Here is a 267,812-nt window from a genome sequence, read left to right as displayed (position 1 = left end):
CGTCCGTATTATTATTATTATTATTATTAATTTTAGTGTCACTATGTGCCACCACAGGATGCTGTGACATAGGGGTTAATTGTGAGGGCTTGTACGCCGCCCTTTTGTAAATTGTAAGCTGGGGATCACGGGGCTTAGACCATACGATACATGATAATTTACTACACGTAGGTTATTGTGTTGACATCTAAACTAACGTCATTACTCATTAGTATGGAAATATTTATAATTGTTTGTAGGTATTTAACGGTATAGTTTGTTTGTTTAAAACAAATAATTTAACTTACCTCAGCTACTATACTATAATTTACAATATAGCAACTACTCTGCGACTAATAATTGTACAATATATGTTTCCAAGTAGATATGACTATTCACATCCCTATTGTACATTTTTATAGTATTACCATTTAGGTACATATCATACTATTGTCTATTCGTCATTATACAAGCATAGCCAGTGGCACGATTAAACAAAAAAGAATAATAGGTACGGACATGAAATAATTTATTCACCCAATTATAATTGTTTATTCATACGCTAGTCTTAAAATTCATTTTATAGCTTAGAAACATACTATTCGTTAAAAGAAAGAGGGCTGAAACTTATTTAAAGAAAATATTGTGATGATAATCCTGTAATCATAATAGATTTATGATACAATATTTTACGATTATTTTTGTAACCCAGATAATGCGATAACGCTGACAATACGTCAACATTATTATACAACAGATAAATGTAAAATAAATATACCTTATTATGCAATAATTTGAGGAAAAAAATATTTTTATCTTATAAATTATGTTAATATATTATGTATAATGTATTGCATTCTTAGATTTCTACTATTTACATATTATATTTGAGGCCTCAAAGAGTGGGGACAAAATTATTGCACCCTTGAACAAATTTAAATAGTAAGTATGATCAAATACACCACTCCTATAGTAACAATTTATGATGTTGGTTGATATTTTTGGCATTTTACATCGATTTTTAGTATAATCATTTGAGTCTACAATATTCAACTGCAACAGGATTACACAAATTTACAAAATAATATATATTTTATAATCATCATTTATTTGATTATAAATACAATTTCACTTATGTAATTTTTATATACTCGATTGACGATTTCGCATGGTTTTAAATGCTACGTTGCTATACAGAAAACATTATAAAAACAAAATATATATTATTGTAATGTGTCTTGTGCAATAAATAATTGCTGTTTTGAAAACATCACTTTTAGAAAAACATGGTTTTATTTTATTCTTAACATATCTTTTTGGACTTTTCGTATTTGATATTATAAATTGGACTTATGATATATTTCCTTATTATGATAAGAGAGTTATTATGAAATATTTTATTAAAACATTGTGCTGCGAATATCTTAAAAAGCCCATCGAAAAAAATCAATACTATTCTCTACTCTTAGATTTTTATTTTTCCATATTCTGGAAAAAATCTAACATAATTACCATCTTAAAACAAACAATTAATATTCTATATCTCATATCTCATATACATCACATCGCCTCATAAATTGTCTTTCAACGTTTTCCAAAACCCTAGAAAAAATCATTCTAAAAAGAATCTATCCCATTATAATACAAAATAATGTTAAGATAATAAACAATTATATAACTTTGCTCAAATATATTTTAATTTTATTCTTAAAAAAGAGTTAATTTTCAATTACCTGCACTAGGGTGTGTGACGCTGTATAGTTACAACTTACAAGTGGTTATATTACGTATGTAGATATTATACTCGTACCTATATAGTCATTTAGATATTATATAGCTATATAGGTATATACTTAGTTATTTATGCTTGAAACAAATTTGTGTGTGTCAATTGCTATAAATATCTCAAAAGAAGCAATGGAATTTTAATAGCAAGACAATAAAACGATTAAATTACAGTGGCATATTTAAAATATATTTATGAAATAATGTATAACAATAAAATGTATCTACCTACATATTTTTGTATTTTGTGATTTTAATAATTACAATTTACTTATATGTATACACTATACTATAAAAACATTCATTAGAAACTATAGAGTAAGTACATATACTGGTTATACTAGACTAAATATCATATCTATTTTACATTTGTATTAACACATTAAACATTATTATTCTTGGTACTTACAGATATTTTAATAACTCAGAAAATATTCGTTCAAAATACGATTTAGGTATATCTACATCTACATTTTCAAAAATGTATCTTCTTATAAAAACATACAGTAAAAAGATTGGTTCTTATTTTTAAAAAATATGAAGTTTGTATTGCCACATAATACTATACATACTTTAGTGATATAAAAAAATCTAAGTATAGGCATTTGAAAATATGGAGGTCTGCTTAAAAAATCCAAAAATCCGAATTTTAATAAACGCATTAATAAAATAAAAATAGAGTTGAGCATGCTTGTCAATTATAATTAGTGATTTACACTGTAGAATATAGCATAATATTAATAATTATGCAAAATTATTGCGCCTAATTTAAATGTAAGTAAAACAAAAATCTACAATAGTATATAATAGGTAGTATCAACTATCAAGTATGTAGGAATACCACATAAGACAATAAAATTAACCGTTACCTATTATCTTATGAATACGATAATAGTAATAATATGATAATGTATATGACATTAACTAATCTAATTAAAAACAATATTCAAGACTTCGGGTATCTATTCCAAAGAAACAGGTATATATAATATTCGAATGAGAAACACATTGATATGGCAACATGGTTATACGCAATTATTTTAATAATGTTTCAACGTTCAAAGTTTTACACATAGGTAGAGGTATATAATAATATAATATATCTGTGATGATCATTGAATATTAAAATTATTACCACATGTGTTTTTTTTTTTTTAATTTTATAATTGTAATAATTGTGTAAATTGTGTTTTAAAATTTTAAAAAATTTCGATAACTGCACCATGTGTGTATTTTACAGCTAATTGCTTCAAATTAAAAATAAAATGTTTCATATGTTATATTTTTAATTTACAGAAATGTAGAACCAATGTTTAGTACAGTCAGTTCAGGTATATGGTATTATTATACATATTTTAAATAAATATACCTTTCGAATATATTATCAATAAAAAAAAACATGTGGAATATATTTATACCTTTACGATATACATTTGCTCATTTATTATTTAATATAATTGAATTACTTATTCAAGAAATTGTAACAATTTTACAACTATTTACTTCTAACTATTGGTTATACTAGGTAATCTACTAATTATTTTCAATGTATTTGATTTAGATATACCTAGTGTCCTATAGTTAATTCCAAGGTTGAAGGTTGTATCTAGGGATTAAAGAAAATCCAAAGGCGGCGATGAAGGGTTGTTAAAATTTTAAAATTTTATGTTCGTTATTTGAAATCCTCAAAAAACCAAAAATTAATGAAATTACATAAATTACAAAGATAAATATTACATAATAACGGGTCTTCTCTTTTTTATATTATAGATATTAAGATACGAGTATATATAGGACATATAACCATATAGGTTATACATGAAAAAGATTTAATATTGTTTGCTCCTGTTAATATGGGAGAAAGCAACATAATGTACACTGCTATCAGAATTCAAGTGAATTGGTCCACACTCGTCGTTCAGATTTGTGTCCTGCGTTTATGTACTTAATAATAGTTATTTATTAGTAAATAATCAAAGTTTATATTAACGGCAATTAAAACTCTTATTTATTATTTTATTCAAAACCAATATATAATTATAATTTATATTAGCGTGTTATGTGTGTAATATTTATATTATCTATACACACTACACCTGCACTAAAGTATTGAGTCATACTCTTCTACAGAAATGACTGCAATGATAAATTAAAAAAGTATACAGGCGCATACTAAATATATAGCTGCAGCATATATTATATGTTATTGATATAACTAATCAAAGTCTTTCGATTTATTGTCATGTAAGATAACAAAACATATTAAATTACTTATTTCAAATTTTTAGAAAATTTAAATATAAAATATAAATTTTTAATAGATGTATATACTTACCTACATACAATTATAGATATACCAATATAGTTTATATTTACTATATTTTAGAATTATTTACTCAAGCATTTAGCATATAAATTTTAAGTCTAAATTACTAGTCAATGATAACTATTACAGTTATTTAATGATTAAGTAATTTAGTAGTATGATAACTTATCATATTAAAATATTATACAAGTATATTTAAAAATTTTAGAAGTATTCAAATACTTATTTTGGATAACTTTTAAATAAAATACATTTTCTAGAAAATTGTATAATTTGTAAAAATACACTATACATTGCTGTAGAGACTGGTGGAAAATTCGTGATGCTTAATATTCATAATATATATTATACACTTATGAGTTATGACCTATACATACCATCATAATTCATAAAACGTAGATATATATAACGTATATTATATAATACTAGTTTCATCTTGGCCAAACTGAATAGTTTGTAGTGGTTTAGAATTTATTTTTCAATGCCAAGATTTAGTCATAAATATTATAAACTCAATAATATTAAACATTTATTTTGTAATAAAATATTTGACATTGTCAGTACTCAGTTATGACCATTTTCGTGTTATTGCTGCAGATATTTTCTTATGAACTATTCACCGATTATTGGCATAACGCATAAGTAAAATCTTTAATACTATAATATACCTATATCTAGTATATCTATATAATATAGATTAAGTATAATATTCAAGTACAAAGCAAAATTAATTTACAAATTCAAAGTTCATCACTGATGGGGTAGAAAGGGGGATAGACTTTATGCTAAAAAGATTCATTGGGGTCTTCCATTCCCGTTCACACATCCCTTCGGCATACCTTTTTAAATCTTGCTGGATGTTTAAATATCATAGATTCATAGGTATTTTATTGATACATTATAATATGTTTATTAGCCTAGTCACTCCAGCTAAAAGCTATCGAGGCTGTCACTTTGTACACTCATCCACAACAAAATAAATTTCCAAAATATATATCCAAGGGAGAATATAATTGCTCAGTGCTCACAGTATGGCCTAAGTACCTTAAAATATACCCTACATACGAATTATATATATTATAATTGTGTACTTTAATATAATATATATAACAATTTGTTATTACAATTTACAGTATTATACTATATCATTACACTATTACTATATATTATAAGAAATAAGAAATATTTTTTTTAATATCGTATTATACATTTTTAACGTATTATTGAATTTCCACACTAACAAAATAAATAATTGTTTCCTAGGCAATAGTATTTTATTGATTATGTGAGTGTGTATGAAAGTACCTATGTGTTTATGAGGATTTTGTTCATGACTCAACTGCGTACTAATAGCATGCGTATACTCCTCATCTTGCATACTAATAAGTAATCACCTGCCGTTGTTCATATTATATTATTATTATTATTATATATGTGTACAGTACAATTCGGTAACGTGGTGAATCAACATACTTTTTCACTTGCACTTACTGGCGATCGGTAACACACTGCGTAATATAGCCAATTGTCAATATATGTATACCATAAAATTATCATTATCATAAGTCATAACATAAATTAATATTATAAAATTGCTGTAGTTCGCTACATAACTCAAACTATAGCGATTGAGGAACAATGTGCAGACAACTGCATTATTGCAATTTATATGTACCTAGTAGAGTATTATAATATTTTCGTTTTTGTAGTGAACATCTGTAAAGATTTTGTATTTTTTTTTTCAATTATATTATTATAATATATAATATAATAGTAATTAGTAATTACTAATTATTTTTACAATATTATTTACTAAATAACACTAAAATATACAAAATTGTGTTTTATTTTGACACTTGCAGTATTTTAAATATTATTTTAGTCATAATTAGGGCTAGGATTATGTACAATAGACAAAAGTTATTTTATTTGCAACTTCTTACAATTGCTTAATAATTAAACTAATTATAAAATGTTTAAAAAAATATTAAAATGATATGTTTTTAGTTAAAAATTATTATACTTATTACTTATTATAATACTTTTGAAAAAATCCTTGGTGCATTATAGAGGTCAAAAGTAAGAAATTTCCAAAAAATCGGGAAAAACAACAAAAAAGTGTCGGAAAAACGGGAATTTTTACGCAAAACCAGTTTTTGACAAAATGGTTACTTAAAAACTAAACACTATTAATACCTAAAATTCTTACAAAATATTTATATTACTGTTTTTATATACGGTTGAATTTTCAAAACATTTTGTAGTTTATTTTTCTAAGCATTATTATTATTATTTACCCAATAGTACCTATTATAATAATTTAACGAAGATTTTAAGCATTTCGATTCGTTTTGTACTCGTTATAAACTTTTAGGTTTTATTTTAATATAATTAATATACTATTCATTATTCAATAACTCTATGAACAAATATTATATTTTCAATAAAATAATTTTACGATTACAAGCAAGTGCACGTATTATTATCATTATAATATCATGTAATTATATTATAATTTAATTAATACTGCTAGTATATCATCAGTAATATTATTAAACAAATGATCATTTATCCACCAAACAACTTAACTAAATGGTCGAAAATAAAGATACAAATATTTTTTTTGAAAGTAATTAATATTTTTTTCACTTATTATGTCTTTGATTAGTTGTTTCAAGATATATGTGGGTATATGCCATATAGGTACCACGTTTACCCTCCAATTACTTTTTAACATGGTGTTTGAAGATTTTGCCTTTTTTTTTAATAATAATAATAGAAAAATAATTGTTATATTATACAAATTTGTTTCATTTAATAGGTATCTAATTAGATGATGGGTGAATTTTTTCGGTTTTTTTTATTATGAGATCTGATTGTTGATCGGTACACAACATTTACGTATAAATGATACAAATCGATGACTGCTTGTGAAAACTGAATATCAGTTATATCATATAATACAGTCATAAATGTTAACCCTTTATTCTATATAAATATATAATATATAATTTATAAGTTATCTATCTAATTTTATTTTAAAAATAATAATTGTAATATAATAACAATTCATTATTGTAAAAAAAAAATAATAAAAGTAGTGCATTCTATATAATATTTAATAATTTAAAAAATAATAATTGTAATATAAAAATAATTCATAATTTATTGCAAAAAAAAATTTAAGTACTGCTTTCTATGCGTGATGTATAATTTATAATTTAATAATTTTAATACAATAAAACACTATAAAAAAATAAATATTATATTTTATGTGGTTTATTTCTGAAGCATTAAGCTTTAACGTAGTCATATTAATTTTTTAGTTGAATTTGAATATTCTTTTATTTTTTGATTTATAAAATTGTCTTTTTCTGCATGTTTTTGACTAATTTTAATTGTTGTGTTACTATCAGTAGTTCTTATTTTTATGTATGTATTAACTTGAAATAATTTAAGAATTTCGACAATTTTAAAAATATGCGGATGTTGTTGATAACAATTTGAATTAAAATCTGAATGAAAACTTTCACATGCGTTTGTCGTGTGTATTCTATCAGAAGATTATTTAGCCCATATTTTCTTTGGAAAAATACTATTACTTGTGATATAATTGTTAATTAAATAATCACAAAATTATTTAATTGCTGAATTTTCAAGTTTATCTGCCATAAAATAATCTGTAAAATAGTCCTCCACTTCCCCTAGATTGATAAAAGAAAGTCCAAAAATATGTATCAACCATTATCCTACATCGCCATCTGCTAAATTAAATTGTGACACACAACTTATATATTGTATTTTACGAAACTAAGCTTGGCCCAAATGAAATCTACAGCCAAATACCTCTGTTTCTATAAAATTTTCAGAAACAACTTGATGCATCGTTATTTCAAAATCTAATATAATTTTTTTAGGTACCTACTACTCCACATATTTTTATTTTTTTCAATAATGTGATGTATGTCTTTTTTTTCTTATTTGGTAATAAACAGAACATAAATGGAATATATATTCCATTTTTAATTCCATGAATCGTGCATAATTGTGTGTAATATTTATCACAATAGTTAAGAGTATTATCCATATATTATACAAAATCTAATTGTTTTAAAAATGCTATGTTTGTGTTATATGAAAAAATAATTATTTCATTTAGAGTATCATTGTCATAAAGAAATAACTTACCTCTATTCGTTTTTTTATCTAGTAAACTAATGATTCGAGAACTTCTTTTCTTGATGTTGGTAGTTTGGGATAACAATGTATTCTTGCATTGTGAATATTTCTTGCTATTAATTTTAAATCAGACAAAATCAAATCGAAACTGTCTTTCGTTAGTGTATTTACATATTTCTTTTCTTATTACTTTTGATGGTCTTTCAACTATGGAGTCTAAAGTTTTTCTTTTGCAAGAATTACTAATTTTTTGTCGCTTTAAAGTTTCATCACTTGCATGACTATGGTCAAAACACGATTTATCTATAGTAATCAAATTAACATTTAAACCCACTGTATACACTTTTGCCTTACACTAGTTACACTTATTTATAAGTTATAACACATCGCCATGTATTTTCATTTTTTTAGATGTATGATGTTTAAAGAATTTAAAATTGTCTAAAACTAATAAGGCAAAGGCCTTTTTCACTGAGCATAAAGGATAAGTGATTTTCGCTAGTCATCGTCACTTCGTAACGGATATGTAACAGACACACAAATGTTTCGAACAGTACTAACATAACTATTATTATCCAATGTATAAACAGTATGTAATAATAGTATGTTACAATGCACTCTATTCTATGAGGTTTTTGTACAATTTTTATCAGTAATGAAAAGACGTAAATATTTCCTCGTATGTCGAAAAATCGAATTTATAAATCACGTTGTCAGCTTTATCGATAAACTATCGTTATCATTGATATCAAAAAGTTCCAAAAAGTTCTTATTGTTTCAAAATCCATTATTTTTGTGATTTTCAAATTTAAACAATTTTTTTTGTAGTTCCGATATCGTAAAAATAAAATCGATATTAATAAAGTTTTCTTTTTTAGATACCTAGTAAAAATGTCGTTTCTTATAGTTATAAGTTTATGACCATGCAGGGCGTCCCCAGGAGGGGGCTGCAATACAGGGTACTTATGCCCCCCTCAAATTTTAAATTTACTTTAAATGTATATAATAATAATAATACCTAATTGTTAAATTTAATGTGATAATAACGAAACATAATAATGTACTATAATATTAAAATGTATAAAATATTATGGCGGCGCTGTGGAAGTAATGCGGCGTCGTTGATTCATAAACTGAAAAAAAAGTACAAAATGTATAAAAAAATCTTCATTTTTTTTTAAAACTAATTACCCCCCTTCCCCCTAAAAAAATATCTAGGTACGCCCCTGTTTATGAGTGTAGTTGTATCGGTCCTTTCCCGCGCAAAACAGATTCTGCTGTTTTACATTTGTAAGACGAAGACAATACATGAGGGTGTGGCGTTATCTTAATATTACTAATGAATATATTTAATCAATAGTATAATATACCGGATATATGCGAATATTTTTAGCAATGCATCACTGACTTTATACATATCTGACATCTAGTACTTACCTACATTATAGCTAGCTAAATATATATATTTTTATACAGCTATTTATAAAATTACATCGTTTAATTGCATATTAATATCGATTACCGATCGTGAAAATAGTACCATACAATATAATTATTGTATCTTATATATTATTTTCTACTATTAATATTATTATCGAATTGGATATTTTTTTTTTTTCATTCACCAAAATAATTTTGATATCTGTTGTGAAATTAGTAATCAAATACAGTCTACAGAAATAAACTATTATTGCAGGTTTAATCGGAGTCTTTTATGTAGGTAATTAATAATTATGTCAGTTAATATTGAGGCTTCCTTCCATTGATCATAATCCCAACCTTTCAGTTAGTTACTCCTTATCCTCACTGAAATATTGCTTAAAAACATGTTTTTTAAATATAGCAAAAATTAATCATAAAAACGTATTCATAATAACACCTAGCCACGTAGATATTAAGAATTAAGATACTACTATAATAAATAAAAATACATTTTTACTCGACTAGATTATAATATTACTCGTTTCGTGTAAAATGAATCACAAGGTACATGACTCAGCCACAGTGAGCCACCTCATTGTAGTTAGAAATAATTAAGTAACTAAGATATTTTTAAATTACATTAATTTAAGTTAATATTATTCTCTTTATTAACTTGAAACTTTTAGAACTAGGTACTATAATATTATATAAATTAATTGATAAGTAATAACTTGATTCTTTTGTTGCTAACGTAACTACTTAGTAAAAGTTTGTTTTTGCATTTATTGTTGTTGGTAAGTATATACATTTGGATACTAGATATTATTAGGTAGGTACCTAGTCCATTATAATGTACCTAATGAATTATCATAATATATATAAATACCTGTCTAGTGTCTTTTAAATTATAGATAATCAATAAAACAGTGATAATATTAGGTAAATGAAAAATCCCTATCACCACTTCAAGGCAGTAAGGCATCAATTTACAAAATTCTTGTCGAAACGTTTGTTGTTCATTAAATAATAACGTGTATAAACTAATTTAACTTTTATAACCATACCAACAAATATTTAATAACTCATACCGATATTTTAAAATTATTCGTTACTACTTACTAGAAGAGCTTTTATCCTGGAAACGTCATAGACCAAAGTCGTAAAGGAATAGGAAAACACATTTATAGCTTTTAAAATACATAATAATATTATAAATTATAATTTATAATATAGGTATCTACTCAGTATTTAGTATTTATAGTAATAGCAAGTGCACTGCGAACCATAATATTATTGTATTGCACGTTTATAGAGTCGTTTCACACGTATGCCGTATTGGCTGCACTGATCAAAAAGATGATGGATTTTATGGCAACTAGTTAAGGTGGGGATAAAAGATAGAACCGATAGATGTGCGAAATTGTTTTTTTTTTTCATGGTTTCATTCCTCTAATAATTTGACGATAAAATCGCAAATTATTTTACACATTATCATGTTGGACGTCAATGCGTTTAATTAAGCCAATCTGAACGGTCTTCGATGGCTGGAAATTGCGATCAGAGTGAATTACGTTGATTGTGGCATTTAAATGGAAATTTACATGATGACACAAAAGCTTGTGATAATGGTAAGACATTTCAAGCGAACTTGGGTCAATTACATCGTTTATATTTTATCATTATTACTAATTTGTAATATTGAGTGGGCATCCCTTGACCAAACTGATGTTTTTTAACCTTTAATTAATTAACACTCCATTACGTTTCATCATATAATGAGTTAGATTTTTTACTATGGATAAAGTACTTATTATTTATTGTTTAACAAAAAAAAAAAAAGTTGACTTATAATTTTTTTTATGTATTTGTTTTATTTATTATAATTGTATTTTTCTGTGTAGGATGTCTTCTACTAGAATAAATAATTGTGTTTCTCAATAATGGACGAGAAGTTATTGAATGATTTACTTGAGTGTTCAGTATGCTTAGAACGCTTAGATACATCAAGCAAAGTGCTGTCTTGTCAGCATACATTTTGCAAAAAATGCCTGGATGAAATTGTAGCTACTCATAAAGAGCTGCGATGTCCAGAATGTCGAACACTTGTAGAATGTCGAGTGGATGAACTGCCACCCAATGTATTACTCATGAGGATATTAGAAGGTATGAAGAGTAAGAATGCAATGGTTTCACCGCCTAAAAAACCTTCAGCTGTTGCATGTTCCGATCAAAGACCACCAAAAACATCTAAACAAGTTAATATTATTTTTTATTTTTTCCTAACATTTAAGATAAGTCATACCTACAATAATAAATAATTGTATAATTTTTTTATTAAAAATTTATTTTTAAATTATGATTTAAAAAATGTGGGAAGGTAAAACACTTAACATATTAAACATTTTAATTCTTAAACTTTCTTGTAATTAATTTTTTTATTATATTATACTCTTATCTTCTTTATTACATTTTCTTAAACAAATTTAAAAAGAGTTAAAATGACAATACATCTGTATTTGTAGTCTCTATCTTATAAATTAAACATATTAAATGTAACTTCATCAGAAATCTTAAGTTTTATTAGTTTAAATAAAATAACAAGTAAATCTGTTGAAAATACTAGGATAAAAACAATCGTTTTCTTCTAAATCAAGTATTTAAAAACTTACAAATAAAAAACAGCAGAATACATATGGTACTAATCTTAATCTTTTCTTACCTTTAAAATGTATGGTAGATCAATTGATTCTAGTACCTATTAAAATTTACAATACAAAATGGGTTTAGTCATGGTAAAATTTCTGTGTTCTGAATTGTAAGACTGAGATAATAAAATAAATACTTAACATATTTTTTTTATTTTTAAATTATCTATTATATTCTTTTAATAATTTATAAAATTATATTTAATTTGAAGGTGCCATATCAACGCAATATGTTTGCAAGAGCATTATATGATTATTCTTCTAAAGAACCTGGGTAAATATTAAAAATATATTGATTGTAAAATTATGAAACATAAAATATAAATATAATTTAAAGAATAATTATAATGACTAATATATTAATATTTATTTTAGGGATTTATGTTTTAAAAAAGGAGATATGATTATATTACGTCAAAAAGTTGATTCCAATTGGTATCAAGGAGAAGCTAATGGAGTAATTGGTATATTTCCTTTATCATATGTACAGGTTAGTTTAATTTAAATAAATATATCTGTTTTTAAATACAAATGATAATTAAGTTTGAATTTCTTAGATTTTATTGCATTGTTTCTCGATAAAATTCTAAAATGCTTAGGTCACCTGTGTATTGTTATATAATGATTAATGACTATTAATTTATAGTTTCAAATGAAATTCATATAATAACTTAGTTATAATCTTTAAAAAAAAAAAAACTCATAATTGTATGTATTATTTATAAAAAATATTACATTTATTTGATATTCAATAGTTAATTAAATAATTATTGTACTGTTGTACTATTGATCTGTTTTAATGTATATTATGTAAAATATTTATATTCTGTAGTATATAACTTTGTTACTTGTACATTTGTAATAGAATATCAAGTTACCTAAAATCACTTATTTTTTATGGATGTGAAACATAGCTACAAAAGGTAATGAGGTGATGCTAATGCTCTTAGAAATAAAAAGATTTTATAGAAAAAATCTTAAACAATAGAGAATTAGGAAATATACCAGATATATTAAATCATACTTTTAAAACTAGTAAAGTTTAATTTTTGTAAATTAAACAAACATAGTTTTTAAAAAATTAATGTTTTTTTCCATTACTAGAAAAAAATCTTATCTCTTCCAGATTAATTTATATAAACAGTTTAAACAGGTCTTGAGTAACGTATATAAGGAACAAGACAGGGAGAGAATACAAATAGAGTAGATGGCAAAAAGTAGAAAAAGCATATTAAAGCTTTATAAACTAATTACTAACATTTTACTTGAATGATTCTCTTGAGCCATAAGCAATGTATGTTAAGCCACAAAACTGTTATAATCTGATATTGGATTCATATAATTTAACTATTATCATATTTTTACAATCTATCTCATTTTAAATAGTTGAACTAGATTTAAAATTGATAAAATGTTCTTATAAATATATCTACCATGTATAATATGTAATTTAATCAGTATTGATCAATTTATTTTAACTTTATAATTATAAATTGACCAATTAATATGCTTTTATTTGTTTATTGATATTAGGTGTTTCCAACATCACTTCCTAGTCATATACCACAATGTAAAGCATTGTATGATTTTAAAATGAATAAAGAAGATGATGAAGGATGCTTATCATTTTCAAAAGTAATTTTTTTAATTTATTAATTTAATGATTAAATTGTAACAATGTAATATATTGTATTTGTAATTATGTTTTAATAAATTATTATACTGTTATATTACAAGAAAGTATTAACAAAATATGTTTTTTTATTAGGGTGATATAATTACAGTTTTGAGGCGCATTGATCAAAATTGGGCAGAGGGAAAAATTTCCGATCGCATTGGAATATTTCCTTTATCTTTTGTTGACTTGAATCAAATAGCTCGTGCATTAATGAAACTTTCAGTTAGGTAAGTATTTTCAAAATTTGTAGTTATGTAAAATATTATTGGTTTTTTTTCTAGTTCACAACCTACTCAAAGTAGAATGGCTCCTCCTACTCCTGAAGAAGCTTCTCCTTTATTGCCAGCTGAACTATCAGCTGCTTGCCAATCAACAAATACCAAACATAATGCAACTGATGAGGCAAAACATGTATTAGATAATACAAAGGTTACCAGTGAGAATACTTCATCATCTTCTTCTACAACTACTACATCTCCAAATACTACTTCTCCATCTGATACCACATCTAGCTCTCCTAGCCGGTCACCTTCACATGCTCCTTTTGTTGATAATTCAATAAATCGTTCTTTACCATCTTCAAATCCAGATCCCCCTAAACGACATAGTTTCACAAATGGAGTTGGACCTATTTCATTAGGCCCTCATACTTCAGAAAACAAACGGTTAGTTTTAAAATTTCAAGCTATTTTTCCATTATACAGCTTATGAATCATACAGATTTATTAGCTATGTAACTATTAAATCATATAAAAACTAATATACTATTTTGTTTGTTGACTTAATTAGTACTTTTTAATCAGTAATGATTAATATTAGAAAAATTAACAAATAATAGCAATTAAAATATATCCTGGGATACATTATATGATTATATTTATTTAACTTGAAAAATGTTAATAATTTATTTTCTCATAATTTAAATAAATTAGAGGTACTTCTAGTGTTCATTGTTAGGAATTAAAAAAAAAATATTAATTGCATTAATATAAGGTTGACAATCAACAAAATTGTTTAAATGTAATTATATATTATCTATAATATTTTAATTTTGATTGTGTTATGTACATTTTTGAATTTTGAATTTATTATTACTTAATATATATGATGGACTCTTATATTATGCATTGGAAAATATAATATGTTTTTTTTTAAATTTGAGATTAATATTTAATATTTAAATTTTTTAAATTATTTGACTGAATTAATAAATATATCAAAGTAAAGTGCATACTTTATAGTACTATTTATTTTGCTAATGGTTTTATTCAAAAAAAGTAATTGATTATAATAACTATTCTGGTACAATATATGATGTATATTAATAGAGCATTATAACCACAAAATAATGTATGTATTTGTGTTTTAGATATTCGGCTGAGATTTTATCACAAGACGATATTGCTGTATTTTCTACTCCAAATACCAGTTTAGAAATTCAATCCAGTCAGGTTAATAAGTAGCATTTATTTAAACACAATTTATTATTAGATAATAAGTTTTTTGTTTAGTTTAGAACAGATATATTAAATTGAAAAATAATTGCTTTCAAAATTATATGCAAAAACATGATGAAAAACAGTGTATGGTTCATCAAGGGAAGCAATTTTTGGCTTAGCCACACAATATTTTATTCAAACCTATAAATATTTTACATGTCTCTATTGTTATATATTTAAACGCGGTTAGAATTTTGATTAGGTATTAATAATTTAATGTTTAAGTTACAATTATTCCATTATGATTAGTATTAAAATAACCTTTTATTAATGATTAAGATTAAGTTAATTTCATATTATGCTGGAATATCAAAATCGAATACTTATAACAAAAAATAATGAATGCTCCACTAACAATTTTATTTATTTTAAAATATTAATAGTCTTTTGAAACTTAATGTATATTATTTTTTGTGTATAAAATACAATTTTGAAAATAATTTTACTATTTTAAACTATATATTTTACATGTTGATGCATCTTTTGACCTTATTAATAAAAATAAATTCACTCTAAATCTACTATACAGAAGAGAGAATTCTTAATTTTTAATTTATTGATATAACTTACACTTAATTTTTTTTTCTTATATAAATATAAAGTATATTTTTTGAATAACTTAAGCTAGAGTCTTAATTTAAAAACTATATTTTGAAATCCATTAAATGATAAAATCATTGTTTATTAAACACAAAAATTATTTATGTAATATATTTAAGTTAATTAATAATAATATTTATAAATTGATGTGCTTGTAGCCAATGAATGGAGTGAGAGATTCCAAACTTCATCGTCATGGAAGTCTTAGAAGTCATTCTAAACCAATAGTTACCCAGAATGTAAGGTCTAAAGTACCTATTCAACTGCCAGCTAAGTAAGTTAAAAAATCAATTATTAATTATACTTTATAATGAATTGTCAGTGGTAGTAGACAATATGGTAAAATTTAAGTTGAATGACACATTTTGATATTTATTTATTCCAAATCCTAATGTTAAAATTGTCTACTTCTTATACTATAAAATTATAAAATTAAGTGTAATAAATCATTAGGGGGATTGAGTTCTCCTTTCCGAGACAGTTAGATAGTCCTGAAAGAGATGCTATCCATAGCAAGGTTAAAATTGATGATGGTAAGCATTAAGACTGCTGTATTATACTTATTACTTGACCATTCCGTCCAAGATCTTTGTTATATATTATTTAAAAAAGAACTTGGAATAATGATTCAAAAATATCATAATAATACCATATATTTTTTTTTTAGACATGTATCATTGTACCCTTATAAACCTCAAAAAGCTGATGAACTTGAATTAAAGCGTGGTCAGTTATATATGGTTACTGAATGCTGTAAAGATGGCTGGTATAAAGGAACATCATTAAAAACTAATTGTTCTGGTGTATTTCCTGGAAACTATGTAACACCTGCAAAGTAAAATTTGAAAAAAATTATTTAAAAATAATATTAATTTTAACCACTGATAAATTATTTTAGAATATCTGTTCGTCTACTTGGAAAATCTAACAATAGTCCATCTTCAGTTCAAGACCAAAAAGATGATCATTTGTCATTTAATGGTCAATTAAATGGTAAAATTATTTTTTGTTTATTATCAGTACCATAATTTATTTTATTTTAGATTTTAAGCGAACAATGAATTTGTTTTTTTTATGTATATTTTATGATAAGTAGTTTAAAAGTTTTCAACTTTGAGGGTGATTTTGAAATCCTCAGTATTTTTCAAAATATCAATGAAAAAAACAAAAAGTTATATGCAAATTTTGATTTTGACAAAATTGATTTAATTTTTTTGATGTAGTATAATCATAGATACATAAAATTTTTACTAAGTTTATATGATTGTTATCTATACCTAATACAATTTTTTATTTTTTTTATTTTCTTTCTATAAATATAATTAACACTATCAAAAAGCTTGAAAATTTAATATATGATTAGTGATAACACATAAATTGTACCTATAGATGTATAAAAGTATTTAAAATAAATTGACACAATTTATTTTTTGGGTATTTGAAGTTCAATTTGTCAAAATCATGAAAAATTGCAAATTTTTTAAATTCAAATTTTGACAAAAACACAAATTTAAATTATGAAGAATGATGTTAATTATTTATTTATATTTCATAAACATTATTAATGTAGATATAAAACTTTTATTTATAGTTTTATATTTTCTACATACAATGATATCTCCACACACATTCACCACAACGTTGATTAAAATAAAGTCTCCCTTGCAATCTTCTATAATATATACCCATGCGCATACAACTTTTAATTTTTGTTATAAAAAAAAATTCTTTTAATTATATATAAAATTGTATTACTATTATTATTAACTATTAAGATATCAACCTACCCAATGCTGGTGCAAGGTTTTTCACTGCCCTGTACCAATTACTTCTAATATGCTGCCCTTTTATAATTTATATATTTTTATTCATAAACAAGGCTGCTCCTAAAATTCCAAAAAGATTCGCTGTCCTGTGTGGTTGCATAGGTTACACATGCCTATACAAAACCTACCATTGTTTTTTTTTTCAACCCGAATGTTGGTTTACAACTCCAATTCTGGCCAATTATTTGCCTTTTATTTAAATTTTTTAGATGTTTTCACTCTTGCATCACATTATTAGTTCTATATAAGTTTCTAGTAGATCTAACATATTGTACTAAACGGAGTTTTTTTTTCCCCCCGTAAATAAATAAATAAACATATTTTTATTACTAATAGTAAAATAAATTACTTTACCTAATAGCAATATAAAAAATCATAACATGAAATTTACTTAGTTGTATAAGCTGATAGATCATGGTTGATCAGAATAGTATTTTATGTATAAAGATATGTCATTAAGTTTGAATTTATTAATTACATTATAGTGATCCGCTTGACACCTACTGTACTGCAGAGCAGTACCCACTTATCCATTTTTTATAATTTATAATATATGGATAATACATTTGGTCTTTGTTAGTTTAAAAAATGTATTGTAATTTAACTAAGATTAAGGATCATCAGATGAAGACATAAATTGTACTAGTTTTGTTTTCTTCGAAATATTATGGAATAATTGTTAAAATAAATAAATAATTAAAATAATAAGAGTTTTATTCATAATATTATATGCAATTTTAATACCAATTAAATATTGATATTAGTATCGAATAAAAATTATAAACAGTATTTATAAATAAAACAATTTAAATTTTAAAAAAAATTCTTAATTATTTAAAGTTTTGGAATAGATGTTTGTTTATCATTAAAACATCCTTTTTATCATACCACTAAGAAAAATTAATTGCTTACAATTTGTATATAATGTTTGTATTTATTGTTTTATATATTTTGTATAGATTGTAGTTTTCAAAGTGATATAGATGAAAATTTACCTTTATATCCACCCCCTGAATTACCACCACGTAGCAGTAGTCCTTCTGTACACAGTCGTGTATCAAGTTGGTTGTCTGAAATGCCATCAACATCTTCACGTGTTCGATCAGCACCTACACACAATGTAAAATCTATGTGTTGTAAAACAGGTATTATATAATAAATTAATTTAAATTTTGGTATTTATCTAAATGTTAATTTAAAAATAAAGTTAAAATGTATTCTTTTATTATAGTTTTGCCCAATTCAATTCAGCCCACAGCAACATTAACTGACAATGATTCAACAACTACTAGTATGGTTAATACTGTTGCTGGTGCTGCTGCTCCTATTACTGCATCACCGTCACATTCCTTGAGCCCAGATAATGTAATTATATTAATAAAATGATTATAAACTTAAAAATAATTTTAAAAAATATACCTATAAATGCACTTATTATTTCAGTTGGCTCAAAAACGTGGAAGGAAAAAATGCTTTCTTACAAATTCAGTGATGCGTAGTTTTTCTAATATAAAAATTAGAAAATCCCCTCCCCCTGTATATTCAATGGATAATCCAGTATTTGATGATAATACTTCTAACAACACAGTAACTGCACCATCTCAACCAGTTCACACTAGGTAAGTAGATAATGATATTTAAGAGTATTTATGTGTTTGGCTGTCAATCACGCTTTATTGTTGTCTCATGTAGTAATTATTTGTGGTTTTTTTTTTTTCATTTGTATTGCTTTTGCACGATTTATTAAAGATCCGATTCTTGTCCATCAAAATTACTGAATGTAGATGCCATACACAAGGTTCCTGAGCAACTTCCATTAAAAGTCAGAGGAAACTATAATTTTAAAAGGTAAGAAATAAAAACAGTAGTTTTATTATTGATATCAATTAAAAGTACTGTATAATAATTTTATAGGCACGGTATTAAACACTATATGATTTTAAAATACTAATAAAAGAAATTATATTTGTTCGAATTCCCAATAGTTTCCTTTACAGTTTGCTTAAAATAAATCAGAAGTCCTTTAAAAATTTTGTTTTGTTTTGTTTTTTTTGTTTTTACAAATGATTGTGGGTGCTGCTTTAAATTTTGCATGTACTTTGCATATTATATGATTAAAAATATTAGAAATTAAGAAAAATGTATTTGTTTGCTTTTGAAAAAATTCTAAGTCCTTTGTAAACATATAACTCATAACCTAGCAAATGTTGTTTTGTCCATAAACAATTTTTTTATATGGTGGCATCCAAGACAAAATCCAGTGGTAACACTAATCAAACTTGATATTTAATGGCTTTGATAACTTTTGTGTTTTTTCAAGAATACTGAGTACCAAACAACGAATAATTATTTTTAACCAAGTAATATTAATAAGTATTTGAATATTTACAAAAAATATTGAAGAGTTGGTTAAAAGAATATTATTTAAATACTTAAAAATACTAAAGGTATGTTATAGTATTCAAATTTCTAATAATCTATTTTAAAAAGATTTGAAATAAAAGGGGGCAATAAATTAAAGGGAGATCCTTAGTTTACAACATTAAAAATTACAAAATGAGATTATTATCTTAAATGGTATAAAATATTATTTTAATCATTTAAGAGGTATGTATTATTTTAATGATTTTAAGTTCTTATTTCATAGACAATTGATGGTGTTAAACTAGAATCTACTAGTGTTCCCTACTCAAATTTATAAAAAAATATAGTTATCCTAATTTTATCTGGAAAGTTTGAAAGGTAGTTTGTTATAGTGAAGTGCTTATAATAATTGTCTAATTCGTAAAACTTTTATAATTTTATCTTATTTTTTTTTTAAATTAAATGTTATTTTATTTTAGTGAACAACAACCAAATGGGTCATCGGTTTTAATACATCATCGTAAATCACACAGTTTAGATACAAATAATGGTGTCTCAGTAGACATTAAGCCTCAAGATCGAAAACTTAAACAAAATTCACGTGCTCAGCAAAATATGTAAGTTAAATATAAAGTAATATTGTATAATAAACATAATTATGAAAATAAAGTTCAGATGTACAAATTTAAACATTTATATCATGGACGAACTGGTTCATGGAATATTGAAGTTTATAAGGCTTAGTAATTCTGTAATAGAATCTAAAAATATAATATCAAAAAAGCCAAATAGGTCTGACTGATCATAACACCAAAATCATTAGTCAATGTCTTCTTTCTTCTATTACTACTAAATATACATCTAAACTATAAGGGGAGACTAACAATTATTTTAGATTCTGAACGAAGTGATGAATGTATTGATTTTACAATGATGTGTGTTTTTTTTTTTTTTTTTTTTTTTTTTTTTTTTTTTTTTTTTTTTGTGTCTGTCACCACGTTTTGGAGCAGTAAAAGTGCTCCGATTTTAAAAAGTGGACCCTGTTTCGGATAGGAAAGTGAATGTAGTTTGTACTTTGGGGGGTCAAAAGTAAAAAATTTCCAATAGTTTTCAAAAGCGCCGGGAAAAAAACCAAAAAAAAATGACGGAAAAAACGGGAATTTTAACGCAAAACCAGTTTTCGACCAAATCGATTTTTTTTATGGTTGTAATTCAAAAACTAATCACTGAAAATACTTGAATTTTTCACCAAATGTTAATGTCAGTGGTATCCGTATATAGTAAAATTTTCAAAAAATTTTGACTTTTTTTGAGTTATTTATAGACCACTGAAATTTTCGATTTTTTTGAGAAATTTTTTTTAAAGTGTCGATAAAAAATGTTTGGATGACCAAAAAGTTTTGAAAATTTAATACAAGGTTCCTTATGAGTTGTTTTTAATGTAGCTAAAAAAAATTAAAAATCGTTAGTCACAATTTTTTTTTATAAGCGTTTATAGTTCAAATTTTTACGAAATCTGTCGAAAACGCGAAAATTTGCAAGTAATTTTGAAGTTGAAAAATCATAAATTTTTTTCTTTTATAACTAAGTTTTGAAAATTTGGTACAAGGTTCTCCATACATTTTTCTTCAATTATCTGTAAAAAAAACTCTACCGGATTCAGACAAAAAAATTTTATGAGTGTTTGAAATTTAAATTTTTACAAAACCGCGCTAAATAACGGTTTAGCCTCAAACGATTTTTGATATTGTTATAATTCAAAAAGTATAAGTCGTAGATACTTGAAAATTTTACCAGTTATTAGATTGGCATTTTATTTACTTGATTTAATTTTCAAAATATTTTGAGTTTTTTTGAGCTATTTATAGACAACTGACATTTTCAATTTTTCTGAAAATTTTTTTTTGAAGGGTCGATAAAATTTTTTTGGCCCTTTCAAAATACTTGAAAATTTTATACAAAGTTCTTCATATGTTATTCTTAAAGTGATTAAAAAATTATAAGAATACATAGGCACAATATTTTTTTATTAGCATTTGAAGTTCAAATTTTGACGAAAATTCGTCAAAAGCATGAATATTTGCAAATTATTTGAAGTTGAAAAATCATAAATTTTTTTGTGTTTATAACTAAGGATTAAAAATACAACACTAAGTTTTCCATTAGTTTACCTTCAAGTATCTATAGAGAAAACTCGAAGCATCATTATAGGAAAAATTTTAAGTGCGTTTGAATTTTAAATTTTAACGAAATCGCGTAACGATAACGATTTATCCTCAAACGATTTTAAATATTTGTTATTATTCAAAAAGTATAAGTCGTAGATACTTGAAAATTTTATCCGTTATTAAGACTAGCGTTTTCTTTACGTGATTTAATTTTCGAAATATTTTGAGTTTTTTTGAGCTATTTATAGACAACTGAAATTTTCAATTTTTTGAAGTGTCGATAAAATTTTTTTGGCCCTATCAAAATACTTGAAAATTTTATACAAAGTTCCTCATATGTTATTCTTATAGTGATTAAAAAATTATAAGAATACATAGGCACAATTTTTTTTATTAGCATTTGAAGTTCAAATATTGACAACAATTCGTCAAAACCATGAATATTTGCAAATTATTTTGTAGGTATATTTCATAAAAATTTTTGTATAAGTAGCTAAGAGTTGAAAATTTAATACAAGGTTTTTCATAAGTTTAACTTACAATTATTATAAAAGAACTTAAATTTTGTTGTATTCAGGCCATTAAAACATAAACCACCTTTTTCACCAACCACTAGAAATTATATCCTAGGCTGACAAATCATCTTCGTTCAGAATCGTTTTTCGTATACAATGATAACTATCATTGGATTCAAATTTAACACTCCTATAATATATAATAATGATCCATACGGCACCTAATGTACAGCAGAGCGGTACTCACTTGCCCGCTTTTTATAATTACTTATCATTATAATCTATGATCAAAGATTTTCAGTCCACCACTGTTTATTGTATAAATATATTAGTTTGTATGAATACATTTTTAATACAATAATTTAAAATATTGGATATAATTAATTGTTTTAAATTATTTTATTTAACTTTTAATATATATGACATATATTTTACTATTACAAATTTTATGTTTAGGTGCAGATGTATTGTTGCATATCCACCAAATAGTGAGTATGAACTAGAACTTCGTGTAGGAGATATTTTATATGTGCATAAGATTAGGCAAGATGGGTGGTATAGAGGAACATTATTGAGAACTGGTAAAAGTGGTTTGTTTCCATCAAGCTTTGTTGAAAAGATTTAACAATATTTTCTGCCTAAAATATAATAGTTTTATTTAGGAATATTAGTCATCGTTAATTTAATTTAATTATTAGAGTACCTAGTTATTTATTGGTATAATGATTAATATATATCTCATTTAATTTATGTACCAGAATTGTATCAATGATGTAGAAACATGTAGACTCTTAAATATTTTGTTAAACTTGTGAAATAATTTGTGACTGCTTCGGTTAAGTGTATATTTATTTATATTAAAAACTCAATAAATGTAACCATATTCATTAATTAAAAGTTAAAACATTTTGTATTTAATGTGATATTATATATTTTAGAAATAGAACTCAACAACTATATTAGTTATAGATTTTATTTTCAACTTTAATAGAAATTAATACAATATTCAGATTTCATATTTGTATAATTTAAAATTTATTTTAAATATAATACAAAAAACAAATTATATTTTTTTTTTTCATTAGAAAAATGAAAACACCTATAATTACAGAATATCCAAAATATCGTTAATTTAAAATTTGTTGTAATGCTATGTTTTAGTAGGTATGCTGTAAATTGTCACTGATATTTTTTTAAAACTAAAGGTTATTAAATACATATTTAATAAAGATTTGCAGATAATTTTTTATTTCATTTTATTGAAGATCCAAGACTTAACATATATATTGTAGAAAAAATAACATAATTATGTTATTTAATAATATATGTGAATAAATCTAACGCCTACAAAATTAACACATTCAAATACAATTGGCTATATGTTGTAACATTATTTGCATTTTTCGTAAGAATTTAAATATCTTTTATAATATTGTAAATTTAATCAAGCTAAGTTAAAAAAAAAATAATGTTAATGAATACTTGACCAAAGTATTGGGTATCTATTGAGTTTTTTGTAAAATGTAGAGAAAACAAATCAAGTGACCAATCCTATCTAATCAAAAAATTATTTTAATAATTTAACTACAATTAGATTTTTATTTTAACAGTGATTTAAAATAAAACAGGATTTAGTCGTTTTAAATGGTTGTATTCATGTTATTCAATATAAAGTGATAAATGAACAATATTTTTTAATTTAAATGCATGTTTACATTTTTCTTTTTATCTTAAATTCAATACTTTTAAAGTATTGATTATGTAGAATCAAGTTATATGTAGTTACTTTTCTTGTGATATTTATACTGACTTTTACTATTTTTTTATGTATGTAATAATAAATATTAACAAATATGTTTTGTTATAAATTGTATTTACCATGTAATTTTAATCATTAATATGTTTAGGTATACATAATTATTACTATTTGAAGTAATTTCAGAACCAAATATATTATTACAATATTAAAATTTATAAATTATATTATTAATATTTTAAACTCTGAGAAACCTATTTGATTGTGAAATAAAATACAAATGTATTTAAATCTTTTTAAAATAATAAACATATATTAATTATTTTGATTATAATAAAATAATTGCTGTTTCTAGGGTTGTTGCTTAACTATTTACCACTATAGTTACTATTTTTTTCCAAACAAAAATAATGTATAAAGTGGTATTGATATAAATCTATTATTTTCTATTTTCTATTTTATTTTTATTTAATTGTTTATCCCTTATAAATGCTTTACTATTTTATTGATTAGCAACAGCCCTGGTTTTATTAATCAATTTCAAAACAAAGTTTTGGAATGCTTTTAATGATATACTAAAATTATTTATCTGTTTATGAAGCAATATTAACCGACATTGAACAATTTTCTAGTTACAGAATATTTAATTGTATAAGATTTAAAATACTAGTGTGATAGACAATTCATATAATATAAGACAAAGTCTTATTTCTTTAAACAACATTGCTTATAATTTATATTTAATTGATAAAATACATTATAAAGGTTTGTGATTTAAAATGTACAATAGTTTAAACTATATTAATATATTAATAAAATATTCTGATCAAAATTATTATATATTTCAATATGTACAAACTAATCTAAGAACTGTTTATTTTTCCTTCCTCAACACAATTTCCAACTTTTTTTTCTAATTTGTTATTTATTTATTTTTATGTTTTAATGTAATACAGAAAGTCTCTTTGTACCATTTTTGTTGTTTATTTTTACCTATCTTATTTTAGATTCTGAACAAAGTGATAAATGTATTGATTTTACAATGATTTTTTTTTTTGTGTGTACTCCATAACTTGTCGAAATAATACTTAATTTTAAAACTTCAGGGGTGGCAAAGTGAATATCCTTGGTGCATTATAGAGGTCAAAACTAAGAAGTTTCCAGTAGTTTTTAAGAAAATCGGGAATTTTTATATAGTTTTAAGTCAAAAACAAATTATTGTAAATACTTGGAATTTTCACCAAATGTTTATTAAGTGTTATCTATAAACATTTAAATTTTGAAAATATTTTTTTGAACTATTTATGACAACTGAAATTTTCGATGTTTCAATGTATTTTTTTTTTAATGCCGATAAAAAAATTGTTGATGACCAAAAAAACGTATTAATAATTTAATACAAGGTTTCTTATAATTACATTTTTCTAATTGTAGTTAAAAAAAGAAAAAATCTTTAGTCTCATATTTTTGTTATAAGCGTTTAAAGTTCACATTTTTGCGATATATATCATAATCCATAAAATTTGCAAGTAATTTTGTGGTTGAAAATAAATAAAATTGTTTGTATTTATATCTAAAGTTAAAAAATGCAATACTAAGTTTTCCTTCAAATAGCCAATATAGCTATAGAGAAAACTCGAAACGTCATTATTGGAAACTTCCGAATTTATTACGATTATTATTTCCTTAAAATACATTTCAATTTTGAACAAGTTTCTGCTCTAAAATATATAATTCCTTAAGATTTATTTTCAGCTTTGAATTAAAAAAATTCAATATCATTAGATTTAAATTTAACATATAATTAATAGTGACCTACTGTACAGCAAAGCGTTACTCACTGACAACCCTTTTTTTATTCATTCATTATTATTATCAAGATTAAATAATAATTTTAGTGATATATATTTATATTGAGGCTTACCTAAAAACTATTCTTACATAATCACATAAATTAAACACTGGCAATAACATTTTGAAGTTTATTACCTATTATTATTTGTTTTTAAAATAAATAAAATTAAAATTTTTTATTGTTTTAATACTTTTTCTTGACAATTCTCGTACCTACATTAAAAAAAAAAAATAATAATTTAGCCTAACAACTAAGTTAATTTTTTTAACTAGCTGAGTTTTTTATATAAAAAATAAGTTAAATAAATACTGTTATTGTCATTAATTCGCTATCGTACTTAACTATATAGGTACTTTTAATTTTAATTGTTATTTTCCATTCTCGAACTAAGCATAATTTAATTTACTACGGGAAAAATAGATTCAGAATACTTGACAAATTACTTGATTATGAATTATACGTCAAAGTATATTCATCAGTTAATTATAATAAATTATTTAATATATTATTCGTAAGTCATATTAAAATCATTTAAATAATAAATCTTATGAAAAATAACCTAAAAATTAGTTTATTGAGCATAGGTTACTTGTTTACTATTCAATACCTATGTAAAAAAATGACATCGGGTGATCAATCTATACTTAGCACTTATTGTAACTCAAGTTAAATGTAATTGATTTATTCTGTGCTACTAGCTGCTAGTGTGTCGATTATGGAAAACACTTCTCTTGCTGAGTTGCTTGTAAGTAAGCGATTATAGTCGTCGAAATTTTACACGATCCGTATAGATACCTAGGTATGTTTTATGAATAACTATTTAAGCACCGTAACCGTATTAGGTATTTAGGTGCAACATAATTTCAATTTGCATGATTTTACGTCTTGTACACAGTATTTTATCGGACTATCAACCATTGTAAACTGATTGTAATTTGAGTATTGTGTAATATTTTATAATGTGGAAAGTACCTACTTGTTTTTATAAAAATATCTAAATAATGTCCTTATCTATAGGATTACAGGAAACAATTATCTATACCAAAATGGACGTAAAAATTTAATTTCTAATTGGTTTTATTTAAACTTATGGGGGTTTTACGGTCTATCATGACGCATATAGTTTCACCTAATGGGACAGTCGTGTACAATGTTGATCTCTAATGATTTTTTTATTGAGTATTCAAATCCCTATTTTAAATACTTTTAAAAATAAGTAAGTACCTAACTGTTCCGTATTTTTTTTTACATTCTAAAAGTATTTTTTACAATTAACACGTCATAATGGCATGATTGGGTAGGATATGAAATATTCAAATATCTAACCATTACAGTTGTCATGATAACCAAAACAATAACAAAATTAAAATTAATGTAACCGTAACGGAATTATATTATTATCTTACCAACCTACCTAAGTAAACCTTAGCAATTAGTAGCAATCACGACTTTAGATATCTTTAGCCGTGATAGACTGGTAGCAACAAATAAGTAATATGATTAAGTTACCGTACCAACCAAAAAAAAAAAAAATAACAATTCCACAAAATATGAATATAATTTTTTTTTATATAATATTGCCTAGTATACCTAACCTGTGGGCTGTGATTAATATAATTACGTTACAATAGCAATAGGTATCGTTGATAATTTTATTTTTTAAATCTTGATTAACATATTTTAAGTACCAACTATCAAGTGACACGTTGCACCTTAAGAGTACTAATAATATTTTTTTAATTTACTTTTTAGTTTGTGGCGGGCGGCGGTAGGTATATTCTTTAAAGTTTTACCGACTACAATCAGTGGTGGACTGAACTTAAATTTCAAATGATCCAATTTCATATTAAGTAGGTATTTTAATTTTGGTCTAGACGGTCTAGTATACATTATTTACTTATAAAAATGTTATGATTTAAATGAAACGAGGTCGAAGAAACCAAGAGGTCAGGCCTTAGTGCGTAATTTGTTGATACTGGCATGAGGTGGACCACCCTCTTAGAAAAGTCCACAGAACTGCATCAACATTGTGTGCTTTTGGTCCGCTACTGACTACAATCATAGATATAGCTTGCTGATTTTCAACAGTTAAAATTTGAAATTTCTTCACATACGATATACCTACATAGGTAGGTATTGGGTATTAAATATTTAAACAATTTTAGCAAACGAAATAATATCGATCATATCTATTATTTACACTTGGGTACTGCTGTCTATCAAAAAATACAAATAATGAGAAATAAATATAAATAAACATATCAATGAAAAAATGTTGGTAACTATAAAATCACAAGTAAAATTGTACAATCATCGTTAAATCACATATCAAATGTATCGTCAATAACAGCAAAATTGCATTATGTTACAACGAGAATACAACGATTTGGTTAATAAAATTAATTTTAAGCAAAACGATCTAATAGAACTAAAAATAAATTAGCAATTAATTAATTATGTAACAATTTTATTATAACAAGTTTTTCACTTGAAATAAAAGAATTATTAGACACATTGTTGTTGGCACATCAGAATATATTTCATCCTACAGTTATCTTTAATAGTATTCAATTCTGGGAAATATACTAAGTATCTTCAAACCAAGTTTTACCATTAAATATAGACACAAATTCTTCTTAAGAGCACTTCATGAAACTCGTGTCAATAACGACTATATTTCAAATATTATAGCCAATGCCAATTGAAGTAACAAATTCACAATTTATGTTTATTCAACCTAATAATCCATACCTATCAGTGCTCGAATTGGTAAATTGAAAGAATAGGAACCCAAAAATAAATTAAAAAACAGCGTTCCAACTGAACATTTATTTCACATTAACTAAAAAATGTAGTATGGGAACGCTAATTAATAAATTAAGATCAAAAGCTAGTATGTAGAAGTTGAGTTTCCATGCGTTCCCGCCCAAGTCGAGCACTGATACTAATAGTAATTTCATAGAATAACCAACCTTTTATATAATATCCTTGTTGCATCTTATATTACTATGCATATTGAATCAACTTAATCACTCTATATAATATGGTAGGTACGAGTGTACGACACTACTTTTAAAATATATTTGTTTAATATGTACATTTTTTGCAAAAATTATTTTCAATGCAATAAGAAATCAATAAGCTATTATATTTAGAATATTAATGACAATACGGCACTTGATATGCAATTTAATTATTAAAGCAATAAAGTATAAAATAAACATAATTATTATATCTGTATATATATAACTGCACATGGAATATTATTATTAATAATAATAATAATAAATGGTATAAAGTGGATAAATGAGTATAGGTAAATTAATTAATTATGCAGATTAAAATATTACCTATCCGATATTTTTTTCTTTAAACTAATTTAATAGTCAATACTCATATTTATATATAATATGTATATTTACCACTATCATATTCGTACAATATATTATATAATTATATAATTATAAAAGTGACTTATTACGAATTCCCCTACTTCAGATGTTTAGATTATTCGATAATTGACCACAATTTCTTAATTATTGGCAACGGATATTCATTTTAGAATTAATCTCATAATTGTATTGTTCTGGTATCAACTATTAAGTAATATATATTTTTTCTCGTTTTAAATATGTTAAAATATTTTGTGCAAGTCTCATAGGTGTAAACCTATATACTTTTATTTTATTAAAACAGCTATCTTTTGTGTTGTAATTGTATTTGTTAGTGTATTATTTTATTAATTTGTTTACCTACTAATATTTCAATATTTATCGAAAATTTCATTGAAAGGTATGTACTTAATAATTACGATTTGCATAATAGTAGGAATCTACCAAGGTATTTTATTTGTATTATTTAATACTTTGCAAGATTGATTCATGTTTAAATAGTAACGGTGGACATGGTGAAACAAATTTGTGCCTTAGGTACAGATATCATAAATATTATAGACAATTTCAATGAATTCGTTTTATTTTTATTTATTAATTTTAATATATTATTTTAATCATGGCATACATATGAATTTGTTTATGTGCTTATGCATTATGCATAAATAATTATATAGAACATAGAATAGCAGTTTAAGAATTTGTAACGTCATTAGATTTTGAATAGACATTTTTCATAGTAGGTTTATTAGGTACTACACCAAAAATAAAATTAAACCTATCTAATTTATAATTGGTTTTAATGTCATATGCGAACATGATGTATTTTTATAGTGAACTATTATGTAAACAATTCTGCATGTGAATAAAAAAACAAAATAAAAGATCTTAACTGAAAATATGAATAAGTATACATTGATACATATAGGTATTCAAATTAAAATTATAATATTAATATTAAAATTAAAATTAAACAAAACTATAGTAGGTATAGGAATATTATATAGGTATATTATAATTTATATTTACTAGATAGGTATACCATTAATATTTTTCAAATATGATTTTTAATTAATGTTAATACAAAATTAGATTTAATGAAAATATCTGTTGTTGTTATCTAACTATGAAATATAAATTAATAAACCTCAATATAATTTCCTTGGTAAATTATCACATTAATTTCTAAATACCTAAAAATAAATTCAGATTTCTGAACCAATATGAATCCAATAATTTATTCAGTTTAAAATTAGAATGCTATTTCCTTATCAAATTGGTATTGTATTGTATATATACACGGCTTATATAATATTAAATATTGCAGATGTTTAAAATTCGATGGATTTATGATTTTAACCAGAAGGTGTATTAGGTACGGAAAAATTTACACTTTTGTTGACAGTGTGTATTAAATAGAAATAAATTAGCTAATATTACTTATCAGGGATGGAGGTTTTCGAACTTATCGAACTATCGAACACCTCAAGATTCGAGAAATTCTAACAGCTTGAAGTTCGTTATAGAAATATAATACCTACTCTAAATTTATCAAACTTAATCGAACTTTTAATTTGTACATTTTGAACAGTTTGAAAAAAAATCAATTTCGATATTGATACAAATTATACCCAAATAAAATTTATATAGTCTTACTAAAGAATATTTTGTATAGAATATTATTATTTTCACCTATTTCCCATATTGCTATTAACAGAATGGCTATATTTTTGTTTAAAATTAAAATGGATTAATAAATAATATGCAAAGTTCAAAAAGTTTGACTAAAAATAGATTTGAATTCGAGTTCGATCTCAAATAGATTGAAAATTATACGAAGTTTGAATTAAAATTCTAGATCGAATTTATAAAAATTTTAGGTTCGACCTATCTTTAATTAATATTATGTTAGGTATTACGTATTATTCATTATACGCTGTATACACAATTTAAATAAATAATATTAAATTATTGCTTTAGGTTATATGGAAAACCATGCGGGAGAATTCTAGAATGTCAATACTTTTTTTGATCTTCTCATTAATCATCTGCTGCACATTTTCAGAAATTGTTAATAGTAAGTAAATATAATGAACCTAACCTACAGTCAGAAGTCAGAATCGTAACTGTTCTTAATTATAACTTTAAATGAAATTCGCTGAGTGATAAACCTATTAAATTAATTTCGTGTACCTATGTATATTAGTTTTTTCAGATAAAGAATGTAGCAAATACGAATTCAATTGTGGAAATGGCACTTGTATAAATAAAACAAAACTTTGTGATGGCATCAAGGATTGTAGCGACAATGGCGCTGACGAAGTGAATTGTGGTAAGTTGAAGTACTAATGTAGTGCATATATTCTGCAGCATTGAGTTTATATATTACATATAAAAAATTATTACAAACTTATTTTAAACTCAAACTTGAAATTATAACTCATGAATTCAGATTTTATGAAGAATTGTTCGGCGCCAGACTTTTTTAAATGCGACGATAATAGCAAGTGCTTACCTATTCAGTTTCTGTGTGATAAGTTACACGAGTGCCCCGACAAGTCTGACGAAAGTCATTGTCATGACGTATGTATTATTGGATCCAAAGTTCAGAAAAATTATTATAATTTTCGTTACATTATTTTATAGATATCTCTAACGCAATCATGCCTGGAAGAACGATTCAGATGTTCTGATGGTACTTGCATTCCAAAATCTTGGCATTGTGACAAATCTATTGATTGTCACGATGGTAGCGATGAAGATATGGAAAAATGTAGACATACGGTACATTGACATTTTATTTTTAGAGTAGTATTATTATACGAAAACTTGTAATTTTATTCTTATTCGATAATTTTTTATGTTCTAGGTATCATGTACTAAAGGTTATCTGTGCAACAATTTCAATTGCATTTCTAAGTTGTGGAGATGTGATGGAAAAGACGACTGTGAAGATGGTTCAGATGAAACTCATTGCGGTATTAAATGTTTTATAATTTGAATAATTATTTTTATAATTCAACCATGCTTTTTATTTTTTTATTTTAGATATTCAATTGATTGAACCAGAAAAATGTTTAATTGAAGAACGGCAATTTTTATGTCATGATCATAAAAGATGTATCGATGTAAACAACGTTTGTGATCATCAGAATGACTGTTTAGATGCATCAGACGAAGGAGGCCTTTGCAATAATAAAACTGGTATTTATTTCAATACAATGGACAATGAGTAAAATTTAGTCTAATACTATTTTTTATGAAACGAATAATAACAATAATATACCTAAGTAAATTAAAAATATATTTCTACGCTGCATAGACTACTTGTATATTTGTTAAATCACGTGTACATTTGTAAACTTACACTGTATCAACTTTATTTGTGTTTTTTAATTTTTTTTTAAAAATGTATAAATTTACAATTTTAAAATGCTTATATAACTCGTTTTAAAATTAAAATACCTATACATAAAAAACCTATGCAAGATTCACTAGATAATATTTTTACTTTTAAATTGGATAATAGGTGAATCTCATATTAAACACAAAAAAGTTAAGTAAATTATTTAAAAGTTATAATTCGCTAGGTATGTTATGAGTTATCACTGATAAGTAAAAACACATGCGGGTGTATCTAGCGTGTGTAGCTCTATAGCAGTAAAGAATAGTAGCATCTTCAAGGGCCAAGGCGATGTCGGGGCACTATTTATTTTTATTTTTCTAACCCCCGCGCAACATAGCAACATATTAAACTTGCGTTCATTAAAACCAACTTTCTTTAATTGTATTATTAAATTTAGTATTAAAGTGGATTGATCAATTTAAAGTTCAGTACATTATAATATTATAATATGTGATGTTCCATTGGTTTTTTACAGTACTTCAATTTGTATGTAAGTGAGTTATGAGTATATGTAACATTATAGAGTTTAAAAATACTCATTTCTGGCTTTAAGCTTGACATTTCGTAAAAAATCAACGTATAATCAGACAGGCGCATATACAAGGGGGGTTCTAAGGGGTTCAACCCCCCTCCGAAATTTCAGGAAATACGTTTTATTATTTATTAATTTAGTTGAGATTATATAAGTACGAAAATGTACAATCAAAACCCTCCTCAAAATATTTTTTTGTGTGCGCGCCTGTAATCAGATAATGTTTTTAACTTAAAGATGAAGTTTTTTAATAGGATAAATCTATCTAATGATTATAGAAAGTTATTGAAAGAATTAAAAAAGTAAACAATACAAAATTGGCTGTACTGAACGTATTTGCTCTGTTGCACGTAAGTTAGTAAGAAAAAACAAATAATGCAATGAAATCTTCAAAGTAAACGCCTTGGTGGCCTGCAGATAATACATTGGTGTCTGTTTCTTTTTTCCCTTGTGTATCGCAAATTGTATATTTATATAAGTAGGTATAATAGTTTTTATTAATTTTTGAGATAAATGACGTCATTTAAAAAATATATATAGTTCATAATTATAAGAGCATATTATAATGCACCTAATTTTGGAAGTCCATGGATTTGATGTACTTATATTATTTACATTAGTTATTAATATTTCAGGTTTCACAGTTGAATGTAATTCGATGAATTGTTCTAATGCATTTGAATGTTTAAGAAAACCACATGGGGTCATGTGTGTGTGCCCAAAAGGAATGCATTATTTAAATAATAAATGTTCAGGTACAACAAAATTTGTTAATTTATCCAAAAAAATAACTTTATTTAAACTATATTTAATGTGTATCTAACTAATAGATATAAATGAATGTGATCAATATGGCATTTGTGACCAAATGTGTATAAATTCGGAAGGTGCATATACGTGCTCCTGTGATCCAGATTACGAACTAATAGATAATCACAAGTGTAAAATAAAAGGTAAAGTTGCAAAATAATTAGTACGTCAGTAATTTATTTAAATATAGAAGAGATCGTTTATTGATTTTGTACAATTTAATTAAAACTTTAACCATGTAGGTGAAGATCCGGTTTTAATATATTCATCATTACGGCAAATAAAAGTTTTGAACTTGGTGTCATTTAAAAGTTATACTTTGTTTGATGATTTGCAACATGCCACTGGATTAGCTGCAGACAAATTAACTGTATATTGGACACTTTTTTTAGAAGGAATGGAAGCTATAGTTAGAGGAAATAAGACTGGGACTAAACCCGAAATTATTGTCGATTCTGGTAAATATGTTAAAAAACAAATTTAAAATTAACAATGAAATATTTTTTTTCAAATAGTTTCTCCACTGTTAATTTACGTTAGACTACGTTTGTTATAAGTAAATACCTAACTGAAATACTTATTAAATGACATTTACTTTAATTGGTGACAAAACTGTCAATACAAAATGAAATATTAATTGTTTATAGTTATATTAACTAAATACAAAATATTAAATATTGATTAATATTTACTTCTGAGCTATGACTGTATGGCATATTTGCGTGTAGGTCTTGGATCACCAGAGAATCTTGCTATCGATATTATTACACATAATTTGTACTTTACCGATGCAAAAATGAAACATATCGGAGTGTGCAAAAATGATGGTTTAGTATGTACAGTTCTTCATAATAAAAACATAGACAAACCAAGAGGCATAGCTGTTTCATCTCTAGATGGGTATAATAATGTGTTACTTTGATTTAAAAATATAACTGATTTTATAAGTATAAATAATAAATTATCGATTAACACAATTCTTTCAGTCTTATGTACTGGACAGATTGGGGTGACAATCCAATGATTGGTCGATCTGGCATGGATGGGTCCTTACCAAAACCGTTCGTTTCAAAAGATATACACTGGCCAAATGGTGTTCACGTTGATTATATTGGGAAAAGAATTTACTGGGTGGATGCTAAGATGCAATTAATCGAATCCATTAATTTAGACGCCACTGATCGAAAGGTATGTTAATAGATATAAATATTATATACGTATACCTATAATATTTTAATAAAATCTTTTTTAATAGGTGTGTATATATATATATTTAGTTTTTATTATACATCTTTAGTGATTATTAATATTATTCTAGGTGGTTGTAACGGAATATGTAGATCATCCATTTTCGGTGTCTGTGTTTGAAGATAAATTGTACTGGAGTGATTGGACGGGTAAAGAAATAAAAGTATGTAACAAGTTTACAGGTAAAGATAGCAAAACATTGGTCCGTGAGAATAAAAGCAGAGTGTATGGTATGCAAATTTTCCATTCTTCGCTATTCCAATCTCAGGTATTGCATGATTTTAAATATCAAACTATTAGTTTTCCATACGGATATTAATTTTCAGACGCCAAATCCTTGTGAACAAGCAAAATGTAGTGATATATGTTTATTAGCACCGAAGACGGACATCAATTCTAAAGGATACGCGTGTGCTTGTCCTGACGATAAAACATTATCGCCCGATGGAATCTTTTGCTTATCTGAAGATATACCTCCTACACTTATTGTAGGTACACCAACAAGTATTATAGAAATCGAGCAAGAACATTTAGGTCGACAAAAAGTTAAAACAATACCATTGAATAATTATGTATCTAGCATATCTGCAGTGACTTATAATTCATTATCTGGTATGTAACTGATATACATTTTACAGGGTCAAAATTAATTTTTTATTATTACAAGGTAATATCATCATATATGACTCAAGATCTAAAAAATTATTTTCTTTCGATCTCGTTCAAATGAAATTATCAGATCTATTTGCACCAGAAATTAGTTCCATTAATTCTCTTAAATTTGATAATCATGGAAATAATTTGTACTGGTGTGATAGGACTAGAAGAACATTAGATGTGTTAAGTCTCTCTACAAAAACACACACTACGATTTTCAAAGAAATTGAAGGTCATATCCCATTTGCAGTTACTTTAGTCCCAGATAGAAGGTAAATATAACCGTTCAGTGTTCATAATTTATTCATATTATTATATATTATGTTTATATTTTAACCGTATCAAACATTTATTTTATGTTTATCCTTATAGCTTTATGTTTGTAGCGATGAAGGAAGATGCTCATATTCATATTGATCGAATTGACATGGATGGAAGTATTCAATCTCTAGTTCATATGGTAGAATATGGATTGACAGGAGATGAAATTATTTTACATTTTGATATGATTACAAGATTATTGTATTTTACTGACTATAAAAATGGCATAATTGATAGTGTTAGCGAAGATGGTGATTATAATATTAATTATAACTCATAAAAATTATTAAACTATCAACAATTAATAATTTTGAATTATTAAAAAAATTTTCAATTATTAAATACATTTATTTTGTTAGGAACGGATAGAAAAATCATAAAAAAATCAGGATTTGTAAAAGATGTTGTTTCAATTGGTAATGAAATTGTTTGGGTATCTCAAGGTTCAACAATTTTAAATTGGATTAATAACTATGATGAAGATCGAGTTTCTAGAGCACTTAATATAGGTAGTTAATTTTATAATTAATTTTATTAACTCAAAATAATTTTAAAATTGTATGTATGTGATAGAGAATTGGAAAAGTGATTCAAATTTATGTTTAACCGTGGCAAATGGGATTGACAAAAATATTCAACATCCGTGTCAACAAAATAATGGTGGCTGTAGTCATATATGCCTTTTATCTGGGAAAGGAAAGGTATAATATCTCTTAAAGTAATTATAATTTTAATGTTGTTAAAAATATTTAATTTTTTGGTGAAACAAAGGTTTGTGGTTGTCCACCTGGATTGGTTTTATCAAACAATAGCCTAAATTGTACATTATTAGAAGAATGTAAATCTGATGAATATCGTTGTTATACTGGTGAATGTATTTCATCTCATTTCCGTTGTGATTCAAAAAAAGATTGTCCTCGTGGTGACGACGAAGATGCTGTTAAATGTTTGCATTATACTTCAAATTCATGTCCAAAATCTCAATTTCTATGTCATGATAAAACTAAGTGCTTGGATAAAAAACATATGTGCGATAATGTTAAAGACTGTAGTGATGGTTCTGATGAAACAGATTGTATACCCCAGCATATTTGTGATTTATGTAATATACTTTGCAAAGTTATCTAAGAGAAATATAATTTCTACTAATAAAACAATACATTATTCATATTTTTAGCTACAGAATATCAATGTACAACTGGTGAGTGTATTCTGCGTCAATTTTTATGTGATGATAATCTGGACTGTGTTAATGGTGAAGATGAGTTAAATTGTCTAAAAAATAGTTGTAATAATATTACGGAATTTAGATGTAATTCTGGACATTGTATTCCTATAACATGGGTATGTGATGACGAGGTTGACTGTTTTGATGGTTCAGATGAACATAATTCATGTGGTAAGCTTTATTTTAGTAAAAAAAAAATATATATGAAGATCTATTCAAATAATGTCATGGTAAATATTTATAGTTACGAAAAAATGTAAATATGATCAATTTTCTTGCACCAATGGACGATGTATATCTCATAAATTCACTTGTAATGGTTACGATGACTGTGGCGATAGTTCCGATGAAAATGGTTGTCCGCTCAGGCACGAATACACAAAAAAAAGAATAATAAAAATATGTAATGAAAAAACAGAATTCGAATGTGAAAACACACTGGGTCATTGTATACCGATAAAAGCCAGGTGTAACGGAACGTCCGAATGTAAAAATTTAGAGGACGAATTGAATTGTGGATGCCAAAAATCTAATTTTTTCGATTGTCATAATAAGCGTTGTATTTTAAAAGATTGGTTATGTGATAAACATGATGATTGTGGTGATGGGTCAGATGAAACTCAAAAAGCTTGTGACATGCTTTCTGAACATTTATCGAATTCAGCAGTTTTAGCAAAAGATTGTGATGGTTATTTATGTCAAAACCAAGAATGCATTCCTTTAGATCAAGCTTGTAATAAGAAAATTAATTGTAAAGATGGTACTGACGAAGGAGATCTTTGTGGTAATACATAGTTGTTGTACTATTTATGCTTTTACATTAAGTGAATAATTTATTAATAAATAGGTTATTTATGCTTATTCATTATTCAGTGACAATTGTTATGAATTATAACGTATATTTTTTATTTAATAAAAGGTTTATCTTGTAAGCACATGGATTGCAGTCACACTTGTCAAGAAACTCCAAAAGGTGGAAAATGTACCTGTTATCATGGTTATAAAATTGGACGAGATGGTACAACTTGCAAAGATATTGATGAATGTGAAAACGACAATTTATGTACCCAATATTGTACAAATTTAGATGGTTCTTATAGTTGTAGTTGTTTAAATTCCGATTATATTTTGCGTGCAGATAAAAGTTCCTGTAAATCATTTGGCAAGTATTTAATTCCATTATATTAGAAAATAAAATATAGTTCAGCCTATTATCTTATTGAAGATTAAATAAAAAATACATAATCGGATGTTAAATAATATTATTTTTTAATTGTTTATTAGGACCCACAATGGATTTAGTTTATTCGAGTATTGATGAAATAAGAAGTACTTCTGGAGATTTTAAAGAATCAAAATTACTTTTTTCGATGCTAGGAATCTTAGTATCAAGCCTTGATATCGATATTAGACGAAATCTTATTTATTGGACATCAAGTAATACAAATATTTTTTCAGCTTTTAATTTGATCAATCTAGAATATCAACATGGGTGACTCTTTTAACATTAAACCCTAATCATTTTAAAAAAAGATTAAAAATTACATTATCTTCTTAAAAAACAATTGACATATGTTTTTTTATTTTTTTGCTGTTAAAATGATCACACTGGTGTTTATTTTTTAAGAAAGTTATAAATTATTAAAATTGTAAAATTAAAAAAAAAACGAATAAGAAAGAAAACTACAAGGGAAATGGAAAACAATGTAATGAATATAATATTAATTAATGTTAAATGTGTTAAAATTATGTTACAGATTTCATGTTTATATATTACATTGATGAAAAATTTAAATTCTTAATGAACTTACGTGTCATATTAACTAATGATTTTGAAATTAATAATACATTTTTTAAGTATAAAATGGGAACTAAAATGAATCTACTTTTTAATTATTTTTAGAACAAGCTGGCGTTCTTATTTGCATGGATATGCAACAACAGCATAAAGTTTACATGACAGAGTTGTTACAACCTACTTTAGTTCGTATTGATTGGCTAACAGAAAACGTTTACTTTGTTCAAAATTTTAGAGATATTGTTGTATGTAACTTAAATGCTAAACGTTGTGCTACAATATACAGTGCGAACGTCCATACAACAATTATGGCTTTTGAAATTGATCCTCATTCCGGGTAATTTGTTATTTATTTTAAATCAATTAATCAATTATAATACAATTTTTTTTTAATTAATTAAAATGTATAGATTATTGTTTTGGTCGGAAACTATATGGGCTATATTGAATACACCTACAACCATAATTAAGCAATCTGATTGCAGTGGATACAATGTAAAAACGATAATCCATCAAGGGTTACAGTATGTTACTGATTTAGCCATAGATCCAATTAAATATATGGTATATTGGGTCGATCAAGTTAATTCAACAATCGAGAGAGCTAATTATGACGGAACTAAAAAGACTGTGTTGGTTAATGCGATAGAAGTAAGAAAGTTTACACCTGGCACGAGCCATAATTGTTGAGATATTTTTGTAAACTGTTGCTTATGAGTTCTATAAATTGAAACAATTTTTATATTAGCATTTACCTGAGAAAATATCATTGTATGAAGACAAACTGTTTTGGACCAACCATGAAACCGGGTTCTCTATATTTAAATGTAAAGTTTTCGGTACTGAAAATGTCCATTGTGAAACAGTTCCTGTTCAAGTGTTTGCTACCATCGATATTTTCATGATAAGTCAACAGGCCAAACAAAGAAATGGTAAAATAATATTATTAACTATAAAACATACTAAATGAATGTAGCACGGTTATAAATAATACAGTAATAGATTAACTTTTATATTAGTATATTAAAATAATATATGGTGTTTTGGAGGTGAAAATGATGTTTAAATATTTATTAATATTATGAAAGTATGTTAAATAAAACTTTCCTGTATAAATAAAAATGTACCTCACTATTACAGTATTATGACACATAACTAGCTGTATTACTCGTATTAAAAACGATTCGTTGACAGTGGTCGAAGTGGAGGGATACGGGGGAACGGCATCCCACCACTTATTATTATCTACATTTTGTTATCCCTACACTCATAGGTATAGGTATAATGTAGGTGTAATATAACAGTATTATAAAAGTTTAGGCATCCTTCCACTTATTTTGAGCCACTTCGACCACTATACATCAGTTATAAAAGTAAATTAGGATCTTTTCTATTTGACCCTTGTATCCTATCAATTGTGAGGTATATCGCGGGTTGCAACTAACCTAAGAAAAATAACTTTTTACACTATTATATTATATACCATTAAATAATAATAAATAATAATTAGGTATTAATTATCATAGTAGGTATTTAGGTACTATCATTAAAAAAAAAAAATAGATTTAAAAGTGGTTATAAATATTATTTAAATTTATTAATTACATTATTATATATCTACGCCAACAACAATTACAAATTCATAATATGTTTCATAATTTAACCTAGGTATTATATTAACCACATATCCATATAAAAATAATAATAAAAAAAAATTATTATTTTAGGATCAAATGTTTGTTATAATATCCATTGCGATTTTATTTGTACTTCTGGATCAAAAGGACCAATGTGTGTTTGTGAAGATGGATCCCAAGTCGAACCAGGCAATATTTGCAATGTAATAATATACTTACATATTTTTGCAATATAAAATATATCATTTTTTTCTTAATTTACATTTTCTAGGATGCTGGTCATAGAAATTTGGCTGTTTTTAAAGACTTAGATTACAAAAAAAATATGGTTTCAATCTATATTTCTTTATTTTTAATTGTAACGATGTTATTAGTGATGTTATATTATTTTCTATTCTATTCCAAAAATAAATCTTTAAATCATCTAGTATCTGGGTAAAGTTTTTATTAATTTATTTGGTAAAAAGGTCATATTTTAATACTTTTAGTGTCTATGTCATATAAAGTTATTATAACTCATTATTTTATTTTATAGATTATTTCATCAGCCTTTAACAAATGTCATTCAAGTAATTGACCAAAAAGAAGAGGAATTAAATTCAAGATATAATGTTTATGAGAATCCTATGAACGAAGTAATTATCAAAAAGTATTATAATATTATTATACATTTAGATTTATTAAATGCAATTTAATGCGGGTGTTGTTGCAGAATAATTTCAGTCGAAAGAATGTGAAATCTGTAATCGAAATATTAATTTTATAGATTAGACATAGGTTTTATAATACAGTGGTCACCGTTTATTAGACTCATTTTAGGACCAGGCCATTTGAGTTCATTAAGAGGACGCCACACCCGCATGTATTGTCTTCGTCTTATATACATACAACATTGACAATTTTCGTTTGACGGAATCAATTTTACGCAGTTAGCTTTAATAATAGTCTATTAATTATATTTATATAATTATTTATATTTAATTATACTCTATAATTTATAGAGTAAATTTATCTATTATCAAACTTAAAGGTAAATCTAGGGTTTTTCATATGCTTTTATTGATATTTTAATTTTTAATTGAATTATAGTTATATAAAATATTTAAACTTTAAAATTCTCGTAACTCACTTCAAAAATAAAATATCAATAAATGCCTATGCCCTATAACCTAACCTAAATAATATTTATACCTTTAAGTTTGATAATAGGTTAACTTACTCTATAATAAAACAGCATAACATAAATTCTGCTGAACAAAAATATGCCATGTTGTAAGAATGTAAGACGGAAACAACATATAAGGGTATGGCGTCGTCTTAACCGAATGAGTCAATAAAACGAATGACTAAAAAAAAAAAAAAAATGAAAATAAATCCTTGTTTACTTGAAAAAATATTTATTGAGATTTAAGCTACTATGTAAAATTCTGGTTAGTTAAAAATAAAAATAAAATAAAATATTATAACAAATAATAACCTAGGTAGGTACCTAATAAATTTTTGAAGAAAATCTATTCAGAATTGGTTGGATTTTCCCTCTTCGGTCAACTTTATAATAATTTCTTGGTACGCTTTATGTTGCTCGAATACGTCAAAATCGCCGTTTTCCTGAATTCCTCTACTAAGCAAAATACCGGTATTATTTAATCACGTTTGTTCAATGTATGTACATTTTTATTTATTTATCTAATTTTAAAATGACTCCATTAACTAGTGTGTAAGTCTAATAGACACATTTTTTTCCGTATACTTGCAAATCAATGGTGTATTGTGAGTGAAGAGGGGGAGATCAGGGTGTACATTTGTACTATTTTTTTTTTCAAAACGTCTTCTTTGGCTTGCTTACAATAAATATAAATACCGATATACCTAAATGTTTTATATTATATATATTTTATATTTTTACAGTATTTAAAAAAATGTAATGTGCTAATATGTTTTATTTCAAAAAAAGATTTTTTTTCTTACTTACGAGGGTCAAGTCTTATAATAGGTGTATTATGATTTATGGGAGATGAGCGATTAAGTGACTTATTGGTGATTAGTGTAGAAAAGAAGAGGCCAATAAAAGTAACCTAAACTATGCTGTATAGATATATTTTAAAAGTTAAAATTAATTGGAAAACTAATTGGATCTATTAATATATTAAAAGTACCTACTAAATATATATTGTTTCATGATATATTTTTTTATTTGTATAACTCCATAGTATTTTATTAAATTAAATCTAAGTTTTTAAATTAAAATATCAAGTTGAAAAAATTATAATTATGAATTAAAAGGACTGAATACTTGTTGTGCCATTATGAGTAAGAGTGCCCGTAAAATAAATCAAGTTTTATTAAGCTAGCTATATTATGTATTTTGAGTGGCCGGAGAAGAAATGTATAATTTATGACTTTATGTTCGGATGTTATTTTAAAATTTAGATGTTTTAAACACATACATTTATTTACCTAGTATAAATATATAAATACTACTGGTAACCGCAAATTAAATATACAATTTTAAATACATTAAAAGTGCACATAGTTAAACAAAAAAGGAAAACCAATTATGATATGATATATTCATACTAATATAAACTTTCTAATGTATTAGGCACTTAAATAAATTTTAAAACGCGTTTATCGGTGTTATATAATATGTTACTTGTTACTATGTTTTTATTAGAACTTATAATATAATATGTACATAATATAAAATTCGTCTAAATGCATTTATAACAATTAACAATATATATCATTTATATCATATTTTTATTATGTTTGAGATGAAAAACTATTAAAAATGAATTGATGGAGTTTATTCTAAAATAAAAATTGTATTTAATTATTCTTCATTTTAGGATGGGTTAATAAAAGACCATGCTTGTGGTAGTGAAATCGTCATGAATTATGATAGTGTACGTTACGTTAATACTAATGGCTCAGAATCTCAACGTGACTCGTCATTTACAGAGTATGATGAAAACGAGAAAAAAAAACTTATTATGGTTTTATAAGAAAAATAAAACTATAAAGTTTATTAAGGATGAATACTTATTTGTTAAATTTTATTTTTATTAATACAATTTTATTTTATTCTTGTTATACCCATTGCTGTAATATTTACACAATAAAATTAATTAGAATTAGAATTAGGTACAACTGAAAAAATGTAAACAGAATTTTAACAATTTATATAATTATAGTATAATAATGTATGCAATATGCATATAAATACAAATTATATTTGAAATTAATAATTCCGTATATTTAAATGTCTAAATGTTTTAGTTTATTAACTTTTACAATAGTTCCTTATTTTTGATTTATTTAATTTAAAGTTACCTCATGTATAATAAATAAAAGTTATATTAAATTACTATGATTGTGTTGAAATACCTTAAGCTAATACTTAATATAGTTCAATTTTTTTTTAAAGAAATGTGTGTATTGAAAATATTATTATATACTTATAAGCATTATGTTAATCCTTTTATGTTACTCATAAGCGTAGGGTGGTCAAATTTGTTGGGGGGCTTTAGGCCTTCCCGGGGCAAACATTATCAAGTTTTTGGGAGGCTATGATTCAAACTGGGGGGTCTATGATTCAGACTGGGGGGGGCTAAGCCCCCCGCCAACTACGCCTATGATGTTACTCTTATTCTAAAGTCATATCAATTCATTGTTCAATAATTCAGGATTGCAGAATCAAAACGACGACAATAATGCCTGCAAGCTGTAACAAAAGATAAATTAGGCTTATTTTTTTATCATCATAAAAATTTAATATGTAAATTGAGTCTCAATTTTTTTATAAACTCGGCTACTTAAGGTATGGTAAACGGATACCTATACCTATTTAATATGTTAAAATAAATGAATTATTAAGTATAAATATATAAACTGGTTCCAAATGATTATTATTTTAGAGATTTTATCCTAATTATTTTGACATTACTTTGTGGAAATATCCTATCTTCCAAAAGACAAAATATTTTATTCTATTTTATTAAACAATTTGAAATGATTTTAAATTAATTATTCATGTATAATATTGTATTGCGTAACGTAGTCCACGTTACTACGTATATATTATAAGTTCAAACATAAAACTTATTTTTTCTTAAATTTTAAAATCGTGAATGTATAACTATATGATTTTATTTAATATTAATAATAGTAATTACCACTACTTTTGTAGATACATAGGTGTATAATATTTATTTATTAATATTTTGCTATTTTCATATTTTTGAATTACGGTCTCAAAAGGTAAGAAACGTCGCATTTATAATTTTTGCGCATTTTAACTTCGTGATAGTAAATTCTACCTTCTGTCGTACATAATATATACCTAATTATTGTCTCCGAAGTGCATGTTATGAAAAATTAACACCGTGTTAATATTTAACATACAATTAATTTGTTAGAAAATTAGATATTATTGCTAGTTAGATTAAATTATAAGAAATATTACTATTATATTTTATTTTATTTTATCTTTAACGTATTAGTATTCTGTATTTCTGTGTAATAATAATTAACAATTATCAAAATAAATACCTAAATAATAGAAATTTTTAGTGATACATAAATTATTTTTGAGTGACTATTTTAGCAGGATCTTTTTAACCAGATTTTTTCTCATGGACTTTTTATCCGGCAATATGATATACATATTTTTTTCTGACCTACCAAATAATGTATTCATATCTAAAATGGTAATTCAGTTTTTCACTATTTATACAAATGTATAATACTATTACCTATATTATAATTATGCGACAGTGTTTTGTTACGAGAACAAATCTAAACTCTTTTACCACTTATTATTGGCATAATTATAGTAGGTACCTACATTTTTGAGTTTCTGCTATGTTATACTCGTGCAGTCGTGCATTTTATAGGTACACACACATAATAAAGATAAACCGACAACCAACTACTTCGTATATTATAAAATTTTGCAATATCAAGTAAATCAACATTTAGGGCATTGACAATTGACCAGTGAATAATAATTTATGATAATTTATAAGTTCAAAAAATTCGTTTTGGTTTCTGAGCAAGTATATATAGCTATATAGGTATATTTAGTAGGTAGATAATATATTATGAACTACGGTATATACCAGTTGTATAATACTATACTGATGTGATTTTTGTCATCGATCACTTACCTATAAAGATATTTTTATTATTTGTGGGTAATTTAAAAATTAACGATTGGATTTTTAAAATGTTATATATTGATTAGGTATTATTAAAATATTAAATAATTGTTTTATGGGTAAGTGCCACATATTATTACTACACATAGAGACGTACTAAAATATAGCTTAACTTACTTAACTTTAAATCTTTAAAGATTTAGTATATATCTTTAATCTTAACTTTTGTAGTCTTTCATCGATCGGACATTCGCTCATAAAGTCATCGGTGAAACAATAACTTTGTTTTTTTAATATTTAATTGAAAATTGATTACCTAATAATTTTTGTTATTTTAAAAATCATTACCAAGGGGTTACCAAAATATAGAAGTTGAAATTAGTGTTGGCGGTAAAAGGAAATATATATTTTTGTACTGGCGGTAAACGGAAAGGTCAGTTTTGGCGGAAAACGGTGACGCCCCTCTTAATTTCTTTATATTCTTTAAAATACACATTTTTTGTGTTTACCTACACTGAAAATATACAAAATAATAAACAAACCATGTATATCAATATGAAATTTGTGGAATTTTTGATCAAATTTTCAAAAAGTCAGATTTAAAAAAAAACCTTGAAAATACATACCGACTCATGTAAATCCTATCCTTACTGATGTAGTTAAACTTAGCAGAAATTAGTTCATAATATGTTCAGCAATCAAACGAATACTACAAAAAAAGTAATAATATGGATTACTATTGGTAGGTAAAAATAAAGGAGCTAGGTAAATTGGGTCCGTTTGGAAACTGACCATTTGAAATCGCTATAGAAACATGTGAAGACAATATATAAATATTATATATATATGTAAACATAGAAAGAGAGAGACCCAACCTACGCTTTATAAGAAATTGTATTCTATCTTTTACAATAATCATTAATCATGTTGTATATACCAGTGGTTCTCAACCACCGGTCCGTATAATATAATAATATTATATTTTCAGTACAGTAGTTAAACGAACCAAAACCCAAAGTGGTCCGTACAGTCCTACTTAAATCTAGATTTTAGATTCCAGGGGTCCGCGAAACCAAAAAGGTTGAGAGCCACTGGTATATACGTCTTATAAAATGTTATAACGTCTTATATGACGCTGTTGAACGTTGTTACTGCTGTTGCTCAGCTCAAGTGTACCTATATTATATCATTAATAATAAAATAAATTATATAATAATTATGTAACTTAAATATAATAAAAAAAAAAATCAATTCTATGTTTAAAATTGTAAAGAAATTGAATATAAATTATGAAGCAATTATACTGCAACTGGCACATTAAATTAATTTAAATATTTTACAAACCTATGTTTTATATTTTGTTTTTGTATTACTTATTGCTAGTTTAGTTAAAAGCAAGAAATGTCGAAAATTCAAAATGTATACTATTTTTTCCCCTAATTACCAAGGATCAAAACAATTTGGGCCAATTTATTATAAGAATATTATATTGAGTTTAAAAGGAAATTATGTCATATGCAGAGTGCACACATCTCATAATTTATAATCCTATATTATATTCAGTGTTCACTGTTCACTATAATATTGCAATCGTGTGCATGTGTGTCACACACGAGATCATATTTTAACGAAACCGAGCAAACATATTGTATATTATATGTCCTTATGTGTGGTCCTCTGCCTGTCGAGTCTACATAGTATCGCACGTAAAATAATATATTATATAGATACGTAGTATGCCAATTGGAATGCGAAGGACATTTTAGGGTGGTTTTGTGATTTCGTCGAATCGACGTGAAGGAATTGTGAACTGCAGTGATGGCCGAGGGGTACAAACCGGTTTTGATTGTATTGTTGTTCATTGTGTAAAAGAAACACCTGCCTGCATTGAATATGTTTTTTCCAACCTCGACCCTCAAAAATTCCGATAACGTCCCCATAGGACTAAGCCTCTCTACACCAATCATGTTTTAAAATCAACTGTTGTATTTGTATAATATAATTCAATGATCCCTATACTGTAACGGTTTTTAAACTGTGGTACATATTCAACTAGCAGTACTCAAAAGACTAAATGATGGTAGAACGGAAAATTAAAAATAAATATTCGATTCTGATCTCATTGAAAATTTGATATTTAATTCATATTTTATTTTAAAAAACTAATAAATAAAAACAATTATGTTTTAGTATTTTACTGCCTATATTATTTAAAATAAATGAATTTAATTAAAAAGTAAAATATTTAATAATTATTGTACAATTTGAATTGTTCTATTAGTTATGACTAGAGGGCCTATAGTATTATGATTTTTTGTTTCTGTACACTACTTTGATTTTTTTTTTTTAACTGTCAAAATTGTATTCTATCATTTACAGCAATCATGTTGTATACGTCTTACAAAATGTTATAACGTCTTGTAAGTTGTAAGACGCTGTTGAACGTTGTTACTACTGTTCCTCAGCTCGGGTGTACATTATTGATAATAAATTAAATTATATAATAATTGTATCACTTAAATTTAATAAAAAAAAAATCAATGCTATGTTTAAAATTGTTAAGTAATTGAATATTAATTATGAAACAATACTGCAACTGCACATTAAATTTAGTTAAATATTTTACAAGCCTATGTTTCATATTTTGTTTTTGTATTACTTATTGTTAGTTTAGTTAAAACCAGGAAGTGTTGAAATTCGAAAGTTATACTATTTTTTCCTCTAACTAGCAAGGATTAAAACAATTTTTGTCAATTTATTGTAAGAATATTATAATGAGTTCAAAAAGAAATTTTTGAGTATTTATAGGGAATTTAAATTAGAATTCTAATTATCATTACCTACTTAAGGATGTATAGATTTGCCTAATAAATAACTCCGGAAAAAATAACCCCAATTTGTAAATTAATTTAAGTATAGGTATTATAAATTAAATTTAAAATAATAATAAAAAAACTATAAAAATTATAGAAATATATTATATGATATTATATTATAAAAATTATACATATATATTTAATTTAAAATTAAATTATGTTAAGTTTAATATTGCGAATTTTTAGAGTACAACCGTGATAATGTGCAAATAATTAGTGATATACTGCCGTCCGAAGAAAAAACGCCGTAAATTGAAAAAAAAAAGTAGGTATCAGTATTATTATATATCGATATAAGGCGCTGATTTGTATGTATTTGTATATTTATTCTGGTCGATCATATGATATTATAATATTGATATATAGATAATAGATATATTTTTATGGCATACTAATTTAAAAAATGATTTTTTTGATGCATATTTTTGCATGTTTTGACATTTTTATATTTTAAGATTTTAATTGCATATTTCAATGTTTTTAGACATTTTTTAAGTGTGTACCTTCTTTTGTCAATTAATAACAAAATTAATTAATAGGTATACTTGTAGGAATAAACTGTTTTTCCTTATGAGACTTATAGATCAATAATCGAGGAAATAAAATACGTAAACTAAAATCAGAAAATGTCGGTTAAGATAATATGATCGAGCATTGACCTTATTTCACTATTGTTCAAAAAATATAGATAATATTTACTATCTACACTTTAAAATAATTTATATTTATTATATTATTATTATATTTATGTAGGTATAGCAATACCACTATAGTAGCGGTGCTTACTAGATTAGATTATATTGATTATACTATTTTGTCATGGCAGTTATAGTTTTGAGATGTTACAATTTATTATTATACCACCTGCCTATATTAAATATGAAGTTATATATAACTATAGCTGCTTCAAATTGTCCTATATCCCTCCTCCATTGAATATCACTATAGGCCAGTGGCGTATATAGAAATTAATTATTAATTTTATTTTCGGACTTTTTGTCCAACAGTAAAAAAAATACCCTATTCTTTTATTGATATTTATTGGTCATAACTCATAATTAATATTCACAGAAAAATAAAAAAATATATACAAAATGTATGTATACAGAAATATTAAAATAATATTATGTTATTTTCTGGCTGCTAGTAATATTGTGTAAGTGAGCATATTATCTAGATCGACCAATATTAAAGATAATATTTTAATACTCATCTTTAAATTTGACAGCACTACTGCCGACCGGAAATCGAAATATCCCTGGCCGCAATTTACGCATGTATTATAAAAGTACACGGGCCACAATTTACATAATATCACGTTCGTGGTAACTTCGTTTTTTAATATTATTCAAGTACCTACCACCTCACTTTCATTTTAATACTATAGCAGTTAAAAATAGAATAAGATAAATATAGATAGATTTAATAGAATAAAATAGAATTGTTTATTTATTTGTGCCCAAACAAATGACTGAACATAACAGGTCAATTACATTTTTAATTTCATCTAATATCATCGAAAATAGTACCTACTGCGTGAGCAGTAATACCCGATTTCGTTGGTCTTGTAAATTACTGCTATAGCAGTTGTGACCCATTGGCCATTATATCAGAGAATTGAAAAAAAAATTAAATTACTGCTATTACAATAACTGACCACGAATGTGAGTACCTATAATCTATATGACCTTTTTCGGGGACGCAATTTACCGACTTCGTATTCATTTAAATTGTCATCGAATCAGAAACGGGTATGATATGGCACAAGCGTGTTTCTACTATTCTGTAGGTGCACTGTGCAGGTAAGTAGAAAGTACCTACCCAGTGAACAATAGGTACCCGACGCTCGCAAGCGAATCACGTGATTCGGTGATTCACCAACGCAATATTAAAGACATTTTACATCCCTTTTTATCGAAAATTCTTAGTATCGGGCTCCCGCTGACATTTTTGCCTTTAAAATGGACGAATGTAAGTTCTTACACGAAACCTAATAGGTAAAAAGGACATATTATGTTAACTGGGCTCGCGTTTTCCATTTATGTTGTACACTCCCAACCTTTAGGCTCCAAAAATTTTAGATAATAAATTAGGTAGAATGTAAACTTGGCTCGGAAATTTCGGGTAAAAAAAATTGTCCGTTGTAAAATATTATTTATTATATATTATATAATTTATTAGTTATACATACATAATATACAGTCATACATTTTGATATAATAATAATTCATAATTGTAAAAAAAAATACTAAGTAGGTACTGAATTCTATATAATATAGGTATCATTTATACGCTATCAATTTAATTTAACATAATAAAACAATAAAAAAAATAATAATATTTTTTCTATATATTTAGAAAACAAGAAGTGGTGTGGCTTTAATAAATATTTCAGGTATGTCGAAGAAACCTACGAAAATATTGTGCTTATTATGTTTGCCATCCAGAACAACTAGTCTAAAAGCACTTCAAAAAAATTATCCATGAATTTAAAACAACACTATATACGAAGTTAAGTATAAACTATTATGTATTATATTATTAATATTTAATAGACATGTTTTATTTATTATTATTATCTATACATTACTGATTTACTTCCAGTTTTAATATTTTTTAATTTCCATCCACTGTTTTAATATGATGTTGTTCAAAGTATAAATGTGAGTATAATAATTTATTTGCAAACAAACAACAACATAACTTTCAATAACATATAACATTTTAAGTTGGTTCACTTACCATAAGAATAAGCTTGTGTTGTAGGTGAGTGGTTTTTAAATTAGTCTATATTTATATACAGAGCCCCTATACTAAAAATAGGTACCATACATTTTTGTATGGAGCACTTTGGGCCCTTTACAAAATATCTAAAAAATTTAAAATGACTAAATATATAAAGGTTATCATTATATTATGTTATTTTATAATATTATTTCAATATTTAATATAAAATAAGTATTCCTATTAAAAATTCAAAAGTTACAATTAACTTTAATGGTCCCCTAAAAAAGCCAAGCTTCTGTACTGCAGGTCCAAAAGCTCTTGGGGCTTCTGTGTATGTATATTAAACACTAATATAAACAATAAAATAATTAGGTGATGTTCTTATCTTTTACATAATTAGAAGTATAATAATAAAAGCTAAATATTTTATTAATTTATTTTTAGTTTTTAAATACCTAGTTTGCATTTTTAATTTTCAAGGATTAACATATATAAAAATTAGTTTTTATACTAATTAGTAATTTCTAAAACTATGTGGAAAGTTAACTACCTATTTTATTTTATTTAATTATTTAATCTTTAGCAGGTAAAAAATTAAAAATTAGTACCTAAATACTTTTTTTTTTTTCAGAAAGTTCATATATATTATGCAGAGCTTCTAGCTGTTACAGATATACAAAAAAATCAAAAAGGTAGATCACAAAATATTCAAAATGAGGACACATTAACAAAAAATCTACTGACAGATGATAATTCAATGGTGTGTCCAGAACTTTTTTTGTGGATGGACCACAATAATTAAGTTCAGAATGGTTTTACCCCCTCCTTATTTTATAAATTGATCTACATAAGTTTTAGTAATTTTATTCTAAATTGCTAATGTTAATATTTTTAAACCAAATGGTAGTTTAACTTTTATTAAAAAATTAACTTTAAGACAAAATATACTTTGGTTTTTAGATTAACCATAAACTTATAATAACTGTAATAGAAAAAGTAATGGAAACAAAAACAATAATTAGAATAAAATATTCTGTATAATAAAAAGAAAACCACAATTTCTCTTTAAATTTTCAAATCTTTTGAAAACACAAATAAAAATGTATAAGTAATAAGTATTAATAAGTAATAATAATAATATTTTAATAATTCATATTAAAACATAAGTTTTATAAATTAAAAATCAAATCAACATTTTTAATAGACGGTATAATTATAAAGAAAAAGATAATCCATGGTTTTTACTTGTGGAAATTTCATCTATGACTGATGTTGGATCTTGTATTAACTATCCACTCAGTTCCTTTTCGGTTGATAAAATTGTAGTACTATGAAGTCTTTCACTCATTCTTGTTGGTCTTGAGTATGTCTTGATTCTGTGCATTGCTGAGAAACTCCTCTCAGTGATAAAATACTTAACCTAATTAAAACAATTTATTTTATAATTATTTATAAATCATACTTTTATTTTTCATTCAGCATTGTAGATTGGACTTACACTATAGTCTAGTACTTATATAAAAATGTGGGTGGGGACATGCCTACGGGTCTCACCCTTTAAACAACCTTGTGATAAATCGAGTAATCTTTTACTGCCTACAATGTAGATTCTACATCACATAAAATTAGTACTGGAAATAAGATAATCACAAAAAACAACTGGACTTTGTAATAATTAAATTTGTTCAAGATACACAGCCAATCAGTAGTATATAATATATTTTGAAAACATATTTTAAATACATAGGTATTAATATGCTTATGGATAATTAGATAGACATAGATAGTAGACACATTAAAATATTACTATTTATTTGTAATATGTTGTATAGACAAGTATGTTCAAAAAAGCTTTTTCTGCTGAAAAGTTATGGATACCTAATATTCTATTTATCAGGTTTTCATTAAAATGTAATAATAAATATAAACAACATGTGTTTTGTTTAATAATCAAATGCATGTTTTGTTTGAGTTAACTTGTCTTAAAACTTATTTAGTACAAATCACAGTAGCGTAAATACGGGGGTGCACGGCTGTGCACTTGCATCCCCTGGAAAATATAGCGAATGCAGAAAATAGAGATGTGCGTTTGCACCTGCTGAAATAAACTGAACTCAAAATATAATTCTATTTTATTGTTTTATTAAATTGTTTGATAATTAATTGATGTAGAACATGATATTGATGAGTTCAATACCAGTGTGTCAGTTTCTGGGTGCTGCTTAGCTTTAGCATAATATTAATAATTTTTCAAAATTAGAATAACAATGTAAAAGCTAAGAATAATAAATTGAGATTTTATTACTCATCTAATATAATATATATTATAAGCTATTGATGTGTTATGTTTATGCTTTGCACTTTGGGGGGCTCCAAGACTTGGTTGGGGGGATTCAGTCACACTTTTCACAAAAATTTATAACAAAAAATATAAATATATAGGGTGTTTCAAAAGTCTTTATCTGATAACAAACTGATATAGTTCGACAACCGTTTATCGCAGGTTAATTACCAATGTATTAATGGAAAGGTTAGAAAACCAAGTTTATTTTAAGTTATCTATTTGGTAAATATGGCACTGTAATGGGGGTGGATTGAGGGTAAATGTATGCTGGGGCCATACTAAAAAGGTTGCTGATCATATCTGGTGTCACGACATTAAATGCATCTTGGATTCTGATTTTAAGCTCTTCCAAGTTTTTAAGTAATTGTGGTACATACACTTTCTCTTTTAAGTAGCCTCATAAAAAAAATCAGCCACTGTGAGGTAGAGAGAACGTGATGCCTAGAGACGAATCACTAAATCGTCGTTTCCTTTATGCTCAATCCACCACTATTCCGGTACAAAATTTATCGGCCGTAGCCATTTTTCTCCACTGTCCATTTTCCTCCAACAAAAAAAAGTTAAAATTATTTTTTAGTTTTTTGGGGGAAAATGGACAGTTGAGGAAATTGGTATATCGTTTTTGGAGGAAAATTAACCCATTTATCCATTTATCAACTAGATAACTTAAAATTTTGGTTATCTAATCTTTCCATTAATACATTGTTCATTAACCTGCGATAAACCGTTGCCGAGCTATATCGGTTCATTATCGGATGAAGACTTTTAAAACACCCTATATATTATATGTTATAGTTTATAGTTTAAATTTTTACGAAATGTGTCAAAATCGTGAAAATTTGCAAGTAATTTTGAAGTTAAAAAATTATAAAAATGTTTGTTTATATCTAAGGATAAAAAATCCAACACCAAATTTTCCTTTAAGTAGTTTTCGCGGAAGTATAGTGAAAATGGTTCCCGCGGCGTCGTCGGTTTCAAACCTGAAAAAAAAGAAACTATAAAGAAAACTTATTCTAGGAAAAATTTTTGTGCGTTTAAATTTAAAATTTTTACGTAATAGTGTAACGATAACGATTTATCCTCCAACGATTTTAAATATTTTTTATTATTCAAAAAGTATAAGTCGTAGTTACTTGAAAATCTCACCAGTTATTTATATTAGAATTTTTTTTACATGATTTAATTCCCAAAACATTTTAACTTTTTTTGAGCTATTTATAGACAACTGAAATTTTCGATTTTTCTGAGGATTTATTTTGAAGTGCCGATAAAAATTTTTTGGCCTAGTCAAAATACTTGAAAATTTAATACAAAAAACCTCATAAGTTATTCTTATAGCGATTAAAAAATTATAAGAATACATTGGCACAATTTTTTTCTATTAGCATTTGAAGTTCAAATAATATTGACCAAAAATCGTCAAAATCATGAATATTTGCAAATTATTTTGTACTGTTGTAGGTATAATTCATAACAACTTTTGTGTAAGTACTATAAGTAGCTAAGAGTTGAAAATATAATACAAGATTTTCCATAAGTTAAGCTTACGTAATAATTATAAAAGAACTTAAATTTTGGTGTATTCAGACCATTAAAACATAAACCACCTTTTTCACCAACCATCACACGGCACCTAATGTACAGCAGAGCCGTACCCACTTACCCGCTTATTTTATATTAATTTTACTCTTTAGATTCTGAGCGAAGCTATGAATGAAGTGATTATATTTGAAGTGTTTTTTTGTATGAGTACACAATAAGTTGTCGATAAAATGTTTCAATTTTCAAAAATTAGTGTGATTTTGGATATCAAATTTATAGAAAACAATATTAATAACTAATAAATACCTAATAACCAATAAGTAATTTTTGTATTACAATCGAACAACAGTTACTTTGTTTGGTATGACTAAATAGTAAAAACGGTTATTCAGTCATATATTTTAATGTTTACCTAAACAGCCATACTAAATTTATCTTTAACAAAATATACTTTTTTGCAGACCCGAACTCGAACTCGTGCCGTATTTTAAAGTGACACTATCGAAACTTTTTGTAACGATATGCGTGCACAATGCATAATATTGGTATTCGATCATCGTATTATTCAGTTTTTAAATTTCGAAATACCATTATGAAAATGACGCAGTCAGCAGCAAGTTTCTAGGCAATTAATTTATAAGCTAATAAGATTTTGTGTAATATAATATTATATAATAAGAATCACAGTCGTTTGGTTTTCATAATCTAACGTACCAACCGTAGTTTTGAATACTTTTTTATTTGACGGTGTTTTTTTCTTAAATTTAAGTTCAAAAAATAATAGCAAATAGAGTGTAACCAATTTAAATATTATATCTTTATATGCTTAAAATATATTTAAATTGTAGATTCTAATTATTATTATTATTTATTATCTAAAGTCGACGATAATCGTTATTTTTAACAATATATTTTCTTTTTTTCAAACATTACCTAATACGCATTTGACCCGGTGCTTTGGATCAACAATTATAACATTTTACTCATTTAAGAGATCCGAAAGTACTTACTACTTATACTTGTACATATTTAAGTACAATTATCTAATTTATAGATTCATTATTATTTGTACCAAAATATTGTAGGTAGGATTTTTTTTGTCAAATTAATTTTTAATACTTGGATGAAATTTTTCCTACAAGGACCTTGTCTATGATACAATCAACCCGAGTTCACAAAAATCAAATGACACGATTTCAACTACAATTATTATAATCGAACTCGCTAGATAAAACCATTGATTACAGATATGAGATGCGTTCAAAACATTTACATTTAAATTTTTTTTGATGACAAGCATACATAATTTTAACTAATAACTATACAATTGAATTATTATTATTATTTGTTTTACAGTTATAAAGATCGACAAGAGATACATTTACAAGGACATAGTTTTGTGCGGAAAAAGAAAAAATTTAAAAACGATCGCAATGTGTGGTTACCGTAATATATTATAATTTATAACCATAATAATCGCCGTCATCGATTCTCGTGCACGATGGATGTATTATATTTCCGGTAGGAGTGATTTTTCGGCGTACGGTTATATAGTAGTATAGTACGTAAGTACGTCAGTACGACAGTCGTCAGTACCGCAGTCGCGGTATTGAATGTATAAACGCAACAATGGCACAATGCCCGCCTTTATTAGGCAGAAAAAAGTAATAACACTAACAATACTCACCGACAATAATTACTATTTAATATTTTGATGTTAATATTTATGGTATTTTATAATGAATAAAATAAATATAAATTATAAAAATATAGTACCTTTATCGTGGTGAGTGACGTACCAAATACTGTAAATTACAGTATTTGGACGTACTGACGTCGTTGTTATGAAGAGGAAGTCATTCTGCATGCGTTGTCTTCGTCTTACAAACGTACATGGACAAAACGCGTTTACGCAGTCTGAGTAGAACTTGCTCAATTTTGGTTCTAGACTATCTAGAGTAAATATACCTCTAGGTATCATACGATTTAATTGTGACAATATTTTTAAGGACAAGACGCTGCGTTTTAAAAAAAAAAAAAAATTAATTTTGAAAAGTTAAAGGTCATTTAAAAATGTTGACATTTTCGTGATTTCTAAATGATATAACGAACGTTATATTGGGAATAATGGAAAACACGCAGCGTCTCATCCTCAGAAATATTGTTACGGTTCAATTGTATAATAGGTATGTTTTCTCTAGAACCAAAATTGAGCGAGTTCTACTCAGACTGCGTAAACGCGTTTTGTCCATGTCGTACGTGTGTGAGACGAAAATCGGAAGACAACACATGCGAGTGCCGGTTATACGTCCTCTTAACTCATTATGATATATAATTATATTATAAATATTATCGACATGCCGGACATGGTTATTGCCGGGCGCCGGGTATTACGATAACCGTGTGGTGTATAAAATAAAGTATGAAAATAAATATAATATTATGATGATAATATTATTATTGTTATTATTACTATTATATCTATTCTGTGGTTATTACTCGGACGACTGCAATCCTGCAGCAAGCTGTCGATCGAGTCGACCGACGCCACTATCCGTTAGTATTGGTAAGGTTGGTGCGCGTGCCCGTACTCGCGTGTGGCGCAATTTCTCGGCGTCTGTGGATGTTTTTAAAATATCGTATTGTTTATGTTATAGTGCGCGCCAACGTACGTCGAGCTCCAACGTTTTTGCCGCGAAAAGGACGCGGCGTTCGAATAACGGCCGCCGCAGCCGTAGTGTTGGCTGCACTGGTGTTCACGATAACGTTCGTCTGCGCGGGACAACGGGTAGGGTGGCAGTTCGCTGCGCGTCCCCTCTTACCTTTTACCACAACAACACGGACACGCCGCAGCCGCCATTATTTTCAACTACACCGTCGCCCGCCGATGTCATATCGCTAGTCGCCGCTGAGTGTGTTGGTTTTTTTTGATTAATTTTTGTTCTACTGACTCGCTACACATTTCTGGACATTTAAAATGACGACCGATGAGAGATACGAAGTTAATGATTTAGTTTGGTGAGTATTCCACCGCTGGCGCATAAATAATGGCCGGTGTTTGTGTTTTTTACACGAATAAATGAAAAAGAGCGCGATTTGCTACGACAGCGTCAATAATGACCGTTGTGTGTTTTTGTTTATAGGGCCAAGATGAAAGGCTTTCCGCCGTGGCCAGGACGTGTGAGTATTATTTGTAGTTTTAAATTATTTCGTAGTATTAATTCTATTTTTAAATATATTTTAACATTATGAGTGTGTTGCATACTTATTATTGTTATACGCTCGTCGATTTATTTGTTTTGGTGCGTCGGGCGCATATATATTTTAAGAAATAATTATCGATGGTCTTAGGATATCGATCATGAACTATCAATGTGAATATGTCATTATTGTAGTTTTATTTTTTTGTTTATTGCTGGCTCCACAGACCCATGTTTATCATTGCTGCTAAAATCCATAATGTATCATTTATTTAACCTCAGTCTAGTCTTATTGTCGTGCGAATCAATTCTCCATCTTGTGTTTCTTATACAGATGCTGTATTGTACATGTTCAAATTCGACAAAGTGTTCTCTTTGTTGGGGTAGAACTCTGAAGTAAGCCGTCCAGTATTCTACAATAATAAACTATTAGTATCCATCGAATATCTATTATTGATAAATGTTTAGCAGCCCCCCTACTCAGTTCCAGTACCTTTTACTCATAGACCGGGCCTCTTCAAGTTTCCACCATGTCATGATAGGTGGCGCTTTTTGGTTAGGTACTGAGGTACTCTGATACGGACACGGTACAAAAATGATCGTATTGTTACCTATTTATCACAGATATCACTGTACTATGTTAGCTTGCGACTATTAATGTATTTAGTACAGGATGGTCTGGTCTATAGCTCCAGGATACAAGTGCACCTTGGCCAGTTTAAATAATGCTGTATAGGTCTATTCCTGCTCAGCGTAGACACATATGTAGTTTTAATTGTTCATGATTGTACAGCTTTTTCCAGTTCTAATGTATAATGACATAGTGCACACTCAGTTTTTAGTTATACAAATTTTCTGTTTTATTTATACATGATTAACACATTGACTGCCACATGGTTGTCGGCGGTCATTCAATAAGTATTTGTTGTACACCAAGCATAATTTTCAATGTCTTCCAGATTAGTATATACCAAATAATTGAAAAAAATTGTAATGATTCCAGCTACGCCATGGTCTTTATTTAAGTGTATTATTGTAGCGCCATAGAAAAGTTAATAATATAAAACCAAATTCATATATGGACGCCAACGGTCATATGACATGGTAGTAAAGATGAGCTCTGGGGGTGCCAGCAATCACTAATGTGTAAAATTGAGAATTATTACAGATGACCTCTGGCGGTCATATGACAGTCAATATGTTAATGGTGTGTATGTTTGCACTGGTTTTAAACAAGTATTTTGTTTATTTTAGGTAAGCGAGCCAACTGTTCAACTTACTAAAAAACAAAAGAAAAATTGTAAATGGATTTTCTTTTATGGATCTAATAATTAGTGAGTAAAAATTAAATAAGACCTACTAATCTTTATTTAAACTTAATTGCCGTGTATGATCATTAACGAATAATCTAATTTAACTGCTTGATAATATTTTAAATTAAATAGTAAAGTGTAAACTATTTTATAGTGATATTTGTTATATATTTTTTAATTTCCTAGAACTAGGTACTTTTATTTAATTTTAAAAATTGTTCAACATTATATTTTTTTTTATAGTGCTTGGATTGAACTGGGATGTCTAAAACCATATTTTCAATTTAAAGATACTTTAACCTATAGTCATAAGGGTCAATCGTTCAAAGATGCTTGTAAGGCTATTGAAGAATACATTTCAGAGAATAATTCCAATGAAGTGAGTATTTTTGTTGAGTTGTTATTTTATTGTTTTTTTTTTTATTTTAATTTAAATAATTTTTAGGGGATGAGAAATGGATTATCTGATACTGAGTCACGATTTGAGAATTTAGTTCAAACCGAAACTCCTATTTACCGACCACCTGAAAAAACTAAAAAAACAGTACGAATAGTAAAAATATAATAATTTATCTTTAAAATAAAACCTATACTCCGTCCAGTGAGAGAACGCAGCTCGTTTACGCATACTAATGATGGAGCTCCGCAATCTTGAGGTGAATTTCTCCCACCACAAGGCAACCAGTAGTGAGCACTTAACCCAGCACTGTCTCGCAGTCTACGTATTCAGAGGTGATAACGAGCTCGGACTGGTTAGTGGTGGGAATGTGTGAAATCGGATGAGTTTAAGTAGCCGCTGAAGTGCGTTCTCTCGCTGGACGGAGTATATTTTGAGATATGAATATAGTTACAGTACGCTTCACAAAAACGTGTGGATGACTGTTGCACCCCATGTGTTGATTTTTCTAAAAACCATTGGGTCTCAATATTTGATCTCTATTACAAGTGCGTGCCACTGGCTCGACAGATACTATACATTTTGGAACAGATTGGACACCACCAATGAGAAATGGCCCTTGGGCGCATGGCGGTCATCTGCACGTTTTCATGAAACATACTATAGTATGGTCAGTAGTGCTGAACACATACTTAAGGTGGTGCATTTGCACCACCTAAAATAAGGGGTAGGTGGTACTGAGTCTATATAATTTTGAAAAACTTACACTTAGAAGTTGGTACTTACTTAACATGAACGTAATAATACAAATGATCATTAATGGCCAAATGAAAATAGTATTTTTGAGGGTGTCTAGGTAGGTATGAGTGGTTAAAATGTGTATTTGCACCACCTACTAAAAAGTAGTTTGGCGCCACTGAGTATGCTTATTTCTTATAACAAAATTTAATTCTTAATAAATGTTTTTATGGAACCATAATGTGGGAATAATCAGGTTAAAGAGCAAATAGTTGAATGTACAATATATTCTCAAAATTATAAAAATAGTATTAGACATAAATAATATTTCTGTTGATTTACATAACAGTTGAATTTTAATATAATTGTCATTTTTCTTAGTAAGTTAATTTATTTTGTCGATTTATATTCTAAAAATATGTGTAGGGTATGAAGACAGTAGATAATAAAAAGTGTATAAATACTACTTAATAAAAACTCATAAACTTGCATTTTCGTGCATATCATGTTCAATAACATTAAATAGTCATTAAATTTATACTGTACAAGTATGTATATTATTGTAAGATAAAACCGACATTTTAATGTATAGTAGTATTTGTTGAATTTGATTTATTTGTCAAAGATAATTATGGTTATATCACAGAATAGAAACTCATCAAGAAAATACACTACTCTTATAATCAGTTAATCAGTCGTTTAGTAAGGGCTTATCAGTCCAAAAATTGTTAAACAAGTTTGTGAAAATAACTATATAATCTCAAGTTTACAAAACACATGTTTTGTCGTCAAATGATACTAACCAACAAATATACAGATGGTCAGTTTAAAAGAGAATTGGATCTAAGGGGTTGAAAATGTTAAATTGTTTAGTTTGTTTACAAAATAAAATAAAAATTGTCACAGAATAGATTCAGTGATAAGTCTTCTCAAAATGGCCAACTATAATTTGGGCAGCCAGGGTGCATTTTGTAGTGATGGGAATAATCAAAAGATTTGATAATTGAAATAATGGTATCAGATGTATTTATCAAATGCAAATAAATTGAATTATTTGAAAAAATCGCCAAGAATCATTTAATTTTCATAAATATTCATTAAACAGAAATTAATTAAATTTTAAATTATTAATAATATCTTTTAATTATATTTAAACTTAAAGCTTATAACTCTCGAGAAATTAAAATATTATCTAAAATCAACAAAAAAAATAGGTTATTTTTATCAAACTGCAAAATTGTTCATGTTATCTACTCATCATAATAAAATAATTTTTATACTATTTTATCTTATTAATTAATGAGTATTTATATTAGTAAAAAAGGCTTAACTTAATTTCTTGTCATTAGTCTTATATTAAATAAAAGAAAGACAACCTAAATGTTTCAAATTTAAATATTAAATCATTACTTATTAACACAATCTACATAATATCATAAATTATTTTTAATAATAAATTAGCTTAATCTCTGTAAGAAAGTATATAAAATATGTTTCAGGAAAAAAAAAATAATAAGTATATGAGCTTGAAAATAAACTAATTCAATACTTATAATAAATAATACATAAAAAATTAATGGAAAAACTTATAATAAAATATTAATTATTCTTCAAGTATAAATGTGATTTAAATTATGCATTTTTATATATTAAAATTAATAAATGTAATATTGGAGAATGTATTAGCTATTATAAAAGCTCACAAAAAATGTTATCTTTGTCTAAGTTGGATTACATAAGAAATTTAGATGACCCATACAGTGGAACCCCAATAAGTCCAATTTTTGATATCAAAATAATTTTTCAACCAATGAATTTTAACATAAAAGTGTTGGTTTGTGTGATAAATTTTTTCAATAATTTAAATTTTTTTATAGTTTAAATTTTGAGTTGACTTATGGCTTATAATTTGAATTGTTCAACTTTTATCATTAAAAGTTACTGAAATTTGTATTATAATACCTATACCTAGAATGGTTATATATAACCATAATATAGATACAAATGTGTGTGTAAATAAATAATGATTGTAGTTAGACCAATCTAATCTTTATTTTATGTTCAAAAGGCATGGTCCATAAATTCAATAGATTTACTGTCGATATTTAATTATTTTTATACTACTACTAATTATTGCTATAGAAAATATACTTTTTTGAATATTTTAATTTAAAATTAAATATTTTCAGTAACTCAGATTTTATAGTTTGGAGTTAGTAGTTTAGAAATAAAGATTAGAAGACAAACAAAAAAAAAAAGAACTACCAATTCTTTTTGTTTTTTTTTCAATTAATAAAGAATATAGAATTGATCAATGTAGGTTTATACTTATATTCAATGTTTGTTATAACTGTTCTAAACCATCTAACAATTTTATTCCTAATTCTATGATTGTTTGCACCAATTCTCTATGCTCCCCTGTTACTTGCCTTCTCTTAATTTCCTTATAAATTACTCTTGGTCCTTCATTATTTGTCACTTATACAATATACACCAAATGTGGTCTTTCCTCATAATATTTACCTTCTACTTCATTTATTAGTTCTAGCACCTACATATTTTTTAAAGTACATTTCCAATCCATTTCTTTACGCAATTTCATAGAGCATTTTTCCTTGATATTCTTTCTAATACCTTCTCTGTTAGTTACCATATTCGTCCTGCTTATCTCAAGTATTATTCTATAACAGGTCTCCAAACTTTTATTCAAGGGCCATAAAAAAATATCAAATGCTCTTAGCGGGACAAAAGTTTATACATATATTAGGTATAACAGTTACAATTTTTAAATTTTAAATGTTGGATATCTACATTCTACACGTATATTTATTATCCTATGGGAGCCATGTTCCGTAGTTGGAAGACCCCTTTCCTATAACACCACTTTTCACTGCCAAAAAGCATTGTACTACATATATGTGTTTCAGAAGACTTTTTAGTGTGTATGCTAATTCTTAAAATATTAAATCCTCTTTTTTGGTCAAATGCTATGTTAGTTTGACATATTCATTTTATTATTTTCCTTTTACTTCTGCTATCTTCACATATTATGCTTCCCAAGTTTCTATTTGCTCTATTTTTCGATGTAATTTTATCCTAAGATGATTGTTGTTGCTACAATAATGAATTGTAAGTGTTTAGTATATATATATTTTTTTTTCATGTTAAATTTATTAAACAGTGTTTTTCTTCAATATTTTCAACATCCTTAGAAGAATTTTTTATATTAATATGTTTAAGGTATTATTTTATGTGGCTAAAAAATGTTTGTTTTAATTTTAAACAATTTAATTAAGATTAAAAACAGATAACAATGTTTACTTTTAAGTATCTATTATAACTTAAAATTTAAAATTTGTAACTTTTCTTATATTTTAGTAATATTCATTGTATTTTTTTCATGTCATACATTTTTTAAGTTTTAATAATACATTTTTAGTCTAACGCACGCAATGCATCAGTATCACAAAATCCTGTAAAAGCTAAGAAGAGACCATCCAAACCAGTTGGATCTACCTCTAATGGGCCAAAGAAGGATAAACCTAAAAAACCCCGTTTAAACTTAAGAGTGGGCCAATCGAGTAGTATTCCTGAAGTACTTTCAAATGTTGGATTATTAAATAACCAGAATAACCATTCAAGTCCAATTCGAAAGAATAATACTTTATTAGACAGACCTGAAGTTGTAATGCCGGTAAATATATATATAAAAAAAAAAATTTGTTCGGTATCTTACTGAATAAGATATATGATTTCAGGAAGTCGAACAGATAGATATTTCAACAATATCTAAATCATTACAGAATAAGGAGATCTCAGCATCACCGTTGACATTTGGATTCATTGGTTTGGGCAATATGGGTTCAGGAATTGTCAAAAACTTATTGGAGTCTGGGCATAAAGTAGTTCTTTGGAATCGAACTCCAGATAAGGTAAGAATTAATTTTAGTTTTTTTTAAATAGCAATATTTGACCTTGATTTTAAAGAAAATTTGTATACAATCAAATAAAAATTGATTTATACATATTTACTTTTTACAAGATTCATAAATAATAAATATAACTATTAACTATATTTTATTTATAAGTATTATTTTGAACTATTGATTCTCTCAAAATTTAGCTATATTGTTTAAAAAAATCACTGTCTCCAGTTAAAAATGTGTCTTTTAACTTAAAGTAATTCAAAGTAATATTTTTGAGTATTATTTATTATTTTTAGTCGGAATAATGCTTTATTTTCAGTTAAATAAAAAGTTTAATGTAAAATCTAGAAGAAAAGTGGATCTAATTGATACTATCATGACATAAAACTTAAAAATTCCTAGTATTTTTTTTAATAAGTCAAAATCAAAGATTAAAGGAATAATGAGAATTCTAATGTAACACCCGTTTCTAACAAAATCAATTTTCTTAGTTGTAATACCTAAACAAATCACCATGGATATTTTAAAATTTTATTTGGTTTAATTTTCAAAATATTTTTTTTGTTTTTACTCATTGACAAATGGATTTTTTTTAAACTTGCTCTATCAAGAAGTTAAAAAAGTTAATAGAAATTAATTCATTAATTAAAATATTAAAATTGAAAAAGAAATGTCAAGTGTTATTCCACATATATTTTTAATGAATATTTGAAGTTAGATTTTGCAAAATAGCATATGCATATTTTTTGTATAAAATATTGATTTTTCATCACAGTTTTCTTATTTTGTTTGATTTATAAACAAAAAACTAGGTACTTAAAATTTTTCCACGTTTCAATTAGCAGTTTTTTTTTTTTTTTACTTGATATAATCTAATTTTATGTTGATTTTTTTGAGACGTTTATTTGGATATTCGAAAATTTGGATTATTTTAAAAATGTATTTACTATAAATATCTAAAAAGGCTAATAATAAAAAGCTTGATTTAATACAGGGTTCCTTATAAATAGTTAATACTGTAACCAAATGTAGGAAATACATAAATTTGATTTTTAAGTAGATATTTAAGGGGATTGGTGGCGGTGATCATATTACAAACGGGTAATTAAAAAATTGTCTTATTTCTTAAATTGTTTAAGAAGTTATATTTTAATATCAAAAATGTGAACTGGCTGTTCTCAAGTAAACTTGATGACAAATTCAAATCTGTTTTCAGAATTCTTATCGCTTTACTGTATCAATTATTATGTTGGACAAAAAATACATCTAAATTCTTATGTTGTTTGTGTGTTAGACAAAGACAGGAAATCACCGACACCAATCCTCTTAAAAATAATATTCGAAATAAATTCTATGTTTAAACTATGAATAACTATTTTAATTATGTTATTGCAATTCAAAAATACATTTGATGAATATTTAAACTTTCAATAATTTTGTGATATTGCCTATTATTATACCATGATCCTATACAAACCATTCTAAAGAACATCACTATTGACTCCTAATACTCCTAATACCAAAGATAAAACTTAAATTACAAAATATTTTATGGAATATAATGAATATATCAAGTAATATTGGTTGACTAACTTTCGGTCATAATTATTTTTTTTTTATCATTGAATTCAAATTTATCATATATATGTATATTACAGTGATTCAATAATGTGGTAGAACTGACTTATATTAAACAACTGAGAAATAACCTTTAATTCTTTTTAATTCCTAAATCATGTATATTTTAAATAATAATGACGAATAATACATTCCGAATTAAAATGAAATATAACGAATTCAAAATTGTAATTAATTTTATCTTAATATTTAAATTTTAAATGTAAAATAATTATTGTTTTACTAGTAGATGAAACTCATGCAAATATTCTTTTCTAAATTAATGTATATTCTTTAATAGTATAATATTGAAATATTATATACAATAATAATTAATAGTTTTTAGTACCAATTGGGCATTGAAAAGGTTACTAAAATATTTTATTAAAATATCCCTTATTTTACTAAATTATACAACTCTACATTCAATAGAAAATAATATAAAAATATAATTAACAACTTGTCAATTATGTTATTATTTATTAAATTTAAAACTTTCATATTTATTGTATAGTAAATTCAAATTCAAATTCAAATTTAAATTTCCTCTCTTCTCTTAATTGGACCAACTTTTAAAATATTGATTAATGTTGACCTATTGAAATTATATAATATATACTACTGTCAATTTCTTTGAAACCTTAAAGTTTTAATCTAGTTTATTTAAAATAATATCATTCATACCCATTATGACATTATCAGTTTTATATTTAATTTATGAATTCAATAACAAAAAAAATGTTAAACAAGCTATAAATACAAACCTTTCAAGAAGTAAAGTAAAAATGTTTATTACATTAATCCATTATTATTTTTTGTCAATAAGAATTGTAATTTATTTTATTATTTAATAAAAAAATTATCTTTCTTATTTATTTATAAAAATAGTGGCAGAACGATAAATTTTATTATTTATAAATTAAGTTTCTCGGTATATTCTTCAAAAATATTTTTGTAATTGATTGTTTAATAGAACAAAAGAATGATAGTTTTTTCTATTAATGAATTATATTTATTATATTAATATATACATTTTTTAATAACAATAACACTTCTACTATCTTATAATTGTGATATAAAACTTAATTACTGAATTAATTTTAGGGTTAAAGTTAAACATATTTTGAATATAAAATATTTCAACCTAGACGATAACTGTTAAATGTTTATTGTTTTAACTCTATGCTTTTGATAATTTTAAATAGTTAAAATACAAATGAATACACTATATTACTATAAATTTATTTAAACAATTTCAGTGTTTATTTGAGTAGGTATATAAAATAAGGCTGTAAAATTATTATAAAAATATTTTCACAATTTATTTTTGTACTATTTTAATAATAATTTTAACTGATTTCGGATTAAAAAAAAATATATATATATATACCACAAAAATTTGCATGAAGCAGTACAACTAAACATTTTCTGGTAAAATTTTTGGTTTTTCTGTAGATCCCATTTCTGTTTCTGTTGGTTGACTCCTTTTTTTCATACAATTCAGTCTGTAACAAAATTATAATAATCATTTTTAAGATTAAATATAAGGTATTAATATTAATAACTCACCTTTTTAGTAATAACTTAAGAGCACAGCATAATATAGTTAGCATTAAAAATCCCAATGCTGATGATATTCCTAATAACAGTGCATTAATTTTGATATTGAAAAATACTCCACTGTCTAAATGTACTTCCACTGTTTTAGAACTGTTTCCATATTTATTTGATACATAGCATGTATAATTACCAATATGGGTTCTTAGCATTCGTAGAATATGTAAAGATCCATTTTTGTCAGTTAAAAGCGATTGACTAACTATTTGATTTAGATCCCAATTGTGGATGTTTGGATGATGTGCTATATCCACATCAGCTTGTTTATTTTCATGAAATGTTAATCCACCTGGTATTAGCCAAGTAAATGCTGGAAATGGATTTCCATAAGCCATACAATTAATGATTCCTTTTTTGGTTAACTGTAATGTAATAGGACTGTTTGTATAGTATATTGTTGGTGGGCAGTTGATTTCATTCAGTGTTTTAATAAAATTTGAATACTTTTCATAACCAACTACAGTAGTTGTTTCATTATTGAACCATTGGCTAAACCATCCATTTTGACAATTTGGCTGAATTTGTGTATTTGACATTTGTAAATATTGTAGGTTCTTAAGAGAAACAATACTAGATGGCAAGGATTCAATTGTCCCACAATTGTTGAGTTCTATTATTTTTATGTTTGACGATGAACCAATAAAATTGTTATCAATTGATGTTAAATGTGTACAGTTATTTAGTATTACACTATATAAATATATATGTACACCAAAGGAACTTTGATTGAGATTTCTTATTCCACTGTTTTCAATACTAAGATATTCCAATTTGTACAAGTTTGTCATTGCATTTTCATCTAGAAAAGTTAAATTTGGATTTCCTATACTAAGATTTTGTAAATTTATAGTATGTTTGAACAAATTTTTTGAGATTGAATTAAAAATATTTTTTTCTAAATTGATTGTTCTCAATGAACTAGAGTGTAAAAATAAATCGTCTGATAAAATATTTAGTTGATTGTCAGACAAGTCTACATACTCTAAACAAGGACAGTTATAGAATATATCATCTGACAATTTAATGATATTGTTTCTAGATAAATCTAAATACTTAAGATCATTATGATTTAAGGCTTCCACAAATTTTATCTTGCTTGCCACCCAAGTAATTTTTTGCAATTTTCCATTGGCAAACGTGCTGTTGTTGATAATTGTAATGGGAACATTGTCGAAATGTACAATTTCAGTGCCATTTGGGAGGACAAATACTCCGTCTTGTGCTAGCGTCGTGCATGACACGGTGTTATTGATGCATTTACAAGCATTGTCATTATTACAAATGGTGGCGGTGTCCAAAGCATTGGTTAGTTTGTGAAGAATGATGGTCGTCAAAATAATCGTTAATGAATCCATTTTTGAGTTATCTGAAATATTTCATGTAAAATAGAAACTGTTAGAAAGTTATACAATCATAATAGATAATACTTTGTGCGTTTACCTTTTAATGCGTTTTATATGCCTGTTAGATCTCATTTGTTCTGAGTTGTCAAACTTTTTACTCGGGTAAAAGATGAGAACGAGAAAAACGATAATCATAAAATGTCAGCGGCCGCGTAACGTTTGAAACGGTATGAAATATGGCTAGTGAGTACTGAGTAGTGGGTACTGACGAACAACTGTATTAAACGCTCCTAAGTCAGTTTCTCTGGTGTCAGTGTAGCCAACCACACCAACATACTCTGCCGTCCTACGGGTACACTGTCGAGCGCGTGCCAGCAACGATTTGTAACCGTCAGCCGTCAACCAGAATATTTCGTATAGGACTCACAGCAATAATTATTAGTTAACGATCTTTTAAATATTCATTCAAATGAGTAGTAGTCCTGAGACCGATGGCTATGGAAGGTTTTAAACTATCGAATAGGAATTATAATTTATCGTTGTTCATTCGAATGTTCCCCTTTCATTGACATTTAAAAGCACCAACAACTGCCTTAAGAGGACTACCCGTATGTGTTGTCTCCGTCTTACAAATGTAGAACATAGCTAAAACTTTTTTGCACGGGAAAGAATCGAGAAAGTTATCATATATGTATAATAATAATCATTAATATTCATGTACGTTTAAGGTACATGCATTTTATAAATTGTCATAAAAAATTTAGTTAAAAATAAAATTTATATCGTAATCTGACAGAGGTCGGTTGACCAAAACACGTAACATTACTATATTTAGTAGTAATTTTAATGTGAAGTGTCATGTAATTAATTAACTGATGTAAAAATATAATTATATTATTATCGACTTGAACAAAAAAACGTCCATAAATTATATAGTACTATGTAATTTAAATGCGTTTGCTTGTTATCTGTAATCTGCTGCGATATTGATTATTTTGTATTTAATTTAAAATACTAAAACAGCATTTTTTAGTATTTACGGTTAATGATTTACATTACTATTATATTATTATGTTAACTTGGATTATCATTAATCTGTTATTTACACAATGTAAGGTCTTGTAAATTAAATAGTTATATTTTAATATTCAATCATTCTTTATGTTTCATCGACTAATGATTTATTTATTTTTTTATACATAGTTGCAGTACACTGGTTAATTTGTGTATCTTGCACTATGAGTTGTGGTACAATTATTTTACTATTTTAAAGTACAATCATATGTTGTAAACAAGATCAAATTGTCAAACCCCATTTATAATTTAATAATTATACTAAAATTATACAAAATTCTGCAGTGTTCATACATTTACTTTAATAAGTACATGATATGGATATCAACATATACTAACCTAATATATTCTTTATTATATATTTCTTCAAATCTTATTGAATTTATATATATATAATTGATTATTTGTTTCACAGTGTAATCGTTTTTTCTATCTATTTATATTTTTATAGGTAATTATAAACATAATGTTATAGTGTGCCGCTAAAAAAAATGTGTAACTAACATAATATTTTTAAACCTATAAATATGTAAACATATGTACTTATTAGACTTTACTTAGGTATGAATAGTCTTCTTGTTAATAATAACATTTTAATGGCGTATTGACGTGTTAAGACTAGTGATTTCATAAAAGATAAATAATGTTAAAACTATTGAAAGACCTGTTTATGGCAACTAGTTGACCATCTTTTACTAATCATGTCATTCCTGTATTAAATATTATATAAGAACTTGTTTTGTATTACAAATAAAATGTTAATTATACTTAAAATAAAATGTGACATTAAAAAAATTTTGTTTTTAATTATATAATAATTATTTTATTTTTATATTTATGAAAATATAACTTAATATTAAAATTATTATTTCCAGTTCTTGTCGTAGGTTCTTAATTAAAATATTGTTATTTTTAATGGATATACCAAATTTAGTATTAAATATTTATACTTATTTATTCTATGTAAATAATAAATATTTATGTATAAAATAATATTAAGTACCTATCTAATTAAATATGATAACTATATAACAACAATAAAAATTGGAATTAATCTCTTGTTAATATACTATCACTCCAAGTATTTTTTATAAATTACATATATTTATTTTTTGATTTAACAGTGTGAAAAGTTTGAAGAATTTGGAGCCATTGTTGCATTAACTCCATCTGATGTTGTTGGAGGAGCAGATATAACATTTTCGTGTGTTTCTGACCCACAAGTTGCTAAAGATGTAAGGTTTTTGTCATTTTTTTTTATACAATTATTTGCATTTGATCACTTTTACAGATGGTATTTGGAAATTGTGGTGTACTTCCTGAAATAACTAAAGATAAAGGATTCGTTGAAATGACTGGTATTGATCCAGATACATCTCAAGACATTTGTGAGGTTTGTTGCAAAGAACATACTAACTATTTTTATTACAAACATTGTATGATAGTGAATGGTTTATATAATTTATTACTTTTTATTATTACAGGCTATTTTGAACAGAGGAGGCCGTTATTTAGAGGCTATGATTCAGGGAAGTAAAAAGGATGCAGAAGAAGGGAATTTAATATGTATTGCAGCTGGCGATAAGTCTTTGTTCGATGATTGTAAATCATCATTTGATGCGATTTCCGCTAGTGCAACTCTTATTGGTAAATTTAATATTGTTTTATTTTATAAATTTATCTAATACAATTATTTTTAGGTGATGTTGGAGTAGCCTCAAAATTGAATTTGATTTTACACTCGATTAAAGCAGTATCTCTAGCAGGATTAGCTGAAGGTATGGCTCTGGCTGATAGAGCTAATATACCGCAAAATAAAGTTTTGGAGTATCTACAAAAGACTTCATTAAATTGTCCATTGTTAATAGAAAAAGGAAAAGGTACCGTGTGTTTTTATTTCTATTAAATTGAATGTAAATTATATAAATTGTTGTATATACCTGTTATTTATAGCTATGATGGAGAATAATTTTCAAACAAATCAAGCTTTAAAACATATTCAAAAGGACTTAAATTTATCATTAAACTGGTCCGATGTTTTGGAACAACCTTGTCCGGTTATGGCCAATGTAAACGAAGTTTTTAAACATGCAAAACGTTTGGGTTATAGCGATCATGATACTAGTGCTGTATATATCCGAACTAAATTTTGATTTTTAAAACTTATTCATAATCTTAATTTTTTTCCTTTTTTTTTTTTTTTTTTTTTTTGACATTAATGACATTTAGCTGATGAATTTTTTTACATAACAAATTATTTTGTTGGAAATATAGATGAATAATAACTATTATTTTTACTTAAAAAAGAAGAAAAAAAATTGTAAATAATTAGAATTGTGAATATTATTTTGCATCCATCCCATTTATCTTATATTATAAACGTATTTTTAAAAATAAATGATTATAATTGTATGGAAAAATAAGTAAATTAATATATTATACATGTATATATATTTATGTATGTCTTGTTTGTATTGTATAAATACATATAAATATATATGTAAATGTATCTATATGTACATTATTACATATTATATATAATTTAAAAGTAATAACCATTTTACTTGTTTTTTTTTTTTTTCAATTAATAATTGTTTGAATAGATGGTTGATAACATTATTTTATGTGGGCAACTGTGTTACACAAAGATTTAATTTAAAATCATACTTGGGTTAAGTGATTAATGAATATATATTAAATGTTAACTTCTAGTAAGTTATATAAAATTTAATTTTAGAATATTACATTACAAAATTGAATAATTATAATTTGTATACTTGTAATTTGTACATATATTAATAGTAATTTAATTACTTTAAATTAGTTGTAATAAGTTGGTTAAGACTTATAAATCATTTTATTTAAAATTTTTTTTGGTTTGGCTATCTGCATAGTTTCATTTTAGAAAAATATAAATGGTTTTGTCTTAGGTATACATAATTAATTATTCTTATAATTTAATGTTAATTTTTTTTTTCGACATTAAGTAGCTTTAAAATAGTTTTTAATACTTAGGTATGTGTATTCAAAATTTTTACTTGCTTATTAATTATATATATATATATTTTTTTTTTGAAGCTTAATATTCAATTTGAACCAATAGATATCTCATTTTGTTATTAAAAATAATAAACAACTCTTTAATTTCATACATCAATATTTTTATACCACCATAAAAAATTTGTTTTTTAAACAAATAAATCACACATAATAACTTGTTCTAACAAATTTAATATTAGTTTATTATAATTTTTTCTTGCGCTACTTTTATATATATATATATATGTATTCAATCATAATTCACATAACTAAATGTAAATCAGTAAAATTAAAATAATTATTTTTTGATTTTTAAAATTTTAGTTAATTTGAAACAACACATTTTAAATACCTTTGTTAAGTTACTTTAATATATAATAATAATATTATTTACAGAAAAACTTTTTATGTTGGTTTATATATACCTAATATTTTATTTTTATTAGTTTAGTATGAGATAACAATTTATATTGTTTAATTCTAAAGTAACAAATTTAAATTTATCTGAAAGTACTGATCGTTTTTACTGCATATGTAAATTTTATTGACCAATAAGTATATAAATAATAAATACATTTTAAAATTATTGATACATAATATACATTTATTATTTATAATATTTTTATTTAATATTTGGTATTAAAAACAAACATACAACTGAAAATTTATTATTTTTTATAATTACTGTTTGTTCAAAACTTATATGTTTAGAATATAACATTTTATGGATTGGATCCTGGTTCCTAGTTTTATAAAACACTATCAAGGAATGCTGAACCTATTTACAGAAATTAATATGTATACTTAAGTCCAGCATTTTATTGGCATAAGTAAAATTGTGAATAAAAAACAAAATATATTTCTGTATTTTGAACATCCTGTATATGCTGGGTATAGTACCTAAGTTAACCATTTTACCAATAGACAAAACAGATAGATGTTCATAGTTTTTTTGATGTGACTCAAAAACAATTAACTGTACAATTTACAGTAATTGACATTTTCATCAAATGTTAATACATATTATCGTTATTTATAATTAACATTTTTAGTATATTTCAATTATTTTCTGGGTAGAAATGCAAATGTAATAAAAGTTCCTCACAAGTTAATTTTTCAGTTAAAAAACATTGTAAATTATCACTTTGTTATAATTCAATTTAAAAATTGAAAATATGATATTGATTATAGTTTTTCAACCTATACCTATAACATTATAAATAAATTCTACTGGAAAACCAAATTAATTTTTTATGAGCATTTCAAGTTAAAATGTTTTCAACATTTGATATTCACCTGTAAAATAATTATTTTTCTTCAAACAATTTTTGATATTTCATTGTATTTAAAAAAATTAATGAAAGGTAATTAAAGTTGTTATCAAATATTTTTATTATAATTTTAATTATATAATACAATTTTAAATTTTTCAATAAAGAATTATAATGTTTGTAGGTATAAATATTTTTTTGTAATTATTATGTATTTAAAGTTAGAATTTTTTCTTTAGTATCTAATATTTGATAATTTAAAAAAAATATTATTTATGAGTTGGTCATACTGTAACCATACAATAATTAAATTTTAAAAATATATCAAGACAATTATATTTTATTAACATTTGAAATTCCAATTTGAACGAAAATACTTATTTAAACGATAAAATATAACAGTGTTAGTTATTTTGAAATAATTTAAAAACGTTTGTGGGAATTTAAACTTTTGTGTATTTTATATTATTCTGAACTTTTATATACACAATGATAATAATTTTGATTTATTTTAAAATATTTAAAGACATTATCATCGATCTATTTTTAACCTAACCTAACCTAACGGTATTTACAAATAGATGTTAGTTTCTTAGTATTTTGAACGACATCATACATTCATTAACTTTATTTATACGAGAATGGCTATATAATAAAAATCGAATTTTAAACTAAATAGTTAAATATTTATAACTACTTGTCTAAGTTCTTGTTCGAAATTTAATTTAAAAATATCAAAATCATATGATAAATATTCTTCGTTAGAATATAAAATTAATAATTATTTTGTTGTTTAAAAAATTATAGGTAAGTTAAAATATCTATTGACATATAAATGTAACTAAGATGAGAATACAAAAAAATCACCATGTACAATATGTTATATATATTCAATATTGTACCTACGCTTAAAATATTTAATCAAACACACTTACACACTTAACCTATTGTACTTACAACGGGGAATTGATTAAATTATTTTGCGGTAAAGCTACATACAATGTGTTCTAAAATTTCAAATAATATCTCTCGCTTTTAGAAACATGATATTTTAAACTTGCGACGGTGTTGGTCTAACAAGTAGGTACTTATAATTAAAATTTAACTTTTGGGCTTGATTTTTAATTCTTTAAAAATAGTGCAGAATGTACTACACAATGAATTTACACTATAGAAATGTATTTTTAATAGCTTAAAAACGATATTGTTGAAATGTGTTATGTACCGGTTAATTATTTTTCCGTAGGTTAGGTACCTACTTGAAATAACTATAATGATTAATGACAAAAGAAAAAAGGTATTGTTAATGCTTCTTTAATTATTTGTAATTAAAAACATACCACTCCCATAGTAGGTATGTATTATACTATTATCTCCGTCTTAATACATACCTACTACAGATACAATTGAAAATCTGCATTCTGTAGAACTCATTATGTAGGTAAGACATAGGCTTGTAAAATATTAAAAATTGAAAATGATCAATAAAAATTAAAATGTTAAAAAGAATTCATCGCAACATCACTGATAAATGATAATGTTCTAACTTTTAATTTTGACAAGAGGTAAATTCACTTTCACACTAATATTAAAGCGGTTTGTTGTTAACACCATATTATATTATGATAAATTCTATTGAATACAAGTTTGCTAGGTTGTATATTATACAAAGAAAAATGGCCTATAAATTAATTTTCTATTGAAATAAGTAGAAAAATCTGTTAGTCTTGTGTGTTGTGAAACGATTTGAGTTTTTAAAGAATTTAATGAAAACAAGAAGAAAAATGTGGCTATTGAAAGATAAACTGTTATTTTAAATATAATACTACAAAACTTAATGCCGTATATATTATTTAATTTGCAGAATTACGCATTACTAAGTTAGAATAATTCAAAACACATACCCAAAGCTAAAATGTTTCAAGTTTATTTAAAAAACACAGTTCAATTAAAAACAAATGTTGTACAAGCAAGCTAAAAGTATCGAATTTAATAGCTAGTGAAATTATTAAACCTCTATAGGCCCTCTATAAGTGAGAGATTTATGAAAATATATATCTGTCGTTGAAAAAATAATATTTGAAAAATTAGAATACTTTTTAAGAAAATAAGTTTATCACGAAACACAATCACCAGAATTGTTTAAAGTACAAAACATGGCATATTAACACAGCTACAGAACAAAGCATGATAGTTCAAATAGTTTTCGTTAGCACTGGTGGAATGTCGATACTACCGATATTGTTTGTCCAGCTACTAATAATTATTCGTGGCATTGATATTAATATTTATATAAAATATAACAGATGTGTTGGATTTTTTACTAAGTACGCATGATCGAACATCAGTATCTGATATATTTGAAAAATTAGACCTTCCAATTAGAACCAAAAAGTTCTTCAGATCGACCGGGGATAGGTATCTATAAGTTGCATAACAGACAATGCTTCATGTCATATGAGATGAGTGAATATTGGTTTTATTGGTACAGTCAATAAAGTTTAAAAATGTTGAACCTCTATTAGTGAATATTCATCGTGTTATTTATCACTCTCCGTGGAACTGTGGAAGTTATAGGTTTCGAAAATGTTATGTCTGTTGTAACAAAAGCTATTCATCATCTCACTGAATCTTGTGGTCATACTCATATATAGTTTAAAAGTTTTCTTTTTAAACACAAACTGAGTATAGTGATTTAGCGTACGTACCATAATTATGTTTGATGGTTAAGCAAAGGAAAAGTTTTGAAATGAATTTTCGATGCACGAGAAGAAATTGAAATGTTCACGATCGACAAAGGAAAACAAATTTAAAATTTAAAGTTACAAAGATCTAGAAAATTCATAATTGATATGCATAGGCAATTCTATTAAAGCATATTTTGATGTAAAATTAAAATTATTAATCAAATTGATCGCAGCGTCTCAGTAAATTAACTGCTAAATATTTAAGAATAAAACAAAATCATTATGTTCAAAAAATTGATTTATAGATAATATGTTAAATACATTGCAAACCGATCTTTCATTTTTATTTTTGGATGTTAATTTATACGAAAAATCGTAACTTTTATAGTTTTATTTGAAAATCAATTTCATAAAACATTGATGTTGACACTTCTTTTCAACTTGAAAATAAACCCATTTAACCGTGATGAATTTCAAAATATAAAAATTAATTAATTTTAATGTTAATCAAAACTTTCACACGAAAATTTCACTCCTTTGAGAGATGTGATGAAAATAGAAAATTTATTTGTCTCGACGTACAAAATCAGTTCATAGATTGCTACTTATAAATAATAATACCTTTATTCAATTTTGAAGATTGTAACAGCTAAATTCTAATCAGATTTTTCATTATTAGTAAACAAAACACAAGTTCAAATTTCACATTAAAAATAAATGTAACACAATTTTTTTGACACGCCTACACCGAAAGTTTGTTTTCGACCACGGTTGAACAGCGTTTGAAAGTGACCTTTTTCAGTCCAGCGGGCGGAAAAGTGGAAATTCCTACAAGTACTGGTCGAGTATCCCATGCACAACTAGAAACTGAAATGTATACCATGGTCCTTACGACACACAAACTTTTGATTACATCTTATATTCATATTAGAACCTCCTTGCATAACTCATTAACATGGCGTGACAAAAAATAGCATGTGTGGCTCGCGCGAAAAGGCAATTTCTGCCTTTGCCACACAATATAGGTACTATTATTTTTATTTTTATTACCTATTGTATTTTTGAAATATTCATAGAAGAATTCATTAATATAATAAAAATCGTTTTTTTTTAATAATTTTACTTTTTTTTTGATTATTTTGTTTTATTTAAAAAAAATTTAACAGGCCACGTGTGGCTTGTGACTTACGATCTGGGCATCACCATGATGTATTTCAGTAGTTTTATAAGAATAAGACGGAGACAACACATGCGGGTGCGGCACCCTCTTAATAAAAAACTGTGGTCAAAAAACGCTATACATTTACCTACTGTAAATACTGTAAGTACTCCGAGTCCAAATCCCATATATGTACTTAATTGACGATCATTGTTGTGGTAGAAGGGCGAAATGATCATTGAATCATTCGGAAGGAATAACGCGTTATTAGTGTTTGTTATATGTTAGTTGTCACTGTATGGTTGGATAGGTATATATTATATTTTATTGTGTTTATGCGATGTAAACTGATATTAATAATAATTATATTCATTTTGGAAAAAATTGAATAGGTAGTTAAACTTTCAATTTAACCATATTATACTGCTCGTATATTGTATAATATTATTATAGACTATAAAGTATTGTGTTATACCAGTAGGACAAATCTACTACAGGGCGTGTTAGATAGGCAATCTAGCTACACGGCTGTCGAGAACATATACTTGACTTATTCGATACCTCGTTATACATTTTCAATTTTTTTTTTCATGTGTATTGTATATAATTATTTATTAATCACACATTGATTGATAAAAGAAAATTCAGTGTAATCAATTTTAAAATGCAATAACTAATAAACAATAATAAATTCGAAAATGTAATCAATCGTCAACGGACGACTAAATAACATAAATAATCACATACAAAAAAAGGAGACGATATTATATTTATTTTTCTTAATATTTAAAAACAATATTAAACGCGTAGGTAAATACCAAAACTTATTGCATGGACTCATTTCCAAAAATAGCACTAAATATTATTGATTAGATAATTACCAATACATTATAGGTCAGTATATTAAATTATGTTATTTTATTTTACGATTGCTGAAATGCAATAATAAATGCATATTTTGAGCATAACTAAATCGTTTTATATTTACAAAAAAGCACACTACAAGTATCTATATATTAAATCATAAGTACATACGAATCGTATTGTACGATAAGCATATATAACAATTTGATATTGAAGGTTCATGGCCCAAGTGATTTAGAGAAGAAGTCACCCCATCCACCACTATTCATGAAAACATATATACAGGGCGATATCATATTGAACACTCATTATTTTAAAAAGCATAGACGTTTTTCAATTTTTTAGATACACGTTTTTCTATACAATTGTATAACATTTTTATTTTTTTTCATCCTTATATTTATTAGTAAAAAAAATGTCAACTTTTGATTTTCAAAGGATTCAGGTATTTTTTAAGATATCATTGATGTTTTACTCGAATACGACGAAAAGAGAATTGAAAATAAGTGTGTCTCGACGAATTTCTTTAATTTCATTTTAGTACGCGTCGCGTCGCGTAAAAATCAAAGGCGATGATCATTGATTAATAATTACTATAAATTCTACTGTGAATTTTTTTAGTATATATATATAATATGCCTGAACACAGAGAATTAGGTCCACAACGACATAAAAAGTACAAAGATCTGATAAAAAATTGTAGGAAATTACTATGAAACACCAACAGTTCAATATTTAAGAGGTTCACCTTACAGTATTCAGTATTAAATATTAATTGTAATTTCATTAATTAATTTTTTAATAATAGAACATTTTTAATCTATATAATATATAAATATATATAATACGCGTTCAAAGTTTAAATTAAGACGTAAATTTATGTTTTTTAATGATGGCAATACATTTTTAATGTATAGGCTCATAGTTGAATGGCATGTACGTATATCTAATAGTCGACATAATTTTGTTATAATATTATATACATCGTATAATGTGTGGTTTATCACTATAAAATAAAACAATACATGTGTACGTGTTTTAGGTTCAGCCGATGGGATGTAGCAAGTCGTGTCAATAGCAGTACCTATATTATGTTTATTATATAATTTTTGTTTGTTAAATTTATCCATCGTTGAAACTCTAAATATTTATCTAGGTACTTAATATAATATACTATAATACAACTCATTACTCAACATGCATAAGTCTAGGAATTGTAAATAAACTGCACAACGATTTTTTAAAACAATTATTATCTCGATAAGTATTAAAATTAATGTTTTAAAAAATATATATTGTTCTTTACGTAATCTCAAGTCATTACAAAATATGTAGCATGAAAAACTATGCAAAACAAATCGTGTTTCGCCTTAATGTCGCTATTGTCAGGTCTATTGCTACGGTCATACTAAGACATGAATTCGTATTGTTTCCACAAGACTCTGTGCATTAAATGCGGCAAAGAAAATTTTTCAGACTAGTGCTTAAAATAATATAACCTTCCGGCTAAACGCGATATTTGTACAGGGGCTCACAAAGCATCCCTATACGTGCGAAAGTTGTTCTGTTGGCAAAAAACTGACGATGTACCATCGAAAACTCCCATAACGGTAAATAACGGTTTCTCTAGGCCGATTAGTCTCACGCAGTCTGAAAACTCTTGCAGTTCTGTTTATAAATGCAAGTACACATTATGCCGATTTCGTAGATAACCCACTACCAAACGTGTCTCGTCATATAACTCATTAATGTATAGATATTTATATAAACGAATTTAAAAACATCAATAATTTATTTAAATCTATTCTGTTAAATATATGTTTTCATGCGGTCATATACTTACAATAGTTACTCCACAACTATTGTTTATTGAATAACTATTAATTCAGCACCAGATATTACTATTATCATTCATCTGACTTTAACTACTCCGCGGTTATAATAATATTTAATTTTTTTCATATATTATTATTGTCATATTAACATTTAATACTTATAATTAGTACTTACTCATTGTAGTAACTAGTAAGTAATAACCTAAATAAACGTCGTGCATAGTATATTTATAATAATTTTGTAATGCTATAATTTATTATTACTTAATGCTCTAAAGCTCTAATGTACGATTATTTTTATGTTATACATTATGCGATATCTAGTTGTTGAGCTTTATTAACTTGTTAAAAGCTCTCATGTATTTAAGCATTTTTGAATTATAACATATAATATTTTATATTATTTTTAAAGTTTTTGAAAGACATCATACGTTTAAATTTCCTATTGAAGACTTGAAACATGTATAACTTTTTCTTTATAAAACGTACAGCAGGACAAGTCTGTTTGACTAGCACTTAATCTGAATTGAAATTGTGTGAATATGAAATATCTTTGTAGTTATAGATAAGATAGAGAAAAACAAAATATGTTAATGCTGTACCTCCCTCTTGAGAAGTAATATTTAAAAAACAAGTATAAATAATTTACATTAAATTAAAATCTTCCAGCCGTTCTACTATTGTGTGAAATTTGAGTCCCCTACTTTTTTTTTATATTTTCACTGTTTTACCGTTGAGATAATTAAATGTTTTACATTTTACATTTTAAATGTTGTCTGTCTGTTAATACGTTAATTTATGCGTTATTAAATTTGTAAGATAAATAATATTATCTATTTATTACTACAATATTTTTTATCTCTTAGAAAGCAATACATTTTACTACATTTTTTTAAATATTTTTAAAATTAATTTATTGTCATTATTAACCTATTTTAATTTTATGTTATTAAAGAAAGACGTTTTATAATATTAAATTATTAAAATTGTTAAAACTGGAGATGGATTAATAGTTAAAAGAAACATTTATTTTTAATTTTTGAAAAATTGAAACATGTTTTAATCGTTTTAAATCAAACCTACGTTATTATATTATTTTAAATTACATTTTCAAGCTAGAATTTAACATTTTAAATTTTCTGTCGTAAATATTTCGTTTGCAACCATATATTACACAATTAATTTATTATCCTGATATTATAATCGTATTATAACATAAAAAAATGTAGGTGTATTATCTCCAATAATTATTGTATTAAAAATGTCTATTAGTCCGACTATTACACACTGATACCTATTGATTATTAGTTTTAATTGTTTTCGTATATAAAAAAAACGGAGTTACTTGTCACTTTTTTAAACTTTTCGTTAACTTAACGTTCTAACTGTTTTAATCCTATTACATTAGAATAGCATACTTGATAAACAATTAAATGATGGCATTTTTTAAGTTATAACTATTGTTATTGATATCGTTTAGTAGTTATTTGATGCTAAAATGCCTTATTATATATTATATATATATATATAACTTTGAAATTACACTATATATATTTTAAGTAAATGCATCCACCCAACATTAATTTTCTGTGTGGGTAAAATTACATTGTTTTTACTCCGGAGAAGTAATTCTCGGAAGTTCCGAAAGATGCGCGTAGGTAGGTAGAGCTTCGCGCTAGGTACACGCTGCCATATTGTGCTGCTACAGTGTATATACATCAACAATAATGTGCATGTTATTATTACGAAAATCATCATACAAACGACGACAGTGCCGTTATTCTCTATTTTCGTAACTAAATTAAAAAAAACCCCTTTAACCATTAAACTGGGGACGGCAATAAACGGCCAATTTCCTCGCAGTTTAGCCCCGAAGCGCGCGACACCACCATACTCGTGTACATTATATACATATATTTAGCCCGTAATTATTGTTTTTCGTTCTTTGGCAGTGCAGTAGTATAGTAAGATATAAGGCGAGCGCTGAATCGTTGTCGTTGTTTATATTTTTTCTCGCAAAACTCATTCGGTATCTTTTTTTAATATATATATATACCTACGTATATTTAATTATTATACGGAAGGCGATGACGAGGCTCGGATATAATTATTTTTCCACGGATTTTCGTCAGTGTTGAGCACAAATGACAAAAAAAAAAAATAATCCAAAAACATCCAGATGAGATAGAAATATTTTCGTACACAATTACCTATCTGGCTATCAAGATATATACAGAGTGATTCACAAGCATATCCTTTTTTTTCTTTAAAATTAAATTTTTTCAAAAATTTTGATGTTTGTAATTTTTAAGCAAGTATAAAAAAGACCATTGTTTTAAATACCTATAGATTATTTGTATTATTTAAAGTGTGTCTTAACGGTAGGTACCAACTTGGTTTGAGAATCTAATGAGAACCTTAATTTTTAACAAACCTGCTGTTACATCTTTTTTTTTTGTATAAAATAATTTTTAAAGACTGCTATCTTGAGCAAATGGAAAGTTATAATTCAAAATTATTCGTTTAAATTTTGATTTAGATCCATGAATACTTTCAAGAAGGTTGGTTCTCATTTTTAAAATAGAAGTATACATCGCCACAATATATTCTTTCATCATATGAAAAATCTAAAAAAATATAGAAAATAAATACATTGTGGATGTAAAAAATGAGAATAAACGTATACTTGGTGAATCACCTTGTATATGATATAAAATAGTTAAATCAGTTAAGGGTGCAAAACTGAATTTTAATTTAGATAAAGTAATTTATAAAATATGTGATAAGTATCTGTAATATATTTTACCTAGGTATTTTCAATTTTTATTTCATAAATAAACAATATTTATTATGGTACCATATTATAGTAAAATCAGGCATTTTACTAAATACTTAGGAGTATAGTCAAAAAATTTAATTTTTATGCAATTTCACTATCCACCAATACATTTAGTTAAATTTAATTAAATAATACAAATGAAAAATTTTGTATTATTTTAAAAATTTAAGTATATTTTTTATTAATTATTTATTGATATTTTATATAAAAAAAAACCACGTATTATTTATTTATATGTAATCACGTAGGTATATAAAATATGTTTAATTTCATGTTCATCGGTACTATTGTTTTAAAACTTTAATTATAAATACATATAGGTAATTACTAATTATGTGTGATAGACATATAGACGATAATATAGTATGAGTATATTATATACCCTATATATAGTCTATAATACGAGTAGTGAGTATTAATATTCTTATTAAATAAAAATAAAAGTTCCATTGATTATTACGTTGGAAAATTAACGTAGGTACTAGGTTATATATGAACTTAATCTATAGGGCTCGGATTTTAAAGCATATGCTTCTTTTTTATACATGTCACGTGAGATAGAAATCTAATTTTTATACATAAATTCACGTCATTCTGATTCCAAATAAACCAATTTATTTATTTGCTTGTTTTTTTTTTCAATTATTCCATGCCGTGAATTTGTTTGTATGTTTATTATGCTATTGTAATAAAAAAAAATAAAATAATAATTAATAAGAAATGTAAAAACCCAGAATGCAGATATTAGATTATTATTGTTTTCGTTATCGGCTTGTTTATTAAATTTATTAAACGTATAGATTATCGATTTACATATTATAGCCTGCAGTACCTATACGGTTAGTGTGACTATAACATCGATATCGACCATTTCAAAATTAAAGACTTATAATTTGAAACCTCTTGTATAAAGTATGTACCGATCACATTAGTGGATGTGATGAGTTCTTTTTCTACGTATAAAAATATTCTGACGGATAATAGAGTCAGTTTCACTACTGAAAATCTAGGGAAAGGTTATATTGTAATTATTTTATTAATTCAAATTAATTTTTCAATTTTTTTTATTAATTTTTATAATTAGTTCATGTTAATTTTTGGTCATGCCTGTTTTGTTTCTTTTTTTAAAAATAAATATGCTTCTTTTTTGTTTTTTTTTTAAACTATCAAGTGCTTTTTTTTAGTTGCTTATTATGCTTTAAAATCTGAGCCCTATTTATCAATATTGAATAGTAAGTTATGTTTGAAATAATAAAATAAAAATTTATTATTTAGCTTCTGGTCGTTGTATTCATTGTTTTGGACTTTAAGTTAATCTAATCCGATAATTTTTTGATATTACAAAACAATAGCATATTAATAAAATAACTGACAATAGAATAAAAATTCGTTGAGAAACATCTACAAAGTTATGCATAGGAAAAACATTTTAAAAATGCACTTGTTATTTTTAAAGTTTCTAAATTTGAAAATTATTTTATGACAAAGAAACATGAAGATTTAACACGTTTTTATCAAATGTTAAGTATTTTTAAGTCCTCGCAAACTTTTTATATTTAAATAGTTACTATAGTGACAAAAATTTTTAAAGCGGTGATAGGGTAATAGAGGTGGTATAAAAACTTTACGTATAGGGCGTCAAAACTTATAAAATATGTCTCTGTAATAGCGATCCTTAAAGACATTATTAGGAATTTTGTTTGGTGATCAAAAGTAGTTGAACGAATAAATTCTTCACCGTAAACGAAGGTGGGTTAACTAAGTGATTGGCACATGTTTTGATACCGTCTTGCAAACATAACATCATATCAAATGATCGTTCAGTGGGAACGATTTCGTATTATATTATGAATAATATTCTTAAGCCAATTTATAGACTTGTTAGTTGTTATCAAATTTAAAGTTTGAAGAATATTATTTAGGGCAGTGGTTTTAATCTTTTTGACTAGTGACTAGTGATATTTTTATTATTATTGACAGTTTTAGGTACAATACGATGTGTTTTTTCTATCATCATTTTTTGAAGAAATAAAAGTGCGTCGATTTTCAACCTTGGGGGATAGTGTCTGGTAATATGTTAAATCTAGTTAGTACATTAGGTGATCAAAAGAAAAAAAACTCTTAGTTTTTTTCTTAATAATCGCGAAAATGGGAATTGTACGCTAAGCTATATAGTTTTTAACAAAATCTATATCTTTATTTTGTTATTATATTTAAAAACGAATAACAGTAAAGCCTTTTATTAAATATTTATGTTATCATTCTCTGTGTATGGTAAAAAAAATGAGTTATTTGTACAGTTGACATTTTAAAATTTTTTTTATAAATAATAATAACAAATTTATAAGTGGGTAAAAACGCTTGAACATTTAATATGAAATTCCTAATAAAATGTTAATAAGTTAATAGACATTTTCCACTCAGCATCGTTTTTCGTGTACAATGCTATAAATCATTGAATTCAAATTTAACACTTCCATAATAGTAATCCACTCAACACTTAATGTATAGCTGAGTGGTACCAACTTTTATTGTTGATGAAAAAAAATGATTTCATAAAATTGCATTAAAAAAATGGCCACATAAATCTGATGCTTCACACTCTTCCATTTTTAACTGGTCGTTAATATCAATAACATATTTTATAAACTTTGTATATGATGTCAATGATATTTACTAATTTACTGATACAAATTATTATAGATTATAAAATTATACTTGTATGGTGTATTATAATTTACGGGCGTATAATATATATTTATAATTTGATATTTAATTGTTTTTTAATTAATCCTGTAACTCACATTGATATCTGATGATATCTGATGACCGTGCTGATTGAAATAAAATGGATTTTTTCATCGTCAACCGAATAAAATTAAATGGTAATATCGAATTATTGTTAATAACAATATACCTAATAATAATATAATATAAACACTAGTGATTCTCAACCTGCTGGTGGTCGCAGTTTTCTTTAAAGATCGCACACTTTTCGAATTTACTTCGTGGACTATAACTGCATATTAACTATAGTTACCTACTCCATTCATAACTTTATAGTCTCTGAACCACTTATATTATTATAATACTTTCATATGATTTTTTTTTTTTTTTTTTTTAATCAGATAAAAACATATTTATAAAATAATTATCAGATTAAGTGTAACGTATTGATGATTCCATAATTGGAAAAACGATTACCCGTTACGGAGACTAGAAATTTTAGTTTATTTATATTAACGTTTATAAAACTATGATTCATCAAAAATAATTCATCAATAACCATTTTTATTGAAGTATATGTTTCATTAATTTTAAAAATAAAATTAAAATTTTTTCTCTTAGGCCCAAAAAAAAATTTTTTATGTATCGTACAATAATTTAACTGTGTTAAATACAATAATTTTCTGTAATTGCATGTCAAGCCGCACCTATTAAAAAAAATTCAAATATGTTATTTATATCATTATAATACTACCTTTATAAAACGTCAGTTAGATAAAAATAAATACAATATAGTTGAGTCAAGATGTAACTATTATCTGTATCTGTATTTATATCAATAGCAAAACTATGTGTTGATATGGAGGATATATTGTCCCTAGATTTTTTTACATACATTTTTTTTATATATTTTTACATAACAAGAGCCTGTTTGATGTTTACAAATAAAAATGTAAATAATTTCTAGACTTTTATACGGACTAACAAAATTTTCTCTTAGACAAATTTTAATCGCTAGTTGACTGCTTCAACAGTGCAACATGACCACAAGGAAAAATACGATGAAATAGTACTTGACAAAAAATGTAAATAAATGATTTATAGTGTAAGTTATTCAATACTTGTAGATTATTACAGTACTTGCGCCTATAGTTTGTTTTCATAAATAATATAATTAATTCCATTCGGCTAAAGACAAGACGTATGATTATGTTATGCTCTTTGAAAATATCATATTAGTTACCAACATTTTATTTAATATTTCAGTTGCGAAATTCAGAAATATAATTCACTGGATTACGTGTTTGTAATGTTTGTATAATATAATATGCAAGATGCTTCACCAAACATATTTTCCCCGTATTCTTTTAATAATTCAATTTCTGATTTTTGGAATTATTTGGATGTAGGTGTATTTAAGGACTATATTCTCAATTATAAATATTTTTGTACCATTTAATGAGTATCTTGTGCTAATACTCGTATATTTTCCTTTTTTCAAATAAAAACTAACTTTTTTAATGTAAATCGTCAAGCAAATTAATATTTTAAATACTTTTATGTATCTAAATCCAAATTAAAACTAGGAAAATTGTATTAAATGTGTATACCGAGAATAAGGGTCCTTTAAAATATAAAATAAATAAGATGTTGAATCTAGTATTTATTGTAGGTACTCAAATAAATACGGAAATCATAACTTTAATAAATGTATTATTAAAAGGAAATATTAGTGTTGGCATGCGTATTGAATCGTCCTGTGGTATAGTGATATTTGAACACTGCATTTCAACAGTCTGCTGTGCAATGACTGATTATCTGCGTTTATGAAATTACAAATTAAATAATATAAAATAAAATAAAATTTGATCGATTGCCTCCACTGCAGTTATTCAATAATATGATAATATCGAAAAAAAATTTTAATAAAGTAAAAATAAATATAAAAATGTTTGCAAATTTAAACGTTATATAGAAACAATCGAATTTTTGCTTTTCCATGTAAAAAAGTATTTTTTCTTTATACACCCATAGTTAAAAGATACTATGCGTATTTTAAAGATAGACGCTGTACAGTGCAGGTAACAAATTTAATACTTTGAGTTTTTATTAAAATTAGTAATATTTACTCATTTTATACTACACTATAGTCTATAGACAAATAACGTATTTTATTATATTATTTAATAAAACCTTTTATCTTTTCATTTAAAAAAGAACAGAATTTAATACAAGTGTATATGTATAATGTATATAATATTATATACAATTATATTATACATATATACAATACATGGTAGAAAAATTATTTTTTCATACACAAACCATAAATTAATTAAAATATTAATTTGAATATTTTAGACTTTCTCTATATGAATGTTTCATTCAATTATTAACTTTTCGAACCGTCAACTTATCTAAACAATAAAATATTAACGAATAGGTAATTCAAGTGAAGTCTATACCTAGTGCAATTAAATTAAATTAAAATTTTGATCTTGATTATGAGATCCTGACACAGTGTTGATTTTCCTGTTTTTTTTTCTTGACACATTTCAAGAAAGTTGTATAAGAAATGTAAAAATGTGTACGGTGAATATATAAATATATTATATCAACTGTATTATTATGGACGTAAGTGGCGTAATTAGAATTTAGTAGTTGCGACTAGGGCTTGGAGTCCTAAAAAATTAGTTAAAAATAAGCCATAGAGTTAAAAGGTGAAAAATTCATCGTTTAAAAAATAATTTTCAAAAGTCATAATATGTAAACAATGTAATTAGTATACATTTTAAATTTAACAGTAAGCCTATTTAACGTACATATAAATTAATCTAATGTTGTAAATAATAATGTACGCTAATAATTACGTAGATAATGGTAATTTTTTTTTTTTTTTTTTAATAAGCAGTACCTAAGCACATTTAACAGATTTTTTGATTGAAGAAGCCTTTGCATATTTTTAAAATATCATTAATAATTGTTAATCATTAATCGTATTCACTTTCTATGTTAAGTGTAGCTGTATCACTAAATCTGCCTTGTTCTTTTATAACACCATAAACTTAGGTACGTTTAAGTCTCTTCGTGAAAGAAAAATTACCAATTATATTTATTTTTATATTGTAGTCACTATGATTTTTTCCGAGAAAATTAGAAATCTCTGCATAATGATCGTTAGATTTTAGAAGCAGAGTGATTCACAAAGCATGCTTACCCCCGTTTTATCTTATAATAATGAATTTTTAGAAATTCTGATATTTTGTATTTTTGGTATTTTTGAGTATACTTTTAAGGACGCTCAATGCACTAGTTATACAAAGAATTTAATATAGGCAATTTTAATGAAGAATTAAAATGTTTAATCTTAACTGTTATATTTTATTAACACTAATTTAAGGTATTTTAAGAGGTGTCGAATGTCAGTACCAATACTAACAACAATAACTATTACGTAATAATGAGATTATATAGAAAAATAATTTTACGCCAAACTTATGAATACATTATGCACAGTAGATACAAAAAAATTTTAAAATGATAGAAGACAGCTTTATCTGTGTTGTAACATTTTTATTTTTTTTTTGATTTCATTACTCGATAATTTTAATAAACAAACTATTAAACAAAAAAATGAATCTGTACAAATGGATTGCCTAAGACCTAAGTTATCAAAAAAATAAAAACTTAACTACATGTGTAAATTTTTCTACATTTATGGTAACTATATTAAGTTATGCTACTGTCGAATGTAGACTCTATCTACATTCGTCCGCGCAAAACTACTGGATACATTTTCAGAAATAAAATTTGGGATGGTGGGTAATCTCTTAAGGCCCATATTTTCAAACAATTAGATTTTAATATTATTTAATAATATAAGTAGCTCGTGGCAATTTCAACTTATTTTAATATTTTATCAAATAAACATAAATCATAATATATTTTTTTTAGATTCATTCTGCTTTAACAATTTATAACTTTATAAAATTTTAATGGATTAATATGAATTACTATCATTTTAATTTCATGGTATTATTATCCTGGGTGCACAAACTTAAATAACTCAAATACAACTCGTTTAAATTTTAATTTAAATACATTGACGTTTTAAAAAATGTAAAATATTAAACATTTGCATGAAGAAGAGGGGCTTATATATTTGAAAAAAGTAGTTGGTATCATTATAATCAACAGTGCAAGGTATACATTTTTTTAAGTATTTTAAAATATAGTTTTTAAGTATATTTAAATAATTATTGCTAAGTATCAGGATTCGAATAAAATGTGAATCACTCTGTTTTCCTCGAAAATATCAATATAATATTTTTTCCTTTATTAAAATATAATTATTAATTATTATTTATTATATATACAAATATAGAAAGCTTTTATATTTTGCTATGATTTGATTTAAATTCCAAGGGCTAAAAACATCTACAGGAGGTTACGTTCCTCTTAGCTCCTCTAGTTACGGCAATGTATATTATATCGTTTAACTCTTTATTATTTTTAACCAAACGCTGCAGGTTGTATACCTGTATTACACTCCAGAGAATAGTTTATATAATATATTTATACAAGGATCTGAAAGTTCGTAAGTGGTATTTTAAAGGAATTCGAAAAACTGTGTATAAACGGTACGATATTAGCGCATCTCCCGTATTAATCTACGGAAATATCGAGTTACAGCATTTGAAAATCAAAAGTCGACGTTCTACTATAATTTAATATACACTCAAGCGGTGCTCAATAAACGTGGGGTTGAAAATGAACGTTATTAGGACTCTCGTCAAACACGATGTTATAAAATAATATAAATACATACACAATATCGTACATACACTCGTTGTCATATTATATATAATCAGATACCACACTACTCATAGTTTATAAATCATAAGCCAAATATTTCGAAAATCTAGATATGAATCGAATGTTTACAGATGAGTGATATCGCGTGACCATTTCATACTATTTATACATAATATATTATTATTATAATACTCGTAAGTGTTATATAACATACCAGGGATTTGTTTTTAAATTATTTTTTAAAACCTTTTATAAACAGTCATTATATTATAGTAACACGGGAAAACTGTGCCGATTCAAACCAGGGATTGGCGAATTGATTTGTTGCGTCAAGTTGACGAGCGCCGCCCACCGGATCCCTTATAAAAGCCGATACCGGTTGATTCGGCACTCGCATTCATTCAACCGGCGCCGTCACCGTCTTTGACGACAGACGAAAGCGCTACGGGAGAGGAGCTTGCGTGAGGTGTTCGTACGAAATTGTCTGAAAATCACCCAGACACTAAAGACATATAACATAAAAATCACATTTCGTATTCGTCCGTTCTATTTTCCGTTCAAATAACATTTACCGGGCGATGAAAAATTTACAAACGCAAATAGCTGCAGCGTTGCTGTTGACACTGACATTTTTCTTCACTCATGCTCTGCGCCATGGTAAGTACCTGCTTAACTACCAACTTACTTATAATATTAATTAGTGTATTTAACATTTTCAAATTGAAAAATAAAAATGATATTTTTTTAGAAAAATTCTTAAATTTTTTTGTTAGAACTTCAATATTTTATCATTATACGTGTAGGTTTTATTTTAAATTTCGTCTTAATACTTCCATGTGTTCCTTTCATTTATTATTATAAAATTATACAAAACGCATTTTTACCAGATCGTAAATACGTAGGTAGTGAATATGGTACCTAACTACATATTGTAGTAGATATAATTTAAATTAATTTCTAATACCTGAATTGAGTATATTTTAAATATTTCCGTAAAAGCATTTATAATATCGTACATGATATATGTTTTTAGTGATCATTTTGACATAATATTTATTACAATTTTATAGTTATATGCCTTTATGTGGTACAGATTTTTGAATCAAACTGAACATACTCGTAATTATTTTGGATTAACAGTATACCTAATATACAATTATCTATTAACTGTCCATCACATTTTTATTATAATAGCCTAAAGTACATAATTAACGTAATACGCCGATATTTTATTAATAGTATCATCAATAATAGTCCACGAAATATTGTTGTAAACTGAAGTATTATTATTTTTCACTTATATAGAAATCATAGATTGTGATTTTTTAATGTTATCAATATCCAGTTATAATTATAATGTTATTATATATGTTGAGTGTTTTATGGTCTATTCTATATTTCAATATGTACTTAACCTTACAATAAGTGGTTAATTTTCAGAAATAATATTACCCAACAATATGTTATATTGTTATAATAACACAGTATAGAATTATGTTGAAATTAATGTTGAATTTTCATTAAAAAATTCTATAGTTAACTATATCGTATTCTAAATTATAATATACTTTCATCAGAACATTGGTTTGATAGGACCATGGATTATGATAAAGTGTTTTTAATTTTTTTTAATATACTTTTATTAGTATTTATATAATACGTTGAGAGTTAGGACTTAATTTTATGTTACTTTTATTAAAAACTTAAGCACTTTTATACACTTAATATAACTTCACGTCTTCACCTTTGTCTTGTTCTTAGAATATAAATTATAAAAATGACGATGAATACCTATTTTTTTCTGAGTTAAGTTACAGTCTATGAATATATACTATAAAACAAGTTGTGTAACCAAACAATTTTTTTTAAACATCTACAGTTCATTTTTTATAAACAACTTTACAAAATTTAACATAGTACAGGAAAACATTTTTATTAAGCCATAATTATTGCATCGTTATACATTGTAGCTTAGCTGTAGACTTAAATAAAAGTTTTTCGTTTGTATATTCAATTATTAAAGTCTAGTATTTGTAGTAATTAAAATATTAAAATTTTCGATTTATACTTTGTCGATTTTTCTTTAAAAATGAATAATTAATAATGATACATTTTTGATTTAACTGAAATGATTAATAATCTCAAAGTATAATCAACTATTACCTACACAAGTTCTTTCGTTTCTAATATTTTAAATGGATGTTAAATTATCATAATTTATCAATATATTGATGTGTCAGATATTCATAAATTAAATTGAAAACTAGAGTTTTTTACGTACATTGTTCTTCTGATCTATAGGCTATAGTATACTAATTATTGTATTATTATTACTGTTGTAAATTTTTATAATTGCATTGTGAATCATAATTCATAATTCCATTATGTGATAGATCTTTTATAATTGAAACATTTTTTTCTGTAAGTAACAAATTTTAGAGTGAGGCAATTCATTTTATTCCACATATATATTCCATATTATACTCTTCTTAAATTGTAACTGAAAACCATGTAGGTAGTAAATACATAATATTTATAATCTATACATGAAAATTAAATATTTTAAATTTTTTATAAGGTTAAATTATTATTATTATTAATTGTTTTAATTGTTTCAATACACACTGTATTTTTGTACAAAATTACTAGGTAATTTACAAGTTTCCAAAAAAGTCATTGTTATTTTTTACACATAGAAAATTTGAAATAATAGGATTTTTACATTCGAAGTGCAATTTTATAATAATTATACAGTTGTGATAATTTTTATTTGTTTTATTGATTCTCTTGGGCTTCTAAAAAAGATATTTTGAGATATGCTAATAATATTTTATCTTCTTTTAAAATCTATAGCAATGGTAGATTTTCGTCGAATTTTTACTAATTTTTACTATGTTAAGTTTACAAATTTTGTCATGTTATATATGTACTAATTTATTTTTGTACTCAAGTACGAAATATGTTTAAAGTGTTTACACAAATTGTTAAAAGTTTGATTGTATTGTTTTTCATGTAAAACTACTCGATGATATAAAATTAAATTTTACCATAACATTAAAGACAGGAAATTTGAAATGAAATCGGGATATTTTTACTTAGATGTTTTTAACACTATCACTTACGTATAATAATGTGCATACTATGTACAATATTCGAATATCATGTTTTTTCACATTTATGAATAACTGATTTACCTACGAAATATAAATAAATAAGTAAATTTAAATAACATGAAAGTTGAAGTAAAAAATATATCTAGTTTATAAAATAAGATTCATTCTCGGGTAATACAATTACATTTTAAGTCTTACGTTTTTGTGAAAATCAAATTTTCTACAACCCAAAATAATGTGTAAAAGTGTATTATTTTTGAGAACTCAATTGTTTAAAATAAAAACAAAATATTATTAACTTTTATTTTAATAAAATGAGCAACGGCAATACGGCATTCCAAAAGTAAAAATCATATTTTCGGTGCAGTTCATATTGATTTTTTATAGTTGATAATACTAATAATATTTCAAATATAAAAAACGTAAAAACTAAAATTATTTTACTAACAAATCGAATTTTTTTATTAGTAACTTGTTTCGTATGTTTTCTAATAACTAATAAGTATATGTACTATATAAACACCGATTAATATTTTTTCTAAAAAGCATTAGACAAACTTGATGTATTTTTTTAATACATAAAATATTGTATAACTATATCAACAAATGAAACGCATCGTATATACATTATATGAAATTAAATTTTTGTAAAAAATTTTAAAATTAATCGAAACAGGAAGTTACCATAAAATAGTTTAAACAAATAGGCTTGTGTACTATATACTTGGATGTATTTAAATATGTTAATATATATATATTTAACACTACCATTGTTGCTGCAATATTTAATTTGCAGGCCTTTATTTGGAAAATATACTCACTAATACAATACACCTTTTATAATCATTATACGTCTGAGTAATAATAATAAATTAATATATATACTCGTATATTTTTATTTTTTGTTCGATTAAATAGTATTTTCACAATAAATTATAAGTTTGATTATGGTCTGATTAACCATTAGGTATATTAATAGGCATTCGCTTGTATTGCACCAAATTTTTAAAAAGTGTTATTTTTTTTAATCTATTATCTTAATAAAAATATCACATTTTTTTCCGGTTAATAGATTAACTTTAATAGTAATGAGTCGAGTAACATCAATGTGACTAAATGGCATCTTACGCATACTTATCATTATTTTTATACATAGATACATATTATTAAATAATAACGATATAAATGGTTTTACTGTAGTTCTATTTTTCCTTTGACTTTATAAAACATTAGGATGCTACAGGTAAAATCATTGCCTTTAAGCGCATTTATTCTTCTTATGAGGATGTCATTGCAACATTTGTTTTCTTTCTTTCTGACCCACGCATTCATACAAAATGGTTTTATTATTATTATTTTTTTTTAAGTTTTTGAATTATCTTAATCTTATAGAGTAAAATTATGTATGATAAAAATTATAGAAAATAATATTTTAGGGAGTGCGACCTGTGAATTTGTCTAAAATATATTCTCACAAACCAATTTAATATACGTTTTATATTTATACATAAAAAAAAGATAAATCCTTAAAATTTCTATTTTCTATAATTTTTCCAATAGGTGTTTTTACTCTAAGATAATTCAATAACCATAAAAAAAACAATTTAACAAGAACGCGTTTTTTCTATATTGTGTTGCGCCGTTGCGCGTTATAGGTTAGAGAGAGGAAACAATAAATGCATAGTGTCTCTTTATACTGTTCCAAGTACAATATCATAATATATATTATAATAAACATTTGTCGACATTTTTAGGAGAACCGGGAAAGTACGACGGTAAATAAGCGTTCAATTTTACTTAATATCCGTGCGCGTGTATCACATTGTGCAGACGAGACGGGGGAAACCAGAATTACATCGCAAAATATTATTTACTCTGATCATGTTAACGTTATGTCAATCAATTATATTATGGTTATATTCCTAGTAGTCCTACAACTATTTATGCACGTATAATACGTGTTGGCGGAATTAAAGTCTACATTTTAGAAATGCTTAATCTGACTCCTTACAAATATTTCTACATTTCTACTGCTTTTTTTATAAATACTATAGCTTGGTGCAATAAATAATTGTAGATTACATCCCATAATTTCAGTTTAAAAAAACCAAAGACTTTATTTCTGTAACAGAAAAATGACAAACTTTTTATTAATTATGCATATTTTAATTGTATAGTGAGCACATCTGCAGTTAACTATAATGCTTTAAATGTGGATGTGGAAGTTAAAAAAAAGTTTAATATTTCCTATGTACCTACATAATGTACACATTAAACTGTATTGCTATAAAATACAGTATAAAAAACTAATCACTCAAAAGACGTTTATAATTTTAGAACTATGCAAATATTGTGAATTTACTTATACATACCATACTTTGTCCAACAATAAAATATGCCAATTCTGCGCATCCCTATTGATCATTACACACGCGATATCCTGCAATCGAGACAGACTCCACTATGGCATGGTGTCACGAGGGGATGAGTAGAAGAACCGATTTTCGTCGAGTTCTTGATGTGAGAACACTGAATAAAGCATTTACGTATAATATATAATATATATGTATATGACTATAGACATTGACAATTAATCATCATTGATTGTTTGTTGAAATTTAAAAATATCAAACTATTATTGTTTCTTATCCATTACTTAATATTATGAATTTAATAGGACTGAATAATAGGATTAAAAAAAGCGATATGTAAGTGATGATAGGCTTATAAATCAGTTAACTCTAGTTATAAATCAAAAGATAATTTGTAAAATTAAAAGAAATCAATTTTTAGCACGGGTGATTTATATATACAACATTTTCATTAAAATATCATAATACCAAAAGTTTAATTGACTTTTTTATACTTCTTATTTCAGGCAAAAGACGGATGATAATAGTATAGGTAGGTAATAAAAAATATTGATTTCAAAATTAGACTAAAATACAATAAAATGTATAAATTGTATAGATAAATTGATTAAAAAATTAACGTTTCATTATTACTAGCGTATTGCTAGTATAATAAAGCTAAAAATTATAGAGATAATTTGAGTGTTTGAGCCTTTTTAACTCTCTACCACAACACTATCACCACCTTTGCATATTCATATACCTATAATAGGTAACCGTTTAAATGGAAAATTATCATAAAATAGATTTTTTAATTTTAATTTAATTTCTTACACTATATAATATAATAACTATAACACATGTATTATTATTTAAGTTTATAATAGGTATACATACACGTACCTACATGCACGTCAGTACGTCAGAGATACATCATATACTTGTAAATAGTAGTCTATTATTTTGAATGATCGCCCTTCAGGTATAAATATTGTTTTCTAATTTCAAATATTGTAAAGGTACATATATATAGATATAATAATATTACGTTTATCCAATCCATTGGATTTATGGTGACGTGTTTAGAATTTAAACTCCCAACAAACACTTATTTACTATACACATATTATGTTACCCGTCAAAACTCAATATGTTCGTTAGTTCGTATAAAACGTAGTATGACAGGGCGTGGTTCTTTTAAAGGTAAACACACATAATCTCAAAAATAATCTGTGTAGAAAATTTTTTTTTTAATTTTTTTCTTATATTTTTTTGAGTTTTTACTTATTTATTAAAAACCATCATACATTTTTAATTTCATATTCCTTAACACAATGTTTTCTCTGCTGATTTCAATATATAGAAATCAAATCTTGACTATAGGTAGTAGTTATAAATTATAATTTATAAGTATAAATCTAGAGAAAGACCGGACATCTTTAATTTAACTTGTTGGACTATGTTGAATTTTTTAATAAATCTTTTTATATTTAAATAAAAAACATAAGTTACAGTTCTCGAGTTTTTTTTACAACAACGGATTTTAATTGTATTATTGTAATACAGACAAAATGTTGTTCAATCTTATACCCACGCTACTCGGTAAAATGAGACATACATATTCTAAACGCGTTTTATATAATGAAAATTGAACATATTTTTGCCTAAATATTTAAAACATTACTCAAACATAAAACAAAAATTTATATAAATACAAAATTATTCTATGATTAGAATTTCTAAAATAATTAAAATAGTATTGCAAATATTTTTATTAATAGTTCATTGATAGAGAAAAATATAAAAACTCTAATATTAACTAATGTCATTAATACGTATTTCACTAATTTCTTCAAAAAATTCATCGAACTTTCTTAGACAAAGTATTCTAAAAACCTTTGTAAAAATTATAATCATTCACTATGGAGGTATTCTGCAGTGATCCCATTCTATTTCGTATACTCATCACATCCCATGTTCCCTTACCTACATTTTTTACTCCTGTATCTTTACACTCTACTCATATAAAGTATTTAGATAATTATAACAATTATAACTAATTATCCAACCTTCTTCTGAAATTCTATTTTTATAATTTGATTTTTTTTTTTTTTGAAAAATATTTCGCTTTGTAATAGGAAATTAAAAATCTATGCTTTCATTCAAAAAAGTAAAAAACATCGTCTTGTAATAACTTCAATAATAATATAGAAAAACAATACTTCCAAAACCATTAGTTAATATTTTCTTTACTTTTCTGAGATAATTATACAGTGTTAACCTTTAAAAACATTGTCTTATATAAAGTATATTGACAACCGATCAATATATATTATATATAATAATAATCGTTATAATATAAATATATATATTGATTATACGAATGCGTATAGACTATAGATGAATTAGAAACCGCATAATATATATATATACTTTTGTAATTTATTAATAAGTTTATAATTTCTAAGATAATTATAGTTCAAAATAAAATTCGTTATTAAATTATGACTTCAGATGGTATTTGATGCATACTGTTACACTGCCTATATAATGAACAGTTAGAAACGTATTAAACATTATTATTATTGTTTTTGTTATTGTTGCAGTATACACATTTACGCTACTACGTTTATTTATAATATTATATTATAAGTTATAACGATATTATTATTATATATAGATAAATGTTTCCAACCTTTCTATACATATATTAATTTTGTATGCGTTACAAGTCTTTTTTTATGTTTTTCGTGTCAAAAAAAAGTTCGAGGGAATTACGTTGAGTTCTTGTGCAAACCCCGTCAATACTATTATATTGTCACATCAAAATCGAAAGACCGTGTATATGTTGTTGTTAAAATATGATATTGTGTTATTTCAAAATATATTAAAAAGGTAATTTAAACATTAACCAAATAAAGACGATAACCCACATAATTACGAAAATATTTTATAAATTGCTCATAATTGTTAGTTATATTATATACATTAAAATTTGGAAGTAGTTAAGGTTAAATTAAATTTCTGCAGCGATTGAACTAATTATTGTCTCTTAAGTTATCGATCAAAAGTACAATGATTAAGTTGATTATTTTTATTATATAAAAGTAAAATAATTTGCTTCAACACTTGTTTATTGATATGCTTAAATCATAAATTCAAAGTCATAACTAACGTATGAACATCTCGTCCTTATTCGTTTCTACAAAAATATTATATTTAACAATGGTATATAAAAAAATAATTCAAAATGTTACCAACAAAGTCAATCTTGTAATAATAAATAGTATCTATGTATTCCAATATTCCACGTTTAAAATTTAGGTGATTAATAATTTAACTCATTTTATGAAATATTTACATGTATTATTCTTATTTATACTGAAATTTTCAAATTTGTTTACGTTTAAACCTCAGGGTTATAAATTATACTATCGGGAATAACTATAGATTCTATACAATGTCTAAATATTTATTATTAATTAAATTTAAATGTAAAAACTTTTAACTAAAGCTAATTGTAAATTATAAAACAGCGGATTTCATATAACGGTAGTATTATATAAATATATATATATAAACACACACACGTCATAATTTGTTCACTATAACAATAAAAATAGATGACGTAATTGAAAGGTTGCAAGGGATTTCATTGGAACTCTAGAAATTGCATTGTGATTGCAATAATCATACTGTTCTGTAACTCCATATATTTTATTAAAAATCAATATTATAGAATTAATAGAATTTTAATATAAAAAAATATATTCATTTATTTATTAAAATCGATCAATTTTGTATTATTAATTTTACGAATTAAAATATAATATAGTTACAATTGAATTAATTTTCATCAATTTTTTGATATTATACTCGGAATGATTGTTTATTGTTTTTTCTATTTATTGCACTAACTACTTATAAAAACAAAATTTCGGTATAATAATATAATACCTATTTAGTATTTTCTGATATATTATAATATTATAGTTTAACGGGATCGTATATTGTATCTATAGTTAATTTTAGTACCTTAACAATTAATGTTTCACTAAAAAATAATTTATAATCATTATAATTAATTATCATTATATTTAAAATACACCAATAAACATGTATTATGTTTATATATATTGAACTTCAAGTATAAATATTTTAATTTGTTGTATATATATAATATGCATTACTCTATAGTGAAAATGTTTATATCTTTGAACTTTAAAGACAATTTTTCAACTCAATAATATCTAATATTGTTGTCACCCGTTACTCCATAGGTAAGTTGTTGTACAAATTCAATATCAAAATAGCAAACGTCAGAAACAGCGACGACAAAACAAAAACTTAGAACAAAATAGATAAAACACAAAATAGCGAGACATGTTCAAAACGGGTAAAATTTCTTATTATGTAATGTACATATTTATGCTATAGTGAAAAAAAACAACGATAAAATATTTATGTTATATTACTGTAGTTACCCAATGTTCCCTATTGTTTAAAAAAATATGATATCTAAGTGCTGATCTACTATTCTTTTTTTAAAAGTCATCAAAAGACCGTTGAACATTTCAAAAAAGTAAACATGATCGCAAAAAAATATGAGCACATTATAATATAGGTACTAAGAATAATTTTTTTATAAAAATTAATAATTATTTTTTCATATCTTTTTTACTACATTATTATGCATCTAATAATTATATAAACTTTAAGGCTTAGGGCGCTTAGACAATCGTCTCGAAAACACTTCGGCAGTTCGGCACAACATAGTCAAAAATTGTACCCGTTTTGAACATCCATTAAATTCTACATTTTATAACTTTTGTACAATTATTTTTAGCTCTTTTATTTAAGCAGTTGTATCAGTGATCTAAGTAATCATAGGGTGGGCTACCATATTTTGCTGTGTTAACTTACCAGAAAAAATTATGGTCCATATTTTGTTTTAAAAAACCGAGAAGTCACTATCTATGTCGATTGTTCTTCCTGTTTTTCCTTTTTCCTTAATCTTTTATTAGTTAAAAAAAAAAAAAAAAATACTGAGAATTTTTCATTTTTACTCCCCATAAAGTCATAAATACAAACTAAAATCAAAATTTCCATCGAAAATTACCTAGAATCAAACTTGAAAATCGAAGAATTTTTTCAACTATTTATCGTGAATACATATCACAGAATAGCTATAATGTACATACATACATACAAAATACATTAGGTATTGTAAAATAAATATACATTCATTATTTCGCTCAGAATATAAAAATTTAATAGCTACAAATGTCTCTGTCTCTAAATAACACATCAATTCCAAAATATCATGAAAATTATTATGTTTGTAAAATTTAGATATTAATATTATATATTCATTTTTGATTAACAACAAAAAAATAAAATAGATGTTATCAAAAATTAGTTTTGCGTAAAAATTCCAGTTTTTCGCAAGAATTTTTTTTATTATTATCACAGAGAATACTGGAAATATTTCAATCTCAATTTAGATTTAATTTACTATTATAGAAACTTTGCATTAAATCATTTTTACTATTCAAAAAGCAATGACAGACAATCGCCAAAAACAAGTAGAATGTAACAAACACAAATTGTTATAAAAACACTAGTTTATTATTTTTATAGTACCTATAGACCAATTATAATTGCTAATCGTTATTATTTCATGTATAAATACACAATTTATTCAAATTTGCTTTTTTCTATCTCGTTAGGATGGAGAAAAATAGCGAAATTTCATCGATTCAAACAAAATTAGGCCTGGTTTATATCAACTGATTTAATAAACTTTTACACTATGCAATAATTTATATTACCTACATGAATTAATTTATCGTGTGCCACTATTCCCAGTAATATTATGATTGCAATTCGTATTAATCGACAGCAGTGTTTACATGCAAATAATATTAAAACAACTTTATATGCTGTCTGTAAACCGCATAATAATTATATTACGATTAATTAAAACAGAGGTTTATTTTAACTAGCTATTTATTTACTTAAATATATTATTATATAAATGGAAGTATATTATCTTGTGAATCACTCATATAATAGCGAAAAGTACCGTCTTATACACAATTATATGAGTTTACGGTAATGTATTATAATTTATAAGTATTAATCTTTTTACTAGACTTTTCATCCAATGTCTGAGAGAATTCTCGGTGTTTAGCCCCACATTAATATTAAGTCTGGACAAATTTTAATATGATATATAGGTACATAAAACATATGAAAGTATAGGTATTATATAAGTAATATTGGTTACAAACCAATTGCGTCCCGAAATAAAAAATTTGATAATTGAGTAGGTACATAAATTGCTTTCGACCTTAAATAAACTACTACATGAATAGCGTCCAGTTTTATTTGATTTTGTGAAATTTGAGTCTGATTTTGAATTGCAATCTACTTATCATTATTAATTGCGTAGCAATCAGTTCAAATAAAGAAATGTAGGTTTTATTTAGGTCAAAATTGGTGGTCGAAAATTCAAACAGTTGGTTTAAGTTAATAATTCAAAAAAAAAAAAAAAATCAGATATAATAAGTATTTTCTTAAAATATTTTTTTTTTGGTCTCCCATTTTTAAAATCAGATGAAGTGGAAGATTGTTTTACATATTTTTATATTACTTACTTTAAATTGTATAAGAAAGACAAAAATCAATATTTTTAACCTACCGATGTCCGATAGTCATAATTTGCTATTGACAATCCCAGGTCTGTATGAAATGGAAAATAAGAAGGAAAATAATGTTTTTAAATTGGGACACAATTCATGTAGAAAATGGATTTAGGAATTTAATTCGTGTGAACCGGTTATATAAATACTTATAATCATCTTGGGTCATTTACATTATTATTAGCCATTTCACATATTTCAAAAATCGGTTGGTATACTTAATATATATTCTTAAATGGTTTATAAGTGAATAAAATTGTAACCAATATTATCGGAGCTTAATAAATAATAACCTTATAATTTTATTAATAATAAATTAATCTCGTAGTTATTGATTTATTACATGATAATATATTATGTCGTACACGAATAAACACTATATATAGATTATATGATACCTTAGAATCTATCGACAAAAATTATAATGTGAGTATGTGACCAGTGGAGAAACCTATTCCAGATCGGCAATAATTATGCTCTGATGATTTCAGCAAGTAGTGAAGTTTTAGGAGTATATAGGTAATAAGTATGCACTATGTATACTTATATACATGTATATACTATACATAGAAGTTATATATAGTACATACTTAGTGTTGTACTACTACTCATTCAAAATCGATGTTCATATTAAATTGAAGTCCTCAAAAATAACACGTTCATCGGAGAAAAAAATTTCGAATGAACGCATTTTACACGCAGTACCAGAGGACTTCCACTTTAAACTTAAAACCTTATATTTGTATAGTATGCATTTGGTGCATCGCGTATTTTTACGGAATAATACGTTACGTGTTTAAAATGTTAATGCGATGCTGCCGAGTACCGGTATATTATAATTCATGGTTTGCGTATTTCCCAGGTTAGTATTTTTTTAAAAAAAAAAACGTATTCATTAAATATATAATATTATAACCACGTAAAATCACGCCGAACAGGAAACTAACAAAATTAGTAGGCGAGTAAAAAAAGGTTTCAAAATTATTAAATTAACGTTCGACACGAATCTTTTCTGTCAACCAGATCGCATAATAATATTTATAACAATATAATGATGATATACTCATAATAATACAGAATATTATGTACACGTCCCTTTGTTTAATTTGACCCCCGGGCCGGCACGCGTTTTCTTTAGTTCCTTTTTTTTCTGTTTAATGTTTTAACACTAAAAGTTATCGTGTGTGATGTGTAACATTATTAATATTATTATACACTCTTAACTGGTTTAACGTACTCTCCTGTTAGATGAATATATTAAATATAATATAAGTATAAAGTATATATATATATATGTATTCGTATATATATATGTATATATGCATATATATATATATATATATATGCACGACCATAATATCGTTGTCGATATACAATTGTATTAAGTAGAATTTCCGATTTCGTACTTTTTATTGAAAAATATATTAAATTTTAAGGCAAACTGAAAAAAATAATATTTTTTTGTGTTATACGTGATTATCTATTTAACGTAAGGAACTCACTATTTCAATAACTAAATTAACGTTTTTAAAATTATTTATAATATATGTTTTATTATAAAACAACGTTTTTCCATAAAAAATTAAATGTATACTTTTTTAATTGCAACATGCATTTGAACTCCTTATTCCAAAATAGATTTATTTTAAATAATTCAATATAAAAAAAAATCAAATTCTGTACGTATTGACATAGTTTATTAGAAAAAAATTATTTGTTCCGTGGTGACATTGACTTCATTTAGCTTTGTTAATAACTATGAATCTATGAAACAAATCGTTCATATTTAAATTTAGAAAATAATAATCTAATAAACAATAAATTGGCAGTTAATAGGTAGTTTTCGTTAAAAAAAAATAATAAAAATAAATAAAATAATAAAAAATATCAACATAAAATGCTCTTTAAATAGCATAAAAAATTCAAAATTGTATGAACGTATTCTTAAATCAAAAAATAGTTATCACTGATTAGCATGTTTGGTGGTGTAATGCATTATAATACTGTACTAATAAGTAATAAGTAATAATTCACTGATAATTAGTAAAGCAATCATTTTTTTCAGAGTATTATTTTTTAACATATAAACTACTTTTGTGATCGAACGAAAAATATATGAAATGTATCATTATTCCATATTTTATATTATTATCATAAATTATTTTTTAGAATATCTCTAATAATAATAACATTTAATTTTATTAGTACTATTTTTGTTACCTCACTTCAAATCAACATGTTTTTTTTTTTATATTTATTTTTTCAGGTTCAGAATACAGTGACGAGTATAAACGAGACAGTAACAGAGATAGAAGGGAATCTGTTGCAGGATTGATACCGTTTCCCAGAGTCGGGAGGTCCAGTATCGACTCTGCTTTACAAATGGACAATTTTTGTATGTATTATTAATTCCATTTGACATGTTATGTTATAATTTATAATATACTATTATGGTTCTCTGAATAGACAATAAGCATTACGTATTTTTTAGACGAAACCCAACGAGAACTGAGAAGTCACAAAAGAGAAGGACTCATTCCTTTTCCCAGGATTGGCAGAAGGAGTGACTCAAGGAATACAGCTCTCTGGTTTGGTCCTAGGTTAGGACGATCAGTCATGGTACCAGAAAATTATGATACGCCGTACTTAGATTCGGGTACAGTGTGTAATCAAATCATTTTTGGTTTTATTTACAAACGACAACAACGCGAATATTTTTAAAATTTAAAGCTACTAATGTCTTTATTATTAAACCAAATTATATTAATCATAATTAATAATGCTGGGAGGTAGTATATATGTATTCATAATCATACAATATACATATATTATGTAAATAAAAAAAGGCTAATAGGTGCCTACTCTTTAAAATATAATTTTATAATATTGACAGTAAAAGCAACAATAAAATGTTAATCGAATTAATGTTGATTTGTTTCAGATACGCCAACGATCATAAAGACTTTGATCGAAATGAAAAGCAAAAACTTTGGTGATGAAGATGACAATCTAATGTAATATTGTGTTGTGTACTTTAAATTTATTTTACTTTTCTTAAAATAATTTCGTGATTTAGCTAGTAGTATAATAGTATACAGCTGCAAATAGAATATTTGATACCTACCTACGATATTTTATTTTGAAATCAAATTGTTAGTCTTGATGTTTTAATAGATACAATAAAAGAATAATTATTTAGTGTTATTTAATAATCATCATATAATTATAATAATAAAAATAAAATATCTATGACTATTTCGAATTTTGTGAATGTATTATTATTATAACAAATTACAATAATTTAATGAAAACAAATTTAACTCGTCTACATGTATTAGGTACACCTGGTGTATACAGAAATATAGAATCATGAATATAATAATCATTATATTATAATGGTCTTATAAATTAATAATCATATTTTAGATTTTGAACGGAGTAATAAATGCATCAATTTTACAACGATGAGTGTTTTTTTATACATTTTTTTCGTAGGTCTGTCAAGTTTTGAAGCTTAAAATACTTCGGTTTTAAACTTTAAGGGTGGTTTCTAGTTTATGTACTTTAAGTAGTCGAGACCAAAAGTAAAAAATTTCAAGTATTTTTCAAAATAACTGAAAAAAACAAAACCAGTTTTTTACAAAATCGATTTTAAAAAGAATTATGTACTCCGAAGTGGAAAATAATTTTTAAGTCACTTTAAAAATTGTACAAGTCAATTAATTATATTTATGAGAGAACTACTTACTTTTGTATTTCTATACATCCATGATACATAAATTAAGAAGTATTGTCGTCGACTGAGGGAGTTAGATTCTCTGAATTAATTTGTCTTATTGCCTGCCGTCAGTGGCGTAGCCAGAAAAATATTTTGGGGGAATTTAAATTTTCATTACAAATAAATAAATACACTTATGTCTTAAAATGATTGTATGTTTTACAAAAAAAAGAGACATTTCAAGGGGGTGGTTATGGTTACGTCACTGCCTTCCACTTTTTAAAATATTATGTTGAAATGGATGAACTATATAAGTGTTATAGATGTACATAAAAGTATAATTAATATTAATTATTAACTAAGGAAACGTAATTGATGACATATCGATAAAAATTCAAAAAAAAAATCATAATTAATTTCATAAAATAATTGTACTTTAAAATAAATAAATTGACAATTTTATAATATTCTATTGATGATATCAAGAACAATTTCCCAATTACATCATGGATGGAACGTGAAACTTTAAATCGAGAAGACGTTGGAAAAAAATCAAGCATAATGACTATTTCATTACTAATACTCATATTTAGACAATATTACTCCAGAAATAAATAAATCGTATCTTATAGAACAAACCATGATAATGAGGTTTATACGGTTGCGATGAAACGGCATCAATTACTATACGAGACATAAGTCTCATAGCGCAGCGTTGACTTAACAATTATTTAGGTAGGTACATCGTCGCCACGAGTATGTTACTCCGATTTTAATAAATACAATTATGTATATGAAAGCAGTGTTAAAATAATATATTCTATGTATGTGAGTGGATAAACATTTTCAATAAATTAAAAAAAAATTTGGTTAGAAAATAATATCTATTCAATATCATTAATTATATTGTAAATTATTATTGAAGTTATATACAAGCACTTGATTATAATATATATTTAGTAATATTGTTAAAAATATAAGCGTTTTCGATTTAAATTTTAAAATTGTAAATACAATAGAAAATTGATAAAATAAAATAAATTATAATAGGTATACGTCAAATGTACCTAATGATGAATGTGTAAAACAAAAAAGGTGATCGTTATAATATTCTTTTTTTTTTAACGCGAAAAATTAGAAATCCCAGATAATATTTTATTATAAATAATTTTTCATAGGTGCTGTAATATTTGAATAACATTGTTTTAGTGTGTTACAATGTATAATTTTGATAGCGCGATTAAAAATAAATTATAATGTACACTGTAGATCTAAAGTATAAAATTTAAAAACTATTTTAGAATCTATGATTTAAATTAGAAATTTGAAAAAATAATATTTTCGTGATTTTGAAAAACGTTAACTTCAAATATTTATAAAAAAACTAACTATGATTACCTAATATTTTATTTAACATAAAATCAAAAAAAAAAAAAATGTAAAAATGTTTATAATAACTATTATAAGGAACAAATATTGTATTATATCTATAAGAAAAACTATAATATTAATATTTTTGGTCTGAAGTTTCTGAATTACAATAAAATAACATTTTTTCAAAATCTATATAATTAAGGTTAATAAATATTTCAATTTAATTTCAATTAGTTTTTTTCGAGTGTTTTAGTAAAAATACCCCAAAGTTAAAGATAAAATTATTTTCATATTTTCAAAAAAATGATAACAGACATAAAAAATTATATTTTTTATAAACTACATTCATCGATCCGCTCAGAATCTAAAAACATCCATTCCTTCGTTATTATTTTATATTTGTTTAAAATAATATAATATACAATATTATAATAATTATTATCAATTACAATCATAAGTAAGTGTTAACCATAAATTACCAGTGTAATTTACCTTACTGCAATCAGTTACGAATATCCAAACGTCCCAAACAATACTATAACTGGATGTCGGTCTTAACATAATACACAAAATATAGGTACCTACTACATTTTAACTGATTGATGCTATTAAGTTATAGTTAAATAATAACGATATCGTCGATATCATAAATCTTGGCTCGTTATTCAAAAGTTATTCCAATACTATTATTATAATATTATCTATCAATTTAACTATACGTCACTACTATGTTGATTCAAATCGAGAAAATTGTTTGTGATATTCTGAAATTGGGTCACTAATTTTGACACTGCAAACTAATTCATCTTTCAGTTCTATCACTTTATAATAAATTATATATCAAATTACATGGCTTATGCTGATAGCCGTCTGAAAATAGTTAAAATTTCAAATTACCTGCCTAACCAATTGAATATCAATATCTCTCTAGTGAATTATATATTAATGAAGCGTAATTCAAAAATATTTACGTATTTGCTTTTTTTAATTATACTCATGATTTCTTACGGTACCTAAAAGATATATTAGGTATACGTTTCTTGATAATGTCCTTGTGAAGTAATTACCATTTTTAAACAAATAACTATAATATAAGTTTATTTTTAATATGAATGCACACTATAAGAGTTCGAATAGTTAATACCACGTTCAAAATTACATTTTTAAAAACCAAAATTGGCAGTCCCCCCCCCCTAAGCGTCAAATTTAATTATATTTCTTTATACAAAACGTGTATATTTTACATTAAAATCACTTTAGCGATTGGTATAATAGCTTGATTTTGCAAAGACTCTAGACAATTGTCATTGATATTATTTAAAAAATAATAATACAAATAAATACTTTAAAAAAAAAAATTCAGTTTTAATTTGCCCCCTTGAATGAAATCCTAACTACGCCCATGAACAAAGTATTTACATTGTACATTCATTAAATATAATATGTTAATAATTATAATCAATATAATATTTGAAGACGTACCTATGTATAAATGGATGTGAGCATTGGACCAATCTCCAGAGAAAACAAAGAGTTGAAAACAAAATAATTATGTTATTGTTATTGTTATTATACTATTATTTTAAATATCGGTGAACGCTGGTGGCAGTCTAATTAAATCTCTGACGGTTGAAATATTATTATAATCTATGTCGATATTTCAATAAAATGTAATTATTAATGGTACCTATTATTTGGAGTAAAAATAAATACTAATTATCATAATAATTTTTAACTAATATTATATTTATACCAACCCATAAATGTTTATTTACGACCCTCCCGGCACCAATATTCAATCATCAATGGTATATAAATATATATATAATATTATACCATTACTCATTAGTATTCAGTAACATTTATGACAAATATATAAAAAAAATTCCATTTCGAATAGGTACCTACATGAATTTAATACTTTAATTTATTTTTATTTATATTTTATCGATTATTTGTAAATTTTTATGTAGGTACCTATTCAATATTAGAAATTATCAAAAAAAGTTGATTTATAATTTAATATTTTGATAAATATCAGGCTTATGAAAATGTTTGGAGCATACAGCATATTGTCTGAACATATTACCAATTGAGCATAAATTCAGGAGCGGATATGGCTATTTTATGTCACCGGGAATTAAATTTAAGGGCCCAAATTTTTTTTGATCGCTTCGCTCGGATTGTATTTATAAAACAAGTGTATATTCTTACTCTCATATTATTTTATTTTTTTATAAAAGTATTCAGTCATGATTAATACCTACATTAATGTTTTTTATATAAATCACTTTAAGCAATAACCTTATTAATAATATCATTAATGTCAATGCTATAGATTTCATTAATTATTATCTTTTGTGTATAATTACCTATATACAATATGTCCCTTGCACACATTTTATTTATTTTTTATTCTTCTAGTCTTTAGAGTCAAATTGTTCATTATCTTCATTAACATTTTATGCTATTGATCAAATTATTATTCATCATTTTCATTGGCATTATTCATAAGCATTAAAAATAAGTCAATAGATTAGGCTTTTGAAATAAAAATATTGTATTTAAGTTTTAAAGAAGTTTAAGAAACTAATCTTAATGCATTGAAAGTTGAAACTCAAATTTACAAGTGGTAACATATTTTATTAAATTTAAGTTGGTTAACCATTATTAATAAATTAACAAACAAAAAATAATTTACCTCTAGCTTATAAATTTAATTTAAAAATACAAAACCTACACTTACAGGCTATATATTTTAAACCATATTATAGATTCAATTTTTTTTTTTTTTTTGTTTGATCATTATTTAAAACTTAATTAAAAGTAAAATAGGTATTAAGCCATTTAAGCTTATTTTTATATGTTCATCTCTTTTTATCAGCTTATCACTAATTGGCTATGTTCGTTATCATTTATCACGTTAATATCAGACTATCAGAAATTCAGAGCATTTGTACCTGACAACGTGCATGTTTGCGGGACGTCCTGATTTTCCGACATCGTTTACTCGTGACTTATGCATTCGTGCCTCGTACAGACGTTAACATTTTAAATTCGATAATTACAGCCAGCAGGTGTTTTACTCCTATGAAATAGAACTTACAGCATTAGTATAATCAGTCATGGTATGTTTCGATTATATGAAATTATTGGATGTTTTTTCCGTTTTTATAACTAGACATTTTGTAAATTTTATAGACCGAAACCCGTAAAGGCACTGTCAAGGTAGAGTACCTGCGACAGATTGAAAAGGAGATCCAACGTCAATGGCACGAACAGAAGATACATGAAAACAATGCACCACCGTCCACAAACACCAAGAGGAACGGTGATGATAAATATTTGGCTACGTTTCCTTTCCCATACATGAATGGCAGACTACATTTAGGACACACATTTTCCCTTTCGAAATGCGAGGTATTTTGATTGTTCTTATGTTATTTAAATGAGTAAAAAACATAAAATTTGTGTAAAATTTCTTGCTTTTAGTTTGCAGTTAGATATCAACGTTTAAAAGGCAAACAAGTCTTGTTTCCATTTGGTTTCCATTGTACGGGTATGCCTATCAAAGCATGTGCAGATAAATTAAAATGGGAGATTCAAACATTTGGCTGTCCTCCACGCTTTCCAGAATCAGATGATGAAGAAATAGAAGTTGAAATAAATACAGATATTATTAAGGACAAGAGTAAAGGAAAAAAGGTTAATATTACAAGTAATTAAATATGAATAAAACTTGTAAATTTCATTAGCGGAAATTGTTGTATAGAGTAAAGCAATTGCAAAAGGCAGTAAAGCAAAGTATCAATGGCAAATCATGAAAAGTTTGGGTTTTGAAGATGATGAACAAATACGAAGTTTTGAAGATCCTTTGACGTGGTTAAATTATTTTCCTCCGTTAGCTGTCAATGATCTCAAAAGTATTGGTATTCATGTAAGCAAGTTAAATTAGATCTCGGTTCAATTTCTATTATCTTAAAGCATTTTAATTTTGATATTTAGGTTGATTGGCGCAGAACGTTTATTACTACAAATGAGAATCCATTTTTTGATAGTTTTGTTCGTTGGCAATTTTTACGTCTTCGTGACAATAATAAAATAAAATTTGGAAAACGGTATACTGTTTTTTCACCAAAAGATAATCAACCGTGCATGGATCATGATAGAGCCAAAGGTGAAGGCGTTGGTCCTCAAGAATATACTTTAATTAAAATGAAACTAGTTCAACCCTATCCTGAAAAACTCAAATTCACAAAAAAGTATTAACATATTATTAATATTACATAATATATTAACAATAAATATTAAATTTACAAATTAACTGTCCAGGTCTTTAAAAAATAAACCAGTATTTTTAGTTGCTGCTACTTTACGACCAGAAACAATGTATGGTCAGACCAATTGTTGGGTTCACCCAGATTTGGAATATGTTGCTTTCAAATTAAAAGATGAAAGTATTTTTGTCTGTAGTGAAAGAGCTGCAAAGAACATGTCATATCAAGGGTTTACAACAAAAAATGGGGAATATGAAATTATCACTAAACTAAAAGGACAAGTAATTTTAAACAATAATCCACTTATATTTTAATAGTTGTGTCACTTACCCATATTTTAGGATATTTTAGGTGCCAAGTTGAATGCACCGCTTAGTTTTAACGACATTATATACACCTTACCAATGTTATCAATTAAGCCTGATAAAGGTACTGGAATTGTTACAAGTGTTCCTTCCGATTCACCAGATGATTATGCTGCTTTAACTGATTTAAAAAAGAAACCTGCATTCCGTGAAAAATATTATATTACTGATGAAATGGTTCTTCCATTTGAACCTGTGAGTAATTGTTAGATTTTAAATACAATCAATAAATATTTTTTACATGACATCTGTAAATTATATGTAATAATATAATTTTTTTAGATACCTATTATTGAAATCCCAGACTTTGGAAATTTATGCGCTGTTACAGTGTATAATGAATTAAAAATACAAAGTCAAAATGATAAAGACAAATTACAAATAGCTAAAGAAAAAGTTTACTTAAAAGCATTCTATGAAGGGGTAAATTTTAATTGAGTTAAATTAGAATATTTGTTATTTATATTATATTAATTTCAAATTTTAGATACTTATTGTTGGCGAATTTAAAGGACAAAAGGTTCAAGATGTTAAGAAAGCTTTACAAAAAAAACTTACAGACTCCAAAGAAGCTGTTGTATATTATGAACCCGAAAAAACCATAATGTCTAGGTATTTAAATATTTTGATTGTGTAATTTCAGAAATATATTTTTTAAATAACTGATTTGTAGATCAGGCGATGAATGTGTTATTGCTTTATGTGATCAATGGTATTTGGATTATGGTGAATCAGAGTGGAAAGCAGCTGCAGAGTTGGCATTAAAGAATATGAATACTTATCATGAAGAAGTAAGAAAAAACTTTACATCGTGTTTAAACTGGTTACACGAATATGCCTGTTCTAGAACTTACGGATTAGGTAATGAAATCATATTTTTTTATCTTTTACTTAAATTCCATTCGTCAAAATAATCTTATTATATATTTAAATATAAAAGGAACAAAATTGCCATGGGATGAATATTGGTTAATTGAGTCTTTATCTGATTCTACAATTTATATGGCATATTATACTGTTGCTCATTTTCTACAAGAAGGTACATTCAAAGGAGAAAATGGTAACAGTTACAATATAAAGTGAGTCAATGTAAATAAATAATAATCAATACTAGATTAATGTTAAATGTTAATTGTCAATAATTAAAGGAATAATATCTTGTTTTTGAAATAATCAATCTATAATATTTGCACTTTAGACCAGAAGAGATGACTCCAGAAGTTTGGGATTATATATTTTTAGATAATAAAAGTTATCCTAAACAATGTAAAATTAATAAAAAATATTTGGATGTTATGAAAAATGAATTTGAATACTGGTATCCGGTAGACTTGCGATGTTCTGGTAAAGATTTAATTCAGAATCATTTAACATTCTTTATATACAACCATTGTGCAATTTGGGCAAAACGGCCAGATCTTTGGCCAAAGAGTATAAGAGCAAATGGACATTTATTATTAAATTCTGCCAAAGTAAATTGATGTTTTTATATTTTTAAATGTTGATTATTATTTATGTTCTATTTTATTCCAGATGTCTAAATCGGATGGAAATTTTATGACTTTGGAAGAAGCGGTTAATAAGTTTAGTGCTGATGGCATGAGGTTTTGTTTGGCCGATGCTGGAGATGCAATTGAAGACGCAAATTTTGTTGAAAATATGGCTGACGCAGGTATTTAATTTTTTAATATTTTGAATAGGTATTAAACTATTTTGTATTTAATAAAGACTAATCATTTGTATAGGTATTTTAAGATTATATACGTTTATTGAATGGGTTAAAGAAGTATTAGCTTCAGAGGCTACACTTAGAAATGGACCAACTGATTCGTTTACAGATACTGTATTTATGAGGTAACTAAAAGCCTTACTTTTTATAAATTCTATTTTATTAAAAAACTTATAGATAAGTTGTTCATCAAAAATATTTTTTCTAGTGAAATAAATCTTAAAATTCAACAAACTGGTGAATATTATGAAAAACTTTTATTCAAAGAAGCTTTAAGAACTGGTTTCTTTGAATTACAAGCTGCCCGTGATAGGTATCGTGAACTATGTGGCAATCCAGAGCTTGGAGGTGAATGTATGCACAAAGATTTGATATTCCATTTCATTAAGGTTCAGACTATTTTGTTAGCTCCAATTTGTCCACACGTCTCTGAACATGTTTACCAGCTATTAGGAAACGTAATTTTTTATAAATTATTTATTTTTTTATTTTTTTATAATAAGGTTTTTAATTTAATAGAAAGATAGTGTTGTCAAAGCAAGTTGGCCACAAGCCAATGAAGTTGATTATAAGCTACTTCAAAGCGGTGAGTACTTGATGGAAGCAGCACATTCATTTAGACTTCAACAAAAAAATATTTTGAACATTGGAGCGAAAAAAAATCCAGCCAAAGCCAAAGTCGTGGAAAAACCGACAAAAGCCATTGCATGGGTTGCTAAAACATTCCCCCCATGGCAAACGACAATATTGGAAACAATGAAACAACTTTATTCGGTATGTAACAATTATTTGTTTGTAGGAGATTTTAGGGAAAGTCCTTTCATCAGGATGTTAGTTTTTCTTTTAAGATAATTGCAAACTGTCTTGTTGTCAAGGAGTTTATTATATGGCAATACCTTTAAGTGATTACATATCAGTATATAAGTTGTATGTTTTTATGAATAGTGCAATGATTAGTATGGATGCGGAACTATCATGACAAAAAACTTTCATACACAAATGTAATAGTCAGTGAAAAAAATTTTTTTTTCAAATTATGAACATTTTTTATGTTATATCAATTTATAAATTAATTGGATCACTATCTGGAAACAGATTTAAATTTTCTATTAATTTTTCTTTAGAATTCCTCTCACATATTTACTAATTTATTTAATTACATGTCATAATATTCCAAATTCCTGAAATGTTAAGATCTCATAATAAAATTTAGGTGAGTTTTAAATTGGGTAGGTCTTACTTGGGTATGCTTCATCAGAAATTTAAATCGGTTTTCAAAAACCTTATTGCATTAAAAGTTTACGATACACTTAAAAAAACGTTACATACTCGTATGTTGTCCCTAAATTACAAAAGTATAACATATTACATGAAATTTTTGCGATTCGCATTTGCTAAACCAATTTTATATTGATAGCTTTGTTATTAGAACGAATTGATTTCTAATTAAATACATAGGTATTTGAAATTAATATCTATGATTGAACTTTGATTCTTACATTATTTTAATTTAATAATTTTTAATTAATCAATTTTAAATGTTAGACGCAGAAAAATTATTTAGAATTTAGATATAAATAATTGAGGGAGGCGACATAAAAACTCAAAAAAATTTTATCTTAATTATCGTTTATAATTTGTTCATGTGTGTTTTATAGCTGCATAATAAGTACTATCTGTGTTTATAAGCTGAGTATAGACTAAATAACTTGAGTATTTCACTAAAGATTCCATATTACAGTAGGTTTGTAGGTATTTAATATATAATATATAGGTACGTCAAACGGTGTGAGGGCCACAGGCCTTTATATATTATTATTGTGTATAATAAGATAAGTTTTATTTAAAACACAAAATATTGTGTATGCAGGAAAACGGCAATATTTTGCCGGACAATAAGACCATTTCATCTGCTTTGGGTAAAAAAGATTCGCTGAAAAAATATATGAAACGAGCTATGCCGTTCGCACAAATGGTGAAAGAGAAATTGATCAAGGTTGGCGATTCTGCTTTCAACATAAAATTAGATTTTGACGAAAAGCACGTTCTTGAAGTGAACAAAACCTATCTAGAAAACACTTTGGATGTTAGTATTTTATTTTATTTTGTACACATTTTGCTCGCCTCACAACAAAATTTTTTTGTCATTTTCAGTTGGAACATTTTGAGATTAAATACTCTGATAGTAACGAAGCACCTGAAAATATACGTAACGAATGTTGTCCGGGAGAACCGTATATTACGTTTTTGCCTCCAGACTCATCGTTAAATCTTCTCATCGTCAATCCACAGCCGCAAAAGGCGTTTTTCAAACGGGAACTTGCCGTCTATGATGGCGACACTGTCGAAAAGCTGATCAAGAGGCTGAAAAAAATAGATCTAAAACTGAGTAAGTTGACAATTACTACGTTTATATTATTAAGTTGATGTTCATTGCAGAGGAAGCCCATTAGGGCAATCACCCATTTAAGTTTAAGGCAAAGGTTATTGTAGGTTGTAGGTATAATATAATCTATAATGATACATAATAACATTTAACATTTTAAGTACCAAGTGTTTTAACACTTTTCCCCAATTTTTCTCTCAATTTATTAGTCGAAAAACATTCAGAGAAATATTTCTGAATATTTAATGTTAAGTAACTTTACTATTATTGGCTTAAATGTAATTATACCATGACTGATGACTAGTGTTTAAAAAAAAAAAATGTCAAGTTTTTTTACATAGAAACTGAAAAACTGAATTTTGTAAAAATTGTCGTAGTACTCAAAAAAAAATTTCAAAAATATTTAATTATTTATTTTTCATATTGTTAGTTGTTTTTGACATGGAATCTGGTAAAATCTTTTATACTCAGGTGCCTAATTTGGGGGATCATTTAAAAAAAATTGCTTTAATTTCAATCAAGACCTAATCGCCCTCATAGTTTATCATAAAAAAACTGAGAAATTCCAAAATTTATAGAAGATCAAACCATTCAAAGTTATTCGTGTAAATAAATAATTTAGAAAACAAAATCAATTATTTTTTGCAATATTAATTGAGAATGTAATTTGTTCACATTTCTTATTAATTTATGGACGGCGCCCCTGATCAATCAAATGTAGTTTAAACCGTAAAATCAGTTACTCTTTATGAACATCAACTAACTGCATATTATTATATTATAACATCCAAACTAATCCACAAAAGATATTGATTTAATAATAACATAATTAATTCATACCCACAACACTTTTTGGTTAACCAGCATCCAACAAGATAAGTTTATGGAGATACAAAGATCCCGTTTTGGGACCAAGGTTGATACCCAATTACTTACAACCGACAGAAAACAGCATTATGATGACATCGGAAACAAAATTTTTCATTGATACTGAAAAGAAAATCATTGGATATGTTGACAGCCAGTTGAAAAAACAACCGCTTGGAGATAGCATAATCTATCTTGTTCAGTAATTAATTTGTGTCATGTATGTTCTACTACACCTATATTCTGTTTTATATTAATTTAATTAAAAAATTGTTCTAACTACTGACTAATCTAGTAGTCACAAGGAATACATGTTATCAATAGTAATGCCTCCTAACTTCCTTTTCATACTTTATTGGGAGAGGAACTCATAACGAGTACATTACTGTGATAATTTATTGAACATAATAAATATATTTCATATTACATTGAGTAGAAATGTTTTTCATTATTTAAACATTGATATGATTTAATACTTTTATCATATTACTTTTAATTTATTAGAATAGACAAGTTAAACGTCTTTATACGTTGTAATTGATGGTACTGTACAATTATTACGTTTCAATATATAGTATACATCACTCATAAAAATAATTATACTTGTGCAATATTATTTTCATTTTATAAAAGATCAACACTATTGAAACAAAACTTGTAAGTCAAAGTTACTTACAATATATCATAAACAATCATAGGGTTTCCGTGTTTACAGTTAGTCATTATTATGTGCATTTTTCCATACATGGAAAGAATTTAATAATTTTTCAGCTTTATTTAATCTATTTAGATAAATTTGTTTTTAATACAACTATTTAAATACGAGAAACAATTGAACAAAATTTAATATTTTTGATTTTCTTGTTAAATTGACCAACAAAATAATATTTTTAATGTGATCGATCAAACAAATGAAAATTGAAAATAGAACTGTATATTTATAATAAAATAATGTACAGCATTTTGACTAAGATAATATATTTAAAAAAAAAATTCATACACGTCAAATGTTGGTAACTTTCGAGTAATAATTAAAATGTAATAAGTTTGTATTCCCTCAAGAGCTTTCCAAAAAAATGTCATAACAAACATATAAAAAAGTAAAAATTGTTCACGACAAATATTTTAATTAATAATATACTTTGTGTAACATTAAATACAAAATTAAAAAAAAAAAATGTCAACTGATAACTAATGAACAAAAATATTCATAACAACTTATATCTACGAAGCCCTGACATATTATAGTCATGATATATATATAATAACAAATATAAAATTATTTTTCTAGATTTACTTTGTATCTTAAACATATATTTTAAACTTTTTCAGTTATAAATCAGAGTTCAATAATCATGAAAAAATTATTATTTTATTTTTTATAAGTTAAATTATCGCCCATTTTGGAAAGACCCTCGAGTCTATTATTTAGTAAATAAATATAATAATAAATCATAATATTACAACACATAGGCGTATGGTAGTATTGATAATAATAATAATAATAATAATAATAGTAATAAAAACAATAAAAAGTTGTGAAAAATAAATAGTTACAACATACAAAACTATCACATTTCGTTTCAATTCAACGATAAAACCACAAATACATATTATTTTCACATTAGTGATTTGGGACACTTAAAGAAATTTCATTATAATATAAATATATATATAAAAAAAGGAAAATATTAACTACTATAATGAAAAAATAATAAATTAACTTTAACAATGGATAAGAAATGTTTGTATTTTAAAACTTTTTTAAGACTGTTGATTATTGTAAACAAGCTTGGACTTTTTCTATCCATTCTTGGGCTGTTGTCATATCACTAGCAGAGAAGTTGTAAGTTCTTCTGTTTGTACGCAACTAAAGGTGTTTTAAAAAAAAAAAAAAACATTGTATATCCATACACATTTGAAAAAAAAAATTACTTACATCAAAGAAGGATTTATCGTCAGTTTTTTTAGGTGCTCCTGGTGTTGGGTTGGCTTGAGACACAGACATTACTTCAGCAAGATCTAAATTTGACAAATTAAAAATATTTTAGTTTTCTCCTACCAAAATTCGAATAAAATAAAACCAAACATAAAATAATTGACAATCAACTTTATCATTATCACATATCAAAATTTTATTTATAAGTTGATTTTGAGAACAATATTTTAATATAATATATTATTTTGTTTTAAGCCGAAATATATTTTTATTCTATATTATTGATAATTTTTGTTCACTTATATTTTGTTTTATCTTCTCAATTCAAAATTGATATCAGAGATAAATTATTAACTATTTTAAATTTTGTTTAAACAGTTTACCATGCAGAGTTATGGCTAACCAAAGGTAATAATTACAAGTAAAGAAGCATGTATATTTTCATTAAGTAAAAAAGTTTTTCTCTTTAATATAAAACATTTTTTTTTTTTTTGTAATAATTTAGTTAAATTGAAGCATGTTTAAGAATTGTAGGTAAATTGATACATATTTTTAGGTTTTTTAGTTGAAGCATATAAATCCACTCTCTAATTATTAAAATGAATACTTATTTTTTATAGTAAAATATAACATATTTGGATGATAAAATTTTAGTGATCTTTGACTGACAATAATAACCACACTATGTACATTATTATTTAATATATTGTTAAAAACACAATGTCCACAATACAAACTTCAATAATACATTTACCTATATATCCTTTGCAATGAGAATCATCCATAGAGTCATAGTACCTCAGTTGATGTTTTATTGAGTCCAAAACAAACCAACGTTGTTTCCACGCTTTTAAGAGAGCCCCGCGTTTGTATAAATAACCTTCGTGAGTCCTGTTCTCAGCAACATTTGATGAGAACTGCTCATAGTATTGTTGGTGGATTCCATTCATATCTATAACATTTCATGGGTTAAATAATTTTATAAAAATTCATATGATAAAAATATAAGATTATAACTAATTATAACTCACTTGAATTTACTGAAGTCGTTTCACCACATGTTCTATTGGCATTTTGATTAGTTAGTGTTCTATCTGCAACGGCCTTATATTTAGTACAGCTTTTGGGTACATTTTCTGAACATTTTTCATGACAGCTATAACCACAATCACAACATCTCATACCAGTCTGAAAATATTTTGAATGCAAATAGATATAATGATGTTATTTGGACATATTAATTATTTTAACTTAATTTTAATTAAATTAAATTAAATTAAAGTATAATAAATATTATAAAATTATAAACTTAAAAAAATAATTGAAAATAAAATATCATATTTTATGCAGTTAATAATAAATAAAATTACAGTAACTTGACTTATTTAGGCAAGTTCTTACAAAATTGTAAAAAAATGTTATTTGATTGAAATTTTTAAAAATAGTAACAAATTGGAGTAATGAAAAAATAAAACAAAAATACACAATGGGGATAAAAATCCAAAGGTTTCATGTCAAATGTTATATGTTTATATATAATATAATTTGCTTCTTAAGGTAATATTAGTAGAATGATTTTTACAGGGATGGTTACATTAGGAGTAAATAAAGTGAAAATAGCAGGAATAATGAAAGATAATATAATGAAAAAAAGTCTGACATCCAAAATAGAATTTTACAAACGTCTACAAACAATAAATATTATTGAATTCATAACAAACAATAAAATACATATTGTACTACAGATAAAATACTGAAAAACGAATAAAAAATAATTTTTGAAAATATAACTTGTAATAGCTATTGCCTGTTAATAATAATTTTAATTTTAATCTCATTAAATATTTAAATAGCAAAATAATCTAAAAATGTTTACAGACTTTGTGTAATTTTGAATAAAAATAACATAACACTAAAAATTTAGTATAACTAGTTAACAAAAAATGTTAAATTGAAGATTTCTCATGGTACATTTTTTTATGTAACATTACAAATTAAGGTGAAATTGATAAAGAAATACTAATTATTATTGATACTTTAGTTTTGATATAGAATCAAAATCTATTAATAAGGTAGGGAAAGAAAACAACATTATTAGATTTTCATGGACCACATATCTAATATTCTAACGAACTTACAAATATTGAATTTACTTTGTTATGCGCATACCAAAAGTAAAAATAAAGATCAACATATCACGATCTTAGAACATAATAAAAAATATAATTCTTTTATGATGAATCATACATTAACTTACACAAAATTATAATATAATGAATAATGATTTTATTTACCTTTACGGGTCCCCAAAGAAGGCTAGAACAAAAATCACAATAGGTAGGAGTAGTAAAGTTATATTTTTCAAAGCGATGTGGATGTGAATGAGGTGGATTCGTATCCGTGTTTGAAGATGTTGTGTTACTTGCTTTGCCACGCATAAGAATTTCAATTGTGGATCGTTTGTGCAACAACCGCCCGTGATATCTGACCAGTTGTGTACTAAACGAAGCGTGTCTCTAAAGAGAAAATAATAGTTTTGAATTGAATAAAAAGCTTTTCTAATGATTATTTTTACCTTTAATGATTCTGCAGTAACAGGAATTTCTAACTTGTCCCAAAGTACCTTCCATTTTTGCGGCAAAAGTCCCAGTTCAGTTTCCAATTTATGAATGTCATCCAATAGATTTTTAAATGCGTCTGGTATATATCGCTCTACTATATTATATCTGAGGAATAACAGAAAAAGATAGGTAACAAAAAAACAATATTAAATAAATTAAATATATTTAAATAATACTAATCAATTAAGAGAAAAAAAAAGTGAAAACTAATACCCAGTAGTAATGACTTTTCGTTGGTTCTTATTAGAAATACCGTCTGCTGCTTCAGCTTCTTCTTCTTGTTGCATATCCATTTGAATAATCTCCAAATCGTAACTTGGTCCATGTGCTAATTCTTCGTTCAAATAATATTGCCAAACATTCAAATTGGGCAATGACGACTGTGGTCTGAGCACCTAAACAAAAAAATCATAAACTTAAACAGTTGGATTATAAATTTAATTAAATAGGTTAATAAATATGTCATGGCCAATCATATACCGGTTGTTCAACATTTGGCATGTACATGAAGTTGTAAAATATTGATGTTCGTGCATTATGTTTTTCAATGTAATCAAACACAGATTGTCCCAAATTTGGTACATAGTGAGATGAAATATTATTACCAGCCAAACGACCTCCTACAATTTATTATGTACATTAAAATTAAAATATTTACTATAATATGAATTTAAAAGAAATAATAATAATACCTGGATAAACAATATCATCATCTGAACCTGTGTCAACACTCTTGTGATGTGATGTAAGTGATCCTCGTTTATCTTCAACAGCAGCCACTCCACATTCTACTCTTTCCAGTTCGCAGTCTAACAAAAATGTTCGAAATCGACAAGACACTGAATGATATGCCAAAAATCTCAAATAGTAATCATTGAATTCAAACGACAATGGAAACTGGCCATGAATTTGATGGACAATATCAAGAAATTGTAAGAAGGTTGGTGCAAACCCAGAGGCTTGAGACGCAGTGGCCAGATTACTACGATGACTAAATCGATGACCAAATGCTAGCCATTCTTTTTCAACTAATACCCGGAAACCTTCAATTGTGCGATAATATGGGTCCATGCATAATTGTGCAATTGATGACAGTTGACATGTTATGTCCCATCCTTCTTCCAAGCACAACATGACTGAAGAACCTTGCACATCTATCAAATCTACTATAGCCCCAGATAATTGCATAATGTTGCGTAACTGTTGTAACCAGTCTGAATTTTCAATCATTCTAAATCAATGAAAAATTTACAATATGGTAACAATTAAATCATAAGAGAAAAATATTTAAAAATATTAATTATTCCAAGTCAATTCTTCTTTTGATCTAAGTTTTTATTAATAATATAGATACAGGATAGTAAATTCAGATTCAATTTAAAGATAATATATACAGAAAAAGTTTTTTATGCGAATTTGATATAATGAATCCCATCAGTGACTTACATTTTTTAATTTAAATGAACAAAAAATACTTGTAAAGTAAAAACCAAGGTATAAAATAATTCTTTAAGAAACATAGAAATAGAGGTATTTAGGATCACAGAAAAAGTATGATTAAATTAATTTTTAAGTTTTTATAAAATAAAATTTAATTTTTATATGTTTATTTCTAAAATATTATATAAATATTAATACAGGGTTTCTCCTTTGGTTATATTTTTATAATGATTATTTAGATAAAATTTTATTTGAATAATGCTGTATTCTTTGTTCTTATATTTTATTGAACTTATGTAATGGAATGTTATTATATTAAATGTAATACTCAGAAACTTAATCCTAAAAATACCAAGATATTTAAAACAACAATATGCAGTATTTATCTATATCTAATATCTACACCACTATTGATTGAATAATTATCTGGTATTAAACATTAAGTCAATGTCTATACTAATATATAATGAGACAATGCTTATTTTATATATTATTGATAAACTCAAAAACTATTAAACCTATTTTTATGTAGTTTTCAACATTATTAAATAAATCTCAAGAAGATTATAAATTAAATACCATCGATCTAATTCTTACCCACAGTAAACTGATGATAATAACCATAAAATAGAAATATATCCGTAAAGCTAATTGTTTAATTTTAATTGCAACATTAAATATGTAATTTTGTTATAAGAACCAATTCACAACTAGAACAGAAACATAAACATGCCTAATAGTAAATAAATAAAAATGTCTAGTGCTCAAAGTTAACACATTTTTACTGGACATGACAATTTCTATAATGTAGTGCAGAGGTCGCCAAACTTTTAAAAGAAATGAGCTATATTTGAAATTTAAGTCCCTGGTGATCGATATCTAGGTTGATGAACAAAAAAAGTCTACAAAGAATAATTATTTATTGTTTTCATAATAATAAATAATAATATAATATAATAATAATAACAACAGAATAAGTGAAAAAAATTTTAATTATCCGATTATTTATTATGCGATCAACCAATAATGGTAAAATTAATTTTTTTAGCGATCAACCTATATTCCTAGAAAGATCAACCTCTGATATAGTGTATCAGTACATACAACAGTAGAAGGAAATAAAGTCACAATATTTTAATGTATAAAAACTAAGTTGTTTAATAAAATAAAATAATACCTGGAGAAATATATTTAATTAAAAATTTTTTGTCAACTGAAAAACAAATGATGTTTAAGTGTGGTTATTTAATATTTATAAAAGACCGTATATATTTGTGTATACAATGCTAAACAATCCACAGAAGATTTTAAATATAGATAGACAAAAAGGAATCTGAATATATGGTAATGAATTATTCATTTTTTATAACACTGGGAGGAAATCAGATCATTACCACTTACTGAAACTCACCTACTGTGTAAATCATAGCATCTCTACATAGAATTTAGAAATATAAATAAATTATGTTTAACTCACTTGTAAAAGGAATGTTCTGGTTCATTACTGGTAGAACTTGGAACGCATGCTCTCATAAGTTTTTTAAACGATGTCTTACTATGACGAATGTCAGCATACTCAATAGGGATGAAATCAATTTTCATGATAGAATCACCTTTCATACCCTTTAGAAATAATTATTTATACAAAACTGTCAGTAAATAATATAAATACATTTCAATTTTCCTACTGTTACCTTCATTTGGGTTTTATCACCAAGTATGTACAAAGCAGCTCTATGAAATTCATGAGGACTCTCTGAATTTGAATCTGGATCAGCCATTGACATACGTCCATATGGTTGATTTTGAAACATTGGTGAGGAATAACTGTTATTTGATGAAGTACTAATATTGCGACGTTCTTTTAATGATCCCCAGCGTCCAAATTGTTTATTACCGCCACTAGACCTCATTGGACCCCTAAATGTTATAAAAGGTATTAAATTTCATGCTTCGCTTATAAGTAAAAATGCATTTTCTTGGTTAATTTTCATTTTATATAATAAAATTCAACTGTGGAATAATAATACTAATTCATTTTTGGCAGAATATATAAAAAAAAAATGTTTGTAAATTTGAATATTTATAAATTTATAATACCTGCGTGAAATATCTGGTGGAAGAATATCTTCATCTGCAGCCAACAAAAGTGAATTTATACTAAGGCTGCTATCAGATAATCCCCATGCAGCACCACTATGGCGTAGAGTTGATAAAGGAGTAGAAGCAACAATAGCTGATAAGTATCTTTCTTGTTCTACAGAAGAATTACTCTCTGAATTCAATGTACCTAGAAATTAAGGACACAATTAAAATATTGAAATAAAATATTATTTTTAAGTAAATAATTATATTAAAAATATATGAAAAATAAATACCTGTCGATGATGGATGTGTTGATTTCAACATCCCAATAAGATTTTTTCCATGATATCCCGAACCTCTTAATAATAATGCTGATGTTTGCTGGTGGCGCCATGTGATTATCGGAACTCTACTATGACGATAATTTCGATAAAACCTTCGTATACTATCATCTGAAATAATTGATGGAACTATCCAGAGTGCAGGGTAACTACAAATAAAACAAAAAAGTTTTTAATTGATGTATAATTACTGGTAATCTATTGTTCAACATAAATCAAATATTTATAAGAATATAAACAAACAAAATATTTATTTACCTACGACACATTAAATATGCTGAATTTAGTGTAGTGATTTTAAATGGCTCTTTATTATTATTTTTCTGACCAATATTATTCGAACTAGTATTTTTAGGTGCGAGGCCAAGCCTAATCCAGTCCCGTACATAACTCCTTTCTGTTACTCGTTCCAATGTTTTTGGATCAGAAACATTAGAAACAATGTTAGAAGTGTTCAACGCATTGATATCTAAATCGTTTACTAAATAAAAATAAAAAGTAATACAAATTAAAATTGTAAATATTGGACTGATATTTAAGGCATTGTGTATCGTAGTTTTTAAAAACAAAATGATTTTTTTTTTAAATCTATAATCAATAACTTATACTAAATTATGATAAAAATGTATAATATATTTATAATTTATTTTGAGAAATATATTATGACAACAGAAAATCTGATTAATTTTAAAAAAAAGTAATATTTTAAAAGAATAAAATAATTTAAAAACTAACATACCAGATAAGTCATCAAGATTGTTAAAAGGAGGAAGGGTCATCCGACCAGGAGTGGTCATATATTTATTAGTTTTATTTATTGAACTATTTGATATGTTAGGCAAAACATATTTATGACGTTTAGATGAACTTTTTTGCTTGAAACCTGCTTTACGAGCAGTCTTCATTAAAGTTTTTTTCGCAAACCCCCTAATAAAATTAAAAAACAAAAACATTAAACACTCTTCAAAAATTATATTGTGAAAGACTTAAATAAATCAAATCTTACTTCAGAGTAGCATTTTTTTCTTTATCACTTGTCATGGGCATTTCATAAATTGGAATTTGGCCTGTAAATGCAAAGTGATTAAATACATTTGGAGGATGTCGTACTTTGTGAATAAATTTTCGGAAACATTCAATATCTTCGGCATTTACTTCTTCATCAAATGCCACTTTGATTAACTAAAATGTATAAAAGTTATCAACTTTATGTGATAAGAGTACAATATTTTAAAAACTATTTCTTACCTGGAATGTGCAGGACCTAAACTGATGACCTTCTTGCAACCATTGGTCTAAGTGTGCTAAATATTGAACTGTAATACGTTTTTCTTTGGTTAATGATGTAACAGGAAATGACCTTACTACAATTTGTTCACAGGCAAAAGGATCTAAAGGAGTTCCTTTAAATACAATACGATAATTTGTAATAAAAATAGCTCCTTCTGCCGGTAACAGAGGTGGTCCACCAACTAATCCTCCTAGACCTTCTTCTCTTCCATCTGGTAGTAAATAAACTCTTAAACCATCCATCAGTGGTTCTTCTCCGGGCAGCATATTCGGTGTTAATATTTTAGGCTAAATAATTAAAACAATTCATTAATATCGATATACTATTTAATTAACATTTATACTGTTTATTTCATTTATTTATTAGTACTTTTTGTATAGGTGGTAATCGTTTGGACTCCCTATTGACACCATCTAATGTTTCAATATGTATATGCACCACACCTGGTATCATTTGATGTAAAGCACGAATGTGTTCTTCGCTAACTTCTCCTTCAGTACATACTTTGTCGACAAAACGGCTAACCATTTTAATAACTTTGTTACCAATTTCATTAGGTTCTGGTTCAGCAAAACCACTTTCAACATCAGATTCGCACACACTACCTGATCTATCAACAGCACTACAAAAAATATTAAATGTCTGACATCCATAAAAATACAATTTTATAATAAATACCTATTTGTTATACTGTTAGACGTTCTTTCATCATCAATATTTTTATTAGATGATTGATGATTTGATGAACTCTTAACATTATTTCCTCCAACATCTAATGGAACAAGTAAATACACCATACGATTAGCATAATGAATAGCTTGACTGTATAGTGTTGACTCTTCACTTGATATGTATTCCTTAAGTTTATCTAAATAAAAATGTAAACCAATCAAATAATTAACATTCATTATAACTTATAATATGTAATATTTATATTTATCATTACCAGAATTGTTTGATGGACGTAATCTCATTTGTTCAGCTGCTATTTCTAAAGCAGATAGTTCTTGTGAACGACTAAATCTGTCGTTTAAAATATTATCTTTATTCTAAAATAAATAATAAGTAATCAATTTTAGAAAAATAATATACAAAGCATTTATTAAATTACATGATTTTCACGTGGACTAGATAAATTCATTGATGAAGATCTTTTATGACTTGAGAGATTATTGTCAGAATAAAGAGATTTTATATCCCTCTGCACATCTAAGTAATACGCAGATTCCCAAAATAGTTGATTTTTCCAAACTGGGTGATCCTAAATTATACAATCAATATTTGAAAATTAAAACACAGCCAATAGCATAAATATATATACATTATTAAATACTAAAATTACTTGAATACATGTGTATGCAAATTGTATCACTCCAGTGCACAGTTTACGACAAAATGCAGTTGCTAAAGGCAAGAGAGCTGCTGCTATACCGAATTCGTCCATAGCTGAGCCATCCTAATATTAAATTATAAATTATTAATATTAAGTACCAGATAACGTTTTATATAATAAGTTTAATTCATTCATCATTATTACCATTTATCAGGAATTCCTTTTTTTTAAATTGATTATTTGTAATTCATTAAAAAAAATTGAATAGGTACAATTAATATATATATTTATTTATTATTAATTTTAACTTATAGAGAAAGTACTTTTACACAAAACTTTAACTTTTACAGCTGACAAAAATAATATTATAGCAAAGTGATGAATTTTTATTTAATATTTCTTATTTACACTATATGATATACACAAAGTTTTTAATTTTTAGTAGCATACCTGTAAAGCACAATTCATTAATCGTACAACTAGATCAAATTGTTGATGTTCTAGCATAGCTTTATTTCCTTGAACATGTTGTGCAAGTTCTGTGCATAAAGCTAATCTAGCAGCTCTACATTTCAATGCTCTTAGCACAGCTGGAAATGTTTTACGCGCATCCGAAATCTTATTTTCAAATATACAATTTACACAGTTGCGTAATACCTAAAATTGAAAATTAAAAAGTAAACATTAATTTTGTACATTAATATTTTTATTAATTATAAAACATACTTCTAATCGCCTAGCAGAATTACTGACAGTTGTTCTCAGATCATTAGAATTTGTTATTGGGGGTCCCATAGGTACTATACGAGGTGGTGTTGGTTTTATTGATGAAAGTCTGTAATAATATTGGTTGGTAATAAAAATAAAAATTTTAATTTGCTTAATACTAACTTTGAGTTTAAGTTATGTTTAATTAAACCATCATCAATAATTGTCTGAACACAATTGGCATCAAGTTTTGGAAATGGAGGTTGATGGATTCTAGTAAATGCACCTTCAGGAGGTTTCAAGATTTTTTGAACATATGGTTGTGGATTTGGATTTTCATTTAAATATAGTGCTTGAGCTAACTCCTGAAAATTTTTTAAATAATAATCAAGTCAAATGAATAATATAATATACAACATATCTTGCTAAAATTCTATTTTTAAATATACAAATATATATATATTATTATCAACTTGTATCAAAAACAATTGATAAATTTAGAAGCCTTAAAAATAAAACATCAAATATTGACTTAATACTTGAAAATTTAATATTATTTATAAATCTAAAAATTATGTATACTTTCTTACCAATTATTTATAAATATTTAATATTTTGATTGTTATGAACTTACGATAAAATATTAAAATATAAAATATACCTGAATATGAGTAAGAACTAAACGACCATCATCTAATGCTTCAGTTCTAAGTAATTCGTTCATATTGCAATATAACTCATCCCATTGATCACAAGAACGCCAAGCTGGACCTCTTTCCGTCACAAAACCATTAAAAAACATACAGTCTAACACTCTAGTAGTGAATTCATCATCTATTAGACATCTTTCGCCTAAAAATGCAGCCTAGAAATATATTAATTTTTTATTTAATACTTACTCATAAATATAACTTATTTTAAAACCTTACTTTATGAAATGTGATGACTGGTTTTGGGTGTATCCTTATTATAGTCAAACAACAACGATATCCTTGAAGTAACTGAGCAAATGTTCTCATAAAAACTGCTCTAACTTCTTTGTCAATTAATGTAGGGGGTGGAGGTTGAACAGTATTAGAAGTTGGAGGGAACGCATGATCTGCACAACACAATTCTGGTTGTAAGACAAGACTTAGACAGTCTTGAGTTTGAGTTAATAGTGGTTCGGGCAATAAAGGTAAACTTATACCGTCAGGTACCAGTATACTACCACCATCCAAATCAGCTACTATTACATCCATCTATATATATTAACATCATTCAAATTCATAATTAACAAATTTAAAATTAAATTATAATTAATTTAGTATGTGTACTTGTTCAGAAACATCAGTTTTAAGAGAAGCGTGTACGCCCATCAAAAATGGTGTTGGTGTGGATAATACTTCAACTAAACCCGCTGGTAACAATGGTATATAAACGTGGCTGTATTTGAATGGATACATAAGAGATATTAGAGCAGAACAACCTTCAGTGAGTCTACTGTAACTTCTAGAAGTCATCAAAACTTTTTGTTCAGTCATAATAGCACAGAATAATACAACAACATTGTGAATTCCTAAATAGAAACATATTTAATATGTGGTAAAAAGATTAATTTTACTATAAAATTATGTAGTTTGAAAGTAGTTTAAAATAAAATATTAAATTACCAAGTTCTTGAAATAATAAATATACTGCATTCTTTGTTACAGGTAATGTCTGAGATAAAGGAGGTTGTAACGCTTGTCTATCTCCAGCACCTATGCTAAAACGCACTTGAGGCCCACCTGGTTGAGGAACTTGAACACAACCCAACATATTTCCTACTAATGTTTCTATAGGGGTTTCTACATTTTCTACATACACAGTATAAATAATACCTAAACAATTCTGAAAGTATTTCATACATTTATTATATTAATAAAACAAATTAAATAGGTATTTAAAATTGTATTACTCGGAATGTTTCGATATAATCTAATCTTGAAACCAAAACTAGACATTTTGGTGCATACATAATGCTGTGATGTTGTCTTTGATTTGTGTGATTGTTTCTTGAAAGTGCTATGTTTTCTACAACACCATCTTCTTCCTAAATACACAAACAATTAAAATAGTTTAAATTATTATTCTCTCAAATAATTGTTAAGTTATTGTTAATTGTTTTACATATTAATTAAATTAATTTGATTTTCATAATAACATTAAATTTAATCACATTTCTTACATTGTAAATACAATGTGAAAAACATATTATATGAACTAATAACTATGTAATCAATTAAAACCAAAATATAATTTGTTTAGCTTTTATTTACTTAATAATTATCTATTTTTTTTTTTTTTTTTTTTAGATAACTTAACTAATTTATTATAATACTCCTTTATAATAATCTCATAAATAATTTATAATATTTAACAAATAATTTAAATTAGTTAAAAATAAAATCATTTTTAAAAAATACAATTAATAAGATTAATTAAATAACAAAACTGTAGTATTTAAAAATATAATCAATTTTAACTTACCTCATCAACAGGTTTACTAGGTGTAATTGATACTGTTTCATTAAAACACAAACAAGCACAATAATGTCTTTCAGCCTCTACATCAGTAAGAACAAACACAAAAAATCTAGGCTCTTGTCTCTCTGACGACAGGGACCATCCTTGTGGTTGACAAAACTATAAAAATAATAGCATTAAAATTAATATATTTTTAAATACCAAGCATTAAATTAAATAAATACTTTCATTAATCAATAGTATTATAATAAATCTGAATTATAAATACCCATTCAATTCCGTCAATGAAAGGAGTGTCTTTCCAGTCTTTTTCTGGAAACCGCTGGATAATCATACCTTTACTGGTCCCACTACCTATTAAAAAAAATAAATCATGATAAGAAATTAAAATCTACTTGAATAATGGATGGTAGTAAACTATACAATGCATAGGCTTGTACAAAATACATCATTTTCTCTGAAAGATATTTACTCCTAATTGTGTTACAACGATATACCTTAACTATGTAAAATCAACAATCAAAGATCATAAAACGAAGAGAATATAATACCGTATTAGATTATTAAATGAATTTCACAAAGGATTTCTTACGTTCTTTTTCGTGGTCATAGCCTACGACCACGAAATAATCCGCTAGCCGAGACATGACTAGTTAGTAATCCGTTGTCGCGTCGAGTCTTGATCACAGATATTTACACAGCAAAAAGGAACCACAACAATAATATTATAACATCGATCAATACAAGGCGAAATCATCGGTCACATAGTAATAAAATAAAGTAATGTACAAAATATGCAGTTGTTGCCTATTGGTCGGAGTAGATAAAAGAAAAAAATTAATATTAACAATAAATAATTATTGTTTTTTTTATTATGAACATAATTTCGTTTAATTTTTTTTTTTTTGCTTTTTCGGATTCTGTCGGAATGATACGCATAGTGGGAACTCCCAGATAAGATAAAAATGGCGACTTGACGTCAACCGTGGCGATCGGCGGGGAAGTAGTCGTGGACAGAACTACTGCGCCTATGGCTTATTGCCGGCCGTTCATCGTTATCATTCAGCATCATCACGTCTTGACAATTATTGTCTATTGACTCTATGATTTGACATAAGGTCCGTTGTGGCGTTGTCCCTTAATCAATTAAATTTTGAAAAATTTTAGAAATTTGTAATTATACTACACGTCAACGGTCCACATACTTGCACTCAACCCCTATAATAGGCCTATAGGCTTACAAGAAGTCAAGAAATACTTGAATACATTGATATACCTAACCTATTACGAGTAGTTGTCACTGAACTACATACTGTATTTAGTTCAGTGGCAGTTGTACTCCAAAAACATCTGTATTATTCTGATTATAATTATTGATCATAATTATCTATTAATGTAATCTTTTGATATTAAATAAAAAAAAAAATTGTGAAATGTATGTGAATAAAATTCATTAAATACAATAATATAGTTAATAAGTCGAGATGGACGATGGTGTTAAAAATTATTCTTTAGTAAATGCGTAGATATAAATTATACAAAGCACAGAATAAATTTAACTATATAGTTGTATATTACTCATAAATCATAATATTTATTATTTATTAAATTATTGGTCGTTGGTACATCGTACATATAATATAGTTATTGAACATAATATTAAATTTACCCACTTTTTATAATATCTAAAAAATATTGAAACAGGCTTGTCCTGTTTTTTAGTTAAATACCCCCTTTTCTTCTGTTTGAACAAACGATACCGCGGGAACTGTTTTCAGTGTTTTCACAATACTTCCGCGGCGCTATGTAGTTAAATACCCCTATATCTAATGACCAGTCTTAATAATAATTAAGAAATTACAATTATTATAGGTAGGTAGGTACTAGGTAGGTAAAGGTTGGCTAGGTAAGGATTTAAAAATCATGCCTGTAAATTATTATAATTATCTGTGGATATACGGAATTCAAAAATGCAAAAAGCTAGAGAATTTATATAATATATATATTATATAGGCTCTCTACAAAAAGCTATTGTTGACGACTTAAGACATTAAACCGCGATTGGGACTTATAAAAATTATACAATACATAAACAATGACTAAACTTTAATAATAATATTGCACGATCTAGGTCCAAGTTGGTATATGACGTGGTATTAATATGAAAATAAGACATGTCATGTTACTAATAATTATTGCAATCTAATCTATAATATTCTATTCTATGGTCAACATATTATATCTCAGGTGGTCAGGTATAGGCTATAATTGGCAATAAAGAAAATTTATTATAGTTTATTACGATTTACGGAAGACGCGAGCGAATCAAGCGATGTCTACCGGACAATTCTATACGAAATAACGCGAACAAATTGTAAGTATACCTAAAAGTTATATCGTTTGTATCATCACTGCGCACAATCACTTTATCAATCAACTCTGCGATTTATAATAATAATAATAATAACAAAATAATATATCAGATATATATCAGTGGACAGACGTCGCGGGCACAGATACACGGTGTAATCTCAAAAAAATTATCTCTACGTTTTCGTATGACCTAAATATAATTTTCCGAACGCTTCCCGTGAATTTTCGTTTCTACCGGCCGAGTATAAATCTTCAAAAAATGGACGTGGACAACGACCCGCTGGACCAAAACCTCTTGCGCCAATTCAACTGTCTGTGCACGACGGACAAGGAAAATCTTGTTAAGGGTTTGCGAGAGCTGATTGGTGACCAGCTAACGGAGTCCGCGGCAGTATTCTTCCTTGAGATGAACGACTGGTAAGTGGAAATATGGACGAACGACGGACAACGTCTATACCAGAGATGGCGCGTATCAATGACGTGCGTGCCCCTTTGTGACGCGCGCACGCATTTTCAATGACTAGTTACTATCCAAAAAATATCATCAAAAGTCCAATGATCAACATATAGCCTGATCAATGCACAATACTATTGTATGGTTTAAACTTTTAGTGCTTAATGAATACATCGTAAATTGTTTGTAGAAATAGAAAAAAAAGATTTTGGCACAAATAAAATCCAATTAAATACCTAGTTAACACTTCGATAAAAAAAAAGGTTTGCTATCCCTGGTCTATAGTGTCAACGTATAGACACCCGTGAACATACAGGTGTCTATACAAATTTTGAGAACAATTTTGTGTGTGAATGAAATTTTTAAAACTGACAATGTTTAACAAAAACAACATTATTATTAAGGATACTTTATTTACTTGACTGTTTTTAGTCTTAGAATTATTATTTTAACAAATATTAGTTTACCCGAGGGACATACCATCTACTCAGTAAGTAAGCCCAATGACTTTGATATTCTTGAAAGGCTTGACTGACATGATGAGATCATTCTCTAAGTTTGCACGAAGAACCTTGCAGACAATATTATTATAATATTAATATATTAAAATGTGTGTTTGTGTGTTAGGAACATGCATAGGGCTGTCGGCACGTATTTTGACGTTAACAATGAAGGTGCAATACCGTCCATGTCTTTGGTTAGGGATGAAAACAGTGAAAATGTCCTGCAGTTGCCACCAAACCTACGGTAATGTGTGCTAACCAATAGTTTATACACAAAACAATTATCGCCATAAATATTATACTCATAAGTCATAACTTGCGTCCTAATTTTCACTGTTGTGTTCACTATAGGTTTACAAAATCCTGGGAAGTCAAGAACAATGGTCGCATCAAGTGGCCTCCCGGTTGTACTCTTCAGTTCAATGGAGGAGACTCTATTTCTGTTTACACTTCGTTGCCAACAACAACACTTGAACCTGGGTGTACCATGACACTGAGCACTGATTTTATAACACCTTCTAAACCTGGATCATACCAATCTAAATGGCGTATGATGCTGCCAACAGGAACATATTTTGGAGGTAAATATACTTATTATAAATATATAATTATTTTTGCTTATCAAATCATTTAATCTATTAAATAATTTGATCAAAATAATTATTTATGACAAATTTAAATCATATTATAAACATAAAATACAGTGTCCTGAATTTGAAATTTCCTAATTGAAATATCTTTAAGACATTTTGTAAATACATTCCCTCATACTTAATTATTTGATAAACTAAAATTAATATATTTAAAAAGTTAAACCCAGAATGTTGGTTTTCAAAATTATATTATTCATTTACAAATTGATTTACCTAATAGATTTTTGTTAAATAATACTTAGATTTTCAATATTAATGAAGCCTATTAATTTAATATAGATACCATTTGGACTTTAGTCCAGGTAGAAGACAATGATTCATTTCAAAATGAATTATCGAGACAATTGGTCGAAAGCATTAATTTGGGTTCTCCAATGCAAGATCAACCAAACGCTTTAAATCCCTTTTCTACATCACAACAAAACCAACCGACAAATCAAGTAAGTACAAAATTTTAAATATTAGCAAACAATACAGTTTAAATAAAAATGTATTATTTTAATGCTTTAAACTTTAAAGTGACCACATTAATATTTGTTTATAATTTTTATTGTGTATTTACTGGTGTTGTTTTTTTTTTTTTTTTTTAAGGACACTGATACTCAATCCAATATGGAAAGTGATATATTGTGATTATAAATTTGGTTATTTGAGACTCAACTTGTTACATTATTGAACATTGAATATGATAATTTTAAATTTTGTTATAAACATTATTTTAATAATACATAGTTTTAATTAAACCTTAAAATTACACAGTAGTAATTTAAAGGTTGAAATAAAATTACGATTTCAATATAAAATTAGTAAGTAAGAAATCTATTTGATATATATTTTTTTTTGTCATAAATGAAATTATTTTGCAAAATCCAAGTTGCATTATGTCATGATCAGGTGTCTGTTATATAAATTGTACAGTTTATATTTTATTGTTTTATCATGACAATATATATTTTTTGTTACATAACTAACTAGTTCTGTAAGTAAAACTAGTTTTATTAAATATAATAAGACATTTTTCAAAAAAATTGAAATGTTTCACATATTTTCAGAATTTTTTTTTTTTTTTTTATGCATAAACAATTATATATTATGTTGTACACATGATAGGTATTTGTGTATAATATATGAACCTCATATTAAAAAGTCTCTTAAACATATATTTTTATTAGTTTCCATATTTTATAACTTAAACATATTGACACCATAACTTATTAGTAATGCTCAAAACTTTGCCTTACATTTTTTAAACTTATTTAAAAACTGTGGATGTCTCATACAAACAATTGATTTACAATACCAAGTATACATTCTTCAACTGTTATGTGAACAGATATTATGTATGCATGTATACGACTTAAATTAATTAACATTATAAAATATTTTATTAAAATATATGTGGATTTCATAGATGCATTTGCTATATCCTTTTCATACGGCCATATCCATGGATATTTTTGGGTATGGATTATAACCACTAAGCGTAAAGTCACTAAATTTGAAATCATCAATACTTTTGACTTCTCTATTGATAGTTAGTAAAGGAAACTTTCTGGGTTTTCTTTGAAGTTGCATTTTGAGTGCATCAATATGATTCAGATAAATATGACTATCACCCAATGTATGAATGAATTCACCAGGCTATAATAAAAAAATTTGAAAAATAATTGACATTCACTGAAATAAATGATATAATTTATAATAATATGATATTATGATATAATAATCATGATAACATTAAATTAATACAGAAATCTCTAACTATAGTAAGTAACTAAAAACAATTACTTATACATTTAATTAAATTAAAACTACTTTTTTTTTTTACTCACGTGAACTAAAATACTCAAATAATTTTTATTGAGTATAACTAGTTACTTACTTTTAATCCAGTGACATGGGCTATCATGTATGTAAGTAACGAGTAACTGGCAATATTAAAGGGTACTCCTAAACCCATGTCAGCTGATCGTTGGTACATTTGACACGACAGATATCCATCAGCAACAAAAAATTGTACCAGACAATGACACGGCGGTAAGGCCATTTTAGGTACATCACATGGATTCCAAGCGATCATAAGCATTCGTCTATCGCCAGGATTGGTTTTAATTGTATCAATAACATTTTGAAGCTGATCAATACCTTTTCCTGAGTAATCTGTATGCGCGTCCACATACTCCCCGCCATAATGTCGCCATTGAAATCCATAAACTGGTCCCAAATCGCCTAAATATGATTTTGATTGTTAACACAACTAGTATAAGTATAGTATAATATAAGAAAATAACTCGAATTAAAACATGCTCATATTAGACAAGTATATATAGGGCCAGCGACTGCCCAGGGAGCTGTACATAAAGGAGCAAGGGGCTCAAAAAATAAAAATTATTTCAATTTAATTTATCTTTTGACAAACATAAACGAATAAAATTATCAGTAATTTTCATAATTTGAAATATATATTAAACGATATAGGTAAGATACAGGCTGATTACAGATTTTTAGTTTAAAAATAATGTTCACAGTTAATAATTATACCGCCTCTGATGTGGGTGTTAAAATTGCGAGTAGGTAGCGACTGGTTCACCAATTATCTTATGATAATATTTACGTACTTAAACTGTTTACGATTAAGATTTGCTCATTTATAAATAAATTTTTTATTGGGCAGCAAATAATAACACACAACTTGCTGTATAGAGTATAATAACACATTGGTACAGTAGTCACTCATGTAGTTGAATCACAGACTATATAAAAATAGTATCATATATCAGGGGTGGCCAGCGAGAAAAGACTTGCGAGCCACCAAATGTATTAATAAATATAGAAGAGCCAAAATGTAAAAAAAAAGGTCATATTTTTATATAATACATAAATTCATATTAAAAATTTTTTTTTATAAAATTTTATATTTTTTGTTTACTGTTTAGAAAATTTATTTTAAGAAACATAATCATTAATACTTTATTTATTTATTAAAATATTCAACATAAATACCCAAATTTAAGTAAATGAATAATTGTTGGTAGAATTATTTAGTACTATGCCATCAAAAAAGAAAAACCTTCAGGAGAATAGGTAAATATAAAAGTACCTACAAAAGTAATAAATATATATTTTAAAAGCTATAATAGTAAAATAATATAGGATTCTAAAAATGATTCAATTAAGGATATAGATGAAAATATTTCTAATACATCTGGAAAACCTAGTAATACTGAAAATTACCTGTGAAAGACGCCAATCCTCCTAGCACCAACATTGAGTATGTAATATATTAATAATACCTATATATATTACTAATTACATTAAACTATAATTGTTCACAAAAACATTGTTATATATAAATATAAGAATATATTAAATATCTACATGTATACTTCATACCTTCTTCGCGATTCGTAAGTCCAATCGAGTCTAAATATGAACGTGTGCTGTTAGCATCCCAAACTTTTACATCTTTTTCAGATAGTTCTTTAGAATTTGTTGAGCCTTTAATAAACCATAATAATTCTTCAACGACACCACGCCAAAACACCCTTTTTGTTGTCAATAATGGAAAAATACCTAATACAGAATCAAGTGTCGATAAAACTATAATAATCATCAACAACTACTGGTATCATATATTGTTATTTATTACCATCTTTTAAATTGTAACGCATTTGAGCTCCAAACAACGAAAGTGTGCCGACTCTAGTTCGGTCCATTTTTTTGTGTCCTTTTTCTAATATATTTTTTATATGATCCAAGTACTGTTGTTCGTCATCGTTGGTCAAAACCTCTTCAATAACTGTGTCGCTCTGCAAAAAGAAAAAAAAAAGATAAGATATATTCGAATATATATACCCGTACATTCGGAATAAAAATTACCATTTTTCAAAAATGTTTTAACAAATTTTACAACTCTAATGCACAACAATAATCGTAAATTTCTAGGGAAAAAACGAGAAATAGGAAGGACATGCCGGACTCGAGGGGCAACAAGTGAATAAATTTCAGTTAACGTATTATTATCAAAATGTTTAAAACCTTATCACATGTCAATAGTTGAGTCGGTTGATAGCACGATTTAAGATAGTAATCTCAATGACTTGGTAGGAATAGGAAATGAAGTGTCATATTAGACTCATTAAGGACGCACAATGACTTAACGTCTTAACATTTACATTTAATACATTTAAAATTTACAATTGATACAATTTTTAAGTCACGGCATAAGTTTCGCTTGAAATCTTGAATCGTCTGATCAGGTTCTCAAATAAGGCTTGATCATTGATGAGCTGTTTGAAATTGGATTAGTTTTGGATTGAAACGTTTGTAGTATAGAGAAGCAATTTCGTTGATTAGTCAGATTTTGAGGTCGGAGTTTATTGAGTTATTAAAAAGATACCAGGGTGCTCAAGTAATTATGCAACAGCAGATATTCTGAAAGACTTGGCGCTTGGATAGTTATCTAATAAGATATTTGGCAGAACCCCATATTACCACTCTGTATACCTACCTATAGTATCAACAGTATCTAACAGTACTTAAGTGTGTCTGCTTTTTCTTTATAAGTAACTGCTTAGAGATTTGTTTGGTCATTGGAGAAAGAGCACATTGTTTCCTTTAAACGAACAATTGATTTTGTTTCATGATTTTAAAATATTTTTGTAATTATTGCAACAATCTACTTAGTAAGGTAAACCACAGTCCACAATGTTGTTGTAATAGTTATGATACTTACAAATGATGTATGTAAATCTTAAAATCACTATGTGTATTATAATGACTGATAAAAAAACTAATTATGGCTTCATAGTTTGCCGTATAATCAAGTTAGAAGTGTTTTTAAATTAACATCTTACACACAAATAACTGATGATATGATTACTTAGTTGATTTTGGTGTTAATCAAAAAAAAAAATAAAAATAACAAATATAATAAACAAATATATAATATAAAAATATTTATTTTTATTGAAGTAAATACGTACAATTTTGACTGGTTAAAACAAACTAAAAACTTAATACAGAAGTTGTTGAAGCGCATGACAATTGCTTAGTGTGAATGTTTTCATTATTATCCTCGGTGTTTAAGCATGGTGGAAGATGTAATTTCTAAATAAATAAATATATTTTATAATGATTATTTGATGGAGAACATACCATAAGAAAACAAATCATGCTTTATTTAGTTCACTTTATAATTTAAATTGTAATCACCAGAGCTATAAACCTTAGTTGTAGACATAATAATATGTCAAATTAAATTTATAACAGTAAATCAAAATAAAATTTAATTAGTAAAATTGATTGTTATACATTTATAAAATGTATAGCCCTGGAAATATGCATAATTAATATAATAGATAGGACAAAATTGGTCATTAACAGAGGTGTTTTTAGAAATATACAACATAAATATTTTATTAATTAGTATAACTCCATAAAAATTGTACCATAACATTTAAAAAAAAAATGTGTAACCATACTGTTATGGCATAAGATTCAAAAATTGAGTAATCTGTATTTAATATTATTGAATTAATTAATTTATAATTACTTAAAAAATAACAATAACTATAATAATATTGTTTTAAAACCATAAATGATTGTACACCCTATATTTAATTTTTTATAAAACACCACTGCTTATTAAATAATAAAATATTAATACTACCTCAATGCATAATTTTTTTCTTGTGAGTTTTGTAGCCCAATCTACAGATAGAGGTTCGTATAAAAACGTGTTAAATGATGCTAATTTACCAATGATAAGCTTTCCATTATAATCCGCACATGAACTTAATTCCATTGGTTTAAAAATTAATACTGAATCCACAAAATGTTCAATCCGACATTTAGTCACCTAAACAAGAAAAAAAAATTATTATAATATAGCATAAATAAAATAAATAAATAAAATCTTACATCATCAATGACATGAGCTTGAGTTGTTATAAGACAAGTAGCATATGAAGAACGCACAAGAATTCGAAGCTTGTATAAAAATGTAACAACATTCATATCATTAGAATCCCAAATTGGTGAAAACAAATTACTAATTGTTATTCTTAATACATTTCTTTTTTCAACAGGAATTTTTGTACTAAAACCGCCTTTCGTTATTATTGTGTTTATGTGTTCTAATAGCTCAGAGTAACTAGTACCTATGGGTGAAATGAAAACAAGGTAATATATATGAATAGGTATGAATTAAATTAATTATTTTAAATAATGCTGTGTAATTTTTGAATTTAGAAAGCATCAACCACCTTATGGATTATTGGTTTGAGTTTTGTTGTAGAAATTATCATTGCATTATTCAAATGACAATCAGTTAATCAGGAAGCATATCTACTTTTTCGATAATTCATGAGTTAAAAAGTTTGCTAGAAAATATGCTTGTTTTCAAACACGGGTAACATTTATTTAGCAAAATATTTTAGTTTGCTAAATTTTGTTTCATAGACACTTGAATAAAACTGATTCCACATTTTTATACTAATTATAAATTGTAATCGCGGGCACCATAAAATCGCTACATGGACCGTGGGTTACCCTCCTCTGTTGTTTTGTGATAAATATCATAATTAAATATAAATGTTGATCCTTTTAATAATTATAATAATGTAATTTAAATAGTTAATCCTATATATTATGTAAATACCTTGTGATTTATCGGTTGGCCAATATCTAATATTTTGTAATTCATTAACAGGAATTTTAGCTGACATATCAAATGTATGTCCAAAAGATATGGATGTGTGATATGGTTTAGAGTCGTATATTGGATTTTGACTATAGCGCCAAGCTATTTTAAAATCCTCAGCAACAATATCGGTTTGTTGAAAACTATCTTCTTGAATTGGTTTTGGTAAGTCATTTGCCTAGAACAATAAACAAATTAAAGAAAAATTACGATTCACTCAAAATAACTACCTAACTAAATTTTTTTGTTATTCAAAAAAAAATTTAATATACAAATTGATTTTTTTTTTTTTTATATAATACATTAATATAGAGGTTCCCAAACTTTTTATTGTACGACCCACTCTGAGAATTTTTTTAAAATTTGGCAACCCACAATATTATTGAATGACTTTTTATTTTCAGTGAATCAGTGGCTTATACAACAAATCCTATTTCCTATTTTTTATCACTTCATCAACATAACACGACCTACCAAAATTATAACCGTGACCAATTTTTGGATTGCAGCCCAGTTTGGGAATCTCTGCATTAATACACAATTAAATTATGTATAGTTTTATAAACAAAAACCAACTATTATTTATTTAATCAAAGAAGACAATAAAAAAAAAAAAAATTACAGTTGCTTCAGGTTTCCTTTCGACATCAGCAATTAAAATAGAATGATCACTCACAACTCCTTCAGCTATAAAATGTTTTGTAATCAAATCTGCATTTCGGCCATAATTTTCTTCTTCTACAAATAAAATCAATAAATATATTGTAAATATATTAAAATAAATATAATAAATATAATATAAATATATAAATATATAATAAATAATATTATATATAAATATATAATAAATAATATATTGTCTCAAAACAATAAAGATACAAATAAAAAAAATATTTTTGAACATAATTATTTTATTATATTGCCATAATATGTATAGTATATATTATAAAAAATTGTAAACACATACCCACAAGAGCCACAGTTCCTATTGGAATACCTCCATCTAAACAAATTGAAGAGTAAAATATTAATCTACAAAACAATGAGCATGTAATTTATTATATAAAAAATTAAAATAAAACAAAATATACATAAATATATCACAAGTAAATTGAAAAATTGTTATTATTATATATCCTTACCCAAAACTGCATCCAGCGATACTATACCAGAAGAAATTAAAATTTGATTTTTTGTAACTGACGTTTTAGTACCTTTTAACTTTAAACTTTTTCTTTGGCTAATAGTGTGTGACTGCAAGTTTAACGACATAATGAAAAATCTGGTAAGATGTTTAAAATTACTACACCTATGCAAGTATAAAAACAAACATAAATTGAACACTTAATTCCAAATATATTTAATAATCTGTGACATTAATATTAAATAAATGAAAATATGAAAAAATGTTACAAATAATAATTTGAATAATAAATAATTAATATTATTATTGAGCACCTACTACTTAGTACTTATTTAACTTTACAATATTTTTTCGAATTAAGGATATTTTGGATTTATGGATGGTGGTAAATTCATAGGTAAAAATAAACTATGGATAAAAATTTTACAGTAAAATACAGAATATTCTCTGGTAAAACTAGTTAAATTTTCGATTATCATATCTCGATTCCTTATCATTTTTCGGACAAGTGCTTATCACTAAAATTTTTAACATTCATGATATAGCAATACCAGATTTGAACCATTAACCTGGTAAATATAAATTTATTTAATTATATCAGTCACGACGTCGTCAGTTCAGTTGTTCACACAGTAAATGTTCGTCACGTCGATTCAGCAACACAAATATGATAATGTGTGTAATATTTATTGTTTAATGTATAATATTATTTATTAATAACAATATTAAAATTTAATTACACGAGACGGACTATTATTGTTTACTATTTTTAGGCTATAATTAAATTTTGGAAAGTTGACTGATACGATAAACATAAATTCCATTATTAATGTAACAATCATTTTAATTTTTGTGATACTTAAGTTCAGAATAATGTCGAAAAATTTAGGTAAGTTACGAGTTGACTTATAAGCATTGTATTCGTATTGTGTTTTAAATGTTTTGATTATAAAAATTTTTTGTTTAATCTAGTGCAATGTCAACAGCATCCAGATGCCCCGTTGATTGAAGATTATAGAGCTGGCGATCAAATATGTTCAGAATGTGGTCTTGTGGTCGGCGATCGAGTGATAGATGTCGGTTCCGAATGGAGAACTTTCAGTAACGACAAAGGTAGCAATAGTGCTGATCCTTCGCGTGTTGGAGGTGCAGAAAATCCATTACTCAATGGTTCTGATTTGTCCACACTGGTTGGTCCTTCTAGGGGTGATGCATCATTTGACGAGTTTGGCGGTATGAAATATAAAAATAAGGGTATGGTTTGTTCGACCAATCGTTCACTACTTAATGCATATAGAGAAATTGGCCTTATGGCTGATCGCATAAATTTGCCAAGAAATATTGTAGACAGAGCCAATGTACTGTTCAAACAAGTACACGATGGCAAAAATCTTAAAGGTCGATCAAATGATGCAATTGCATCAGCTAGTTTATACATTGCTTGCAGACAAGAAGGTGTGCCGCGAACATTCAAAGAAATATGTGCTGTAAGTAAAGTCAGTAAAAAAGAAATTGGAAGAGTTTTTAAATTAATATTAAAGGCTCTAGAAACTAGTGTTGATTTGATAACAACTGGAGATTTCATGTCGAGATTCTGTTGTAACTTGGGATTACCAAACATGGTCCAAAGGGCAGCTACTCATATTGCTAAAAAAGCTGTTGAATATGATATTGTACCAGGTCGTTCTCCTATATCTGTAGCAGCCGCAGCAATATTTATGGCATCTCAAGCATCTGATGAAAAACGTTCTCAAAAAGAAATTGGAGATATTGCTGGTGTTGCAGAAGTTACAATTAAGCAGTCATATAAACTGATATTGGCTAATGCTACGTTATTATTTCCTGAAGATTTTAAGTTTGTGACTCAGATTTCTGATCTTCCAACATCCTAAATACTCCTGATATATACTATTATTCAACTAAACAACGTATTTTGTGAAGAATCCTACAAATATATTTTTCATAATTTTATTGTACAATTTATTTTCATAATGCTTGGACTAAAAAGTTAGAGGCTTATATATTGTTTGTATTTTTATTTTTATAAAATAAACAAATATTTGTCTTTTCTATATAATATCTTTTATGTATAAAATATAAATGGTACAATATACAGATAAAACACACCTCAAATACCCATATTGTACATTTTAGAAATGTACAAAATATGAAATAATACATTTCCTTGGTATTTAGATTTTTAAAACAAAAGTAATCTTGATAATAAAATAATAATTGAATAATAAATTGGAATTTTCTTGAATTAGTTTTGGGGTATTCAGGTCATTAAAACATAACCATCTTTTTCACCACCCAATTTAAAATATATATTTTATAAATTTATATAAATCTTATTCTACTGCAGTGGCGGATTCATGGGAGGGGCATGTGCCCCCCTGTCAATTTTCTATCGATACTACCTACTAGCCATAATCATTATTCATTTTCATTATTTACATTTAAACTGATAAAATGAGTTACAGACTTCAATTCGACCTATGAGACAATAATTTATGAGAATCTATAAAAATATTTGTTCTTATTAATGACTACATTATATATTATATAATAACTTGCATATGTATATAAATTATTATTTTGGTGTGTGCTATTATGGAATCAACATTATATTAATTATATTACCAAACACAAATTTTGTTTAAAAATAAGAGAATGTATTATTAATTATGATTAAAGAATCATTATACAATTAATATGTGCCCCCTCCTTATCAAAATATCCAAGATCCGTCTAGGATGACAAACCATCTCCGTTCCAAAACCTATCATTGGATTCAAATTTGACACTCCTATATACAATAGTGATCCACACGGTAGGTACCTAATGTAAAAACAAAAAGTATGGTCAAGTGGGTACCGACTTGACCACACTTTTTTTTATGTATGCATCTAAAGTTCAACATTTCAAAAGTATCACGAAAATTATAAATAGTAGTAAAAAATGGGTAAAATCTTTAATTTGTGTATCTAAGGTTTAGGTTTAAAAATGTTTTATGAAATTCATCTAAAGTATTTCATACTGGAACTCAAAATTATGGGTTAATTTTTATAGTCATTAGAGACATCTGAAGAAGTTAAAATTTGTAAAATAAATGACGTATTTTTACGATGAATGGCAATATAAATTATTTTGTTTTAATTCAAAAACATTATTAGTGGGGACTTAACTTTTACGTAAACTATATTATTATGAATGTTATTATACGCATTTAAATTTTTTATTTATTTTAAAATATCGATTTAAACTATAAACCTATTTTTACTGTTTTACGATATTTACAGAACATTTTTATAGAAGTTGATAAAACATGTTACTTTGATTTTGTTAATTTAAACATATATTATTACATTAATTAAATGCAATATTTTTGGAAAAATTATATTAATCTAACGCATAATACTATAGAATAAAATTTAATAGTAAAACAAATAATTTCAAATATTTCAATAGTTATATACTTAGGTATATGAAAAAACATGTTACGAATTTATGAAATATATAGGCAGGCTAACGATTACCACTCTGACAAAGCGTCACTGCTCAGTCTGCTTAAAATGGTTTTTCCGACTTTTCATATACAATATCATTGAACGAAAATGTAATACATTTGTTACGGACCTATACTGTCCGTACAAATTATTTTATACGCATAAATCGTACAATGTCAATTTTCCATAACTTATAATTAATACTACAGGAATACGAGTACAGGATACGACTGATACGAGAGTGTGGAATATTATATTAGTATATTAATTTAACAATTAAAGTAAAACCACACGTCTCTTTATAAAAAGTCAAAACTCGTTGTCACTGCGATTCGATAAGAATCATGGGTAAGAATACACAAGCAGTGTTTTCGGGACCCCTCGTATGACGGAGTCGCCACCCACTCTTTGTAAGAAATCATATAAAGGGAGACCGAGACAAGAGCTCGGCAGACGGTTAGGGATATCTATGACACTCAGAGGTCGGTCGTAACACCACTCACCATCTTACTATATAATTTAATCTTAAACTTATAACAACTGTATTCGTGCAAGAAATATTTTAATAAACGTTAACTTATGTTTGAACAACACGACATATTCATTTTGTACGTTGATGCATGAATCGACCTAGTCGGGACGCAACAGAAAAATTGGCGCTATGGACAGGGCTGATTTCCGAGAACGAGACAGATCAAAAATATTACTAATATTTTCCTGTCAACTTCTTCAACCAGAGGCAATTTCACCAAGTGGATCATCGTTGGATTGAGACGTCTTTCCAACAACTCTGTGGAAATCGATCTACAATCATTGTTGCAGTTCAGGCACGGCGAGAAGATCAAGCAAACTAAATAAACACAGCAGTTTTGTAAGCATAATTTATATATTATGTAACCGTCTTCTTTGGTCTATTGGTCCTATATTCTTAATAATGTGATTAAATAGGCATTTTGTAATTGATACATCTACTATCGGGTTATGACTATGGGTTATATTATGGTTGGTTGTACAAATTAGATCATGGGTTTCCATTAAATTTAACATTCTCCCATTCTTTTCTTGGTAACCTATTTCGCTTGAGTATAATAATTTACTAGTTGATCCACTTATCTCTAGAAGTTTTAGATTGAAATAATTGTCATTATTATCGCTGTATGATGTAATATTTAATATTCTCCTGTTTAGTCCTAATTTTTGTAATATTTCTTTGTCTGTTGTCCCATTCCAAAAAGCTATGACTGGTGTTCTGTTGTCAGTGTGCAAATATTGGTTTTATATATGTAGTAGACAGAGTCGTTCCCCCTTTAAGCTTTAGACTAACTTCTAGTTGCCCCAATAATGGTAGTAACAACTCTGGTTTGTTTCTAAATATTCTACCAACACTTTGCATTACCTTTTTAACTTCCCTATCCTGAAGCATTTTGAGTTTGTTTGTCGTGGTTAAGACTTTAGGTTTTCCTTCTAATTTTACTGGTTTATATTTTTCTAAACTGTTTGACATTGACCCCGATACAAGTAGCAAATCCTTCCTATTTATCATAGTGAATTCAAAATCCACTATGACAAATTTGATTTTGTCACTGTAACATAATATAATAATTAATATATATATAAATAATAAATATAATATTAATTCCTTCCTTCCTCTCTCTCTTACCTCTTTTTTTTTTTTTATTCTGCTCCAGACGCTTGTATTAATTCGTTTGTTAATATTGCTAATTGGCTACATGTTGGCTCACGTATATCGCGCACTAGTATTATTAAATTAAGTGTCATCGTAATAATTCCGATTATTCTATTCATTTCAATCATTGTATAAGGTACCTATTTGTAGTTGTTCGTTTGCTATGTACATATGGTTTGTTAAACACGTAGGCTCATTATGAATGTTATTTTTGTTTAGCACGTGTTGGAATACGTGATTGTCATGTCTAAGTGAATGGCGTAGCATTATTAGGTATAGTATACGTCTGGGCATCCTTTCTTGAATTGGCATTATTACTAATTTACTAATTTGGCAACTACTTAATTATTTGAAATGTACAATAAAATTTATCTTGACTCTCAATGTTCTCTTATCTGTAACATGATAAGAATGAGAAGATTTAATGTAATATTTATTATATTCGCGTAACTTCATTCATTTCTCTTGACAATATTAAATGTCGTCTAGTTTTATTTATCGATCGTATTTGATTTACTTTATGTCTATATTTTATTAAAAGTATCTCGGCTACCATTATTAAAATAAAAAAAATAGAATAGGTATGAGTGAAGGTCTGTAGTATCTTTATTGTTTTGTTTGTCTTTCTCTTCTTGCATAAGTTGTTCGATTTCCTCTATGGATTTCGAGTATTGTCCTAAGTCAGTTAATTTTATTACGGAGTTGGTATGCGTGTTGCTACTACTGATTTTTCTTTTTAAAGACGTGGGAATTGTCGAGTTTGTTGTGATACCTACATCTGAGATTAAATCTTTGTAGTGTGTTGAATTTAAATGTCTACTTAATGTTAACACTATTTGTGGCGTGTAACCCCTGCAGTCTTCGTTTAGTGTTAGCACCCCATTTCCAGTTAGTTGTATATTTATTGCCTGGTCCCTGTTTTCGCATGAGACAGCTACATTGTCAGTTGTTTTTATTGTATAAATCCATGCATTTTGATATTTTAGTCGGTGATAAATACTACGAGTAATGTCAAGATAGTGTATGGGACAAGATATTGGTATGCTTGACGGTTTTACGAACAATTCGACTTCACACGGTAATTCACTTGCCCCTAGTCTTAGTGGGGTTGTGTCTCGGGACATAAAATATCCATGTTTATTTGTCGGCATAACATAAGATGATTCATACACAATGTAAAATAATATTCATGTGTTTTCGAAATTGCTATATGTATGAGTATTCAGGTATTATGTGAATATAGTGATCATTTTTCACTACAGAAAGTGGTATTACGTGATACAATGTTAATTCTACTGAAATTACTAAAGGTATTATTATTTTGAAGATTAAAGTTTCGTTTTTATAAATAATATTAAATTTTGATATTTTACTTAATTCGTACGGTGATACCTGGTTTAAATTAAACGGTAAGCTTTGTTCCTTAGGAACTACTAGAGAAATATCTTTTAACTGTTGTCTTAATATTCATTAACGGCTATTACGCTAGAATGCATTATACCACCTTGTGCAGCAATTATTATTTCACATATTGTGTCAGTTTCAAAACTTAGCTGTTGGAATAATAGATTTAATGTATTTATTTGTTCATTGATATTAATTCTAGCTTCTGCTATATCTAAATTTATTACTGTTTGATTTACTGTATCTGCCATCCGATTATATTATAATATACTTAATCTATTTATTTGAGTCTCCATCTGATTTGCCTCTTTAAATGTATTTGCTGTTGCTTTTAGTACGCTAGTTTGTTTTTCTATTATTTTTAATAAATTTTGTTGACTAGATTGTTACTTTTCAATTTGTCTATCGTATAGTTCCGCGTCAGTGTCATCTTATGTTCCAAATAATGTTTTTTGTACTCGTCCTATTAAGTTTATTGGGCCCCTCTTTTCCCGGTTAACTGTATGTCTGTATCTGTTTCATCTATCGATTGCAACATATAAAATTTTTTCCTAGATTCTTCCTGTTCGAGACTATTAGATGTTAGTTTAAAGTTGTCACAAGTAATTTTAAACATACCTTCGTATGCTATTGTTAAGTCGTTACATACATTTAAAGTTTTTTTGTAAAAGTTCATTGTGTCTTTAGTACGTTGATTGAAATTATCTAATTTCACATAAATCAGTAATTTCCAGTCAGAGTTAGTTAAACGAAGTGGCCCTTGGTTTCAAAATACATCCCATTCTCTTGGGTAAGCCTTAAAATACGATACGGTTTTGTTTGTGCCAACGCAATCTGGAGCGTGAAGCATGTATTATTATAATCCTAAAAATTTATTTTTAATTACGCTTGTATATTATTTTAATTAATTAACCTACTTATTATTTTTAAATTTTAATCTTATATAATTTTTACATTAAAATTTATTTTATTTCATTAAACTTCTTAACATTATTTTTATGCACCGTTACGTGCCTCCTACCTCTTAATATTACAATGTTTTCTCTATCTAATACGTCAGTTACTTCATAGACACCTATCCATAATGGATTTAATTTATTTTTCTGTGTTTTGTCTCTTAACAATATTTCATCCTTTACATGTATCTCTATAGAGTTTTCATTACTATCATAAAATTGTTAAGATTTTATTTTTCTCTTTATTAAATTTTCTCTAACTATCTTATGCGATTCTTGCATTTTCTGTTTTAAATCAAAATAATAATTGTCATAATTATATCTAGGTTCTGGTTCGTGGGATAATTTTACTGGTATTTCTAGGCGTCTCCCGAATAATAAAGAATATGACTGATAGCCTGTTGATGTATGTTCGGTAGAATTGTATACAAAAAATGCGTAAGGTAAATACTCGTCCCAGTTGTTGAGTTTTTTGTCGACATAGTGCCTTGGATACTCTGTTAGCGTCCTATGTGATCTTTCTAGACTACCGTTTATTTGTGGGTGAAATGAGCTAGTATTTATTTTATTTATTTATAATAATTTACATACTTCGGTGAATATTTTACTTAGAAAATCAGTGCCCTGATCGGTTAATATTGTTTGTGGTATGCCGTGTGTACATACAAAATTTGTTACAATTGCTTCAGCAATTGCATTAGCTTGGTGATTAGGTAATACTATCCCCATTGAATATTTAGTTAAGTCATCCTGCAATGTTAATATATATGTATTCCCTGATAACGTAGTGACTGTGGCCTTACAATGTCTAAAAAATTTTTTCAAATGGTTCGGAACTTGTTGATGTAATTAGCATAGGTTGCTTTATTTTTTTATTTGTAACTTTTCCTTTCTGACATGATACGCAATTTTTTATGTATTCTATAACGTTTTCTTTTTATCCTTTCCAGTTAAATTGGTTTTTATTTTCTTTATTGTCCTGTGTATACCGACGTACCCACCGATTTTTGAATCGTGGCATTGTTTGAATATTATTAATTTTTCATCATCACTAAATTCGAACTTAGAACAAATAATAATTCTATATCAGTACTGCGGAATACATAACGAATCATGGCACGTACCTGCGCCCATTCTAGTTTGTCCTTAAATCCTAATTTATTCATTGCTAATTTATTTAATGATTGATCCTCACAGAACGTTTTTAGATTTAATAATGTCAAATAAATATTTTCGTACGTGGTTTTTTGTTATTATAAACATTATATTATACCTATCCTTATTTTTTATATAATTAATTTCACCAACAGCCTTACATGGTGCTAATATTTGATTGTTACAAAATTTTAAAATTTTGTTTTAATTCATAATTTATTTCTGACATGAAGTTATATTGTTCTGTTATTTCTGATACTATGTGATATTCTTCAGGTGCTTCTAATAAAGTACCGAGCACTTTCTTTACGTTTTTATTAGTAATAAGTAATAACTAATAAGTTGTGGTTTCGAATTTATTTAAAAATGCTGGGTAGCTTTCATTTTTTATTTCGGTTACCGTATACAATATACATTCTGCTTAACGCATCTACATTCGAATTTTGTACGCCCGGTTTATATTTAATTTCATAATTATATTCTTCTAAAAATATTCGGCAACGAGCGAGTTTCGATACTGGGTCTTTTAGATTAAATAACCACGAAAGTGCGCGATGATCGCTTAATATAATAAAGTTTCTACCATATAAATACGGCCTAAAAATTTTTACTGCGAATATTATAGCAAAAATTCGAGGTTCGGTTGTACTATAATTATTTTCACTTTTATTTAATGTTCTCGGCGCATATGCAATAGGTGAATCTTGTGGTACTTCCCCTTGTGATAGTATTGCGCCTAGTGCTTTCTCACTTGCGTCAGTGGTAATTATAAATGGTTTCGTAAAGTCTGGATATTGTAATATAGGTTCAGAGCAAAGCGAATATTTTAGACAGTCAAATGGTTTTTGACAATTGTCATCCCAGTTAAAGGTAACTCCCTTCTTTAGTACGTTTGTTATATTGGTTTTGCTATTAATCTATATGACTTTATAAATTTTCTTTAGTAACCAGAGAGTCCAAGAAATGATTTAATTTGTTTTACGGTAGTTGGTATCGGAATTTCTAATACCGATTTAATTTTATTCGGGTCGGGTTTAATGCCGTGTTCACTAATTATGTGTCCTATAGGTATAAACATTCTTGTTTTAAAAATTCACATTTGTCCGGCTGTATTTTTAAATTATGTTTTTGTAACCTTTTTTTTTTATTATTAAGAATATGGGACCAATACAACTTTACAAGTTGTGTAATAGTAGTATAAATGAAAGCAATTAAAAATTAGAATAATAGACCAATAGATTAGGGAGCACCACATATATATAGTTATGTATAAAAAAAAAAAAATATATATTTTATTTTATGTATCTTAATTGTAAAACAAAATTACATAATCACATTGTATTTTAGTTGTAAAACAAATATATAAATATTATATTATATTGTTTAAATTAAGACATTAATAATCTTATTTTGTCAGCAATTAATTTTTATGTAACGTATTATATTAAATTAAATTAAATTGTAAATTAGAAACGAAAAGACTAACAAAAAAAAAAAGAAAAAAATTAATGTTATAAAAAAAAAATAATATATTTTGTAAATCACTAACACTAGTATTAAGAAATCTTATATGTAATTAGTATTTTAGACTTCTGTTAAAGATTTAAACATAAATCTTTTTTTTAGTAGGGTGGTGTTACGGACCTATACTGTCCGTAGAAATTATTTTATGCGCATAAGATCGTACAATGTCAATTTTCCATAACTTATAATTAATACTATACAGGAATACGAGTACAGGACACGAGAGTGTGGAATATTATATTAGTATATTAATTTAACAATTAAAGTAAAACCACACGTCTCTTTATAAAAAGTCAAAACTCGTTGTCACTGCGATTCGATAAGAATCATGGGTAAGAATCACGGTTTAAGATATCTTAAACCGAGGTAAGAATACACAAGCAGTGTTTTCGGGACCTGTCCTCTCGTATGACGGTCGACGGAGTCGCCACCCACTCTATGTAAGAAATCACATATAAAAGGGAGACCGAGACAAGAGCTCGGCAGACGGTTACAGTATAACAGACGGTTATATATATGACACTCAGAGGTCGGTCGTAAAACCACTCAAGTCTTGATATCAGTATTTCAGAGGTCGATCGTAACACCACTCACCATCTTACTATATATAATTTAATCTTAAGCTTATAACAACTGTATTTGTGCAAGAAATATTTTAATAAACGTTAACTTATACTTGAACAACACGACGTATTCATTTTGTACGTTGATGCATGAATCGACCTAGTCGGGACGCAACACATTCATAAAGTCATAACACAACAACCATTGATTAAATATAAATATTCAATACCTATTGTATATTTAATCAATTTTTAATGCTACGACTATAACAGTGACCCATTCATATTTAAATGTACAGTAAAATGGTACCCACTTTTTATTTTGAAAACTCGACAATGGATCATTGAACAGTGATCACGTATTCAGTATTCACGTGTACGATATGTATCCAATAACTTAAAATTATACGTATAGCACGAAATACGAATATACAGCGTAATATTGTAGTACGAAATTAAAAAGTGTACATACTACATAGTATGACAGTAACAATAAAATACATCATATTATTCATATTACAGTATTTGTTATACACTTATACATAATATTATATATTTTTTTATTGATAGCTTTAAGTTACAATTATAATAATATATTAAATGGCGTAACTTCAAAATCTATGTATATAGATATCTTAGTATATCTTAGTCCATGAATAAAACTACTAAGAAAGTAATAATTAATTCATAAATAGGTAAGTAATTATTCTAACATTTAAAAAATATACTGCAGACATATATTATATATTTTAACATGATAAATAATGATATGAAATACTAAATTTATTTTTAATTATTATTTAAGTACCTCAAATTATAAACGATAAATTATAAATTTTAAAGCATTATATATTATATAGAAATATTTATCTTACTAAACTTATTGAGTGCAATATTCTCTTTCCCGTTGATTTTGATAGTTCATTCCAATTTTACGATCTAATAATTATTATTTTCACATTGTTAAGCCTAAAAATAAATAAACTGAATTATCTGGCTAAGTCATACTCGTAGCGAATAACGCGATTATAGTATATATTATATAATATATATACTATACATAATCTAAGGACTCAGCCACTAAGGATATAATATTATAGTACACTATAGTAATAAGGTCAATGTGAATTGTAAATAGCACGTATAATATAATATACTTTAAGCCCTAAGGTATAAACAGTAATCACAGGACAAGAGAAAAGAATAACCGTGAAACTGTGGTGAATACTAAATAGTAAATACTGATTATAGTGATTATTATAGTGATATTAAATTGTATAGTGATCATAGACTATAGTCGACAATTCAAAAAGTAGCGGCTTACTACTACGTTCTTATTGGCTATCGGCGTAATGCCAGATGCGCACGCATAAAATAAAATGTTCTACGCATGCGCATAAGAAACTCGAAGTTACGAAAATTAAACCATAGAATTGTGGAGCCGCTATGCCGCTGTGGCGCTGTGGCCTGGCATGTGATACGCTCGTAGCATGTGGCTTTCACGCATGTTTGTTGATAAATACTTGATTTGATTATATTATATACTACAAAATATAAAAAATTAAAAAATGGGTTCATTCGACGTGCACAGGGTGAATTTTTTTTCGCCCGAACTTCTTTCGATCCAATGTATGGTCGTCGAAAATGAGACACAAAAGCTAGCCGTAGGAAGGTAGGTACATCACTACATGATTTATTTTTGCAATTGCTGACTAGTCGATTGTTTTGGTCTATAGATCAAACGCATCAATTGAAATATGGGACGTCTCATACAAGCCACACATCGATAGGACGTTGATATGTGACAGCAGTGTCGAGGGTCTTGCTTGGTACAACGGAAGGTTGTTTAGCTGCAGTGCAAATGGTACTGTTACAGAACATGATCTGCATAGTCTTTCGCCTTTGGTGAGTTGTAATCATACAAATCACCTGTGATTTGTTTTGCGTTATGAATTTATTATGTTTGTCTTCTAGTATAACAAAACTGTGACATCTGGATCGTGTTGGTGTATAGCAATTCATAAAGACAGTGGACGTTTAGCTGTGAGTTCACATTTTTAATACTACAAATTTATTTTTGTTTTTTAACCAATGTATGATTATAGGCTGGAACTCAAGATGGTTATATTAATATATTTGAAATAACATCAGACGGTTTGACTTATGATAGATTATTGGATAAACAAGAAGGTATTAGAATATTTTATTAAAATACCATAATTATTTAAAATTACAAAAATATTATTGTATAGGTAAGATAAGTTGTATTTCATGGGATTCAAGTGGTGAATGGCTGGTTACGGGTTCCATAAATGCTCTACGTATTTACAGTCGAAGAAGTGGTCATGCTCTACACAAACTTCCAACTGGTCAAAGTGAGACAATTGTTTCATCAATAGCAGTCACCAATGATTTCACAATAATTAGTGCTGATTCTCGGTAAAAATAATTTTTTATAATAATTTATTTAATATGTGTTTTTACTGTTTTTGTCATTTATGTTATGTTTTAGTGGTAAATTATGCTTTTGGGATGGAAATAAAGGAACTAATATAGCCAATTATCAAGCACTTAAATCAATTGCACTTACAGTATGTTTAGATGAATCACAGACTAAAGTTTATTGCAGTGGTTAGTATTTATTACTATAATTTAAAGAGACGTTTGCACCTTGCACCTATATTAATAAAATAGCATAAAAATATGTGTATACGTATTACTTGACTAAATGTAGAGAACAAAATGGTTGTATAAAAGATTTAGTCTTTAATTTAAAATCTATAATTTGATTGAATTTTTTTTTTTGTTTTTTTTTTTTTTTTTTTAATAGTTAATTTAAATATCTAATGAATACCTAATTCTTAAATTATCATAGTAGATAATGGTTTCTTGACTAGGATTATTCACTATGTTTACTTTTGTTTAAAAATAGAAGTTCCTTAATATTTGCAAAAGTTTAAACACCTTGTTTTTATCAAATCAATTTTTATGTTAACTTAAGGAGATGATAAAAAATTTCTATAAAATAGTAAAAAAGAATTTAAATTAACACCCTACTCGTTAACAATTTATAGTATAACTTCAAAAGGTATTAGTATCAATTTATAGTTAATTTGTTTAGCATTTAATATTTTTAGGTGTTGATCCGGTGATTGTATGTTATGAGCTGATAGCCATGAAATCAGACATGAGTGTTGAATGTAATAAATGGGTAAGAAGTGTTCAACTAGTGGCACACACAGTAGAAGTCCGATCATTAGTTCATTTTAAAGGGAAACTATTTTCAGGAGGTAATTATATTTATCTTAATCCTACATCATGTACATATATAAAATATTTATTATTCTACAGGTATTGATGGATACTTATCGGTGAGCAGCTATCCTCCTAAGCATATGGTTAAATACCCTCCATTGATGTCTGTTAGTTATTTTTCTTTAATTTAAAATGTTAAATATGTTTACAGAAGCTAAATTAATATACTTTAATCTCAATTTCAGTCAGCTATATCTCTAGCTTCAGATGCTCGTTATGTGTTGATGTTACATCCAAGTCATTTAGATGTATGGTATTTAGGTGATAAACATAAGTATGAAAACAAATTATCTAAACTGGTAACTATCAAGTATTCCAAAAATGATTATGTACGATGTTCAGCAATCTCACCTGATGGTACATGGATTGTTTATTCAACTGAAGAAAAACTTAAAATATTTAGTTTAATTATGGTATGCTATGTACTTTTTTCATCAAATATGTATATTATTTTAGTTTAATTGTTTTTTCAAAGTGTTCATTAAATGTATTATTATGTTAGGATTCTGTCACTAGTGAACCAATGATTAAAAAGACTGGCATTCAACCAGTTGATTGTGATGTTTCCACCCAATTAGCATTTTCGTCTGATAGCAAATACTTGTGGTTTGCTACCAAACACGAAAATACTTTAGTTTGTTTAGAAATGTCTCACAAATTTGATTTATCAACTAAATACTGCATTGATACTAGTCCTTGTAAGTTATAGATTTTCTTTTCCTAAGCTAGAACTATATTAATTATCTATTAACTTATTATTTATAGATTTTAAAGATTTAATACATTTATTGGAAGTGTCTAAATGGAATAAATATGTTGTCGCAGCTGATAGAAAAAGTAATATTGTTGTGTTTAATGAAGGAAAGGTAAGAGTATACTATTAACTATATTTTTTATTATGCTGATTGGTAATATTTATGATGGTTTGTTGGTTCCAGCATTATTGTACTCTACCGAAATACCATTGTTCTCCCACAAGTATGAAGATTCATCCTACGACAGAAAATCTTGTGGTTGCATATGCAAATCGAAATGTAATACTTTATTGGCCCCCAGAATAATAACAATTTAATAATATTTCATTTTATTTTTTCAGGTTGTAGAATATAGTTTAAGTAGACGAGAGTACACCGACTTTTCAGAACAATTATTTTTAAACCCACCTCCAGAATTAATAAATAGATCATTTCCAATTAACTGTATTACATTTGATGCTACAAGAAATGATTCTATTATTTTTTCGGATGACAACACTATTTGTGTCTTAACAAAAGATGAAGTAATTATTATAAAATTAAAATACAACTTAAAAACTGTTTTTAATAATTATTATCTTATTTTTAGAATAATTCAAAAGATCCAGAAAAAAAAATTAAGAAACTAGATTCTAAACCCATTAAATTTTCTCTTAAGATTATACAAAATTATGAAGTGAGTATTAATTGTGTATTATAATCTTATAATAAATTGACCTATTATCAAGCTTAATGACAAATAGTTATAGATGCATAATTGTTGGCTTTTATTTAAATTTAGTTCTTAAGCTAGATTTGAGCGTTTTTAACTTGAAATATTTACAATTTTCTTATTTTGCTTAAAAATATTGAATTAAGCCAACACTTCATCATATATCAATTCACTCTTAAGTCTTAATTTTGAAGCTATCAACATACAATTGATTCTACTGAACAAAACGTTATTAAAGTTATTATGCCATATGTTTGTAAAACGAAGAACAACACATGCAGGTGTAGCATCCTCTTAAATGTAATTTATACGCTTACACTGCATAATTATGTTAACTATATTAAATTCTAATTACTAACATTTTGTATTTTCATTTTGTCTTTTTTAATACTTAAATTTATATTAAAATTGTATTAATTAATTCAATATTAATATTTGGTTTTTATAATTTAGCATTTGGTATTTTTCGACTTTTTAAATCGAGAAGAACTAGTTGCAGTTGAAGTGAATCCATGTTCATTTGTAGAAAAGTTACCAGCTGTATACAAAAAAAAATTGTTTGGAATGACATAAAATATAAATACTTGACTAACAGATATGTATAATAAATATATTATTTTTTTACCTTCATTTTCACAAACATAAAACAATTATTCTAGAAATTTAAATCTGTAATGTTTTTGATTTGATTTTCCTGGTTCATGATTTCATGAATTAAGACTATTTTAATTCATGGTTTTGTTTCAACGTTTGAGTATGTAATTAATTGTAATCAAAAGTCTAGATAAAAATTTCTGATTTGAAATTTTATTGCATAAAATACTATCTTACAAAATAATATATTTATACTGGATAGGTACATCATTGTATGCAAAAAAAGAGTGGAAACATACAGTGTATTAGTTCATATTACCAAGTGATATGTTTTTTAGATTCTGAACGAAGTGATGAATGTATTGATTTTACAATGATGATTGTTTGTTTTTTTTTTTGTGTGTGTGTGTATAACATAACTTGTTGAAATAATGTTTCAATTTCAAACTACAGGGGTGGTTTTCGATGGCTGTCATCGAATATCCTTGATGCATTATACAGGTCAAAAGTAAAAATTTCAAAGTTTTTAAAAAAATCGGAAAAAAAAAGTGACGGAAAAATGTGAAAATTCGTTAATATTAATTTGTTAAATTCGTTGCATTATTGTGCAACACGATCAGAAGTAAATGAATAAAATGTTTGATAATCTATAGCAGGAGTCGCCAAATAGTCGATCTTTCTAGGAATATAAGTTAAGATATCGATCACCGGGGACTTAAAATTTAAAATGTAGCTCACTGCTCACTTAGTCTGGTTTAAAAAGTTTGGCGACTTCTCTAATCTACAGATTTGCATAGAAGCATGTTAGGAGTCAGTAGCGACTATCTCGAAAAATTTTACAAGTGCTTATTTAATATTTAAAAGAACTACATAGTACGTTCTACCAGTAGTGCGACGTTTGGTAACACAAAAAAAGGTTATTTCAAAAAACTTTTTAACATAACTGCATCAAGCGAATCATTTAAAGTTTATTTTAATTTGATGGTTTTTGATTTTTTTAGAATTGGTTGGATAAAAACTTGGGTTTTAAAATGCATTCACTTTACACATACAAATATACAATATATACCAAGTCTAAGTACGTGTAATGTGTAAATACATTTTATTATCCACGAAAGAGGTAGTTGGGAACTTTTTTAGATACATGATTGCCGCCAGTGTCAGAAGCTAGCGTTAAAATAAATCGAGTGCGTTATTCGTCAAATTCAATATTTATTGTACATTTGAGTTTAAGGCTATACACGACGGATGTATCATCCAGATGACAGATAGTAAATTAACTTGGACAGTCCACATTTTTTCGTCTGAACAATAATGGTAAATTATTGCAGTAGCAGCAAATTGAATTAATATTTAAACGTTCGAATAAGTCGCAAACGGATTACTCAAATTAAATACCTACTGTAAAATATGTTAAAATTATTTTTTTTATATCTAGATTTTCGTTATCGATAATAGGTAGGTATTGGTATATTAAAGATAGGTACTGGCTATAGGTGTACTTACCTATATATAAGTACCTACTGATGGGTTAGGAAGGTTTTTTAGTTTTAACACATAATATAGTAAAGTTGTACTATTGTCTAATGTACTATATTCACTCAGATGTCAAAACATAAGTATAAAATCAATTTCGGAGGAGTGACTATCTCCTACGTTAGGTACCCTCCCAGTATAAGCGGCCCTCAGAGTAGTCCACTAGTCAGACTTAAACTTAAATATATATATACGATATGTACTTACTCTATCATAATAATTCTTCGTATACTTGGTTTCCTATATATAATTCGTAGTGTGTTTGTATAGGTTTAATGGTGTATTCTAGAAAAAAAAACAACAAACAATTTTACAAATTTTCATTCGATAAAATATAAATTATAAGGTAGGTACCTAATACCTATGTATCATGTATTGGAGCATGAAAAAAGTTAAATATTGTTTTAATTATTACTGTGCATTTTATACTACATTTTATATTATATTAAATATATAAAAACATATACATAACCACAAATACATATAGGTTTCATCATTTATACCGAGAAAATGTATGCACAGACAACTAATTTTTTCCATATTTTATTTATTATAGGTAGGTATATTGACTATATTATATATTCCAACACGATTGTGTAAGAATTAGTTCAAGTCCAAAAATATCCCTGTACATAAAGTAATATACATGATATATTATAAAATTAACGTGCCGAAAACATTTATGTGACTATAGGTATCTATCCTATAGGTATTCTGTTCGGTAGAAAAATACACGCATATTACACGATGCATAATATAATATATGAATTATGGTCGACTTATGAAAATATTGAAAACCATCGATAGTACTATGATTGATGAATTTAAGGACAGATTATAGGAACATACGAACGTTAGTAATCGACAAGCTTTAGGAAACTGCATGTGTTAGGATAAAATGTAACTTTCAACAAGAAAAATGCAAAATATAAATGTAAAAAAAAAGTACAAAAATAAATAAAATGACGTACCTACCAAAAATACTAAAAAATGACCGTAAAGCATAAATCCTCAAAAAATGTAAAATACAAATTGTGCCATTAATTTCTATGCTTCGCATGAATCAAATTTCTGTATAGACGAGTCTTGAAAGTGAGCATTAGAAAAAAAGATGTAAAAGTATCAAGTTCCTGGCCCCAGTCATCAATAATATATTTTACAATACAATTTAAATTTTGACCGATATTAATTTTTTTTTTCCCAATATGTAAAAATATAAGCTAATACTTAGCCGCAATATTGTACAGATTTGCTCATTCTTCTTAATTTTTATACGGTGGTTACAGCTCAATAAACACATATTTTCGACAATATTCTTCTTCTTAATAAATACTTAGAAACGTTATATATTTTATATTTTATTTCTATTAATGGATTTTGGTCAACGTGGCCATATCTAATTATTCGTTATTGGCTATTCCAAACATATATATATATATATTAATAATCTAGTTATTTTATTTACCAAGTTTTACTTTTCTTCGTTTTATTAAATCTTTTTACACAATTTACTATATTCTTAATTATCACTTCATAATATGTTGTTATATTTCCTACACTTTTCATATCGCATCATATGACATTCATTATCTTAATAATTTTACATTATTCTATTATAGTACACTTAGTACAGTGAACTCTCAAAATCTCTACTCTATAACGAATATGAAAAGACCAAGAGATTTCTTTGATACATTCGTAAAAAATGTTTAATTACCTATTTATGTATAACGCCGTTATAATAACGGTATATTATACTACTAATCACTATGTACCTATTATTATTATTATCATAATACTAATAAATATCAAATACATAATTATTTTTACATTACATGAGAATTTAATTATATTTTTATTATTTTATTATCTATTAACTTATTAGGTAGGTATATCGTATATGTAATCATTAAATTTTAAACAATTATTTTAAATAGTCTACCTATCATCTTGGTTTAAATTTGTTTACACCTATGGTATTTTTGTATTTTTCTTTGAATTTGTGTTATGAAACATAAAATATATTGCTTTGTATTGAATGACCAATACGCTGTAGAGAATAAATTGATTAATAGGTTATAAATCAAACTAACCATTATATTGCAATATTTACGTTTATAAAGTTGTTAGTTGTAATGAGTTTTGTTTTAAAGAGTATTCACTGTATATTATAACTAAATTCAGTAAACTCAGACGTCAAACTTGGTTACTGGATAGCGATTCTGCCACCTACTATATGAGTCTGTGAAGTCATCATAGAACACTTCACCAAATCTGAACGTATGTCAGATCGAAACTGATGTAAAATATATCGAGATTCGAGGCTATCGTCGCGCCGAAGTATCTCATCACGTATAAATCGCACCGATTTCCGTCAAATTTAATTTAATTTTAAACACCACCGATATTATCCATAGCTTTTACCTCGGATCGCTGTAATAGTAATAAAACGGTAGCTCTGTGCTGTACCAACGACGGAAAATACTACCAAATTTACAAGAATACATCGTCGGATACGTACCGCATAGTTAATGCAGTAAAAAACATAGAAGAAAAAACGTGTGACAAAATTGATGGGAAAAATGGAAAATGCGGGGTACCTACTACTTGTGTCCTATTGGCTATTGCTTATACCTAAATGATAGTCACTGTGACAAAATAGATCTGACCTCGATACCCGTTATTCATTATAATATAACCATACACATAACTGTAGCAGCTCATTTATTGTATTCTCAACTATAGCTGAAATAATTTAAATGTTTGAATTAATTCTGCTCAGATTATAATTAAATTATAACAGTAATAAGTAATTACTAATGAATTCTAATATGCATGCATCATATACCTACCAATGTTCTTTGAATTATAAATACCGCCTTTTTTTTCATGTGTCTGCAATAGCATATTATAATAATTATGTAAGTGACATTTTGTTCAAAAATGTCACACTAGCAAGTACTAATATAAAAATATTGGTTGGTAGACCCAAAAAAACTATGAAAAACATCTGTAGTCTGTACAACAAAATATATTTCTATACAATTTTAACTTGAAGTTAACTTTCTGTAACAAGGATTCAAGTTATATTGTGTTCATGTATTTTAAGGTAAATAATTCACATCATTGAAATATGGGATGATAATTTATAAACAAATAAATAAAACCAGAAAAGTTGGGAATAGATTTTTTTTATTTCTTCCTTTTTTTTTTGTATTTATATATATATATATATATTTTTTTTAATTTCTATTACGAAACAATTTTAAAAATCGGACTTACATTTCATTGGAAAAAAAAATTAAAACATTTCATAAATTACATATTTTATAGGATTAGTATGTTCTTTCTGAGTTAACTGTACGATTTTTTTCTTACAAAATTGAAAATATCTATCAAGATCTATCATTTAAGGGTGGGTGTGGGTAGGGGGGAAATGTATAAAGTAAACAAAGACTTAAAAGTAATAGTTATAAATGAAAATTATAAAAAAATCTAATATTTAAATTGAATAAATTGAATAAATAAAAAATGTAATATTAAATTGTTAACATTCTAATAATAACAAGCATACATTTATATCGGCATTATTTTCGAACACAAGTACTCTATTATTTTCGATTACAATAAAAAAAAAAAAAAAATAATTATTTTGTTCTCGTCCATTCACAGGATGATTATTATAATAATGTATCTCAAACCGACAGATTAAAATGTTTTCTTATAAATCGATACTATTAACATTTCAATTACATACATGTTTGTATTTTGTACTATTATAAAAAGAAAATGATCAACCCAAACATATAATTGAACATCTACACATTATAAATAGCACAATTTTTTTTTATTATTATTATTATTATTTAGTTGTTAATTATTATAAATATCCATATATTATAATAATTATGATAAAAAAATTGACACAGAAAAAACATGCTTAATACAAATAAAAAGCGTATAAGAACTCTCAAATCACTGTTTGGGATAGATTTCTGACATAAATATTATTATACGATACTTTATTATTATTGGTTTTTTTTTTAAATATATAAATATGTAATATAAATTGATACCTAAAGAACACGACTATTATAAATTAGCGCCTTTCATAACATAAAAGAGTTCAAGAAACTTTTATGACACTTAGTCTCTACACGCATATTCATAAAGTATTACATTAAAAGATTTAACATTATTCATTAGTCGCCAGAGGTTTGTCATCTATACATTCTGTGTTTTGTGGTTTTGAACTACTGTCTATTTTTTCTTCTGCTTTTGAATCAACAATTGCATTAGCATTATCAATTTTATTGGGTATAGGCAAGGGAGGTTCAACAATCAAACCTAAGAAATAAAACAATACATATTCATATAAAAATAAGTAAATAAGTAGACGGTTAATTCTTTAAAAATTAAGGTTTTGTCTCATACCTGTATTAGATACATAATAGTTATTAGAGATTTGGCTTTTGTTCATTAAATGTTGTATTGGCGCACAATTTGGCTGCATTCGCATGTTTTGTGGCGGAGGTGGAATACGCTGTAAATATTGGAACGTAGATGCTGGTCTTTGGATAGGAGTTGGATAAGGTGGTGCGATTTTACCAGCCATTGATCCATTGTTACTGTTGTTCATGTTCATCCTGGGTTGCTGCATCAAGGGCTAAAATAAATTAAAACATGTATACTATTAATTTTAAAATTTGTAATACAAAACTATAAATAAAAAAAAGATTAAATTTTGAAATCGATAAATCAAGTTATTCATAATATTTGCTCTATAATACCTAATATTTAAGTTGATATGATAAATATGATATTACTTAATGAGAATAAAAAAAAACACTTACCAACTGATTATTTTGAGTTGCAGATACTTGATAATTACTATATTTCCCTTGCATAGCCTGATGAGTTTGTTGATTTGAATTCATCAATGTCTTATTAGCTTAAAATTATTTTATATTAGTTAGCAATTATTTTCAATAATTTTTTTATTGAAATAAAGATTAACAACTTACTATCAAAATATTGCTGCTGTTGTTGTCTGAATAAGTTAGAAGAATACATTGGATTTCCTAAATCTTGTTGATTCGAAATTCCAGACTTTTGAAGGTCATTTGTACCATTTCCACCAGTCAAATTCCCTTTTATATATGGTACTTGTCGGTACTAGTTAAATAAAAGTATAAGTAGATAATTTTTATTTTTATTAAATATTATTTTGGTTCATAACAAAAGAAAATGGTAAGCCCACATATGTTATCTTCTTCCTACAAATATACAAGCTATCATGCTATAATAAGCTAAACTGCAGATTATGGGATGCTCATCATATGAGCTCTACTAGGCGATTTATATCTTTATTATTGTGACTTAAAAATATTAAGTATACAGGTATCTTACTAAAATGTGGTAGGAGAGGTATAAATAAAAGTGACACGTTAAAAGCATTTCTGAGACATGGGCACAAATATTTATATTTATTTGAGTTTTATTTTCTATACAATTTTTGATTTTTAAATTATTTTTGTGTTTATAATTTAATGATGATGAATTATGAGATAATAACTTCGATAATATATCATAATTATTAAAAAATATATTACTTATTTATAAATTTTTTGAATGTCATTAAAACCACTTTTTTATCATTCACTTTTTATAAAAATATATTATCTAAAACTCTAAAATCTTAATTTAGTGCATACAGTGTACCACAGTATTATGCGTAGTGAATACTATATGAGCATAATGTAGTCGCAATGTTCCTAGTATCAAGCATATGACAAGATAGCCCATATAACATAATAAATCTGTATTCATTAGAATTAATTATATGTAATTAGCTTTAAAATGAAAATAATAATAACAACTTAAAAAACGCAAAGATAATACATCTTACATTTAACTTTGGTAATGAGTCAATTCATCTTAATAATAATATTTTAGATGACAACACAAAATTGGTTCAGTTAATTGATAATTTAATATATTGTATGTTTATGAAATGAAAGTACACTTAATATTGTTAGCACTTTTAAATATATGTATATAAAAAAAAATTATGGATATTAAAAATATAATGTTTATGTCGCTTTGATTAGTTTAGTATTCTACTACTGTTATGGATTTAAATTATTACATCAAGGTTATTATACATTTTGTATATCATTTTATTTACTCCTGTGTCAAAATATGTAAGTAGCTAAGGTTAATTCCTAAATTACCTGTGACGTATAACTTTGCATGTTTGGTGGTGGTGCGTTTTGAGAACCAAAGGCGGCTGCTGGAATTCCGTAAGTATTGCCACCTGATGCACCAGGAACCACTTGTGGTTGAAATGCAGAAGGAATATAATTAGGATTTGTTGGTCCTGCTAATTAATCAATGAAACGTTTTAAAATTAATATTGTTTTCATAACATTGTATAAAAATAACTAACTGGCTGAATTGGTGGAATATAGTGACGAGGAAGTTTGCAATGGAGTTGCTCTCGTATTATTCATGGTATTGAATGGTGGGTTGAATATAGGTTCATACGGCACCAAAAACTAGAAAACAAAATATTATAAAAAAAATAGAAAACATAAAAGTTTTAAATTATTTTACAGGTGATGGTTGAGGTGTTGTAGCATTGTAAGTATTTTTATTTCCAATTGCTCCAATTTGCTGCGAGGACTGTTTTACTTGTGAGGAAGAAGAATTTGTACTGCTCGGTATTAATACTGGGTTTATATTTGTATTTATTTGCTGAGCGTTGTTATAAGCCTAAACAATTAGATTCATTTAATTTATTTCATTGATTACCACCCAGATTTTTTTTTCAATTTTAACATACCGGTCCCATCCTGAATGGTGATATAGAAGATTGTAATACTTCTGAACCACCTTGACCAGCCGGTGAACCAGCATGAATAAACATTGATGGATTATATTGGTTCATATTTTGATTCAAACCATTAGATTGAAGACCATAAGTAAATTGACTATACTGAGACCGGGCTGCACCACTTATAACCTTAAAAAAATATATAGATTAGGGAAATAAGAAATAAGAAATAAGTTTTTTTTCTTTTTAGGAATCCAATAATTTAAAAAGATGATTTATTTATTTTAATATAGTTACTATTTCTAAATTAATAATTGATTTTCAAATATAAAATTTCAAGGATATTTTTGAAGAATTAAATTTATGTTAATACTTGAAAATATTCAGTCAACTTACAGTTTGAGAAGGTTCCAATAACGAATAAACTTGAGGAGCAGAAGGTGATGGTGGTGGCATTGTTGTTGTTGAGTAATGTTGTTGAGCAGAATTAAATAAAATAGTTGATGAAGGAGATTGTCCAGTACCAGCAGACACAAACTGTTTAGTCATCATTTCTACTCCATTTTTATTATTGGTATTTAATATTAAATGGGTTTGCTGTTGTTTTGCAATATGTGGACCGTACATATCAGGTAATCCATCACTATTTTCCATCATTATCTAATTATTAAAATTTTATGAAAAAAATAATGAAATAAATAAAAATAACATTTAATATAACGGGTGGGACAGTGGGTTCTGATGATTTATAGAGTACTGCGGTTAGGTACTTAAGTAGATAAGATAAACTAGTTTGTCGCCAGATTAAAGTTTATGATGTTTAGTTTTACTTTATCAGTAATCATGGACACGTGGCCTGTGAATGAGCAGGTTTTTGCCGTTACGACGTTTATTGAGTGGAAATCTATTATAACTGTACAACGAAATTTTCGACGACAATTCAATATTCTTGTTGGAGGTAATGTTCCTTCACGGAGTTCAATATTAGACTGGTATCATAAATTTCAAAATACTGGTTCTGTTTTAACAACTTATAAAGGCAGCCAAAAAAGTGTAAGAACACCAGAAAACATTGAACGAGTACGTCAAGCAATCGATCAAAGTCCACAACGCTCGGCAAGACGCCATTCTCAGTCGTTTCATAATGATTTACAACTTTTTCCATATAAAGTACAGATAGTGCAACAACTTTTTCCGAATGATTTTGGTATGAGAATTGAATTTTGTAACAGGTTTCAGAGCAATTGTTACACGAAAACCATGAATTTATGTCTTATTTGATAATGTCAGATGAAGCACATTTTCATTTATGTGGTGTGGTAAACAAGCAAAACTATCGTTTTTGGGCTTCAGAACAACCTAGTTTGTTACATAAAACTCCTTTGCATTCTGCAAAAGTAACTGTATGGTGTGGCATTACATCGTTTGGCATTTTGGGTCCGTACTTTTTCGAGGAACACACTGTGACTGTGACCGTAACATCTGAACGTTATGTGGAGGAAATGCTGAACAACTTCTTGCCAACTGAATTACTACGATTAGGAGTACATGATAAAGATCTTTGGTACCCCAACAAGATGGTGCTACCAGCCATACAGCACGTATTTTATTGGCTGTTCTTGGACAAATGTTTCCGAATCGTGTGATTTCACGGAATGGTGATTTTGCTTGGCCACCACGTTCTCCTGATTTGACCCCACCTGATTTCTTTTTGTGGGGTTATTTGAAATCTAAAATATTCACTAATAAGCCACATAAACTACTAGAGTTAAAAGAAAACATTAGACGGGAAATTACAGCCATCGACGTGCATATCCTACAGAGTTATGGACAATATGAAAAAACGGATAACCGACTGTATACAAAATGGAGGCGGCCACTTAAGTAATGTAATTTTAAAAATTAAGATTTTTGTTTATAACAATTAAAAATTATCTTAATGTTGAATAAAATATAATTTGTTTCATTACTTTACCAATAAACTACTATTAAAATTCGTCAGAACCCACTGCCCCACCCTTTACAAACATAAATCTATAATAAAATACTAATTTTTATACTAATTATTTACTTGTAAATTCATGTGCGTTGCTTGAGTTGGTATAGCATTAGGAAGTGGTGTAGTTGATGTATGTGGTTGAGGAGTTGTAGAGCTGAACACATGTGTACTAGATGATGATTGTTGTTGCTGCTGCTGCTGCTGCTGCTGTTGTTGTTGTTGCTGCTGCTGCTGTTGCTGTTGTTGTTGTTGTTGTTGCTGCTGTTGCTGTTGTTGTTGTTGACTCAATGGGGGCGATAATGTACCCTGCGGTTGAGGTTTAACCTTAAGAAATATAAAATTGTTATAAATGACATATTACCTCATTGACATCCAAGTATTTACCTTGCATACGTTTGTGGTAGCAGCATTTGGATCTTGTTTGAGTTGACCAGTAGCAGCCATAGACACTGGAATGTAAGAGCCAGCAACATTTTGTAACTGAGGCGCAGGGCTAAAATTGAAAACATAAAAATAAAGTTATAACTATATGATATAAATCATACACAGTATAACTTCTCATTTTTTTTTTTTTTTTATATGGGTTTATATCATAAAAACAGGTGTTAAAAAGCTGCATTAGACAAATTGTAAATTTTAAGTGTTAATTACAACCAAAAGTGTCACGTACCAAATTACATACCTGTACACTTGCTGATTATGAACTCTTTGTTCATCGATAACGGACATTTCAGATTTATCATGTTGTATACTACTTGCTGTGCTATAAACTGCATTAAAAGCACTATCAGATATATTTTGTTGCACTTGTGGATTAGATTCTGGTTTGTCGTCCCAAACCTTCAACAAAAATAATTTAAAAATTAAGTATAAATAAAAAAAGTAAACTAATTATAACCTCTTAAAAGATTAATACAATTTTATCTACTAATAGATAATAATATATTAAGAGGCGGCCACATTAATATGTGTTGTCTCATTTTTACATATAAACATCATAGCAAATTTTCGTTCAGTGTTATCAATATTTTATATTGTTAATAGGAAAATTTACTAATATTAAAGCAATCATTAACATTAAAGGTAATATTATTATCTAGGGCATCTTTTAGGTTTGTATTAATATTTTAATTTTTAAGACAAGTGAGTTACAAGCATTTTAAAGTTTTTATATTTTACATAACTATAACTCACTTAAAAATTAAAATGCAATGCCCTAGATAATATTATTATCTTTAAATTTGATTATTTTAGGCAAATTGATTCTAATATTAAGACTAGCAATATAAAATTGATTCTGCTGAAGGATAATTTGCTATATTGTATAAATATAAGACGGAAATAACACACATGGGTATGCCATCCTCTTAGTATGAAAAAATAAATAAATTTATATGTATGGTAAGTAATTTCAACCATGAATTGATTAATTATATTAATTACTCATATTTTTCACAACATTTAGCTTTATAAAATTTAAAATTTATCAATACTAAAATGTAATATACTAATGTTTTACATCTTATTAAATGGAAACCTTTAATTTTTGCCTTTTGTTTTATTAAAGTATAATTCTTTAAAAAAAGTTAATACAATTTTACTTATTAATATTTGGATAAAAAAAAGAATCTTACTTCAAAAAAAAAATAAATAAATAATAAAAAAGTATAAGGTGCAATTTTATAACTGGATTGATTGTGGTTTACCTAAAAAGCTATTAACATCTGCAATTGTAAAATAAAAAACTTGTCAAGATTGGAAGGATTTATGTCACAAAACTATTAAAACTTAACTTAAACCATTAAACCTATTTATATATAAAAAAAATTTAGAAATCACAATCTTTAAGCATAATAAATATAACATTTATAACTAATATTCCCTCCCTATCTTTATCATAAACTATGCTTAAAAAAGCTAGTAATGAATTTAAGAAAATAAAAATTTAACTTTGATTAAATATATATATTATATATATTTATGAACACAAAAATTCCTACTTTAGGTGACGACCACTTATTATATAGCATTTAAAGGTATGACACAACATTGATATTTAAAACTTTTGTACAATAGTTCAATAAACTTTCACTTAGAAATTAGTTTAGAAGTTATAAAAAAGTTTAATGAAGACAAGACAATATAAACTATTGGAATTGTGTGATATAAAAACAAATAACAAATGTATGTCAATCAAAATATTGTGTTAAAAGTTAACTATCATATTATTTTACAAATACCTTTTTAGTCCCAGCTATCATAGTCTTTAAGTCACTTGCTGCTAACGATGATGGTCCAGTATGCATTGATCTAGTATGGGCTGCCATAGCCATCACATCTTTATTTTCTGTAGATAAATGACCACCAGTTTGTGTAAAATCAGACTCAAAATCGCCAAATCCAAGATTCAACTCAGAACTTTCATCATTCTAGTACAAAAAAAAAAAAAATATCAATAAAAGATATTTCTTTTAATTTTTTTAAATCTAATCACTATCAATATTAATGATTATTTTAACATACTTGAAAGTTCATAGACATCTGTACAGCATCATTTAATTTAGAGTCTTTATTATCAGAAGTTGAAGATTTAAATGCTCTAAAACAAGTTTCTTGAGGATCTTCATTAAAATTACAATTTTCTAAAACCAATTTATTTCTTTAAAATTGTTCTTTTAATTATTTAATTTGTTAAATATAATCTTTGATTACCTTTTTCATTACGCTGCTTGATATTGGAATTATATTTATTTTTAGATTCTCCACATGGTTTTGATTTGTACGTGGTATTTTCAAATATAATAGTTTCCATTCGTTGAGAAGAATCAAGAATACCATTCTCCATAACCTTCAATAAATATTAGGAATTAAATAAATATTAAATAACATGGAACACACAGTACAATCACTCTTTATGAAAAAAATTATATTTTCTACATATATATATACTTAGACATACATTAGGTGATGCTTTTTCTTTATTAGATGGTGATCTTTGGGAAGTCTGTCCAGGATTTTCTTTAATTTCTGTTAAACTGTAACGAGATAAAAATAAATGCCTATTAATAATTATTAAAACCATATCATTACCACATATATTATGTAGAAATTATTTTTTATGCAAAAATTAATCTTTTATATTAATTTCAATTCATAGAAAAGAAACAAGTATATGCTTTACCAATAACAAAAAATATTGTCATTAATGTGTTAGTGACCACAGTTAATTAGACTGCGTGAACAGTAAAAATGCCTTCATATGAAAATAAAATATATTATATTTTATATAAATAATAACCAAATTGTTAACTTAAAAATTCTGTTAGATTCTTTGAGATACAAGTAAATAAAATTTAAAATTAATATCTCATCTCATAATAATATAATCAATATGCTATAATACCTGTTAGGCCGATTGTTAGACTGTGGAGCAATTGGTTTATTTACATTAGGTGATTGTGCTCGTAGAGCATGAGTTATTGGTTTGTCCCAAGCATTTGTTTGTGGAGGAGGTGGAGGATTATTGCTAACCATTACTACCGTATCTAAAACAATTAATTCATTATAATTATTTTTATATTTGAAATTATAATATGTATTTAATCAAACCTTTAATAATGGGAACGTTTGAGTCATCTTGACCAATTTGTGGCTGACTCTTTTGTCGTTCATATCTCTGATTAGTTTGACCAGGCTTAGCTGCATTGTTATTTTGATTAGCCCGAGATGTTGGTTTAGATGAATCTTTACGATTACTCTGATTAGTTAATCGTTGAGTTTTTTGTTGTGAATCACTCAACTTTCTCTGGTCATCTTTTTTAATTGCTCTTCCATCCTGAGAAGTACTTCCTAAAAAGATAAATTTAATAAAAATATTTCTTTTTATTTTGTTTATATTGAATATTTTATTATATTTACCACTATAACTACTCTTAGGCTCATTATTAATAGACATAGTAGATGTTAACTTTTGATTAGATTTTTCAGTATTACTGAGTTCTTTAGATTGATCTTTTTTGTCATAACTAGATCTTTTGTCACCCCTAAAATAAAATAAGATAAATTATTAAGATTTAAAACTATTGTACAGCTATAGTAACAATTATAATTACCTCGAAGATGCTAAATATGTACGACTACTTAGTCTCCGATTACTATTCTTTTGTTGAGCTTCATAATCACTAGGTTCACTAACTGAATCCCAATGATCATCTTGTTTTTGACTATTGATGGGTCGGTTACTTTGTCTAGAACCAAATCGATTTTCACCACTTCTACGGTTTGAATCTCCAGATGTTGAAAATGTATCTATTTTAGACTGTGTTTTAGAAGATGAATTTTTACTTCTTAAAGAACCAGAATTAGTATTTAATTTATTGTTTTTCTCAACACTTTCATCGATACTATTTTTTTGACTATTACGTCCATTTAATGTGCATGATTCTAAACGAACTCTTCCCCTTGGCTCAGATCTTTGACCATATGCACGTAATGATGATTTATCAGAATAACGATCATTTTGTCTTACATTTCCTCTGTTTCGATCATCATTTCTATTTCTATCATCCCCACGATTTCTGTCATCATTTCTATTTCGGTTTTCGCCTCTATTTCTGTCTTCCCCACGATTCCTGTCTTCTCCACGATTTCTGTCTTCTCCACGATTTCGGTCTTCTCCACGATTCCTGTCTTCTCCACGATTTCTGTCTTCTCCACGATTCCTGTCATCACCTCGATTTCTGTCGTCGCGTCTAGGAGGACCTCTAGAACGTTGACCTTCTTCATAAGACTCCGGCCAAGCATTTTTTCTATTTGACCCAGACCTGGAAACTGTTCGAGAATTGATACTCTGATGATATGATGAACGTGATCCAACATAGCGGTCAGATCTCATCCCTTTTTGATGAGATAATGTAGAAGTACCAGAATTGTTTTCTAAAGATGATTTTGGTTCTAGAAATATTTTTACTTAATTAGTTGTTTCTATTTTTGCAGACTTCTACTTCCTCCAAGTAACAGGAGCACCTTAATCGATTCCGAACCCCCTTCCAAAATTGATGTCAATCAATACAAGATAAAACCAAATCATAAATAATAATCTAAATGTTCTGGATTTGATAAGCCCATACCTATCCTATACTTAAATTAAGTTGGTAATTTCAAATTTAATAAGAATGGAAATTCTATTATGCAGCTGAATAGAAAACAATTGCATCACCAGTAGGTTATTTGAAACTTTTATTAATTAATTCCAAGAATAACTTCTGCGCTCCTGTTTCTTGATATTAACTAAAAAAAGTTCAAAAATAAAACCTGTAATTAATTTTTTATGTAAATACCTGATAATTTATCGTCATCATTTTTTTGTCCACTTTTACCACTCTTTGTTTCCTGTTCAAGTTTTTGCTCTTGTGACATTTTATTTTTATTAGTTGGTGCTAAATCCCAAACAGATTTATCTTTAGTAGATAAATCATCACCCTAAAAAATATGATATTTTTGTTTAAATTTTACTCAAACTTATGAATAATAAATTACACAATATATAATTGTCTAATTACCTAAATATTATAGAAATAATATTAATTTAAAAAAGCAAACAGAATATCTTAGTGTTTTGAGTATTTTTAATTTCATATATATTTCAATAAGAAGTATAATCAATGCACTTACTTCATTTTTCTTCATGTCCTTTCTTTCACTTTTAACTAATTGATTTAAATTCCGTTTAGGTTCGCTAGTCAATTCACAAGCTTCAAGCTTCTCTTGAGTTATTGGACCAGGTATGTATTTTTTACCCTATAATAAAAATAGTTGTGTATTTCAATAATATTATTACAATTAAGTTTAGAGTATACATACATATTGACCTGATGAATTCATTTCATCTTTGTAGAAATCTTTTCCAACAGAATTTTGTCTCCAGTGATAAGTTTCGTCATCACCTTGCCTATAAAATACCAATTGTCAATAAAAATATATAATATTACTAACATTTAACATTTATTTATTTTTTTAAATTTTTTTTATCTTAATGACTATCAAGGTCCTTATCGAAGTCTTTTCGCTTGGGAGGGGTAGAGTGCAGTGTTTAGCACTTTACTCCCTTCTCTGAGAAGAGAATTTTTCCATGTATGTAGAATTCACTCTCAGCGGAGTGAGTCCGGTGGGAAGCAATGTAGGCAACCAGAACAACAGCAGGGGAGAGAGGTTACAGACAAATCTGTAGAATATTTACACTGACCTGGGTTTAAAAACTGGTGACTGCACGCGTCGTAGCCAACTTGTGTGGCCTAGTATACCACACTGCCCCTTTTTCAACATTTATAAGTGAAATAAAAAACTTACGCATTATCTTTTTCAATTTCCTCTGGATTTTCTAAGGAATCCCGAGAATGGTATTTTGATACTTTTTTATCAGCATCATAATTATCATCAACTGATTTCTTCGCATTACCACTTGAATCCTATTATAAATATGGTTTTATAAATAAAATAAAATTAAGTATAATAGAATATTGAAAATACAAACATTTCTTTTGAAATCACGTTTGTGATCATAATTTTTTCTATTATCATCAACTCTAGCTGTATAATCACTGTGAGCATATTTATCATTTTTATCTTTTGAATCTGAACGAACCTTTTCCCTTCTGTATCTGTTTCGAAAATTCAAAATCAACCAGATTAGTGTTTTTTTATTAAATAAATAAAATTTAAAAAATGCATTTTATAGATGTTAACTTTTTATATAATTTTCATTAATATTTAACCATGAGTATTTTATTATTTCACACTCTTCTTTACTAAAGATTAACCCATTACGCTGGGTGATTATTTTATTGATTAATACTTAAGTGTAAGAAACAGAGTAAATAAGAAGATATATGAAATATATGGACGAGAATAATGACAGAGCTATAAGAATTTTAAGATAGATGAGTGAATAATTATTCAACATTTTGTGGAATACACTTGTACCAATCTACTTCACATGGTTCTATACTTATAACTTAAAATTATTCATCCAAATTTTGATTCTTACATATCAAAATATATATTGATTCAAAATATGAAAATAAAAATATATGTTGCCACTTAAAAAATAAAAGAATTTATAAATTATAACAATAAAAAATTTAATATAATATGAACTAATGAGTTGTTCAATAAAATAATTATTCCATACCAAACTTAAATCATTTTGTTCATTTATATTAATGATATAAAACTAAAATAATAGTTTATTCATAACTTATGAATTTAGATATTTATTATTAAAATAATGAAAAATACTTGATCAACTACGCGTATTACAAATATTATTGGACTGCAACGAGTAGTAATTATCACATAAATGATAATTTGAATATTGCTAAAAAAATTGAAATCAAAATAAGTGTTAATAAATTTAAGTATCAAAATATGAAATTTCTACAAAAAAATTAAAGATATTCTATTTGTTTCAAAAATACTAGAGAAGTTAAAAAAAAAAACCTATTAAAATTATAAAATTATATTATTGTTGATTTAAATGTTCAATATTTTACATTAAAAGCTAAACAATGAAATGTATTATTTTTACGAAGTAAGTTTATTTTAAAAAATGTACTCATCTATGTAATACTTATTTTTTAAAAAATAAAATAAAATGTAATCCCAAAATATTAAGACAGGTTTAAATTTATTTATACTATGAACCTATTTACATAGGACTACTATATGTAGGTATAGAGTATTGACTAATAAGTTACAAGTTTACAACAGCTAATAATTTTATATGAAATATAATAGGTTAATTGATTTTGTAAGAAATTAATTCAATCTAATTTTACTTTATTATTAACAAATTAATATTTAATAAAATATCCATCTTTCTAGGCATAGGGAAAAAATATAACTGAATTCACATCATGTTCATTGATTTTAAAAACATAATACCATCAACATATAAAGTTATTACTAAATATATTTCGAAATAACCTAACCTAAGTATTCAACACAGCCTATGATAATTAACAATCAAAAAATTATATACATGTCCAAAATATAACAAACCTATCAAATTCTGATCGTTTATCCCGTTTTAGACTTGATGATTTATTAGTGTGATCATCTTCAACCCACGAATCACTTCTATACTCGGAATATCCACTACTACTCATATCACTGTCAGTACGACAAAGTGTATTTACTGCTTCTAAAAAATAACATACAAACAATTAAATTGGAAATCTCAAAACTAAAACAATATGATTTTACTTGTAGAAGAAACATTTTGAGCTTTAATACTGGCGTCATTGTTTTGTTCAAATTGTTTTTGCAGTCTTGAAGGTAAATATTTATTATTAATTTCTTTATTGTCATTACTTTCATCATATTTATCTTTTGATAATTCAGATCGAAATTTTGAGGCATCATCTAAGAATTCTTTATCCTGCAAAAACGACAACTTTTATAAAAGATACCATACATTGTTTTTTTTGTTGAATTGTTTATGTGTAATTTAAATTTCAAATATTTAGATGTACTAATTTTTACATTAAAAATTGAATTTGTGGAAATTACCAACTTGTAACTGAATAATAATATGAACAATTTTCAATTTTCTTTAAATTTTGAAACATACAAATGATACAGAAATTAATAATTATAATTAAGATAACTGAATAAAGGTTAAAGATACGATTTTCATCTAATTTTAGATTTATAATTTAATCAGTTCATTCAGATACTAGATTAATTCTCATTGATATTCTAACAAAAATATTTGATTTAATTTTCATCCATGTTATAAATTTAATTCCAAAATTATTATTTTAAAAATTAAGTTTTTATTTTGAATCTAATAATAATACAAAGAAACACAATATTTCGAAAAATAATATTTTAGTTAAAATATTAAGTTTTAATTAACAATAACAATAAAAATATTATACTATAATAAAACAATTATTATATATTATATTTTGTTCGAGTGTAGAAAATACAGTCAATGGCCTAATTATAGAATAGAAGTGTGACTAAACTACATGGTAAGCAAAATGGACTCTGTAGGGACAATAGGTGTTACCTGATCCCCCACCTAACAATGAATGTTTTCCTTATTTTAAATAGTGTATAGGAATATTTTTGGGTACTTATAATTTCCGAAAAGAAGTATTCTGCACTCTGGCCACTGAGAGAACACTACTTTTTCACGCATACGAATGATTGTGCTCTGGGGTTCTGTACTTCAAATTTCTCCCTCTCTACCACCTAATTGCCATAAAGTAACAAAAGTGGCGGCGACAGTTAATGGCAGCCAGTGACTTGGAAGGTTTGGTAGTGGGAATGCGCGAAAATGGACAAATTTTGGTCGCCGCCCAGAAGGGTTCTCTTGGTAGCCAGATTATATAATTTTACACATTCAATTTCAATAAATATAGTTTTTGTACCAAATTATGTTTGAAAGTTTAAGCATTGGTATATTTTTGGTATGGTTAGGTTGAGGATTATACAAAATACAATATTTAAGTAATAGTTGTTGTAGTGTGAATGCAGACTTAAGGAAGGGAGTAATAGGGTAAATACCCCCCTTGAGCTTGTTATAAATTTATTACATTGTGATTTGTGAGAAATACTAGTTATATTCAGCTATACCTATCGTATAAACCCCTCCCACATTCCCTTGATACATTTCTGGATCTGTCCTTGGTAACCTATCTCTAGTTAAAAAAATAAATAACAAATTAAATTGAGTATTTTTACTTTACATATTAAGGACATATAAAATTATATCTATACTTTTTTATATATTACAAAATATGGCCCGTGATGAAATATAATATATACTTTTGATAATATTGATATTATTAATTTCTTTTTGTATAAACGATTCTCAATAATTATGTTTCTACAATAAATAAAATAAGGATAGACAAGTTAATATGCTTTCACTAGATTGACTTAAAATATTTTAAATACACTAATCATTCAATAAAGTGTCAGAAGAACCCTTATATGCAATAATCATCTTGCAAAACCAATTTAATCATATTAGTTAAGATAAAGATTGTATAATAATTTATTAATAATATGCAATGTTTACTTTATTATCTTTATTTTCTCCGTCCATCTTTTTAATTTTAGTTGCTTCTAGTTGCTGTTGCATTTCATAACGTTTTATCTCTTCTAATTTTCGATCTTTCGCACGTTGTAGAGCAGTAGTTAGTTCTTCAGTTACACGAACTTTTCCTAAATCCTCATCATCAAAATCATCTTCAATTTGACGTTCTTCCTAAAATTAATATATAATATATTTCTTGATTAATAACACATTTTTATACCATTTCAAAGAAAACAATATCTAACTTGATGAGATGACGGTGGCCTATAACATTTCATATAATCTGAGTTATAAGATATTCCATTGATATTCATTTGCATGAACATACTCTCCTAAAATAATAATAATAATAATAAAAAATTATAACATATAAAGGTGAAAATTATCAATGTTTTACCTTTATATTTTGAACCAAATTTGGATCACAATTAGCAACCTTATTATTAAAAAAACCTTTAACACTATCGGATCTATTTCTGATATCTCCATTTAATGATTGTTTATTTAATTTATCACTCAATTGGTCTTCATCATCACTGAAGTCTAATTTTTTACTAATAAACAAAAAAAAAATTAATATTTAACGAAGTAATAAAAGAATATACTAGTTGCACTTTAAGCAATGAAATAAAATAACTACTTGTAATCAATTTCTCCTTGTATTGACCACCCAGTTTCTTTGGAGAGTTCATTCATTCTTTTTAAATCCTCTTCACGAATAATTGGTGGAGGTATAAGTTCCTTGATATCTGCTGTAGGTTTACTTAAACCACCATCAGTGGTTGATGAAGATGAAATATGATGAAACATTTTTTCTGATGGATAATTATGTTGTTTGGTATGATATATAACATTATCAGATTGATTTGGAACCATCTAGAAATTTATTAACATATATTTATAAATATTATATTTACTAATAAAACTAATTTAATATCTTACAAAGTTAGGCAACATATTCCTCATAACTGGATTTTTAGTCATGTTATATTGCATTTGATAAGGATTTAGGCCTGCCGGGGCCCCTGCCACCCCATTTTGGACCGAATTGCTCCGTACGCCATTCACATTTTCTGTTCCTTAAAACAAATATTTTACACATATTATAAACAATTTTGATTAGAAAATTTAATCAGTAAACCAATGATTATTCAATTATTTCTTAAAATATTTACAATATGACACCTAATACATATTCAACATATTTCTAGAGACAAATAAAAGACATTGGTAAGGAAAATAAGTCTAGTTGTATAAAATGTATTTCCTTAGGGCCGTAGGTTTCCCTTAAGTTCTTACAATGTTCGGATAATGCTAACCGGAAGAATTCTACCAGTTAGTCTTAACCGACACTTATCTGGACATAGAAAGAACGGCCTTTATTCTAATAAGAAAAAATACAGTGAAAATATGTATAACTAAAAATATTTATATAAATACCGGAAGATGTTTGAGAATGATGAGGTTGACCTGAAACTCCAGTAACATTGCCGGCGCCTTGAGGCATTTGGGGTCGACTGCCACCTTGCATCCAACTTGTTTCGGCTATAATAATAATATTAATTTATATTATATATTACGTAAAAAATATATTTAAATATTCTATTTTTACTTTGAGGACGAAGAGAAGGTCTCTGTTCTGTGTTCGCCTGTATAGGTACATTTGTATTGATTACATTTTTGTGTTCTCCACTTGAAGTAAGACTTGGAAATTCTTGTTGGAATTGCATTGTACGATGTGCTAAATATGGAGGAGCAACAGGAACATCCACAATTTTTTTTGCCCATGTTTTGCCGTCGGCATGTGAAGGCTAATAATATTAATACAAAAATTTAACTAGGCAAGCTCTATAAATTTAACAATGAAAGATCATACTCTTGTAGTTGTGGTGGTGGTAGTCACTTGTACGGAAGTAGGATGGGATGAAACATGTTGTTGTCCCTGTACAGGCCCACTTTGGGACAGTTGAGATGTCGTTGTGACAATAGATGTTGGCGGAACTTCTTTGCCCGCAGCCTTAATTTTAATAAATTTAATATACAGATGTACATGCTAAAAAAAAAAATTAAATATGGAAAATTTGAAAACTCACCACAAGTGATTTCTCTATGACTGGTTTGTTCCATCCTCCACCACCAATAGGGACTAGATTAATTGTAGACTCATGGCTAGATTCGGACTTCTCACTTGGTAAATTAACAGGGTTACGAACACTGCGGATAACTTTTCCAATAGATTGCAATCCATTTTTACGTGGTGCTATACTTTTATGTTGATTACTTTCTGTAGACTCACCCTAAAATTTAAAATACAAGTTATAACATAATTGAATAAAGCTAATAAGATTATAATTATTTTAACTACTCAGGTTAGTTGTTAACATTACTAAAACTTTTTTCTTACTTTATATAAACAATTTATTTTCAATGATTGAAATGAATTCTTTCCTTTGCTTTTCTCCCCCTTCAAACTGACCCCTGGCAATGTAGACATACTGTCTGCAAGGCACCATTTAGATTATACACTTGCCCGTAGAACGTACCTTTGATCTGAAAAACAATAACAATTATTAATTAATAAATAAATTCTAATATAATAGAATCCTTTTATAATATATAGTATATAAATAAATATTAGCCTACTAGGGTATCCCTATTACATATATATCAGTGTTTATTAACTAAAACCAAATCAATACACCTATGATACATAAGTAGATAAATTACTTAAATATCCACATAATATTATCATGGGCCACTAAAAATCTAATAATTTTAAGTAGATATGTCAGACTATATGAAAATATAGTGGTATAATAGTAATAAACTATTGATTATAGATTTATTGTAAATTTCCATAGTAATTCTAAAAATGCACATTTTTTTTAAAGAAACCCGTACACTAGGAGTCCGTAGACAAATTAATACTTTAATAGTTGTTCATAATCTCTGTTTCACCACCTCATCCATATTAAGAATGCATGATCTCTATAATTGATCCATTGTTTTTTTAGGCACAATTTAATTTCAAGTAACTTACCCATATTTTATAATTAATAACTTAAGATGAAATACTTTTAGTAAGCTATTAAGGTACTTTCTTAGAACATTATTAACACCTAACTCTTATACAACAAAACAATAGGTATAGCTTCTTAATAATTATTTTTTTCTCAAGTTTATACACATAGGTATATAAAAAAAAATTTAAAAATTTAATTTTTTTATTTATTATTAACATTATTATGGTTTGGTCCACGGTATAGATAACTTTAAACAACATTTTTTTTTAAATAATCATCTAAAAAAAATATAGATTAAAACAAGATAAGCCTTCATGATCATTCTATATCAAAAAATATAATACACAACACTCGATAAAATGTTTATAAACACAAAAACAACTCTATAAATGATAATGTCCAAATAAAAAATATATTGATAGCAGTAAGGAAGAGTTTTTAAAATTAGCCTCATTAAAAACACAATTTTTCAAAGTTTGATACATAAAATTATATTTTCTTTGTTTTATTTTATTGATAAGACTAACCTACATATGTATGACATACCTAAATTTAAATTTAAATTATATTGCAAAGGTAACATCGGGACTCGGGGGGAATGTCATTATAAAAAGTATTCCTCTTTAAACCAAAACATTATGAAAATTCACATGAATTTATGATTTTATCTTCTTAATCAAGTTGTATAGATTACAGTTGTGTATAAACAAAGATTCTAAATTTAAATAGCAGAAAAAAAAAGCAGTATTATTAATAACAAATTCAGGAAGTGTAGAAAAAATATATTGTTTTAAAAATAATATAGACACAAGTCTTGAGGAGAAAAGTAATTTGTCAATAAAAACAAGATAATTGATTCTATTCTATTTTTATTTCTATTCTAAAGAGCAAATAAATAAAATAATAAAAAAAAACCATAGACAATGTCATTAACATTATTTTTAAATCCTTGACCTTAGAAAATATTTATAAGGTATTTTAAACTAAGATGAAATAGGTAATTCAAATTGAAAAAATAAAATGCACAATATAAAAATACAAAATGGGAAAAAATACTTTAATTTATCTAAGATAGGTATATATATCAATAAAAATGTTAAGACAACAATAAGCAATCATATCTGAAAACCGTGTTAGATAAAAATTTTCAATAAGTATAGGTAAGCCAAAGACAATAGCGAAGATAATTGTTGTTATAATTTTTTCTTGTTTCTAAAAACTACTGAATTTACTGGTTTTTAAAAATAAGTGTTGTTGCATCATAGGTACGAACAAAATACTTAAATTATTTAACTTAAATTAACAACAAACTAAAAAAGATGATAAGTAATAACTTGATACAAAAAATGCAATATACTAATTCTGAAAAAAAGGAGCAAAATTATAAAATACTTTGTAGATGTAAGTATATAAAAAAAAATCAACTTTGATAAAATAATATGAATTAGGGTAAACAGTATTATCAAAAGGACCATAGGATAATGTTGAATTGATATTCAAGTCCTATGATGATCTTATTTAATGGACTGGTTTCATGATATTGTTGTGTATATCGATTGAAATAAATACTATGAAAATCGACGGCAGTCTAAATAAGAGCAGGCAAGAACAAATGATAACAACTGAATCAACATCAAACAAATAATACCTACAACACGGTCAGTTTTTAACCACCAAAACGAATTAAAAGAAAAATATTTGGTGACTCAGTTGCCTCAGTCCATACAATAAAACTATAAGGGTAGACTTTATAGTCATATCAAGCAGACATTCGCTCTGCAAGAGTTACAGAGAACTCAGTTGTCTTGAATCAATCTAAGAGCTTTAGTTATATCCAGAGTCATACAAATCGACACTCGCGTCAAAATCACAAACGATTAAGTCAAAAGATGATTTATGTGGTGGGTGGGAGCCTTCCCGAGAACAGACTCATCAATGGTATGCGGCTTCCGTAGGAACGTCGCGACCTATAAGACTCGCGGCTTTGGGGAGACACAACTACGATGTATCAGGTCGACGACATGAGGTCAGCCTTTGGTCTGTTATACCTAACGTTACGCAGCGGCGGCGGCAACATCGATATCGTCCGCCATTACTACTGTTGTCGCCGCCGCTACCGTTACCATAGCCGAAGGCAAAAGCAAACGCGCGCGCTGAAGACGACAATGATGCGAGTACTCACATAGGTCCGTCCAAATGGGTGCACGCGTGACAATTGAATGATATCACCCGGAAAGAGTGATCAATGAGCGTCTGACTGTTGCGAACTCGGAAAAACTAACGCTACGCGAAAAACTGTAGTGTAAGGATCGTCGATTTTTTATCAGACATAACGTAGAAAACACAAAATGGCGTCGTCTTTGGTATTGAAACCTTCATTCAACACATTTTTGCGTTGTGCCGCTCGCCCGCCACGCCTACAATCTCGACCAGTCAGCCACGCGCAGTGCTGGCGCGACCAGGGATTTCGGTTGGGAATTCTTGCATTGCCGATGCTACCGCCCGGTATTATTATTATTATTGTTGTTATTATTTTCGTTTTGTATTTTTTTTTTTTTTTTTATAGTTTCTTTCGGGGTTTCGGACTATCCGTTTGTAAGCGTTTCGTCTACGTTTATATTTTTCACGATAATAATTGACGGCTGTCTGTACAACAAGGTTAAGTAAAGTTAGTTTTCAGACGTAATACACGCTGTCTTATCTTCTTATCGTCGTCTTGTATCTTGTACAACAGCGGTATGTGCACCGTGCACTTATTTCTTCTTCTCCATCCCCACCACATCAATCCCATCTAACCCACACCACCTTGCCACCGTCTTTGTCTGGAATACTTGGTCCGTTGTCTGTGTAATAACATTTTTAAACGTTATAATATACGTCTTATGTTATATGTCCTCGGACCGTGCGGCGTATATTCGTTTTTCCATAATTTTTCACGCGCAGCGGTTCATTTCCGGCTTTGCTCGGATAAAAGCTATTGAGACCTACTAAAAAATGAGAGGGTTGGAGGAATTATTAACGCTCGGCACATGATGTGACGACGAAAAATCGAACGCGGGTGGTTGAGACTCGTACGCGCTGCGGTGGTCGACGAGGGGTGGTGAAAATGACGTTGACCTGCAGCCGACGTCGACGGCCTCCACAGCGCCCGCACTACCCCCGGCACCAGTCCGAACACCGCACCATACTCCAAGTCACCAACCATAAACTGGTGCTATTCACTCCCCAAACGCCGCCGCCGGGTTAACGACCTCCGAGCGCTGTACAAACGCATCGTCCTATGTACAATATACTCGCGCGTTTACGCACACGCACTCGTAATAATATTGTATACTGGGCAGTAGCGGCTCGTGAGTTAATATTCTGGGGAGACTTAAAATTATTTAACATAAACTACGTACAACAACGAACAAGAAAAACCCTGTTATTGAAAATCTAATAATATTATAGTATTACATATTTAGTAAATATTTTTAAGTTTAATTTGATTTTTTTGTTCGTAAGTTAAAGTATTAAAACCACTAGTTAATAATATGTCTATTATATTGTCTTTTTGCATTTTTAAAATAATTAGAAATATAACAAATATCAAATAGAAGATAGTATAAAACCCTGTAGTAAACGTGTTATAGTTATTAAATCATAAAAATGCATTAAATTATGACAGCGACTAAGAACGGCGCGCGGTACGGCAATTATTGTCGTGAACCCAGTTTCAATAGTCTATAATACGCAGCTTATTCTCCCTGCCCCCTCCGGCCCTCCATCAAACCGGCCGTATCATTTTACATGTTATGATTGAGACTGTCGGGCGGCAGTTTCATCGATAAAACTAAAATAGCATTTCTATTAAAATAACTATTTAAAGGTTTTAGACTTGGTTGCTTTCAATTTATAATAATAAACAAAGAAAACGATATAAATTATATAATATTATATTTTCAATTCGAATAAAAATATTTTTATGCATTATTATTTTAATTAATTATTATTTACAAGTAACTGGGTTTTTTTAAGGGGGAGACTCAGTCTCAAAGTCTCCCCTGACGAGCCGCCCCTGATACTGGGTGACTATGTTACAGCTAGACATGAAATTTTTCGAGATTCTCGGGAAGAATAGTTTGTTCAAAATACGAAATTAAAATATGTACGCAATGACTTGCAAACTTAAAGAAAAAGTAGTAAAAATATTTTTTTTCAAAACATTTTGTAATAACTTCAAATTGTATATGAAAAATATTTCCAAAAACGGTGTGAAAAAAATAAGTTTAAACTGTAGGACTCTGTGCGCTATTCGTGTCAAATATGAATATGCCTTTACGAGCCCTCTATCGTGAGCCACAGTTTGCAAGCGGCGAGCTATGTGTACGATAATATAATTTATTACTATTATTATTATACGGTATTTTATACGTTTTACCTATGTTATGGTCATAAAATGCATAAACCTATTATGATTGTGACGATTGTGTACGATTTAAAATCCACCACCGTGCTATTTTACCGTGTAATTTTCATATGCCAACACTGTGAGCATAATGACTTGCAATGATTGCGTTTAGGATCAAGGTGTCTTAATGCAAACGAACTTTACAATATGGCGAAAGGAGGCTTGGCCAGAGTGACTCAAATAAGGGGTGGGGCCGTGGGGCTATTCAGGGGTGAATGAGTGAAAATGTACAATGCTGTAAGCTCAGGAGTCTCCACACTTTTATAATTATTCAATGGTAAATGCGGACAAATGTATTTATGTTGCCATGTAGGTCTTTTTGTGTTTTACGTAGGTACCTATTATCATTGATTAAATATACTATGTATATTTAATCAATGCTATTATTAACATATGTAATACATTAAATTATAGATGACGTATTCTAGATGGTGTTCCTGATTCTTTAGATAAAGTATTTCTGTGCTGTTTGTTGTAAAAATAAAATCAAGAGTTCAAGAACAGATAAACGCATTGAATTTCAATCATTATAAATTTAAGTCACACTAATGTTTATGTAATTTATATTATTACAGAGCAACTTCGTAATATGATATTACTTACCTACCCCGTACCCGATTTGATTATATTAATATATTAATATTATCTATTATTAAGTAAATTAAAAAGTAGCAAGCTTAAAGTATTAAATTTTATTTAATATTTTAAAAAATTTGTTTCTATTTGGTCAGTTAATACGCTTAGAACGATATAATCCATCTCTTCCATGGGGCTAGGTTAGCAAAACCTAAAAATTCTCTTAAAAAATATGAATAATATAATCTATATACATAAGAAGTACTTACAGCTTTTTATTTTTAAATTAAGTACCATGAGAACTTAAACTTCGACAGAAAATATATCGTATTTACATCACTACCTATACCTTATTAATATACCATTATTTTTACTGTGATAATGTTTTTTTTTTAATTATTGAATATACCTATAGGTGTATTAATTTGCCAGAATATTTTTTCTAGTTCAACGTCTGCAATAATTAAGTTAGTAACAATAGTTAAGAAGGTCAAACGATTTTTTTAAATTTTATAGTATGAAACATTTGATTTAATGCAAAATATATCAATAAACCGCTCGAAGTCCTCTCCATTTCCCCTTCCTCCACAAATCCGTTGGTAGTACATTAATGTAATGACGCCGATCGTTTAAACTCTTATGAGATAAATTTATTTTAAAATATTTTACACATCCTAACTAGTTTAAAAATATTTCAGTTACGGTCATACTGTTATAGGTTTAATTGTCGAGGGGTAGATTGAAACTTGAAAGGGCCAAAGCTCTTTTAAGCCCTCTTTTTCAGTTACTCCCAAATGAGTAATGACTAAACATTTGAAAAAATACATTATTCGTTAAATCGTTTTTAACAGAATTGTTCAATAAATTTAACTGTAAAAGGCATCCATAATATTCAATAACTTGATCCATTAGTCATAGCAATCATATATTATTAGTTCTATAGGTACTTCTATCTCATTCACATCACAAAATAAATATTATTTTATTATACACAATGTTACTGATGCTTTATTTAGGAACCTGGTAATTTGGTTGTTCACAATAATACACTACTAAATCCTGGTACACTATACTGTTTAGTGAATTATTAAATCACGTCGTCGTATACTGTGTAGCACATTAAATTGTTGTATTATATCACTTTGCTACCGCTAACTATTATAGTAATATCACTATATTATTGTATTATATTCTCATTGATAATATTTTATTATCTATTTTACGCTATACATTACGCTATCGACATTATCGCATAAGTAATTTGCTTTATTATTATTTAATCACTTATGTATGAGAATATTAGATTCAAAAATGTAAATCAAAATACATTCATCACTGTTATTTATGAGCAAGCCTATTGTTATCAGCTGCTGTTGTTATTTGCTCTTATAATTATATAATTTATACCTAATTGTTTTTGCCTCTTTGTCTTGAAATGCGCATATAATGGAAGAAAATATAGGTAATTAACAATAATATATGTTCTTGAAGACTTGAAAGCAATTATATAATTAGTTTGAATAGTTTATAATAAGTCTAACCGGGCACCAACATTTTAAGGGATGCGTATTAATAATAATACGTATATAGTATATATCTACCTATGTGAAATATGTGCAGCGGATGGTGGATCGCATTATGTAAGCGGTTATAGGTATAAAAAATAGTTTTTATTTTATTAATCATAATCGTTTGCCGTATAATCGATAATAAATGTATATTATTATTAATAATTTAAAAGATTTATCGTTAACAGTGTTAACAATGTCTAACTTTTATATTATAATATTGTATAATAAACCTACTATACATAATATTGTATTTACGCATTATAAAGTTAATTAAACTAGGACGATTTAATATTATACGATATCGCATGGTTAAATGGTTAATACTTTATAAACTAAATATTTTAGATTCTGAACAAAATGATGAATTTATTAATTTTATAATGATATGTAAGGTTTTTTTTTTGGATCTGTAGGTACACCATAACTTGTTTAAATAATGCTTCAATTAAAAATTCTGCAGGAATGGTTTCCTGGGGTAAAGGGTTTTCTTGGTGCATATAGAGGTCAAAAGTAAAGAGTTTTCAGTAGTTTTTAAAAAATTCGGGAAAAACGGGAATTTTTACACAAAACAAGTTCCTTTTCGATAAAATCGATTTTTTTTTTTTTTATAGTTAATAATAGTTATTTATATAGTTTTATATAGTTACTCCAAAACGAATCACTGTAAATACTTGAAATTTTACAAATCTTTATATAGGTGTTACCTAACACAGTGACATTTTCAAATTATTCTAGCTTTTTTTTTAACTATTTATAGACAATTGAAATTTTCAATTTGTCCAAGTATTTTTTTTTTGAAAAAAAAACCTACCTAAACAAAACTTAAAAACAACTTGAAAATGTAATACTACGTTTTTTATAAGTCGCTCTAATTTGAGATATAATAAAAAAGTAAAAAATCGTTATTCACAATTTATTTTATAAGTGTTTATAAAGTTCAGATTTTTACGAAATATGTCAAAATCGCGAAAATTTGCAAGTAATTTTGTAGTTAAAATTCATAAAACTTTAGTATTTATATCTAAGGCTAAAAAAATTCAACACTAAGTTTTTCATAAGTTTTTCTTCAAAAGCTATTCTTAAAACTCAAAGCGTCATTATAGGAAAAAATATTATGATGTGTCTGAATTTTACAAATTTTTACGAAGTCTTGTAACGATAACGAATTATCTTCAAAGACTTCAAACGATTATGAATACTTGTTATTATGAAATATATAAGTCGTAAATACTTGAAATTTTTACCAGTTATTTAGAATGGTATAGTTTCTTTACATAGTTTAATTTTCAAAATAGTTCGCTTATTTTAAAGCTATTCATATAGACATTTGAAATATTAGTTTTTTTTTTTATAAATGTCAATAAAATGTTTTGGTCAAATACTAAAAGAATGTAATTCTAAGTTCCTCATGAATCAGTATAATTATAGTGTTACAAAAATTATAAGAATACGTAGACACTTTGTTTTTTTATTACCGTTTGAAGTAAAATATTGACAAATTTCGTCAAAATCATGAACATTTATAAATTACTTTGTAGTTGAAAATATTTGAAAAATTGTTTAGAAGTAGCTAAGAGTTGAAAATTTAATACAAGATTAAGATTTTCTATAAGTTTGACTTACAATAACTATAATAGCTTTGGGCAATTAAAAAAAAATTATCTTAAGTTAAGAAATCCAAAATAACGATTAAATAATTTTAGATTTTTGTTATAGCTAAAAATTACTATTGGTAGAAAATGTTAATAGGTATTAAGGTCATTAAAACATAAACCACCTTTTCACCACTCAATGAAAAATAAATATCCTAGCCCCAATAAGCTGACAAATTATCTCTGTTCAGAATCGTTTTTCATATACAATAATATCTATCAATGGATTCAAATTTAACACACCTATATAATAGTGACCTACCTACTCTGTATTCGAAGTCCACTCGATACCTACTGTACAGCAGAGCGTTACCCACTTAACCACCCTTTTTTAAAATTTAATATTATAATCTATATACTCATGCGATGCTATACTCCTGCAGCAATTATAGATATACCTACCGTATAATGGCATTGTCTACTATATAGTTACTACGCAATACTCAGGAGAGTATCTGATAACGATCGGGGGGTTGTTAAAATTTTGATTTAAAAAAATGTAATTTATTTTTAACTCATTTTATGTTGTATTGTTGTCCCATTTTGAACACACCAGAAATCAGCGCTGGTTATATTATTATTATATTCAATTTACAAATAATCAATAGGAATTAGGAAAAGTTTAAAATAAAAAAAAAAACATGTATCCTATTTTAAATTTGTGTGTAAAAATAGCAGTGTGTTCTAAAATATGTTTTAATTTGATAATTTGTGACCCCTATAAAAATGTTTACCTTTCTTTTGGCGTTAACACCATACACATATATTGTTATTATTGAGTAAATAGACAAATAGACGATAGACTAATAAAACTCAACAGATAAAAATACTTCGCGGTCACTACAGTCTACAAGACATTGTATGCAAGTGATACATCACTGTATTTTTGAACTTGGCTTCTGTTTAGGTTCTTTAAGTAGTCTATGACTACCAAATAAGAAATAATATTGAAAGTGCTAAGTAGTAAATATCACAATCTTTGACAATTATTAAAATATCTATAGAATAGAGATTCCATCAATAAATTTTCTAAATAATGTAAGTAAATAATGCGTTTTATAAAAACTTTTAATACATACGCTATACAAGTAAAACAGTTTAAATAATTTATAAAACTTATTTAACAGCACTCTACGAGGAAAGAGTAAACAATTCTAAAATTATTTTTATTACACAAACTTATAGTTTATAAACATACATATATACCGTACCCGTGTATGGTGTACCTACTTATAATTGGCAATACATTATATCGACCAATCACGTATGCAGACAAATTACAAATATAATTTACAAAAATATGTTTAATTATTGACGTATTTCAAAATTTCAAAAATTAAATTAAATTCAAAAATACTTATATATATATAATAACTTTAATTATACTATTTCAATAATCAATTTTCAATTGTTCAATTATTGTAGAACGAAGTGAGCATATAATAATATGGCATATGTCGATATACCTACCTAACACCTTTTTTTGTAGTTGTGTATATTTTTTCTATCATAGTATTATAAAAAAAAAAAAAAATACAATCATGCTCAATTTTTTTTACAAAAATCATTCGTTTTCAAATAATAAAAGTAGGTGTTTTATTTTAAAGTCAAATAATTATTTTTTATTGATATGTTTCTTACATATAGATATAGATAGGTTATGTATTAATGTATTATAAATTTTGAATGAAAAATATTGTTATGAAATTTTTTTCTGTTAAAAATTTAAGGTTGAACATTTAAAATGAGTCAAGTGTTTAACTTATTTATACCCTAAGTTTAAATTATAAATGTATAATATAATATCAAAATAAAATTATTTAATTTATTATAACCTGATCTTTTGCGGTGTTGATTTTTTCAAATAAAAAAAATATAAAATGTTCAAAATTAATTTTTACGTCATATAATTATAATTATTTTTATTGCTAACGCAAACACAATTAGAACCAAAGAAAACCGAATGCACGAACTAAACGCTTATATTTATATTTTTTTACCTATTTATACAAATTACAATAAATAATGACAGGGCTGCAAGTATATAGGGTATAAACAAAAAGTGATAAAAGTGACTTAATTATAAAATTCAGTGACAAAAGTGACTTATTATTAATTGTATTTAATAATGCAAAAATATACAAATATAACTCAACATTTTAAACTTTTTAATTTATAACCATTAATAGTATCATAATATTACAAGTAACAACATATATTATAATAGGTAAGGTAATTATAATAATAATAGTAAATAGTAATAAACAAATAAATAATATTTTTAAACTTTTTAATTTATAACCATTAATATTATTAAGTAGTAACATATTATATTATAATGGGTAATCATAATAATAAACAAAAAAATAATACTTAAACTTATCATTAAATAATATATAATAACATCATACTTTAATTATTCTTTATTTTTTCAAAATTAGATAAATGATAATAAAAATGATTTTTTTTTTCAATTTCCTTTTGAATAGCATCAGCTTGTTTTTTTTTATTTCTTCTTCTTTTCTTACTTTGTTCACACCTTCTAACATTGCATGTGCTAATTCAGCTTCCTCAAGATTTTTGTTCTCTAACGCTATTTTTAACCGTTTATTTGCTTCATCAAATAACTTATTTGCAGCTCCTCGCTTTAAAGATTCCTCTTTTTTTTTTTTTTCAAATTGTTTTCATTAATTTCAATTAATTTTTGTACCTTGGATTTTAGCTTCTGCTATTTTTTTTAATTTTTTTTCTGCTTTAAATTTTTCATTCTGTATTTTAATCTCTTCTAGTTCATTTAAATAATCTTGATAATGTCTATATGCTCCCCTTGCCATTGTAATCAATTCTTTGGTAATTAAAATCAAATGTGGTTTATTGTTATAATGCATTAATGTATCTTTTACTGTCAATAAAGAATTTAAAGTTCTTTCAGACATTGCAGCTCGATCTTCAGTAAGTATTCGACCAGAAGAAGAAAAACTTCTCTCTACGTCAGCACTCCCATGTATCAATGAGAGAGCAGCTTTAATCACTTTCACAACATTTGGATATTTTTCTTCTTTAGCAATGGATTTTTTATCAAAATATTGTTGCCAATATAAATCTATTCGGTAGTCAGCAGATCCTTTAGTATCTTTTTCAAGTTGTAGTAATCTCCATTCGTCAAGCAATAAATCTGTATCTATATTTATGGGCAATTGTCTAGCAAGTTTTATTATATCATTACAACTTCGGTTTGAGCATCTTTCAGCAGGATGTATGCAACGTAAATTTTTCAAAATAGGTTTAGTTAATGACGATACATTAAGTATGTGTTTAGAAGCTGCAATATAGTGTCCTTGAATATTTTTTAAAAAAAGTAAAATATCTTTTTCACTAAATTTTTTTTCTTTTAATTCTTTTGTATTTCATCATTAACATGTATATTTTTAACAGGCAGAAGTTTTTCTTGTGTAAAAATATCATCAATATTAATATCAGAAAATGATTTTGGTATTTCATTTAATTTACAAATTTTTCCCAATAATGTTTTAATAAGATCACACAATTCCCTATACATGATATGAACTAAAGGTTCTTCTTTTTGCATATGACCTGTAAACTTGGTAAACACTTTTGCACTAGAGCAAACAAATAAAACCTCACATTTGATTGTGGGTATTATTAATAAACTTCTAATTTTTTGGTAACTTCTGGTACTTAAAATAGTTTGTTTTTCTTTTGGTATAAATGTTAAAAAATATTTTTCAATTCCTTTCCAGTTTTGTAATAGTCTTTCAGCTGCATTTTGTAATGTTAACCATCTAGAAGTGACATGTTTGACAAAATGCTTTGTTGGTAGTTCAAGATCGTTTAAGATGCATACAAATTCCTCCCAACGGGATGGAAATCCATCAAAATAATGATAAATTAACAAAATCAAATCTGATGCATCTTCTCCAAATTTACTTAAACCTTTTAAATATGCATTGTGTACTATATGTATATTGCATGTACCTATGTCAATTAAACTTTTTTCCCTACAAAGAAATAGTTGCTCGTTCATTTTTCTAAAAACTGCTTTGTTAACATTAGGGCCATCTGATCCAAGCATCAAAATATTTGACAATGGTAAATGTGAGTTATCAAGAGCTAGAACTAATTTTTCTAAAAGAATTATTGCTGTTGCTTTACCAATAAAAAATGTTTCCAAGTGTTGGGAAACTATTTTTCCTTTTTCTTTGGAATAATAACGTATTAATACTCGCAGTTCTTTTTTGCCTTTAGAGTTGGTAGTTTCATCATAAATAAGACTATAATAAACACCATTTAAATCTTTAATAAGTTGACTTTTGAAAAAAGGCCCCAAAGCATCTGTTATAAGATATCTTAATTTCTCTCTACTTAACGAAAATCCTTTAGGTAAAGAATCGGGAAACATTGTTTTAAATACATCAACTATGTCATTACAAGAAGCAAACGAGTAGTTACTAGCTACACATTTAAGTGTCCAAACAATTTCGGCAACCACAGCTCTGTCACTGATATTATACAAATGTAAACTTGAATTTAATGTATCTGAATTAGTAGAAGTGGATGAAATTTGTTGCGAACTTACAGAAGTTAATCGTAGCTGTTTTGGGTTCAATTTATCTTTACACTGCTGTTTATGCTTTAACGTTGAAGCATGCTGAGTTAAACCCTGAAATCCTTTAAGCGAAATACTAATCGTAGCACTGCACACAAAACAAAATACGTCATTGTCAAGTCGTTTAGCCCATTCTTTTACTTTAAAACCTTGGCCATCTTCTTTTTCAAACCAAACATCACTTAATTTGCATTTTAATTTACCCATTTTTCAACAAAAAAACTATTTAAACTTTAACAATTTAAAACTAAACAACAACTTAAACAACTAAATAGTAATTACTAATATAGGAACCATACTGATACTGTTTTATTTTGATTTTTAGTTAATCATTAACTAAAAATCATAATGAATAATTTTGAATTAAAATTTACGGTTACTGGTTAGCAATGTTAGGATAAACTGATAAAGTGATAAACAATAAGAAAGAAAGTCCATGGATATTAACAGTGTGACCACAAAAGAAACATTTAAATTTTAAACTACATATTTTTAAGAATATTGAAATACAATTTTTAAAATCTCATTATATTTGCTTGTCAATGACTCAATTAAAAAAATTTATTAAATTTCTAGAAAAAGTGATAAAAGTGAGGAATTTCTATAATTAGTGACAAAAAGTGACAAATAAAATATTAAGTGACAAAAAGTGAAAAAAGTGATCTACTTGCAGCCCTGAATGAAAATATTATTTTATACCAATAATCGAAGTTCGTCGATTGATCTTTTAAGGTTTGTCATGTTACAGACGACTAATTGACCTATTTCGTAGCATACTGAACCCACGCGACACGAGTTATTTGTGTATATATAATCATCAAACGGCTGTTACAATATTAAGTAACTTACAAATACAACGATTAAAATAGTACCATAATGAATAAGTTTATTAAATAGTAATTTAATGAAACTATTTCAGGCAATAGTAAAATAAACAATTCATGTAATTATAAATACAATAAGAAATTTGACACATAGGCCGGTCCGGCGAAAATTCCGCAAGTATGACATCAGCCATAGTGTCCAGTAAAACAACAGTCCAAAATGTCCAATAGTAATAACCACAATAGTTCGTGGTTATAGCTAATAAGGAATAATGGGTAATAAATAATAAAAACATATATATTAATATAGTATATTCAGGGCCGTGTAAAGGGGGCAGGCAAAGGAGGCAATTGCCCCCGGGCGCCTTTATTTGCGTTTAATATGCTACCAATAGTCTTCAATGAAATTTTGCCTCGAAACGCCGCTGAATTACTTGACACGGCTCAAAATATATTCATATAAGAATATTCTTATTAGGTACTCTATGATTATTTGTTAGTAAAATGAAAGCACTATAAAAAAAACATAGGTTATCTGGCTTCATCGATCTAAGTATTTTATGAATTTAATTCATAATATAACAATTTAAAAATAGTATACATTTTACATATCTGTTCAATGTATCTCAAAAGCAATTAAAAAATAATAGAAAAAAACTTAATTTTGCTTTTTATCAAATAAGAAAATTAAATAAATGTACTTACGTACATTTGGATATTGCCTATTGTCAATTGTCATGTTATATTTAAATTTTAACGTCCAATGTAATATCATAAATTATGATTCATAAGTATAATTATAAATGGCAAAATAAATGTATTTTATCGTGCCTTTCTGCACGGATATAAAATCTACAATTATACCTAACTACTTATAGTTTGTACAAATAAATATTCAGTACATTTAGTTAGTTTATTTTTTCTACATAGTATGGAATATTTTATATTATAATGATACAGTAAAATAAAATAATTTTATCACGGTTAAAATTATAAATTTCTAAGTTTACCTTTTTTTTTATTTATTCATGGCATTGCGTACTAATTAATAACATCCACTTACCTATCGATTCAAGATTGTTTGATTTAGATCATAGACAATAGACCTCAGCGTCCTATAAAGATCTTTATAGGTCTATCGGTCTATGGTTTAAATATATCTGATAAAGAAACATGCGTACAAAGCGAAACGTATCAACATGCTAGTCTGGTAACACTGCGACTTGTTTTAAAACATGATAATAATAATAATAATAATAATAAATAACAATAATTCATATTGTTGATAACATAAAACAATGAAATTAATAATTTAATACATTGTTATTTTGTTTTGTTCTTTAGTCTTTTGTCTTTAGCATGACTATATATAATTATATAAAGGCTATTGCCTATAATAGCTGTGGTTTTTATGTAAATCAAAAGCTATATTCTTATTTTCTGATCATATTATATTAAATAGAACTATAAATGCTCGTATAATATATTTTCATATTTAAATATTTTACATGGTTGGTATTAATTAAGATAAATCTTAGTATCAGCATTTTTTCATTTTTGTATCTTAAATATTAATTTAAATAATTTTACATCTTACAATTTTAAATATCTGTAATAAATGCTGAATTTAAGTATGAACTATGACCGCCACAGTTATCGCTGATGATATTTTTTGTAACAAGTGGGAATTGGCAAATAAAATAGTGGGACACATCTCAAGAATTGAGATTTTTGACATCATTGTCTATAAACAAAGAACTTTATAGTATATTCAGTAGTCATAAGTCACACTCAGTAATAGCAGAGCAAGTGTCACATTCAGAGTACTCCTCAATACGTCTTGTCAGTAGTACTGTGTTTATGTAAAAATGTATAATGATAAGATTTTAAAATTTAGTACTTATTTACATTTCAGAAAAAATTGGTGCAATCTATTATGCAATTTAATATTTATTATTTATCATTATTATTATATATTGTTCTATTCTGTGGTATTATCATTACTTGTTAAGAATGTGCATAATATGATAAGAAAACATTTGCGATAAGATTAAATATAATAAAATAATAAATACTGCTTTTATAGTTTAGTTGTTCTATGTAATATTAGTAACATTACTAATATTGTTATAAAAAATTTAAGCATCATTCTTGGATATCAACTAAAAAAAAGTAATTCTTTTGTATCAGCATAAATAAACTATGAAATGTTAGTATAACATTTTCCTAATTGGTTATGGATTTAAATAACAAATATCAAAATATGAGTTCGGATTCAGATTCCAAATCTAGTTCTTTGAATTCAAAAGTCGAACAAGAAGAATCGGTAAATTTTTGATAATTACATGTTAATTTAAGTACATTTGTACTCTAAACAATAGCTAAACTTACTTCATATGCATTTTTATTTATACATTTTTGTATTTTGCTTTCTACATTTATATATATATATATCAATCTAATTAATGATTTTTAAATGAATTACAAGTGCAATAAGTGTAATAAAACTATATTTTGTTTATTAGGAATCAAATTCACCTACTAAAAGCCGTCGATCAACAAGTTCTACTTCAAATGAAATTCCAACTATAGGAGATATAAAATTAAGAAATAAAGTAATTACATTTTAAAAAAATTTTGAATATTATTCAAAAATTTTAATATTAGGTTTATTGTGTCATTTAATGAAACATTTTTATTTAAGCTATCTGAAAATGTTGCTTCTGGTCGTTCAGATGATCCCCCATTATTACCTGGAGAAAAAGTACAAGGTGTGGCTCGAGATGTTACTTATTTATGCCCATTTAGTGGACCAGCAAGAGGTTGGCTGTCTGTTACCAACTATAAATTATACTTTAAGAGTTTAGAACGTGATACTCAACTAGTAATTGAAGTACCATTGGGTGTGGTTAGTATTTACTTCATTTAAATACAATAAGTCCTCATAAATTTGCAACACAAATATTAAAAAAATTCTGTTTTAAGCAGTATTGTATGCTTAATGATATATTAAGTAGGTATTACAATTCACTAAATACTAGTTAAAATGTACAGCATATTTTATACTTTTTAATTCTAATTACATTTTTTTTTAAATATAATATTATGACTTATTACTTAGGTGAGTAGAGTAGAAAAAGTTGGTGGTCAATCAAGCCGAGGAGAAAATTCATATGGTATTGAATTATTTTGTAAGGATATGAGAAATTTACGCTTTGGTCATAAACAAGAAAATCATTCAAGACGTAATGTATTTGAAAAACTTCAGCAATATGCATTTCCTTTATCTCACAGTATTCCGATGTTTGCTTTTGAATATACTGAAACATTTCCAGAAAATGGTTGGAATGTTTATGAACCCATGGCTGAACTCAAAAGAATGGTAAATTATTGTACTTAACTATGGGGAATTCATTTTATGAACTTTTATTATTTTATTTTATTCTAGGGCGTGCCAAATGATACTTGGCACATCACTAAATTGAATGATGGTTATGATCTTTGTGAGACATACCCAGCTATTTTAGCTGTCCCAGCTGGAGCAACTGATGAAATTATAAGAAATGCAGCAGCTTTTAGAAGTAGAGGTCGAATACCAGTATTAAGCTGGTTACATTCTGAATCTCAAGCCACTATAACTAGGGCATCTCAACCTTTGGTAGGTGTTGGTGGGAAAAGGTGTCGTGACGATGAAAGATACACTCAACTTATAATTGATGCAAATGCACAGTCACATAAACTTTATATTATGGATGCAAGGCCAAGGTAAAGCTATTTTAATTGATCTAATTATTATTGTTGTTCTTATTAAAATTTCATATTTTAGTGCTAATGCAATTGCCAATAAGGCTAAAGGAGGTGGTTATGAACCAGAAGATGCTTATCAAAATGCAGAATTAATATTTCTTGATATTCATAACATTCATGTAATGAGGGAATCTCTGAGAAAATTAAAAGGTCTATTGGTTATGTTTTTAGTTGTAGTATTTTTATTTTTAACTGTAAATTCTGTGTTGTAGAAATATGTTTTCCAAATATTGATGAAACAAAATGGTTATCTGGAATTGAATCTACATATTGGTTAAAACATATCAAATGTATACTGGCTGGAGCTTGCCGTATTGTTGATAAAGTAGAAAATCATAAAACTTCAGTTTTAGTGCATTGCTCTGATGGATGGGATCGTACAGCTCAAGTAAATAAAAAAATAAAACAAGGAACAGAAAAAAAGTCTTCAGGAAAAGTCTCGAGGGGAAAAAAGTAGATAAATTTCACCAAGATAGACCATGTAAAAATAATATAATAGTACAATATTGATGCACCCCTCCAATATTTTCTTCTACAATACAACTTGAAATCTTATTTTGACAACATTCTCTAACGGGCATAGAACCAATAATGTATATGAAAGTTGGAATTCCTAGTTTTCATACATGGTTGGACAAAATCATCCAACAATTTGGAAACTAAAATAAGGTATGAAATAGCTGCAGACCATGCCAAATTAGCTTTAGACGAAATGGATGAGTAATCTATAAAAAGAAAAAAAATGAATATGAAAAAACATTAAATGCTTTATACACACGTTTTGAGGAAAATTAAATAGAACTTCAAGATTTTTTTAAAATTATAGCTCAAAATAACTAAGTTAAACTGATAATGATTTATTTTTGTAATGTTGTATCACAACATATACAGAGTGATGATAAGTTTTATTTAAAATATTCAAATTCGTACTTTTTTCCTGGAGACTTTTCCAGGAATTTTTTTCCTACCATCAAAAAAACTATTATATCATATGTGTTAAATAATATATTATGTATTTGATGTTTGTACATCTAATTTTATTATGTATCAGTTGACAGCATTAGCCATGGTACTTCTAGACCCATATTATAGAACAATAAAAGGATTTGAAGTATTAATTGAAAAGGAATGGCTTAGTTTCGGTCACAAATTTCAACATGTAAGTAAAATTATAAATTTATTTATTTATAAAAATAAGTGATTAATTAAAACCTTAATACCTTGCTATATTTATATCAAGAGAAAATGTTTTTTCTATAATACTCCTTAAGACATTTTCATCGTACATAATTTAATGTTGTAGATACTCACTACTTTTTATGGTACCTAATTCACTTTTAAAGTCATATCAGATTTATACATATTAGTACCCATCCACAAATTGTTGCCTGCAAATTTAAGGCTAACCCACACACAACCCCAATTCTTAAAAGTACTTAAATTATTTGTTGTGTATATATGATTGGGATCATTTTAACATACCCAACTCTGTTTCTACATAAAGTGATTTCAGTGGTGAATGATTTTTTTCAGGAGGGAAGGTTGGCTTATTTTTTAACAAACTCTTATCTATTTATCATCCATTGAGTGTTTATAGGTTGAGAAATTTGCAGTAAAATACCTAGATGTTTTACTTTTACTAAGCATAATTGGTAAAACTGTAAATTAGTAATAGACAATATTACAGACGAATAATAAACACTAGTAAATAGTAATATTATATACAACAAAGTACAAGTACGAAAGACAAATTTCGGCGATGACTATAGACCAGATTTATATGTTTTTAAATATCATTACTGAGTCTATGCAGTCTTATGAGTTATGAGAGTAAATAATGGGAAAGATACGTTCAATTTGATGTTTGCAGGAGATAGTTATTTTTGTGTATTTGAGAATATTTCATGGGTTAGAGAATATTTAATTTATTTAGCAATTATATCGGAATATTTTGTAATCCTCAAGAAAAAAGGTGCTAATTTGATATGCGCTCTACAAACAAGGCTTTGAATCAATCAGAGGTGTAATTATAAATTTGTGTCCCCGGGGAAATATCAAGGGTTGGCCCTCATCTATTTTTGTAACCAAAAAGCTTCAATATTTAGATTAAAAAAAAAAAAAAAAAAACAATGTTGTTTATTATTATAGTTTATTTATATTATAACATACACAAAGTAGATATTCAAAAAAAAATTTTTTAGCTTTCAGGTCAGAAAATTCAAATTTTTGTATATACTACATATAAATTGTAATTAAGAGGGTAAGGCCGGAGCCCTGGGGCATCCCTTTTCATTGCTTTGGCAAGGATTTAGAACATTTTAAGAGGGGGGGCATGTTAAAAATTTTTTTTCGCTAAATACGGTATTGACAAAACAATGCATTTTATCAGCTGACAAAAATAGACATATTTTTCAATTCACCATAGTCTATGGGAAGGATACCCCCCTTAGATCTAATAAAATAGATAACCTAACCTATTCATGCTCCCTCTGGTATCATTATTGCATACACTAATTCATAAAACAATTTAGAAATGACACTCAATCAGCTGATCTGGTTTTTGTTTATCTGTGATCTGACATCTGAATCTCTGAGAAACCTAGAATTGAAGTATTCTGCAGACCCAAAGTTTTTTTCATTCAAATAACATAAACATTTACTACTGTGGTGATCAATATTAAAATTACGTGGTTTGGTTAAACCACTCAGTGTCGTGAAATTGTGAACTTAACCTAAATGTAGATATACATTTAACATTAAATATAAAATCATGAATTTTGAGAAGATTCCTTGTTATTGCATAGACCCTTCAAATGAGCTTTATAATTTATCAATATCACGCTGTTCACATTATTTAAAAATGAAGAACTATAAGTACATCTAGGATATGATAAAAAAGTTTCTTGTACATGATGTACAAACAATTGTATTGATATTAAAGTTACAATGTAATCTTATTCTTATAATAAAAAATTATAAAAATCAAAATTTTTAAATAATATTGTATTAAGATCTTACTTAACTTCACTTTGGTTTTTATTTTTAGAGAATTGGTCATGGTGATGATCACCATTCAGATGCCGATCGATCTCCTGTTTTTTTACAGTTTATAGACTGTGTTTGGCAGGTGACATGTATGTTCCCAAATGCATTTGAATTCAATGAGTTATTTTTAATAACTATTATAGATCATTTATATTCTTGTAGATTTGGAACATTTCTTTTCAACAGGTATTTTAATTGTGTTTGATACAATAATTATTATTGATGTAAATTAAATATTTAATAAATAAAACTAAAATATATGATGTATAGTAATAGTTAAGTACTAATAAAATTAATACTTAATGTTAAATATTTTTTTACATTTTATTTAATATTCTTGGTTTATGCGTAGTTCATCATTCAAATTTTAAATAGGAGTATGATTAAAAAAAATATAGTTCTAACAATTGAATTAGTTAATTATAAGCTACAAACATCATATGCACGCATAAATATTATTTATATTTTAATATACTACATTACAACCATACATTATATAATTTATTTTACTTAGTGAAAAAGAGCGCTTACAAAAAGAAGTGAAACAAAAAACTGTATCACTTTGGTCTTACATTAATAGTGATCAAGATTTATATAAAAACCCTTTATACTGGCCCCAACAACATGCTCTAGAACCAGTTGCTTCATTGCGTTACATTAAAATGTGGAAAGGATTGTATTGTCGATGGAATCCAAGCATGAGACCACAAGTAATTACTTGTTAATAATTAATGATATTTTGTAATTTATATTAATAATATTTTAAGGAACCAATTCATCAAAGAACTAGAGAACTTCTACATATGAAAATGCAACTAATGAAAATATCGGATGATTATCGACGAGAACTCAGGCATAAAGCATCTAGAAACACTTCTAGCAACCGTTTAACTTCTCCCATACACATTTAAATTATACAATTATGAATATTGCATTATATCTCATTAATTTGTTAAAACCTATTTATTTTATATGTTTTATTGTTGAAAGAAAATTATAAATCATATATGTTATTTATTTTAGTGAATTTAATGTATATTATACAATTATGAATTATGTTCAATTAATTATTAAGTTTATATATAATAAAAATAATCAAATCATAAGAATTTTTCAATCACTGTTTACTTATTAAATGAAATTGAAAGTGGTTTTATCCTTTAAATTCATTCAAGTTACTTAATGTTTACAAAATATTAAAACCATTCTTCGCTACATTATGAACCTAAAATATAATTATCATACATTAGTAATGTATGATTTATCATTTTTATAAAATGTTATTTTAACTTTTACCACTTATTAGTTCATTCACCATACACTGACTATATGACATTAATCTAAAAAAAAATTTCCTGTGTACAAAGGACTATCAATAATTAAATATAAGTAATTGAAATTTATTTATACTATTATAATATATTATTATGTAAGTACAAATGTACAATTAGTATAGTTGTAATCTAAATAAACACATATTATCATACATAGTTAATAGCCATAAAGATAAAACCATTAACATAAATATTAGTACATATTATGCCATTATGGTAGTAAAAAATGTGTACAAATTAAATTTAAATTTATGTCAGTTATTACAATTTTATATTTTTACTTTAGACTTAACTACTTACTAAAGTTTTTGGTATTGAATATGAGTTAAATAAAAATAATAAGTTTATAAAACTAGTACTTACCTACTATGTAACAACTTGATTTAATTTACAACCAGAAACCTGAGAAACCACCCCTAAAATTTAAAATTTAAGTTTTTTTTGTCCAAAAGGTGATGATACACACAATACATATATCATTGCCCTTTGGTCCCAGGTAGAAACTAGAAAGGGCTTAAGTAATTTTAATCAAATTTTCAGGACAGCCGTTTTAAAGTTTGCAAATTCCTACTAGTTTTACTATTACAAACACAAATATTATAGAAATCATTTATGTATATTAATTAAATTCTATGTACATTTATGACTTAAAATTCTTGAATTTATAATTATTCATAGACTTAACAATTACTGTAGTTAAGCTATTTGGATTTCAATTTTTCTGACATAAGTCTTTTTTTCCACGACTTATGCCTTTTTGATTCCACTTATGTATTTTTGGTTTAATAAAACATTATTATATTAAAACGTCATAAGTCATCATACGCCTTTTCTACCAAACGTAGATTAGATATTCCCTATTTATTTCTCCAATAATATGAGTAACAATCGTCACTGACTTATACCAATTGGACCAAAAAATCAGTAAAAATTAAACTTTAAACCTACGCAAAAAACATTATTGTGAAAAATTGACTTAAGAGAATGCGATACTCGCATGTGTTGTCTCTGTCTTATACACGCGTAACATAGTTAAAAAGTGTTTTGCGCGGGACAACTTTACTCTCTCGATATTTATATCAAAATTACCAACATTTTGAATTGCAATGTGAAGATTCATACCAAAAAAGAAAAATGAGTTAAAAAAATTAAAAACACACATTATTGTTATATCAATACATTTATAGCTCCGTTTAAGACTAAAAATGTCTAAATGACTGGTTTCATTATAATCGATTAGGTATGTAAAATTATGGTAGGTATATACTATCTAAGACAAGTATAATACAAAGAAATAAACTATAATATAGGGGTATTATTAAATATAATTTATACCTACACATTTTTATTTTAGTGTATTAAACCATTTTAACCTATAATTTATGGCTAATACTTGAATAAAAATAATTATGAATTATGATATTGTATTAATGTTCTGTGTATTTGTCTGTTTTGTCATATCTTCATTTGGCGCCAAGTGATGTTGTCGCTAGAAGCGCTAGCAAGCAGTCAATATTTTTCAGACGACTGTCCCCGACTCGACGCGATGATACGTATTCTTAACCGTGATTGGCCGTTGTTGTTTTACCGTATTTTATACATTGTAAATTGTAATCAATTTTCGTTTTCTTTGGAGTTTGGAGTATGAAGTAAAAGGAGTTGTTACTTGTTAACATTCAACTGTTAACTGTTTACTTTTTTTCAATATGCCATAAACGTGCCTGTATGCGTGGTGCATTTTACAGACATCCTTTTCGCAGTACCGCGAAACCTTAATTAGTTGTTAAACAATTTAAAGAGTATTTTTGAATTGTATTCATGCATTATTGTTTGAAGTCAGTGGTACTCGACTTGTGTTTATAATACGCTAGGTTAGTTTAGTATCGATTCATGATGGTGAACGTAGCTAGTCTAGTGAACTCTATTTTGGCAGATGATGGCTATAACGGACTGTCCGATGATACCAAAAGCAAGTTTGAGCAGTATTTACGCAACCCTACTACAAACCGCAATGAAATCGGGACAAATACTTCATCTGGTAAGTATTTTCAATTTGCTATTAGTCCAATAGAAAATTTAGTTTTGAGCTAACATCTAATTTGTGAACCAGAAATTAGAAATCTGCCAGAAATCGATTTTGATTTGCTCAATAACAGTACTAGTATTCGAGAAGCCAAGTTTTTGGAATTACAAAAAGAAATTGATACAGTTAATGAACAATTCAAAAATACATTGAAACAAAAACATGATTTGATGTTACACAATGATTCACTATTAAAAAATTTACATGAAGCTGAAATTAAGTAAGATATGATAAAAAATGCTGCTCAAAGTTTTGTATAATTATTTCTTGTATTGGTTTCTAGGGAAAGAATGACTAAAATGGATGATGGATTATTACAACTAAAAATTAATGCCTTAAATGAAAGTTTATTAAAATGCACAAATAAATTCTCAAATCTTCATTCAAAGTATCATAAAGAAATAAAAGAATTGAAACCAGATTTAGATGAAAAAAAAGCAGAGGTAAAATAAATACATTTTTAGAATTGTATTTTATAATTTGAAACTAATGACACAAATAACTGTGCTAAGATTCATTTTTAGAATTTTAATAAGTTTTATATTAGGTAATTTATAAGTTCATATGTAATTTGTGTTGTATATGTTTAAGGTTTTGATGTTAAAGAATGATGTTAATTTATTACAAATAAAATCTAAAAATCAAGAAGATACTATAAATATAATGAAACGTGAGATTGAAGAGATAAACCATATACATATAAATGAAGTGGAACAAATTAAAAAAGAATTAACAAATAATGAATGTTTATTGAATCATTATAAGGGTAATATTTTTTAATTTTACGCTAAATAATTTTTATTTTAATATCTTAATATTTTTTAGATTGTTATGAAAATGAACTAGAACAAACAAAAAAACTAACAATTGATATATTAGAGAATAGAGACTATGTTAGTACATTGACATCATCTTTAGATGATCTTGAAAAAAGATTCTCAACACTTTCAAATGATCATCAACAATACAAAGTTACCTCGGAGCATACAATACGTGTATTAAGAAACAAGTTAGATGCTTCAGAAGAAATAGTTAAACAATTATTTCCTGGTAATTTATTTTTATTTATCATTAACTAAAGTTACTAAAATTAGAAATTTAGGTTATAAATTTTCTTGAATATTACTAAATTTACACTAAGTAATTCATAATTACAATCTTCCAAAAAAGATTATTCACCTTAATCTAAGAAACTTGTTAATAATAATAATATTTGAATAATGTATGCATGGCAACAATTTTGTAATTTAAGTGAGAGCCATTTAAAACTGTATTATAATATGCTTTCTATCGATGATTTTATGAGTTTAATATGGGGTCTACCGAAAATCATATTATCGATTATAGATCAAGGGTGCCAAAAATTACCTATTTTTTTCAAGCATGCCATGAAAATGTTTATATATTTATATTATATTCAATATTGACCGATAAAAGCCGTATGCTTAACATATTTTTACCTATATATATATAGGGTGATTCTTTTATCAAACAACACTCATTATTTTCAAAGGTATTCATGTTTTTGAAAATATTTTTTTACATAGTTTCAAATTGTTAAAAAACAACATTTTTATAAAAAAATTATATTTTTAAATATTTTTTATCCTTATAATTTTTTAAGTTTTTTACTTTTTTGAATGATAACAGATTTTTAATTTCATATCCCAAAGCAGAATAATTTTTTGACTATTGAATTTAGGGTTAGACAAGCGGAGTAGTGGACAAACATTTTGAGGGGTAACCCTGTACCACTCCATTCTGTGCAGCTAAACTTTAAATACGTATAACTCATAAACTACTCACCCTAAATTCAATTTTTATGTATCGAATTACTCAGAAAATTATTCTACTTTGGAATATGAAATTAAAAATCTATGTTATCATTCAAAAAAGTAAAAAACTTAAAAAATTATAAGGATAAAAAATATTTTCAAAAACATGAATACTTTTGGAAATAATGAGTGTTGTTTGATAAAAAAATCACCATGTATGTATATATATATTAAATAATGTATAAAGCTCAATATAAATTATAGAGTATATAGTAAAAATATTTTTTTTCACATGCCCTCAAAATATTTTTTCATGCCACTTTGGGCACTCGTGCCATGGATTTGCCATCTCTGGTATAGATCATTATATAATATCATTCATTCTATAAAAAAACTTAATAATTAAAACTATTTTTAAATTATTATTATTATTTTTTTATTATTGCTTAATTAATGTATGGTAGATTTATCAATACTTATATACACAACAAAAGCCCTTCGTAAACCATGTGTAAAAGGCTAAAATTAAAAATATATGTTCCTTCATTTGATTTAAAATGAAAAATGTATCTTCATTTTATAAACATTGATTTACAATGTAGCTCACCTTGAAAATTAACTTTATAAATTTGCAGCTCCCAAAGTTAAAGTTAGTGGCCACCCCTGTCTTATACAGTTAACTTTCTAAAAAATACGAACACAGCCAATTTTCTTACCAACATTTTTCATAATAGGTTGATTTACTCTAATTTTTAAATTAATGGAGCTTAACGTGATCTGCTGAGTGTACATTTTGTATTATGCATTTGTAAGACAGATTGTCTCTGTGAGTGTTGCGTTATCTTAAAAGATGATTGATGACTGATCTTTTAAAGGTGTATGGTGTTTTTCCATGTTACTACATCACTTGAATTCAGTTTATTAATGTTAGTAATGAATTACAAAATGTTTTGTGGTGTATACTATGATAACATATAAAATTCATGATATTATTATCTGAAAAGCTTGCTTGTAGGTTTAAAGTTAAACAAAAGTTAATATTGAAAAGAAATTTTTTATTTTATATTATTAAATATTAGTTTATGAAATTTTTAATCTCGTAGTTAATATTGTGGAATAATTATTATGTTTTAGTTAATCCAGACAATCCAAATTATTTAATAAAGAAGGGAACAACAATAACTGATGTTTATGCTATTTATAAGGAGACATGTTTAAATTTACAAGATACAACACTAGAACTTGAACACTGCAAGAGAAACTTCAATATTTTAGAAGAAGTAAAAATTCTAATTTAAATTAAATTTTTTTTAACAACTATTAGAATTTAACAAATCATATTTTTATTTAATATGTATCAATTCTTACCTACATATTAATAAATTTAATTTAGCTACTTAACTATAAAAATAAAAAAATAGTATTTTGAATACATTTTTAAATAGTATTAAAAGTATATTATATTTTTTACAGCAAATTAGAAATGCTGCACCTGAAGTTGATAAAATGGAAAAAGATTTAATTGAATCAAATGAAAAAGTTAAACAATTATGTGATACTATTTCAAGATTAGAGTTGAAGTTGAAGGATGTTAATACTCAATTAGAATTGTCTAATTCTAAATGTGATCAGTTATCAAAAGAAAATGAAAAACTTCATGGTATTGAAGAAGATTTGAGCAAACAAGTATGAATTAAAAATTTGATTTATTATTTATATTTTAATTTGTTTTTGATATTCTTAGGTATGTTTCTTATTGCGAAATAACCAATGTCATACACGTTTTGAAAATCGTAATGTTGGGAAGGATATGAGTCCCCAATCAGTATGTATTAATTAACTGTAGTTATTAATATATAGATTTATAATAAACACATTTTTTTAGATTATTTCCAATAATTATGTTACATTTGAAAATATACAAGGCTTGCAAAAACAAAACAAAAAATTACTTGAAGTCCTTCGTTCTTTATCCAAAGCAAATGACGAACAAGATATAAAATTAATAAAAGATTTAAAGGTAAGTACTTACTAAAAAAGTGTATTATTTTTGTAGCTGATGTATAAACAAATACCTTTTAATTATAAATTCCACAATAATTTGCTCCGTGTACACTTATTTAACTTATTTATAAATTATGTTTTAGGATGAAATTCATGTTTTAAAAGATAAATTAGAAACACAGACACAATTGATCAACCAACAAAAGGTTAATAATTAATTATTTATTTAGTTAAAATGAAAGATTTTTAATACAATATATTATTACAATAATAAATAAAAAAAACAATAGTAACATGTGATTAGTTTAAATTCATTGTAATTTAACTAAGTTAAATGTATTTTTAATGTTTAGGAAAAAATAACACAATTACAATCTTCAGAATTAAAACCCAAATTAACTGTACAGCTAAATAATGAGGAACAAAACAAAATTCAAAGTCCTGTAAGTAAAAAAAAAAAAATTTTTTTTAAAAACATTATTAACTTTAAATAATATTATTTTTAATTATTAATATACCTATATAAAATATTTTTTAGACTAAAACAACATTAGATAATGCTGATGAATCTTTAATAATAGAGGAAAATATAGAATATTATTCTTTAGTTCGTGAACTTAATGTTTCTAATATTACAATTAAAAAACTTAAAGAAAAACTTGAATCTAATAGTGTTGCTCGTACAAGATTGGACCAACATGTACAAGAGTTAAATCTTCAAATAAATGAATTACTAGAAAAAATAAAAACCTCTAATATTAAACATTCTGAAAATGCAGAAAACATAGATAACTTGAATGGCAAAATATTATCTTTAGAAACAGTAAGTTAAATTTAATTTCTAAAATATTAATGGTTAAAAATAGTTATGTTTATAAGCAATATTTGTAAATATCCAGGAAAATCAAGAAATGAAAATTGAAATAGACAAAATAAAAAGTCAAAGTAATATTTTAAAAAAAGATAACGATAGTATGTATATTTCCAACATGAATTATTCTCGTGAATTGAGACAAAAAACAGAGTTACAAAAAGAATTTGAGAAAACCTTAACCTCTCAATTAGATTCACTAATAATAAATTGGAATTTAACATTAGCATACATTGCTGAAACTGACTATGATAAAGTTAAATTCAAAGAGGAATATAAAAAATTGACAAAAACATTAAAGGTATTTTATTTTAAGAATTTTTTTATTTTTATATTTTATTTTAATTAAAAAAATTAAAGGATGTTAGAGATACCTTACTTCTAAAATTGGAAGCCATAGATGACTTAAGTACATTCAAAGAAATATCTCGATCTAGAACAAATTCATTTAGTTTATGTACAGATGAACGATCTAACTTCCAGAGTGTTGTTAATAAGCTTGAGCATGAAGTAAAAAATCTAAAATCTAAACTAAATGAAAGTGGTAATTATTATTTATTTATTTATCTTGTACTTATAAGGCTATCTACCACTTTTAATTTTATTGGGAACTACTTTTTAATTTACAGTTCCCAATTCTTTAATTACTTAATTCTTCTTGTATTACATTAATTATCTTTTTCTATGTCTATCTTCAAGACAGTTTTGAGATTTCCATTTTATTATTTTCTATTCCATTCCATTATTTTACTTAATTTGTTCACCTCCTTATATAATCTTGTTCCTTAAAATTATATTGTACAGTTCTTAGTTAAACCTTCTTTAAACTACAAATTGTTTTTCCATATATTTTAGACCAATTGAAAAATCAGTTAAAATCTGAATTAAATGTTACCAAACAACTTTACAAATCTTTAGAGGAAAATTTAAAAAAAATGAGTGAATATTCTTCACAGTTAGAAAATGAGCGTGAAATGAAAAAGAAAGAATACTTAGAAAAAGATCAACAATTAAGTCATGCGTAAGTTTTTTAATTACACATAAATATTTTTAAATAAACTCTTATTTTAATAAATAAAAGTTATCTTATTATTGTTTACTATTTAGTATCATGTATAATCTATGTTTCTAACTATTTTTGAAACGTCTGAGAGTTAAATTATTTGATCTAAATTATATCACTATATTACTAAATTAAATGCAATTAGAATTTAACTTTTTTATTATTCTATATATTTCATAGAAAATACAAAAGACAATATTATGTAATCCATAAAAGTTTTTTCCATTTAATATTCATTATAGTTAAATTAAAAATAATATCAAATAATAGGTTGGTTATTAGCTATATTTATGACATAAAAAAATAAAAATTGAATTTGTGATTACTAATAACACAGTAAGTCAAATCATACATTAATGTAATTTTTTTTTCAAATTTTTACATTTTTATAAAATATCTGAATACAGAAGTTTGTGATTAATCATTAAAAATGCTTTTTTCCCATACCATTCATATTAATGTTTGAAATTTGAAGTAACATCAGTTATCACATACATGATTTGATTAAATACATAAGTATTATTTATAGATTTTTGTAATTTAATATTTTTAAATATTTATTTACAGTGTGCAAGAATTAAGCGAGTTTAACTTATCTCAAAAAGATAACATCAATAAATTGCAAAATCAATTGTTAGAATATGAGATGAAACATAGTAAAATTTTAGAAGAATTAGAATCTGCAAAAGACCATAGTGATGAACTATTGAAAAATATTTCAAAACAAAATAATACCATATTGACACTTGAAGAAGAATTGAAAAAGTCTATTAATGATAAAGATAGATTGGAAAAAGGACTTAATCATAAATTAGCGCATTATAAATATAAATTAGAAGTTAGTAGTTAAAATGCTTAACAATAAATATAACTTATTCATTATAATATGTTGATATTTTCAGAGATTTGATGCATTAGAATTATTTAATACAACTAAATCTGCAGAAATAGATCATTTAAAAAATCAAAAAGCTGCTATGGAAAAGTCTATTGAAGAAATAAAAGAAATGCATAATTTACAATTAAAAAAATTAGACGATGAAATAAATTCTCTAAAAGATACAATTAAACGCTGGCAATTTGAAAATGAACTATTATCAGAACAATTTAAAACAACCACTTTTGAGCTTATTAACCAGGAACGATTGGTAATAAAATTAACTAAATTAAGCTGTTAATTGAACTAATTGTATATATTTTACTTATAGAATAACAGTAAAGTATCAGATAAAGATGATAGCTTTAACAACACTTCTTTAAGTACAAATAGTGTTGATAAACAATTCTTGAAAATGGCAAATTTGATTAATATCTTGAAAGATGAAAAAAATTCAATCATTTTAGAGTTTAATGAAACAATTGCTGAATGCAATAAGTAATGTTCTTTTATTATTATATTTTAATTATAGATTCTTATGTTTTGATAATTAAAATTTAGATTGAAATCTGATTTACATTATAAATCTAAAGTTATCGATGACATGCAAACACAAATGAAAGAACTAAGACAGTTACATACATCCGGTTCAGTTATGAATAATGATCATTCAAAAATTCTAGAAAAGGTATGCATATTTTAAGTGTAATTAATAATTATTAATTTATTAATTTTCCATTTATTTTAAAGCTGATTAAAATATATTATTTAGTTTAATTTCAAATTTTTACATTTTTAGATAGAGCTATGTAATCAAATAGAAGAAAAAAGTAAGATCTTAGAAGAAAAAAATTTACTATTAACCAACCAACTTAAAGAGTTACAAGAATTAGACGCAAAAAAAACTGCCGAAATTTGTGCTTTAAAAGATGATATGTCAGGAATGCAAAGTGAAATTGATCAAAAAACTTCTGAGGTACTAATTACTTAGACGTGCATAACTTTTTTATATGATAACTGAGATAATAATTATTAATATTTAATGTGAGTAGACATTTTAAGAAAGTATAAACAAACATGACAGAAATCTTGAGCATAGTTTCATATCATTGGTTCTTAAAGAACTAAGATAGGTATTTATTGTATCTATAGATATGCCTACTATTAAAATATAGACTAAGTTCACTGCAGAAATTATTAGGTAGTAATGAAAATCAGTTAGTATGCTTTAAACAATTTTAAATTTACATATGTTATTAATTTTTCTTGCATTTCCTATAAATACTGAATTTAATACTAAGAACGTGCAAACCTTGGTGTTAATAATAAATTAGCAGTTGAACTTCATATGTAAACTACCAGTGCTTACTTTTTTCAAGCTCAACTATCTATTTTTATTTTTTACTAGGTTTTATCTGTAACAAAGAACTTGTCAAGATGGAAAGAACGATCAAATGGTACACATTCTGATGCAGAGTTTAAACAACTGTTAAATACATTAGAGCGAGAAAAAGGAAAAATGGCTACTGCACTTGATCAATTAAAATCCATGAAATCAGATAAATCATGTCTTGAAGAATTGGTAATATGCTAATTAACTTAAATAGAAAAATTTATTAAAATTATTATAATAATTTTATTGTGCATGTTAGTTAAAAAAATTAGAAACTGATCATTCAGAAGAACTAAATATTGCAAAACAAGAAATACTTAAATTAAAAACTAAAATAGTTTCTACTAATAAAGCTATGGAGACGTTTAAAAATATTATCAAGTCCTACAGACAAAAGTTATCAGATGTAGCATCAGAAATATACAAAGTATTTAAAAGTTGTATTTATTTTATTTTTGATCGTACTTAAACATTTCCAATCAATTCTTTAGGTTAAAGTATTAGCTAGACGTTATAAACATCAAAGTGAAGAGTTAAATAATGCATTAAGTACAGAAAGAAGCTCATGGCAGACTAAATTTGATGAACTTCAGCAAGGGGGGAGTAAAATATCTCTAGATCTTGAAGAACGCAAAAAACTAATAGAACAAGCGAAACAAGAACAAAAAGCTGAATTTGAATCTATCATAAATGAACATAAAGCCAAAGTTAGTATTTACTATTTTTCTAAAACAAAAATCTTATTTTAAATTATAAGTTAATTGATAATGTATGATTGTACCAGGAATGGGCAACTTGCAGATCGTATCTTTTTAAAAATTAAAAATTAACTTATTATCGTTATGACTTCTTGTTTTAAGATTTTTGTTATATATTTATAAACATTTATTAAATTGTATAAAATGTATTTATATACATTTTAAATCTTGAAATAATTGTATTTTTTCATGTTGCTCTTAGAAAATTTAACAAGCTACAATTTATTTTTTTGAAAATGTTTATGTTAAGGAAATTAATAATTAACAAATATTATGTATGAAGCAAATATTGAGAAAAACAAGGTTAGGCTAGGTTGAAGAGTACAGGGAAAAGACAAAAAATTGTTTATTGGATTCATAGACGTATAAAATGTGTATGAGTTCTGAAAGAGGTATTGTGAATTTTAAGGGAAAATAATTATAGATGATTTTTGTGGAGTAATAAGGGATATATATAAAGTGCAAGAAACGGTTGATTTTATTTTGAGAGTTGGTTGAACCTGGGTTCAGTGTCTAGCTATTACTATTGTTCTTTAGTAATAAATCTGTATTAAAAGTGCCATTATGCATAGTTTTAATGTTTACAGATCTAGTGTGGTCTTTTATAGATTTTGTATTTTATACTTTTGTGACTGCCAACACTCATAATTAATTATTACTATTATACCACTGTCATGTAAATTAATATATTTTTAAATTATTAACTTTTTTATTAACATATAAAGTTTTAATTTGAATAATCTAATTATTTTTATAATAATCACAATGGATGAAAGGATAAATAAGAGTCTTAATTGTCTTGATTGACGAAACTATTCATTAATAGTCTTAATGATATGGGTTGTAGTAGTTAGTCAACTAGCAGATCTCTGCACCTGTTACATTTAAAATAACTCCTGGGGTTGTATGGTAAGAAAGACTTGGAACGAGGGAGTTTTAATTGCTTGCTTGTTTAATGTGGAAGCGTTTGTATAGTGTTATAGCTACACTTTCTACTGTCGGGATAAATAGGTTTGGTTAGGGTAGAGAGTATCATTTGATGCATAAAATAGAGCTTTGGTTATCAGCCGGAAGCATTTGAACAGAATGGTAACAGTTTAGATTTTGTTCATGTTTGAGACTTGACTGACCTTCATAATTACAATAATGTTTCAGAAAAAGCACAGTGACGTAGTAGGTATTGTTATGATTCATTTGATGTAAGTTTATTATTTTATTTATTTATTTACTAAATATTTTTTCAAAATATTTATGTAACAAGGTAGAAATAGTATATTTAATGAGTAGGTAAACCATAATATAGTATGACCATTGATGGTTACATAATAGTCAATGTGTAAAAAGTTCTAGTTGAAGTAAATCTGTGAATGGTGAGAAATAGATCGTAAAAAAATCATTAAGGATGCAGTCAAAGTAAAACAAAGATAAGTATATGAATTTAGTGAGAAACTTTAAAGAATTGATAATGGAATGTGTATAATGAAGGATGATTTAGCGTGTGATATGTGACTGTGTGAAAAGTAGAAAGCTGATTTCTATGAAGTGGCTACTGACTAACTCCATATAGTTGGTAACGTATAAAAAATTTTAATGTCTATTTTTTAATTTGACTCTTCAGCATTAAATTTATATAAAAGAAGTAAAATAATGACAACAGAATTATAATTGAAATAGTTATTATAATTCTATATTGATATATATTTTCTTATAGGTTCTAGAAGCTGAAGCTGGTTTAAATGCTGCAAGATCTGAGGTAAAAGATACAAAAGCTAAAAGTGAAGATAAAGAAATGCGTGCGAAACAGCTTTTACAACATGTTAGAAGTAGGATTCAAAATCTTACAAGAGAACTTGATACTACTAAAAAACAACGTGATGGCTTAATAGCTCGATTAGATCAAGCAGAAAGTGGTAAGAACTTTTAATTTATTACACTATTATAGTTGTATTTTTTTCATATATTTCTTATACAATAAGTTTAAAAAATAATTTTATGTTAATATTAGGTGGTCGAATGCAGGAATTTCAAGTTCAAATGTCACGTATAGAAGCAGAAAATCGTAAATTAATTGCAGAAAAAGAACAGATCACCGCAGAAAAAGATCGCTTGTCTCATGATATACAAATGTTAAATCATAGAGTTACAGCTTTAATGAGACAATTTTCAAACCAACAGGTATATTATATATATTGTATTCTATAATTCATTTTTATTTTACTTCATTTTATTTTTGTATTATTGTTTTTACATTTAAAATTTTAATTTTAAAATAATTAATACAATACATTCATTGAGTATTTTATGCCTAATTAATGGAATCTTTTTAATCTAGGTAAAACCGTCTACTAGTACTGGCCCTGACAAACTTGCTGTTGAACCTCCTACAGCTAATATTAAACCTTTAGGGCCTGCAGTTAATAAACCACAAACTGTAAGTATACTAGAGTAATTAATTTTTTTTTTCATTTTTAAAATTAAATATTATCAATTCATTAAACATGCATAAATTATTTTCAGGTACATCAATCCGTTACAGTTAACCCATGGCGATCTGCAGCTGCAGAAACACCATTGGCTAGTATTAAGCCCATGACAATGCAACCTAGAAGTGTAGTAGTATTACCTACTAGTCAAACATCGTCCACATCAAGCCAAAGGTACAATTTATTATTGTTACTTAAGTTTTCTTTTTAGAAAATGATTTATAATTTATACTTCACTTTCTTAGTTATGTTACATTTATCAATTAATTAAAAGATAATGTCATACTTATGACGGGCACTTATTAAAAAAAAATAAAATTTTAATATTTTAGTTCAATGAGTGGAACTAGTAGTAGTACAACTATTACTGTTCACCCGCAGCAACCACAGTCTGTTGATATCAGTAGTAGTGGAGGTAATGCTTTAGACTCTTCAGAAGCTAATAGCACAGCACAAAGCCGTCATTTAACAAGCAGTACTTTAGTACAACATGTTGAAGTATGTTGTTTATTTAATAAAACATGATATATTAATTGTATATATATATACAATAATATATAATATGTATATGTATTATACATTTGATAATTTTGAATTTTAAGGGATCTGAATCAATGCCTACTGTTTCTGATTCTAATGAAACAACTGCTGCTACTCCCCCTTCAATCTTACCGCTACAACAGTTAATAGGAAATGCAGCAACTCCAAGCGTTACTGCAGCACAAGCAAGTCCAGCCATCAGTATAGCTTTGGTTGTACCACAAGGCAGGGAACAGGTACAAACAACTGTATCTCAACCAACTACAGTGTCTGTATCAACAGTATCTCCTTCACAAAGTCAATTAGACAGGTGAAAGATATTAAATAATTTTAAATATGTATATTGAATTTAATTTAATGTAATAATATATTATAGATACAGTGTGCAAAATGAAAATGGCCAGGCAATGGAAAGTAGTAACAGTAATATTGCTAGTTCTTCAGCCCCAGGTCCTTCAACAGAATCAGAACCATCTGTTGTTACTGCTTGTACTAGTGGACCTAGTTGTTCCTCTCTAGACACTACAACACACTCTAACAGTACTCAAAGAAAACGAAAAGCTGATCTTCTCGTGACTTCATATGTAAATATTATGCTAATGAATGATTCCACTTATTGTAATTTAATTTAATTTTTTTTTTTTTTTATTGACATCTGAATTTGACGTACTTGTGTTGAGATATGTAGTTTTAGTTTAGTTTAGAAATAGTACAGTGAACACTACTCTTTGCTTAGTCTGTTTATATAAATAATTGCTTAATAAACTATGGTGCCATACTTTTTTATATATTTAATATTATAAACATTTACTTGGTACTTGGCACTGCTATACTATACTATATAATTTATTTTTGTTTTAGATGAAAAGATCTAAATCTTTTATGCCTAGAGAAGAAAATCGTAGAGAAATGGAATATGAAGCACCTACATCCTCTCAGAGAGATTCAGAAGTTAGCAATTCTTATATTGGTCCTGAGAGTAATCCACAAGATAATAATAAAGTATGTGTACTTCTGATTTTTTTATGATAAATTATTCTCTCATAGTAACAGTGATTAAAAATGACAATCTCAAACTGATGAAAAATGAATTTTATGATATTGATTATTTTGAAATGAATGAAAATAGTAAAAATTTGCTCATAAAATATATTCAAAAATATATTTTTCAAGGAAGTTAATTTATAATTGCATTTAATGTCATATATTTCTTACAACAAAATTTCCAATTTGATAACTTATTATAATATAGTTTTAGATTCAATACAATTTCGTATTTAATTTCATGACTTATTAAGGAAAATTACTCTATTATTTAACTTATAAAACAATTAATTCTCAGATCTTTAATATAACCCGGAAATAAATACTTTTTATTTACATTATTATTCATGTTTATAGGAAGTTGAAGCAAGTACAGATATGGAAGTAACAAGTGAGGCAACCCATGAAAATAATGAGGTTGACTTAACAAGCCAAGAATGTACTGCTGACACAAATAATATGAATGAAACTAATGATATTCAAAATGAAGAAACAGAGCAAAGTACTTCATTTATTTTTTTAAGTTTTTACTCTGTATGTTCTATATAAATTATAAATGTAACTTAGAAATTCTACTTAGAGTGATGGATATACGTATAAATTATTAATTTATATTCTCTGTTCTCCAAATTAAACTTCAGTCCTTTCCTATTTCATAGGGTTTCAAATTCCTTTAATTGCACCTGTTCATTCTTCTAACTGTAATGCAACAATGATGTTTTGAGCAGTGGCGTAACAAAAAAACTTGGGCTCCCCCGCAAAAATAAAAATGTTAAGAATGGGCCCCTAACATATTGTTATATCAAAGAATTCAAATACCTATAACCCTATAACCAAAGGCCCCAAATTACCATGGGCCCCCCCGCAACGCGGGGTCTGCGGGCCCTCAGTTACGCCACTGGTTTTGAGTTTGTATTTCTACTTACCTAGTTAAGCATATTTCTGTAATTTATTATTGATGTAAATACAACTATGTATTTATTCTTATATATTTATAATCAATAATGTACTGTACTATATTAGTTTTATTGACTATAAAATAAGTGCCATGGTTTTATATTTTTTTAGTAACGGGAGAAAATACACCAGAACATTCATCAAATGCCGAAGCCACTGCTATGGCTGTTATTGAAGAAGATTCACCAGAAATTATTCATTTTCAAGAATTTCAAAATACACCTGTTTCTTCAGCGGTAATAATTTGTTATTTTTAAAGAGTTTTGATGTTTATTCTGATCAATAACAATAAACTTTCAAATAATTTATAATATAGAGTTGTGAAGAGACTAAGACTACTGATAATGTATCATCAGATGCAGAATCAAGAGAGAATGAAAGTGATTCAACTCCAATTGAACCTCAAGCTGGTATGTATATTGTTTACATTGTATATTATTTAACTTTGTTTTTTTTTTCATTTTTGAACCATCTTTGAATATCATTATTTTCCTTTATTACATTGATAATAAATTATTTCAATAGTGGTATTATACTATAGATGACAATGAACATTATAATATGGATATTAGATATACAATATATATATAATATATCTCTTAGAATCCAAATCACTAACATAGCTAAGGCTAGTGAAGTAAATTTTGCTGAACACCACCGCTTCTATGCATGTGAGAAGAGTCCTGCTACTGTTGTAGAGTTGGGTAGGAATGTAGGTGCTTTAACATAATAAATGTGTTTTTGACCAAAACAACCGAGTACAGCTATGTTGTACTTATTTTAGCAATTGTTGTATGTTCAAATTTTGAGGACTGATCTAGGATAGGGTATAGATACTATTGAATTATTAATGACATCCTTTCTGAATGGACTGCATCAAGCTAGGGGTATACAAACCATTAAATCATTGAAGTCTAAAATGGACATAAAAATGATAAAATTATGTCAATTTGAAGTGTGAAATAGTAAGGTAGAGTAATACTCATAACAAATGATACAACACAATTTATTATAATGTAAAAGACAACACCGTTTATAATAAAAGAAATTATAACATACTAAATGTTAGGTGATTTTTTTTTTTTTGAAGGACCCTCAAGTGCCTTGGATACAGTTGGAGTTTCTCAATCAACTGAAACTGCTGAAACAGACACACTTGATTTAGGTAATTTTTGATTTCTATAAATATATAATTTGACTTAAAAATCGAAAAACCTTTTTTTAAATAACCTAATAATTTTTCATATTAATTATGAACCACAATGTATTAACTTGTACTTAATTTCTAAAAATATGTATCTTCTAATTAAAATAATCATAAATTAATTCTTTAGAACAAGAAACAGTTGAAATTTTATCATCTGAAAATGAAGAAGAAACTGTTGAGATTAAATCGATTCACGGTATTGAAATCTAAATTTATACTTTGTAAAAAAATTGACTTAATTGTTTATTTCATTGTTTAGATATTGAAGAACCCCAACATGATGATAGCCCTGATCAAGAACAGGAACAGGAAATAATTTCAGTCACCTCTTCCCCTAGCAAAGATAATGAAGCTGTTCGCGAGGAATCTCCTGTTGCTGGACCGAGTGGTGTAACTAGTGATTCATCAGCAAATGAACGCAAGCCTATAACATGGAATGAATCACCATGAAAAACTACAAACATTTATTAAAGTTGTAAAATATGTTTATTGGCTTGTTCCACAACTAATGATGTGCATATTAACTATTTTGTAACTAATTTTTTGTTTATAATCCTTTTGTATTAATAACTAGTAAAATAAACATATTTCCCAAATTTAATTAAATGTTTTGATTAAAATATAATATACATTATATTTTACTTGTTCTATATTATTTTCCCTGCTTTGTCTACTTAAAGTACACCTTAGTAGCTAAGTAAAGTTATTAAGTATATAATAATTATGTGTTATAATAAATATAGCTTTTAGTAGTCTAAAGAAGTTAATAATATAATAGCTATAATATTTTCTTAACTTTTTCATTAATTATTTCTTAATTATACTCAGTTCAAGCAAAAATAAAAAGTGATCAAGCCGTCAGTGGATCTCAGAAATAGAGTAACTATGTATCACTATGGTGTTAAATTTGAATGCATTGATAAGTATCATTGTACATGAAAGACGATTGAGCAGAGATGATTTGTTAAGCTTAGGATATATTTTCAAGTGGGTGGTGAAAAAGGTGGTTTATGACCTGAATACCCCAAAATAGGTATAGTAAAAACAAATACCAACGTTACTATTGTAATATTATACTAGATATAACTGATAATTACATAAAGTTATATAAATTTTGATTTATGAATTTTAATTTCAATATAATATAAAAAAGCTGAAGAGTTGTTTTAACACGCTAATCTTTGGAACTACTTTCAGTCGGATTTAAAAATTAATTTTATACTTGATTGTTCAATTCTCAAGGAAAGTTATAGGCTATTTGATATCATACTATGAATCATGGGTCAAGCAAAAGGAAAATAGAAAGAACACTGAAGGAAATATTAGCATGGGTGGGGTATGCCAGTATGCTACACAATAGATTGGGCGCCGACTATGTCCACACTTCACCACGTCAGTCAATGATAATATGTTAAAGTTTGTGAAGTTTAAGAGGCTATGGAGTTTCGAGATGGCATTTTTTACGGATATCGTCAATGACAAAATGCACAGAAACAGCTATTTCGCTTACCTATGTATAACTATACAAGAATATAATAAATAGTTCATAAATCTCAAAATTCATAAATTAAAGATATAAATAAGATTCTTAATATTGTTAGTTTTCATATAATTGTGATCCTTTGATAGTACAAATTTTGGGAAACCGAGAACAAATAACATACTCATATAAAGAGTAAAGGATAGAATAATAAAATTTTAATTTTTTGAAAATGGGGTTGGTGTTGCCGTGTTGGTAATTTGGTGAAATGTACGTTATCAAATCTTATCTATTATATAACACAACGACAATTTATTATATTATATATCTATGGTACCATGATAAATTTAATTTGTCATGCCGTCATGGTACTTTTTCTGAAAAAAATATACCTAGCCACTCATTTTAGATTTTTAGATTCTCACATAAGTACTTGTAAAAATATCATAATATATATATAGAATAAAAATTCTATTAGAACATTAGGCAACCGGTACAATTAAATACTATGCAGCAGCGGTTACCAATTTTTTAGTTTACACTACCCTAAAAAAAAAAAATGAGTTGCGTCCCTCATGAATAAAAAATTACAAATTTATAGTATTTAAATATACATTGACAAAATATATCAACAATAAATATTATTATATTTCTATTTAAAGTGTATTACAATTTTATAAATTTTGTAAAAAAAAAAAACAATAGGTAGGTAACAATTAATATTAACATTTAATCTTAATGAGAACAATGTGGTCAAAAGCTGGCTGGATGTAGTAACTTTCTGAAAATTCCCGAATTAAGTATTATCTTATATAATAATTGTTTGTGAAATTATTGTTCATTTCAAAATGTATCATTGTTTACCACGCAGTTCGCGTCTCCCCTGTCAATTGCTCGAGCCTCCCAAGTCCCAAGGCCTCACAGTTTGGGAATCTCTACTATAGAGACATAGAGTATACACTCGTTCAGCAGTCATTCTAGTAGTTTTCGAAGTAATAAATTATATGATAATTATAATGATTATAATAATCATTGATTAAATATACATATTCTAATACACAATATGTATATTTAATGGATGTAATAATTATGAATATCCTTAACAATATAATCTATAGACATCTACACATTAAAATACACTTTGTTGAACAAAAATAAAAATTGTGTGCAGTACAATATAAATGTATAATAAAATAAATACATTAACGATTAACGACAAGTTAAGCTCTTCAAACATCTAAAAATAGTTATGATAGAATTACATTGTAATTTTATATTAATATTGAATGTTGATTTGTGAAATTTGAACATTAAATTATGAGCACGAATTAAGATATTTAGTATAGGTACATATCTTAATCCGTGACAGTGGCGGATCTAGGATTTTGTTTTGGGAGAGCTCAATTTTTTTTTTATATTAGTAGGTACGTCATATTTTTATAAAAACACTTATATTAGTAAAATTGTATTTTACAATATATTATAATACGGCCATGGGGGGCAAGCCCCTCTGGCCCTCTCAGTATCTCCATAAATCCGCCACTGATCCGTGATATTATGTGAGCCAAAGTTACAAGGCACAAATTAAGAATTATTAAGATATCTTAATTCTTAATTTATGTTACGACTTTACGAGAATTACTGGAAGACAATATTTCTTGGCATAAATGACGAACTTTATTTTACTCCATGATTAATCAAAAAATATTTCATTTATGTTACTATATAGCATATACCATAATATACCACGATGTTTATCCATCGTCGGCATGCAGTAAACAATATTCCTCTATAGAGATTCAACCTAACCTATCATACGTTAACATTAGTATACTACTCGTTATATAGTCGTTATTGTCGAGCGCGAAGTATTCGTAAAATTGTAAACAAAAAATTATTGACGTCCGTCGTCCAACACTTATTGTAGAATAAACCACAGAACTAGAATTTTTTAAAGTAAGTATGCATGCCATTATTGTTCACTAGCAATTAGTGTTCGACATCAAATTAAACTTCAATCGATTGATGAAATTCGGATTTGCATGTGTGAGTGGAACACACGTGTCGCCGATTAGACAGAATTGCTGTTTTGACGTTGAAATGCCTGTCATAAAGATGCCGTCAATTCACGAGACGTCCAAATTTCGTTGTCCTTGGCACCTGGCGTCCTGGCTCACCATAATTATATGATTCCCGATGAATGAGACGGGTGTGTCGCGCCGGTGTTTGATGTTGATGAAAGTGGTTAAGAGCAATTGAAAATGAGATTTCTGCTAATTTGGGGTTTTTCAAGAAACAATTTGCACGGTTTTCGCCTTTCTTGACAAAGTAGATAGTTCATAGTTGTGTACTATGACTTGCGTAAAACACCAGTTTAGTATGTTATGAGATTGAAACTTTTTATTACATGTTTGTATAAGCAGACATAAAATGGAATTGTATAGCTAAGTCCTTGATTCTTTGTTCGGTTTAAAAATTAATTTACTCAATTTTTGTTTGAATTTTAATTGTTATAACTATCACAAGCTAGTGTTATAACACAATATTTGTATTACATTTTAGGATGGTGGACGACCAGAGCATCACATTAGATGTTAACCCTAAAGCATATCCTTTGGCTGACCAGCAGATGACCACAAAAATTTTAAATTTGGTTCAACAAGCAATGAACTATAAACAATTACGTAAAGGAGCAAATGAAGGTTAATATTGTCATAAATATTTTAAATTGATGATATGCTAACTGTGTATGTATTTCAGCCACTAAAACTTTAAATAGAGGTATTTCTGAATTCATTGTTTGTGCAGCAGATGCAGAACCTTTAGAAATTTTGTTACACTTGCCATTGTTGTGTGAGGATAAAAATGTGCCGTATGTTTTTATTAGATCAAAACAAGGTCAGTACTTTAAATTAATCACATGTAAGTATTTATCAATTTTACAAATATTTTAACTTTTTACAGCATTAGGCCGAGCGTGTGGTGTTTCAAGGCCAGTCATAGCGTGTTCCATTACCACTGATGAAGGTTCACAATTACGGCCTCAAATACAACAAGTTCAGACTGAAATTGAAAGACTATTGGTTTAATTTTGTACACTTTTTGACTTTTATAATACTGAATTGGGAATATTAATAATAATAATAATAATACGTCATTCAAATGTTTAAAGTATGTTATTATTTTGTAATATTATGTTTAATAATATGATTTATTAATTCAATACATTTCCTTAAAATAGATATCAATGAAGTTTTTACTTATGCAAATTACAAAGTGATTTTACGAGAATAAAATTCAATAATTACTTATAGAATAGGATATTGTTTTTAAATTCCTGTTCTAAAAATAATATGACATATCACATATTAAATACATTATATAGATCAGGGGTAGCCAAACCGAGTCTTGTGAACCGCATGTGGCTCTTGCATTTTATCGTAACAATTTTACAAAAAAAAAATTTTCAATATGAGTTTATGTATTATATAATAATATGACCTTTTTTTTTACATTTTGGCTCTTCCATATTTATTAAAATATTTGGTGGCTCACGAGTCTTCTTGCTGGCCACCCCTGATATAGATCATAATTGTGTGATGTTTTTTTAAATTTGTTTCAATAATCAACATAAAGCTATAATTATTATCTTTCATCTGTACATAAAAAAATAATCAAATTGGTATTAAATACTAATGTTATGATTTAGTTGAGTAATATTTTCATACTCAATTATAATGGAAAATAATTAGTGGGATAAATATTATATACTATATTGTAATTATACTTTGTCCAGCTAGAAAACAATTTGATTCTGCTTATCTTCACATGACACTGCTTTTGAGATAGATTAGATTAAGGTAGAGTTTTGTTTGTCGAAATACCAATAAACTGATTTATATTGAAATGTCACATTTTCTCTTGCTCAGCTAAGTAGAGATTAATAGTGACTAATTAAGCTGAACTTCTTAGTCCTTAAAATATAATATTCCAATGGTCATGTGAACTGAATGTATTAATATTATTTTGTAATTTATTATACTCCAGTGACATCAAACTATGTTAGTATTTTTTAATTGATAAACTTTTGATTTGATAGATTGTGTAACATTCAGAGACGGATTTAGGTATGTGGGCGGAATGCACTGTGGGGGCCCCTTATCTAGACACCAGAAAATATATTTTTTTTTTATTAAAATATCATACAATTGTGGGGGCCCCACCTTAAATCCAGCCCTGATAATGTTTTAAAATAAATATTGAATTGAATTAAATTAATTTATATGAATATTAAAAATGAAGTAAATGTATTTTATATATTATATACATTATTATTTAATATATTTTTTAATGTCTAAGAAGGTATCATTTTCTAATTATTTATATTTATTCCAATTTATCACTCGACAATATTTTTTTTAAAATTAACAGATGTTAATAAAACTATACTGAGTGTGTGTATCACAATGATCGGACACATTCAAATGTAATTTTAAATTATCATATCTTCATAATACATGGTATATAAAAAGCTTAAAAATCAATTTTAGGTTTAGTTTAGGCTCAGAATATGACAATTAGTAAGTGTTTATTTGGGCGATAGTAAACTCTCCCGATGGTACACTCTCCTGAGTCTACTCCAGTACTTCCTGACAGAAACGTGTAAACTCTCCCGGGTCTAGTAAAAATCATAAAATAAATTTAATATACATTTAAATTGCTTTTAAAAATAGTCAATAATAATAATATAAGTTACAAATACAAAATATACGTAAAAATTTCAAACTCGTAGTGTAACAATAACATTTAAAACAACTCGGGAGAGCTTGCATACTTCCTACAGGTAACTATAAAGTTGACCCGGGAGAGTTTACTATTTTTAAAAATCAGGATAGTTTACCATAAAATCGGGAGAGTTTGCCACCGCCCGTTTATTTTGGATTTGAGTTTAACCAAAGTATTATCAAATATTAGGTTAAAAGTTACTTGTCCCTAATGAATCACATAATTTGAATCTATTACACAACTTTAACAACTATTCTAAAAAAAATAGTATTTTAAATTGTAGATAGCTATAAATTATATATACTTAATAGATTATAAAATAAATTAATACTTTGTTTCAGTACCTTAACTAGAGGTTGGTGACATGGGTGCGTTTGAGTTAAATAAAAATGTTTTTTTTTTTTTGTAACTTGTTTTTAAGACTCGATTATTTAAGAAATATGCCATGGCAGTATATTGATTAACATGTAAAAATTTAATATTATTATATTTATAAAAAAATTATAGACACCTACCTATGAAATAAAATACAAATAAGCGCCAAAATAAAATTGGCCAAGGAGGGTAGTTAACAGCACTGCTTTGTTTTAATAATTTATCATACTTAAAAGTTATAATTGTGTGTCTTAAATGTTGATTTTAGGCTCACTTTTGATTACATCTATTAATGTTGCAAGTTATTGAAAAAAATAATAAAAACAAAATTCCTTACCTATTTGATTCGTATATTTTTATTTACATTTATAATATTAAAAATATATTTTTTTTATTTTAACTATTTTGCTTTTGAATCCAAATAATTTAGAAGTTTTTCTTCGCGGACTTTTTTCTTCTCTTCTCTGACCTTCTTCTTCTCTTCTTTTTCTCTTTTAACTAGCATTTCTTTAAATCTATCATCTTTTGGATCTATCTTATATCCAAAATGTTTTTTTACTTCTTCAATGAGTTTTTCTTTCTTTTCTTTAGCTTGTTGAGCCTCAAATAATTTTTTTGCCGACTTTTCTTTGACTTCATTTAACCAACCGTTTAATTTTTTCATATTGTTATCAATTTTTTGCTGATTCATTTGAATTGCTTGACGTTCACTTTCTATAATGTTCATTGCATTTTGTTGCATTTCTTGAATGGTCAACGGATAGGCTACACTTTCATACTCTCTTATATCCTCCAAGTCTTCAGCTGTTGGCCATGCCAATCCTGGGTAGACATTACTCGCATCACCATACCGTCCATACATTTTTCTCTTGTATTTTACTGTGTTGTGATATCTATGCACAGGTTTATCATAAGGTAATCGACCATTTACCATATTGCGATGGCCATGGTTCAAGCGAGATTTGTCACAAATTGCTTCCACTTCCTTTTCTGATAAAACATTTTCTGCAGTGGTTGTAACAATATCAAAGTCTTGCACTTCATTTTTAATGGATGCATTTCGTGCTAAAAAACATTGAATAATCGGTACTTTAACAATTTTACCAGCATAATTAAATCCTTTAAACGATATGATTGACATTATAAAAAATAAGCACTGTGTCTATTAACACTATTGACATAAACAACGATTTAAGAAAATCTTTATGAATATTTGTCTTTAAATCTTTTAAACCTTTATACTAACTACTAAGCGTGGTAAAGAATATTAAATTATATTATTATATCTTCATGTCCTGTCCGACAAATTATTAACATTTCCTCTTTTTCCTCGTTCATATTGATAAGCGTTACAAGAATGTGACAAGAATTATCAAAAAATAGTATATGATAACCTAACCTAACATAACCATAGATGATAAAGATCTTAATTATCTATGTAAAATACCAACATTGAACATATTTTCCCGCATTCTGCATACAATTAAATAGTATTATTTAATATTTCAAATAATATAATTAAAAAACTTGAAAATTTAATACATGGTTGCTTATAAGTTTTGAGTTGTTCTTATTGTACCTAGTTAATAAAATCGTAAGTCACAATTTTTTTTTCATTCGTGTTATAAATATGTAAAAATCGCGAAAATTTGCAAGTAATTTTGTAGTTAAAAAATCATTACATTTTTTGTGTTTATATCAAATGTTAAAAAATTCAACATAAGTTAGGCATAAGTAACTATAGGTTAGAGAAAACTCGAAGCATCATTATAGGAAAAATTTTAAGTGCGTTTGAATTTTAAATTTTTACGAAATTGCGTACCTACCGATATCGATTTATCCTCAAACGATTTTCAATATATTTTGTTATTATTCAAAGAGTATAAGTTGTAGATACTTGAAAATTTCACTAATTATTGTAGATTTGCAGTTTCTTTATATAATTTAATTTTCAAAATAGTTCGCTTATTTTAAGGTTATTCATAGACTATAGACATTTGAAATATTAGTTTTTTTTTTATTAATATCGATACAATTTTTTGGCTGAGTCAAAATACTTGAAAATTTAATACAAAATTCCTTATAAATTAGTATGCCTGTGAAGTTAGCTCCCGGACATTTAGCACTTATCAATTCTGATAAGGTAGGTAACCGTATTCCTGCATACTCTATTGCCTATTCATATCTTACAAGGGGTTTAAATAAAATTATTTATTTTTCAGATACAATTCAAGATGGATAAATAATAATAATAATTATTATTATTATTATTTAGAAAAATTAAATTATAATATTCTTAAATATTAATAAGTTATATTATTTACCTATGTGTTAAAGTCTTAAAGACCTCGCATTATGAACAAAAATTATTAATCATTTACAAGTAGCTTATAAAAAATTACATTTAGTATTCTTGGAATCACTAATAAAACAAATTTTGAATACAATTTTATTAAGTGCATTTCCAAATACTGTCATTACACGAAAATTGGCGTATACACTATTAAGCATTAATTGTTTACTATCCTATTATTGGACATTACAAATAACAATCCTTCTTATTTATTATAAGATTAAAAAATACAATTTAACACCCTACATACGTAAGTAGACACACAAGGACGATTCTACTGCAAAGCACATTTAAGACAGCCGATTCGGAATGAACACCAACATTTATGTTCATCGAACTATTTTTAATGGGAAAATGCCTTTGAACGAAACATTTAAAAATTTGTATATTTCGAAATAAACACAAAAAATACTATTTTCAAAACCATATTTTATAGAAAGGGTAACCAACGTAGATTCAATGTTTAAATATTTTTAAGAGGGCAAGCAGGGAACTTGAGTCTTAGGAAAATGAAACCATATAAACTATATATACGATATTTATGAGTTTACAGGCGATTCGACTGCGCGGTGTAATTTGGAAGGATTATTCGAAATGAACACCAAAATGTATATTTTCCAAACCATTATAAATCGAAAGGGCAACAAGTGTAGATTCAAATTTTGTAATTTTTAAATGCGGCACGAGGTGGACTTGGGCTCTAGAAAAATAAAATAATAAAAACTATTTGACATTTTACAATATTATATACCGGTCGGCCGGCTAGGATGTGTATTTTGGAACGTTTTTTCGAAATGAACACCAAAAATTATATTTTCCAAACCATTATTAATCGAAAGGGCAACAAGTGTAGATTCAAATTTTGTAATTTTTGAATGCGGCACGAGGTGGACTTGAGCTCCAAAAAAATAATACTTACAATATTAACTTTTTGACGTTTTACGATATATTACCGCTCGCCGGCTAGGATGTGTATTTTGGAACGTTTTTTCGAAATGAACACCAAAAATTATATTTTCCAAACCATTATTAATCGAAAGGGCAACAAGTGTAGATTCAAATTTTGTAATGTTGAATGCGGCACGAGGTGGACTTGGGCTCTAGAAAAATAATATGATAAAAACTATTTGACATTTTACAATATTATATACCGGTCGGCCGGCTAGGATGTGTATTTTGGAACGTTTTTTCGAAATGAACACAAAAATTATATTTTCCAAACCATTATTAATCGAAAGGGCAACAAGTGTAGATTCAAATTTTGTAATTTTTGAATGCGGCACGAGGTGGACTTGAGCTCCAAAAAAATAATACTTACAATATTAACTTTTTGACGTTTTACGATATTACCGTTCGGCCGGCTAGGATGTGTATTTTGGAACGTTTTTTCGAAATGAACACCAAAAATTATATTTTCCAAACCATTATTAATCGAAAGGGCAACAAGTGTAGATTCAAATTTTGTAATTTTTGAATGCGGCACGAGGTGGACTTGAGCTCCAAAAAAATAATACTTACAATATTAACTTTTTGACGTTTTACGATATTACCGCTCGGCCGGCTAGGATGTGTATTTTGGAACGTTTTTTCGAAATGAACACCAAAAATTATATTTTCCAACCATTATTAATCGAAAAGGCAACAAGTGTAGATTCAAATTTTGTAATGTTTGAATGCGGCACGAGGTGGACTTGAGCTCCAAAAAATAATATATAAAAACTATTTGACGTTTTACGATATTACCGTTCGGCGGCCGGCTAGGATGTGTATTTTGGAACGTTTTTTCGAAATGAACACCAAAAATTATATTTTCCAAACCATTATTAATCGAAAGGGCAACAAGTGTAGATTCAAATTTTGTAATTTTTGAATGCGGCACGAGGTGGACTTGAGCTCCAAAAAAATAATACTTACAATATTAACTTTTTGACGTTTTACGATATTACCGTTCGGCCGGCTAGGATGTGTATTTTGGAACGTTTTTTCGAAATGAACACCAAAAATTATATTTTCCAAACCATTATTAATCGAAAGGGCAACAAGTGTAGATTCAAATTTTGTAATTTTTGAATGCGGCACGAGGTGGACTTGAGCTCCAAAAAAATAATACTTACAATATTAACTTTTTGACGTTTTACGATATTACCGGTCGGCCGGCTAGTATGTGTATTTTGGAACGTTTTTTCGAAATGAACACCAAAAATTATATTTTCCAAACCATTATTAATCGAAAGGGCAACAAGTGTAGATTCAAATTTTGTAATGTTTGAATGCGGCACGAGGTGGACTTGAGCTCCAAAAAAATAATATGATAAAAACTATTTGACGTTTTACGATATTACCGTTCGGCCGGCTAGGATGTGTATTTTGGAACGTTTTTTCGAAATGAACACCAAAAATTATATTTTCCAAACCATTATTAATCGAAAGGGCAACAAGTGTAGATTCAAATTTTGTAATGTTTGAATGCGGCACGAGGTGGACTTGAGCTCCAAAAAAATAATATGATAAAAACTATTTGACGTTTTACGATATTACCGTTCGGCCGGCTAGGATGTGTATTTTGGAACGTTTTTTCGAAATGAACACCAAAAATTATATTTTCCAAACCATTATTAATCGAAAGGGCAACAAGTGTAGATTCAAATTTTGTAATTTTTAAATGCGGCACGAGGTGGACTTGGGCTCTAGAAAAATAATATGATAAAAACTATTTGACATTTTACAATATTATATACAGGTCGGCCGGCTAGGATGTGTATTTTGGAACGTTTTTTCGAAATGAACACCAAAAATTATATTTTCCAAACCATTATTAATCGAAAGGGCAACAAGTGTAGATTCAAATTTTGTAATTTTTGAATGCGGCACGAGGTGGACTTGAGCTCCAAAAAAATAATACTTACAATATTAACTTTTTGACGTTTTACGATATTACCGGTCGGCCGGCTAGTATGTGTATTTTGGAACGTTTTTTCGAAATGAACACCAAAAATTATATTTTCCAAACCATTATTAATCGAAAGGGCAACAAGTGTAGATTCAAATTTTGTAATGTTTGAATGCGGCACGAGGTGGACTTGAGCTCCAAAAAAATAATACTTACATAAAAACTTTTTGACGTTTTACGATATTACCGTTCGGCCGGCTAGGATGTGTATTTTGGAACGTTTTTTCGAAATGAACACCAAAAATTATATTTTCCAAACCATTTTAATCGAAAGGGCAACAAGTGTAGATTCAAATTTTGTAATTTTTGAATGCGGCACGAGGTGGACTTGGGCTCTAGAAAAATAATATGATAAAAACTATTTGACATTTTACAATATTATATACCGGTCGGCCGGCTAGGATGTGTATTTTGGAACGTTTTTTCGAAATGAACACCAAAAATTATATTTTCCAAACCATTATTAATCGAAAGGGCAACAAGTGTAGATTCAAATTTTGTAATTTTTGAATGCGGCACGAGGTGGACTTGAGCTCCAAAAAATAATACTTACAATATTAACTTTTTGACGTTTTACGATATTACCGGTCGGCCGGCTAGTATGTGTATTTTGGAACGTTTTTTCGAAATGAACACCAAAAATTATATTTTCCAAACCATTATTAATCGAAAGGGCAACAAGTGTAGATTCAAATTTTGTAATTTTTGAATGCGGCACGAGGTGGACTTGAGCTCCAAAAAAAATAAAAAATATAATATAATAACTTTTTGACGTTTTACGATATTACCGTTCGGCCGGCTAGGATGTGTATTTTGGAACGTTTTTTCGAAATGAACACCAAAAATTATATTTTCCAAACCATTATTAATCGAAAGGGCAACAAGTGTAGATTCAAATTTTGTAATTTTTAAATGCGGCACGAGGTGGACTTGGGCTCTAAAAAATAATATTATAATAAACTTTTTGACATTTTACGATATATACCGTCGGCCGGCTAGGATGTGTATTTTGGAACGTTTTTTCGAAATGAACACCAAAAATTATATTTTCCAAACCATTATTAATCGAAAGGGCAACAAGTGTAGATTCAAATTTTGTAATGTTTGAATGCGGCACGAGGTGGACTTGAGCTCCAAAAAAATAATATGATAAAAACTATTTGACGTTTTACGATATTACCGTTCGGCCGGCTAGGATGTGTATTTTGGAACGTTTTTTCGAAATGAACACCAAAAATTATATTTTCCAAACCATTATTAATCGAAAGGGCAACAAGTGTAGATTCAAATTTTGTAATTTTTGAATGCGGCACGAGGTGGACTTGAGCTCCAAAAAAATAATACTTACAATATTAACTTTTTGACGTTTTACGATATTACCGTTCGGCCGGCTAGGATGTGTATTTTGGAACGTTTTTTCGAAATGAACACCAAAAATTATATTTTCCAAACCATTATTAATCGAAAGGGCAACAAGTGTAGATTCAAATTTTGTAATTTTTGAATGCGGCACGAGGTGGACTTGAGCTCCAAAAAAATAATACTTACAATATTAACTTTTTGACGTTTTACGATATTACCGGTCGGCCGGCTAGTATGTGTATTTTGGAACGTTTTTTCGAAATGAACACCAAAAATTATATTTTCCAAACCATTATTAATCGAAAGGGCAACAAGTGTAGATTCAAATTTTGTAATGTTTGAATGCGGCACGAGGTGGACTTGAGCTCCAAAAAAATAATATGATAAAAACTATTTGACGTTTTACGATATTACCGTTCGGCCGGCTAGGATGTGTATTTTGGAACGTTTTTTCGAAATGAACACCAAAAATTATATTTTCCAAACCATTATTAATCGAAAGGGCAACAAGTGTAGATTCAAATTTTGTAATTTTTGAATGCGGCACGAGGTGGACTTGAGCTCCAAAAAAATAATATGATATCAACTATTTGACGTTTTACGATATTACCGTTCGGCCGGCTAGGATGTGTATTTTGGAACGTTTTTTCGAAATGAACACCAAAAATTATATTTTCCAAACCATTATTAATCGAAAGGGCAACAAGTGTAGATTCAAATTTTGTAATTTTTGAATGCGGCACGAGGTGGACTTGAGCTCCAAAAAAATAATACTTACAATATCACTTTTTGACGTTTTACGATATTACCGTTCGGCCGGCCGCTAGGATGTGTATTTTGGAACGTTTTTTCGAAATGAACACCAAAAATTATATTTTCCAAACCATTATTAATCGAAAGGGCAACAAGTGTAGATTCAAATTTTGTAATTTTTGAATGCGGCACGAGGTGGACTTGAGCTCCAAAAAAATAATACTTACAATATTAACTTTTTGACGTTTTACGATATTACCGGTCGGCCGGCTAGGATGTGTATTTTGGAACGTTTTTTCGAAATGAACACCAAAAATTATATTTTCCAAACCATTATTAATCGAAAGGGCAACAAGTGTAGATTCAAATTTTGTAATTTTTGAATGCGGCACGAGGTGGACTTGAGCTCCAAAAAAATAATACTTATAAAAACTTTTTGACGTTTTACGATATTACCGTTCGGCCGGCTAGGATGTGTATTTTGGAACGTTTTTTCGAAATGAACACCAAAAATATATATTTTCCAAACCATTATTAATCGAAAGGGCAACAAGTGTAGATTCAAATTTTGTAATTTTTGAATGCGGCACGAGGTGGACTTGGCTCTAAAAAATAATATGATAAAAACTATTTGACGTTTTACGATATTACCGTACCGGCGGCCGGCTAGGATGTGTATTTTGGAACGTTTTTTCGAAATGAACACCAAAAATTATATTTTCCAAACCATTATTAATCGAAAGGGCAACAAGTGTAGATTCAAATTTTGTAATTTTTGAATGCGGCACGAGGTGGACTTGGGCTCTAGAAAAAAAATATACAATATCAACTTTTTGACATTTTACGATATTACCGGTCGGCCGGCTAGGATGTGTATTTTGGAACGTTTTTTCGAAATGAACACCAAAAATTATATTTTCCAAACCATTATTAATCGAAAGGGCAACAAGTGTAGATTCAAATTTTGTAATTTTTGAATGCGGCACGAGGTGGACTTGAGCTCCAAAAAAATAATACTTACAATATTAACTTTTTGACGTTTTACGATATTACCGGTCGGCCGGCTAGTATGTGTATTTTGGAACGTTTTTTCGAAATGAACACCAAAAATTATATTTTCCAAACCATTATTAATCGAAAGGGCAACAAGTGTAGATTCAAATTTTGTAATTTTTGAATGCGGCACGAGGTGGACTTGAGCTCCAAAAAAATAATACTTACAATATCAACTTTTTGACGTTTTACGATATTACCGTTCGGCCGGCTAGGATGTGTATTTTGGAACGTTTTTTCGAAATGAACACCAAAAATTATATTTTCCAAACCATTATTAATCGAAAGGGCAACAAGTGTAGATTCAAATTTTGTAATTTTTAAATGCGGCACGAGGTGGACTTGGGCTCTAGAAAAATAATATGATAAAAACTATTTGACATTTTACAATATTATATACCGGTCGGCCGGCTAGGATGTGTATTTTGGAACGTTTTTTCGAAATGAACACCAAAAATTATATTTTCCAAACCATTATTAATCGAAAGGGCAACAAGTGTAGATTCAAATTTTGTAATTTTTGAATGCGGCACGAGGTGGACTTGAGCTCCAAAAAAATAATACTTACAATATTAACTTTTTGACGTTATTACGATACCGCTCGGCCGGCTAGGATGTGTATTTTGGAACGTTTTTTCGAAATGAACACCAAAAATTATATTAAAATTATATATATCTAAGGAAGGTAAACTATTAAACCATAAAAAGATACAAAATTTTATCAGACTATTTAGATATTTATTCAATGTAAATTCAAACATCAATTATATTATGTAAAAAGAAAAACATCGAAGTACCTCTACAAAAATCATTACAAAATGAAAAACATCATTTTAACTTTGTTTACATATTTTAGTATTTAATTATTAGTTTGCATTTTAATATTAACTAATCCTTAATGTTATATTTACAATGATGGATTAGAACTTATACACATTCTAATAAAGGTGTTGGCTGTATATGTTTTCTATTTCTAGATTAGAAACAATTACAATTGCAAACTTTATGTTTAAAGCGTTTTTCAGTCTTTTATAACAGAAAATTACAATAACATTGAACATTGAATATAATATAAAACTTATGTTTAAGTATCAGCACTAAATAAATAATTAGATTTTAGTTATTGCATGTAGGTTTATAAATTAGAATATAATTAAACTCAATGAGCATAGTACATAATATCATACTATAGGCTTTACTGCTATAGCTGATATGAGTGATAATGTACAACACAAAATATAAATATAAATAAATAAACATAAAAGTATTTGTTTTTCTTATGAATATTATCGTTGAATTTTGATTATAATTATTATAAGTACTATATAATTACTAGTATTTATAATCAATGATATTATTTATTACAATTTTATTTTGACATTCAAAAGTTTAAAACTGGTAACTATGTGGGTTTAATAATAATGTAATACATTTAAATGTTATGCGTTATTCTACTATTGTAATAATAATATTACCTATGTATTATATAATATAATGTACCTATGTATTTTGGAGAATGAGAGCTCGGTAGTTCGGTTTTCCTTCACGTTTCCAATGAGTATAAATGTATAATGTATAATAATTAATAGTTGGTATTTCAGTATGATTATAATAAAATTGTAATAAAACCATTGTGTATAAAAAAAAAGTTATGTATAGTTTTTAATGTATTATGTAATTAAATAAAAAATATTAAATAATAATTTTAAAAAAATAATTAAAGGTAATTGTATTATGTATTAGGTATGTAAAAAATTCTGCAGTTCCTGGAAAAAAAAAAAAAAAAATTAAAATCTGAACCTTAGACTTTATTTTTTATACCTACATCCTTAACTAAAATTAAACTCCTAAGTCATTAGTCGCAATCACAACGTTGAACGATTGTTAAAATCGCGTTGTTGGTTTGTGACCTTATCGCGGTCATATATTTTAGCCATTTTAGGGATTTGGGAACGTTTAATACCTACTTCAGTTGAGAATTTGTAAACGTATCGATATGTAAATGTTGGTATGAGCTTTTGTGAATTGTGAATGTGATCGTTTACTAGATTAATACTAATTAGTAGGGTTCTTGCCTTTCTTTCATTAATCATAATATAGGAAAATATTTTTTATTTAAAAATGTGTTTCATTTAATTTCTAAGACGATGGATGTATTATGTTTTTGCCTATTTTTTTTCTTATAAATGCTTTTTTGCTTTTTTTTACCTTTTTTACTTGTAAATGCATTTTTTCTTGTTTAATTTTTCAGTCGATTTTATAATTTATACACAGCTTACGTATTATCGCTAAAAATGGGTTTTATTCTTCGCAATATTTATCGATATCGTCTTATCGAGTAGTATTTGCGGTATGGCCTAATAAGTAAGTTAATATTTAAAATTGTTTTTAACTAATTCTTAGGACAAACCTGGTTAAGAAAAAGGTAATCTATTTATACAAAATAGCATAAACTTAATGTAGTTTAGTAGGTATTCATGTTCATTTTTAATTTGTGTTTTTCTCAAAGTATTATGTGCATTTGAAAGTGTTTAAAAAATGTTCACTATTTTATTTTGTAGTATATTTATGAATTGCCTTTTTATATAAATTAAATGCCTTTTTTACATTTAACTTTGCAATGGAATTAAATAATAATTTTAAATTATTTGTCTAAGTATAGGTACTTACATTTGTTAGGACAGTAATTCCGCGTATGGCCAAATGCCCTGCAGTTGTGGCACATAATTGGTGGCCGTCCACGTGCCCGTCCACGTCTAAAGTTCACGTTGTAATGCCACGATGACCCTGGCGCGGGTTGTGGACTTGTAGTTGCGGGTTGTGGATTTGTGGCTTGTGTGGCCAATTCAACTATATTGTAATAATAATATAACATTTTTTATTTTGTACCTAAATATTATTACCTATATAATTAAGTTTTTAAAATATTATACTGTTGAAACTAACCGACTGATACAATGATGATGTAATGGTGCGTCCTAGCGCTTCTAATGCGTTTGTATAAATATTCATGGACGGTGTGGACGTTTGTTCACCATGTCCGCCACGCCCACCATCTCCGCCACGTCCACCACGTCCACCACGTCCACCACGTCCACCACGTCCACCATGTTCACCACGTCCTCTATGGACGGTTATTGATTGGGTGCCACGCCCACGTATAAGCCCGACTTGGTCACGGGCAGGTGTGTATAACGTGGGCGAGGGCCGGTGATGAGCCCTGCCTCTTGGCCATTTTCCTGCCACCATAGAAGTTGTTACTGACCTACAGTTTATAAATTAATAAATTTAATACCAATACCATGATAATAAAAAAATCATTCGATGAATAATTAACTTACAGATTTGGATCACAAATTATGATCTCGAAGTTTTGTGCATTGTCAGCCAGCTTGGACCTAACCAATGCACAAAACCCCGAATAATAGTCCATAATGTCTTGTTTTGGAAATACCCAAATTGACGAACGGAGCCCCAACGATAATGTTTCGTTAATTTGGGTTTCTAAAATACTAAAATAATGGTCGTCTTCACCTTTCAACCAAATTATGAAATGCATATCATTTGCAAATTTGGCCATTACGTGGCCCTTTTTTAATGTGGCCCAAACTCCGTTGTAAATTAATCTGTGTTAATAAATTGAAACAAACATTTTAGTTACATGTACCTAGATCAGTATAGATGAAATTTAAAAATTGAAATTAAAAATAACATAAAAATTTTTAAATTTGAATTACTCGTCCTTCAGGTTCAAATTTGTTAGACATCTATCCAACGTCGAATTTGAACTGGCACTATTTAGGTCTACTGGTAATATTAGAACCTCATTTTTATCTGCAGCTGCAGCGTTGTTGGTGCCGCAAAATTCACGGCTTTCCTCCCGCAGAGGTGCCAATCTATGTGGTCGTATTTCAGGCTATATTTACATTTATGATTAAATAGTGACAAATTATTTACGATGAATACAAAATAAAATAAAAAAATCTTACGTTTTCAGGATCACACACTGTGATGATTGTTTGTTGATCGAAAGTGGTTGAAAGCAGACCACGCACCTGATACCAATCCAGCCGATCCAAATTGCACCCAAGCTTTGGAATGATTAATCGATTTATTTTTAAATCGATTAATCGATCCCGCAACTGGTTCAACGAATCGGCCAGAGATTGGAGAGTCGGTTTATGGTGGAATAACACCTTTGTGACAAGGTAAAACACATAAATTTTACCTCCCTCGTCACTCGGATGTAATTCCGCCACACCACCGACCCGGACCTTTTGGTCCATCAGGGCTCCGAGAGCTCCGTACTTCACCCTGCAATTTAAATAGAATTAAATCATTTTAGATTCTGAACGGAGTGAAGAATGTATTGATTTTACAATGATGTATGTTTTTTTTTTTTTTTTTTTGTTTTTTTTTTTTGTGTCTGTGTACAGCATAACTAGTCGAAATAATGCTCCAATTTCAAACTATGGGGGTGGTTTCCGATGTAAAAGTGAATATCCTTGGTGCATTATAGAGGTAAAAAGTTAACATTTTCCAATAGTTTTCAAAAAAATCGAGAAAAACAAAAAAAAAATGACTGAAAAACGGCAATTTTTACGCAAAACCAGTTTTCGACCAAATCGATTTTTTTTTATTGTTGTAATTCAAAAACTAATCACTGAAAATACTTGAAATTTTTACCAAATGTTAATGTCAGTAGTATCTGTATATAGTTAAATTTTCAAAAAATTTTGACTTTTTTTGAGTTATTTATAGATCACTGAAATTTTCGTTTTTTTTGAGAAATTTTTTTTTAAGTGTCGATAAAAAATTTTTGGATGACCAAAAAGTTTTGAAAATTTAATACACGGTTCCTTATGAGTTGTTTTTAATGTAGCTAAAAAAAATTAAAAATCGTTAGTCACAATTTTTTTTTATAAGCGTTTTTAGTTCAAATTTTTACGAAATCTGTCGAAAACGCGAAAATTTGCAAGTAATTTTGAAGTTGAAAAATCATAAAATTTTTTTCTTTTATAACTAAGTTTTGAAAATTTGGTACAAGGTTCTCCATACATTTTTCTTCAAATATCTGTAAAAAAAACTCTACCGGATTCAGACAAAAAATTTTTATGAGTGTTTGAAATTTAAATTTTTACAAAAACCGCGTTAAATAACAGTTTAGCCTCAAACGATTTTTGATATTTGTTATTATTCAAAAAGTATAAGTCGTAGATACTTGAAAATTTTACCAGTTATTAAGATTCGCGTTTTCTTTACGTGATTTAAATTTCAAAATATTTTGACTTTTTTTGAGCTATTTATAGACAACTGAAATTTTCAATTTTTCTGAAAAAATATTTTTGAATTGTCGATAAATTTTTTTTGGCCCTATCAAAATACTTGAAAATTTAATACAAAGTTCCTCATAAGTTATTCTTATAGTGATTAAAAAATTATAAGAATACATAGGCACAATTTTTTTTTATTAGCATTTGAAGTTTAAATATTGACAAAAATTCGTCAAAAGCATGAATATTTGCAAATTATTTTGAAGTTGAAAAATCATAAAATTTTTTGTGTTTATAACTAAGGATTAAAAATACAACACTAAGTTTTCCATAAGTTTTCCTTCAAGTAGCTATAGAGAAAACTCGAAGCATCATTATAGGAAAAATTTTAAGTGCGTTTGAATTTTAAATTTTAACGAAATAGCGTAACGTTAATAATAAAATAATAACGATTTATCCTCAAACGATTTAAATATTTGTTATTATTCAAAAAGTATAAGTCGTAGATACTTGAAAATTTTACCAGTTATTAAGATTCTCGTTTTCTTTACGTGATTTAATTTTCAAAATATTTTGACTTTTTTTGAGCTATTTATAGACAACTGACATTTTCAATTTTTCTGAAAAATTTTTTTTGAAGGGTCGATAAAATTTTTTTGGCCCTATCAAAATACTTGAAAATTTTATACAAAGTTTCTCATATGTTATTCTTATAGTGATTAAAAAATTATAAGAATACATAGGCACAATTTTTTTTTATTAGCATTTGAAGTTCAAATTTTGATGAAAATTCGTCAAAATTATGAATATTTGCAAATTATTTTGTAGTTCAAAATTCATAAAATTGTTTGTATTTATATCTAACGTTAAAAAATTCAACACTAAGTTTTCCATAAGTTTTGCTTCAAAAAGCTATAGAGAAAATTTTAAGAGTCATTATAGGAAAAATGTTTTGAGCGTATGAGTTTCAAATTTTTATGAAATCGGAATATTTGTTTCAAAATAGAATATATGACAATATTTAATTATAATATATTATAGACTGACAAATCATCTCCGTTCAGAATCGTTTTTCGTATACAATGATACTTATCATTGCATTCAAATTTAATCTACCCTGGTCCGAGGTCCACCCCACCCCCTAATGTACAGCAGAGCGGTACCCACTTGCCGACTTTTTTTTTTTTATATATGTGAATCCAAAATGAATACCCTACATATTTGAAATATTTTTTTTTGCCGGTAAATATAATAATAATATAATATAAGATATATATTTTATAAATCTATAATATATAATAATAATAATAATATTATAATGCCAAATATGCTATATAGTTGGATTATTATTACTAATATATACAGTATACACTATAGACCAAATAAAATCGCGACTTATATTTTTAAAAAATAGCTGATATCACACCAAAAACACTTCGTTATACATTATTCATTATGAAAAAAACTAGTGGTTACTTATTTGTATAATTATAACGAAGTTTTTTTGTGTGATTTATTATACAGCTATGCGATTTTCTCAGTTTTTTTTTATTATTTTAAATATAATACTACATATTATGCAGATTTTGTGCAGTTTATTTCAGCACATTACAAAATGTTTAAAACATATCATATACATATATAAATTAAAAACTATAATTGCTTGAGTATGTTCGTATTTTTGGAAAATAAAGTTATGAATGATATAAAATGAAGCTATGAATGTACTTACTTGAAGTTTACGGCAATGCCTCTTCCCATTTGGAAGTCCTCGGAGACGCAATGCGCCGTGGCCAACTTTTCATCCACCTTCAGTGCCGCCGATGCCGCTTCAACTTCGGCGAATAAGTCTCGCGACGATAAATTAATAGTAGCCATGCTGAAAATTATGAACATAATATTATCGTGTAATAATTCTTAAAATTTCACATAGGTTATGTAACAAATAATGCAATTAATTAATTTAAACCTTAGTTAAGAAATAAAAATTTTTAAATGTCTTATAAAAGATTATAGTAATGTAAAATTTTAAAGTACTTACAGCACGTAAAATATTTTATGTTAATAGGTAAGTGCAGGTTAAAAATTGGACAGTATATTAACTATATAGGTATTTACAGACTGTGTAAAAGTCAAGTCTCTAAAGGCGTTCAACTATTTGTTGTATACGGCCTTTTATAGACTTTGAGTTGATCACTCCCTTCTCTCACTCTACTGACGTAGGTGTACATGATACACCACAACACCTGGACTGTCAGGCAGCTCATTGGTCGGTAGTCGGCAATCGGCACAAAATATCAGATAAAATTATCAGTGGAGTACATTCAAACTTGCTCTTGTGGGGGGGGGGTTAGGTTAATTATTAAAAAAGTCTAAAATATTAAATAATACAATTTAATAAAATAATAAATATATTAGTACCTACATATATATAATTAATAACTAGGGCTGGGATTTTGATACACATGCATCTTTTTTTCTAGTGTTTCAAAACGTTGCTCCGTAAGTATAAAATGTGTTTTGGGTGATGCTGATTAATTTAAAGTACCTAATTTTAGATTCTGAGCGGAGCGATGAATGTATATTGATTTTACAATGTAGTGTGTTTTTTTAGATTCTGAACGAAGTGATGAATGTATTGATTTTACAATGGTGTGTGTTTTTTTTTTTTTTTTTTGTTTTTGTGTCTGTGTACAGCATAACTAGTCGAAATAATGCTCCAATTTCAAACTATGGGGGTGGTTTCCGATGTAAAAGTGAATATCCTTGGTGCATTATAGAGGTAAAAAGTTAACATTTTCCAATAGTTTTCAAAAAAATCGAGAAAAACAAAAAAAAAATGACTGAAAAACGGCAATTTTTACGCAAAACCAGTTTTCGACCAAATCGATTTTTTTTTATTGTTGTAATTCAAAAACTAATCACTGAAAATACTTGAAATTTTCACCAAATGTTAATGTCAGTAGTATCTGTATATAGGTAAATTTTCAAAAAATTTTGATTTTTTTGAGTTATTTATAGACCACTGAAATTTTCGATTTTTTTGAGAAATTTTTTTTAAAGTGTCGATAAAAAATTTTTGGATGACCAAAAAGTTTTGAAAATTTAATACAAGGTTCCTTATGAGTTGTTTTATTGTAGCTAAAAAAAATTAAAAATCGTTAGTCACAATTTTTTTTTATAAGAGTTTATAGTTCAAATTTTTACGAAATCTTGGTACAAGGTTCTCCATACATTTTTCTTCAAATATCTGTAAAAAAAACTCTACCGGATTCAGACAAAAAATTTTTATGAGTGTTTAAAATTTAAATTTTTACAAAACCGCGCTAAATAACGGTTTAGCCTCAAACGATTTTTGATATTTGTTATAATTCAAAAAGTATAAGTCGTAGATACTTGAAAATTTTACCAGTTATTAAGATTAGCGTTTTCTTTACGTGATTTAATTTTCAAAATATTTTGACTTTTTTGAGCTATTTATAGACAACTGAAATTTTCAATTTTTCTGAAAATTGTTTTTTTATGTGTCGATAAAATCTTTTTGGCCCTATCAAAATACTTGAAAATTTAATGCAAAGTTCCTCATAAGTTATTATTATAGTGATTGAAAAATTATAAGAATACATAGGCACAATTTTTTTTTATTAGCATTTGAAGTTCAATTAATATTGACAAAAATTCGTCAAAACCATGAATATTTGCAAATTATTTTGTAGGTATATTTCATAAAAATTTTTGTATAAGTAGCTAAGAGTTGAAAATTTTTTACAAGGTTTTTCATAAGTTTAACTTACAATTATTATAAAAGAACTTAAATTTTGTTGTATTCAGGCCATTAAAACATAAACCACCTTTTTCACCAACCACTAGAAATTATATCCTAGGCTGACAAATCTTCTTCGTTCAGAATCGTTTTTCGTATACAATGATAACTATCATTGGATTCAAATTTAACACTCCTATAATATATAATAATGATCCATACGGCACCTAATGTACAGCAGAGCGGTACTCACTTGCCCGCTTTTTTTTTTTGTGTCTGTGTACACTAGAAAGTGTCGAAATAATGCTTCGATTTTCGAGTTTTCGACAAAATCGATTTTTTTATATGGTTGTAATTCAAAAACTAATCGGTGTTTGTCGTTTGCGCATCATTAGTACTACAGATAAAAAATTTGGTTGGTTGTTTGAGCATAGCGCATTTTAACAATATAAAGGTAGATACCTACCTGTTATAATGACATGACACGAACGGATGTTACACCACGATAATGGGTTACAATAATATTAATAACTGATAACTTATATATTAAAAGTTTAAGAACCACGGTTAGAGATTTATACGAAAATCAACAATATCTACAAGTTTTTGGTCTTGTTAGGTTAGCTTTTTATTTCATTAAAAAATATCAACAGTTTTTCATATTAACGGTAATATTAAATTTAAATATTTCGTTTAAAATTATAAAATGACTACATTACATGTCATAAAATCGAAGAGAGGTGCTCCATCAATAATAGTACATGATTATAAATATACAAAGTGTAACACACTGAACACAGGTGATATAATATGGAAATGCCCGAAAAAAACGTGCTATGCTTCAGTGAAAACTGACGATCGACCAGTACTCTTAGAATCCCGTTGCACTCATAATCATTATTCTCTTTCACCTAGTGATATCAAAAAATTTAAAGTAAGTTTTCAGGATTGAGATTTTATAGCATTTGCATATTTCTTATGAGATGCTTAAAAAAAATTTTATTTTGCTTTTTTTGCATATTTTGTGATTTTTTATTTCATCGATTCCTAGACTGTAGAAAACTCGTCTCCGATCAGAATCGTTTTTCGTATACAATGATATTATATCATCATCGTATTATATTTTCATGATATACTGATTTAAAAAATGACTTTTTTAATGCATATTTTTGCATGTTTTGACATTTTTATATTTTATGATTTTAATTGTATATTTCAATGTTTTTTTTTTTGTTGCTTTTTATGTATGATATATATAGTTTCGATTAATAACAAAATTAATTAATAGGTATATACTTGTAGGAATAAACTTTTTTATAAGACTTAGGTATAGATCAATAATCGAGGAAATAAAATACGTAAACTAAAATAAGAAAATATCAGTTAAGATTATAATATGATCGAGCATTGACCTTATTTCATCATTTTTCAAAAAATATAGATTAGGTATATTTACTATCTATACCCTCTACAATAATTTATATTTATTATATTATTGTTATATTTATATAGGTATATCAGTACCACCAGTAGCGGTGCTACTAGATTAGATTATATTGATTATAATTTATATTTGTCATGGCAGTATTATAGTTTTGAGATGTTACAATTATACCACCTACCTGTATTAGATTTAGATATGAAGCTATAATTGCTTCAAATTGTCTTATATCCCTCCACTATAGGCCAGTGGCGTATATATAAATTAATTATTAATTATATTTTCGTACTTTTTGTTCAACTTTTGTCCCCGGACTTTTCGTCCGGGATTTACTTACACATTATACATGACCAGGGCTCGGATTTTATAGCACTAAAATGTACTAAAATATGCGCTATAATATGCCCCTAAATACACAAAAAAAAAGTTTTAAAGTTTTAATAAAAATTGTGAATAATAAAAAATAAAAATAAATGATAAAAAAGCGGGTAAGTGGGTACCACTCTGCTATACGTTAGGTGCCGTATGAATCACTATATTATGTTATAGCAGTGTTAAATTTGAATCCAATGATAGGTATCATTGTATACGAAAAACGATTCTGAACAAAGATGATTTGTCAGCCTAGGATATAATTTCCAGTAGTTGGTGAAAAAGGTGCCAGGTGGTTTATGTTTTAATGGCCTGAATACACTAAAATTTAAGTTAAAAAAAAAACACACACAACATTGTAAAATCAATATACATTCATCGCTCCGCTCAGAATCTAAAATGTATACTACAAACTTTTTTTTTTTAAATTTTAGGTAATACTACTTGAATTTATTGATTCATTTAATTATAAAGTATAAACGCTTTTTGAGTAGGTATGGCAATTATTCAAAATTGTCATATTGTTATGTACATAGTTTCATACCATATAATATAAATTAGTATTATGAAAATACGAAATAAAAGTTATATTAATATAGCAAATTAGCCGAAAATTACAACACAGCTTAAAAAATTGTACTAAAAACTAAAAATCCTTTAAAAACTTATGCAAAAAATAGCAAAATAAAATTACATATTTGAAGTCTCTGATGTATAAAACAAAATTATAGCTTACTCTACAATTTTTATCTGTATCCAATAAAAATAAGCAAATGCTATAAAATTCGAGTTCTGTATACCTACATGCATTACAATTTACAATGCATTACAATACATTAGTAATACGGTACCTATTTACAATAACCTTATAAGTTATAATAATATGTTTACTGCAACTTCAGTTAACACTTAAGGGTCCCGGTGCCAGTTTTTAAAATTTTCCAAAATTCTATAAAATTTGATACTTTAACTGCCACCTCAGACAGACTGATAATAATAATAATATATATATATTATATACTGATCTACGACAATAAAGATATCTTTATTGTAGTAGAATGTAGATGTTAATAGGTACCAATTCGGAAAATTAAAAAAATATGTGGTCGTAGCATATAATATAGTTCACATATTTCTTCTATTGAATGAGAATTATAAATTGTATTGCTAACACTACGGGTACGGTCAATGCCATTATGGGTAAATATAATAATATTATTAATATTATGAATTTATTAATAAATTAACTTAGTATTTTTTATAAATAACCCGTTTGGTGAGTCGGGCAATAACGAATTTCTACAGAGAAATGTTGCCATATTATTCTTATTTCATCGCACTCGTCACTCCAGCACTACGGTGTACCGTGTACGTCGTACACTCGTACGACAACAATAGTCAATAATATTTAATTATAATTATTATCATTTAGAATAACTGATCATAATATCTCTTGTTTATTTCCTTATATAATTACAACAGATTATAATATATATAATAGTCTGACTACAAACACAGAATATATATATTGTATATTGTCTATTGATATATTTTCATGAATAAAGTTTTAGAAATAATGTGTTGGAATGAGTTATACGGGAAGCGCCGAGTAATCCTAAATCATGATATATCTATTTTTACATCAAGACTTAAAGGGGCCCCCAAAAAATATTACAAGCTCGGGGCCTGGGGCAAAATGGTCCGCCCCCTCCCCTTCAGAACGGCCTTGGTGGTGGCTGGTACAATAATAATAACTAATAAGTATATATCAATAGCTAATAATCACGAGTAATTATTATTATTATTATATATATATCTTTAATCGTGGTAATAATAGAAAAATATACTCATTGTCAATGTGCTAAGCTGATAACTGAATTAAACAACACTATGAAAGTTATTTTAAATTTAGTGCTCTTAAATAATTATTTCTTATTTCTAATTATAGTTATTTTTTCCGTGGTTATTTTTTCATGGTCTAAATTGTAACTCCAATTAACTGTCAAAATCTATCGTCCATAACATAATGAATGTAATGATTAATGAATAATATATAATATATAATAATATATTTGTTAATGATAAGAACGAAAATTGTTAAAAAGATATTTTCGGCAAACTGCCGACGCGTGACGGTACGATTTATAAATTACATATCACGACAATCGATTACCGATGATAACAATTTTATCATAGCTAAAATTATCCGCTTAAATTATCGCTGTTATATACATATTGGCTAATATGTACTGGCAAAAACAAAATATTAAACAATTTTTTTTTTTAATTATTATTTTATTATGATTGAAAACAGAAATACAACAAAACAATTAAGTAACAACGTACAATAACAAAAAAAGTATTATACAATTTTTTTTTAATTTTTTCATTAAGCCATAATAAATATAAATGCATTTTTATATTGCATTTTTTGAATTTTTTAAGTCATTTTTGCATTTTTTAAGGGCATTTTTTGAGATTTTTTAGGGCATTAAATCTCAGCCCTATTAATAACTATTATAATAATGTAATTAAAATATAATATATTATATATTATTATATTATAATTGTTTTAAATTTTTAAATCTACAATATTTACAATATTATGGTAGATAACAAAATACAAATATGAATGTACAAGCATAGGTGCATCGGTGCATGCAATATTAATTTTATTTCTAATATATAGGTATAATTTCTAAAATATAATTCTTATAAATGATTTATATGTAGTCAATCCTCAGTATAATGTTATCGGAGATTTTTATCCCCGGACTTTTTTTCCGATTGATAGTATTATTACATAATTTATAAAAAAATTATTATAAATTATTTATATTTAATTTAATTTGATATGCCCGTTGCATAACCTTACATATTCTTGATAATTTTATTTTTTAGAAATTTATTAACTTGTTGGACTGAATTCAGAAATATTTTTCCCAAAAAATAAACCGATTATTGATTTTGGTATACCTATTTAGTTATCAAATACGGAAATATGCTATTAATAGTTGTGCTGGGCTTCTACAGTTTGTGGTCCCCAGTGATCGACACTCTTCCTCCCGGCCAAAGGTTGTTGCACCACTGCTTGCACGTAGTTCTAAATTCCAGGATGGGGAAAGGGTTATTGTGAATTGTGTTTTTCTATAAAATCATTAAAATCGGTGCGTTGATCGTTAGCGGTCAACAAACAAACACGTCTGTTGTGTCTCGTACAGTCGTGTATTATACTATTGCTATCGTAGACGTAATATTATAACAGATTTGTTAATTTCGATTTTCAAATCACCCACGAGACCCCGTGTATTATTATTATTTTTTTTAAATATACTGATTTTTTTTTACTGTGTTTAAGCATCAAAATGACAAAAATAAATATTCAGAAGCTGATTGCCGTTTTGAAAGAAAACGGATGCACTCCTTGTCAGTGGAAAAATTTAAAATGTAGTGATGACATCATCATTAAGTCTTGCAAAACATGTTTTAATAATAAATACATTTTGAAAATCGAATAAGAATTAGACGAGTAAGTGTAGTAAACTTCATAAGTAACTTATAATATACAAAAAAAAGTATTGTACATTTGTACCTTTTTACATATTATGTCATATTATACTGTATCTAAATGAATAAAATAACCCATATAAACACAATTGCATATTAGATTTACATGGTTCACTGTTGGATATTCTTATGAGTTATGGTGGGAGTAACATTTTGGAAAGCAAGTATCAAAATAGATTGTGTTTGATATTTCGCTCAAGTATTTTTGTTATTAATTATACAAATGTCCAATATTATAGCTTATAATTCCAAAATTTAATTACAGATAAAAAAAATAAATATTGTGTTACGTAGGGGTAGGGTGTGTTACTAAATTATCCATTAATCATAATTCATAATATAGTATAGTATAATATAAGTCATGTCGTTACGTATTACGTAGCTACGTAAGTATAATATTATATATATTGCCGGGAAAGTCTTCGGGGTAATCTCATCTAATTTTATATTTTAGTTTTGGTATCCATGCAAGATGTAAAAGTTGTACCACTAACACAGATATAGATAATAAATAATTAAAATAGGTTTATTCTATATCTGTGACCACTAACGATATTCGACGGAATATCGCCATATTGGATTAGGTTATAATAATATAAATTATAATGTACCTACCTACTTGTAATTTGTAAATACTATATTTAATATTATAGTATGTCTACTTGATTTATTATTTTACTAAAATCATAATATCCAATTTGTAAAGTTATGTGTGATATTATAAGAATAGATAATAATATATTACATTATAATTATATTATAATCTATATAGATATAATAAATATAAATGATATAAAAAATATTGGACCTTCAGCCTATAAACATAAAAATACATTTTGTAAATTGTTTTGATCCAAATTTAGAAAAAATAATAATATGCAAAATTCCAAAATTAAAACCCTAAAAAATATTTTCTCATAATTTTTTAATAGTCTCAGTAGTCTCACATTAGGTACCCAAAATAGAATAAACAATATTGCTTGAATTATGGTTATTTTGACTATAGCATATTGAGTTTAGAGTGAGAAAAGTAATAATAAAGTTAGTAGGTAATTTGTTATATTATAGAAGTCGTCCAAGTCTGAGCATAGCTATACAACTGAGTACAATGTGTTGGTACTATAACATGAAAAAATTGAAATTGTACCTATAATTAACATAGTGTTATGTACATTGGTTGGCCATAAATCATAATAATTGTTTAAATATTTAAATGCACAGAAAATATTTTCAAATCCTATAGTATAACTTCTTGGTAAAATTGTGGTACCCGTACCATATTCACCATATCTTATATGTCAACAATAATTTATATTTTATTTCAGATATTGGTAGACAGGAGGAATAATGTTTTGGAATTATACAATCAGTTTGAAGTAGAAAAAAAGAATTTCACTAACAAAGTGAGGGCAGTACTGAATGAGCTACCATTTGAAGTGATGCACATAGACTCTGAAATTGTTATTGAAATTTGCAAGAGGTTAGGACTAGTATGGAATGCTACTAAATGGAAAGTAGAAGCATTGAAAAATCATAACAAAGTAACTTTAACATTGCGTAGTATTATTAAACAAGACAGTAAAAAGGTAACAAAACCAAATGAAAAGGTAATGTTGTATACAAATATAGGACATGAGTCTGTTGGTGATGATTTTTTATCTAGTTCTAGGGTAATGGAGACAAGTATAGCAACAAATGAGATACCTGAGCATGGATCTTTATTGTTAAAACCAAATCTAGAGGAGTCAACTGTTGATGAGTTTATCACTCCAACAAAACAAAATGAAGCTACTTTCTCTATGGGTTGTGTTAATGATATTAAGGAGAAAATATCAGAGGTGGAAAATGTCATTACAGATAAATATACTCCTAAGAAAGAGGTAATGTGTGGTTCCAATGCAGAACAGTTATCTGTTGTTGATGAAACTTTATATAATTTTAGGTTGATACAGAGAAATGATGACATTATGGAAGTTGCATCTATCTATTCGTCCAGTGTAGAGAATATGTTGGATACTTCTAATGATACTGTATTGTTGGAAGAAAGTCCTAAAGAGTCAAATTTTGTGTTTGTGACTCCTACTCAAAGGAATTTTACCACAGGAATTCCCAGAAGAAAATTATTTCATGATAATATAACTGGAAGCTCATTGTTTGAATCTAATTATTCAATTGATTTACTCAGAAACACTGGTAAAACGAGGGACAAATTTATTAGTCCAATAAAGAGTCCATTAAAACGTTTAAATGATAGACATTTTAATAAAAGCCCTGGGGAGCTTTTACCACATGGTTCTAAGAATGTGTCTCCTCTAAACATTGAAGGAGAATATTATGAGTGTAACTTCAAAGAAGGGGAATTTATAATTCCAAAAGATGAATGGAATCATATATTTGAAGACGGAAAACTAAATACAAAAAGGTATTTATTAAAAATAAAATTATGTAAAAATGTATAGGTTGATTTTTTAAGTATGCTCACCCCTATTTTTCTTTAATACTAATTTTAATAAAATTATGATTTTTAGAACTAAAGACTTAAAGGCCATATTTTCAAATTTCTGATATTTTTTGTACTACTTAAGGAGTGTCCTGTGGGCGATACTAACTTCTATTTTTCAAATGAAAACCCCTTTTTTTTACTGAAAATTATTTAGCGAATAATTTTCTTGAAAACTTTTATGAAATAAATGTTATATCAACAATAATAATACTTAAAAATGGTTTTATAAATATAAAAACTAACTATGTAATTAAATGTAGTATTAATTATTTTACTAGGATCACTTTTATAAATTATTTATATTGATAAATCATTAGTAATTACTAACTTTTTAAAATTGTTTAAGCTCCCTATTTACTTAACAAAGTTACATAAATAAAAAACTACCTAGGTACTGGCTTGAATATTGATTTAGATGCATCAAAATTATCAAAAAAAATCTGCTCATTAATAAAAAATAAAAAAGAATGGTTTCTATTTAAAAAACTGAAATTTGTATTGTCGCAGTAGTACAAAAAATGTCCTTCAAGTGTATTTAAAAATTCTAAATTTTAATAAATGCATAATTTAACCATAGAAATAGGACGAGCATGATTAAAAATTCACCCTATATACCTAATATATGACTTATTACATTATATTTAATTTGTTTGATTTACCGTTCTTTTAATTAATCTTAAAAAATCGAACATTTTATTATAGTTAGTTATATAAATTATAAAATAGTTAAATTAAATCATCTTAAAAATAATGTATATTATAGAAAAGATATTGTTAAGCTTATATTATATTATAAAAGTTATGAGTTTATGACTAGTGTATAATATACGAATAATAAATACTGAAATAACTAATAACATAGGTTAGGTTAGGTTTTCATCAATGATGCATTTAACATAGTTACCTAATAATTAAAAATAATTTAAATAAACATTTTACAATTAAATTGGTAAATGACAAAATATTATTCTTAAATGCCCACTAAAAGAACAAAAATAATAATAAAAATAAGCAAATTATGTACAACAACAATAATATAATACTAAATAATAGGTGCTATAATTAAAAGGTTGTTACATAAACATTTTCGTCTCAGTCAGTACATCTCATAGGCTTTTTGTTATATTTTAATTATAAAGCAAGTATAATTATTTTGAGATGTACAAACAATTTATAATTTTAAAATGCTTATATAACTATAAAATCAAAATATAACAAATATTCTATGCGATGCCTTAGATAATAATCTTATCTTAAAATTTTATAAGAGGCCAATTCATTCTAATTGTAAAACTAACAGAGCTAAACGTGATCTGCCTAGTGTAATATTTGCTATGTTAGGCACTTATAAGCTAGAGACAATAAATGTTGTTGTAACGTCATCTTAAGTATTTATAGTACACCTTCATAAAATATTATTAAAAATGTATAATGATAAATCATTAATTGTTAAACACAAAATTCTTAACAGTATAAACAACTGGAGTTAATTTTAAGTATTAAATTTGTATACATTTTTTAAGCAAGTAGGTATGTAAAAATAATTTTTATAGTAAAATAAAAATTTTAATTTGTATTCAAATAAAAGAAGTGGTTTTATTGAAGTATAATGTAAAATTATTAGCATTTCCTCAGTAACTATATGATTGTTTTATTCTTATATTTCAGGTATCCTGGTGTTTTCAGGAAACATCTTCAGGCTGTGAATAACACTTGTATATTGTATATTAAAAAGCTGGAATACATTAAGACTGAAAAATCAATGAAGCTGAAGATGTATTGTAAACATAGTGGTTGTAAGAAGTTCAAACTACACATTTTGCCTACTGGTGAAAAAGCAATTGTCAAAGTTTACAGCACGAGTAAAAACTTTAATCATAAAGCAGATGCTCGATACACTACTCAAATTAGAGGAGTTGAGCGAAAAATTATTGCAGAAAAAATTAAAGAGAAAAGTGCTTTTAAGTATAGGCAAGAATGTGTATTATCAGTTTCACCTATTAAATTAATGAAATGTGGAAATTTGCAAACAATTAAATCTCCTTCGATGTTAAGGAAATTAAATAGTGAACAACAGTTAAAAGGGGATTTTAACCGAAATGATCACTTTGATGTAGTTTTAATGGCCAAAGAACATCCATGGTTGAATATGAAAGTTCCAGAAAGCATAGAAGAGCCATTAAATGTGACATGGGCAAGCCAACAGCAGTTGGCAATAGTTGAAAGTTTATTTAAACAAGGAGCGTTAACAACTATTCATGTGGATTCAACAGGATCAGTTGTTAGGCCCCCTCAGAACTCAACGAAATTAACAATTTATTATTATGCTTGTGTAGTACGTATAGGTAAAATTGAAACCGTGTGCCCAATAACTGATATGGTAAGTGCAACGCATGATAGAGAAACAGTTACAGAATGGTTGAAATGTTTGAAAGAGCTAGTAATTGCAAAAGATCCAAGTGTCTGGCCACCTTTCAAAAATGTTGTAACTGATTTTAGTTGGGCTTTTATGCATGGTATTTCTAAAGCATGGAATGGTAAAGAAACAATATTTGAATACCTGGATATGTGTCATAGAATATTAACTGGAAGAGAAACATTGTCTTCTTGCACAGTAGTTATTACTTCTTGTACAAACCATTATGTCAAAAATATTTTGAACCATGTTAAACGATATTATCCAGATGATGAAAAAACAGCATTTTACATAGCCAGATGTGTTGGGTTGGTGTTTGAAATGAAAAATTATGAAGAAATCAAACATTGGTTTAAGTTGCTGGCGACTATAATCTTGTCAGAAAAGTCAACGGAAATGTGTAAAACAGCAAGTATGGAAATAAAATCATACCTACGAACAAACCATGGATTAGTTGAGACTGAAATTGAAAAGTTTGATGACGATCAAAATTACTCTTGTGGTAAAACCACAGACACCTCGTATTATGCCGAACGAAAGAAATCTGCATTTTATCATGATTTTAAACAAATATTTGACAGTGTGAAAAAAATTGTAAATATTCCCTCACACGGACATGATAATTTAGATGTTAATAGTATGTATTCAGAAGAGTATTTGTTACATTTCCTTATTGAAAATGTGCCATACATACCTCTGTGGACAAAAGTCATGACTAATCTTATTCATCTGGAAGAACGCCAGAGTAATGCATCAGTAGAAAGTTGGTTTAATTTAGTGAAAAATCATATTTTAGCAGGCCAAAGGAGAATGAAATGTGGTAGGTTTATTGAAAAGATAACTCAATATGAAGCTCAATGCTTTAGACAGATTGAATTACAAATACCTAAACGCATATGTGCCATTAATAAAAAAGCTGATTGTGACGAAGACAACCTGCATTTAAATACTCCAGAAACTTGGAAAAAGAAAGGAAAACGTCCAGCATTCTTGAGAAACAATAATAAAATTTTAGGCAAAAATTATGGTGAAAACCAACAAAATTTTTTGTCATTAAATCTACAGAGCCAAGATAAAATACTAAAACAGAGTGTTGTATTACATTCAAAAGAAGATGAGCTTAATAATGATCATCTCACTGTTTGCAGTCAAACAGATCAACCAATTGTGCGCAGTTTGGATATAGGTGCGCAATTATTTAATAACCTCAGTGACGTCAGTGATCACGATTATGTATTAACAAGAGAAAATAGTACAAATCCAAGAGTCATTGAGAATATAAATAAAGCTGTTGTTAATACTTCACCTGTGGCTTCGACTACCCAAATTCTATCAGACACTTCTTATGGGCACGCAGTCGTATGGGAATCGTCAAATGATAAGTCTCCAACTGGAAATTACAGCTTATACCGTACGAACAAATTGGTGAAAGATCCAATGTATTACATGAAGTCTTATCGTGGAGTTGAGAAATATGTGGTATCGCTAATTTCTTTTGAAAATGAAGAAATAGAAATATCTTCTATAGATTTTTTGCGTTTGAACACTAAAGGCGATACTTGTATGCTTTGGTTACATAATAAAGAAATATGGTGTTTGTTACAGATATTTTTGGAAAGAAATTCAAGGTCTTGGATCACTAAGAAGAGACAGGATTTAGGCTGTGTAAGTCCAGACCAATCTTACTATATGTTCAATCTTGGTAGGAGTGTTAAAGATTCTACTGCTAACAGACCTGAGTGGATTGATTCATCAAGGTTAATAATACCTTTACTGGAAAACAACCATTGGACATTAATCTATGTAGATTTTATAAAAAAAACAGTAAGTTATTTAAACTCTATAGAATGCGTACATAACAATATGGAGAAGAGAAATCATTGGAGGGATAGAGTTCTGAATGTTTTGTGTGTGTGTGCCTAAAACATGGAAACCCAAGCAAAACATAGGTGATATAAAAAAATGGAAAGATATGTTTGTCCAAATACCATATCAAGATGATGGGTTTAACTGTGGTGTATTTATGTTGTACTTTGCAAATCAATTAATGAGTAATAAAAGAATAATAAATGTTTTTAATCCAAACAGTTATCGCTCAAACTTACAGGATTTGGTACTATCAAGTTCAAAGTGTATGAAGAACATATGCTTAATTTGTGGAAAAGACGAAGGGAGTTTTAAACAAAATTATAATTGTGAAATGGATAGTACAATGGTTCAGTGTGGGTCTTGTACTAGATGGCTGCATATTCCATGTTTACCAGCAATTGAGCAAAAAGAATTTGAAAACCCAGATTGGATTTGTGGACTGTGCTCAAATCAATGTCTGACTATCTAAAATACATTCTTATAAACATAATTAATGTGTGTGTTATAACATTCATATGTTTTTCACATTAATTTGATGTATTTTATTTATTAACGATCACATTTAAATTGATGGCTCTTTGATTTTTAAATTCCCTCAATTAGAATTGAGGAAATATGAGCATCAAGATTTATTCAAAAAATTATGTTTTAGTGATTACTCATGATTTTAAATTCTACTCAATAAGTTTTGAGGAAATAACAGTGTCATTAATTGTTAAAACAATTTTTATTTTAAATAGAAAATGACTAAAGTTGGATAAAACTTTAAATTTGAAAAACAATTAGTAACATTATCTATATTATCTTATATCAATTTTACATTATCTCAGTAATAATTTTTTTAAATTAATTTATATTAAAGTTCAAACTATTTTCGTATAACTTTTGTTGGTTAGACTAATTAAAAATTGATTTGTCCAACTTTGAGTCACTTATATAAAAGAGTTCATTCAAGCGTTTACAATAATTCCACTCATTTAATTTTGAGGAAATGTAAGGCATTCATATTCAATTTTATTTTTAGAAGAATATGTCTACAATGTACTCTATAAGCGGCATAATAGCTAATAATGATTAGATATAATGGTTTATTGATAAAATGAGTTTGTCATGGAAAACTATTGGTATATAGTAATTAATAGTGAAATTTCAAACACTTGTTTGTGTATAAAATGTTGTTTACTATGCATATTATGTGTGTGTTTTATAGTTTAGCTGTAAAAACAAAGAATAGTGGGTTTTTAGGCCTACAGGGGATCTTTTTACCACTTTAAAAACTTAAAAGAAACGAATCTAAATGCAATACCTCATGGGTAGATTTGGAAATTTGCATTAATAGTACATTGTTCGCACAAATAAGTATCTAATTCAAATTGTGAACCACAATACACCATATAGGTCAGGGGTGGTGAACCTACGGCACACGTGTCAAAAAACTGGTCAAATTTCAATGCTTTAAAATTATAAAATTTTGGTTATAATTGGGTATAGTAAGATAACAGACATACACATGTTTAAACCGATGGACTGGACAACAGAAAAAAATTTAATAAATCTGTAATTTAATTTTTATCCTTAGAAAATATAATTTCCTTTGGGCACGTAAACAGTTTTTAAAACCTTAATTTGAAAATTTTGGCACTTGACCCAAAAAAGGTTCGTCACCCCTGATAAAGGTAGTATTTACTATTTGTATGCTAATAAACAAGTATCAAAATTATTAAAAAGTAATCATAGTAGTGTTGAGGTATAATTTTAATTACCTACATTGCTATATCATAAATGTGCAACAATTATAATGTACTACCTTTAACAATTTTAAACGGGTGTACTTACGTTATGGCTTGGGGGAGGTGGTAAATATGTTAATAGGTATGTAGATACCACAATAATTAGTAATGAAAGGGGCACTTTTATTTATATTTATTTAACATTTTGTTGATTAAATGTTAAACGATAAATATTTTAAACCCATTGAATATTGAATTACAATGTTCCTCATGAAGAATTAATTATATCATAACATCAAGCTTTTGTTTTTTAAATAAGCTAATTAATGTAAACATTTGTACATTTTATTTTATTCACAATCATATTTTTATTATAATTGTATTTGCATAACATAAGTGGTATAAAAATGATTTTAAAATTCTTTTGGTTAGGTAGGTTAGGTTTTGGATAAGTATGTAATTTTTACAATAAATATAATACATCAATAAAAAAAAATACAAAACAACATAAAACTAAACTTAAAATTTATATTATTATATTGTTATTACAAATAAGTAAATAATAAAGAAACTGTTTTGAAATCATCACCCTTGTCTTTTTTTTTTCATTTAACATAATTGGTATGTTATAAAAAAATATCACAAAAATAAGTTTTGAAAACATGACACTTATGATAGTTAATATTATTTAATTAAATGTTAAATGATACACATTTAAAACATACCTATTGAATGCTAAATCACCATGATACTAAAACCAAACAGAGTTATAATATCATAATATGCTATGGTTTTCTAAGTAGGTACTTATAGTAGGTACCAATTACTGTAAATATTTGTACTTTTTATTTTATTTAAATTGATAATTTTATTTAAATTATAAAAATGATTTAAAGGTTGTTATGATTAGATATGTAATTTTAACATTTGAAAAATACACATAAATAAATTATTATCTTGACCATATTATGTATCACTTGAATAATCAGGAACTTTTTCTTATGATTTTTCATCTTCAAGCAATTTGTCTGTAAGTATACATACATAAAATTGTATTTTTTTTTTCTATACATTTTATTGTTATTTCTTGATAATAAAAATTAATCACAGGTTAATACATTTTGAAAATAGCCCTCAAACACTAGATTTAAATAAATATAACAAATGGAAAGTCTTTGAAAACTACCCATGGTTTGTAGAGGAGACAAAATATTGATTTTTTTATGTTAAGTACCTATCCTAGCTTACATGGCATAATTTAAATATTTGTAGGTATTCAGGTACATAGTTAATACTTTTCGAATAATCAAAAAACCTCATACAGTAATAATAAAATTAACATAAATAAAATAATGAAACAAAAAATATAAATAATAATATTATAATAAATGGACACTATAATATAATTTGTAGATTAGGTATCAATATTTATGTAATTTTATAATTAGCATACATTTTTTTTATATAAATTCATAATTTTGGAAGCCATTTAATTTGATTCTTGGTACCTACATTAGTCATTAGGTATAGTGTACAGAGATTGAAAACATATTATATGGGTTTTCTTTTCAAAATTCACTATTATACTTACCAATGGGGTTTCAAGTCTTTTTAAGTAAGTCAAATTGCCCCTAATAAATATACAAAATGCAACTTAATATAATTGGTATCAACCAATCTCTTATCAGTGGTATAGGAGCTAACTAGGACGGAGCTATCTTCACAGACATTAAATTAGTCTTATAGTGATAGTGATTCAAAAATCATAAGAATACAAAGGAACAATTTTTTTTTATTAGCATTTGTACAAGTTCGATTATTGATAAAAATTTGTTAAAATCATGAATATTAGCAAGTTTTGTAGTTAAAAATTTAAAATGTATAACAAATTTTGTATAAGTAGTTAAGAGTTAGAAAACTAATAAAATATTTTCCATAAGTTTGGCTTACAATAATTATAAAAGAACTTAAATTTTGGGGTATTCAGGCCATTAAAACATAAGCCACCTTTCTCACCGTATCCATTTGAAAATATATCCTAGGCTGACAAATCATCTCCGTTTAGAATCGTTTTTCGTATACAAATATACAATAATACTTATCTATGTCAAATAAAAATTTATACTAAGTAAACAGCTATATAATATAGTTACTATATAATCACAGAATATAACAATAATGCTATAATAAGTATAATAACACTATTATTTATAAATTATGATTTATACTTAAACAATTACTAATTAGTAATAAATAATATTATCAAACGCAAATTGCAAATTTAAATACATCCAAATACAGAGTACCTATACTTATACAGTTATATACATTATACATATATGGCTGTAAATGCATTGTCGTGTTGTTGATATCAAAATAAAATCAATTGTGTAAGTTGTAGGTAAGTGTATAAATAGGTACCTACCCAATATGTTATTATCCATTTTTATTTTTATTTATTTGAATTTTAAATAATCATAAAAAATAGATTTAAAATGGGGTTTTTCATTCGATAATAAATATGTAAGAGAAGTACAACTTAAGAAGTTACTTTGTAGGTACTTTGTTCAGGCTCGTGGGCAAGATTTTTTCACGGCCGCGGGCGGTAGCCATTTTCTTCAAAAATGAGGTACCATTTTCCTCCACTGTCCATTTTCCACCAAAAAAAAAAAGGTTGGTTTCCATTTTCCTCCACGTTATTTTTGACTAAAATAATGTCTATGTTCCTCCAATATTTTAGCCAGTGTTATAAGTGTTAATCCTCTTCATAGATTGCAGTGAAAATCCATTAGGTATTATTATTAGCTACAATGTATAGTAATATTATTTTAAATAACATGATATATTATAATATTGGACATTGGTTTAATCGTGAATTACATTATCTAACAAATAAGAAAACTAATGCTCAATTTTCCACTTGCATTTTTATATTGTTTGTATGCTGTTTGTCGTAATAAAGTTTTTAAAAATTATCATTCTATTAATTCTTTTGCTCTTATTATTACAATAATATACCATTCAATTTCTATCAATGTTACCTATATATTTATTGCCTATTAGTTCTTACTTCTTATTACAAATAAACTCTGTTGTCTACATCATTAACTATTAAGAAACACAATAAGTAGAAAAATATGTTGAAATGACTATTGAAATGTTTGGGGAGGCTTAACCCCTAAAGTCACCCCCCCATATTGGCTATTTGCGAACTATAACCTAGATACAAAAAAAAAGGTAATGAAAAGGGGGTTTTAATATTTGGTACTTCTAAATCGGAGTAAATACTAAATTTGTCTGCCCATAGCGCAAAGGCTTGACTGCAGACTGTAGTTTAAGTTGATGTTATTATTATAAATTCTGAGCGTAATGATGATAATGTAGTTTTTTATAATAATTCGTGTGTTTTTTTGTGTGTAAATTCCAGTGGCATATTTACGGGAGGAGAAATACGCCACTTAAATTCGATAAGTAATTGATAAAACTACTTAATTTTTAAATTATTACTTGGTTTCTGATAGGAAATCCGATATATTTTGTGTACAAAAGAAGTCTAAATTCCTAGAATTTGTCAAAAAAATTAGGATTAATTAGATTGACAGGCAAAAAATATTAGCATAATTTTTACTCAAAACCAATTTTGAATAAATCTATTTTGTTATTTTGGTACTAATAATAACTTTATACACTAATATTTGAAATTAAATTTTCATTAAATATTTATATTGTTTATATTATTATTTTCTATACTGTATACATAATTAAATTTTCAAAATACTTGATTGTTTTTTAGTTACTTATTTATAAACTACGTTTGAAGATTTAATTTTTTTTTAGTTTTATTTCTATAAATTACAACAAAAAATTGTTTAGCTTTGTATTTATAGCACTATTATGTTGTAAACTCTATTATTAGGTTCATCGTTGATTTGGGCAGTGGTAAACTCTCCCGAATTTGTGGTAAACTCTCTCTAGATAGCTCTCCCTATTTTAAAAAATAGTAAACTTTCCCGGGTGTCTGGGTCAACATTGTGGGTCAAAATTGTTCAAAATTCAAACTTGCAATAAATAAAAAAAAAAAACAAGTAAAAACAGTCATATAAAATAAAGAAAAAACTATAACAAAAAATATTAGATTATGAAGCCAAAAAAAAATAGATAGATACCATAAGTTGTTTTAAATCTATGTGTAGCTACTATATTATCAAAAATAAAATAAAAATATATTTAAACATTTTTATTTTATTATACGTACATTTTGTATCTATAAAAGATTTCTTTTATGAATTTTTATTAGATTAAATAAGTAGTACTGAAGACCTGGGAGAGTTTACATGTTTCCGTCTGGACGTCTGGTAGTTTAGGACTTTAAGAGTAGACCGTAGGGCCGGATTTTGCCACCCAAGTTTACGCTTATATAGAGACTTATGCATTGATAGGTACTTGTGTAGACGTCTACAGAAAACGACTCAACCCAGAAAACGCTACAAACTAGATTAGTAACGTTCCCAGGGGAAAAGTTATTGATTATATCTCCCCTTTGACTTTAAGAAAACAACTTGTAAGATATTATACCTGTTTTGTAAAGTCATTACCTACTTATGAAGTTATGAATAATATACGCACGTACTCATTTCTTAGCTATTTTTGTCTTTGGATCATCACAATTCATTTAAATGTATTTTTACTTATAACAACATAGGCGTGTCCACGGGAGGTGCAGGGTATGCACCTGCACCATCTGCGATATCAGGCGGCACCATGAATTAAGAAAAATTGTACAAAAAAAGGGGGCTAGGGTCCCTTAGCCCCTTGGGTATGCACAAAGTTGCATCCTCTGCGTCAAAGGTCTAGACACGCCTATGTATAACAATATAACATAGATCACTCCCCCCATTGAAAATTCTTGGGCACACCACTGTACTAGACTAACCACCAGGATTATAGTAAAAACGCAATCTGATATGCTTAAATAGTTGTTGATTGTTTGAACTAGCTAGCAGCTAGCACTCTTAATCAATGAAATTGAAGACGATTAGAATGATTTTTATTGATGATTGCTATACATTGACCTTTTGGTCCTCGTATATGATATGACAAAGTGGAGAAACTTTCAAAGTAAACCTTTTTGCAGTTTCTGACTTGGATCAATCCTGAGATTTGAATCCAATCAGGTACCTATACAGTTGGTGAGATTTGCTGACGACCTGATGGCGTGTACGATGTACAAGCACAAGGTTGTAACCATACCTTATAATGACTTGAGACAATGGTCAACCCATCGTTGACATCCATCATCGAAGAGTATTGTTATATAAGTGACACAGACTTCGGTTGGTCAGAACACAGAAGCTGCATAATATATTATGATCATTT

General features: G+C 26.7%; 19 protein-coding genes and 1 long non-coding RNA gene across 36 annotated transcripts; 12 read left to right on the top strand and 8 right to left on the bottom strand.

Moving 5' to 3' along the window:
- Positions 1-11,086: 11,086 nt before the first annotated feature.
- On the top strand, positions 11,087-24,112 carry LOC114130606 (E3 ubiquitin-protein ligase SH3RF3-like). 2 transcript variants are annotated; one of them, XM_027995611.2, is made up of 17 exons: positions 11,088-11,319; positions 11,593-11,946; positions 12,609-12,670; positions 12,772-12,886; positions 13,930-14,031; positions 14,165-14,301; positions 14,356-14,739; positions 15,444-15,525; positions 16,332-16,447; positions 16,841-17,008; positions 17,072-17,166; positions 18,959-19,144; positions 19,231-19,364; positions 19,443-19,618; positions 19,749-19,847; positions 20,843-20,980; positions 23,503-24,112. In XM_027995611.2, the coding sequence occupies exons 2-17, from the start codon at positions 11,632-11,634 to the stop codon at positions 23,669-23,671; spliced, it is 2,478 nt and encodes an 825-aa protein (XP_027851412.1). In that variant the 5' UTR covers positions 11,088-11,319; positions 11,593-11,631; the 3' UTR covers positions 23,672-24,112. The 2 variants fall into 2 exon arrangements, with proteins under 2 accessions (XP_027851413.1, XP_027851412.1); XM_027995612.2 differs by lacking the exon at positions 19,749-19,847 and having other exon boundaries at positions 11,087-11,319.
- Positions 24,113-32,033: 7,921 nt separating this feature from the next.
- Positions 32,034-45,492, top strand: LOC114130628 (putative vitellogenin receptor). The gene is made up of 29 exons (XM_027995641.2): positions 32,034-32,126; positions 32,256-32,381; positions 32,502-32,632; positions 32,696-32,833; positions 32,919-33,027; positions 33,098-33,253; positions 34,623-34,742; positions 34,818-34,940; positions 35,040-35,255; positions 35,526-35,697; positions 35,784-35,985; positions 36,116-36,313; positions 36,372-36,657; positions 36,713-36,974; positions 37,075-37,274; positions 37,383-37,532; positions 37,597-37,724; positions 37,795-38,125; positions 38,201-38,422; positions 38,496-39,035; positions 39,171-39,413; positions 39,536-39,688; positions 40,155-40,386; positions 40,460-40,700; positions 40,798-40,981; positions 41,777-41,889; positions 41,958-42,121; positions 42,222-42,321; positions 44,536-45,492. Exons 1-29 carry the CDS (start codon positions 32,045-32,047, stop codon positions 44,689-44,691), a joined length of 5,478 nt encoding a protein of 1,825 aa, XP_027851442.2. The 5' UTR covers positions 32,034-32,044; the 3' UTR covers positions 44,692-45,492.
- A 7,973-nt stretch (positions 45,493-53,465) lies between these two features.
- Positions 53,466-58,879, bottom strand: LOC126549682 (uncharacterized). 2 transcript variants are annotated; one of them, XM_050199702.1, is made up of 3 exons: positions 58,111-58,879; positions 55,700-55,772; positions 53,466-53,868 (listed from the first exon to the last, which is right to left on the bottom strand). In XM_050199702.1, exons 1-3 carry the CDS (start codon positions 58,313-58,315, stop codon positions 53,793-53,795), a joined length of 354 nt encoding a protein of 117 aa, XP_050055659.1. In that variant the 5' UTR covers positions 58,316-58,879; the 3' UTR covers positions 53,466-53,792. The 2 variants fall into 2 exon arrangements, 1 of the variants encoding a protein (XP_050055659.1); XR_007603807.1 differs by lacking the exon at positions 55,700-55,772.
- Positions 58,880-59,148: 269 nt separating this feature from the next.
- Positions 59,149-75,029, top strand: LOC114130597 (cytokine-like nuclear factor N-PAC). Its single transcript, XM_027995599.2, has 12 exons — positions 59,149-59,352; positions 59,478-59,514; positions 60,789-60,868; positions 61,091-61,226; positions 61,293-61,391; positions 65,422-65,676; positions 65,741-65,914; positions 72,684-72,794; positions 72,851-72,952; positions 73,044-73,206; positions 73,260-73,439; positions 73,513-75,029. Exons 1-12 carry the CDS (start codon positions 59,312-59,314, stop codon positions 73,710-73,712), a joined length of 1,578 nt encoding a protein of 525 aa, XP_027851400.1. The 5' UTR covers positions 59,149-59,311; the 3' UTR covers positions 73,713-75,029.
- Positions 68,747-70,740, bottom strand: LOC114130598 (leucine-rich repeat and fibronectin type-III domain-containing protein 5-like). The gene is made up of 3 exons (XM_027995600.2): positions 70,583-70,740; positions 69,095-70,508; positions 68,747-69,030 (listed from the first exon to the last, which is right to left on the bottom strand). The coding sequence occupies exons 2-3, from the start codon at positions 70,495-70,497 to the stop codon at positions 68,943-68,945; spliced, it is 1,491 nt and encodes a 496-aa protein (XP_027851401.1). The 5' UTR covers positions 70,498-70,508; positions 70,583-70,740; the 3' UTR covers positions 68,747-68,942.
- An 18,147-nt stretch (positions 75,030-93,176) lies between the features above and the next one.
- Positions 93,177-108,218, top strand: LOC114130604 (cardio acceleratory peptide 2b-like). The gene is made up of 4 exons (XM_027995609.2): positions 93,177-93,452; positions 107,230-107,358; positions 107,455-107,619; positions 107,905-108,218. Exons 1-4 carry the CDS (start codon positions 93,374-93,376, stop codon positions 107,979-107,981), a joined length of 450 nt encoding a protein of 149 aa, XP_027851410.1. The 5' UTR covers positions 93,177-93,373; the 3' UTR covers positions 107,982-108,218.
- A 4,782-nt stretch (positions 108,219-113,000) lies between these two features.
- Positions 113,001-120,105, top strand: LOC114130600 (leucine--tRNA ligase, cytoplasmic). Its single transcript, XM_027995602.2, has 19 exons — positions 113,001-113,183; positions 113,257-113,475; positions 113,548-113,760; positions 113,828-113,992; positions 114,061-114,317; positions 114,388-114,613; positions 114,674-114,892; positions 114,980-115,120; positions 115,185-115,309; positions 115,371-115,558; positions 115,638-115,776; positions 115,896-116,169; positions 116,231-116,369; positions 116,443-116,551; positions 116,635-116,884; positions 116,946-117,200; positions 118,297-118,512; positions 118,581-118,815; positions 119,677-120,105. The coding sequence occupies exons 1-19, from the start codon at positions 113,181-113,183 to the stop codon at positions 119,883-119,885; spliced, it is 3,582 nt and encodes a 1,193-aa protein (XP_027851403.2). The 5' UTR covers positions 113,001-113,180; the 3' UTR covers positions 119,886-120,105.
- Positions 120,106-120,786: 681 nt separating this feature from the next.
- LOC114130593 (myotubularin-related protein 13) lies at positions 120,787-134,880 on the bottom strand. Of its 2 annotated transcripts, none has more exons than XM_027995594.2 (33): positions 134,538-134,880; positions 134,214-134,299; positions 133,949-134,104; positions 133,377-133,511; positions 133,090-133,309; positions 132,754-132,995; positions 132,367-132,678; positions 132,099-132,302; positions 131,621-131,802; positions 131,456-131,564; positions 131,180-131,386; positions 130,739-130,852; positions 130,508-130,657; positions 130,343-130,445; positions 130,075-130,264; positions 129,766-130,018; positions 129,354-129,683; positions 129,112-129,287; positions 128,845-129,032; positions 128,364-128,586; positions 128,058-128,254; positions 127,780-127,969; positions 127,374-127,599; positions 127,157-127,302; positions 124,932-125,470; positions 124,720-124,859; positions 124,453-124,634; positions 124,194-124,344; positions 123,913-124,134; positions 122,650-122,806; positions 122,373-122,570; positions 121,619-121,701; positions 120,787-121,549 (listed from the first exon to the last, which is right to left on the bottom strand). In XM_027995594.2, exons 1-33 carry the CDS (start codon positions 134,590-134,592, stop codon positions 121,457-121,459), a joined length of 6,159 nt encoding a protein of 2,052 aa, XP_027851395.2. In that variant the 5' UTR covers positions 134,593-134,880; the 3' UTR covers positions 120,787-121,456. The 2 variants fall into 2 exon arrangements, with proteins under 2 accessions (XP_027851395.2, XP_027851396.2); XM_027995595.2 differs by having other exon boundaries at positions 129,766-130,006.
- Positions 134,881-136,303: 1,423 nt separating this feature from the next.
- On the top strand, positions 136,304-138,973 carry LOC114130632 (protein ILRUN). The gene is made up of 6 exons (XM_027995646.2): positions 136,304-136,319; positions 136,429-136,735; positions 137,400-137,519; positions 137,627-137,856; positions 138,208-138,368; positions 138,520-138,973. The coding sequence occupies exons 2-6, from the start codon at positions 136,578-136,580 to the stop codon at positions 138,559-138,561; spliced, it is 711 nt and encodes a 236-aa protein (XP_027851447.1). The 5' UTR covers positions 136,304-136,319; positions 136,429-136,577; the 3' UTR covers positions 138,562-138,973.
- A 94-nt stretch (positions 138,974-139,067) lies between these two features.
- LOC114130634 (thymidylate synthase) lies at positions 139,068-146,240 on the bottom strand. 6 transcript variants are annotated; one of them, XM_050199656.1, is made up of 9 exons: positions 146,090-146,240; positions 145,774-145,940; positions 145,599-145,634; positions 145,254-145,369; positions 144,590-144,809; positions 143,851-144,089; positions 143,600-143,788; positions 142,914-143,037; positions 141,595-141,737 (listed from the first exon to the last, which is right to left on the bottom strand). In XM_050199656.1, the coding sequence occupies exons 2-8, from the start codon at positions 145,901-145,903 to the stop codon at positions 142,936-142,938; spliced, it is 1,032 nt and encodes a 343-aa protein (XP_050055613.1). In that variant the 5' UTR covers positions 145,904-145,940; positions 146,090-146,240; the 3' UTR covers positions 141,595-141,737; positions 142,914-142,935. The 6 variants fall into 6 exon arrangements, with proteins under 6 accessions (XP_050055614.1, XP_050055615.1, XP_027851446.1 ...); XM_050199654.1 differs by having other exon boundaries at positions 146,094-146,240; XM_050199653.1 differs by having other exon boundaries at positions 145,774-146,236.
- A 155-nt stretch (positions 146,241-146,395) lies between these two features.
- LOC114130630 (transcription initiation factor IIB) lies at positions 146,396-147,852 on the top strand. 2 transcript variants are annotated; one of them, XM_027995644.2, is made up of 3 exons: positions 146,413-146,450; positions 146,549-146,664; positions 146,748-147,852. In XM_027995644.2, the coding sequence occupies exons 2-3, from the start codon at positions 146,649-146,651 to the stop codon at positions 147,665-147,667; spliced, it is 936 nt and encodes a 311-aa protein (XP_027851445.1). In that variant the 5' UTR covers positions 146,413-146,450; positions 146,549-146,648; the 3' UTR covers positions 147,668-147,852. The 2 variants fall into 2 exon arrangements, with proteins under 2 accessions (XP_050055617.1, XP_027851445.1); XM_050199660.1 differs by having other exon boundaries at positions 146,396-146,664.
- Positions 147,853-150,862: 3,010 nt separating this feature from the next.
- Positions 150,863-156,696, top strand: LOC114130595 (uncharacterized). The gene is made up of 2 exons (XR_003592926.2): positions 150,863-156,342; positions 156,377-156,696. It is a non-coding gene; the product is annotated as an uncharacterized LOC114130595 (long non-coding RNA).
- A 1,322-nt stretch (positions 156,697-158,018) lies between these two features.
- LOC114130594 (U3 small nucleolar RNA-associated protein 4 homolog) lies at positions 158,019-161,949 on the top strand. The gene is made up of 15 exons (XM_027995596.2): positions 158,019-158,245; positions 158,310-158,478; positions 158,548-158,616; positions 158,679-158,763; positions 158,826-159,012; positions 159,086-159,204; positions 159,711-159,863; positions 159,925-159,995; positions 160,074-160,301; positions 160,391-160,586; positions 160,654-160,754; positions 160,827-160,922; positions 160,985-161,167; positions 161,233-161,319; positions 161,809-161,949. The coding sequence occupies exons 1-15, from the start codon at positions 158,142-158,144 to the stop codon at positions 161,926-161,928; spliced, it is 1,968 nt and encodes a 655-aa protein (XP_027851397.1). The 5' UTR covers positions 158,019-158,141; the 3' UTR covers positions 161,929-161,949.
- A 4,710-nt stretch (positions 161,950-166,659) lies between these two features.
- On the bottom strand, positions 166,660-187,897 carry LOC114130610 (uncharacterized protein DDB_G0283357-like). 6 transcript variants are annotated; one of them, XM_027995617.2, is made up of 38 exons: positions 187,633-187,897; positions 184,832-184,977; positions 184,521-184,724; positions 184,304-184,444; positions 184,040-184,238; positions 183,868-183,972; positions 183,370-183,506; positions 183,068-183,303; positions 182,825-182,981; positions 182,673-182,759; positions 182,410-182,598; positions 180,582-180,756; positions 180,378-180,519; positions 178,852-178,978; positions 178,668-178,786; positions 178,182-178,269; positions 177,993-178,118; positions 177,659-177,800; positions 176,432-177,272; positions 176,238-176,362; positions 175,929-176,168; positions 175,723-175,864; positions 175,279-175,354; positions 175,032-175,167; positions 174,843-174,961; positions 174,560-174,748; positions 172,990-173,159; positions 172,704-172,812; positions 172,392-172,643; positions 170,717-170,980; positions 170,330-170,509; positions 170,101-170,259; positions 169,934-170,042; positions 169,719-169,867; positions 168,510-168,660; positions 168,339-168,436; positions 167,920-168,151; positions 166,660-167,832 (listed from the first exon to the last, which is right to left on the bottom strand). In XM_027995617.2, the coding sequence occupies exons 2-38, from the start codon at positions 184,919-184,921 to the stop codon at positions 167,681-167,683; spliced, it is 6,357 nt and encodes a 2,118-aa protein (XP_027851418.2). In that variant the 5' UTR covers positions 184,922-184,977; positions 187,633-187,897; the 3' UTR covers positions 166,660-167,680. The 6 variants fall into 6 exon arrangements, with proteins under 6 accessions (XP_027851418.2, XP_027851420.2, XP_027851419.2 ...); XM_027995619.2 differs by having other exon boundaries at positions 172,392-172,625; XM_027995618.2 differs by having other exon boundaries at positions 173,002-173,159.
- Positions 187,898-201,200: 13,303 nt separating this feature from the next.
- Positions 201,201-207,119, top strand: LOC114130605 (myotubularin-related protein 2). The gene is made up of 11 exons (XM_027995610.2): positions 201,201-201,476; positions 201,676-201,765; positions 201,855-202,058; positions 202,272-202,532; positions 202,599-202,915; positions 202,977-203,107; positions 203,170-203,345; positions 204,009-204,116; positions 206,004-206,188; positions 206,517-206,712; positions 206,770-207,119. Exons 1-11 carry the CDS (start codon positions 201,387-201,389, stop codon positions 206,911-206,913), a joined length of 1,902 nt encoding a protein of 633 aa, XP_027851411.2. The 5' UTR covers positions 201,201-201,386; the 3' UTR covers positions 206,914-207,119.
- Positions 207,120-208,933: 1,814 nt separating this feature from the next.
- On the top strand, positions 208,934-225,032 carry LOC114130596 (nucleoprotein TPR-like). 2 transcript variants are annotated; one of them, XM_027995598.2, is made up of 37 exons: positions 208,934-209,374; positions 209,447-209,639; positions 209,703-209,862; positions 210,011-210,185; positions 210,245-210,469; positions 212,329-212,474; positions 212,668-212,880; positions 212,939-213,019; positions 213,080-213,214; positions 213,342-213,404; positions 213,552-213,641; positions 213,737-214,021; positions 214,098-214,370; positions 214,430-214,613; positions 214,925-215,090; positions 215,700-215,970; positions 216,035-216,280; positions 216,341-216,507; positions 216,571-216,697; positions 216,809-216,985; positions 217,418-217,591; positions 217,662-217,829; positions 217,894-218,109; positions 219,872-220,070; positions 220,166-220,335; positions 220,493-220,591; positions 220,678-220,817; positions 220,976-221,141; positions 221,246-221,493; positions 221,566-221,767; positions 222,045-222,185; positions 222,585-222,729; positions 223,296-223,420; positions 223,501-223,594; positions 224,275-224,349; positions 224,519-224,587; positions 224,651-225,032. In XM_027995598.2, the coding sequence occupies exons 1-37, from the start codon at positions 209,227-209,229 to the stop codon at positions 224,839-224,841; spliced, it is 6,147 nt and encodes a 2,048-aa protein (XP_027851399.2). In that variant the 5' UTR covers positions 208,934-209,226; the 3' UTR covers positions 224,842-225,032. The 2 variants fall into 2 exon arrangements, with proteins under 2 accessions (XP_027851399.2, XP_027851398.2); XM_027995597.2 differs by having other exon boundaries at positions 208,935-209,374; positions 221,560-221,767.
- Positions 225,033-227,657: 2,625 nt separating this feature from the next.
- LOC114130619 (NHP2-like protein 1) lies at positions 227,658-229,113 on the top strand. 2 transcript variants are annotated; one of them, XM_027995626.2, is made up of 4 exons: positions 227,658-228,243; positions 228,434-228,573; positions 228,632-228,769; positions 228,836-229,113. In XM_027995626.2, exons 1-4 carry the CDS (start codon positions 228,224-228,226, stop codon positions 228,958-228,960), a joined length of 423 nt encoding a protein of 140 aa, XP_027851427.1. In that variant the 5' UTR covers positions 227,658-228,223; the 3' UTR covers positions 228,961-229,113. The 2 variants fall into 2 exon arrangements, with proteins under 2 accessions (XP_027851427.1, XP_027851429.1); XM_027995628.2 differs by having other exon boundaries at positions 227,659-227,827.
- A 2,251-nt stretch (positions 229,114-231,364) lies between these two features.
- On the bottom strand, positions 231,365-232,368 carry LOC114130620 (growth arrest and DNA damage-inducible proteins-interacting protein 1). The gene has a single exon (XM_027995629.2). It carries the CDS (start codon positions 232,170-232,172, stop codon positions 231,432-231,434), a length of 741 nt encoding a protein of 246 aa, XP_027851430.1. The 5' UTR covers positions 232,173-232,368; the 3' UTR covers positions 231,365-231,431.
- Positions 232,369-242,167: 9,799 nt separating this feature from the next.
- Positions 242,168-243,099, bottom strand: LOC126550450 (uncharacterized; the record flags this gene model as incomplete). Its single annotated transcript, XM_050202038.1, has 3 exons — positions 242,844-243,099; positions 242,445-242,767; positions 242,168-242,352 (listed from the first exon to the last, which is right to left on the bottom strand). Coding segments are annotated over exons 1-3 (747 nt in total), but the record flags the coding sequence as incomplete, so codon positions are not given.
- A 136-nt stretch (positions 243,100-243,235) lies between these two features.
- LOC126549810 (ADP-ribose glycohydrolase OARD1-like) lies at positions 243,236-246,693 on the bottom strand. Its single transcript, XM_050200186.1, has 3 exons — positions 246,508-246,693; positions 243,492-243,816; positions 243,236-243,418 (listed from the first exon to the last, which is right to left on the bottom strand). Exons 1-3 carry the CDS (start codon positions 246,669-246,671, stop codon positions 243,236-243,238), a joined length of 672 nt encoding a protein of 223 aa, XP_050056143.1. The 5' UTR covers positions 246,672-246,693.
- Between the last annotated feature and the right edge of the window lie 21,119 nt (positions 246,694-267,812).

Source organism: Aphis gossypii, chromosome 2, assembly GCF_020184175.1.
Source record: "Aphis gossypii isolate Hap1 chromosome 2, ASM2018417v2, whole genome shotgun sequence".
Lineage (NCBI taxonomy): Eukaryota > Metazoa > Arthropoda > Insecta > Hemiptera > Aphididae > Aphis > Aphis gossypii.
Note: the sequence above shows the minus strand (reverse complement) of the source record. Positions and strands in the feature narration are given on the sequence as shown.

Bases quoted from the DNA above. Each gene is read 5' to 3' on its own strand.
- LOC126549810 (XM_050200186.1), bottom strand. From the start codon at position 246,671: ATGTTCATAATTTTCAGCATGGCTACTATTAATTTATCGTCGCGAGAC. The intron at 243,817-246,507 runs GTAAGTACATTC...TTTAAATTGCAG, and splicing joins GGCATTGCCGTAAACTTCAA to GGTGAAGTACGGAGCTCTCG. The intron at 243,419-243,491 runs GTAAGATTTTTT...ATGTAAATATAG, and splicing joins CAGTGTGTGATCCTGAAAAC to CCTGAAATACGACCACATAG.
- LOC114130598 (XM_027995600.2), bottom strand. From the start codon at position 70,497: ATGGATTCATTAACGATTATTTTGACGACCATCATTCTTCACAAACTA. The intron at 69,031-69,094 runs GTGAGTTATTAA...ATTTTGTTACAG, and splicing joins CTTAAGTTATTACTAAAAAG to ACTGAATTGTATGAAAAAAA.
- LOC114130619 (XM_027995626.2), top strand. From the start codon at position 228,224: ATGACTTGCGTAAAACACCA. The intron at 228,244-228,433 runs GTTTAGTATGTT...ATTACATTTTAG, and splicing joins ATGACTTGCGTAAAACACCA to GATGGTGGACGACCAGAGCA. The intron at 228,770-228,835 runs GTCAGTACTTTA...AACTTTTTACAG, and splicing joins TTTTATTAGATCAAAACAAG to CATTAGGCCGAGCGTGTGGT.
- LOC114130632 (XM_027995646.2), top strand. From the start codon at position 136,578: ATGGACGTGGACAACGACCCGCTGGACCAAAACCTCTTGCGCCAATTC. The intron at 136,736-137,399 runs GTAAGTGGAAAT...TTTGTGTGTTAG, and splicing joins TTCCTTGAGATGAACGACTG to GAACATGCATAGGGCTGTCG. The intron at 138,369-138,519 runs GTAAGTACAAAA...TTTTTTTTTAAG, and splicing joins AAAACCAACCGACAAATCAA to GACACTGATACTCAATCCAA.
- LOC114130634 (XM_050199656.1), bottom strand. From the start codon at position 145,903: ATGTCGTTAAACTTGCAGTCACACACTATTAGCCAAAGAAAAAGTTTA. The intron at 144,810-145,253 runs GTAATTTTTTTT...TTATTGTTCTAG, and splicing joins AAAGGAAACCTGAAGCAACT to GCAAATGACTTACCAAAACC. The intron at 143,789-143,850 runs GTAAGATTTTAT...TTTCTTGTTTAG, and splicing joins AAGCTCATGTCATTGATGAT to GTGACTAAATGTCGGATTGA.
- LOC126549682 (XM_050199702.1), bottom strand. From the start codon at position 58,315: ATGATACCTAGAGGTATATTTACTCTAGATAGTCTAGAACCAAAATTG. The intron at 55,773-58,110 runs GTACTATATTTT...CTTTTTTTTCAG, and splicing joins CGTCACTCACCACGATAAAG to GTTTGAAACCGACGACGCCG. The intron at 53,869-55,699 runs GTTGGATTTTTT...TGTTTTAATTAG, and splicing joins TACTTAAAGGAAAATTTGGT to GTTAAGTATTTTATCACTGA.
- LOC114130606 (XM_027995611.2), top strand. From the start codon at position 11,632: ATGGACGAGAAGTTATTGAATGATTTACTTGAGTGTTCAGTATGCTTA. The intron at 15,526-16,331 runs GTTAATAAGTAG...ATGTGCTTGTAG, and splicing joins TAGAAATTCAATCCAGTCAG to CCAATGAATGGAGTGAGAGA. The intron at 20,981-23,502 runs GTAAGTTAAATA...TTTTATGTTTAG, and splicing joins TCACGTGCTCAGCAAAATAT to GTGCAGATGTATTGTTGCAT.
- LOC114130593 (XM_027995594.2), bottom strand. From the start codon at position 134,592: ATGTCTCGGCTAGCGGATTATTTCGTGGTCGTAGGCTATGACCACGAA. The intron at 134,300-134,537 runs GTAAGAAATCCT...TTTTTTTAATAG, and splicing joins CTATGACCACGAAAAAGAAC to GTAGTGGGACCAGTAAAGGT. The intron at 130,265-130,342 runs GTAATGATAAAT...ATTTTTATTTAG, and splicing joins ACGTCCATCAAACAATTCTG to ATAAACTTAAGGAATACATA.
- LOC114130597 (XM_027995599.2), top strand. From the start codon at position 59,312: ATGACGACCGATGAGAGATACGAAGTTAATGATTTAGTTTG. The intron at 59,353-59,477 runs GTGAGTATTCCA...TTTTGTTTATAG, and splicing joins GAAGTTAATGATTTAGTTTG to GGCCAAGATGAAAGGCTTTC. The intron at 59,515-60,788 runs GTGAGTATTATT...TGTTTATTTTAG, and splicing joins TTCCGCCGTGGCCAGGACGT to GTAAGCGAGCCAACTGTTCA.
- LOC114130620 (XM_027995629.2), bottom strand. From the start codon at position 232,172: ATGTCAATCATATCGTTTAAAGGATTTAATTATGCTGGTAAAATTGTT.
- LOC114130605 (XM_027995610.2), top strand. From the start codon at position 201,387: ATGGATTTAAATAACAAATATCAAAATATGAGTTCGGATTCAGATTCC. The intron at 202,533-202,598 runs GTAAATTATTGT...ATTTTATTCTAG, and splicing joins TGGCTGAACTCAAAAGAATG to GGCGTGCCAAATGATACTTG. The intron at 206,189-206,516 runs GTATTTTAATTG...TATTTTACTTAG, and splicing joins GGAACATTTCTTTTCAACAG to TGAAAAAGAGCGCTTACAAA.
- LOC114130604 (XM_027995609.2), top strand. From the start codon at position 93,374: ATGAAAAATTTACAAACGCAAATAGCTGCAGCGTTGCTGTTGACACTG. The intron at 93,453-107,229 runs GTAAGTACCTGC...TTATTTTTTCAG, and splicing joins CACTCATGCTCTGCGCCATG to GTTCAGAATACAGTGACGAG. The intron at 107,620-107,904 runs GTACAGTGTGTA...GATTTGTTTCAG, and splicing joins TACGCCGTACTTAGATTCGG to ATACGCCAACGATCATAAAG.
- LOC114130610 (XM_027995615.2), bottom strand. From the start codon at position 184,921: ATGTCTACATTGCCAGGGGTCAGTTTGAAGGGGGAGAAAAGCAAAGGA. The intron at 177,273-177,658 runs GTATTTACATAA...AAATATTTCTAG, and splicing joins TGATGACGATAAATTATCAG to AACCAAAATCATCTTTAGAA. The intron at 174,749-174,842 runs GTATGTTAAAAT...TTTTTGTACTAG, and splicing joins AGATGTCTATGAACTTTCAA to AATGATGAAAGTTCTGAGTT.
- LOC114130628 (XM_027995641.2), top strand. From the start codon at position 32,045: ATGCGGGAGAATTCTAGAATGTCAATACTTTTTTTGATCTTCTCATTA. The intron at 37,275-37,382 runs GTGATTATAATA...TTATTTTGTTAG, and splicing joins TGATAGTGTTAGCGAAGATG to GAACGGATAGAAAAATCATA. The intron at 40,387-40,459 runs GTAATTTGTTAT...TAAAATGTATAG, and splicing joins GAAATTGATCCTCATTCCGG to ATTATTGTTTTGGTCGGAAA.
- LOC114130600 (XM_027995602.2), top strand. The intron at 115,777-115,895 runs GTGAGTCAATGT...TTTGCACTTTAG, and splicing joins GGTAACAGTTACAATATAAA to ACCAGAAGAGATGACTCCAG. The intron at 116,370-116,442 runs GTATTTAATTTT...TCATTTGTATAG, and splicing joins TGAAAATATGGCTGACGCAG to GTATTTTAAGATTATATACG.
- LOC114130596 (XM_027995597.2), top strand. From the start codon at position 209,227: ATGATGGTGAACGTAGCTAGTCTAGTGAACTCTATTTTGGCAGATGAT. The intron at 224,350-224,518 runs GTAATTTTTGAT...TTAATTCTTTAG, and splicing joins AACAGACACACTTGATTTAG to AACAAGAAACAGTTGAAATT. The intron at 224,588-224,650 runs GTATTGAAATCT...TTCATTGTTTAG, and splicing joins TGAGATTAAATCGATTCACG to ATATTGAAGAACCCCAACAT.
- LOC114130594 (XM_027995596.2), top strand. From the start codon at position 158,142: ATGGGTTCATTCGACGTGCACAGGGTGAATTTTTTTTCGCCCGAACTT. The intron at 158,246-158,309 runs GTAGGTACATCA...TTTGGTCTATAG, and splicing joins CAAAAGCTAGCCGTAGGAAG to ATCAAACGCATCAATTGAAA. The intron at 158,617-158,678 runs GTGAGTTCACAT...GTATGATTATAG, and splicing joins AAGACAGTGGACGTTTAGCT to GCTGGAACTCAAGATGGTTA.